This window comes from Dermacentor variabilis, chromosome 3 (assembly GCF_050947875.1).
Source record: "Dermacentor variabilis isolate Ectoservices chromosome 3, ASM5094787v1, whole genome shotgun sequence".
Taxonomy (NCBI): domain Eukaryota; kingdom Metazoa; phylum Arthropoda; class Arachnida; order Ixodida; family Ixodidae; genus Dermacentor; species Dermacentor variabilis.
The window spans coordinates 2,718,978-3,007,335 of NC_134570.1; the positions used below are offsets into that span (position 1 = coordinate 2,718,978).

General features: G+C 46.9%; 2 protein-coding genes, 2 long non-coding RNA genes and 1 other non-coding gene across 5 annotated transcripts; 3 read left to right on the forward strand and 2 right to left on the reverse strand.

Moving 5' to 3' along the window:
• Positions 1-1,056: 1,056 nt before the first annotated feature.
• On the forward strand, positions 1,057-6,641 carry LOC142573874 (uncharacterized). Its single transcript, XM_075683091.1, has 3 exons — positions 1,057-1,950; positions 2,851-3,047; positions 3,461-6,641. The coding sequence occupies exons 1-3, from the start codon at positions 1,057-1,059 to the stop codon at positions 6,639-6,641; spliced, it is 4,272 nt and encodes a 1,423-aa protein (XP_075539206.1).
• Positions 6,642-10,711: 4,070 nt separating this feature from the next.
• LOC142575084 (uncharacterized) lies at positions 10,712-38,474 on the reverse strand. Its single transcript, XR_012826556.1, has 3 exons — positions 38,403-38,474; positions 18,482-19,069; positions 10,712-11,517 (listed from the first exon to the last, which is right to left on the reverse strand). It is a non-coding gene; the product is annotated as an uncharacterized LOC142575084 (long non-coding RNA).
• A 685-nt stretch (positions 38,475-39,159) lies between these two features.
• LOC142575083 (monocarboxylate transporter 12-B-like) lies at positions 39,160-219,859 on the reverse strand. Its single transcript, XM_075684065.1, has 5 exons — positions 219,702-219,859; positions 142,110-142,326; positions 81,726-81,869; positions 57,916-58,770; positions 39,160-39,362 (listed from the first exon to the last, which is right to left on the reverse strand). The coding sequence occupies exons 2-5, from the start codon at positions 142,303-142,305 to the stop codon at positions 39,223-39,225; spliced, it is 1,335 nt and encodes a 444-aa protein (XP_075540180.1). The 5' UTR covers positions 142,306-142,326; positions 219,702-219,859; the 3' UTR covers positions 39,160-39,222.
• On the forward strand, positions 192,976-193,048 carry TRNAT-CGU (transfer RNA threonine (anticodon CGU)). Its single transcript has one exon. It is a non-coding gene; the product is annotated as a tRNA-Thr (tRNA).
• Positions 219,860-266,765: 46,906 nt separating the features above from the next.
• LOC142575085 (uncharacterized) lies at positions 266,766-272,938 on the forward strand. The gene is made up of 3 exons (XR_012826557.1): positions 266,766-267,234; positions 268,289-268,369; positions 270,783-272,938. It is a non-coding gene; the product is annotated as an uncharacterized LOC142575085 (long non-coding RNA).
• The last annotated feature ends 15,420 nt before the right edge of the window (positions 272,939-288,358 follow it).

Consider the following 288,358-nt stretch of genomic DNA (forward strand, 5'->3'; position numbering starts at 1 on the left):
TTGGAAAAGCGCGGGCCGGCCAGACTCGCCCCACCGGCCCTAGAGACCGGACCACTTTTTTACGGGGCTAAAACTGAACGTTTTGTGTATTTTTAACTTGCTTTTTTGACCTTCTCAGTGTAATTAAAGTTTGTTTTAAATGTTCAACTGCGTTCGACCCGTTATCTAGCTGGACAGCGGACGCTTTGATCCCGTCAAGTGCGATCCGCGAGGCCAGCACAGTAAAAAAGTGAAGTCGACTGCCATCGGCCGCCAACTCAACGTCCGCTGCAGTGGAATACGTCGCACGGCAAGACCTCCGGTTTGACCATGACATCCGCCTACTGCAAGGACACGGCATCGCCTACAAGTTGAGCAGCTGACGGCACACAGGGCAACGACAAGGTGGGCTCGTTTCAAATTTCATCGCGCAGCTTAGCAGGCTTCACCACATACGTCCGCTTTGAGTGAGATACGTCGTGAAGCACGCACGCCAAAATGAATCAGGACAAGCTGACGCCTGAAACGTCTCAAGTTATGACAGGAGAGCATGAAGTTTCACCGGCAAATATTCGACCACAAAGAGCAACTACGTTTTCCATGAAAGCTAAAGAAACGTATGAAACGAGCCGCGAAGAGCACTGCCGGAGAATAGACGCTGCCTGGAAGAACGTGGAGACAGCTATTTTCAAAGTGTCATGTCCGAAAGAGGAAGACGTTAACAGCGCCGCAACGCAGCTTCGCGCAAGCTATGAGCGCTACGAGCACGTCGCCGCCAGATACGCTACCTTCCTCGCCAAAACGAGCAGATCTGAAACCCAGCAGGAATTAGAACTTCAGAAAACAATCGACGCAGATCGTTACGTGACTGTGAGCGACAAATTACGTGATGCTACAGAACGAGAACGCGACCGCTTACAAGAGGTAATGTCGCAGCACTTTCTATCGGCCCACTCAAGCGTTTCTTCGAGGTCACGACGATCGGGCTCGTCAACAATCAGCCTAGCCGCTGTACAAGCATGCGCACAAGCTGAAGCCGTCCGGGCCAGAGCAGAGTTTGGTCGCAGAGAGGCCGCGATGCGTATTGAGAAGGCAAGGATAGAGGCTGAATTGGATATTTTGCAGCATGAAAAAGAAGCGGTAGCTGCAAACGCACAGGCGAATGCGCTCGAGGCAGCCGTAGAGCAGGATGGCGGGGAGCGCATGCGCACGCTCCCTCCTGTGGACCGAACGCTGCAGACTAGGAGTTACATCGATGAACAGCAAGCCCTACGCAACTCTACGCTTGTGTTAACTGAGGAGGCTGTCACCAACTCTAGCGGCAACGTAAACAATGCTCACACGGCGCCGGATTCCCACACAGCTGCGTATAATTCACTGTGTCTGCAAGCTGATGAACGGCCACCTGACTACCATGCTGCCCCTAACAACCCAAGTTATAAGCATGCTGGAGCTACGAGTCGTCCTATGGACTTACGAGTTGATCCGCAGCCGCTTGTGCACGCCCCGGCACACAACAGTTCAAGCTCAGAGCTAGCCGATGTCCTTAAATTCCTGTGCCGCAAAGACCTTGTTTCAAGCGGTCTTATCAAGTTTGATGATCGACCTGAGAACTTTCGCGCTTGGAAATCATCGTTCAAGGGCGTTGTCAGAGATCTAGGTCTTTCTGCCCAAGAAGAGCTAGACCTTCTCATCAAATGGCATGGTCCTGAATCGTCACGTCAGGCTCGGAGGTTGAAATCAGTGCATGTCGATGACTTTTCGACGGGCTTGAACGTTGTGTGGAAACGGCTCGACGACGTCTTCGGGCGCCCTGAGGCAATTGAGGATGCACTACTGAAGCGGCTGGAAGACTTCCCGAAGATATCTTACCGGGAAAATACCAGACTCCAGGAACTTGGCGACCTCCTGCTAGAACTCGAGGCTGCGAAAACTGACCCGTATCTTGCCGGTCTTGGCTATTTGGATACCGCAAGAGGGGTTAACAAAATTGTCTCGAAGTTGCCATCTGGACTTCAAGAAAATTGGATGTCGGCGGGGTCGAAATACAAGAAAGATCATGACACTGCATTTCCACCCTTTTCTTTCTTTAGCAAATTTGTTAGAGATCAGGCCAGCATGAGGAACGACCCGAGTTTCATCTTGAATCCACAAAATGCCTCGTCTGAATTCAATCAAAGGAAGGAAGACAATGCTACGAAGACCACGCGGCAAAGATCATCTGTGTCAGCGAGGAAAACAGAAGTGGATCCAGCTTCTGCCAAGATTAATCAAGATGCCACTGCTAACGAACAGCAACCGGAATCGAGGGACTTGAAAAGGTGGTGTCCATATCACAAGAAACCTCACCCTTTGGAAAGGTGTCGCGCCTTCCGTGAGAAAATCTTGGAAGAGCGGCAATCTTTCATAAAGAAGCAAGGGATCTGCCTACGATGCTGCTCATCCAAGAACCACATGCAGTGGCAATGTCAGGCAGTTGTGACATGCCTCATATGCGACAGCGCCGACCACACCACAGCGCTTCACCCAGCACCGCCAACCTCAGAGCCGTCAAGAGCTAGTGGGTCTGATGACAGTACGACAGATGACTCAGAAAGAAGAGTCACATCTAGGCGTACCGAAGTGGCAAACGCTGGCAACAGCACAAGGTCGTGTGCTCAAATCTGCCTCGTAGAGGTGACCCATGAGACTCAGCCTGAGAAGACAGTCAGAACGTACGCGATTCTTGACGACCAGAGTAATCGCTCGTTGGTTAGGCCAGAACTCCTCAACGATTTCGGAGTGAAGGGGACGCCTACGCAATAGACGCTCCGCACTTGCTCCGGCACCACTGAAGTGGTTGGAAGAGTCGCTCATGGCTTTTTCGTGCAGAGCATGTCAGGCGAAGTCAAGTTTCCTCTTCCGCCACTCCTCGAGTTCAAGGCAATTCCAGAAAACAGAGATGAAATTCCGACACCTGACGCTGCAAGGCACTATCCGCACTTGAAGTCTGTAGCAAATCACATTCCGCCTCTTGAGGAGGCTGGAATACTGCTCCTCCTTGGCGGGACATCCGAAGAGCTCACAAGGTTCGTCAGACAATCAACGGACCCCACGACGCGCCGTATGCTGAGAAGCTCGACCTCGGATGGGTCATTGTCGGCGACGTTTGCGTTGGTCGAACGCGGAAAACGGGCAGCGTCAACGCGTTCTAGACCCATGTGCTGGACAGTGGGCGACCATCTCTTTTTGAGCCGTGCCCAAGACATTTCTTTGTTAGGGAGGCGCCGATTCTCTACTCTGCGGATAAGGTCTCAAAAGATTTAGGATTGGCAGAAACATTGGATGACACCCTGGCCCCGAATCTTTTCGAGACAACAGAATTTGACAACCAGCGTGCTCACTCCATGGAAGACAAGACATTCCGCAGAATAATGAATAGTGAATTCACCCAAGACAAATTAAACAATTGGGTCGCCCCTCTCCCCTTTCGCACACCGAGGAGTCGGCTTCCGAACAACAGAGAACAAGCGCTGTCTCGTCTGCTCTCGCTACGGCGTACCCTGCGAAAAAATCCTGAAACAAGGGAACGTTTCGTGAACTTCATGAACAAGCTCTTCATCAAGGGTCATGCAGAGGAAGCTCCACCACTTCACGTGGACGAAGAATGTTGGTATCTGCCCATATTCGGCGTTCACCACCCCCAGAAGCCTGATCAAATCCGAGTCGTATTTGACTCCAGCGCTCAGTATGAAGGGGTATCTCTCAACAACGTTCTCCTGACCGGCCCTGACCTGACGAATAACCTTGTGGGGATTTTGATACGCTTCCGGCAAGAACCATTTGCGGTTACAGCAGACGTCCAGCAAATGTTCTACAGTTTCATGGTTCGCGAGGACCATCAGAACTACCTGAGGTTCCTCTGGTTTAAGGGCAACGATATCTCCAGAGAAATCGTAGAGTGCCGAATGAAGGTTCACGTTTTCGGCAACAGCCCATCGCCAGCTGTTGCAACGTATGGCCTTCGACGGACTGCCCAACAAGCTGCCCCACGATTTGGTGAAGATGCCAGGAAGTTCGTTGAAAGAGATTTCTACGTCGATGATGCGCTTAAGTCTCTTCCGAGCGAAGAAGATGCCATTAGTCTGCTGCAAAGAGCGCAGAAAATGCTTGCAACAGCTAACATAAGGCTTCACAAGATAGCTTTGAATAGGCAGAATGTGCTGAATGCATTTCCTCGAGAGGACCACGCCCGGGGACTGAAGAACCTCGACTTCGGCACAGACGCGTCGCTTACACAGAGAAGTCTCGGTCTACTGTGGGACATAGGCGACGACAGCTTCGTCTTCAGAGCTCCTCGTCAGGACAGGCCATATACGCGGCGTGGAGTGCTGTCGACCGTCAACAGCCTTTACGATCCACTAGGGTTTATGGCTCCAATAACGGTTCAAGGCAAGTACCTTCTCCGTGACCTCGTGACGAAGGGTTATAACTGGGACACACCGCTTTCGGACGAGAAAAAGCAGAGATGGGACGAGTGGGAGAACTCTCTCCAGGAACTACAGCACCTTCACGTGCAAAGAACGTATGCGCCAGTCTCGACGCTTGAAGCCGAAAGGAGGGACATTCATGTATTTTCAGACGCGTCCACAAGGGCCGTCGCAGCGGTGGCATACCTACGCGTGACTGACAAGCAAGGAAACAGACACGCCGGATTTGTCATGGGAAAGGCCAAGCTTGCTCCACAACCAGAACACACCATCCCAAGGCTTGAGTTGTGTGCAGCAGTGCTTGCTGTAGAGATGACCGATTCTATACTACGAGAATTGGACTTCCAGCCGAACTCGGTCACGTTCTACACGGATAGCAAAGTGGTCTTCGGTTACATATACAACGAAACAAGAAGGTTCTACGTGTATGTGGCCAACAGGGTGCAGCAGATACGTAGCAGCACGCAACCTGAACAATGGAAATACGTTCACACAGACGAAAATCCAGCAGACCACGCCACTAGAGCGATTCCAGCGGCACATCTTAAGAGCACGAACTGGTTGTCCGGACCTGATTTCCTCTCACGACGAGAAGAGGAAGCACGGTCGTCGAGCTTCATCCTCTTAAATCCTGACGAAGACAAAGAAATACGCTCTGAAGTCTGCACTCTGGCGACGGAGGTGAACAAACGACAGCGACTCGGAGCCGAAAGCTTTCATAGGTTCTCGAACTGGAAATCTCTCACTCGTGCTATAGCAAGTCTGATCCAGGTTGCCCATCGCGCAAAGAACGCATCACAAGGAAAGGTAGCTCCCGTTGAGGCGCTCTCCAAAGCCAGGCTCGTCATCATTCGCGCAGTGCAACAGGACGCATTTTATGAAGAGATATGCCGTATCCAGAGAGGAGAGCAGGTTCACAAGACAAGCTCGCTTCGAAGGCTTGACCCATCCTTAGACGCCAACGGCTTGTTCCGCGTCGGCAGCCGCTTGAACAGAAGCGACCTTCCAGACGATGAGAAACACCCTCTCTTATTGCCGGGTCGGCACCATGTGGCGACGCTTCTCGTGCGCCACCACCATGAATGCGTGCAACACCAGGGCCGACACTTCACAGAAGGAGCCGTACGAGCTGCTGGGTATTGGAACGTCGGAGGTAAAAGGTGCATCTCATCCGTGCTGCAAGCATGCATTTCATGCAAGAAGCTGCGAGGGCGCTTTCACGACCAGAAGATGGCTGACCTTCCGGCAGACCGAATCAGCACAGATCCTCCTTTCACGAATGTTGGAATCGATGTTTTCGGTCCCTGGATGATTGCCTCTCGCCGAACGAGAGGTGGTGTTGCAAACAGCAAGCGCTGGGCAGTCATGTTCACTTGCTTGAGCATTCGCGCAGTGCACATTGAGCTGATCGAATCAATGGATACGTCGAGTTTCATTAATGCCTTCCGAAGGTTCCTAGCAGTGCGAGGGCCCATCAAGCTAATACGCTCTGACTGGGGGACCAATTTTATCGGAGCTTGCAGAGAACTTGGAATCAGCGCAGAGGGCATTCATCGCTCACAAATAGGCAAGTTCTTCAGCGGAAACGGCTGCAAATGGATATTCAATCCACCGCACGCGTCCCATATGGGCGGTGCGTGGGAGCGGATGATCGGCATTGCACGCCGCATTCTTGACTCAATGCTCATGCAGTCACGTCATCAACGACTCACGCATGACATTCTTGCAACCTTTTTGGCAGAAGTTACGGCCATCATTAATGCCAGGCCCATAACTCCTACTTCGTCTGACCCCGAAGATCCCACAATCCTAACTCCGGCGACACTCTTAACCCAAAAACACGGAAGCGCATCTGTAACAATTGGGCAGTTAGATACAAGCAACCTCTACAAACGGCATTGGCGTCTCGTGCAAAACCTGGCTGACGAGTTCTGGAAGCTCTGGCGCTCAACGTATGTCACTACTTTGCAGCAACGCCGAAAATGGCAAGCAGCAAAACCCGACCTCAAAGAAGGCGACGTCGTTCTACTCAGAGATAAAGAAGCGACCCGCAACGACTGGCCCGTCGGAGTGATTACGCGAAGCCTGCCCAGCGCAGATGGAAGGGTGCACAAGGTCGAGCTGAAAACAGCCAAAAACGGGGTTGTGAAAACATTCTTCCGACCAACAAAAGAAGTTGTGCGCTTGCTGTGACCGTGATATAGTGGTGGCGTCTTAACAACGGAAGACACCAGCCGGGGAGTGAGTGGTCTGTGCGCATCGCGAATGCACGGCCAGACTTTTCTTTCAAGAGGGAAGCGAGCCTTCCCTACTTTTATTGCTTTCTCTTTCACTGGCCCCGCGGACTCCGAGCTGTGCGCGAGAGAAAGGACCCCGCTCCCTCCGTTCGGTTCCTGGAGGTGACCCAGTGACGACGCTTCGGGGTGTCGGGTGTTGTTTCCCGGGACTGGGGGCGGCGACGGGGATGGAAACCGCGGTTGGAAAAGCGCGGGCCGGCCAGACTCGCCCCACCGGCCCTAGAGACCGGACCACTTTTTTACGGGGCTAAAACTGAACGTTTTGGGTATTTTTAACTTGCTTTTTTGACCTTCTCAGTGTAATTAAAGTTTGTTTTAAATGTTCAACTGCGTTCGACCCGTTATCTAGCTGGACAGCGGACGCTTTGATCCCGTCAAGTGCGATCCGCGAGGCCAGCATAGTAACTGTTGTAGAAGTCATATATATCCAACGTCTGTGACATACTTGTTGCACCGCGGCAGGTATGGTATCATAACCGGATTCTTATTTTCTATATTTTTGCGGTTGTCGATTGAAAAAACCGCAATGGGCTGGTCTGCGCTCCTTCGGCTGGAACTGTAGCGTTGCCATCGAGAGCTGCATTGTCGTCTAAGAAATAAGCACTTTGAATAAATTTTCGCAAATGAAGACATTGTAAAAATATATTTGAGACAACCGCCATGAGTATACAAGCAGAGAGAACGAGGGCGAGGAAACGAAAACACCGCAGAAAGCGCCCGGACAACGCCCGAAGTGTAGCAGGCGACAGGCGCGAGTCCTTGCCCCTACGTCACGCGAGCGGCGCTCGCAGCGCCCCTGTAGTTCGTTCTCGGGGCTAATATGTAATCGTAAGAAAACGCGCGAAACGCCCCTGTGCGCCACAAATCATAAATCCCATTTCACTGACTGCAGGCGCAACGTTATCTACCGCTGAGCTGTGAGAAAATGTATAGAAGTCAAACGGGGGGAGGGGGGGGGGACAGTGTTTCAATGAAACAGCTCGTCAGCGCAACAATAACCTAAAGAATGGCTATGCGAGTCATTTAGCAGGACATTGTAACAAGCTACTGTCGCAACACTCCCATATTTGAAAAAACAAAATTCACAGTGAAAGGAAAAGGTAAGAGGGAAAGCGATAGAGGCTTACTACATTAGAAAATGAAGGGGATAAATGTGTAAGCGCTCGCTCTCCTGCCTTGTCGGGAAAAGAAATAACTTTTTTGAATGAAAGATTATGATGCTGCTGATTTGCAGATGTTTTTGCGACTGGTGTACTCATGCCGATGCTGAAAAACGTATAAAATGACTGGAGAATTTCAAAGAAACTTGCTGTTGGCAGTCGGCGCTTGTCTGTGGTATTTGTTTCCTCGTGTCCTTGTTTTATTAAAACTTCTTTCTGGGCGAGTTGGTGCATACTTGACATGAAAACTGTTTACAGCGCAAACACATGCAACCACAGCGCTTGTGTCCTGTCCCTTATACTTTGTGGTTGCATGTGTTTGCGCTGTAAACAGTTTTCATGTCCTTGTTTTATTCGCGCTGTTTAACCTCAGTTTAAAGTAACGAAGTAGAACGCGACGCGGAGGCCATGGTGTAGACACGGCCGCAAGCCATGCAGGAATGCAATGCCGCCAGAGGGGAATGGGCGAAGCATCATCACGACCGCAGTCCGCCCTGTCATGAGACGTTAATTTTAGGGATCGCCAGCCGTTTCAGGTGCGTATAAGAGCGGGCGTGAGAGAGAAAATCTGGGGGCTTTTGCTCGTTGAATATATGACTCTGCCCAGTGTGAGAGTTAGAGGACAATTCCACCGCTGGCAACCAGTTGTAAAGTTTAGACGTAGTTGAAGGGAGGGACTTCCCATCGCTGGCTACCAGTTGTACGGGTTGTAGTCGGCCATGAAGTATGTGGTAGCTGGCCCATGCCGTCGTCCAACTCACCCAAGCTTGGAACTTGGTTGTAGGGAAGAACTTGCTCTCATCCAGAACTAGGAGTACGGAATTTAGTTACAATATTTACATTACAACAGGAGATACATTTGAAGAGTCTAGCATGACTCCAAAATGGAGCACGGAAGACTTAGCACACTGCACACAGCACACGAGTACACCGTGAAACGGCTGCTTAAGAACCCTCTGTCCTCCCTAGATCCCTAGGCGACGGAGAACTGCTCTCCAACGTTCGTCCAATGGGAGCGTCCACAGTCGTTGGAGGCGTAGTCGACCCGCCTTTGAGGGGGAGGGCTCACACACTCCCATACGCACTTTGCATTCCCAGAACCCAACGAGTTGAGCGGGTCCTCGTAGACAGATTGTCACGCTGGACACCAGCAAACGCCTCTTGATTCCAGAGCTGACTTCTCAGGTAGCCGCAAGACTGTCAGCAGACTGTTATGAATTCTGGGGCCCATGAAAACGCACCGCGAAACTTTTCAGCAACTCTCTTGCTGCAAGTAGACCATGGAGGCGACAGCGAATCAAGTAGCAATACTTGGTCTGCCGAACGTGGCAGCCTTGCTGGCATCGCCGACTCCACGAAGGAGTCGTAGGGTTGATTAACTTGCTGTGGTCTCCATGGGTGCGATCTTGTACGCGTTCCAAAATAGAACGGAGGCGGTCCGTTCTGCACGTCACGAAATAGGCGGTCCGCAATGTTCGCGAGAATGAGCAGAAGCAAACAGCCAATGAGCGAAGTGGAAGCCTGCGTCACGTTTTTGACGTCTGCTTGGGGACCGTATAATATATTGAGAAGCGTTTCCAACATTTTGAGAAATATTTTACTATTATGACTGAGTAGCAAAATGTGTTGGTGTTGCTTTTCAAAGATTCAACTTGGAATGCGGAATGATTGAAACAAAATATTGCGGTTAATGTCTTCAAATGGCACTAGGTGGTGTCGCAGTTTTGCGAAACGTTTAGTGATGGCGCTAGCCACCACTCCGTTTCAAGCACACGGCGCGAATTTTGAAGCGGTTGGTTGAGTTGAGCACTTGCCTGCGGGAAGCCATGGCGCAAAACGTGGCAGCACCCGTGAAGGGACCGCGTGTGTCGGAGGGACAGAGGGAGATGGTGGTCGCCTTCATGGAGCAGCATCCCTAGCTGGCTTTAAGATCCAGCGAGCTGGGGCCGCGCTTCACTGTTGGCGACCGCCGACGGCTGTGGCAGCAGCTGGCCGACACGCTGAACAGGGAAGGCCCTGTCGTCAAAACCACAGAGCAGTGGCAGGAGTGGTGGAGCAAACAAGTTTATGAGTCCCGCCGCGACGCTGCCGCAATCGCCCAAGAGCAAAGGTGAGTGACCGTCGAATGGTCTGGGCGATTTGTCCTTCGACATTGGCGTGTATGTTCAGAAGCACAGGAGGGGGACGGCTACCCGGTTTCCGTGACCGAGTCCTCCAGCTGACCGGGATGGTCCGTCTCCACGGCGTCACCGACCTTCCCTACCAAGAAGTAAGCACACTGCCACCGTAATATCATGGGTTCCTGAACGGTGCCGGCTTAGAGTTTGCCATTATCTGTAAGTGGTACCTTTAGCGGAACGCGACACTGTTGGTTAACAGGAAAATAGCGTAGGAGAGAACGCAAAAGCAGGTAGGGTAATCAACTAGAATCTCAGTTTGCTGCGCTTTCGGGGAAAGGAGGATTAAGAGATCATCACAGAATTAAAATGCCTTCAGGGAAGTGCACGAAGATGGTAATACATGGGATCATTAAGCACTCAATAATTGCAGAATATTTCCGGAAATGTGTAGTACGAAAACTTGTAATATAGGCATTGTAACAAATAGTCACGTAGTGAAGGGATACGCTTATGACACTTTCCAGCAGGTTGACGTCCCCACTGCGGCGATGGAAAGGGTCATTGTGGAAGGAACAGACGAGGCTGCGGGCGTGCAGAGCACAGCGACACGTAAGCATCAGAGGAACGAGTGTTTTAATTATCGCCAAATGTGTGTGTAGTTCGTAAACATTTAATGTGTTTACTCTACAGCGGCAGAGGATCCACCGCGCGGTGCGTCACCTACAGAAATGGTGGCCGCTGCACCTGGTAAGTTATTGATCTTCAAGCTGTTAAAGAAAATGAGCTCTCCTATTTTATTGAACTAGCCCAATAAGCCATAATATAGCCATAGCCACTTTTATTCGTACTATAAGATCCACCCATAAGATACGGGTGGATACCTTAACAACGATGTCGTCGCAGGTGCGCCCGCAGCATGGAACAGGGCGACGAGATGCTGCAGGTTAGTAGGTCATTTGGTGTCATTTTACATGAAGGACATAAATATTCTTTATGCTCTGTTATCATAAGTAAATCATGAATCTGACAAACAAATCAGCAACAAGAAATATGCGTTGTATTGAGGGCTCGGTATCGTGTCTTGCCAACGATCAGGCGCCGGGCAAAAGGTTGGTTAGCCCTGGGGCTGTTTGGTGGTGAGAGATGCATTTGAGTAGATGACGGAAGAGTAGTTCCAGCAGGTCTTTGTCTGTCCAAATGAAGAGGGCATAGCTTGTACACGACGCTTGACACTGCCAAAGGATGCCATCCAGCTAGTGGCTCTTCAACAGAGAGGGAATCGTTGTGCACGTTGCAATTCTTGACAACAGCAGCTTCCAGCCGTGAGCTGGTCGCGAGTAATCAGCAACTCATGCGAACATGTTCATTCCAGGTGCTGCGGAGAATCGAAGCCTCCACCACCCGCCTCGCTGTCGCGGCAGAGCGGACGGCAGCAGCTCAGGAGGGGATCTCGGAGCAGGTGCGCGCTATAGCGCAAGACATCGCTGCGTACCTGCAACAAGACAGAAATTAATTTATCGTTTTTCAATATCATTTTATTCATTTGTGTTTCAGCAGTTCCGTTTGTTTTATTTATTTATTTGAGTTTTAGTGTTTAGGTTCCTTTATGAGTAATACAGGAGGACTTTTTTGGTTGAAAGGTGTAATGCGTGCACCCATTTTTGTTCTGTAGTATTTGCCTCTTTCTATTTATGCTTATCCAGCAGAAATGCCAGCGTGCTTTCTTTATTTACACATTTCGAAGGCGCCTAGTCATTCACACTGGAATCATTAGAAATAGTTATCGATTTCTGTGTATGGGTTTTGTACTGTAATATTTATATTGCTTCACTGTGTTGTAGCTTACTGCACTCATGAAGCGTTACCGCATAGTGTTTGCACTGTGATATTTTCATTTCGGCACAATGAGGCTAAGATGCAACAACTACAATGTGCTCTTTTTTCAGAGCACCAAACTAGTCATTCTTTAAGTTGCATAGTTTGCATAGTTGCATAGTTTAAGTTGCATAGTTGCACAAATGAAAATGACCATCATCATTGCACCACGCCAGTGATTGGTTTCCTCTAGTCTTCGTTCCAAGTGAGTCATTGCAAGAATAAGTTTCACGTGTGACACGTTCTGGGTGCTGTGAGATTGTAGAGCCAATTATTCATGTTTTACCTAACATGTTTCATCACAGCTGGCAAGTACACTCACCTTTTTACAATTATGATTCACCTGTTGTTTAGCATCGCACTACAATTGCTGTGGAGAAATAACTGCTTCTGGTCAGTGACTCATAACACTGACAAGGGGACGGACATACCTGTGAAAGTCATACTTTCTTGCAAGGTCACGTAAATGTAAGTGCAAGTTTTATGTGCCGTGGTGAAAACGAATTGTGTGATGCTGATGTTGCAATGTTGTCACATGCTTTGCTACCTGAAGCATGTTGTACAACAAGGTTTGTGAAGTACTTGTCATCATAGAGTGTGATAAAGTTGACCTATCTATTTTTTGCGCTTTTGCGTTAATTTACATCTACCCATTTTATTTATTTATTTATACTATCTGCCGGTGGACGGGCTATTACAGGAGTGGATGTAACATACATAAACAGAGAAGTGCATTAGTGCGATTGAATAATGCACTAAAAAGAAGAAAAAAGAAAATGAAGTAGCACTGCTGATATGAAACACATTAACAATATAATTACAGAGCACATTTTGACTTATTATATCACAATATTACTACAGAACATCAGGGTGCATCAGGGTACATAAGGCAGTGTATCGCTTCCAAAAATGCATTAACAGATTTTATTTGGACAATTCAGTCAGGCAAAGAGTTCCACTGCTGAATTGCCCTAGCAAAAAACTATACCTGAAGCAGTCATTGTGCACTGTGGAAGGAGGTATATACATACTGTGTCTGTGCCGTGATGTTTCCTGTGTCTTGATTTGGAAGTACTTGTCGTATCTTATTTTGACGTGGTTCTTAATTACTAAGAACATGAATTTAAGCCTTTCATACTCCGTACGTTTTTGCAGAGGTGGAAGCTTTACAAGTTTACATAATTCAGTCCGAGAGTGAAAACGGCGGTATTTATTAAATATAAACCTAGAAGTGAGCCGCTGCATCTTCTCTAGTTTTAGACAGCTACTGTGGGTGTAGGGATCCCTTACTATATTTGCGTACTGAATTATCGATCTTAGCAAGGTTTTGTAGGCTAAAATTTTAATTTCAGGGGAGTTACAGTGCAGGTTACGTCTCAGCCCCCACAATACTTTGTTAGCTTTTGCACAAAGTTCATTTAGATGAAGATTCCAACGCAAGTCGGGTGTAAATATAAGACCTCGGTATTTATGTTGTTTAACGCGAGCAAGCTCATGACCGTTGATACTGTATGAGAAATTTAAAACATTCTTTTTTCTAGAGATGGCCATAAAAATCGATTTAGTTGGGTTAAGCTGCATTTGGACACCGATCACACCATTTCTTAATTTTCTGTAAGTTAAGATGAAGGTCGGCCTGATCACCTGGTGACTCTATTCTCTTGTAGAATATGCACTCGTTGGGAAACATTCTAATTTGGGTAGTGATGTTATTCGGCAGATCATTTATAAAAAATAGGAATAAAAGGGGCCCAAGACGCTATCCTGGGGTACCCCAGATACCACGGGAGATAAACTAGATTCCTGATGTCCCAATTGAACATATATATTGTTCTCTATGGTCAAGGTAGGAAGTGAACCACCGCGGAAGGGAAGAATTTTCGAAAGTAACACTGACATTAAGTAAAAGCTTTTTGTGGGACACCTCCTCAAAGGCCTTTGCAAAGTCTAAGAATATTATATCAATTTGGCCGCGGGCATTAATTGTGCTAGAAAGGTCATGCACAAGTTCAATAAGCTGAGTGACGGTGGACATACCTTTGCGAACCTTTGCGAAAGCCACGTTGACCTGCAAAAATTAATTTATGTTCATCTAAATAGATGAGCAGCTGCTTTGACACAATGTGTTCTAGCATTTTAGAACATTCGCTCGTGAGCGATATCGGTCGGTAGTTGCTAATGGTACAGGTTGGGCCACCTTTATGTATGGGCACAATTTTTGAGCGCTTCCAGGCAGTGGGAAACGAGCCACTAGAAATGGATGATTGAAAAATTAGTGTTAAAAACTTGGATGTCCATTCGGCATATCTATAAAGGAATTCATTGGGGATTTTGTCAGGACCGGGACTTTTTTTTATGTTAACGTGAAGTAACAGATTGAAAACGCCCTCTTCTGTAATTTTGATATGCTGAATAGGAAGTCTGTCCGCATAATCATTGATGGTAAGCAAAATACCGTCATCGATGGTGAAAACTGAGGAAAAGAAGGATTTAAATGCCTCCGCTTGATCCTGCCTACTTTTGTCTGTGTGCATGCTACACGACTCAGCCGTTCGATTCAAGTACCTCCAAAACTTATCTGGGGCTTCTTTGAGAAATCGTTTCAGTGTTGAGTTATAAAAGTTATTTTTAGACGTCTTCAGGTTGTGCCGGAGCTTTTTACTTAAAAGATGAATGTCATGTTTCCGTTCGATACTAGGACGGAGGGTGCAAGCCTTTCGCATACGTTTAAGCTTTCTTTTAGTGTGTATTATTTGCAGAGTTGCCCAGGGGTTTCTTTTTCCTACACGTTTAGAACGCTCAGGAATGAAATGTTGTATGCAAAATGTTGTCATATCATGGAAAAATTTCCATAGTTGTTCAGTAGTACCAGATGATCTGCACAAGTCCAAAAAAGAATAATATGAATGCTCCAGATGTTGCAGTATTGCCAGGTCATTGGCGGCTTTAAAGTTTGGAATCAGATGTTTCTCGTTCTCGCGCATGATATTAACACACACATCTTGTGACATCATAACCATTTTATGATCAGAGAGACCTTCAACAATTGCACACATGTTAACAAATGGGAGCAACCAACCTGATAAGAATACTAAATCAAGGATTGAGGAAGTAGTTGGACCCACACGCGTACAAGCTGAGATGACCTGAGTCAATTCATAACAGAAAGCGATCTCAAGTAGTTGTGCACAATTAGGGACGCATTCCCTCTGCACAAAGTGCCGACCAATTAATTCCAGAAAGGTTGAAGCCACTTAATAAAATAATATTGTCTTCGTGCTTTAGGTGTGCGTCCATAAAGCTTCTCAGTTTAATAAGCACATTCACTGGAGAGTTCGGTGGTCTGTATATAGCACCAATGAATACTGTACGATTGTTAAGTTTGGTTTTAATCAAAGAGCTTCGACGTCAGTGGCATGCGGAAGAACACTGAACAATATACATTCTTTAATTAGCAAGGCAATTCCTCCTCCTCTCGTTCCGCGGTCTCTTCTCACGATTTTGTATCCTGGAGGCGTAACTTCGGCATCTAGTATGTCTTTTTTAAGCCATGTTTCGGTAAGTGCCAGAATGTCGGGTTCATGCTCCAGTACTAGAGCCTCAATGTCCGTTACCTTATTTAAAATGCTTCCTACATTTATGTTTATTATCTTGAACTGTTCAGAAGCACTCTGACGTCGTCAATCGTTGTTAGCGTGCTTGTCATCTCTTTTGGAAGGTGCCTTACATATGTACCTCAAATTGGTAGCCTCATTCCAACCATACACCACATCATTTATTTTCATCTTGTCAAACATTAGTTTCACCTTGATCCCCCTTTTCCTTTCCTCAGAACTAGAGTTCCATAGCCGTTTGCGGATCTCGACAATTCGTTTAGAAAAGTCTTCGTTAATGCTGATTTCCTTCCCCCGGAGCATAAAGCAGTTTCGCAGGATTTTGGTTTTATCTCGGAAATCTGAGAGTATCAATATGATTGTCCGATTGTTACTATCCTATCGCTTTCCTAAGGGATGAATCCGTTCGACTGAATCAATTTTTTGCTTTAAGACTGTATGAAAAACATCAACATTGACCTTCTTACGTAATGCCTTTTCAGTTTCATTCACATCTTCCTTTATCCCTCGGATAATGATATTATTTCGCCGAGAGTGATTTTCGAGGTCGTCAATTCGTTTAAGGAGAGCATTACCTTTGTAGCAATTTCTACGAACGGGTGGATGTCTGATTTTCCCTTTATTCATTACTTCTCTCCACCATGCGGGTTTCCGCAGAACTACTATGTCAAACTCTTGCCTTTGCTTCGTGTTGTCGACAAATTCGACTTCGCCCTGCCATCTGCTAGCCGCCTGGTTAGCTCACATGGTAGAGCGGCTGCCCCGGATAGGCGGTGGTCCCGGGTTCGAGTCCCGGACCAGGACGAAATTTTCTTCAACTTTGAGGCTTTTCATTCGGGGAACCCGTTTGGGTTTCCTTTGTAGCAATTGCTACGAAAGGGTGGATGTCTGATTTACTGTCAGGATTTGATTTACGGTTCAAGTGGTCAAACTTTTTACCAAGAGTTGTCATTGCAGCTTTAGTTTCATTGGCAAACTTCTCAAGGTTAGCAAGCCTAGTTGGGGCTTCGCCCAAGATCTCTAATCTTCCCTCTATTTTCGAAAGCCTGCCCTCTACTCGAGCCTCAAAAGATGCTTGGTTTTTTCAATATTAGTTACTTTTTCCAAGACCGCCCTCTGTGTCTTAATCATCTCGTTAAACATTTCTTCAGTAATAGGTCCGGGATTTTCTTCAACATCTCCCGAGCGGGCCATTAGCAAACGAGCAACGGCAAAACACTCAGATATACAACATAAGAGAGTATGTGGGCACGGCAACACGACTAAGCACAGAAAATAACTGCGAAAGCCATATTTTCGATCACCATCCTGCACAAGGAGCGGGAAAGTCGGTCACATTGCCACGGCAGTGTTGCCGTGTCCACTGGTGTTTGCTGAAACAGGCGTCCCTTTTAAAGCCAGAAAGGCGGCAGGTCCGAGATAGTCAGGTGACGTCACGGTCCGTGTTGATGATGCGCTGTAGCCATAGTCCACATTTGGACATGATGTGACGAGTGTAATGTCACTATACTCAGCGTTACATTTTGTTTGTGTTTGAATTCGCATTCATTACGCTTTACTTGCTTGCCTCGCCTGCGTATTCATGCTTTGCACGGAAGTTTTGATACACCTAGCACAAGAGATGGCTAGCAAGCATATTGCCTCGCTCCTACCAATGTACACTGAGCGTCCGAATGCACAGGATGCGGTGGTTGCGATCGTTCTGGTGTGTTTTATGAAAATTTTGCGCACCTTTTGCTGATAGTGACCATGAGCACAGAGTGCCTATCATATGTACTCCTTCCATCAAGTCTGTCATGACTATGATGGGTCAAGGGATGTTTCCAATTCACATTTCATGTGATATTTAAAGAAAAGGCTGCACTTTCACGTTGCTACCGTGTTTCATCTTGCACTAGGAAAGAAGTACTTTCTGCCAATTTTCCATTACTGTAACCACCAACTATGGCGAAACAAACACATGTTTTGACATGAGTAGAAAGTAACAGCTGCTTCATCTACAGAAAGTGGCATATCACAGGATGCACACAACACATACAAACTGTTGTAGCATCGTATTTCTAATGTTACGCGAGGAAGGAAGCATTTCGGGATGTGCATATTGCACAAAACAATGCTAGGTTGGGAGCAGCAGCAAATGCAGTTCTTCACAGATGAAGGGGCATGAAGGCTCACGACTGCTTCACGAGTACTACTGTTAATAAATGGCAGCCTTGGAGACTCTTGCATAGTGAAGAGGGTACAATTGTTTCTGAGTCCGCGGCTGTGGCATTCTATTAACGCGATAGCGTTAAGGAGCTCGTGTCGCAGAAAAGCCGGTGTCGTCGGCGTCGGTGTCGGTGTCGGCGTCGGCGTCCGCGGCGTTGGCCGTGAGCAATAAATCACGGCAGGCACTTCATGAATAAAAAACAACTTGCAAGATGGGCTGGGTGGGAATCGAACCAGGGTCTCCGGAATGTGAGACGGAGGCGTTACCACTGAGCCACGAGTTCCATGCTTCAAAGCGGTACAAAAGCGCCTCTAGTGAACGCGGTGTTGCCTTAGAAACTAGCTGTTTCCAAGGCTCAGGCGTGCGTCGCTTGCTCAGGCGCACATTTCGTTGTCGCGCCGAACGCTGCGTTGCTCGACGCTCACCGCGTCCGATGCGGGGCGCGTAGTTGCTGCGCCGTAGCCCATTGTCTTACACCCCTTGGCGGGTCGACGGGAACGCTGTCGCGTTCCACTCTTGAAGGCGAAGCTTAAGCGTCCTCCAATTTTTAAAGGATTCTTTGTATAAGTGCACTTCCTTTGTGTTTAAATTATGATAATCTGTCGGATGTGTGGATTCGGAACATTGACCATCTGTATGGAGGTGCACTTGATGTGTATACAATTTTTTAATGTATTTTTCACAGTACAAACACAGCCCTGTGAAAGCCTAAGGGCACTGCAATTTATATAAATAAATTATGTATTATGAAAACTCACCATTCCTGTGTCCTTCAGAAAAGGTAGACAATGGCGCTGCTGCCTTCCTCTGAGGAAGACGTCATGCGGTGCCAGCACCTGGATGTCTCCTGGCTCCTCAGCTGGTTGCACGTCCCCACCATAATCGTCCAATGTCCAGTCGCCCGCGTCCAAGGCAATGTTATAGAGAGCAACGCATGCATAAATGATTCGCTCTGCTCTATCGGGGCTGTATTGTCCGAAAGTGCTGCAAGCAGCGGAACTTGCTTTTCAACACCCCGATACATCTCTCCACAACATTGCGCATGGATGCCTGCTCCCGGTTGTAGTGGCCTTCAGAGGTGGTGCCAGCATGGCTGCCAGGTACTGGAACAAGCAGCCATGGCTCGAGGGAATATCCTGAGTCTCGTATTACAGAAAAATGACAGCTGAGCGCTCTGCCCTAGTTAGGTATACGAATTACGAATACTAACCAAGCAGATACTCGCCAGGCTGCAGTTGTGCGGCTAGGCGTGCACGCAGTGAGTTATGCTGCCACACCCAAGAGTCGTGGCACGAACCAGGGAACCGGGGGTCTACAACAAGAATGCGAAGTTCTGTGTTGCACACCTGCAATGGGGAGCAATACAAAATAGCGCTGCAGATATGCTCGAAATCCGTTTTGCCATTCATATGCAGAAAAGAATACATGTATGCTGGTACAAGTAGCAGACTGTTTCAGCCATAGGCGTCCACATGGTCTTGCAATTAGGGGGCTTTTTGCGCACGCCTATGGTTTGCATTAATTGATAGCTAAATGAAAACTTGAGGCCCGATATTGCGCAAGAACACCCATACAAGCCAAAGCCAGCCCATGCAATGGATGTAAGTACTTCCGTGTTCAAAATGCTTCCATCGTATCTTCCCTACAGTTTATCAATTTCTGCTACGACTGCTGCCCATTTTCCTTAATACCTCCAAGTTGCACAACTCGATCGCGTATGCACGCCATAACGAAAACACAATTTTGGAACGGCAGACGGATTATGCACACAAACACATGACACTCATCATTACTCCCGACATGCCAGGCTTCAACGAGCTCGTAAACAGTTTCCCGCATGTCCTCTTTTAATCATTACATTATTAGTTATGCTAGCTTGGGCATTAAACTGAACAATTGCTACTATGGGCGAGTAAAAATGGCGACCACAGTTTGAAGTAAAACATTCCAACGATACTTACGACCATGACGTTTAGGGCGTAATAATCATTTCTCGACATGAAGCTCGCCGTGTCGGCCGGGCTTAGTCCCTCTGGCTTTATAATGGCGATCAACGTGCCGTCGACGCACGCTAGCACGCCTGGAATGGCGCCGCGCCGCGCAAACGCCGTCTCTGCCTCATCCCTAGCAGACGGTGCGAATGGAAAGTCCACCAACTTTCTCCGGGCAGACACGGAAATTATGGCCTCCGTCACCTCGTGAATGGTGCTGCTCACGGCCGGCTGTGCTATGCCTATGTGCTCGTCGCGACCAACGCTCCTCTGGGAGCTTCCGGTGCCGAAGAATCGCAGTGCGCACAACACGTTCCTTTCTGTGGAAAGGCCACTGGCTCGCTGGCATCCAATGATAGGGTCAAGCTCGCCGCACAAGCTACGCGCTCTTCGTTTGGACAGACGGAAATACTGCCGGAACTCTTCTTCCGTCAAGTCTTCAAATGCATCATCTACCTTCATCATCATCTACAGCAGCCGCACAGGCGACACGAAAAGGCATGGCAGCGAAAACAAACGCGATGTTCTCCAACTGTTGGGAGTACGGAATCGGATTGAACCGGATACGAAAGATGCTAACTGTCCCAAGCGCTTATGTTCTCATCCAATCCAAGCCGTCTGGTAGCCGTTCTAATCTGTTCTATTGATTCGGATGAACTCTGCGCCCGTTCCGTGCGTTCGTCCGTTAGCAGACGACACGGAATGATTGACAGCAGCAAGGCGTCACGGCTCACGTGACAATTGACGTCATGGCATTCGTCGCGGTTCAAATTGACCAATCGGGTGCGGCTCGATGGAACGGACCGCCTCCGTTCTATTTTGGAACGCGTACAAGATCGCACCCCAGTTCTCCGAAGGAGTTGTATGGTCGGTTAACTTTGCTGCCGTCGCCAGCTCCCCGAAGATCGCCACCGCCGAAGGACGGTCGAAAACACTGCAGCGGTCCTGGAAAGGTTCGCAGGTCAGTAACCCTGCAGGCCGATCGTAACAACAGACACTACGGAGGAGATTTCTTAGCGCGTGTTGTATGCGTTTATCACCTAGACATGCCGGCATTGCGTGGTGCGGTCGAGTTTGATTACGCTGCCCAACTGGCTGCTCGCGTGGTGTGGCAGTAGGCACGGACGCCCCATTTGGTGATCACTGTGTCTGAAGGGGCAAAGTTCTGGCTGGTGTTGTATAAGTCGCGGGTCGCTTTTTTCGTCACAACGACAGATCGACAGCACTGCTCCAGGAGGGCACATGTAAGGGGCAAACGGAGGCCTTAGGAGAGCACTTGAGATTATAATAAAGCAGGCGGCGCAGGATCTCCAGGGCACCCAACGGGTAGCGGGGGGATCAAAGCTGGAAGCAGGGTGTCAGTGTCGCTAAGCGCAGGTGTGCTCCTCCTGATTGGCTCGCGTGCGTGACATCACTGTCGTCAAGTGCTGGTGTCAGGGTGGTTCGGCGCCCCGTGGGATGACTTATCACATCGGCACGCGTGGCGACCGTGTGTTCGACGGTGCGCCCTGCCGTCACTGTCGCGAGGCGCGCGTGGCGACCGTCTGCTTGGGTGGGGTGTGTCGGCGACGGTGGCGGCAGTTTAGTTTGCGGTATCGTGTGGGAAGGATGCCTCGTCTCGCCAAACCAGTGTCTCCGAACACGCGACGTGCGGCAGCCGCTGCACGCAAGCGGCGCTCAGGAGAGGCTGAGCGTATACGTCGCATGCATCAGGGCGGCGAGGCGCGTCCGACACCACGGAGTCCAGGGACGCGACAGGCCAACGCAAGAGAGGCAATGCGTTTGAAGCGACTCGCTGCATTTCCGGGTACCAAGGCAAATAAAGCTCGGAAGCGCCGTGACCGCCATCTTGCCGCGGCAAACCGAGCAAGTACAAGTCACTCGAGCAAAGCGGATGATGAGGATGGCCAACTACACCCCGACACCGCCATGGAAGACGCGTTTCCTCCTGATCCACAAACGGCGCTGCAACAGTTCGGCGCTTCACAGTAGTCATCCTGGATGTGGACCCACTAAAGCACAAGGAGTTTCCCCGGCCATGAGTTCCAAGCTGACATACCCCCAGATAACAGCTTTGAAATGATGGACTCAGAAGATATCGAAACGATAGACTAAGGCGTAAACGACGTTGCAGGCATTTAATAAACAAACTAACATTCGCATAATAGTGTACGAGATGTGTGCCATGGTGTTTCCGACGCAAGAAATCGCCATTGGGAATGGTGTCAGGCTTCCGCAGTTTCACATTTTAACGCGAAAGCGTTAAGGAGCTCGTGTCGCAGAAAAGCCGGTGTCGTCGGTGTCGGCGGCGTTGGCCGTGAGCGATAAATCCCCGGGTGGCCCTTCATGAATAAAAAACAACTTGCAAGATGGGCTGGGTGGGAATCGAACCAGGGTCTCGGGTGTGTGAAACGGAGACGCTACCACTCAGGCACGAGTTCGATGCTTCACAGCGGTACAAAAGCGCTTCTAGCGAATGCGGTGTTGCCTTAGAAACGAGCCGTAGAAAGTTATACTGCGGTGTATATTGGTAATTATGAACATATAACTTACAGAAGTCGCAGTTACACGAGTAGCGAAGTGCGTTTCCGCTACATTTCTTCTGCGCTTTCCGCACGCGCAGAGCCATCTTGTGGCAAACACAGAAGACTCCCTCCTCTCAATGTACGGCGCTGCCCCGACAGGTGGCGCGCCACGCGCGCATTGGGGCTGTGCGGGGACCGGTGCGACGTGCGTCGCGGCCCGGACTCCCTCTCCCCTGACGACGCTTCGCCGTGCTCCCTCACGGGTTGCGGAATCAAGCGTCCTTCCTTTCTTTAGATCACTATCTGTCTATCGCTCTGCCCGTGCCGATCACGACATTTGGCTGGCGTACATCGTTTCCCCTTCCGACACACAGAGTTCTTTGGTTCGTTCCGCTTGCTCAGGCGCACGTTTCGTTGCCGCGCCGAACGCTGCGCTGCTCGACGCTCACCGCCTGATTGGTGGGTGCAAAGTCCCATGCGGGGCGCCTCGTAAGTGATCGCTGTGCCGTAGCGCATTGTCTTACACCCTTGGTGGGTCGACGGGAACGCTTTTGCGTTCCACTCTTGAAGCCTCACGGGGTGAGCGTGAGGCTTCAAGAGTGGAACGAGTTCAAGAGTTCTGCTTTGTAATTGATGTTTCCGATTCAAGCAATAATTAAAAAGTTCACTAATTAAAAGTAATTAATTAGGCAATACTTCATGGTGAGAAAATACTGGCCGTAAGTACATACGACTACGGCTACTATGCAGTCGGTACAATTTCTCTAGAGCTCTCGGGTATTTTTAACATCTTGGTCCAAGTTAGGTGGGACACCCTGTACAGCGGACTTATATGTAAGAGGAAAATGATAAACTATTCCAAATGCATTGATTAAAAAGTGAAAACTCCCGACCGGAATAAGCGTGTTTCTTTTAAAAGGTGCACCAGACCTAGGTGAACCAACTGATTTTCCGAGAAAAGGAATCAACACAACTATAAGACGGTAATACGAACAACAGTGTTAGGGAAAAGGTATTGCTATGTACTCAAACCTAATCGGGGAGACCGGCAAGTCTTCACGAATGTAATCTCCGGTGGCTTCTATGGCGACCTCTTCCAACGTGCCAGCGGGCGAAATGAAGTAAAACATGTAGTCTAAGCGAATGATATTTGGTACTCAGATCGTGTTCGACTTCAGAATTCACTATTAAAAGTTATAGAATAGCCGTTTCCGTTTGAATGCAACGCGTAATAGCACTTTTGATGTTTATCGAGGGGTTGATGCAAGTGAGGACTCTTATTCCGAATGATTGTGCAGCTGGAGAATCGTGGCCGTTGTGCAGAGGCGCACCAGTTCCTGAGAGAACGCACGTGTGCTAATCGGTTCTGCTGAACAAGTTCCTGGCTGACATTCAATATAAAGGCCCCGTTTTGGGGCAGCCTGTAAATCTGCTAACTTAATTCAGGTAAGGAAAATCTTTTTGACAGTCTCACCATGTCTGCAACCCATTAAAACTGCTTCAGAAGAACTTCACTTTGGCCTAGTTGGTGTTTACAGCATATCGTATTGATCGCAGATAAAGACGGGGACCGCGGAAGAGAACAAAAAAAAAAAACGACACGGGTGGTATCTGTCAACTGGTTTATTCACGGAAAAAGGTTGAGGACGACTACTATAGCCGTAAGACCTGAAGTGGTACCGTATATTCACAGGGTCACTCACAACCTAAGGAAGGTGGCAAGCAGTTGTGGAGTCCCCCTTGTCTTTTCAGCCCCTTTTAAGCTGGCGCGGCTCTGCCCTCGCACCTCCTGTGATCCTAAAGTTAGGGAATGCTGCGGCAAGAACGATACCAAGCCGTATGCAAAATGCAATGTAGGAGTTGTGTACGAAATCTCCCTGGCGTGCGGCAAGTCCTACATAGGGCAGACAGGACGGTGCCTGAATGATCGAGCCAGGGAACATGAACAAAGGTTAACGAATGATGAATTGGAGCACTGGCCTGCACACTGTAATGCCTGCCCCTGTGCACGACTTTTTAAGGGGATAACGATTCTGGGGAGAAGCCAGGACCAGATTCGCACGCGAACTGATGGAGGCATATGACATAAAAAAAGGAAGGCCAGGACTGTGTTAGCGACACTTCCATTAGGTTGTTCCAATCGGAAATAGATTTTTTTGATAATTGGTTGTCCCGCTAGGCTGATGAGTGTTCTTGTTGCTGCGTTGTGCGGAAGTCCTATTTGTCTATATATTGCCGCGGTTGCCGTGAATAAACCAGTTGAAAGTTACCGTCGGTGTTGTTTTTGTGTTCTCTTCCGCTGTCTCCGTCTTTATTTGCGGTCAATATGATATCCATTAAAACTGGGAGCCCAATGTGGTACCACACCCATATTCTCGATGAACACAGAAGGGGCGCTATAACGTAAAACTTCTCCAAACTTTTCTGTTCCAATGCTGCAATCAGCCTTCCGCGATAGGTCAAAAACTTTTTTGAACCACCCCCAATCCACCTGTTTGTCACGCGACGTCACGAAAACCGCGCGAGCTAGATCCCCATTTCATATGACGTGTACACACTGATTATACATGGTTTCACCGAATAAAAGAAAAATAGTTATTTCTGATTCGACGCCTTTTCAGCGTTAGGCCTCGGCTATTTGTCAAAAGTTTTCGGGCGACACCCACTTCACCAGCCTGTCACGCGACGTCACAGAACCGCAAAAACTCAGGGGGGTCAAAATGACGTGTACGCGTTAAAGATGCATTAATATGCCGAACAAAACTTAAATTTCTTCTGAATAGCCGCAGGCTGCCCCGTTACGAAAGGAATAGAAGATAGCTGCCGCCGATCGCTCAGTCACTGGCTATTCGCACCTGCAGGTGAGCATTGGTTTATTTGCGTATAATAAAGCTTTTTGCATCGCAGTGTGACGTTTTCGAGCACTTTCGGCTCGTTTAGGACCTCGTTCTGCCAACTATTCTTCGTTGAGGATCCGTCTTAGCGTCATTCCTAAGCTTCCGTTGCATGCCGCCGTGATTTTCGACCAGCCACCGCAAGCTAAGGGCCCAAACATGGTCAATCCGCCCGTCCGTTCCGCCCTCGTCTACCCGCGTGCTGATGATGGCTCTACAGTGGAGAGGGACGAGCGGTCGCAACTTTCCCGTCCGCACGCTTGCTCGTCTTTGATTGGCTGGTCCGAGGCGGACGGTGTCGGGTGTCGTTACAGCAAACATGGTGTTTGCTCGAAGCGAAGCGGGGACGCCTGGCCTAAACTACAGCCGCGTCAGAAAAAGTCTATTGTTCTCCTGCTTATGATTTTTACTAGGTTATCTGGCCCCCACGGAGATAGTCACCGAAGGCAGCAAGCCGGTACACCCTTCGAGTCTTCGTCAGTGCGTGCGATCGCCAACAGAAACAGACGGAGCGCAGGAAGTGTATTGTGTTTACGAGAACGTCGGAAAAAATTTTTGAAGCCGCCGACTTCGTGGTTTTTTGTTCTATGCTTCGTGTGCGTGTCGCAAACGAGAAGTCCATCTCATACACGTGCATTCTGAGGAGGACACATGTTCAGTGCGTGGCGAAATATGTAGTGTCCGAATGGTGCACCCAGCGAACACGATTGGTATCTGTGGTGTTTGTGCGTGATCAAAAATAACGTACAGCGCGAAGAACAAGGACAGCGATAGACGACAGACATAGCGCTGTGTACGTCGTCTATCGCTGTCCTTGTTCTTCGCGCGGTACGTTATTTTTGATCATGAATTACCAACTAGCCCAAGCAACCGCCCTAGTGTGTGTGCGGTTCGTTGCCGCGAAATGGTGAACGCCAGCCCTTCCAAACTTTCTGAAGTAATGATACGATCAGTAGCGACAAGTTTTCGTTGCCTCGTTATCGCTGCCATTCAGCGTGTGAGCCGTTTTGCCGGCTGCGATGCGCTGTGATGGCTGCGACGTTCGAGCTGTGTTCTTGCTGTTATGAAGTGTGTTCTATTCTGCGCGTGAGCCGTTTTGCCGGCTGCGATGCGCCGAGGTGACCGCTAAGGTCGAGCTGTGTTTTTGCTGTTACGAAATGCGTTCGCAATCTACAGACCGCGATATTTATGTGTGCTTTGTCTCGGCGTTGTAGGTGTGGAAGTACTCGTTCTACGCGATGTGCGTGTGCTCAGAAGTGAACTATGCAGAAGTCTTGCCGATCGCGTTTTCATATTTAGTACCGTTGCAGATAAGCCCTATCACACTGGCCTTTTCGGCATGTATCGTTTGTTTCAAAAGTTGTTACTGCGCTTTTGAATGTGGTTCTATTGTGGGCGAGTTTAGGCGACATCATAATGGTTACATGCGTCGAAACGTACAGCCTTGTCCTGAAATGTGGACACGCCTGACAGTACTAATGTCATGAATGAAAATTTCGGGTAGCCTTGTTTTTTATCATGTGGACATCAGTGGGAATAGCAAGAATTTCTAGATTTCACGAAGTAAATTGCTTTATATCTTGTAATGCAAGTGGCTTACATCTACCGAAAAATCTTAACTGCTTGTTTTTGGCTGGTGTCTAAGCACAGAGTCTGTTTGGGATGACACCAGTGGCATGGTAGATGAATACGTTATAGGTTAGAATTGGGTACTTCCTTCCCATTAAGTACAAATTTTACATTTGCTGACAAGAAGCAATATCAATGTAAAAATGAACACGTAAGACAAGTACTAATAAGTAAGTAAGTGTCCCAGGTACGGTGATATATGATATTCAGCTAGCGGCCATCAGAAATGCGTGAATGAAATTGTGCCTAGAATTCTTCCTCACTGGCTAGCTATGGTCACGTTAATAATGCAGGCAGAGTTGGGTAAGCGAAAGTTTGCCGTCACTTTGTATATCTACCCTATTTTTCTGGTTCGTGTCACCTGTTTTTGCTTGAGCCTTCAGTTTAAAGCAAATAGCAGAAGTACAAGCATCATGTGCCTGATAAGTGCTTTACTTTCTATCCTCGTGTTAATTCTGCTAACAGTCATTAGCAAATGTGCATTAAACTGACTTGGGCCTGCAAAATATGTCCATTAAAAGTTTTTCCGGTGCACTTCATCAATCTTTAAGCTTACTACTACCTATCATTCGTGGGTGTAGGATGTTGGACGCTAGAAGTGGCTATCTCACTGATCTTTATTTTGCACAGGCCATGATTCCATTCATAAAATGAACCATATTCAACTGTGCTGCCAGACTGTGGAAAGAAGTGCCTCGTTTCTTGTCATTCTTTAGCGTGTTGATGGCCACAGTGCGTTGGCCCTGAGAAGTCAGCTGCTATCACAATGTAAAACGTGCCTATTGGCTACCATGAGTTTATCCTGTACACAAATTTTCACAATTATGTCAACATTAGTGATGTTCTCAAAGCTAGCCAATGAGGACGAACTGCTGGCAGAGTGTCTGCTCCCTATATTATGTTAGTCACAGTGTTTTGTGAGTGTGCTGCATTTATCTTTTTTGACACAAATTTACTACCGAGCCAGATAAGATATTGTCAAACCATCAATTTTAGGCCCACACACATGGTCACTTATTTTATCATATTCTGGAAATGACACTCACGTCTAGCTTAGATTAGCACCATCAGCTTAACTTATGCACAGAGTTGAGTTGCTCCATGTGAGAAAAAAAATCACTGCGTGACTAATAGAAATTATACTGGTACGAAATATTATTTGTCCTTATGTCATGTTGTATAAGTTGTGCTGTTCATTTGATGCACACAGTAACACGTAAACACAAATGTGTGTGTACCTTGCATTTACCTGCATGTGTGTGTGAATAAAACAGCCCAACTTCTAATATCAAGGCATGTTGCACCAACTATACCCCATCAAAGATGGTGTATGTGGTATTCAGCTCATCCTATTTAAATTTTATCACATGGTGCACTTACAACATTTCATGCCGGCATGTAAACCAATTGATTGACTGTATCCGCTGCATGTGAGAGTGCATATTTTAGACCAATGCAGTACCTGAGGCGGTAACTTTTTATTTACCTTTTGCTATCGCTTATTAAAGGGATCTTGTTTATGCCATCCAAACAACTCATACAGAGGTTTGTGTTTAGTATAGCAGCATTGAAATACTGAATGTAGCTGCACTTTGTATACTAGTGAGATGAATTCCACTGCTAATCGTTCTGCCACATGCTGTTCTTCAGTCATGCATGGTGACTGTATTCGGCGTCATGTGTTCTATGCCCAATTTCACTTGGGCTTTTCAATCAAGTGAAATCTGCCTCTTCAACGGTCACTTTAGTGGAAAGTCACCACTGAACCAATAGCTCAAAGACCAATTCCTGCATGCTTTTCGCAAGTCAGGTAGTGTGCGGAAACTATGTATGGTACATCGCTTCAGCTACACTAATAATCACACAGCTAAACCTACTACGTGTAGTTGAGTCATTGATATAGGCGGAGGAAGATGTTGCACGTATGCAACAGTTACTAATCCCTCGAAATCTGAATGACCCAAACCTTCGCGAGCATATCGGTCACAACCATCCGGCAGTACAAGTGGGAACATTTGTGCTACCGCAAGTGAAAACAACTAGAATAGTGCCACCTTCTCAGCTGGTTTGTCGTGATTACCTTGCCTGCAAGTTTCTTGTTTATATTAAATAGGCTTCCTACTTTATGAATTAAAAGCTTTCACAACCTTTACTGCTCTAATGAAGGCACAGCACAGATACCAGTAGTGAAGGAGGTATATACAAGTAGGGCAGAGAACTTATTGGTAAGTTCAAAAATATACAGGTAAACCTACGTCAAATGAACTATTTTCACATTAGAAGATGTACCACCGGTAATGAATGCACATTCAGAACATGCAATAAGTTATATAAATTATTTGCTTTCAAATAAATACTCCTCTTGGAAACATCTCATGAGTATATATCTGCATAAGGTCACTGCTATACATACATATTGCTTTTATGCCAGTCATAATGAATTGTACACGCACTGCTTCACCTTCAATTCCTTGCTGCATGAAGTTAACCACTTATGCAGAACCTTGTTGCACACAGTGAGAACTTCATTCATCGCTGAGCACATCATTTAAAATTATATTTTATTGGAAAAGTGTACAGGCAGCAAGCATTAAATTTCTAAACTGCATGTTTGATGCCTCATCTTTGGTGGCTTTATATATGTAAAAAAGGAAAAGGCATTTCGTGCACCCAAGCGCTTTAAACACTCTCTTAAAATTGGCAGAGCAAAGAAAAGAAAAGCTTGAACCAAGCAAACGCAAGCACATCAGCAAGCTGTACAAGAAGCCTTACGCGCGTGTCCAGTGGTAAAGTGTGTCTTGGCGACCTACACAGCTGTATTCCGCGACACATGTGCGTGTATTCCGTATTCTTGCAAGCTGTCACTAGCACTACAGATACCGCGCCACCGCGCCGAACACGGGGATTTCGGACGAATTGCTTCCGGCGACACTATCACTTTCGCGTGACGTAGAACGCGGCACGTTGGATAATTAGAGAGGTTTTGTTCAACCAGCCAAGGCAGCGCGCACTGAAATTAATCGTCCGAGAATACGTAGAATGCTGCGACGTGATGCGATTGCAATGCATTGTTGCGTACTCCAGGGTAGCGTACCGTATTGCTGCCGAGAAGTAGCGACGCCTGCCTATCGAAGCTCGACCGACGTTACTTATTGGGTAGCGTGGCGTTGTCGGCGGGCTGCAGGCATCCGGTAGATCATGGCGACCAAGCAGGGGCGAGACGATTTGCTAGTGCGAAACTTGCACTGTTTATTCAAAGGTAGTTGAAAGAAAATAAGAAAAGCATGAAGTATGAAGTCTCAAGTCTGAAGTCTTTCAAATGTACATTTGGGAGCCCCTCAAATAGGCTCTCTACAAGTGTGGGCGGGATCTTGCTTCCGACGATGACACGTGACAGGCACGGAGAGAGGGCCCCTCCTCCTGCCATACCGAGCACGGGCAGGAGAAGTCGATCCTCTTTTCGACGAATCCGAGGAGGTCGGGTGAATGACCTCTCCGGCGCCGTGGGGTCCGGCCAAGAGAAGGTGAAGGGGATGAGGTAAGCACACACGATGTCACGACCAAGAGAAGGTGAAGGGGATGAGGTAAGCACACACGATGCCACGACCATGAAAGGAGGGGAAGGGGATGAGGTCGCCCGTGGGCTCCGGCTCAGGGGGTAGGGTGAATGACCTCTCCGGCGCCGTGGGGTCCGGCCAAGAGAAGGTGAAGGGGATGAGGTCTCCCGTGGGCTCCGGCTCAGGGGGTAGGGTGAATGACCTGTCGCCACGTGGTGTCAGGCGCCAACCCTAACAACATTTGGAAAAGGTGGCGCAGATAAGACGACTGTGCAGTGTTTCGAAGAAGCATGGCGGTGCCAATGCAAAACATGCGACTCCAAAACAGAATGTGGCAGCCTAGAGTCGCATTTTCACCGGGATGCGGAAACTTTAAATCACATGTGCAAAATATGCCATTGTGGTCTGCTGCACCGCCTCCTCTACGTAAAGGAGACGATGTCTCCTCTGTCAAAGGTAGTTGTCAACCTTGAACACCTTTTCTCCGCCGAATGGTTGCCAGCTGTCAACCGGCCGGTTGCCCAATAGGAGTGCGCGTGCGATCCGCTTTTGCGGATTGAGAATGTATCGAATTTTGCGACACCATCCGCCTTTTGGGCGTCCGCACGCGAGCGGACGATGGCGGAACGTACGGGCGGATTGACCATGTTTGGGCCCTAAGCAAAAGAAAGCGGACCAATCGCAGACGCTGGCGCTACCCTCTTTATCCGGTTATCGATTTTCAGTGCAGTGGCTCGGCCCCATCGAATCGAATCTCTCTCCACTTGAGCGTGCTCCTTGCCTCTTGTCAGCCAATTAGACAAGACAACCAGCTCAGCGTACGCAATATTATTTGTTTTTAAGCAAACAAAAGTGACCTCCTATGAACGAGGAGATCGTTTGATTGGTCTTTTCAGACAACCCTTCTGGTGACCGCCCGAAGCTTGCGTCGGCGGTTACGCAAATTTGACGTCAGGAGCTTGAAATAAAAACATATTGGAATAGTTTTACGTTGTAGGGTCCAAGATCTACAAATATCTCTACGTGTATGTGAGACATGCCGTTCCTTTAATTGCTTCATTATTGTTCTTGTGATAGTCCACCGGATAACTAAAAGCAGTCGTTTATAATACAGAGGCTGCTTAGTTGAGCGGACGCACAGTTGGGAGCGGCATTAGATTCAGGTGTGAAATCTACGATAAGCGTAAGATGTTTTATTGCGATAGCAATGATATGGACACTCCAGGCACAGTTCTGCCGTCTCCGTCGGCGTCGCCGTGAGGTTCCGTATGAGTGAAAGTGTGGGAGGCTGAGCCGGCGAACGCGGCTCAATTTTGCGTGCGCGAGCAAGGAACGTGGCCCGGATACGTACCCTCTCCTGTGGCGCGGGAGAGACAAGCGGGGTCAGGCGGGCAGCAGAGGCGTTCTTCTCCGGCGGCTGCCCAGGGAGTCTGGATGTCCTCCTCGCCCGCCTTTCCGTAGAGAGTGGAAACATTGCGGCTTCTACTACGGCGTTGGCCACGCGAAACGCGGACGCCGTAGTCGTCGCCTTTGGCAGACGCAGTAGGGATGCGTTGCCGGCGATCGTTTCTCGAAAGCAATCTACGACGTGGCCTAAGTGCGCGCCCGCGCAGGACTCATCTTCACAGCGACCTGCGATGTTTGCAGAGTGCTCGCAGTGCCGGTAGCTTGGTATGCGCTGTGCTTTCGACGTTTCGTTCGCGTTGAAGCGACAGATGCACGGAGGTCAATTCGCTCGCGGCTGCTGCCGCTATTCCTAACTCCAGCGTTTTCACAGACAGTTTACGCTGTCATCGAGCGAGATGTGTTCATGGTCACCTGTGCACGAGTGACACCATGCTGGTTAATTTAGTTGAAACACGTTGACGGGCTAATTGGTTTGAATTCATCATCGTCATCTGCCTTTCTTGAAAACACCACGCCCGCTACTTTCCTGTCGGAAATGCAATGTCATGCTGATAACGCGCATGGCGTTCGTTACTGGAAAGTACCGGGCTCGCACCGTTAAAGAAAGGAAATGTGGACAAGACAGAAGACGTTCATTGTTGTGTGGCAAGATACAACCCAAAGGGCGTAATTTTGTTTCAGAGTGTACGATTCAAAGGGCGTAAATTTTCTTAGAGTGTATGCGCCAGCCGTAGGGCCTACGTGGTTCGGCATCATCTTTTTCACGCAGACAACGGCGCCGACGCCGGATTTTCGGTGACACGGGGCCTTTAACGCTTTCGCGTTAAAGTTGATCTCGCATGCAACGGAAAATGGCAGTAAAGCTTATCAAAGGGTTCTCGCTACAGGCTTAAAAAAATTCAAACTGATTTTTGACTAAGACATCTCGGACCCTGAAAGTTAAATGTCAATTGTAGGAGTATACTCAACAAGAACACTCAGTTGTAGGCTCCTCTGCTCTTGCGCAACCCACATATAGCGGTCTTGACTGAGACTTGGCTTAATGATATTGTGTTTGACAGTGTGTTCGTTCCCACTCGCTACAGTTCGTATCGAAAAGACGTGATGGTAGAGGTGGGGGTGTCAGCATACTTTTTAAATCATCCTTGCAATTTTTTTAATGCCTGAAATACCCAATGTAGAGTGTATTTTCTGTACAGCTTACTATGCAAATCTTAGATATGTTATTCCAGCAATATACCGACCCCCTAATTCTACCATTGCCACATTTGACGAGCTTCGGCAATTTCTGTATATGAATGTAAAATTCGATAGTCGCATTGTTTTATCAGGAGATTTTAATTTGCCTAATGTGGACTGGGCAACATTCTCACTTAGAAGCATGACCCTCTAGGGGAAGCTAGGCTGGACATTGCTTTCGCCTTTGACTTACTGCAAATTGTGGGACAAAGCACACGTATTCAAGCCAGTTCTCAGTCAATGCATGCTTGACCATTTTTTTTGTCAGCTGATGAATTAGTGCCAAAACTAATTGAGAGATAGTACCTGGCATATCGGGTCACGAGGCTGTACTACTCACCGTTACAGACACCGTGTTAGATAAGAAATCTGAATGTTCATGTTCGCCGCAGCAATAGCAAAGAAAACAGAAGCCAGAAGAAAAGAAAAAGTAGTTGTCATTGCATACTTCCATAAAATTTCACATCACCTAAAGAAGATAGAATTTCGCTCTGACGTCAAAGTCGTGTTCTCGGCTCCCCCAAAACTTGAGACTTTGCAGGAAAAGCTGCCCAATTAAGAATGACAAACCAAAATGCATGGTTAAGCATCAAAACAAGTTCGTTGCATGCAAAGAAGGTGTAGTATATCGGTTTCCCTTGTCGTGCGGCAAGTGTTATATCGGCCAAACCAGCCGATGCGTGAACGAGACGCTAGCAGAACATTGCCGCAAGGTAAAGAAAGGCATCGAAGACCGCATGGCAGAACACTGCAAGTCATGCAATGGTTGTTATCCTATCTTTAACAGACGCACGATATATTTTTCTCACATAAATCGGCTAACCAGGGAGATAGTTGAGGCCAGAGAAATTCTTCGCCATGATCAGACTTGTGTTAGTGCCCCGTGTGTAGCATTAAGCGTTACGGAAGTGAGGTTTCTGGATGGTGAAAAGGAATGACGGTGACAAGGGTTGATTTCACAGGCACAAGTGGCTATAAAGTTTTGCACGTGGTTTGTTTGTTTTCTTGTCATCCTGTTTTTTTTTCTGATCGTGGAAGCGTATATATATATATATATATATATATATATATATATATATATATATATATATATATATATATATATATATATATATGTCGCTGTCACAATAAAAGCCACTTGAAGTTTGCATATGTTGTGTGTCCCTTCTTGGTTCGACGTCCTGTCTTTGGGCGCGCAAAAATTTAATAAGAATGTTCATCTTAGCAAAACTTTGCTTGAGCCGATGATATATCAATTATTGATATGCTTTCGCTTAATTTTGACGACTTTTGAAATAGCACGGAAGACGTAGTGTCGCTGTGGTGCAGATTTAAAAAAATATAGTCAAAGAGTGCATTGATCGCTTTGTCCCGTTGCCATTAAAAAGAAAAATCGCAATAATCCCTGGATCTCCCACGAGAGATTGCAGCTCCAAAGGAAAATGAAACGTATTCAGAAAACATTTAAACTCGAAAACGTGCAGTCGGTAACACAAAAGATTGACGACATTTCCTCTCAGCTTAAAAGTCAAGTGCATGCCGATAAACAACGCTACTATCGTGAATCGCACCAAGTTTCATAACCACGGCTCCAGAGAAATTTTGGCGTTCTATTACTCCGAAATTCAAGGAATGTGTTACATTTCATGTTGATGGTAAGGAAGTTCACGAAAGCAAAGAAATAGCAAATGCGTTTAACAAACACTTCAAGTTCGTCTATACAAATGATAATGATTAATGCCACCTTTCGAAATGATTGTGCCGCCTATACCTTATGTTCAAATAAGCGAACCAGGTATACTAAACATGCTTTTACAACTGAACACTCAAAAATCTTCTGGCTCGGACAACATTCCAAACGGGAAGATATAAAATAGAATAAAGAGGTCGACTTGAGCTAGTGCGCTCTAGTCTGCTACTCTGCACATGAGAAGAGGGAAGGGGAGTGAAAGTACTGGGATGGATGATGATGATAAGATATGTGGCGAGTGCTGATGTACATGAGACAGTTGCCATGCTGGAGCCGCTCGTCGCGCTTAGCGTCCTGCATAAACTTTAACAGCACTTTAGTTGCACGCATTGAATTTGCAGTGTCATGCCATGGGCCAAGGATAGCTTCCTTCGACAGTGGTTGGCTGCCAAAGCTGGCTGGGAAGCTTTCTAACATCCTTCGCTCCAGCATGTATGCTGGGCAATCACACAGTATGTGTTCCAGTGTTCCATGCATCTGGCAGTGTTCACAATCAGGGCTGTTCTATTGGCCGATGAGGTGCGCGTAGCGACGCGTGAAAGCAGCGCCCAGCCGAATCCTGTGTAGTAATGACGTTTTGCTCCGAGTAAGCTTCGGGGGCAAACATAATCTACCGTCCGGGTCGATCATATGCAGGTGTCTGTGAATGTTGTCATCGTGGGCTCTGTATGCCTTTGGAAGGTCCTGCATGAGTGCTTTGATCATGGAGTTGGTGTCAGGTGGCGAGTAGGCAATCTGTTCTTCATCAGAGGAAGAGAAGGCCGATATTGCCTCACTGTCGGCGAATTCATTGCCAATCACACCACAGTGACTAGGCACCGACTGAAAAGTGATCACGTGGCCACTTAACTCGGCACTGTAAAGAAGTTCGGCGATTTTCAGCCTGAGCAGGTAGTATGGTCCTGTTCTTAAAAAGCATTTTAGTGCCTGTAGCGCTGATTTGGCATCGCAGAATACCGTCCATTCATGAGGTGGCTGCGTTCTCATAAAACAACATTCCAAACACATTTTAAAGAAGTATGCAGAATGGACGTCAAAGTATTTGCACGTTTTGTTCACATGGTCATTGTGCGAGGAACAAGTACCGAGTCACTTGAGCACAGCCAGAGTGAATCCACTACATAAAACAGAAAGAAAGCACTGCATTCAAAACTACCGTCCAATTTCTTTAACATCTACGGTATGTAAACTTTTGGAAAACATAATTTATAATCATATCTCAGAATTCTTAGAAAACAATAATGTACTAACAAAGCATCAACATGGATTCAGAAAAGGCTACTCTACAACTACCCTATTAGTTTTAACAGTGCATCACTTTTCGAAAGCAATTAACAATGACAAACAAATAGATGCTACTTTCATGGACTTTTCAAAGGGTTTCGACAGAGTCTCTCACAAGAAGCTGCTTTACAAACTGAGCAAGATACTGAAAAACTCCAGTCTAATTAATTGGCTCACAACATACCTTGATGGCAGAGAACAATTTGTTGATTTTAATAATCATTCTTCTCAACGACTTCCGGCAGACTCTTATGTTCTCCAGGGCTCGGTCCTTGGACCTCTCTTGTTCATTTTATTCATTAATGATATGCTGCATGGTATTCCAGTTATGGTTAAGCTTTATGCCGATGGCTGTGTATTATACTCAGAAATAGACAATATTATGCACCAGGAGTTGCTGAACGATGCTTTTCGACAAATCGTCGACTGGTGCGATGCCTGAAAAATGTCGATTACTTTCGAAAAAACTGTTTTTATGTCCACTTCACATAAGAAGTATAAACTAACGTTTCCGTACGGTCTTAATAACATAATTGCTTCCGAAGTAACACATTATAAGTATCTCGGACACTGGATCACAAATGGCTTCGCTTGGCCCAAGTACCTTGAATATGTAGTAGCTAATGCTAACCGCAAGCTCTTTTTTTAAGGAGGGCTTTGAAACTTTCTACTCCCACTGTACGCCTACTCGCATATAAACTGTAATTTTGCTGATGCTAGACTATGCATGTGTAATTTGGGACCCTTTTACTAAGACTGGCATTAACAAGATAGAAATGGTGCAAAGAAAAGCAACTCGTTTCATTTATAACAGCTTCTGACGCACTTCTGTGACAGACCTTTTAACAATAGCAAACCTCTCACCATTAATGGAAAGAAACCGTGCATCACGACTAAAATTCTTTTTTCAACTTATCAACTGTCATTATAAGACATATCTCATGGGAATAATTAATTTTCATCTCGTTGTGCTATTAGGCAACGTCATAGTCGAGCAATAACCCCATTTAGTGCTCGTAATAATTGTTTGAAGTATTCCTTCCTTCCACGAACAGTGGTTGAATGGAACCATCTAACGAAATACCAAGCTTTAAGATCATCACTTTCGGCGTTTGTTTCAAGTATTGAGTAAAAATTTGCTATCTCGCTGTGCCACTGCTATGTTCAAGCTCTGTTGACCTGATTTGTAGTGTTCGTTGCCTATGCTATAGGGTTCTTTACATATGTGTTGTTTCCAACCCTGCTAAAATCCCCAGTGGAGATTGCAGTATTGATAAATAAATAAATAAATAATTTGACTGTGACGCGTCACATGCATACTTTCATGGGACTCTATCTCCTCCTGCGGCCGAGAATATTTTGCTGCGGTGCCACCACGCCCTACGCCCCGCGAGTGACTTGTTCCGCCGTTGCAGCCCTTTATGAAGGCCGTACGCATAGCCCATAGGACCAAAAAGCTATGAAGGCACTTTTGTCTTTCTTGAGGGCGACAGGGTCATGTGAACGCCTGTGATTTGCTTAGGCCCTCCGCGTGCGTGGGCGAGGTCACCGCGTCCCTTCCCCCTCTCTCTCTATCTCATCTTTCTATCCCCTCTTTCCCGTCCCCCAGAGCAGGGTAGCCAACCAGGTGCGTTTATCGTTAACATGCCTGCCTTCTCTCTTTCTTTCCTCCTCCTCCTTTCTGAAACCTTTCCTTGGCCGGGAAGAATAAGCTTCCCGTCGGTGTGCAGTTATTAACCAAGCAAAACAAAACCGCATTCGTGATCTGGCATGTTCATGACTTCCTTGGTAGTTGGTATGTAGCTCCAGGCACACAAATCTCACTCACATGAACACCACAGGCATCTCATTCGGAGTGATAAGATTGACACGGTCATTATGTAACCTGTAGAGTAATATTTCTTTATAATATGTGTTTGTTGTAAAGTAGAGAAACAGGCATTATTCTTTCACAATATGAAATCATTTTCCCATCGTTTCTTTACAGGGAAGCTGTATATGACTAGGATCCCGGGATTCTTTCCCGCATTCGTTGACCGAAAACTGCAGCCATCAATGGCTCATACCCCCTTAGGCATTCATACCCCCTTAAGCAAGCAAAAAAAATGCAATGGCTCATATCTCCGTAAGGCAGAGGTTACAAGCACTCAGCAAAGTACAGCGAATAGTGCATACGTTCTTTGGAATCACGCACAGAATATTCACAACATCATTCGTTTCAATAAAGGAAAAGCTGAAAAAAAGGCATCCGAGCAACATAATTGATGATGAGGCGCTCGCGATAGCAATGTCAAGCACGTAGCGCTCCCCGCATGCGTTTCCCGGTAAATATTACTGTTGCGGAAGCAGCCGCGGCGACGGCAGATTGAGTGCAGCATAGAAAGCAAGAATTGCCGTACTTACACTTTCGTGTGTAAAAGAAGAACCTGCCTAGCAACTCGTTTGTGTTGTGACAGTGCAATGAGGAGGCCCCGTATACTGAGGACTCCTGGAGAGCAGCGTGCAACCGAGGCTCCACTCTGTGTATAGGTGTACGAAGTAGCGACGCAAGCCAAGTCGCAGGCCGTCGAAATGTCTGAGGCTAATATTTACGTAAGGTGCATGTGAATGTCACCTCGTGAATAAATTCAACTTAAGTCGTAATGGGTAATCGCTCTTGTCTTCGTTTACAGCTTCGCTGTCCACCAACCTTCACAGCCTGGGTGGGAGGCCTTATTTTTGTTATAATGATGCGAGTTCATGTTTTAACAGAAAAGCAAATGCTTGTTGCTATGCATTGGAAACAATAATAGATTTATGCGTAGGAGTTTCCCTTTGTAAGTTGCGCGTTGTTTCAAATTGCGTGATCTATCATTGAATACGTGCTTTCCTTCACTATTAGGCAAGGTTTTGTGCATGCTCATAATTACTCGCACTATCTTTCTACATTCTGTCAGACCTGTCGCAAAGAGCAGTGATCGGTCTTATATATTTGTTACTTGCCCACTAATGGTCACTTTATTTCCCACTTTTATGGAGACGATTGCATCCTCTATGGCACCGCACTTTATTAACCCTCTCGATGGCGTTATACTGCAAGGATACAAGCATCACATCTAGTTTTGCTGCGAGATGTGGTAATGCACTTTAAGTATGTAAATAAAAAAAATAATTAAACTGCTCACACCTAGAGCAACACTTCAAGGGGGCACTCAGTTTTCCCCGGAAGCGCACTTTATTGCATTCACAGTCTTACAGACAGCTGCTTTGATCCCAATCGCTTTTGGCAGAGTCGCGCCGTCCAAGCAAAGATGAAAAGAAAAGAGCAGGCTCCCACGACGTGGAGAACACCGTCATATGCGCCGTGCTTGTCTCTGAAGTAGCCTGAAGAAAGAAGCAACATTGGCGACATCAACAGGTGCAGCATGCACAATGCACAAATTCCCTTTCATTTATTAACCTGTACTGTCGTTCTGCCAGATCAACAGTTTATGATTTGAAGACACTTTTGGATGCGCTCAAGCAGAAGCTTCCATAAAAAGTCGCAGTCTCACCCGCAAGGCTATAATAAATCAGTGCACAGCTATACGAAGCAAGTATAGTAGCTTTATCGGCCGTATATATTTGGAAGCAGTCGCTTAGTAACTGAATTATTATGCATATGGTGTCAGCACACACTTGCAAACACAGGAGGAAAGTTGTCATTTTGCCGAGGTGGGGGATGGGGGGGACTAATGCCGACCAGCTTTCCGAATCACACACACACACACACACACACACACACACACACACACACACACACACACACACACACACACACACACACACACACACACACACACACACACACACACACACACACACACACACACACACACACACACACACACACACACACACACACACACACACACACACACACACACACACACACACACACACACACACACACACACACACACACACACACACACGCATGCACGCACACGCACACGCACACACACACCATCGCCCCATCTTTTCCGTGTGACATCGAAATTGTTCTGTGAAGTGACGGCCTGATATGAGAATTTAGTAGACCTCATAGTCGGAGACGGTTCAATTTCACAGCCTGAGTCCTCTCACACAACCAGAAATTTGGCGTCTCTCCGGGGTGTAAGCTTCCTTCGCGCAATTGTCGAACACTTCACAATCACAAATACCGCTTCGCCTTACCGGCGAAACTGCCACCGCTCTCTCTTGTTTCTTTCTCTGTGAGTCCGAGCATAAGCGCTACTGCACATGACTTCTGTTGATACTGATTTCGAGTCAATCCCCCATGGCCTCATTTCGGTTAATGAGTGAACTATACATGCTGCCCCAATTATCATGCACCAAGACTTAAAGAGCAGTTCCTTTACTCGAAGAAAACTTAGTGCACATGGTTTCCAGTCCAGTGGAGTAGCCACCAGTAATTCTTTCATTACTGAGATTTAATTCCGTAATTGCAATTAATTATCTAACTCTAGAACAACTGTCCTAAATATAAGAGTGTCAAAGGGGCATTTGTAGGCATCCGCAAATGACATCTAAGGGTGGTGTACAAACTGCGTACAATGTTTTCGGACTAGCTAGCCCACAAACTTCACGAAATATGAAAAATACCAAGTGACTGCGCTCCCACCCGCATCATAAAGCAGCGCCATTAAATAAGCTGATTGAAAGCAAGTGCACTGCCTGTCGCAAACCCGAAGAGACAGCGCATGACCTTGATAATGGTACGGCAGGAGCACCAACAGCAGGTTTCACACCTTCGCAGCTGTTACTTCCTCTCATTTCTGTGTCACACTTATTATCAGTCTCTCAAGGCCGACTGACCACAGTGATAACAAAAGCCACTTAATAACGCGGCTGACGCGCCTATATCACCATCTGTCAGGAGTGAGAAGCGCAAACGAAGAAGGAAGACGAGAAAGAGGGAGTGAAACGAGCGAGTGGAGAGGCCATCTGGGAGAAGGTGTGCGCGCAGAGAAGGACGCGGCGGCCGCAGCGCAGCGTTCCAGGAGAAGACGGCCGGAGATAGCCACTCTGGGTCCTGCCCCAGTACCTAGGCGATGCAGTGACGTCCCCGCCCGAGTATCAGGCTCGGCGAGCAGAGGACCGATGCCTCGGGAACTACCGCTGGCACGGACCTACCTGCCCGGACACGTCAGCGTTTATACCGCTGAACGTAGACGCGCGGAGGCTGGCTGCAGCCAGTCACCGTACCGTCTAGGGCATGAAACTGCGCCGGCGCGCACGAGGAGCGCCAGCCGGCACAAGTCCCGCTCTGCCGGAACGCAACAGCGCCTCAGCGACTGTGCCTTCGTCACGTCGACCGGGACATCGGTGACGCCGAACACCAGCGACGACTGAAGACGACCAGATTGTAACGACGGACCACAGACCGGAGGACGCTGATATCAGCCCCGAACAGAACCGGTACTGTAACCACTCCTACGATAGTGTAGAAACGATTGCCGCACAGACGTCGGTTAACGTGGTAGTGAGAGCGTTAAGCATAGCAAGGGAGGACGCAGTCCGTGTGCAATAAGTGGTGAACGTTACCGTGTGTTCCTGCTGTTAAAAGTCCATATCGAATGAATGCTGTGTGTGTTGCAACTTGCGTTCATGTGTTCATTCTGCCTGTTCAAGCAAGCGTACCAGGCGTTAACGTATGCGTGGCAATATTGGCGAGCCTGCCAGGATCACTTTAATTTTGTCACCTGGCTCGGTGTGTCTTGAGCAGCGGAATGGGCCTGTAACGTTTGGTGACTGCTGGGAGTGCCGCGGGCATGTCGGCCGAGGCCATAATAGCACTGTATCACGAGGAACAGAAGCGATTAAGAGAAGAACGCGCAGAGGCGCGAGAGGCTGTGAAGGAAACTGAGGAGAGAGCGAAAGCTGCGGTCGAGTGTGCGTATAGGAACTTGAATATAGAAAAAGAGCTTACGGAAAGAAATTGCCGCTGTGCCCGAGTAACAGTGGAGAAGAAGCAGGAAATAGGAGCTCAGATGTGGTACCTCAGAGGGTAGCGACAGTGTGTCCCCAGAAGCTAATCGCCCCATTTGACGAAAGGCGAGATGACCTAGATGCATGGATATAGCGTTTCGAGCGAATCGCAACTAGACAAGGCTGGCAGAAGAGTGACTGGGCGACTGGATTGGGTATGTGTCTTGTGGGGGAAGCGTTGGCCATGTACAGCCGGATGTCAGCGACTGACGCACTAGATTACGACAAGGTGAAGAAGGCTGTCCTACAACGCTTCAGACTAACGGCCGGAGGTTTCAGGGATAAATTCCGAAGCTCCAAGCCACACGAAAACGAGACGGCCCAGCATTTCACCGCTCGAATCTCCAAGTACTTTGATGGTTGGTTGGAGATGGCTAACATAAGGAAGACATTTGAAGACTTGAGGGACAACATGATTGCAGAACAGTTCATAGCATCATGTCATGAGTGTGTGGCAATATTCCTCAAAGAGCGCAACTTGAGGATGGTGGCGGTATCTGAACGCGCCGACCGCTCTTTAGAAGCCAAAGGCCGAACGAACTTGGGAAAGTAGAAGGAAGATAAGAAGATACCAGATGAGAGAGAACAGACCTAGAGCACAATGAAATATTTTATGTCTGACAGGATAGGGCATCGGGCTGTGAATTGTCCCTTGGGTCGCACTCGCAGTTCGAGGTTGAAGTGCGAGGGGTGCGGACGGCAGGGACATACAATACAGACCTGCCGAGCTAAGCCAGAAAATAAGGCGGCCTGTATTGTTGCGAGCGAAAGTCCCATTGAGGTTGCCAGGACGCAAGTGGAACAGAAGGAGTCCAGCGACAAGGCAAGCGCTGTCACGATGGCTCCGAGGTTGGAAGACGCGGAAACCTCGATGCCAGTAGTGGTGGGAATACTGCAGGGATGAAAAATGTCTGTGCTCAGAGACACTGGGTTCAACATTGTTCTGGTAAGGCAATCCATGGTGCCGGAAAGAGATGTCACCGCTACAGAAGCCCCAGTTCGATTGGCGGATGGTATGGTACGGCGAATGCCTGTGGCTCGGGTATTGCTTTTGACGCCTTATTACTGCGGTTGGATTGAAGCCCGGTGCGTCAAAGAACTGCTTTATGATGTCATTCTTCGGAATGTGCCAGGAGCCAGAAGAGGGGATGATCCAGATCCCATCTGGAGTTTTCCCAATACCAAAATTACAAGTAGGACGGAGCATGAATCCACCGATGCCGGGAGCCAGAAGAGGGGATGATCCAGATCCCCTCTGGAGTTTTCCCAATACCAAAATTACAAGTAGGACGGAGCTTGAATCCACCGAAGCCGCTGGCATAGACAACGAAAGAAGTTCGGATCCGTATAGAGGAGAAGCTACCATATTGTCAGTGGAGAAAAGCACAAGGAAGCAGGATAGGAAGGATGTTCATATAAACAATACTTCTGGCATCGCCATGGATATAAACGAGACCGAAATGAAAAACAGGCAAGAAGCGGACAGCACTATGCGATGTTATTTTGAAATTTTAGGGAAGTGGGTTCAGAGTAAGAAGAGCCGGGCCATACATAAGCTTGAGAAGGTTGAAGAATTACTCTACCGAATAGTCTGAACCCACGATGGAAGAGAAACACGACAGTTAGTAGTTCCATTGAGTTTACGGAGGGCAGTCCTCGATCTGGCGCACGACACTATTATGGCTGACCATCAATGAGTAGGGAAGACGACCAGCCGATTGTCAGAAGAATTCTGTTGGCAGTGCAGGCAAAGTGACACTAAACGGTTTGTGCGATCTTGAGACATATGTCTGAGAACCCCACCAAAGGGTTGATATCATAGGTACCTATAGGGACTATGCCTGTAATTGAGCAACCTTTCCAAATTGTCGCAGTGGACATCGTAGGCCATATTAACCCAGCATCGAATAAAGGAAACAGGTACACGCTCACGATGGCGGACGTTTCCACTAGATATTCAGACGCTGTCCCAATGAAAACGGCGGACGCAGTAGCAATCGCTGAGGCTTTGGTAGAAATGTTTATTAGGTATGGAGATGCGAGGGAGATACTGACGGATAGAGGAACCTGTTTTACGTCAGAATTGATGACGGAGATTTGCAGACTGTTGTCTCTGCAACACCTCGTCACGACACCATATTACTGTGTATTATTACATGTGTAATGGGCTGGTAGAAAAGTTAAACGGCATGCTTAAGAGCATGTTACGCAAAGTGTGCCAAGAGAATCCCAAGGAATGGGATCGCTAGCTACCTTCACTCTTGTTTGCATATAGAGAATTGCTGCAGGCTAGCACTGGATTTTCGCCATTCGAGCTAATCTACTGCAGAGCGTTGAGAGGACCATAATTGTTTTGCGGGAAATGTGGTCGAACACGGAATTGAAGAACAAAAGTGCTAGTATGTTTATCTATTGGAACTGAAAGATAAGCTAGAAGAAACCTGTCGCATCACCCGAGAAAGTCTCGCCGAAGCCCAGGCATCGTACAAGAAATATTATGATAAGAAAAGCCGGAAGCGAGTTCTTCAGGTTGGGGACATGGCACTGGTGCTACTTCCGAATGACACCAACAAGCTCACCATGAGTTGGAAAGGACCATTCAATGTGAGGAAGAGAGCCAGCGACGTAGACTACGAATTAGAAGTTGGGGAAAGAAGAAAAGTATTCCACGTCAACATGCTGATAAAATACGAGTTGAGACAAGAAAATGCAGAGGAAGTTGCAGGAATGGTCATCGCAGAATCGGACGCTCAAAGTCCATACGAAGCAGAAATACCAACGTACAGCAGCATGCAAACAATAGATATCAGCCAAAAGTTCGTTCTGCGAACAGATGCATCAGTAAGATGTGCAGGGGCTATGCTGTTGCAGGAAGCCGATGGAGTATTGCACCCTGTCTTTTATGCAAGGCGGAAGTTGAGTGACCTGGAAAGAAACTACGCTATAGTAGAAAAGGAATGTGATGCTTTATTGCGGGCTGCAAAACGATTTCATATTTATTTACATGGGACTCAGTTTGTCGTGCAAACTGATCATCAGCCACTAGAGTATCTAAACCGGGTAAAGCACACCAACGCCAAAGTCATGCGCTGGAGCCTAGTGTTACAAGAGTATAAATTCTCGGTGCAGTATATTAAAGGGCAAGACAACGTAGGTGCGGATTTTCTGAGTAGCGTGATGTTTTAGGAAGCCCAAAACGTGTCACTACCAAAGTATAATAGTGCTGTATGAATTGTGGCACCGTTGAGATTGACGTAGTGTTAAGACTCGGCGAAAACTTACGTGATGTGCGCGTGGGTGCGGTGAAGTGCAGCGTCCGTGTAAACCCAAGAGGCGGCGAACAGTGAGTGAAGTTCTCGTGGGGCGAAAACTCGGAAACTAGGGGGGGGGGGGGGGGGCATTGTCAGGATTGACAAGCGCAAAGAAAGAAAACAGACGAGGAAGAGGGAGTGAAGCGAGCGCGTGGAGCGGCCATCTTGGAGAAGGGGTGCGCGCAGAAAAGGACGTGGTGGCCGGGCGCAGCGTTCCAGGAGAAGACGGCCGGAGATCGCCACTCTGGTTCCTGCCCCAGTGCCTAGGCGATGCTGTGACGTCCCCGCCCGAGTACCAGGCTCGGCAAGCAGATGACCGCTGGCCCGGACCTACCTGCCAGGACACGTGAGCGTTTACGCCGCTGAACGTAGACGCGTGGAGGCTGGCTGCAGCTAGTCACCGTCCCGTCTAGGGAACTAAGCTGGGCCGGCGCGCACCAAGAGCGCCTGCCGGCACGAGTCCCACTCTGCCGGAGCGCGACAGCTCCTCAGCGACCGTGCCCTTGTCACGTGGGCCGGGGCATTGGTGACGCCGAACACCAGCGATGACTGAAGACGACCAGATGGCAAAGACGGACCACAGACCGGAGGACGTCGATGTCCGCCCCGAACAGAACCGGTAATGTAAGCGCCCCTACGATAGCGTAGAAACGCGGTAGTACGAGCGTAAAACATAGCAAGGGAGGACGCAGTCCGTGTGCAATAAGTGGTGAACGTTACCGTGTGTTCCTGCTGTTAAAAGTTCATATCGAATGAATGCTGTGTGTGTTGCGACTTGCGTTCATGTGTTCATTCTGCCTGTTCAAGCAAGCGTACCAGGCGTTAACGTATGCATGACACCATCGCATCGAAAGAGTGTGCGCACAGCTATATTTCGCGTCAGAAACTTGCTTCGGACTAAAGCTAAATTAAAGTGACGGTAATATTTTTCATAAAAGTGTACGCGCGTTGCAAAAACTGGTTCGTGGCAAACAATAAAAGAGAAATAAACAGACCGGGACGCGACCCACTTGCAGAAGAAAAGCAAAACCGACGTGTTCAAGAAAGCAAGTGTACCACTTCTAAATGAGCCGTATTAGAAATTGCGACGCCTGCACACACAGTAAAAAAAAGAAAAACATACACCAGACTTAAATGTGCCCATATTATCTATGATTTCGTTACCATCGTCAAATATCATCTGCTGCCTAAAGGATGTGTACGAACAGGTCTCCTTCTGCAGCTATGCAGTACCGAGTCCGCTTAATCACATCTTCAGGGGCTTTCATGATGATCGACGTTGGAATTCAAGGGCAAACATCCGTTATCGTTGTCTTGAGCAAATTTGACGTCGGTACCAATGATGCAAGCACGATCTTTCACATAGCCCCAAAGAAAAAAATTGAGCTTAGAGATGTCAGGAGACCTAGCCGGACAATTCACAGGCCCGTGCCTTCCAATCTGAATCTGAACCTGGCAACGTTTAACGCTAGAACGTTATCTAGTGAGACGAGTCTAGCAGTGCTATTGGAGGAATTAGCGGGCAGTAAATGGGATATAATAGTGCTCAGTGAGGTTACGAGGACAAAATAAGCATATAGAGTGCTAAAAAAGCTGACACGTCTAGTGCTACCGGGGCTTAGCGGAGAGACGAGAACTAGAAGTCGAATTCCTGATTAATAAGGATATACCTGGTAGCATACAGGCACTCTATAGCACTAACAAGATGGTGGCAGGTCTTGTTGTGAAACGTAATAAGAGCTACAAATTGAAGGTCGTACAGGCCTACGCCCCTACATCCAGTCATGATGACTTGGAAGTCGAAAGCTTCTATGAAGGCGTGGAACCGGCGATGGGCAAAGTCAAAACAAACTGCACTATAGTGATGGGCGACTTCAATGCCAGGGTAGGCAAGAAGCAGACTGGAGACAAGTCAGTGGGGGAATATGGCATAAACTCTAGGAATAGCAGGGGAGAGTTATTAGTAGAGTTTGCAGAACGGAATAATATGCGGATAATGAAAGCCATCTTCCGCAAGCGGGATAGCCGAAAGTGAGACGTGCAGCAACCCTAGTGGCGAGACTAGAAATGAAATAGACTTCATACTCTGCGCTAACCCTGGCATCATACAAGATGTGGACGTGCTAGGCAAGGTGCGCTGCAGTGACCATAGGATGGTAAGAACTTAAATTAGCCTAGACTTGAGGACGGAACGGAAGAAACTGGTACATAAGAAGCCGATGAATGAGTTAGCGGTAAGAGGGAAAGTAGAGGAATTCCGGATCAAGCTACAGAACATGTATTCGGTTTTAACTCAGGAAGAGGACCTTAGTTTTGAAGCAATGAACGACAATATTATTGGCATCAGTAAGAGGTGTGCGATAGAAGTCGGTGGTAACTTCGTTAGACAGGATGCCACTAAGCTATCGCAGGAGACGAAAGATCTCATTAAGAAGCGCTAATGTGTGAAAGCCCCTAACCCTACAGCAAGAGTATAACTGGCCGAACTTTCCAAGTTAATCAACAAGCGTCATACAGCTGACATAAGGGGGTATAATAAGGATAGAATTGAACATGCTCTCAGGAACGGAGGAAGTGTAACAGCAGTGAAGAAACTAGGTATAACCAAGAATCAGATGTGTGCGTTAAGAGACAAAGCCGGCAATATCGTTACTAATATGGATGAGATAGTTCAAGTGGCTAAGGAGTTCTATAGAGATTTATACAGTACCAGTGGCACCCACGACCATAATGGAAGAGAGAATAGTCTAGAGGAATTTGACATCCCAAAAGTAACGCCGGAAGAAGAAAAGGAAGCCTTGGGAGCTATGCAAAGGGAGAAAGCGGCTGGGGAGGATCAGGTAACAACAGATTTGTAGAAGGATGGTGGGCAGATTGTTCTAGAAAAACTGGCCATCCTGTATACGCAATACCTCATGACCGGAATGAGTGAATACCGTTCATGAATACCGGAATCTTGGAAGAACGGCAACATAATCCTAATCCATAAGAAAGGGGACGCCAAAGACTTGAAAAATTATAGACCGATCAGCTTACTGTCCGTTGCCTACAAACTATTTACTAAGGTAATCGCAAATAGAATCAGCAGCACCTTAGACTTCTGTCAACCAAAGGACCAGGCAGGATTTCGTAAAAACTTCAACAATAGACCATATTCACACTGTCAATCAGGTGATAGAGAAATGTTCGCAATATAACCAAAGCTTATATATAGGTTTCATTGATTACGAGAAAGCGTTTGATTCATTCGAAACATCAGCAGTCATGGAGGCATTACGGAATCAGGGTCTAGACGAGCCGTATGTAAAAATACTGAAAAATATATATAGCGGCTTGACAGCCACCGTAGTCCTGCACAAAGAAAGCAACAAAATCCCAATTATGAAGGGCGTCAGGCAGGGAGATACGATCTCTCGAATACTATTCACAGCGTGTTTACACGCGGTATTCAGAGAGCTGGATTGGGAAGAATTGGGGATAAGAGTTAATGGAGAATACCTAAGTAACTTGCAATTCGTTGATGATATTGTCTTGCTAGAGTAACTCTATTGAGTCTGTTGAGTAACTCAGGGGACCAATTGCAATGCATGCTCACTGACCTGGAGAGGCAAAGCAGAAGGGTGGGTCTAAAAATTAATCTGCAGAAAACTAAAGTAATGTTTAACAGTCTCCGATGAGTACAGCAGTTTGCGATAGATAGTGAGGCACTAGAAGTGGTACGGGAATACATCTACTTAGGGCAGGTAGAGACCGCGGATCCGGATCATGTGACTGAAATAATCAGAAGAGGAAGAATGACTGGGGTGCGTTTGGCAGGCATTTTTAGATCATGAACAGCAGGTAGCCATTATTCCTCAAGAGAAAAGAGTATAACAGCTGTGCCTTACCAGTACTCACGTACTGGGCACAAACCGGGAGGCTTACGAAAAGAGTTCTACTTATATTGAGGACGACGCAACGAGCTAGGGAAAGAAGAATGATGGGTGTAACGTTAAAGGATAAGAAAGAGCAAACTGGGTGAGGAAACAAACACGAGTTAATGACATCTTAGTTGAAATCAAGAAAGATATGGGCATGGGCGGGACATGTAATGAGGAGGCAAGATAACCGATGGTCATTAAGGGTTACGGACTGGATCCCAAGGGAAGGGAAGCGTAGCAGGGGGCGGCAGAAAGTTAGGTGGGCGGATGAGATTAAGAAGTTTGCAGGCATGGCATGGCGACAATTAGTACATGACCGGGGTTGTTGGAGAAGTATGGGGGAGGCCTTTGCCTTGCAGTGGGCGTAACCAGGCTGATGATGATGATGATGATGATGATGCAAGACGCCGCAGCTACGTCTCCTCCGTCAACTGCAACTCCTCCGCCTTTGTTTTCGGTGCGCGGCATGGCGTTCGTACCCCACATGCCGCCTTTCCAGGCGCTACCCGGCACTCCTGCGGTACCGTGGCTCACGTGGAAACGGTACTTTCGCACGTTTCTCGAGGCAACCGGAGGCGAGGCACTGCAATACGAGAGGAAGAAAGCCATTTTACTGAGCAACTAGGCTTCGAGGGGCAGCGTCTCTACTACGACCTCGCGTCGCAAACGGGCTAGACGGCTACTAGGTTCGAAGACGTTCTCCGCATCTTCGACCAGCATTACGAAGAAAGCACCAAACCCCTGGTGCACCGTATTATCTTCCGGGAAAGGAAGCAACTACCCGGAGAAACCTTCCAGGACTTCGTCACCGCGCTACAAAGGCTAGCGCCTGCTTGTGCGTTCGGCGCTTGGCACGACGAGTCCCTTTACGACCATATCCTCCAAGACGTCGCATCAACAAGAATAAGATAAAGGTTACTCTACGAAGGAGCGTCCCTCACGCTCAAGAAGGCCCAGGAAATCGGACGAGCCGTACAGCAAGTCCACAAGGACCTTCAAGCCTTTAACAGCTCGTCTGTTCAGCGCGTCTCGACGCAACGCCAAGATGGCGTCGACAGCCATCACCTTCCTCGCCCGGGCGCGCAAGATGGCGGTTCCCGCCACCCTTCTCCCTCGACCCGGCGGCTTCAAAATGGCGCTCGGCGGCATGGGGGAAAGTCGCGACCTGGGGAGGCCGGCCAACATGGCGCACGGCCCGAACTCCGCGAAGCCAGTCGACACATTGCAGGCCATTGCTACCGATGTGGTTCACCTCACCACATCGCATCTGATCCAGGCTGTCCAGCCAAGCACGTTTCCTGCCGTGCGTGCGGAAAAGTACGACATTTCGCTTCGGTTTGCCGTTTGAGGAACCGAAAGCATCGACAGTCCCCTGCTCGTACGCAGCTTGATTTCGCTACATGCCAACAGGTGTCAGGAGTTGCAGCTGACGCAAGCGTTCAGTTTCCGTCTCTCCCGCACAACGCTCCCTCGGAGTTCACCCAGCCGTACTCAGGACCATCGGGACTTGCAAATGACTTCATCCACGACGTTTATCTTCGAGCGTCAGTGCAACCAGTCTCCGCGAAACTGCGTCCTCAACCTCGGGTTCTCCGTGAGCAAGTCTGCACTGCGAACGGTATTTCGCCGCGTGAAAACAAAGTTCAGTCAGTTGTTAAGGCACCGCAACCAACTGACAAGAAGTCGCTGCATTCATTTCTCGGTGTCACGCGATACTACGCTAAACTGATCCCGCAGTACGATGAATTGGTAGAGCCGCTTAAGAAACTACTAAAGCAAGGACAGCCGTTTGTCTGGGATCAGGATACCGAGTATAGCTTCCAGACCGTTAAGGAGGTGATTGCATGCGAATTCGGCTCTTACGCCAAAAGTGTTCAGACGTACATGGACCGTCGTCGTGCCCCAAGATCTCCTCAATTTCGTCCAGGAGATCTTGTTCGAGTACGCAACTCGAGAAAGTCCGATCCTAAATACTCGGGTCCATTTAGGATTTGCCGTAGGGTAGGTCGTAACACTTTCACGCTTGAAAATGGCAAACGATGGAATGCATCCAAACTTGTGAAATGCCCTGCACTACAGGATTTTCTTGGAAAATTCACTGAAAAGAATCACTCCAGTGACTACCCTTCCCTTGATGATTGTCTCCGACCTTTTCTTCCAGTTACTACTAGTATAGGTGATACATTACGTTTCTTGTAGCGTAATCGTGCAGTACGCACATCATTACTACGGTGCTGACCGCCATACTAATTTGTCTTTCATGCCAAAAAAAGTTTTTAACATTAAAGGTCGTTACCATTCTTACGGGGGGACTAAGGAGTGTAAAGTGCTTTTACGCACAATGCCAAATCCACGACAGCCACAGACACTGTCTCGAGTCAGGCTCAGGGCGAATGAGCCACCCATCAGTGCTGTCCCAGGGGGCACGTAGATGTTTGTTACTGTCTACTTTTGTACTTCGTGAATTCTTTGTGTTATCGGTGTGTGCAAGGCTGCATCTCGTCGTCCGTCCAAGACGGGTACTGAAACTGCAGAACTGGAGTGCAAAAATTCATTCAGTTTTCATGTTGTGCGTTTTTTTAAAGGGGGAAGCCAAAGATATCATTTTCTATTGTGTAAAGATGACATCACTATCATGTATGTTACAGTGCTAACATGTGTTCTTTGACTCGTGACTTACTTTTGTTGCGAGGAGAGCGAGTAGAGCATTCTTCCTTTCAAGGGAGAGGTGATGTGGTATCCTGTGTTAACTTCTGGTTTCGGTTTTGGGTCTTTACATCAGGGCGCCACTCAGCGCCAAACGCTGTAAGTTGCCTTCTTGCTTCCCCTTGGTGAAATAAAAGAGTCATTCTTTGTCTGGTCCCCGACTGGAGCAGTCCGGCTCTTTTCTTGCGGCGCTGCGCGCCCCGGCCGTTTAGCACTCATGCCGTAAACCTTACGTCGGGCCGCCCCGTCGAAGCTACAACATATTGTCCTCGCCACTTGCAGTGCCTCGCTACCTATCGTAAACTTCCGTTCTCTTCCGAGACTGTTAAACATTAGTTTTCTGCAGACTAATTTTTAGACCCACCCTTCGGCTTTGCCTCTCCAGGTCAGTAAGCATGCATTGCAGTTGGTCCCCTGAGTTACTAAGCAAAGCAATATCATCAGCGAATCTCAAGTTACTAAGGTATTCTCCATTACCTCTTTTCCCTAATTCTTCCCAATCCAGGTCTCTGAATACCTCCTGTAAACACGCTGTGAATACCATTGGAGAGATCGTATCTCCCTGGCTGACGCCTTTTTTATTGGGATTTTGCTGCTTTCGTTATGGAGGACTACGGTCGCTGTGGAGCCGCTATAGATATCTTTCAGTATTTTTACATACGGCTCGTCTACACCCTGATTTCGCAATGCCTCCATGACTGCTGAGGCTTCGACTGAATCAAACGTTTTCTCCTAATCAATGAAAGCTATATATAAGGGTGGGTTATATTCCGCACATTTCTCTATCACCTGATTGACAGTGTGAATATGGTCTATTGTTGAAGCTTTTCCGAAATCCTGCCTGGTCCTTTGGTTGACAGAAGTCTAAGGTGTTCCTGATTCTATTTGCGATTACCTTAGTAAATACTTTGTAGGCAACGGACAGTAAGCTGATCGGTCTATCATTTTTCAAGTCTTTGGCGTCCCCTTTCTTATGGATTAGGCTTATGTTAGCGTTTGTCCAAGATTCCGGTACGCTCGAAGTCATGAGGCATTGCGTATACAGGGTGGCCAGTTTTTCTAGAACAATCCGCCCACCATCCTTCGACAAATCTGCTGTTACCTGATGCTCCCCAGCTGCCTTTCCCCTTTGCATAGCTCCCAAGGCTTTCTTTATTTCTTCCGGCGTTACTTGTGGGATTTCAAATTCCTCTGGGCTATTCTCTCTTCTATTATCGTCGTGGGTGCCACTGGCACTGTATATATCTCTATAGAACTCCTCAGCCGCTTGAACGATCGCATCTATATTAGTAATGATATTGCCGGCTTTGTCTCTTAACGCATACATCTGATTCTTGCCTATTCCTACTTTCTTCTTCACTGCTTTTAGGTTTCCTCCGTTCCTGAGAACATGTTCAATTCTATCCATATTATACTTCCTTATGTCCGCTGTCTTACGCTTGTTGATTAACTTCGAAAGTTCTGCCAGTTCTATTCTAGCTGTAGGGTTAGAGGCTTTCATACATTGGCGTTTCCTGATCAGACCTTTCGTCTCCTGCGATAGCTTACTGGTATCCTGTCTAATGGAGTTGCCACCGACTTCTATTGCAGACTCCTTAATGATGCCCATAAGATTGTCGTTCATTGCTTCAACACTAAGGTCCTCTTCCTGTCTTAAAGCCGAATACCTGTTCTGTAGCTTGATCCGGAATTCATCTATTTTCCCTCCTACCGGGGAAGTTGGAGAAGTATGGGAGAGGCCTTTGCCCTGCAGTGGGCGTAACCAGGCTGATGATGATGATGATGATGATGAAGAGCATGTGTACGTATACACCTATGGCATTGCATTTTGCCTGCATTGATTGATGTATACACACTGTAGTAAACTCTATAGTCCTATAATACTAGCGTTGAATAGTGGCTTGGTGACATTATCTGTCTTCGTATCAGAAAAAAAACGCCATCCTAGTTTTCCCTCAAAGCGTTCCCACGCGAATTTCGATATTCTTTTCGCAAGAGAGTATCCCACAAGTGAATTCGTAGCGGCGCGATTATCGCCTCTAAAGCCGGCGAAGAGCGCTCGAGTGCAGCTAGCGAGAAGACGCTCGGCGTGAGCGCCGTTGCTCCCGAGATCCCGCTGTTGCTGCTGCACTGTGGCTGGCCGGCCTAACTAAGCCGTGGCCACGGTGACTAGCTCTTCGCGCTGCCTCCCACAACATTAATATTTGGGTGCCCCAAAAAGTTTAATTGCGGTCCGCGAATATAGCCTTAACCTAACCTAACCCTTATAAAATGACTATTGAAACGTTGGCATATTGTTGATGAATTGACTCAATATCCTTTCAACAATACCTCAGCAATTTTCGAAAGCACAGGGCGATAATTCAACAATAAAGTTGTTGGGTAGTTGACAACAAAAAAGTCGTTGACTAAATTTTCTTGATATAGTGTTGAATAGTATTGAGTATTATTCAGGCATTGTTGAGTAGTTACCAACAGTAATGTCGCTGACTAAATTTTGTTGACATATTGTTGAATTAGATTGAGTATGATTGATCCACTGTTGAATGTTCACAACAATAAAGTCATTGACGAAATGCTGTTAACTTATTGTTGAATATTCAGTCTTATCGAAGAATATTGAGTTTCGTAGTATATGTGAAAAAACACGCCATGTGTATGTGTGCGTCTTTTGCACATATATTGTTTTGTTGATCACTTAATCACGATTACATATATACAGGGTGATGTTTCAAGTTACTTGAACCATAGACGTATCTACGAGTTGGAAGGGGGACAGTGCCACCTGCCCGCCATATAGATACGCCCATGGTTTAAATTACATGACTTGGCCCCTCCTTCATTTCAGAAAGTTGGGGAGGGGAGGTGCCCCCTTCACGTTTCTGGTTAGGCGCCCCCTTTTCGCCCAGTATATACGTCTGTGGTTCAAGTTACGGGAATGCCCCGCATATATATATATATATATATATATATGTATAGATATATATATATATATATGACTTCATGATAGCGGCATTTATGGATGCCGCGCGGTTTTATTTGAAAAGATGATGCGCTCGTTTAAAAGCTCTCTCTCTTATTCACCCACGTTTTCTTATGCCGGGTGTCCCAGCTAACTTAAGCCAGTTTAAAGATATGGGAATGCCACGTAGCTGGATAGAATCAATGTAATCTTGTTTGCCGTCACTTGATGATACTGTAAATATATATTTTTTTTTAAATTGCGGCTAATTGTATAATTAATCTTCATTAATTGTTCGACTTCTCAATTATTATAATTGGATGAAAAGTGTCAATGAGAAAATTCTTGAGTGACATGAAAAACTCCCGGTACAGCTTTCTGTTGTTCAATATAGGCTACATAACGGTGTTTTTCTGAGCGTGAAAGTAGACCGCAGATGCACGCGAAGTTGCCGCGCGACTGACCGCTCGATGCACTTCGCGTGTGTTCACGGGCTTCTTTCACGATCGGGAAAATACTTTTACGTGACACGTATTGAGCAACAGAAAGCTGGATCAGGAGTTTTTAACGTCGCTCTACAGTTTTCTCATTGACATGTTAAGTTACGTAAAACACCCTGCGCGCACGCACACACATACGCACATATGTATGTATATGACTTCAGGATAGAGACATGTATCGTTGCCGCCAAGTGTTATGTGAAAAGTTGATGCACTTCTTGGAAAACCGCTTTGTCTCTTTCATGCGCATTTTTTCTTTTAACTCTTTTTAATTCCTTCAGCTAAATTTATCAGAGTTTAAAAATATACCGATGCACTCTAAGGCAATGCGACAAAATGTATGTTGGTCTCTTTTATATGTACATTAAAGCTCACCCTCTCTCTCTCTCTCTCTTTTATATGTAGTCTGTCACGCTATTTTCGTATTCTTCCTAATTAAAAATTAGTCAGGATAACTTAACCAACTTCTGAAGCAATAAGGCAAAAAATTCCGATTAGAAAGTTGTAGAACACTTTGCAAAACGTCCGCTTAGGCAATTACTAACTTTTTATCTATTAAGTATTAGTGTTTTGCAGCTTACTGCGGATGCCCGCGAACAAAAAAATACCACATGAAATATCCGCTTGCGCGCCGTGATTGTAGCGTTTCCAAACTGTCAGCGTACAAACGAACATGGCACCTAGAAGGTCGTGCTGCAGCTTAAAAGGCAACAGGGCAGTGACGAAGGCGCGTTGGCTGTGCTATTTACGACAGCGATGTGCTTTCCTCGCGGCGGCCATGATAGCGATAAGCAGACGGCTTTTTTTGCAAAAGCTGAATGGATATGGAATAAGAGGTACGCCCCTTAATTTAATAAAAAGTTACCTGACTAAACAGTTTCAGTATACGGATATGCAGTACTCGAAGTCACAAATGGGCAAGTTAAATTACGGTGTCCCACAGGGTCTACACTTGGGCCAGTTCTATTCTTATTTTGTATAAGTGACATCGTAAACGTACCTCTAACACGGATATTATATTATATGCAGATGACACTAGCGTCTTTTTTTTCGGGTCAAGATGTGTTTAGCACAAGAAGCGAACTTTTGGCTTACCAAAATGTCGTCATGGCTGAGAACCAATAAGTTGGAATTAAACATTAAGAAAACAAAGTACATTATTTTTCAACCACGAAAACATTGTATTCTCCGCAATACGCAACTCACATTCCGAGGAGCTTTGATTGAGCACGTTCAGACTCAAAAGTTTCCAGGCGTTATCTCTCACGAAGTATGGATTTGTTCAGATCACATACATAATCTTCGCACCCACATATCGCTGTCCATTGGCATAATTGGTAAAATCAGGTGCCCACTGCCCCTTTGGGTGACAAAGTAACATTATTACACTTTATTTTACTCGTGCATAGTTTACTGCCTATTAATCTGGGGCGCAAGAACAAAAAGAAATACAGATAGTATACACAGGCTGCAAAAAACAATCTTGCGTATAATCATAATGTTCCGCGCCGAACTCCTTCTGCTCCACTTTTCCATGAGCACAGAATATTAAAATTCGAAAATATATTTTATAGAAAGCTAGCGACAGTCATCTACAATCAAATTAAATTGAACACAGATAAATTTAAGGATACTTACTCTCGGAAGACACGGGTATAGTCTTAGTAAAACCACCTATTACAGTGAAAGTATTCCGACCAACTATGTCAAGCAAAAACTAACACACATTATTCCTTGGTTTTTAAACTCTAACAGGATGGCCATGAGCACAGTGAATGAAAGCCAATGAGAAGCACATAAAAAGTTACATGCTTATCTACTCACGTTTCAAACTGGGGCATTTTTTTTCTCTCTTCCGTGTAAGAATTGCTTATCTTGTATACCTTTTTCGGAAATGTATGTGCCCTAAAATCGAGCTGTGAGAATTTATTTTCGATAAGGTCTTGATATCAAGTATCCTCTAGTTCAATGTAAGAACCACGGCTCAGTTTTTTTTTCACTGCACTTGCGTATTAGTGCACCAGGTTGAGTGCTCCGCAATATTTTGTTTTGTTTTTTTTTCGCTGCATTTACGTAATACATAGAGTGACACACTGAGTGCTGTGCAATATCGTTGTCTGGGCGGGTATTGGCGCATTGTCAGGCATTCAGCTGCCTTTTAACCACCCCTTCCCTCTGTACCACTGGATAAGATATGTATACTTGAATTGATGATGAAAAAAATCACTTCAAAGTCTTCCCCTTTGCCAAAGCCGACCACAGCACACTGTCCCGTCGCATTAACAGGCGTGCAGCGGTTATCGTCCGGACACAACATCTGTGACGATTTGTCTCAATCTGTCCGTGCTGCACACAATGCGCTCTGCGAGGCTTGGTTTAAAAGCAGCAGAATGTAGCACCCCGGCCGCTCAACCGGAAGACATACGTGCCTTTCCACCGAGCGACCGCCGCGCTTTATGTAACTCGTAATTGGTATCTCTCGGCAAAACTCAACAGGGAGGGCCTCACCGATGAGCGGCGCGCGGACCCACACGTTGAGACCGCAGACGAGTGCAAATCCGCCGAACACCAGCGGGAGTGGCTTGAGTCCGAAGTCGCCTATGAGAACCACGCCCGCCATCGGCATGCGCAGTCCGTTGCCGCTGCCCATGACGAGTGAGCCGACGATGAGCATCGGCAAGGTGGCCGTGGACGCCAGAATTTCAAGTCCAACCGTTTGCAGGACGAAGCCGAGCAGCATCACGCCGTCGGCGCTGAGAGCACCGGAGTCGAGCATTAAACCGGACACGCCGCGAAAAACGACGTCGCCGGCACTGAAAGCGTGCAGAAGGAACACAGCTCTGGTCGTCGCGACACCCTTGTCCTTCGCAAGGTCTACGGCTAGCGTCAAGTACAGTGACAGGGCCAAATACATGACGCAGAAGGACATCGAGTCAACCCAGAAACGAAGTGTGGCAAAGTTCTTAAGCGTGCCTTTGAAGACGCCTGAAGCCTTTGGCGTATTTTCTTCTGCACGACGAGTCGCGCTTTGCGGCTCTTCGCTGCGATCATGGAGAGCAACAAGTTCTTCAAGCCGAGGAGGCGTTGCGCCCGAAGCATTTTTTATATCCCACTTAGGCTCGACAGAATCCGGGCTGGCTATGGCGATGGCCGCCGGCAACGTGTTGAGGCAGATGGCGCCAAGCAGGAGAAACGTGCTGTACAGCCCGTACGTGGACAGGAGCAGCTCGACGAGGGGAGGGAACACAAACGTGTTGAATGCAGAAATGGTGAAGACAACGCTGTAGGCAGTGGCTCGTCGCTTCTCGAAGTGCTGCGCCAAGACAACCGTGAGCGCCGTCATTGTGCCCGAAATGCTGACACCTGGAAAAACGACCCAAGCTGGCACTACGTGAAAAACGAATTCTACACGTCAAGGATATAAGCGTAACAGAAGAATCGACACTTGGGCAAGCTGGCACTTTGGTTGAACACCTTGGAGGGGCTTTGCAAGAAAGGAGTGCTGCCTTTTGGTCGTCTTGCGCTGCCCCTTCACGATGTATAAGCGTAAAACATTTTTCGTCGAATGAAGAGCAGCAGACGAGTTAATTTCTTTTTAAGCCATCGCATGCGTGGTTTATCAGCTTGTTAGCAAACAAGTTGGCCCCGATTGCCACTGCAGTGACTTCAGCGTGTCAAATTATTTAGCTTCCGCTGTAACGCTCTGCCATTTCAATTCCTCCCGTCCATTTTCGTAGACCCTCGTGTGTTTCGATGTTCACCTTAAACAGCATTTGCTGGCACTGTTCTTGGACCATGTGCTGCACGCGGAATACAATGTCAGGACAGGCGTCCCGTACAGTGGCTAAAATTAGGAAAAGCCTCCCTCACAATAAAATTTTGTCACCTTTAAGGGTGTGAAAATTAGTTTCTTAGGCCAGAGCACTTATGGCGTTAATACAGGCGCCCTTACTCGAACACAATACGCTTGAGGAAGGGCGCTTTGCTCAACTCGGAGCCACATGAACAAAAAATGTCAGCCCGAGCTAGTCGTACTTTCAACATTCCACGAGTTGTTCATTCGAATTATCACATAAACAGACAAATTCATTCGTAAGTATCTTGTGCGAGAAATGCATGCAGGTGAATTCGAAACCAGGAATTCCACTTGGAAGCCGCACACTCTACCAACTGCGTCACACGGGAGCGACGTTGAAGCTCCTGAAATATTGGTGCCCATGCGTATAATTTCTCCAGAAACTCAAACTACTTCATTTCATCAAAAACCTTGTCTCAGGTCACATCTTGAATCACCGAAAATGCGTTCCTTGCGCTTGAAACCTAACATCCTTACAGCGGCGAGCACACTTTTCAAAGGTAGCGTAACGCGCTCGTGGTTCTTGAGAAACACCTTTCGTATACGCTGAGCACAACCACCTTGCGCAAGGCGCCTAAACGGTGCAACATCGAATATAGATTTTAGAAACCCATGTTCAATACCTCACGCATATAATTTCTGCTTTTCTTTCATAATGATCTCGCACAAACCCTTATTATGAGTGTTTTTACTAAAAGGAGTGCTGAAATGGTGTAATAATCGGTGCAAAGTAGATAAACGCCTTATCAGCATCCTTAAGGGCGTTCAATGCTTAGTTTGCATGGCAACAACACTTTCAGGACTACGGTGCCGCCTGCTGCCAGCGCCTGAATGTCGCGCGAAGTTGACGTGCTTGAACGTCTGCTTCAACACCGTCACAGACTTCGTTTTCTTTTTTCCCCATTTACTGCAGCGTAATTTCAGTTGGTTGCAGTAGTTTTACACAAGAGCACTTGTTCTTTTCTTTCCCTCTTGATTTTAAGGTTTTATACGCTCCATGAGAATATCCGGTGTTTCTCCTTGCTAGTTAGGGCCACATTTTGGTATACGCATATCGCTGAAATACAACGAAAGATAGCTTCTAATAAGCTCAGTCTTCGCTAAATCTCGGTGGAAAATTTTAAAGCATGCATATATATGCACCAAATAAGAATTGCGTTCGAAAGACTGAACAAGTCGAATTCGTGAAGCGAAGTGTGCGCGACTAATGCACAGCGACATACAGGGTTTTTTTTAGATGCACCAAATTTGTAAAGATTACAAGAAGATAAACCATGGTAACGTTATGTTTACGATTCGAGTGTGCAGACTGGCAGCTTCTAGACACAGAGCGATTTCCGCATTACGTGTGTAATTAATGAAGTTACGGTAATTAACTTTCTCATTATCAACAATAGGTGGCTGCAGCAAATAAGTACTTCGGGGTATTGGATCTTTCCATAGAATGCGGGAGTTGGCCGACGTTGAGGAGGATTTTGAGATGAAATTGAAGGTTTATTTACATTACATACAGTAATAACACGAAGTAATTAACAGTCATAAAGTCATTGATGGCCGGCAGCAAATCGGACGCTGCGGCCCGTGGCAACAAGCACGAAAGAAGTGAATGAGCGAATGCTTCTCTCTGCTCCCTGCCTCTTGCTTTTCACCCCTGTTACGTTTCGCCTCCGACGTGCGGTATAGCCGGCGTGGATGCAACGGATGCCGGGGCTTCGTTCACAGCGGCGGACATTTTGGCCAGTTCAGCGCTGTCCGAGCGCCTCCCGCTAAGCACGTCCAGGCATGTTTCAATGCCACGTGTCTTCGTGTGTGTGTGTGCATGTTGGTGCCCACGCTTGTTAAAGCGCGCAGCCGGGGAGAGAAGCTCCCCAACTGTGAAGCCAGGAGGTCTGACCGCCGCCGGCCCGGCGGAGACTTTTCGCGACGTGTTCCGTGCGCCGCCGTCACGTGCGCCTCTTCCGAGCCGTCCCTTCTTGCCCTCGACTCCGAGAGTATAAAAGCAGCTGCCCCCGTACGCCAGGAAGCTTCGATTTATTCAGTCGAGTAACGTGGTCTCCCGTTTCTCCACTTCGGTCGACCTGACTGGCCGCTCTTTTGCGATGCTAGAATAAACAAGTTGTTCTGTTAGCAGTCGACTCATCCTTTGCCAGGACCTTCGGATGCTTCCAGCAGTGCCCCAGGCCGCCAGGCCAATGCTACCCTTGGGGCTGGCGACCCATTTGCAACAACTGGTTGCCAGCGGTGAGATCGCGACAACGGAGGCCTGCAGCGAAGATACGCGGTCGACTGTATGCTGAGCAGCACAACGACCATCCGGGAGCAGTGCAACGAGCCCTGTGTGATGACTGGGTGCCTGCAGCGGAACGACTGCGCTGAATTCTTGGCTGCGAGGTTTGGTGAGTGCGGGACTTTCTTCTTCTGAGTTTTGCCAGGCTTTTGTTAGTGTCAGAAACAGAGCTGGTAATTGTGGTTGTCGTCGCTGCCGGGTTAGTTTGCGGCAAGACAATAGTAGGCAGTAGAGAAAGCAGCATTCAGAGCAGCCATGGATTGGAAGTCGTTGCGCAAACCGAAATTGCTGGAGCTTGCAAGAGAGTTGGGTCTGGATGTCTCAGACAAACCCAGAAAACCAGAACTGCTAAGGGCTATTCTTGAGTTAGAAGCTGAGGATGACGAACTGTCGGAATGCCTTGAGACCATTGAGGAGAGGGAGATGGCAAAAAGACAGGAACGCGAACGTAAAGAGCAAGAAGAGAAAGAGGAGCGTGAACGTAAAGAGCAAAAAGAGAAACAGGAGCGCGAACGAAAAGAACAGAAAGAGCAAGAGGAGCGCGAACGTAAAGAGCAAAAAGAGAAAGAGAAAGAGGAGCGCGACCGTCAACACGCTTTGGAAATGAAGCGTCTCGAGGTAGAGATGGAACGCCCTCGTAATTGAAGCCAGGCACACGGTGCAGGAAAACGAGTTTCGTTCAACATGACTGACCTAATGCGGCCGTTTAAGCTTGGAGATGACATTGGTTTGTTCCTGGTTAACTTTGAGCGAACATGCGAGAAGCAGGGGTTTTCTCGGGAAACGTGGCCACAGCGCTTGCTCACTTTGTTACCCGGCGAGGCGGCCGACGTAGTCGCTCGCTTGAAGAGAGAGGAGGCAGAGGATTTCGACCAAGTGAAATCGAGTCTGCTAAAAAAGTACAGGCTGTCAGCGGAGGCGTTCCGTCGGAAGTTTCGGGAAAATGAGAAAGGCAGAAGTGAGTCATATACAAAATTTGCCTACAGGCTTATGTCAAACATGCAGGAGTGGCTCAAAGAAGAGAAAGCGTTTGGTGACCACGAGAAAGTTCTGCAGTGTTTCGGGCTGGAACAGTTTTATAGTCGGTTACCTGAGAACGTGCGGTACTGGGTCTTGGATAGGCCAGACATTAGTACGGTGGCTGAAGCCGCCGAGCTAGCCGAGGAGTCTGTGACGCGTCGGGCTCGCGGAGCTAAGGACGGTCAAAAGGGTGAATTTGGCTCCAAGTTTGAGAGGCCGAAGTTCACGCCCATGAGAGCAAGGGGCGACACACGTAGTGCGGATGCGAGTGAAAGCAGTCCGACCGAACGTAAGGAGACGGCGGCAGCCGAAGCCGAACGCAGAAAGCGGTTCGAGACGAGCCAAGCGCGCGTGTGTTGTACGTGCCAGAAGCCGGGTCACTTTTCGGCACAGTGTCTAGAAACAAATACAAAAGTCGTGTTTTTGTCATTATGCAGCACTGACGAGAACATGAAGCTTCTCGAGCCTTACATGAGAGACATCCTCGTGAACAGGAAAGAGTGCCGAGTGCTTCGTGATTCCGCAGCTACAATGGATGTAGTTCACCCCTCTTACGTAGAACCCGATATGTTCACGGGCGAGTGCGCATGGATCAAGCAAGCCGTGGAAGCTCATAGCGTGTGTCTGCCCGTAGCAAAAGTGCTTATTGAAGGACCTTTCGGAGCACTTGAGACAGAGGCCGCAGTGTCATCTATGCTGCCCCCCCCCCCAGTACCGGTACCTATTTTCGAACAGGTCCGATCATCTCCTGCGTGAGAAGGGGCTTTTGTTTGGTGAGGCTAGCGTTCAGGCCTTAACCAGATCGAGAGTTCGGGAGCTCGCTGCAAAGGTGGTAGTTGCGGGGCCGACGTTGTCGAACAATGAGAAAGGGTCGGAGGCGCAGCAAGCTGATAATCAGAGCACGTCCGAACTGAATAAAATTGAGCCTGTAGCGTTGAAGGCACCAGATACTGGAGAGGAAATGCCCGACACGGGAAAGTTAGAGGAGCTATCTGCAGATTTGCTCATCGCGCCTACGTCAGATGGACTTAATAGGTTGCTAAAAGTCAGCCGGTCGGCTTTGATAGCCGAGCAAAAAAGGATGGCAGCCTAGAAAACATGCGCTGCAATGTCAAGGAAGGTATCGCCAAGAAAAATGCTCGTTTTGTGGAAAGAAGTGGGGTCCTGTACCGGAAGTATCTAGACCGCAGGGGAGTGGAGTTCGATTAGCTGCTCGTGCCTCAGTGCTACCGTCAGGATCTGTTGCGCTTGTTGCATGGGGGTTCGTGGTCCGGACACCTAGGAGTTAAGAAGACTAAGGACCGTCTCTTGCAAGAGTACTATTGGCCAGGATGTTTTCGTTACGTAGAACACTTTATGAGGACATGTGACACCTGTCAGCAGGTGGGCAAACCAGGCGACAAATCGAGGGTGCCGTTGAAGTTGGTACCTATCATTACGGAGCCTTTTAGACGGCTCGTTATTGATACAGTGCGACCTCTGCCGGTAACAACCACGGGATACAGACACATTTTGACTGTGATCTGCCCAGCGACAAAGTTCCCTGAAGCAGTGCCGCTTAAAGAACCCAGCTCTGTTGAAATAGTCAATGCACTACTGTCCATATTTGCGCGAGTTGGTTTTCCTGCGGAAATCTAGTCAGATCAGGGCACAGTGTTTACTAGCGCTTTGACGACAGCCTTTCTCGAAAGATGTGGGGTAAAGCTATTACACAGCTCAGTGTACCAGCCACAGTCGAATTCCGTTGAGAAGCACCACTCGGTCATGAAACGCGTGTTGAGAGCATTGTGTTTTGAACAACAAACTGACTGGGAGCTGTGTCTGACTGGGGTGATGTTTGCATTAAGGACCGCGCCGCATGCGGCTACGGGGTTTTAGACAGCTGAGCTGGTGTAAGGTCGGTCGCTGCGGTCTCCGCTTCGCATGCTTCGAGACTCGTGGGAAGGCAGGGGCGACGACCCAGTCGTGGTGGAGTACGTGCTTAGGCTCCTCGAACGCTTAAGAAGGGCACATGAGTTGTCAGGTGAAGCAATGGCAAAGGCCCAGCAGAGGGCCAATGTTTATTATGATCGGACAGCCAGGGCCCGTCGTTTTGAGGTGGGCGATGAGGTAATGATATTGCGCACATCGCTAAAAAACAAACTCGACGTGCAGTGGGAGGGCCCAGCACGGGTTGTTCAAAAACTGTCGGACGTTAACTACGTGGCGAGTCTGCCAGGAAAACGGAAACACAGCAAGTTTACCACTGTAATCTGCTCAAACCCTATAGACAACGGGAAGCAGTGGTGTGTATGATGGTAAACGTTCCCGAAGAGCTTCCGGTCGAGCTTCCGGGACTAGGCTCAGTGACGAACAGGGAAGACACCGATCAAGTCATTAGTGACTTAATAAGTAAAGCACCGCTGCCGCCTAAGCAGAAAACCGAACTACACCAGCTCTTACAAGAGTTTCAAGGTCAGTTCTCTGAGAGGCCTGGTAAGACTTCTGTCTTTACTCATGAAATAGAGCTTACCTCCCCAGAACCAGTACGATCTAAGGCGTACCGTGTGCCACCCCGCCAGTGCGATATTATGGAGGCTGAGGTAAAGAAAATGCTACAGCTCGGTGTTATTGAGGCGGGTGAGAGTGATTATATATCCCCTTGGATTTTAGTTGAGGTACCGGACAAGGAACCTCGTCCTTGCGTCGACTACCGCAGACTTAATTCCATCACTAAGGATCAAATTTATCCGATCCGTAACATCGAGCAGCGCCTTGAGAAATTTAGTAGCGCTCAGTTTATTTCCACCCTAGATCTTGTCAGGGGTTATTGGCAGGTTCCACTTACAGAAGAGGCTGGTAGGTATGCGGCGTTCATTTCACCAATGGGAACATTCCGTCCTAAAGTTTTGAGTTTTGGTTTGAAGAACGCGCCATACTGCTTTTCAAGCCTCATGGACAAAGTGTTGCGGGGACAGGAAGAATTCGCTTTACCGTATTTAGACGACGTAGCGATATTCTCCGCATCCTGGTCTGAGCATATGGCACACTTGCGGGCAGTGCTAACCCGCCTGCGCGAAGCGGGCTTGACAGTCAAGGCTCCCAAGTGCCAGTTAGCACAGGCCGAGGTTGTCTACCTCGGTCACGTGATTGGACGGGGTCGTCGCCGCCCCTCTGAAATAAAGGTGGCCGCTGTGCGAGACTTCCCGCAACCACGTACGAAGACCGATATTCGGTCGTTCTTAGGTGTCGCCGGCTACTATCAGAAATACATCCCCAGGTACTCTGATATCGCGGCTCCCCTGACGGATGCTCTAAGAAAAACAGAGCCCCAAACAGTCGTCCTGGACGAGACAAGGGAAAGAGCTTTTAGCGCCCTAAAGAGCGCCCTAACAAGCCAGCCTGTGCTACGATCGCCAGACTACACAAAAGGGTTCGTTGTTCAGTGCGATGCTAGTGAGCGAGGCATGGGCGTTGTACTGTGCCAACGGGAAAATGGAGAAGTGGAACACCCCGTCCTGTATGCTAGTCGTAAGCTGACCAGTCGTGAGCAGGCGTACAGCGCCACCGAGAAAGAGTGTGCGTGTCTCGTGTGGGCCGTTCAGAAATTGTCATGCTACCTAGCCGGCTCGAGGTTTATCATTGAGACGGATCGCTGCCCTCTCCTATGGCTGCAGACCATCTCTTCCGAAAATGGCCGCCTCCTGTGCTGGAGCCTCGCTTTGCCACAATATTCCTTTGAGGTGCGTTACAAAAAGGGGAGTCTCAACGGTAACGCCGATGGCTTAAGTCGAGGCCCCTAACGTGGGAATCAGCCTCAAAGTTGTTTGCTACTGATGTTTTTCTTCCTGAGGCAGGATTTTTAACATATTGCTTTTGTTTAGTGTTTCAAAGTCATGACGTGCTTTCTAGTGCAATTTTCCAATTTGTGGACGCGTTCTGAGTGCTGCTAGAGTACTGTAAGGAACTAGGCAGTAGTATAAAAGGGGAAAGAGCCTGGCATGGCTTAGTGAGGGTTGTGTCGTGCTTGCTGACTGAGCGGTTGAGTTTCGGCGTAGTTCTAACGCTTGCTGGGAACGAGAAAAAAAAGGCAACTCTCCCGAAGTCACCTTGCAGTGTCCTGTGTGAACCTGAACGTGAGAACGAGGCCTTCTCGGTGCGCTGCGCTCAAGAAATGCCGAGGGACGACCGACTTCGGTTATGAGCATCATCGAGCGACATCCCTCCGGACAGCGGATGCAGTCCACTGACCATCGGGATCTCCTTCTCCCGGCGGGGCGGTCTGTTACGTTTCGCCTCGGACGTGCGGTATAGCCGGTGCGGATGCAACGGACGCCGGGGCTTCGTTCACAGCGGCGAACATTTTGGCCAGTTCAGCGCTGTCCCAACGCCTCCCGCTAAGCACGTCCAGGCATGTTTCAATGCCACGTGTCTTCGTGTGTGTGTGTGCATGTTGGTGCCCACGCTTGTCAAAGCGCGCAGCCGGGGAGAGGAGCTCCCCAACTGTGAAGCGAGGAGGTCTGACCAGCGCCGGCCCGGCGGAGACTTGTCGCGACGTGTTCCGTGCGCCGCCGTCACGTGCGCCTCTTCCGAGCTGTTCCTTCTTGCCCTAGACTCCGAGAGTATAAAAGCAGCTGCCCCCGGACGCCAGAGAAGCTTCGATTTATTCAGTCGAGTAACGTCGTCTCCCGTTTCTCCACTTCGGTCGACCTACCGGCCGCTCTTTTGCGATGCTAGAATAAAGAAGTTGTTCTGTTACCAGTCGACTCATCCTTTGCCAGGACCTTCGGATGCTTCCAGCTTTGCCCCAGGCCGCCAGGCCAACGCTACCCTTGGGGCTTGCGACCCATTTGCAACACCCCTTCGGTGTGCCGGGGTCACGTCACTTTCGGCCAATCGTCGAGCCCACTCAGGTGTCATTTTCCTCAAACGGTAGGCGCCCGTGCAAGTGCCGTCACATTCGGCCAATGGGGACGCTCCAAGGTCTCCACTGTCGTACCGGTGACTTGTCACCAAGGCTGCCTCCTGGCCTGCAAGTGCCGTCACAATAGGCTCATGGGGGTTGCTCCAAGGGCTCCATTGTCCGAGGGGTGATTTGCCACGGCGTTGCCTCTTGATGTCGAAGCGCTCAGCGAGGGGGAGACAGGTTTTTTTTTTTCAGCGACCTTACAGAGCTGCAAAACAATTTCGCCCGGGACCCAGATTGTCTGGAACCGTGCTAGGCCCCCGTTGCACTTTCGGGAAGAGTCAAGCAGGGGGACAATACCTCAACGTGCGGTGCACGAGGTTGGGGGTCGCCAACTGGTCTGACAGGTCCGGGAATGTGTTAGACGCGCTTCTGCGCAGCTTAATTGGGTGCGACGGCGATGTGATGTGGTATGGTTAACTCGAGTGATGCCAGGAAAAGGGTCCGTATCTAACAGGGGCCCGTCCTCGACACTACCTATCCCAACGATTAAATTTTGAATAGCGGATTTCATGAGGGAGCTACGCATACAATTAGTTCCGCTTGGCAGGCTCCTTGAAACCGAAACTGGCTGGAAAAAGAGCGTCTGTGTCGTCGATGTCGCCGCCTGCCTTTCATGATGTCTCCGAGGTCACCGCCGGTCCTGCCCGCGAGCAGCTTGCGTTATCTCCTTGCTGTGTGCGGCGCTGGCCTGGCGCTTCAATGCCTGCCGCCCGCCAAATTTGCTTCGTCATTCCATTAGGCGCCACGTGTCCACTTCCACCGACGAAATGCCGTTTCAGCGGTCCAAGGGAATGACGAAGTAAATTTGGCGGCCCACCAGCATTGAAGCGCTAGGGCAACGCCGTACACAGCAAGGAGATAACGCAAGCTGCTTGCTGGTGGGGGTATCGGCGGGGACCTCGGAGACGTGACAAAAGGCGGGAGGGGGGGGCGACATCGACGACAAAGACGCTCGCTTTCCAGCCAGTTTCGATTTCAATAAGCCTGCCAAACGGAACTAATTGTTCGCGTAGCGCCTACATGAAAACCGCTATTTAAAATTTAATCGTTGGGATGGTAGTGTCGAGGACGGTCCCCAATGTACTCATTTCCTGTAGCCACTTATTGTTGATAATTAGAAAGTCAATTATCGTAACTTCGCTAATTACCCACGTAATACGGAAATTGCTCTGTGTGCAGAGGCTGCCAATCCGTACACTCGGATGGTAAGCATAACGTTACACTCTAAGAAGAAAAGGAGAAAATGGCGTATTGCGATTACTTCTTTAGGGGAGGAACTGATCTGCCATAACCATTCCTCCCATTCGGGGGTAAGTGCGACGGGATGAATTGTTACTCCCCATGCGGTTACTTCTTCGAGGGATGCTCTTCCAAGGAGTAACGGTCATTCTTGCCAATGTCCACAAAGGTGGAATTAATGAAATTAGGCATTTATAGCTTGATGAAAAAATTACTGAGCTAGTAAAGAAAAATGCCCAAGAGTAGGATTCGAACTCACGTCCTCTGGCTTACAAACCAGGTACTCTAACCACTTCACCAGTGCAGGTCCCTTTATTTTATTGCATGGAATTATGTGTCAAACCAATATTGTTACATTACATTTTAACATACATTAGAAACAAATTCACACACGGTACGCAGTCCAATGAAAGTTCAATATTCGGGCAAACAAACACAAGCGTCCAGACGCAATATCTATTGAGGTACGGGATCAAAGATAGCACCCACATTACGCACTTGCGCTGTCTCTTCTCGAAAGATAGACCTTGTCGAGCTACGTGGTTCAGCATGTCTGTCGATCATTCGGGTTCTCCATAATGAATGAATCCCTAAAAAGATAAACAAATCATATGGCGTATTATTGGCTGACGGCAGGTCGGTAGACAGCACAGGATATTGAGACATGGTTAGGCACCGCAACGCAGATGCGGCAATGTAAAAACGGCTCGGCTTTTCGTGTATGCTATGCGGGGAGAGTCTAACGTTGAGTGTACTTGCAACCATAAGCGACTGCGAAAAGAAACGAGCCCGAGCATTCTTAGGGTGATGAGGCACTACGCGATGTAGCGAGCTCAAGCAGGGCAACCAAGACGACGTAGAAGGCCACTGTCGCTTAGAGTGCCCCGCTTGAGCTACACATCGCTTCACTTAAGTTCGTAATCTCCTTGGAACGGAAGGAACTTAAGTACTATTGACCAAGAAAATCTAGCAGCCTATCAATGCTTAGCGCGTTTCATGTGTATCGCTCACTTGTGGTGCGCGCACTGAGGTCATGGCTCTTCACATTCCAGCTTTCAAATTTCATGAAAATTTTTCACGAAGAAGCAAAGTGTTGTTTTGCATGTAGTTCAATAGACATTGCAAGAACTTCCAACTATTCATGATTTACATACAATGCTGTCTTCGCCGCATCGCAGCACGACACGGACGAAAACAGCGGAGTGCACGGGGAGGAGCAACGGTCGTCGTTCGTCCTCCCGCTGCTCTCTTTCCGACCAGGGTCTAAACACTCCGAAATTTGCATACTGCACGCACATTCATGTGGTTAGCACTTTGAGGAACGAAAGCGCCCTGTTCAGGACTAACTGCCCAGTTACTCCCGTTTTCCCCGGGATTTTTCTTAGAGTGCACCGAGATTTATATTTTGCTAATTTGAAAAACTTGGTGCCGCTAAAAAAAGCACCCTGTATATCTTAAAGCTACGGCTTCTAGTTGGCTTGAGCAAGCGAAGGTATCTTCTCGCAGATGTTCGAAAAATAGCTATTGGTACGCGTTATTTATTTATTATTTTACCGTTTCGTTGACAACGTGCGCACATGACTGTATCGCACCGTTCTGCTAAGTCAGGTTGTTATCTTTGACCGCGTACGTATCACGAAATGCGGCTCCATTATCTGCATAACTTTATGCGGCAGGCATCATCCTCACTTACCATGCAGCGAAAATATTTTTCGCGGGGACAGGTCTTCTTAAAGTTTTACTGCCCCTCCCATGCAAGGCCTTCGGTAACAGCGCACGGCTGTACGAACCTGTGCAAGACGCCTATCGTGTGGCATATTCGTCTCTCGTTCGCATGAGCCACAGTGCATGATAATACGGATGAAGAAATTGCTGTTTTTTGTGTTCATTTGTTCTTTAGCGTAGCAGATCGACGCCCGAAGAGGAAAGAAATGTGAATCAGCGAAGTGAGATGGAAAGGAGTAATATTTTTTTTTTCGCGTTGTAAATTTGACGCAAGTTTATCTCATGTTTCGGATATGTAGAAATCAGGGTCGTTTTATTTGAGCTGTTAATGAATAAAAGAGTCTATTGGATAATTTTTTTCACTACAGCAAACGTTGACACAAACTCTAACCAGGCCACCTCATGAATGCTGACAGTCTTTTACAACGTGTTAACTTACTCACAAAAAAATTTCGAGTAGCGATCTTTAATCCATTCAGGTTATCGAAAACATTTCTCACCAGTTTACCTTTGCAATTATTTGGTCTCATCGCTGTGTTCTAAATGAACCATCCGATGAAAACCAGAACAAATCGTCGCTTTGGCTGGATATAATCAACGGGAAGCGTAATAAAGATATAAATGTCTCGGGCAAATATTTGGCGTTCAAGTACGGCAGTTAGTAGGAACAACATTTATGAAGAATCCAAATAATATCATCATCATAGTCATCATCAGCCTATCTGTATATACACTGCGTGGCCAATGCCTCTCCGAGCAATCTCCAATTTCGCTAGCTGATTTCAACTTGCACCTGCGAATTTCCTCATTTGATTACCTCACCTGATTTTCTGCCGTCCTCGACTGCGTTTCCGTTCCATTGCCACCGATTCTGCAACTCGAATGGTCCACTGGTTATCTGTCCTGCGCATTACATGGCCTGCCCAGCTCCACTTCTTTGTCTCTTATTCGAGACAAGGCATACCTCCTAAATCGCAGGATCAAATAACCGCGCGCACTCTCGCCCGAGAGGATTGCTGTCACGTAATTCTACTTCCGATGCAAGAACGATTGCAGCGCCTTCACTTCCAGTGGTGGCCCTAGCGCTGAATAGTCTTTTGATACTGCTTTACTGAGCACGAAAATACTCTGTCACGCAGAGCATCATTCGCGGCCAGCAGTGACTGGGCGGCGTCGCACCGTTTCTGCAGAGCATTGAGCGCGCACTCGGCTAACGGCGCTGCGTTGTTTTTCTAGCGGTTTCGCGCGCGTTCTTTCTGCCTTGAGCCCAGAAGCTAGGATGTCCCTCGTAAGCTTGACGAACAATGCCTAAGGCCTGTCGTGTGCAACAGAGGGGCGAAAGGCGCATGCGCACTAGTGGAAAAATGCGCGTGGCACGCCGGCGGCGGCAAAAGGCACCTGCGACAGAGATGTCACGCCAACTCGCGGAAATCACGTGACAGCATGAAAATCTCCCCTCCTCTCTTACTCTGTGCGTGATGTCGCGTGCTTTTTCCTGCGTCTGCTGCCAGATCTGCTCCTGTGTTTACGTTCTTCGTTCTTAACACGAGTTATATCTTATAAAGATGACGACGTCGTTGCCACTAATAATAATGATGTTGGTGTGCTCCCTTCTGTCTCCAAAAACCTTTTCATCAGGACGTCCCTATTTACTCATTATTGTGAAGAACGCTCGCAAGCCATGACAATCAAAACAGGCGCGGGCGAGACCAAACCAAGCAAGCCAAAACAAGCACGAGCGTCAGCTGACGTGAGCAAACGATAGTACGAAACGAACGCTCCGGCTGATACTACATACGAGTAAGAATCGAGCGCTCGGGCGGGTTCGCATGAAGCGCATGTAGCCAGGCTCCCCTGCGCATGTAGGCCACCTTCATAGATCTCCGGCGTGGAAAGCCGCGAGAAATCGTTCCACTGCCGATTCCTCTGGCGCGAGAAAGCTGAGGCAGCTTTCGCGGCGGGAAGTTTTTCCGCTAGTGCGCATGCGCCTGAGCGAAACGAGCCGCGAACCTCCGTGCAGTGACTCGCTGGTTGGCAACATCGCGCAGACAACGTGATTACCGCAGCACCTGTCCCAACTAAGGTCAGCCAAGCTGTTAAAAAAGAACAAAGGAAAGGCGCGAGATACAGTTATGAGGCCTGTCTTCAGACCGCGTTTTCTAGTTTCTTTCAGCTTGGGTCACGTTAGCTGGGACACCTTGCGTTTATTCTCTCTTAAAGCGGGCTGAAACGTACGCGCCTCCGACGTTGCAATGCACGATTGTAATTTTTTGCATGCCACTCAGATCGAGCGTCAAACAATGTTCAGCGAATGCTGAAGTGTTCGTGCACCCACTGCCTACTGATCCGAATTGCGAAATAAGAAATTAAGACGGAACTGCTTTTGTAGTTCAGTTCTGGCTATGGCCATTTGAAGAGTTGTACGGTGCGCGCACGTTGCAGAGCCAGCATCGGTGCGTCGCCATTGTCCGTTGAAGGTTTCCGGTGCTAGGTGCCTCGGCTTCCATAAACGAAATAGGGTTACGTATACTAGTACCTCTGTATCTATTCTTCACGGCCTATATAGGGGAGGCTGATATACTCTGATGCTGACAAGTCTGTTTGCCTTGCCTCCTATGTCGAGCGGTCAACAAATGACAGCCTCCACAATACGGCAACCCGCTTGGCTCAGTTATGCCAGTATGCTGCAGGCATCTACATTTTCAAAGAAAGCTATACGCGCTAACTGAACGCGCTTATACGCCCGTGCAGTTTCATTTACCAATATTTCATGGAGCTCACTGCATCCAGAATGAAGAATTCTCAATAAAATTAAATGATTAAGTAAGCCAACCATCACGCGAAGAGCTCACGTAAACCAGGAAAGCTAGCATGGCCGCAGACGGCCGATAGTTCGAGAAGGAGTCCGCTTTTAGCACACCTGGCCACCGGCGGCACAAATCTCACGGGCCATTCATTCGGAGAACGTGTGTAAGCTCACGAGGTGCGCATGTGCTAGTTACTACGACGACGATCACCCGGGAAACTATACAGAGCCGATCGGGGGTCGATGGATTCGGCTGCTTCTCGAGTGTGACTATAAATACTTATCAGGCTCGACGTCTCCATCACTTCTTTCGGGCCGACCCGTGATAGACGGTGGCCCAAACGTGATAAAGAAACGCTACACAAATTCTGAGAACTGTCTACTTATGAGTAAGCAGTATTCGACTCGGCTGCTGCTTGGCTTTTCCTTAGTTGTTTAGTTTGCTTACGCAGGTCTAGCCGTCGCTAGAGATCATCGATTATTACACTATTATAACTATTACATGTGTTAACTTGACCAGTTACATATGCATTTATTCGCAGATACATCATATCAACGGAGCCAAAACGTCGTCACAACCGGTATTTTGTTTTAGCGCGCAGCTCTTAGGCGCCCGTTCCTGCGGCGATCGTCAGCGTTGTCCCGCGGCGTAACCCAGCGAACGAGTGAAGGATGAAAGAGCGAACACGGGGCGCAGCGGGAGATGAAAGTCGCGAGCACAAAGGCGGAGAGGAGGGTGCAGCGGAACCATGAGGCGGGAAGCGGAGGACGGTATGGCGCTAGGGAGAGAAGAAATTATGCAGATGCCAAGCACTGTGGGAATGAATGTAAGCGAAGATTTCTGTGCTGCTCGCTTTGACTGACGATAATTAACAGTGATGTTGACGGCGAATGTTTCATTGCTTCCACGTTTTGCCAATACGAGAGTGGTGAGTTGATGTTTAACGTTACTTTGCGCGCACCACTGCTGCCTGTCGGCGTATAGTACACAAAACACGAGAGGTAATGACAATGGTCCACCATCTCGGAGGGTATGAAATATGGCGCACAACAACGCCTCAAGAAAACACCTCTCCCTGTGTGTTCCATGTACCACGCAGACAAACAGCAGTGGCGCATGCAAGGTAACATTTAACATCAACTCACCACTTTCGTGTTACACTAAACGTTAAAGAAATTAGGCTTTCTCCGTCAACGTCACCGTTAATTGTCGCCAGTCAAATAAACCAGCACAGAAAGCTTCGCTTACATCGATTCCCACAGCGCATGGGATCTGCATGATTCGCGCGGGCCGCTATCTTGAAAGCAACCTGCGATGGGGACAGTTAGCGCCGACTTATGATAGCAGCGCGCGCTGTGTTCTTTCCGCTTAGGTTGCATTGGAGAGAGGCGCGCGAGCTCCTATCTTGAAAGCGATCTGCGATGGGGACAGTTAGCGCCGACTTCTGATAGCAGCGCTAGCTGTGTTCACGCCGCTTAATTTGCCTTGGAAAGAGACACGTGGGCCGCTACCTTAAAAGCAACCTGCGATGGCGACAGCTGGCGCCGACTTCTGATAGCAGCGCGCGCTGTGTTCCTTCCGCTTAGGTTGCATTCGAGGGAGACGCGCGGGCTCCTGTCTTGAAAGCGCTCATCGATGGGGACAGTTAGCGCCGACTTCTGATATCAGCGCGCGCTGTGTTCTCGCCGCGTAGTTTGCATTGGAGAGAGACGCGCGGACTCCTTTCGAAAGCGATCTGCGATGGGGACAGTTAGCGCCAACTTGTATTACCAGAGCGCTCTGTGTTGTCGCCGCTTAGTTTGCATTGGAGAGAGACGCGCGCAATCCTATCTTGAAAGCGCTCTGCGATGGGGACAGTTAGCGCCGACTTCTATTACCAGCGCGCGCTGTGTTCTCGCCGCATTGTTTGCATTGGAAAGAGACGCGAGGGCTCATATCTTGAAAGCGAGCTGCGATAGGTACATTTAGCGCTGACTTCTGATAGCAGCGCGCGCTGTGTTCTCGCCGGTTAGGTTGCATTCGAGAGAGACGCGCGGGCTCCTGTCTTGAATGCCATCTGCGATGGGGACAGTTAGCGCCGACTTTTGATAGCAGCGCTCGCTTTGTTCACGGCGCCTAATTTGCATTGGAGGGAGACGCGGGGGCTCCTGTCTGGAAAGCGAACTGCGATGGCAACTGTCAGCGCTGACTTCTGATAGCAGCGCGAGCTGTGTTCTCGCCGCTTAGTTTGGATTGGAGAGAGACGCGCGGGCTCTATCTTGAAAGCGATCTGCGATGGGGACAGTTAGCGCCGACTTCTAATAGCACCGCGCGCTGTGTTCTCGCCTCTTAGTTTGCAGTGGAGAGAGACGCGGGGGCTGCTGTCTTGAAAGCGATCTGCGATGGGCACAGTTAGCGCTGACTTCTGATAGCAGCGCGCGCTGTGTTCTCGCCGCTTAGTTTGGATTGGAGAGAGACGCGCGGCGCTCCTATCTTGAAAGCGATCTGTGATGGAACCAGTTAGCGCCGACTTCTATTACCAGCGCGCAATGTGTTCTCGCCGCATAGTTTGCATTGGAGAAAGACGCGCGGGCTCCTATCTTGAAAACGATCTGCGATTCGGACAGTTAGCGCTGACTTCTGATGGCAGCGCGCGCTGTGTTCTCACCCCATACTTTACATTGGAGAGAAACGCGCGGGCTCGTATCTTGAAAGCGATCTGCGATGGGGACAGTTAGCGCCGACTTTTGATAGCAGTGCACGCTGTGTTCTTGCCGCTTAGTTTCCGTTGGAGAGAGACGCGCGGGCTCCTGTCCTGAAAGCGATCTGCAGTGGGGACAGTTAGCGCCGACTTCTAATAGCAGCGCGCGCTGTGTTCTCGCCGCTTAGGCTGCGTTAAAGAGAGACGCGCTAGCCCCTATCTTGAAAGCAATCTGCGATGGGGAGAGTTAGCGCCGACTTCTGATAGCAGCGCGCGCTGTGTTGTCGCCGCTTGGTTTGCATTGGAGAGAGACGCGCGGGCTCCTATCTTGAAAGCGATCTGCGATGGGGACAGTTGGCGCCGACTTCTGATAACAGCGCGCGCTGTGTTCTTTCCGCTTAAGTTGCATTGGAGAGAGACGCGCGGCCTCCTATAGAAAGCGATCTGCGATGGGCACAGTTAGCGCCGAGTTCTAATAGCAGCGCGCGCTTGTTTCACGCCGCTTAGGTTGCGTTCGAGAGAGACGCGCGGTCTCTTATCTTGAAAGCGATCTGCGACGGGGACAGTTAGCGCCGACTTTTGAATGCAGCGCGCGCTGTGTTCTTTCCGCTTAGGTTGCATTCGTGAGGGCCGCGCGGGCTCTTATCTTAAAGCCATCTGCGATGGGGACAGTTAGCGCCGACTTTTGATAGCAGCGCTCGCCGTGTTCACGCCGCTTAATTTGCTTTGGAAGGAGACGCGCGGGCCGCTATCTTGAAAGCAACCTGCGATGGCGACAGTTGGCGCCGACTTCTGATAGCAGCTTGCGCTGTGTTCCTTCCGCTTAGGTTGCATTCGCGGGAGACGCGCGGGCTCCTATCTTGAAAGCGCTAAGCGATGGGGACAGTTAGCGCCGACTTCTGATATCAGCGCGCGCTGTGTTCTTTCCGCTTAGGATGCATTGGAGAGAGGCGCGCGAGCTCCTATCTTGAAAGCGATCTGCGATGGGGACAGTTAGCGCCGACTTCTGATAGCAGCGCTAGCTGTGTTCACGCCGCTTAATTTGCATTGGAAAGAGATGCGTGGGCCGCTATCTTAAAAGCAATCTGCGATGGCGACAGTTGGCGCCGACTTCTGATAGCAGCTTGCGCTGTGTTCCTTCCGCTTAGGTTGCATTCGCGGGAGACGCGCGGGCTCCTATCTTGAAAGCGCTAAGCGATGGGGACAGTTAGCGCCGACTTCTGATATCAGCGCGCGCTGTGTTCTCGCCGCGTAGTTTGCATTGGAGAGAGACACGCGGACTCCTTTCGAAAGCGATCTGCGATGGGGACAGTTAGCGCCAACTTCTAGTTACCAGCGCGCCCTGTGTTCTCGCCGCTTAGTTTGCATTGGAGAGATACGCGCGCCATCCTATCTTAAAAGCGATCTGCGATGGGGACAGTTAGCGCCGACTTCTTTTACCAGTGCGCGCTGTGTTCTCGCCGCATTGTTTGCATTGGAGAGAGACGCGCGGGCTCCTATCTTGAAAGCGAGCTGCGATGGGGACAGTAAGCGCCGACTTTTGATAGCAGCGCTCGCTGTGTTCACGCCGTTTAATTTGCATTGGAAAGAGACGCGCGGGCCGCAATCTTGAAAGCGATCTGTGATGGGGACCGTTAGCGCCGACTTCTGATAGCAGCGCGCGCTGTGTTCTCGCCGGTTAGGTTGCATTCGAGAGAGACGCGCGGGCTCCTCTCTTGAAAGCCATCTGCGATGGGGACAGTTAGCGCCGACGTTTGATAGCAGCGCTCGCTTTGATCACGGCGCCTAATTTGCATTGAAGGGAGACGCGTGGGCTCCTGTCTGGAAAGCGATCTGCGATGGCGACAGTTGGCGGCGACTTCTATTTCCAGCGCGCGCTGTGTTCTCGCCGCTTAGTTTGTATTGGAGAGAGACGCGCGGGCTCCTATCTTGAAAGCGATGTGCGATGGGGGCCGTTAGCGCCGACTTCTGATAGCAGCGCGCGCTGTGTTCTTGCCGCTTAGGTTGCGTTAAAGAGAGACGCGCTAGCCCCTATCTTGAAAGCGATCTGCGATGGGGGACAGTTAGCGCCGACTTTTGATAGCAGCGCGCGCTGTGTTCACGCCGCTTACGTTGCATTCGAGAGAGACGCGCGGGCTCTTATCTAGAAAGCGATCTGCGATGGGGACAGTTAGCGCCGACTTTTGATAGCTGCACGCGCTGTCTTCCTTCCGCTTAGGTTGCATTCGAGAGAGACGCGCGGGCCCCTATCTTGAAAGCAATCTGCGATCGCGACAGTTGCCGCCGACTTCTAATAGCAGCGCGCGCTCTGTTCTCGCCGCTTAGTATGTATTGGAGAGAGACGCGCGGGCTCCTGTCTTGAAAGCGATCTTCATTACATTCAGGCACCAGTGATGTCGGCCTTGGTGCAGCTTTCGCGCAAGGATAGTCCGGCTTCCCTGAGTATGTTTTGGTCTATGTAAACCGCGCCCTTACCAAGGTGGAAGCGATCTACTCGGTGATCGTAAAAGAGTGCCTAGCAATTGTGTGGGCTTCAGGAAAATTTCGTCCCATTTCTACAGCAGACCTTTCGATGTTGCAACACACGATCACGCCCTGTGCGTGTGGGCTTCCCTAGCAGGTCCCTCTGGTCGCCTTGGTCGTTGGGTTCTTCGTATACAAGGATTCGACATTCGTGTCGTTTACGGATCTGGACACAGGCATTCAGGCTGGGATGAGATCTTTCGATCGCCCATGAAATCCGACGTATGGCCACCTATAGCGGTCGACATTTACTTGGATGCTCTCACCATTGAAGATATGCCTTCAGAACAGTACAAATACCCATGGATCGCATCCCTGTTAAAGTTCTCTGCACCTCTCCACTCGCTGGACAACCCCGTGCCCTTCGCCATCAAGTCATGCATTTCTGAATACGCAATGCACTTTTATACCACCGCAACTACCAGGAGGGCGGACGTAAATGGCTTCAGTCACACCCAAACTCTTACGATCCATTGTTTGTGCATACTTGCATGGTGACCCGCAACATCCTCAGGCTGGCGGGCTGGAAACGCATTAGCGGCTCCGCCTGCGCCACTACTGGCCTGGGATATAGACATTTGTCCGTAAATATATGCGGCCCTGTCTCGCATGCAAATAACTGAAGACGTTTCACTATACAACCGCTCAGCTGCAGCCATTATCCTGACCTGCCCGCCATTTTGAAGGCATTGCAATCGACCGTTATGGACCGCTTCCCTGCTCTCCTGCTGGCAGTGGCTGGATAATTGTCGCGGTAGACCATCCGACGCGTTACTACCTCCTCTCTCTCTCTCTCTCTCTCTAATCTGTGGGCTAATGTTTCCGCTGACAATAGTGCTCCCACTGTAGAGTGACAGGTTTTGTAGGTCTTGTCAGTTTTGCAACTACATCTTAGCCCAATGAACAAGTGGTGCTATTCTGTACAGTTTTAAGGTGCTGATCCTTGCAATGAATGCTAAACATTTCTGACTAGAAATTGCGCCACATTATAAGAGCTTTGAATGGTTTGTACATACGTTACTTAGGGTCTTAAATGACCTGACACTAAACGAATTTACAAATCTCGCTCAATGAATTGCGTTACTAAATTAAAGGGCTACGTTGCACATATATTGACTAGAAGGTATCGTACCTTGCTCTTCAGAGGTCTTTTAGGGAAAACATTTTTAAGACTTCTACAAATCGCCTCGCAATTTTTCTTACCCCCATTTTCAATATGGCTACGAAAGTTATCGCGAAACGTCTTATAGCTTTTAAAACGGCTACAAGATGTCTTGCAAGACGTTTTATGTAGTTTATTTGGTGGTGCATTCGATGGTCTTCGCGGCGGCTACAAGGCGTTTTAAGACATACGACAAAATTTTGGTAAGGCGCCGTCAAGACGCCGTCTTAGTGATCTTGCTAAGAGGTCTTGCAGATGGCTAATGAACCAATTTGAGCTCAGTGGGCCCTATGTTGCTGTACCCTTCCTCCTCAATGACCATTTCTGTCGACTTATCATAAATGCCTTATGTCATCAGACAGTAATCAATAGTCGATTTCCTATTTCTCACTTCCCACGTGATCTGGCTATCACACTTAGGCCCGGTATTCACTACAACAAGGTTATTTACTACAACAAGGCTATCACTTGCATAGGACAAACCAAAATTTATGCATTGAAAGATAAGCGGGGTAATGTTATCAGCAATCTTGAAGGTATAATAATAGCAGCGGAAGAACTCTGTACTGACCTGTACAGTACCAGAGGACTCAGGAGTACTCCATTCGGAACAATAATGAACAGTATACAGAAACTCCCCCTATAACTAGAGATGAGGTCAGGAGGGCCTCGCAAGGCATGAAAAGGGGAAAAGCGGCAGGAGAGGATGGAATAATAGTCGATTTAATCAAAGATCGAGGAGACATAATGCTAGGAAAACTGGCGGCTCTTTATACGAAGTGTCTATCGACTGCAAGGGTGCCAGAATACTGGAAGAATGCAAACCTTATACTAATACACAAAAACGGAGACGTTAAAGAACTGTAAACTGATAAGCCCATTAGCTTACTCCCAGTATTATAAAAATATTTATGAAAATAATCCCCAATAGAATAAGGGCAACACTGGACTTGAGTCGACCAAAGGAACGGGCTAGCTTCAGGAAGGGATACTCTACAATGAATGAGATCCATGTCATTAATCAGGTTACCGAGAAATCCGCAGAATACAATAAGCCTTTCTATATGGCTTCCATAGATTACGAAAAGGCATTTGATTCAGTAGAGATACCAGCAGTCATAGAGGCCTTACGTAATCAAGGAGTGCAGAATGCTTACATAAATACCTTGGCAAATATCTACAGAAATATCTACACCCCCCCCCCCCTACTGGCCCCATGCACCCGAGGCCCACGGCCACCCGGCACCCCCTGGATCGCATACGGCACACATCGTGTGCTCCTGAGCGCGAGCTTGCCGTTATCATTGAAAAGGAAAGTATGTAATCAGTGCATTTTACCGGTGCTGATATATGGGGCAAAGACTTGGAGACTGACAAAGAAGTTTTAGAACAAGTTGAAGACCGCGGAAAGGGCGATGGAGTGAAGATTGCTAAGCATAGCGTTAAGAGACAGAAAGAGAGCGGTTTGGATCAGAGAGCAAACGTGTATAGACAATATTCTAATGGACATTAAGAGAAAGAAATGGCACTGGTCAGGTCATGTAATATGCAGATTATATAACCGTTCGACCATTGGGGTGACAGAATGGGTGCCAAGAAAATGGAAGCGCAGTAGAGGACGGCAGAAGACTAGGTTGTGCGACGAAATAAGGAAATTTGCGGGTGCTAGTTGGAATCGGTTGGCACAGGATAGGGGTAATTGGAGATCGCCGGGAGAGGCCTTCGTCCATAATATATGATGATGATGATGACGACGACGACGACTTGCTGTTGAACTGACTCCACGCAATTACTTGTCTCTTCATTAAGCATTAAAATTACCTATTTCCTGTGCTAAAGTAAACGCCTAGATTACGCTGCGTTGCGACAGATATTCGCAACTGTCTGTAAATATTTTAAATTTTTCGCTAGGAGCACTATGTCGCCAGCATACGTTAGTCAGGGACCTTCTGTTGCACGTTTTGTCCATTACCCATGTAAGATAAATCAAACGCTACTTCACTGTTTTCCCGTCACCCTTCTATGCCCTTTCCTATTTTCCTATGCTTTCCTATTGTGTCCGTGTACGCACCATTAAGTGTTCCGTAGAAGACAGCTATGAAGGTGACATTGGGGGCGAAGTAGCAGAGGATGACTCCAATTGGGCCAATGAATCCGCAGCACAGCAGAACCACTCGACAGGAAAAGCGCGAACACAGGTAGCCGAAAACTGGGTCTGCATGAAAATGAGCAAGGCGACTTCAGTTCAGCAGAAGAAAAGACATTTGCGCAAGTTGACACTCGTACATCGCTGCACTGTATTTTTCCTTTCTTGTGTCTTCGTCGTTACCTCTGGCCATCAAGCTGTTTAGCAATTTGAGTTTGCAGGTTAATCACCGGTCATCGATACTTCAGAGCCGTTCATTAAGGTAGGACAAGCCATGAACCAAACTTTCTTTTTAATAAATAAAGAGGTGTACTATCGTCTATACCGTTTTTTTTAGAAAAGCCATAATGATGAATATTACGATGAAATATGTAAAGTTATTCTTCGGAAAAATCCTTCCTACAATCAGCCAGAGCTTGGGAAGAAAAAAAAACAGAAGAAATAGAAAGAACATTTGCGCGATCTCGCTAAAACTGCCCGATAGCCAGCGAAGCTGCCTGTCCTGGCAGTTCAGTGGATAACGTCAGTTGCCTGTAAATAAAAAAAAAAGATATCGGCTCGGCTGTACCAGGCATATTATCGCCTGTGGTGCACTTCAAAGTTCTGGCGGGTGCGGTGGACAGCTTATGGGCTCTAGGACACAGAAAGCACGTAACGAAACACACAGCATACATTCATTCACACCTTACAAGCTCAAAACCACGTGTAGTCCCGAACTTTGCGTCATGTGCTGAACGCTACTTGAGAACCTTGCGCTTAGCCGACATTTCATTGTTAACGAGGGACCCGTAGGGGTTCCAATACGTTATTTTTTTACCTTGGTCAGCGACTGTCTTCATTTTCTGCTTAACTTAAGTGACAGCTATAGGGGACCTTACGGTCGTAGTAGGTCCGCTCATTTTGCAGAGGGTGTTTGGGCACTAGGTATACAGAAACGACCCCTCTGTTGGTGGCATCCGGGACGGCCCTGCACCGCTAGAGCCTACCGCACGCGTAGATGATTGGGGTTCCTGTCCTGTGCCCGACTCATTCTCCAGCGCCTGCGCACTCTATGGAGACGGACATGTTTCGCCGTGGTCTAAGGGGCCGGATATGCCTGTCTTTCCTTCACATCATTTCTGGACCGTGCGTGTTGAAGGCAGGGGTTCCATTGTCCAGCAAGCGCGGAACTCAGAGCACTGTGTATGTGATGTTCCTCAATGACGCTCTTTGATACCAACTTGGGTCACTGAGTTCATGGCATTAGGTGTGCGCTGGTCTTTAATGAACGTCTTGGATGCCTACTGGGGTAACTAGGGAATTACCACAGGTAATGCACCACTCTACAATTACAAAATAAACTTCGGCGCAGTGTGTGCAGTGGAAAGAAGCGAGCAATATATAGCAGCAGTGCAGAGGGTGAAGATCCTGCCTGCACTGCAGGATCGCAACCAGCCATAGAGTTTCCTACAATAATTACTAGAGGCATGGAGGACGGAAAGCGTAGCAGAAGCCCCGACTAGCTCGGATCAGTTGAAGAGTATGTGGCGGAAGTCACGTGGTGTTTTTCACTGGATCTGGTGTGCGAAACATCAACGTTTTCGTAGCAACCACGCTCCTCAAGCTCTAGCTGCCTCTATCGACCTCTGAAAAGCGAGAAAAGATTTTTCGACCCATCTCTTTCTCGCTACGCATTCTGTTCGCGAAACAAGCTGACTTTGCAGCGTAGTGTGTACGTAAGCTGAAAAGTTGTGTTTAGGGTCTATGAGTGTGCCAGCCTGAAACATACACAGTCTAGTAATGGCGGCGCGACTCTTCGTTGTTTTCTTCAACGTGCTACGAAAAAACACAGGAGCGCGTCTGCTTCCCAAAAACTGACACAGAAGTTTCATAGGCTTTGTTCTGACGCGCGTTAGCAGGCTCGTAGCAATGCAACTTGAAAGCACGCGTCTATCTTGTCTTGTATCCTAAACAGTGGCGCATAACCACAAGGGGCGTTGGCCAAGAAGCAGGCGGTTTTCCGTATGCTTAGAAGTAAAGCAAAACTATAGTTGTATATTAGAGCGTGGGACGATAGAATCGTATTTTAGAAGTGTCATGAAAATATTGTTAAGAATTCGGGTGAAATAAGTTAACGTAAAGAAATGAAATAATAGGAAATATTGATAATTTTCGAAATTCATCAAGGTACCCTTTTTGTCTCTCTAATAAAATTGTAAACTGCAAGAATGCATCCCTGAGGCTTGATCCCAGTGAAGTCGCCCCAAAAGAAAGAATGGTTGGCGAGTTTAGCGATATCCCAAGTTTGATAAATGAGTATTCTAATAGTTTTCTTTGTCTTAGAAAGCGGCGGCAGGAGAGAAATAATGTTCGATAGTTTTAGGTGCACTACAAAAAGAACATAGAGGAGACATAGCGAGACCAGACCTCTGTAAGTAAAAAATTTAGAGGAGGTATAGGATATCTCAATTTTGTAAAAGAAACTTCCAATTGCCTTGAAGCACACCAATTATTATTCCATGGGGAGCCAATATGGTGGGATCCAGAAGACAGTGTTAGCAGGGATATTGCAGAGCTTTGCAATATAGTGAAATTTTGTACCTAGCCGCGTCGACATAAGCTGATGTCGGCAAAACATGTATGATAGGGCCGTTGAGGGATGCTCGTGCGAGTGAATCAGCCATTTCATTCACGTGCAACCCACGATGTTCCGGTACCCAGAGTAAACATACTCTCCGTAAGTACGGAGGTACCATCTAACGAAATGTTCAGTGAATTCTTGACTCTAAAGATGCAGTAAGTGCTGTACATACAGATAGCGAGTTGGTCAGAGTAACAGATAATGGGTCATTGTGGGGCAGTTCTCGTAATTCTATTATAATTGCTAATAATTCTGCTTGAAATATGGGTGTGAAAAGTTTGGTAGTCCAGCGGGGCCCTTAAACGGCGCTGACGGAAAGAAACGCTCTGTCTCTTTTTTAGGCAATACGTCGGCCCTGCATGGGAACGAGATGCGGCACGGCAAGGGGCAACAAAAGATGCAGTGATCATCGTGACCGGATGACGTCATTATCGGCAGCGAATGAGCAAGTGGCAACCGGGACCCTTCACGCTTTAAAAGAGAAGCGGATCATCGCATCATTGCAGTCCAGCGGGGCCCTTGAACGGCGCTGACGGAAAGAAACGCTCTGTTTCTTTTTTAGGTATGAACTCTGAATTTTTTTCTTCTTGCTTGTTTTAATCAAAGGGGCGTTGCTGGACTGCACTTCTGCTTTGTTTGTACTGTTGTTTCGCTCTTTGACTTTGCTTACACGAGTGAAATGGAAAACAACACTGATTGTGTTGCGTGCATGAAGGTTCTTTCATCCGATGGAATTTTATGTGGTCTGTGCCATAATAAGTACCATATAGGTAGATGCGCAGGAGTAACTAAAACTGCCTATAAAAGCATTAGCGACTCTGACATTGATTCTTTGACATGCCAGACTTGCAAAGCGGCCGACACTCGGGTTCGGAAGATAGCGCATGAACAGCATAAAAATGAGAATGAAAAGGCAGCGATGAAAGAGCCTTCACTGAACGATGTCATGGCTTCAATTGAGTCACTGTCGTCGAAGTTCAGCAATATGTTGGAACGCCTGGAAAAATTAGAAAAAATACTGCTGAAACACAAATGCTGAAAAATAATGATACACTGTGTAAGCTGGAGGAATAACATAAGCAAATTGTAGGAATGAAGGGTTCATTGGAACACAGTTCTTCGCAGTGCAACACGCTACTGAAGGCGATTCAAACACCAAAGGAATAGATTAAAAATCTGCAGACGACAACCGTGAACCTAGGTGCGAAATCAGACAGTCTGGCAGCTGAGGTCGCGCAGATGACACTAACGATTGAAAGTTTAGAAGAGTACTCTCGGAGAAGTATTATGGAAATTCACGGAATACCTCAGTCAAGCAATGAAAACCTGAGAGATATCTTGAACAATTGTGCTGCCAAATTGGGTCTGACTAAGCCAATGGATGGACAGCTAAAGGCAATTCACATAATTAGAGTTCGGACAGGGGAGACTCCGCCTATACTGGTTAGGTTCTCTAACAGTTCAATTAGAGATGCATGGATAGCCAAAAAAACTTCAGCTAAAGTCCGATAAAATCTTGATTAATGAAAACCTGACATCATATGCGAGGAAGTTGTTGTGGATGGTGAAGAATGCAGCTGAAAAAAAGTTGTACAAGTTCGCGTGGATGAAGAATGGTAAAGTATTCGCAAGAAAACAAGAAGGAGCCGGTGTTATCAGAATTGAAAATGAAGCGAGTTTATCCAAAGTGACGTAGACATGGAAGTAGAATCTAACTCAATTAAAGGCTGGGTAAATTACCGGCAGAGGTACACCTGCGAGGAAGGAAAATCTGCATGTCTTGATCTGATTCATATTAACATAAAAAAATACACAAAAATTGTGATCTATTAGAGCTTTATTTGGAGCCATATAAAGACTCCTTAGATGTCATTATCCTGACCGAAGTGAATGTAGACGAAACCAATGGTAAGTCATATCAAATAAAAGATTTTGAACAATTTTCAGTATGCCGTCACGAGAGAAGACGAGGAGGTGTTATAATATACGTTAGAAAGAATTGGCTATGCGAAAGACTGACCATAATTATCAAAGAAGCAGAGATGCTGCTGTTACCAGTCGAATGTGCACGTGCATCATTCATAATCTGCGCTATCTACAGGCCACCAGACAGAAATATAGTCATATTTTGGGGGGAATTGCAGCATCTCCTAATGACACTAGGGAAAAAAGATAACATAATTCTGATAGGTGATCTCAACATAGATACCTATTCTGCTACTAAAAATTATGTCAGTGACTATTTGACTATCATTTCAAGTTATGGCTTAGGAAATAATATCACAGGAATTACACGAGAAGAATTCTTAGGGAACAAACTTACGACGTCATGTATTGACCAGATACTAACGCGTGTTTCTAGTATGCAACCTGTAACAAGTAATGTAAAAGAAAAAGTTGCTGACCATTATTTCATTGCTCTCACAATACTTAGTGAAGACTTAACGAATTCACGTGCGGAAACTAAACAGGAATTTCACATCTTCGATAACCAGAAGATTGACAGATTAATTAAAGAATATCATTGGACACCTTATTAACACTAAATCATTTACAAGCATACCAGAAGCTAATTGGCCTATATAAATCAATTTATGATAAAAGCCGAAAGGTAATTACTATGAAAAAAAGGAAAATCGAGAAACCGTGGATTACCAAAGAAATTAAAGAGTTAAGTTACATCAAAGAAAAGCTGTGACGCCGAAATAGGGCTAATCAATCAGAGGTGCAGTTAAGAGAAGAATTTAGGTAAACAAGAAATAAGCTAACAGCTTCACTAAGGCTAGCAAGGAATAAGTACTATAGTAATAAGCTGAACGAGTGTAAATTTAATTTGAGAAAATCGTGGAACATAGCAAATTCCCTAACAGGCAGACAAACAAAACGCAACATAGACGAAACCATATGAAATAATTTCCCCAATCGACAAATGGATGAAATAGCCAACGGATTTAATAACTGCTTTGCTAATACGGTTCAGAAACTTAAGGAGAATTTCCATAGGGGTACAGGTGACATAACAATCATATCAAACGTCAACTGCATATTTGAGGGAGGTAACTGTTCTCGATGTTTGGGATGTAATAAGGTTATTTTCCATTACTAGAATGCCAGGATATGATGGGATAAGATTTCGTGAGATATTTTTCAACTTTGCATGTTTGAAGAGTGTGCTGCTATATATTTACTCTGAAGTTCTTAGGACGGGTCAGATTCCGAACGCAACGAAAATAGCTTTGATTAGGCCAATTTAGAAAAACGGCAAAAGGCAACAGTGCGAAAACTGCAGACCTATAGCAATCTTGCCGACATTGTCGTGTGTTCTAGGAAAGCTTATGCACAAGAACATGGTTTCCTTTTGCGAAAAGTTTCATCTGTTGTCTAATTCACAGTATGGGTTTCGTTGCAAGAAAAGCACAATCACACTACTAGAGGACTTTGCAGACGTAGTCAACAGTGAAATAGATAAAAATAAGATAGTAATTGGGCTTTCTTTAGATCTGAAGAAAGCTTTCGACACGTTAGACCACGAAATACTCCTTAAAAAATTAGCTCAAACAAGATTCCGCGGGCCTTTCATAGAGGTTTTTAAAGACTACTTCAAAAATCGTTATCAGGTCGTTCGAATTCAACATATAGACAGCGAGTTAATACACATAAAGCATGGAGTCCGACAAGGATCCGTACTAGGCCCACTACTTTTTAATTTGTATGTGAACGATTTAGCCTATCTAGCGCTAAACTCAAAGTTATACCAATTTGCGGATGATATTGCTTTAATATTACCCCATGAAAATGTTAATGAATGCGTTCCTTTGTTACAGGACGATTGTGATGACCCTAATATGGGGACAAAGGTTCGTGTACTCAAAAGGTTCTGATGGTTCTTTTAGGCGGAGCCTCCGAGAACCCAATTGAGGACAAAGCCGTTGGTTTCGAACACACACACAAACGTTTAATGGAACTAAAGAAGGCTAAAAAAATAAATAGAAGAAAATAGCAGACATAAAAGAAACCCTCAAATACACATCAAGACACACATTTGGGCTAGTATGGAGCAAAGTAGTGCGCGAGTCCGGGCTTGCCACGACGGCACGGATACATAAGTCTCGAAGCTGCGACGCTGCGACAAGCTGGTGAAAGGAGTGGCGCCGGTCTCACCAAAGGTCGTGGTCTAAGTTGGTTGACCGGGCGACCGGAGCTGGCCAGCTCTGTCTCGGAGAAGTAAACCAGGCGGCTTGGTGGCACGAGCAGACGGCGGCGGCGTTCTGGCCAGGCAGCTGGGTGTAGAGCTCGGGCCCGTAGCCCGACTGCTCTTGCCCTGCCCATGGGCACAGAAGCTCGAACGCCGGCCTCGAGCAGCAGACGGCACGACAGACGGGGCGGCGTTCTGGCCGGGCAGTTGGCATAGAACTCGGACCCGTAGCCCGACTGGTCTCGTCGTACCCACGAGCACAGAAGCTCACCGGCCTTGAGGAGCTGGCGGCACGCTCGGGTAGACGGGCGATGCACAGGAACTGGTTGGCAGGAGGCCCCGGTCGGGTGAAGTCCTGGTGGCTCGGGTCCGGAGCCCGACGGCCCGTCTTCAACGCCCGCTCCGGTTGACCTCCTCCTGCCGTTGCTTCCTGGAACTCTCCTGGCGTCTCCCCTGCGTCTCCTTGCGTGTCCTCCGGTTCTGCCAGCGCACCACGCTTTTTCTTCTGGTCTGGCCGATTTGGCATTCTCGGATTGGCTGCCTGACGCCCCGTGGTCTTTTCTAATTGGTCGCTTTTCTTCTTTTTGTTGTTTTTCATGCGCCGCACGTTCTCGTGCCGGACGCTCTTCGGCGTCGTTGTTTTGCTTCTTCCACCTCGGCGCGCGTGCACTCAGTGTCGTCTGCTCCTGACCGTCCCGATCACCGCACCATGTCGCGCACCACACATCACACAAGCCCCTTTTTAACGCGATAGCGTTAAGGAGCTCGTGTCGCAGAAAAGCCGGTGTCGTCGGCGTCGGTGTCGGCGTCCGCGGCGTTGGCCGTGGGCGATAAATCACGGCAGGCACTTTATAAATAAAAACCAACTTCCAAGATGGGCTGGGTGGGAATCGAACCAGGGTCTCCGGAGTGTGAGACGGAGACGTTACCACTGAGCCACGAGTTCGATGCTTGAAAGCGGTACAAAAGCGCCTCTAGTGAACGCAGTGTTGCCTTAGAAACGAGCCGTTTCTAAGGCTCAGGCGTGCGTCGCTTGCTCAGGCGCACATTTCGTTGTCGCGCCGAACGCTGCGTTGCTCGACGCTCACCGCGCCCGATGCGGGGCGCGTAGTTGCTGCGCCGTAGCCCATTGTCTTACACCCCTTGGCGGGTCGACGGGAACACTGTCGCGTTCCACTCTTGAAGGCGAAGCTTAAGCGTCCTCCAATTTTTTAACAAGTTTTTCTGAAGAAAAACTGCCGCTCAGTGCGCGACATAGTTCTCAACACTACAGTCATGGTCTGTCCACGAGATTGCGCACAACACTACAGTCATGATCTGTCCACGAGATCGCGCTGTATGGTTCCAACGCACAGTACACTGAGCACGCAGATGAAACCGTTAAAGGAAAACACTAATTCAAAGGAAGTACAAGTGAAAAAAATTGGTAGCGTCAAAGGCTATCATAACACTCTATTGAAGAAAAAATCAAGTTTAAGGTTACCAAGTCCGAGGTCAAAATCCGTAAAAAGCCATAAGCTAAGCATCTGCTCCTTTAGGTGACCCTTTCCCGTATCAACCTAACTAGACATTTATCTTCTCGGTCAGAGAACCCTGGCCAGTCCGCGTTAATACCGGTCCAGGCAATAACGTCTCTGCATGGTGTCGACCAAGTCACTGTCTGTGTTCTAAGGTAGTCAACGGAGTAATGAATGGTTGCAGCATCAGTGTCAATGGTCGAACCACACACGAGTGCATAAGAACACAAAGGGAGTTTTGACTCCTCAAAGCCATGTGTTGATTGGGTACCCAGGCCTGAGCCCTCCCAAGTGCACATAGTATCACAAATAGTTTTTGTCTGATTCGAGGGACGCAGTAAAGACCCCTCAATACTTTTTGTGGAAACCAAACACGGTTCCACAGCAGCCCTAATATTTTCAGGTTCATCTTGATCCTGGTGCGAACCCTCAGACGTGCTATCTTTAGCCTGTAGGAGGTGCTCGGTTCCAACTTTTTGAACCAGGCCCATGCACGGCACCTCTGAACCCTGCACGAACCAGTCATCGCCTGCGCTGGGCTCACGCGGCACTAGTTGAGGTATGGAAGCAGTATGCTCCTTGTCTTGTGACCATACCTCAGTATCTTTGCCTACAATGGCATCATTACAAGGTGTCTCTCCTTGAGACACTTTTTGGTCGCCAAGGCCTGACGACATGTCGGAGGGAACCCTCGGGTCGCCGCTGCACTGCTGTGCTGCATCCTCAACAATGGACCTCGTCCCTTCGGAGCGAGCATCCGCGAGTGCCTTGATGTGAACGCGCACCCTGCGAAGTTCTTCCTCCAGGCGTTCCCTCTCAGGTGCCTGTTCTGCCACTCGCCTGTCGTGCTCTTTCTGAACTTTTTCGCATATTATTACCCATCTGTCTTGAACCCACCTGTTCAAGTCTGCCCCATGCAAACTGTTGGAATCGCACCGCTGGCACGAGTTGTTGGAATCTCAGCGCTGACACCCGTTGTTGCACCTGGGTCGCAAGCCCCAAGGGTAGCGTTGGCCTGGCGGCCTGGGGCACAACTGGAAGCATCCGAAGGTCCCGGCAAAGCATGAGTCGACTGGTAACAGAACAACTTGTTTATTCTAGCATCGCAAAAGAGCGGCCGGTCAGGTCGACCGAAGTGGAGAGACGGGAGAGCACGTTACTCAACAGAAGAAATCGGAGCCCCCTCTCGGCGTCCGGGAGCAGCTGCTTTTATACTCTCGCAGTTGAGGGCAAGAAGGAACGCTTCGTCAGAGGCACACGTGATGCGCCGCTCGGGCACGTTGAGACGAGTAGGTGACGCATCCGCCGGGCCGGCGCCGGTCAGACCTCCTCGCTTCACAGTTGGGGGAGCTTCTCTCCCCGGCTGCCGCGCTTTGACAAGCGTGGGCACCAACATGCACACACACACACACGCGCACTTGAAGACACGTGGCATTGAAACATGCCTGGACGCGCTTGGCGGGGAGGCGTAGCGGCGGCGCCGAACGGGCCAAAATGTCCGCCGCTTTGAACGAAGCCCCGGCGTCCGTTGCATCCGCGCCGGCTATACCGCGCGTCGTAGGCGAAACGTAACAAAACCCAATCGCTGGGCGACGGTGGCTAAGTCAGACAAACTAATTCCTGGCTGTTTCTAGCCCAGATATGCGCCCTCAGCCTCTGCGACTTTAAGCCGCAATTGTAAATTTCTCTCCTCTAATACAAGCTCCTGCTTTTTAGCCTCGCGCTCCGCTGCCCGCTCTTCTCGCGTACGCGCTTCCTGTTCGTTCAACCATGCCCTCAACTCCGTACCTTCTAGGCCCATGCGTTCGGCTAGGGCTAACAGATCTCGTGTGCTAGCAGCCATAGTTCCTAGCCTTTAGGGGAAAAAATCCAAACGAACGGCTTTGTCCTGTCGCGGACGCCAATTTGTGATGACCCTCATATGGGACAAAGGTTCGTGCACTCAAAAGGTTATGACGGTTGTCTTAGGCGGAGCCTCCGAGAACCCAATTGAGGACAAAGCCGTTGGTTTGAACACACACACAAAGACTTTTATTCCAACTAAAAATAGGCATAAAGTAAATAGAAGGAAATAGAAAGCATGCCTAAAATGAACACTTAAGCAGACATTGCGGCAAGGAACACACATAGGGCTTGCATGCGGTTAACGAGTGCGTGAGTCCGGGCTTGCCACGACGGCAGGGATACATAACAGTCTCGAAGCTGCGACGCTGCGACAAGCTGGTGAAAGGAGTGGCGCCGGTCTCACCAAAGGTCGTGGTCTAAGTTGGTTGACCGGGCGACCGGAGCTGGCCAGCTCTTGTCTCGGAGAAGTAAACCAGGCGGCTTGGTGGCACGAGCAGACGGCGGCGGCGTTCTGGCCGGGCAGCTGGGTGTAGAGCTCGGGCCCGTAGCCCGACTGCTCTTGTCCTGCCCATGGGCACAGAAGCTCGAACGCCGGCCTCGAGCAGCAGACGGCACCACAGACGGGGCGGCGTTCTGGCCGGGCAGTTGGCATAGAACTCGGGCCCGTAGCCCGACTGTTCTCGTCGTACCCACGAGCACAGAAGCTCACCGGCCTTGAGGAGCTGGCGGCACGCTCGGGTAGGCGGGCGACGCACAGGAACAGGTTGGCAGGAGGCCCCGGTCGGGTGAAGCCCTGGTGGCTCGGGTCCGGAACCCGACGGCCCGTCTTCAACGCCCGCTCCGGTGGTTGACCTCCTCCTGCCGTTGCTTGCTGGAACTCTCCTGGCGTCTCCTCTTCGTCTCCTTGCGTGTCCTCCGGTTCTGCCAGCGCACCACGCTTTTTCTTCTGGTCTGGCCGATTTGGCATTCTCGGATTGGCTGCGTGACGCCCCGTGGTCGTTTCTAATTGGTTGCTTTTCTTCTTTTTGTTGTTTTTCATGCGCCGCGCGTTCTCGTGCCGGACGCTCTTCGGCGTCGTTGTTTTCCTTCTTCCACCTCGGCGCGCGTGCACTCAGTGTCATCTGCTCCTGACCGTCCCGATCACCGCACCATGTCGCGCACCACACATCACAACGATATATACAAAATAATGGCATGGTTTGAGAACTGCATATTTTTGAACAAAGCAAAAACACAGTTAATCTGCTTTCACAGCCCGCACAAAAAAAGTGCAGCTAACTGAGCATCTATACCTGCAAAGTGAATACTGCATTGGATGCTCTTGCCAAAGTATGCAGTATGCCGCAGAAATAAAGTACCTTGGTGTTATTTTCGATGAATATTTCTCATTTGTCCATCACATACAATATGTAGCTAAAAGACTCCGAGCAGTATGTGCAGTCATGTACAAAATCAGATCAGTATGTGACGTTCGGTTAAGAAAACTCGCATATAAAGCTCTAGGGGAAACTATATTACGATATGGCATTAGGATCTACGGACTTGCTTCGCCATATAGGCTAAACGTGTTAAATAGAATAATACAAAAAATAACGAATAATATAGCATACGGAACAAACAGCAACTCCATCGGCCACAGTGAGCTGATGGCAAAACATAGTATATTAGAAGTTAAACTACTTTTTTCTCTTCGTGATACTTACGAAGCATTATTTTGATAAATCCTTTAAAACAAAAAACGTCAACACCCGCGATCTGCGCAAGACTGAAACATTCGTTCGGGCTAAAGCATTCACGAACTACGGTAAAAAGCACGATTATATTATGTACCGTTCTAGTTCAATAAAATACAAGTTGCCAAAGTATCGTCATTCAGGAAAATAAAAGATTTTGTGCGTCACACGGTTCTGACAAGTGACTGGGTATAGCAGAAGCAAAACATGTGGCAGGAATTTTCTGATGAACTTTCGCTAGCAATTGTATAAAACAGACTAGAGTATTGTGTTATTTCTATGTGTATTTTGTTCTTTGTTTTTACTTTCCAATAGTGTTTGATGACTGCTACTTTTCCAACACATTGATAACTGTATATGATGAAATAGAGAGATGTGCTGTACATTTATTTTGCTGCTGTAACCCCGTAAGAATATGTCTTTGCCCTAACTATGGCTCGTGAGGGACAAATATAAGAAATTAGACGAACGATGGAAGAACAGGGTGAGGGCATGGAAGGGAGGAGGGTTCGAAAATGTGTCCTTGTGGTGTGCCTTGTTGAAGGCAAATACTGAGTGGTCCGCATAAAAGCATCGGTGTTTTCGCGGACTACAGGTTACTCTTTGTGGCGCATACAAGAAATTTAATTTTGCTATTGTACATTTTATGTTCCTCTCTTCCTATTGTTTCCTCTGTTCTTAGAGCACAAGACTGCGATTTGGGCCAGAGCACTGGCCAGTCCCGCTCAAAAGCTTTGGCGGGCTGAGAAAACATTTGACTGTATGTTTTATGTTCTAATAAAGAAAGAAAGAAAGAAGGAAAGAAAAAAACCAGGACAACGAAGCAGATATAAGCGGCTTCCTCACGCTAAAGAAAATCGGGAAGGCGAAGGGAGTAAGTCCATTGAAGAGATTCAGAAAAGATCTCCACTCAGTGGTTAGTGGTTAGTGGTCAGCGGTCAGTGGTTAGCTGCTGTAGGTGGCCGTGTAAGATATTAATTAAATCTCGCTTTGGTAACAATTTAGCATGATTTGCAAATATCTCCTCGACATCAATTTTGCAGTCTGTTAAGGCTTCATTTGAATGGCAAACTTGATGTATGGACACATCCAATTTTTGTAACTGTGCTTGCACAAATATCATCTGAGGACTGTGGAATCTCGACCACGATACTTGAAAAAACTCAGATAGTTCAGTGATAAAAGCACATTGCGTAAGTCTTTTTAAAAAGTCATGTTTTTAAAAATGTCTCAACCGTAAGCATGCGGAGTCTGCAATCTAGAGTTGGTAGATGAGCTTCCTGATGTAAAACAGCGTTGGCAACAAATCTAGGTAGCCCGAGGCATGATCATAGCGCTTCTCTTTCTAAAAATATGAGAGGTTGAATTTTGTACGCAGGGTCACCGGAAAATATTACGAAACCGAATTCTAATACGGGCCGAACATACATTTGATATACCATCAGTAAGGTATCCCTGCGTAGTCCAGAGCGACGGTTGCTGAGCCGGCGGAACATAGCTACGGCTCGCTCTGCCTTTGTTTTAATATGTTCAGTGACTGCGCCAGGGGAGCTTGCCATCGTATAGCTTGCCACCAAGGTACCTGACTTAGTCAATTTGAGGAATGATTTGCTTTCGGTATGGTAAAGATATGTGCACTTGCGCAGTTAATGGGAATACTAATACCGCACTTTTGCTAATATTTAACGGCATACATAACCCCTCTAGCCATGTATCCAGCATTCCTAAGTAATTCTGCAACGACTGTTGTGAATGTATCTTATTGGCGGATGTAAAAAATGCGATATCGTGCCCATAAACATAAACATCTACTTCCGGGGAATTGTGCTTAGAAAAATGTCAAATAATCTAAGGAAAAGAACGGAGCCCTGTGGTACACATCTTGTCTGTTTTTGTTTAGACGTCGAAACACCATGTTGGTAACAATAGAACTCTCTATCTCTTATAAATTCATAGATCCAAGCGGTTATATATTTCGGGAAATTCGTAGACTGAAGCTTACCGAATAAAATACAGTGTTCTACAGAGTCGTATGATTTGGATACATCAAGCGTCGCCAAAGCTGCGTATTCTCGTTTGTGGCGAGAAAGTTTAATGCAGCTCTCTAAATGTACATGGGGGCAGCATATGGAGTGGCCAGGACGAAATCCAATCTGCCAAGGACTGAGAAGGGTATCATCGAGCATAAAATTTGTTATGCGGCCATGAACAACCTTTTCTATTAATTTGACGACATTGTGTGTAAGAGAAATTGGTGTTATGTTGTCTACGTGAAGCCCCGCTAATTGTTTCTTCGGTAGTAGAATATTTTCGCTACGCTCCACTCTCTTGGAACCCATGAATATTTTAGAGATAAATTTATTATATTTAGGAGGTCCTGAGGCGCATAATCAAACAAAACTTTCAGCATTCCCGTTGTAATTCCATCTTGACCTGGGGCTGACGCCAGTAACGAACTAATAATGCCTTCAGCTCTGTCGCTATTACTGTTACAAAGTTGTCTCCCAAGGTAGATTTCCTCAGTCCTATCGGCAATTTATGCTTGAAACGTCGGGTAAGTGCTTGAGCAATTTTCTCAAGTTATTCTGATAATTATTTTGTTGATAGAACGACAGCGTCGACATTCACGGGCGCCGGTATAACTTCACGAGATCAAAGAAATTTAAACAGGGCTTTGTTTATTGCTGGACTTCGAAAGGTATGTGTAGTGCTTGGAATCATAATCATCCTTAGCTTTTAATACTGTTCGTTTAAAAGTAGCAGCTATATATATGTATAATCAGCCCAATTAAGAGGAGATTTGTTGTATACAAGTTTTTTTCAACGCATCTATTCTACGTTTAACATTTCGCTCACAATCAGAATTCCACCAGGGACAATATGATCCACCCTTGGTGGATTGCACAACAAATTGACCTTTTTTGATGATTGTTTTGGACTTTAACATTGGCTCATTTCTTTAATATCCCTGTACATGCCTTCCCGAGCGTGCAAAGCTCCTTTTAACGCATCTTTCAATTTTAAATTTAATTTTAATTCGCAGGCGCAAAGGAAGATGGTACCAACATTGCTGCACTTCTAGCTTCAAAAACGTGACGTCAAGGCCTCTTCTGTTTTGCTGCTTTCCTCCATGACGAGGGAACTTTGGCGCTGCGATCGTTCGCCATGGGAATGATGGGAAGTACATGGATTTGTTATATCTTTGTTCTTGTGGCTTCAAAAGTTATTGGGACTTCGTTTATTACACTGTACCTGCCTTGATTGCCATAAATTTCAGAACGATCAATACTTTTCTAAGTGTTTTTAAGAATACTCTGCGAAAACACAATAGTCTAACACCCCTGTTCAAAGTGATCAGTGTTGCACAATTTTTAATAACATCTTTGCTTCCTTTTTTCATGACACTGTACCTATGCTTTTGCCACCTCCAACGACAGTTTATGATACCCCAATGGATTCAATTCTTATAGACTGGATGGGCATTAGAAAACTAATCGGTAATTTGAAAATATCTTCGTCGGCGGGTTCAGATGAAATTGATTCAAAAATACTAAAGTGTACTGAACTGTATTCATCAATTGTTCTTTCTAGGATATTCCAACAATCATTACACTGCTCATCTCTACCAAGCGACTGGAAGGTGGGGAAGGTGGTTCCTGTTCACCAATCAGGTAACACACATTCTCCCGAAAACTACCGTCCCATATCACTAACCAGCATTCCCTGTAAGATTCTGGAGCACATAATATATTCCCACATAGTTGATTTTCTTGAGACGAACTCTTTTTTTTAACAACAGTCAGCATGGCTTTAGGAAATCCTTCTCCTGCGAAACGCAACTAGCTTGCTTTACTAACGACCTCTTTTCTAACACCGACTTAGGATTTGACACCGATTGCATCTTTATCGATTTTGCTAAAGCCTTCGATACCGTATCCGATAACCTACTAATCTATAAACTTAGTCTTCTTAACATTGACCCGCTAGTACTGGACTGGATTAAAAACTTTCTTGCTGATAGAACACAATACGTAATCGCTAACAATTCGTCGTCTGCGCCCCTCGCGGTAACGTCAGGCGTGCCGCAAGGGTCGGTTCTCGGTCCTCTACTTTTTCTAATCTATATTAATGATCTTGCTTCCTTTGTGAAATTTTCAACTATTAGACTTTTTGCTGATGACTGCGTTATATATCATAAAATTACTGACCTCAATGATTCTCGTAAACTCCAAGACGACATTAATAACGTTCTGTTATGGTGTAACAAGTGGTCTATGAAGCTTAACTTAAGCAAATGTAAATGCATGCGGGTATCACAGCGTACTAATACTACTAATCTCCATACATATTTCCTGAATAATAGCCCTCTCCCAGTTGTCTCGTCGTACAAATACCTTGCACTAAACATCACCAGCAACCTTTCCTGGCACATGCATGTCGACATTATATGTAGCAATGCCAATCGCATGTTGGGCTATTTGCGCCGAAACTTCTCATGAGCACCATCTTCACTGAAACTAATTCTCTACAAAACATTAGTTCGCTCCAAACTAGAATACGCATGCGCCATTTGGGACCCGGCTAACTATGCACTCATAAACAGCATAGAAGCCATTCAAAATCGTGCAGCGCGTTTCATCTTATCAAACTACTCCCGACATGCTAGCGTTACCTCAATGAAGACAACACTTAACTTGCCAGAACTTTCTTTCCGTCGTAGATGCTTCCGCCTTTCGCTATTTCATAAAATCTACCACCACAACCCTTTGTTGAAAGAACAGCTTATCACCCAACCGTCATACATATCATCTCGCTCTGACCATAGTTTCAAAGTTGGTGTGCCGTCTTCACGTACTAAACTTTGTAGTAATGCATTCATCCCTAGCACAAGCAAAGATTGGAACCACCTTCCCGCCACCGTTGCAGCCATCCTGGATACCGACACCTTCAAAACCAGCATTCATGAAACGCCACGTTGAATCTGTCTTTGTCTATTGCACAAATGTTTTGTTATGTTCACCCACTCCTTTCTGTAATGCCTTCGGGCCCTGAAAGTATCTTAAATAAATAAATAAAAAAATTGGAGGACGCTTAAGCTTCGCCTTCAAGAGTGGAACGCGACAGCGTTCCCGTCGACCCGCCAAGGGGTGTAAGACAATGGGCTACGGCGCAGCGACTACGCGCCCCGCAACGGACGCGGTGAGCGTCGAGCAACGCAGCGTTCGGCGCGACAACGAAATGTGCGCCTGAGCAAGCGACGCACGCCTGAGCCTTAGAAACAGCTCGTTTCTAAGGCAACACCGCGTTCACTAGAGGCGCTTTTGTACCGCTTTGAAGCATCGAACTCGTAGCCTTGTTGCCACGTCAGTAATAAAGAAAAAAAAACTCGTGGCTCAGTGGTAACGTCTCTGTCTCACACTCCGGAGACCCTGGTTCGATTCCCACCCAGCAACGTTGCTTTTTATTTATTAAGTGCCTGCCGTGATTTATCGCTCACGGCCAACGCCGTGGACGCCGACGCCGACACCGACGCCGACGACACCGGCTTTTCTAAATTACTAACTACAGCGACTCAGCCTGTCGAGGCGGCCAAATCAAAACGCGGCAAGCGTCTCAACGCGCTGATTTCCCCGGCAGGAATTCATAAGAGAATTTTATGCCGCTTGCCAGTGCATATGTTTGTGGTGCAATGGGAGAAAAACTAAGACGCTGTTCTTAACGGTCGTTTTTATTGCGATAGCAATTAAATGGACGCTCCAAGCGGATTTCTGCCGTTGTAACCGTCGCCGTCGCCATGATGTTCCGTATAAAGTCCAAGGGCAATGCCGTCGCAGTGCGCCCTACGCTGTAGGCGCGAGTGAAAACGTGCGAGGGCAGCCGGCGATCGTGGTTCACTCTAGCCCGGGAAAAAGGAACGAATGCGAAGAGGAAGCATGCCGTCTTCTTTCTCGCGCGCGAGTTGCTGGGGGGAGGGGGAGACGTTTCCACTCCCTGTAACTGCACATCTAGCGGCTACGCGCGGTCGCACGGCGCATCTTGAGAGCGATTTGCGTTGGGTGGCAGAGTCTAGACGTCGGCGCCTCGTAGCTTCGTGTGTGTTCTAGGTCCTTGGCGCATGCCTTGCGTTGAAGCGACAGACTACGCTCGCTGCTGCTGCCGCGTTTCCCCACGCCAGCGTTTTCGCAGCGAGTGTCCGCAGTCATCGAGTGTGACGTGTTCATGTTTATTGCACGCGCTGACACCATGCTTATTAATTCAGTTACCACGCGAATGTTCACAAGTTGATACGGCCAAAAAAATACTAACCTTACTTCGTATGGCTGTCGGCCAATTTGCTACCACAATTGATGCTTCGCCTTTCGGGCGAAACTGCGTCTTTTTGATGTTCTCCGCCACAGATGACCAATCGACTCTAAGCCGAGGTACTGCACAGGCCTCCACCAGCAGTTATGATCACCGTATCGTCCTGCCCGGTCTGCTCCCTTGTAAGCTCATCGCCGGCTACGTTTTACAGCGAAGCTGTATATATGGCTCAGATCCGGGATTTCGTGGCGTTTGCGAGCAGAAATTATCATCATCAGCGATGGCTCGAGCATCGTCGTCTTCTTTGTTGTTGGAACGCGCTCGTGCCACTGCTCATGCGTTCGTCGGCGTCTTCTTGCATACCTCGCTCCGTTGTGCGCAAACTATCATCATCACCAACCAGTGGCGTAGCCAGAAACTTTGTTCAGGGGGGGGGGGGCTCTTCTCACGTTGCAGCTTGGCCTCCTCCTTGAGAGGAAGCTTTAGCTCGGGCGCTCCTAACTAAATACAATGTAGAAGGTGAATTCGCTTTTCTCGGCAACCACTGCACCAAATTTGATGAGGTTTATCGAATTTAAAGGACAAATATGAATCCTACTGACTTCTGGTTTCGAATTTTTCATTTAGATTGTCCATTCTTTAATAAAATTGTCAAAAATCGCAAATTTCCAGAAAAAGAAACTATCGCGTTTAAAAGTCTAACTCAACAATGAAAAATAATATCACAATTTTGTGAATCGCATATAATAGTACATCTACAGCGGACAAAATTGATATGAATCTGCAAAAATTTTGTATTATGGAAATACGGCTTTTTGAGAACCCTTGTACACCACGTAACCAATTCACGTAAAATACAAATTGACATACCAAATGTGTCCGCTTCGGCTCTTATAATAGGTGCCGTTTACAGAACAGCGATATCTTTTCTTGATGCAGAGCCATTAGCTTGTAAATGTCGTGCTTGTATTTTTTTAGCACTTTCGAATTTTTCAATATATCTTAAGCAAAATTCAGGCACTAAATCGAAATTCCACTCCCAACACATACTAGAATTCAACTTTCGCTCTCAGATGCAACAAACTTCATTAAAAGCGATTCAGGGGTTATCTCACAACAGCGTTTCTGCGTTTTACATGTATTTGAATAGGTCGCATCGGAGTTGGGACCGAGCTAAAGCTTCCTCTTAAACAATTTGTCGAGGGATCAAATACATGAAGAATAACTGCATTGCCATTGCCAAAGATGCTGCAAACGAATTCTCGAACGCTACGCACTGTCAAAACAAGCAAAATATGTATCTTTTCCCCCAAAAATATACTCGTATGTGCCAAAATTGTGCCCAAAGTAACTGATATAAATACTTCCATGTTTTGATCATTTATTAAGTAAAGAAAACATCACACGAACTTTAGAACTATATCAGTTTGAAACCAGCGAAGCACTGTATTACACTGATATGAAAAATGTAAAGGCCATGAAATGAGCAAGTCGAGGATAAATATGTTAATGAAACTTTTTCAGTCAAGAACCTTGTTTACATTTTTGTACATATGCAATGACCAGTGAAAAATCTCAATGAAGCTCTCATTTCTTTCAATATGCTACGCAGGAGCAGCTTTCATCGGTCGTGTATCGTCAGTAATTGCGCCGAAATTATAGTCTCAAAGAGAGCACTTACAAAAAGCAGGAGTTCTGCAAAATATACGAGGGCCAGTCAAATGAAAGTGAGCCAATGTGAACACATGAAAAACGGGGTACTTTATATAAAGGTAGTCTCCATGAACAATTAGACATTTGTCCCATTGACCAACGTGTCGCGTGATTTCCATCTGATAAAACTCCTTGGGTTGCTGCTTCAAAACGTCTGCAACTGACTCTTTTAAGTCCTCGTCCGACACGAATCTGGTTCCCTTGAGCTATTTGTTCAGTTGCCCCAAAATGTAGAAGTGGCAAGGCGACAGGTCGGAGCTGTATGGCGCACGTTGCAGCGTTTCCTACTTTAACTTTGCCAGTTTTGTATTAACCACATCAGCGACGTGAAGACGGGCATTGTCGCGGAACAATTAAAATTAATTTATGGGGTTTTACGTCCCAAAACCACTTTCTGATTATGAAGCATGCCGTAGTGGAGGACTCCAGAAATTTCGACCACCTGGGGTTCTTTAACGTGCACCTAAATCTGAGCACACGGGTGTTCTCGCATTTCGCGCCCATCGAAAAGCGGCCGCCGTGGCCGGGATTCGATCCCTAGACCTCATGCACAGCAGCCCAACACCCCATCGAGGTTGTGGAACAAGATGACACCACTCATAAATTTTCCACGTCGTTTGTTCTTGATTGCGGCATGCAGTCGATCCGGCGTTTCACAATTTCGGAAACGATTGATATTCTCTCCGGGTTTAGCAAATTCTATCAGTAATGGCCCCTGACGACCGAAAAAGAAGTCAACAACACCTTTCCGCCGGAAATGACGGCCTTTGCATTTCTTTGTGGGTGGTAGTTTCGAATGTTTCCACTGTAAGCTTTGCCTTCGTGATTCAGGCTCGGAGTAGTGGCACCATGGTTTGTCCCTGATCACAATTTCAGACGAGAAGTCGTCACCCACATTGTGATACGGGATCAGATGAGTCAAGGCAGCGCAGAAGCGCTCCCGGTAATGGCGGTGGTTCAAATTCTTGGGCATCCATTGCGCGCACAAGAGCCGATAACCGAGATGTTCAAGAATTATGGCGTGATCCGAACCGTGACTGGTGGTCACACACACTGCCAGTTCATCGATGCTTATCCTCCATTCTTGTCTCATCAGCTCATCAACCTTTGCAGTATTGTTGGGGGTCGTTGCACGATGGCTTTGGCCCGGTCTTGGATAGTCATTGCAGCTTTCACGTCCTTCTTTCAACTGTTTACTCCAACGCTTCACAGTGGCCAATGAAATGCAATGTTCAACGTACACGGCAGCCATACGTTGACTAATTTCTTTTTGGGAAACACCTTCAGCTGCCAATCACTTCAGGACACCACGCTGCTCAACTTCTGAAGCGTCCATTACGTCACGCAACCTTGTTCAACCGAGTTTATGAGAACATTAAAGGGACACTAAAGGTTACGAGAAAGTCAAGTTAAATTTATAAATCAATGCTCTAGAACGTCTAAGGCGTCAATATAATCGCGAACAGAGCTTGAGTAACCGAGAAATCGAGGTAAATGCATGACACGATTTGTGACCCCCCAGCGACATTCCGGTACTAGCCCGATGACGAAAGCACTCCTCATCATAATTTATGTCACTATGCTCAACTACTCGTATTAAAAAAAGATCATCTCATTAGATTATAAGACGGAAGAAAATGCTACTTGTCTACTTCTATTCGATTCTAAGAAAAAATAACATTTTGACGTTACCCTTGAGTAGTATGGGTAATCGAAAGGTTTCGTTTTCGCTCGACTCGGCGCTCTCGATCTTGCGCCGCGCGCGCTTTGGAGTTTCAGTTGTTTCTTTTTCGCGTCGTGCTGCGGCTGTCCTGCTGGCTCGCGAAACTTGCATTTGGAACAAGCAACGAGAATGCCAGGTCCATGTGATGTCGTGGGATGCGCGAACGGTCCGCAGAACTTGGCCAAGGGCAGTTGCAGCGGCGAATCCAGCGTTACTTATCACTGTGTGCCAACGAGTGAACGTCTCCGTTCGAAGTGGTGAAGTGCCGTACCTCTGCCACAGCGCGCTGGCAAAGAGCCGAAAAGTCACGTAGTGTGCTCGCTGCACTTTCGTCCAGAGGATTACGAGTTCAACGCCGGCTTACTGAAGTCACGTGAAGTGCCTTTCAAAGCAGGCCGTCGTTGTAGTAGTACGCAACGTCGCCGGCAGCGCGAGCCCTCAACAGCAGGCCACGTTCATCACTGCTTAAATCGCTGAACTCGAGCCCAGCATCGCGAGCTAATGTGTCGTTGTCAGGGTCATCCATTGCAACGAGCGTCGAAGTTGGCGTCATGAAATAAAGAACGAGCTTATCGTCGTGCGCTTTCCCTTCCGCTAGCCACCATAGTTCCGCTTTCGCGCTGCTGTCGGCTCTGTCTTGTCTCTTTCCGGCTGCGCGTTTGCGTTTAGTGCAGAAAAGCCGAAGCGCCGTCTTCAGGAGCCGTTTTACTCACCGACGGCGCAACATCACTATGAGACCATAACGTCAATACTCCTCGATCGGAGGTCGGGTGATTTGATTTGCGCTAGAGGTACGCGGAAGCTTCAGAACGCAGTTTCTCTTAAAATAAGTCTCTTCCTCGCACGAAACAAGCGTTTCGAGGTTTCCGAGATGGTATTCCAACAGTCCACGTTGACCTAATATTAACCTTTAGTGTCCCTTTAAAGAACATTTACCCTCACACCTGCCTGCCACTTATGTAAATGAGAGATGCCTGTGTGCTACGCGCATGCCTCGCAGATAATGAACCCAACCATTGTTGCCTGGGATGGGTAGGCCCAATTTCCCTCGAGTCGCCCTCGTTCATCAGAAAGGCGAAGATACAATAGAATATACAAATGCTTGATAAAGAGTAAAAATTGTCACTGGAAACAAAGCTCACTGCACGATTACACAAAACCTCGCAACAAGATATTTAAATATACGTATAAGTCTCCAATAAATCTACGTATCTAAGAAAAAGTCACGGTGTATAATGGGTCAAAAAAGGCAAATAAACATGTCGGGCAATCGCAGATTCACAGAATTCTAGATCCCGCGCCATCCATTCCATCGACTCCCCCGATGTATCGCGCGCGACTGAAGGCGGCGCGCTTGCTCCCCGCTCTCCACCTTTGCGCAGACAATACTGAGCCACCATTGCCGGCTCACCCATTCCACCCCCCACCCCCCTGCGCTTTGACTCGCACATACAGCATGCGGCGCGTGGTGACGATGTTATCGCCCTTGGACTTCATGCGAATCATGAGAGCCACGGCGACAGCAGGCATTCGCCTGGAGTGTCCATATAATTGCTATCACAATAATACGATAAGAGTATCCGGCAAATGAAGCGTCCCGTGGCCGATTACTTTCCCCAAAACAAGAAGTAACAAAATCGAACTTTCACCATGCGACAAGTCGTTGCGCCGCAACAATGCTTTCTTCTTTTTCCTTTTGTGGGGCGGGGGCACCAAAATGAAAAAAAAAAAAACGCAGAGTACGTTGGTCACAATCCAAAGCCTACTTTGGGCACCTAATGTGGCTACTGAATGAATATCGAAGAAAACATGAGAAGCTTGGTCCACCTGGAGCCATACGCATACTGCTCGGTATTTTACACAGGCGAGACAAGACGTTCCATAGAGGTAGCGCTCAAGCGAACGCGCTGCAAATCCGTCGAGTCTTCACAGTGATGGCGGTCAGCGTCCATTGCTTCTTTTTCTTGTCTGCTAGCCAGAGGGCGTCCAAAACTCTGCCAGGCGAAAATCCCCTTGGCCAGAGAAAACCAAACGCGCAACGAAGTGCGCCGCGCGGTGGTCGGGGCAACACGAGAAAAACGCATTCGCTCTGGCTGGCTCTGGCAGCCCGCGGGTAGGGTAGCGAGAATTTAAAAAAAATGAAGCGGCTCAATGTGTCCTCGCGAATAAAAGTCAAAGTAGGAAAAAAAATAAGAACGTCATTATCCTGGCTGGCTTTAGTGTCTTGACACGGATGCTTTGGCGCAGGTGAAAAGATTGTTGATATTTTCTTTTCTGTGAAATGTTGGCACAAATGAACCACCACAAAGCTTCGTCTCATCAGACCACGATGCGTGCTTTGTCAACTTGTCTAATAGTGTGTTGATTTGGCTTGTCTCATTGTATGTTCCGATGTATGACTTTAGAAAAGTCAATGCACCTTTGGCGTCAAATGTTTATTAGAAGATTAAACCCACAAGCTTCCGCAATCGAATATCTAATTCCCAACTTTGGAAATGTTAATGCACGTTTCACATCAAAAGTTTATGAGAACTTTATACCCATAAAGTTTCGGAATTGACATCCATGAGCTCCGCAGATTCCGCAGCCTCCGCGCGATTCCGCGGCGAGCCCATTCGCCATTCAAATGCCCTTAAAGCTTTGTGCTCGGATGGGGCTGCTTGCGTTAATGACTCCCGGTGAATGGGCGTTGACGCAAAATCCAGCCCGAGTTAGCAATGTTCGCGGTGAGATGTGTTTATGAGCGTGAAAAAGACATTCTAGACAAAATCCAGAATGATTTCCACCGCTGGGGGTTGCTTTGGTCGACGGTGCATCGACAGCGCGAAAAAATTTCGGGGGGGGGGGCTGAAGCCCCATAAGCCCCCCCCCCTGGCTACGCCCCTGGCCTATACTTTTTTAGTTCTTTGACGTCGCCCTTTTTTGTGGATTAGTATATGTTTACATTCTCCCAGTTTTCTAGGACCCTTGTAGTCAATAGACACTTCGTATAGAGAGCCGCCAGTTTTTCCAGCCTGATGTCTCGATTAAATCAACTGTTATTCCATCCTCTCCTGCCGCGTTTCCCCGTTTCATGCCTTGCAAGGCCTTTCTGACCTCACCTCTTGTTATAGGAGGAGTTTCTGTATATTGTTCATTATTGTTTTGAATAGAGCGCTCCTGAGTCGTCTTGGTGCTGTAAAGGTCAGTATAGAATTATTCCGCTGCTTTTAATATATCTTCGAGATTTTTGATGATATTACCCTGCTTATCTTCTAGTGCATACACCTTGGGTTGTCCTATGCCAAGTTTCCTTCTCACTGATTTCAGGCTGCGGTAATTTTTTACGGCTTCTTCTGTCTTTCTCACGTTATACTTTCGAACATCACTTATTTTCGCCTTGTTGATCAGTTTTGACAGTTCCGCGAATTCTATCTTATCTCTTAAGTTGGACACTTTCATTCTTTGTCGTTTCTTCATTAGGTCCTTTGTTACTTGGGAGAGCTTGCGTACTGGTTGCTTTGGTGCCTTGCCTCCCACTTCAATTGCTGCCTCTGAAGCCAGCCTCGTTTCGGTTTCATTCATTACCTCTATGTCATAATCGTCATATCTTTGTTCGAAGGCTGCGTATTTGTTTGCAAGTACCAGCGTAAGTTTGTCTGCTTGTACCCTTACTGCCTCTAAGTTGACCTGTCCTTTCTTGACCGATTTTACTCTTTCTCTGTTTAAATTGAGGTGGATTCTGGCCCTGACTAACCTATGATTACTACATTTTACCCTAACTATTATTTGAACGTCCTGCACTATACTGGGATCGACAGAAAGTATGAAATCAATTGGCCCATTTTCTGTTGCTACGTTTCCTGAAAAAAAGTGTTCATTATTCTCAGCTCATTCCTTTCTGCAAATTCTACCAGCATCTCACCTCAAGCCTTTGTAGAATCGACACCGTAGCTGCCAATTGCCTGTTCACCCGCCTGCTTTTTTCCCACTTTTGCATTGAAGTCCCCCCCTACTAGTGTGCACCGCGTTTGCACTTTACTCATCGCTAATTCAACATCTTCCTAAAACTGATCTACGTCCTCATCGTCGTCACTGGACGTTGGAGCGTAGGTTTGTACAATCTTTGATCTATACCTTTTATTGAGTTGGATTACGACTACTGCTACCCTCTTGTTGATGCTGTAGAATTCGTCAATGTTGCCCGCTATGTCTTTATGGATTAGGAATCCTACCCCGTATTGCTTCTTATCCGGGAGACAACTATAGCAGAGGACATGGCCGTTATTCAGCAATGTGTAAGCCTCACCAGATTTTCTAATCTCACTAAGGCCGATAATATCCCAACCAATGTCTGATAGTTCTTCGAAAAATTTGGATCTAATGTAATGTAAGTGTCTGAACATCTGCTACCATATGGTTTCCATATACATCCATATACCATATACATCCAGACCACCATTCCGTTTGGGATGATAGGAACAAGAAATTTTAATGTGTAGGCTCCTTTGTATGGGACGAGCAGGGCATGTGTTGCTGCCTTACCTCGGATGGGGTTTCAGTTTTCATTTCTGCGCAGTCAATTATGAGTGTGCGCTGCGGCTAACTTACTTTAAAAGAAGATGGCTGGTACAACATGACGTCAGTTATAGGGGGCTTGCAAATCCAGTCCTTTGTTATTTCACTCAGTGTGTGCAGCACAGCGTAGAATGCATGGGACGCAGTTTTCTTATGCACTCCAAAAGAATAGCAACTGCAGAGAATGATATTCCCAGCTTCATTTTCATTAAAATCATGAGCAACGTATTTTGGACAATAACGTCACTACTCCGCTCCCTAACAGCTGGTAACAAACTGAGTAACAATGCAAACACATGGCTGTCAACACCACACAAACTTATTGCATCTGAGCTGCCAATGATGCTGTGGAAGCCACGAAAAAGCATGTTCTAGTGGGGAGGGCCAACTGCAACACTCCGTAAAATATGTTGCTGAGTGACAACAGTTACATTAGCACATTCTGCAGGAAAAACCCCAGGACTTTGAGGGGAAAGCCCAGGATCAGGAATACCTCCTTCAGTGACAGGGGGAACTTCTGTTTCGATGCGGTAAATCTGCAAGCAAGAAACCATAAAAAAGTATTGAAGACGTGCATTTGAGATCCCTAGACTTCATACAAAGCATAACTTAATTCTGGCAAACTTACATTTTGCATTTCTGCTTCAGCGTGTTCTTGGGCTGCACAAGAGCTTGGTACAGGGCTGCTTGCACACTCGGCAGAAGTTGAAAGATCTGTACTTTGCCCAGTTGTAGCTGCAGCATGTGCCTGGTGTCTTCTCTCCCATCTGCAAAGTACAATGATGAGGCATGTATGTGATGCATGTAGATAGTGAAAAAGGGACACCATGATTTTTCAAGTAGCATAACACTTAAACACATAATAGTTGAGCAAATTAGAAGACACCTGTCTTTTTTTTGTTTCTTCAACAGGTTTGTATATGTGTCTACCAGCATAAAAATCTAAGCATTTCAAATTGGTTTATATTGAAAATGTCCTGAACACAAGACTTAAGTATCTCCTATATTTTTATGCATTTTATCGTAATGTTTTTTTCTCGCCATTATTTACAGAGAGTAAATCCTTCCATAGCCTTTTTATGGGCAGCACACAGAAAATGTTTTCGGAGACAGCAAACAGCGTGCGAACATAACGAAAATAAGCTTCCCACAGTGCCTGCGCGCCTCATCTTTCTGTCACGCAGGAGCTACAGCATCGCTCAGAACCTTTGAAATTTTCGCAGACGCTTCAAGCAACACACGCGGCCAAATAAATGTAAATAGATGCGACATTTTCTTTTTTACACACGTGCGTTACTTCGCAATTACTCATGCAGTGCTCCTACAGAAACTTTACAGCTCACATTTGAAAAACGGTGTCGAGCAGGCACAGGACATTTCGAAACGTGCTTGTTGTGTCGGCGCAGTACATACCAAATACCGAAACTATAAATCAGCTCGCAATACTACGATGCTCTAGAACAGGATTTTGAGTTCATAAACGAACCAAAATGTTTGCATAAACTGACCTGCCAAATATCTTCTTTCCATTTGTTGGGTTAAGCGGAGGCGGACGCCTGTTAAGAGACGCAGATATCGATGGCACTGACGCGGGATGGTTCGCAACGTTGTTTTGTCTGTTGCCAACCAAGTGGCGGCTCCAGATTCTTGAATTTTCGGTCGTTTTCCACGGTCCTCCGTCAGGGCTACGCAACACAATTACAGGAACAACATTATCACACTTTCTCATGCGAGCTGCTGTGTTGTGGGGAATGCAAGTAATTCGAGTACCCAACACGTTGAACGGCCCGTATGCAGCGCTCTCGCCTTTCCCCTTCATACGATCGCGATGGAAATCGGTTAGACTGAACGTTGTTATTCAGTCCTTCATGTTCGTGGCAATTTACCCCACAACAGTAGCGTCGATTGCGGTGTTTCTTCGCAACGCGCGGAGCTTCCGTCGTTTCCACTATCAGTGTGACGAGTGAGCCAGCAAGCGCTTTATGGCAGCTCGGGGCCGCGTCCAACTAGAAGAGAAATTCATAGCTCTCTGTCTGGTTGTGAAGTGCGCAAAGCACTCGCAATATGGACCAAAATCTAAATAAATCGTTGTTTCGCACTCGCTAGCTGCATAGGCAACCTAGTAAAGGAGTAAAGGTGGCGCTACGCGTTTTGAAAGCTCCAAGTCTGACGTCTGCTGGCAGCTGCTGTCGGCTGCATAGCTTAGATACCGCGGCCGCCGCGGGGTGCCGCCACGCGACCACTGGCTAAGTTCACTGCGGTTTACTGAGGACAACCGCATTTAGGCTGTTTCACATGCTGCGACTAGGACGACGGCAATCGGTGCAGTCGCAGCCGACGCAGTGCGATTTTAGAGGGCCCATTTCACATGAGTGGGATTTCAACAATGCGACTGGTGCGAAGCCTAGGGTTGCTTACTGCCAGGATTCGTGGCACACGCCGCATAATTCTTTTATTGTAATAAATAAAACGTTTGTATTATAAAGTTATTGACCTTTCTTTATAAGGAGCAAATCATATCCGTGTTTTGCAATTTAAAAGCTTGTTCAAGTTAAGATTTGTTTTGAAGTGCGCAACGGCGGTTTCTGAAGTTCTATGCGATGAGACACGGCGCCCGTAAACAGCTGTTCGCAGCTGGTTCAGCGCTGTGTGTTGTCTCATTTGGCTTCTATGACCGTTTCGTTCTGCCTGCACTACAACAATATACAAGATGGCCTGTCAACAAGTTCATGTAGCTACCCTATATGCAGTATTTGGAATTTGGCTGTCACGAAGTCGTCGTGTCAGCGCAACAAGATCCTCGCGCTACCCGTGCTCGGCGTCAGCTCCTGGAGAAATGATGTGTGTGTATTGCTCGTGATTACACATATGCGATGCCTGCTACTAGCCATATTCACCACACGCAACAACAAACACCAGCCCGCGTCTGCCCCGGAACGAAGCCGCAAATAATGTGTGATTACTGAACGTGGAATGTAAATTGTGTTGTGAAACTCAACCTTAGCGCTAGCTAGCCTTGTTCGGCCATCTTGGTGCGTGTGCTGTGAATATATACATGGAAGTACTCTCTCTATATTTCTAAAGGCACAAAAGCCGACGCATCAATTTTTTTTGAGCAGTTACCGTCACTTCTGTAGAAACTTCTGCGTTGTACCATATCATTCTAAAAGATATGCTTCTCCCCTACTTCGTTGCCCTGTGTCTGGCGCTAGTAGTATAGCCTGAACTTTTAACAAGAGCATATCAATACGCGCTATCCATAATGCAGGATCGTAGGCCCCCGGCAGGCGCACTTGCCGTAGGGTTTCTCATCTTTCTGCTCAGCCTCGCACGCCGCTCACGGTTAGCCTGTTTTTTGGAAATAAATATTATTAATATAATATTAATGTTGTTAGATACTACAGTTTCTTCAGTGTAATATAAAGCAGTCATCTAGATTTGTTAAGCCAGTCATGCATTTATCCTATATTAGATCAACATTGTTACGACATGCTTATGGGAGCCATTTCTATCTAAATTGCGCAGCCAGTGAAAGTACAAATGAAAGCCTCAATGTTTATTCCTATCTGGTATTCCTAAACAGATTATATTTGCAGAATTTTATGTCCGCTTGGATTGCCTGTCATTCATTGCTCAAAGCTGGAAAAACCAATCCCTTTTCTTGCTGTCAAAAGGCTTGCTTCAATGTCGATAGCAAGCTATAATTATTCATTTCGAAAGCGTTAAGGAATGACTATATCTATAATGAATATCTATAATAATGGAATGAATATCTATAAGTTTATCAATGTGGTTTCGTTCCACGAACACAATTAGGCTTTCTTTTTCCTTCTCATTAACAGCCATGGAATGAAACTGTTAACATTCATAAGTATCAGGATGCAAACATTCTTGAGTTTGTCCTGAACATTTGTGCACATCCTATAATAATTGTGCGTGTTTGTATCAAATTCTGCTGTTGCGATCGCAGTGATGTACGCAGTATTTTAAATATGTTGCAGCAAACTAGTTTATGTAACTTTGTATTCAAGTCTACAGTATGTGGGCATGCAGTAACAACCACATTAATAAGCAAAAAAAAAAACTGCAGATTCAGTGCACTTGTTGGAATCTATGCGAAGTGAAGTTTTCGTGAAGTGGTCACTTAAATGCTGTAATAAACACAATTGGCCTTATCTTCAACAATCCAACATGTCACCTTTTCAAGGGTTGTTTATGCACCGCATAGGTCACAACCTTGAATTGAATTTTTATTCTCCTTGAACAAATACACAAGGAAGGAGTAGCCACAAAAAGCTAATGAGATTAGTAGCTTGACGAGGTGCCTGCCCCTTTGCAAAGCAGCAGCAGCAGGAGCAGTTTTGAAACAATTTTCACACAAATGACTGCTTTCGTACAGATGCACGGACAATGATTGCACAACGGAACATAAGCATTTTTTAAAATACAAAAGAAAGCGTCACATTAATGAGCAAAATATATGAAAATAGATAAATAAATGCATCATAGTTGGCATTGTTTTTTTTTGGACAACTGTGACACATCTACAGATTTGTTGGCAAGATTATTGAGCAGAGCTGGAAGAATAAAAGCGATTGATTGTTCCGCATAGTTGTTTTGAGGAGTAGGTATGTGCCAAATATTGTGGTGACGCGTAGTGTATACGGCAATATTTTCTCTTAATTCTGAAATCTCGCTGTAAAAAGAGTTGTTCTTTTTTGTGGCCGAGCAGTATGTCTGGAGTAAACAATAATTATAAAAATCATGGACATTTATAACTTTAAATTGTTTAAAGAGTTGCTGCGTGTGAAAATCATATGGGACGTTTGCAATTATTCTCCTAAACTTCTTTTGAACAAGGAACAGTCGGTTTAGATTCGTTTTGTTGTGCCCCATACTAGTTAGGCGTAGGATAACTAAGAAAGGGCTAACGAGTTATATAGTAGTAGTTTTATACGTTGAGGAATGATATGTCTACATTTGTTTAGCATACCCGCAGTTTTGCACAATTTTTTATGAGTTTCGCGGATATGGTCATCCCAAGTTAAAGTACCTGAAAAATATACGCCCAGCACTTTCATGCATTCTACTATTTCAATCACGTTGTGACCAAGTGTAATCAGCGGCAAGTTCACAACGTTATTTTTTGGTCTGAAGAGTATTGCTTTTGTTTTTGCGGTATTAATAAGTAAGGAATTGCACTTTGTCCATTCCAGTAACAGCGGCATTGTTTCATTAGATATCTTTTGTATATCGTCAGTTGTTTTACCGGTGATTAATAATGTAGTGTCATCAGCATAGCAAATTGATGTTACATGTGGATTTAAGGCAAAGGAATGTAGGTCGTTAACGTAAACACAAAATAAAAGCGGCCTCAATATGCTGCCTTGGAGTACTCCCATCATTATGCATTTAATATCTGAAGAAGATGTTCTTATTGATACGTACTGCTTACGATGCCTTAAGTAAGAAGCTAGGAGGTCATACGCAATGCCGTGTACACCGTATGACTGCAATTTATCAAGTAGTATTTCATGCTGTAATGAATCAAAGGCTTTCGGTAAATCTACGTATATTGCCAGTGTTAAATTACGGTCTGAAAAATCTTTTAAGATTATTTCATTTTGCTATAGCAGCGCGGTTTCCGTCGAACAATGCTGACGGAATCCATGCTGAAAATTGTGTAGTAATGATTGCTTAGAAAAATAGTTAGACAATCTTATATACAAGAGCAGTTCTATCGCTTTGGAAAAAACGGGTAAAATCGATATGAGTCTATAGTTGTTCAATACATTTCTGTCACCGCTCTTAAAAATTAGAGTTACTTTTGCAATCTGCATGTTTTTTGTAAATACACCAGTGGAGAGGATAAGATTAAAAATGTGTGTTAATGGACGCGCTATCTCATGCACTACATACTTTAGTGGTTCAATTGCAGGTTGTCTACGTCGCAAACGCTACTGTGTTTAAGGTTTATTATTGCGGAAGCTACCTCTTGAGCGTCTGTTGGGTAAAAAAATATGATGTTTGGGCTTGTGCAAGATCTGTGTATACTTTTGTTTTGTTGTACTGCATACTTCTGAATTGATTAATGAAAAAATTGAACAGATTGGCTAAAGCAGAACCAGAAACATAATCGTTACCGTAACACATTGAGTCAATTTCATTGGATTCTTGGTTACGCCCGAGCACAGTGTTCATATTTTTCCAGGTCATGTCGGTACGCTTAGTGTCATGTGAAAATAGATTAGAGTAATAGGCCGACCTCGCTTTCCGGAGCAACTTCACAACGTTGTTTCTAAGCCGCTTAAATTCAGCAAATACATTTAGGTCCTTGGTTTTAAGGAAGGTAGCGTAAAGTTGTTCTTTGGTATTAATTTTATCGTATATAACCTTGCTTACCGAAGGTTTTCTTATTTTGTGTGTCCGATTAGCAATTTTTGTGGGAAAACTTGCGTGATAAGCATTTTTCACTTAATTAAGAAATTCGTCGTAAGCCTTATCTGAATCGCTTATTCTATATATGCGCTCCCATGTATCATCCTGCAGGGATTCTTTAAATAGCGTCAAGTTAGCATCCAAAATATCTTGATAAACGCGTAGACTTTTTGCTTTTTTACGGCAAACTGTGTCTAAAAGTAGAAAATGGGTAAATGATCACTGATATCACAAGCTGTGGTGCCAGCGGTAGTTTTTTCAAGCATGGTTTTCCTTATGAATAAATCTAACAAAGTCTCTGATGTGTCTCTTATTCTCGTTGCGCTTGTCGGAACAATATCAAAGCCATACATACTAACAGTCGATAACAGTCATTTGCTTGGAATCACGTTGAAGTAAATTGATGTTAAAATCACCTCTGACAACAAGTTTGAGATTCTGCTCAGTTGAAAAACATGATAAGCGTTCAAAAAACTTTTGTTGAGCGTAGAAGTTCTCGGTTCTGTTTCGTTATATTTTCTAGGATTGAAGCGTGATTCCCGACGTCTCTTAGCCTCTTACGTTTAGCGTAGCATACTTTTCTCTCTCTTTGACGACTGACACGAGCAATTATACCGGGGGTTCTGTCTGGCCTTGCGGGAAGTCGGTGTATGGCAGTAATATCATTATCTTTCAGGCAAGGTACTTCAAGAACAGGTGCAAGTTCATTCACTTTACCGAGCAAATCTTCACCAGGTATCACAGGAATACCATGGAACTCTAAATTTAGGCGCCTTCTGCGCCATTCGAGTTCATTGATGGCCTGCTGTAACCGCATCTGTGTTTCGCTCGATCGCGCTTCGTCAATCTTGTCCACTCTTTTCTTGAGCGACTGTATATCCTTGTCCTGTTTATGTAGACGTTTCATGTTGTCAAACGTTTGTGAGATATAGTGAATCGATTCTTCTATTCCGAGAACAGATTTCCTTAGCGGTAATAGTTTCTCTAGCTTTTCTCCTATCATCGCTAGCTGTAAGGCAACATCGGTTGCTTCGTATGCTGAACTGGAACTTTTTGCCGATATGCTAGCGGATTTTGCTTCCGGAGAAGATTCGCAGTTCCATGTTTTCCGATAGGTATGACTTTTCGAGCGGAGTACCTTTTGTGTTACATCGCAACAGCTTCCAGCATGGAAAATGTTGTTGCACCAAATACAAGCAAGAGTCAATTCATCGCGTGTGGTAGGCTTTTCACAGACAGAGCACTCTGTACTAGACATAACCCCAAGCGTTCAATGGCAGCAGCGGCAGGCGAGACAGATTAAGGGCACCAATAGTACAAAGCTATGGTTAACTGACCTGCGTAAAGCAGCAAGCAGATTTACGATGCGCTCTGGTCACCGCCGCTGCTGCCAGTGGAAGGCCAGGCAGACATCGCTGGGTTTATATCGGGCCAAGCAGTGTCCAGATGTCGCTGCAGTGCCGTGACGTTGCGCCGAAGTACGATGCAGTGGTTCAGCTTGTAGATATGGTCCTCGTGGTCGGCGTTCCGTGGCGAGATAACAGCGACCTTTCTCATTTAATTTCATTTAATCTTTGTTTCTTTAATGTCATGTAGCCTTTATGTACTACACTGTTCAAAAACTATACCAAAATTCTAATGGCAGTTAATGTAGATGCACACTACGAGACATCAACACAGCGACGTTTGTCGAGGAGGACGGTGCGAGGTTTGTGCAGATGAATGAATGACATGTCCTTATGTACTTAATAATTTACATACTTCGCAGGATGCAAGGTTGGAGTAATAGGTGAGGGGGATAACAAAGTGCTTACAAAAGGAAGGGCACAACATTGAAAAAAACGCAACAAGTAAAGCAGCACGAATTCAATGTACCAACTAGCCCAACAACGTGTTTTTCTGGCACAACATTAAACAGCACTTTAAAAACAATAACAGAAAAAATTACCGCTCATGCACCCTGTACAAGATGGTACACCAGCGAAATATGCGTCCCCGGTGTTTCTCACACGGTAATTCCCACGGTTCAATAAGACATTTCTGAATTATTGGGTACGTCTGTGTTTCTTAATGAGGTTACGCACACGTTTGGTTTGGGTTTATCACATTGTTTATTTGAAGCGCCACATATCGCGCTTGGCACAATCACCATCATGAAGGGTGCAATGAGTAGTTCATTGTGTTAATCCAACGGGACCTTCAAATTTTTTCTGAATTACGTTACCAATTTGTGTTTCATAATGCATTAATAATTGTATTTATAACTTGGTTATGCGCTGTAGTTACCAAGTGACACACTGGGACTGCACATTACATTTAAGTAAACACAGGGACACATTTTTGAACCTATCGGAAGGTCGGAGAGAGACTGCTGCGCGCGCAAGACCTGCTGCGAGAGAGAAACGACCTCACTGTCGTCGTAGCCAATGGCCCACCACACCTTTGCTGTGAGATAATTTTGTCATCATGATCTTGTCTTAACCCCGTCCCCCTTTGTGTCTGTGATAATATGGTACTCGGAAGTAGGAAAAATAAACATATGAATGCAGGGCGCCGTGCGGTGACAAATACCCGTGAGTGAGGAGGAACGCTGCGAGCGCGGAGCGAGCGGACGCGCCTCACATCGGCTCCGGCAATTTTCCTTCGGTTTGCCGAAAATTCCAAGGGACCGCGTGAAATTTTGCTTCTACTTGACGGATAACATCACCCGGCGCCCGAAGATACCGCTCTGGAGCAGGCGGGCCATATTTTGGGGCCTTTTAGGCCCATTTTTGTCTCCGCCACTTCACCCAGCTGAGCCTAACGCCCCGGACTCGATCTCCATCGTTCTCCGCGCGGCCGCCATGGCGGCCTCTGCTTGGCGCGGGTACGATCCCGAGACCATGACATGGTCAGAAATCGTCGCAGAAGCCCCGTCTTCGCTTGAAACTTCCACTCCGATGGAGGAGATAGTGGATGAAGGCCTTTTCTCGTTGGTGGCACTTCGTAAACGCCAGCAACGCTCGAACACTTCGGCGGTCAACGGACGCTCCATGAGTTCCGGCGTTTCTGTACCTACGAATCCTGAAAAGTCCAACCCTCAGCTCTCGCAAGCAGCGCGATCGAAGAAATGGCGGCCCACCGCTATGACTCGACTCCGCAAAGAATATTTCACGATTGTCATCAAGCCCAGAGTGACGATCTCCCTGAAGACAGCCCTGCAGAACGGTGAGCTTGGTGCTATGCTCTCTGCCTATGTAAATCCATCTTCGGTGGACATTCTTAGTGTCTGGCCCATCTGGGACCAGGATATTATCATTGTCACCACCCAAGACGTCAATGTGGCGAACGCGCTCGCGCGTGAATTTACACTCAATTCTTCGAAAGGCCCCATCCCGGTGGTCGGACACGCCAAAGTCAGCGGTGAAGTCTGCAGGGGGATTATTATGGTCCATGAGCAGGAAACTTCTACCACCCTGAAATCTAAAGTCCAGGGGCGCGGAGGAGAGATAGCCTTCATCCGCAAGCTGGGGAAGTCGACGATTGCCCTGCTCACCATCGTGGGACACAGAGTACCGCGTGATGTGCAATATAACAGTGTGGTGACTGTGGTGCGCGAATATAAGCGGACTATTCCCGCGTGTTTCCGATGCGGCACCATCGGTCACCGTCCGGACTTATGCCCGAATCCTGAAGACAATCGCTGTGACCACTGCGGCAAAACGGTCGCAGTCCTCGAAGACGGCGACATGGCGCCCCACGAGTGCACTCCTTCCTGCATCGTGTGTGGTGGCGCTCGTCTTGCGGGCTCGCAAGACTGCAAAGCCAAATTTCGACGGCTGCAACAACCGGGCAAGCTGACCGGTCATCATCATCATCATAATCATCATCATCATCATCATCAGCCTGGTTATGCCCACTGCAGGGCAAAGGCCTCTCCCATACTTCTCCAACTACCCCGGTCATGTGCTAATTGTGGCCATGTTGTCCCTGCAAACTTCTTAATTTCATCCGCCCACCTAACTTTCTGCCGCCCTCTGCTACGCTTTCCTTCCCTTGGAATCCATTCCGTAACTCTTAATGACCATCGGTTATCTTCCCTCCTCATTACGTGTCCTGCCCATGTCCATTTCTTTTTCTTGATTTCAACTAAGATATCATTAACTCGCGTTTGTTCCCTCACCCAATCTGCTCTTTTCTTATCCCTTAACGTAACACCTATCATTCTTCTTTCCATAGCTCGTTGCGTCGTCCTCAATTTAAGTAGAACCCTTTTCGTAAGCCTCCAGGTTTCTGCCCCGTAGGTGAGTACTGGTAAGACACAGCTATCATACACTTTCTCTTGAGGGATAATGGCAACCTGCTGTTCATGATCTGAGAATGCCTGCCAAACACACCCCATCCCATTCTTATTTTTCTGATTATTTCAGTCTCATGATCCGGATCCGCAGTCACTACCTGTCCTAAGTAGATGTATTCCCTTACCACTTCCAATGCCTCACTACCTATTGAAAACTGCTGTTCCCTTCCGAGACTGTTAAACATTACTTTAGTTTTCTGCAGATTAATTTTTAGACCCACCCTTCGGCTTTGCCTCTCTAGGTCAGTGAGCATGCATTGCAGTTGGTCCCCTGAGTTACTGAGCAAGGCAATATCATCAGCGAATCGCAAGTTACTAAGGTATTCTCCATTAACTCTTATCCCCAATTCTTCCCAATCCAGGTCTCTGAATACCTCCTGTAAACACGCTGTGAATAGCATCGGAGATATCGTATCTCCCTGCCTGACGCCTTTCTTTATTGGGATTTTGTTGCTTTCTTTATGGAGGACTACGGTGGCTGTGGAGCTGCTATAGATGTCTTTCAGTATTTTTACATGTGGCTCGTCTACACCCTGATTCCGCAATGCCTCCATGACTGCTGAGGTTTCGACTGAATCAAACGCTTTCTCGTAATCAATGAAAGCTATATATAAAGGTTGGTTATATTCCGCACATTTTTCTATCACCTGATTGATAGTGTGATTATGGTCTATTGTTGAGTAGCCTTTACGGAATCCTGCCTGGTTCTTTGGTTGACGGAAGTCAAAGGTGTTCCTGATTCTATTTGCAATTACCTTAGTAAATACTTTGTAGGCAACGGACAGTAAACTGATCGGTCTATAATTTTTCAGGTCTTTGGCGTCCCCTTTCTTATGGATTAGGATTATGTTAGCGTTTTTCCAAGATTCCGGTACGTTCGAAGTCATGAAGCATTTCGTATACAGGGTGGCCAGTTTCTCTAGAACTATCTGCCCACCATCCTTCAACAAATCGCTGTTACCTGATCCTCCCCAGCTGCCTTCCCCCTTTGCATAGCTCCCAAGGCTTTCTTTACTTCTTCCGGTGTTACCTGTGGGATTTCAAATTCCTCTAGTCTATTCTCTCTTTCATTATCGTCGTGGGTGCCACTGGTACTGGATAAATCTCTTTAGAAGTCCTCAGCCACTTGAACTATCTCATCCATATTAGTAATGATATTGCCTGCTTTGTCGCTTAACGCATACATTTGATTCTTGCCAATTCCTAGTTTCTTCTTCACTCCTTTTAGGCTTCCTCCGTTCCTGAGAGCATGTTCAATTCTATCCATATTATACTTCCTTATGTCAGCTGTCTTACGCTTGTTGATTAACTTCGAAAGTTCTGTCAGTTCTATTCTAGCTGTAGGGTTAGAGGCTTTTATACACTGGCGTTTCTTGATCAGATCTTTCGCCTCCTGTGATAGCTTACTGGTATCCTGCCTAACGGAGTTACCACCGACTTCCATTGCACACTCCTTAATGATGCCCACAAGATTGTCGTTCATTGCTTCAACACTAAGGTCCTCTTCCGGAGTTAAAGCCGAATACCTGTTCTGTAGCTTGATCTGGAATTCCTCTATTTTCCCTCTTACCGTTAACTCATTGATCGGCTTCTTATGTACCAGTTTCTTCCGTTCCCTCCTCAGGTCTAGGCTAATTCGAGTTCTTACCATCCTATGGTCACTGCAGCGCACCTTGCTGAGCACGTCCACATCTTGTATGATGCCTGGGTTAGCGCAGAGTATGAAGTCTATTTCTAGTCTCGTCGTTCGGGCTCCTCCACGTCCACTTTCGGCTATCTCGCTTGCGGAAGAAGGTATTCATTATCCGCATATTATTCTGTTCCGCAAACTCTACTAATAACTCTCCCCTGCTATTCCTAGTGCCTATGCCATATTCCCCCACTGCCTTGTCTCCAGCCTGCTTCTTGCCTACCTTGGCATTGAAGTCGCCCATCAGTATACTGTATTTTGTTTTGACTTTACCCATCGCTGATTCCACGTCTTCATAGAAGCTTTCCACTTCCTGGTCATCATGACTGGATGTAGGGGCGTAGACCTGTACAACCTTCATTTTGTACCTCTTATTAAGTTTTACCACAAGACCTGCCACCCTCTCGTTAATGCTATAGAATTCCTGTATGTTACCAGCTATGTTGTTATTAATCAGGAATCCGACTCCTAGTTCTCGTCTCGCCGCTAAGCCCCGGTAGCACAGGACGTGCCCACTTGTTAGCACTGTATATGCTTCTTTTGGCCTCCTAACTTCACTGAGCCCTATTATATCCCATTTACTGCCCTCTAATTCCTCCAGTAGCACTGCTAGACTCGCCTCACTAGATAACGTTCTAGCGTTAAACGTTGCCAGGTTCATATTCCAATGGCGGCCTGTCCGGCGGCCGACCGGTCAATGAACCCAAACTCGGACTGCAGTGCCCTCGGGTTCTGACACCACTTCAAAAGCTCCCACGACTAGCAACAAGAGGACGAAAGGCACAACCGGACCAGCGCCACCGGCGGGCACCTTGCCTGGACGTGCCCCCAAGTCACCTCGGTCAACTAACCCGGAAGCGTCACGGGATACAGGCGCCCCTGCATTCCAAGACGGGGACTTTCCGGCTCTCAAAGGCTTTCCGTCTGGCACACCAAAGAATACGTCTCAGCCCAAGGTAGGCAGCCGAGACGGGCCTCCTCCGCGTCCCCGCACTCCCCTACCTTCTCCCCCACCAAAGTTTCCTCCTCATCCCCCCCTTAATTCTGACGTCGCGCACCTCCGCCGCGAGTCGAGCTCGAGACCCTCCGGGCACAAAATGCTCAACTTAACGCCAAAATTCGCGCGCTAGAAACGGCTCGGTCCTCCCCGCCCCCTGCCCATGTAGCTCCGGAACCGATGCAAGTGGTGCAGGCGGACCTGACACCCTCTAGCTCTGACGTGCGTTTCACCACCCTCGAAAACGCCCTTGCCGAATTAACGGCTCAGATATCAAATTTTGGCCAAATTCCAGACAGCCTTCTCAAGGCGGTCACAGCTAGGGTTACGGCCGCCGAGACGGCCAACATTAAGACGTGGCTAGTGTCAAACCCCCGGATTTTCCGCCGAACGGTACCCCTCAAAGACGCGAACCGCCCATCAAAATTCACCCGACCCATCGATCTAACCGAACTCTCGGAGGAGCCGGAATCGCTCCAGCTGCAGGTGACGGAACCTGGGCCGGCTCTCCAAGGCGATCTCCCTTCAAATCAACATGGCTGCGTCCCCTCCCAACCAACTCCCTAGAGGGCGGCGCCCCCCACAAAGACAGCAAGCTCTCTCTCTTGTACAGTGGAACTGTCGGGGTTTCAAAGACAGGACGAAACGCGCCCACTTAAGGGCGCACATTGAAAATCTCGAATACCCCACCGCAGTCCTTGCACTGCAAGAAACCGGGGCTGCGGTTAAGCTCTCGGGCTATAACGCTTTTCAGCGAGACCCGTCCACCTGTCTCCTAGTCAATAAAGGCTGTACAGCGCAGGAGGTTGATATCGACCTAAATCTGAAGTATTCGTACGTGATGGTTTCTGTCCTCCCCCTGCGGCGAACAGATAGCCCCGTACACATACTTAATATATACTGCCCCCCGAAACTAATTAAACGTTACTTTTTCTAACATCTTTAGCGCAGCGCTAAGGATCGCGGGTCGCGATCCCCTGATGATAGTGAGCGATTTTAATGCCCCCTGTCCTATGTGGGGCTATCACAAGGAAGAGCCGCGTGGTCGTAAGTTGGCGGGACTTATATCTACGCTGGGCATCACTCTTATAACCGACCCGGTCCACCCAACACGTGTAGGGAATTTTGTCACTCTGGACAACTGCCCCGATCTTACCCTCACGAAACACATCCGACATGCAGAATGGATCAACACCGAGGAGACCCTCGGTAGCGACCACTGCATACTGAACACTATCATTTACACTCAAACCTTACATCGCCCCCTTGCACAAGCCAAACTCCCCGACTGGAATGCTTTCCGCCAGGCCCTCCCAGTAACTTCTCTCTTGGAACAAGGCTACTCCACTTGGGCGCACGGACTCATGCAAACACTCCGTTCACACGAAAAGCAGATAGAGCTTACGGAACATGCACCGGACGTGGATAACCACCTGATGCACCTCTGGGAAGCTCGCCGCAGCTTAACCAAACGATGGCGGCGGCAGAAACACAATCGTAAACTCCGCGCTCGTATCTCTGAGCTTACTCAGCAAGCAGCCGAGTACGCTGCCCAGCTCGCCGACACTAACTGGGTAGATAGATGTAACAGCGCAGCAAAACAGATGTCGAGCCGCAACACTTGGCGGGTCTTCAGGAGTCTCACAGACCCTACACAAACACGATCGGAAACCAAGAAACACCTCACTCGCGCACTACACAACTTTCAAGGAAACACGGAGCAGCTAGCGAACGCTTCGCGCTCACAATACCTCAATCAGGATCGAGACCCGCGAAGGATGGATTATTCGTATGCAGGCTGCGATAATCAGCCTTTCCAGCTTCACGACCTTCGCGCGGCTCTTGCACAATTGCGCAGGGGGACGGCGCCCGGGAGGGATAAGGTAACAGTCAAATATTGGCAAACCTTCCAGATCGGGCGTACGAAACCCTACTAGAATACATCAACGCCATTTGGACGGGGGACACTTCGTTGCCAGCTGATTGGAAGACATCGTTGGTAACCTTTATCCCGAAGGCGGGGAAATCGGTAAACATAGACAACCTCCGGCCCATCTTCTCACTTCATGTGTAGGGAAACTCGTGGAAACGATGGTCCGTGACCGCATCTCGGAATATCTCGAGAGCAAGGACACCTTCGCCGATAGCATGTTTGGCTTCCGACCGCATAAGTCGGCACAACACATCCTTTTACAGCTTCATCACGAGATCTTCGAACCCACAGAACACTCACATAACGACAAGATAGTCCTGGCACTCGATCTCAAGGGTGCCTTTGATAATGTTAAGCACGCCGTCATACTAAAGCACCTTAGCGAGACCAACTGCGGCGCTCGTACATTCAACTATATCAAACATTTCTTAACGGACCGCTTGGCCTATATACGCCTACAAGAGACCGAGTACGGCCCATTTTTGATGGGAACACGGGGCACACCACAAGGCGCTGTGTTGTCCCCGCTTCTTTTTAACATTGCCATAGCACACCTCCCGGCAAAGCTGGCGGGTGTCGATGGTGTTCAGCATGCGCTGTACGCCGACGACATCACCATCTGGGCCACTACGGGAAACATAGGAGAGATGAAGGAATGTCTGCAAGCAGCGAAGAGCATAGTAGACCACTATGCCACGTACTGCGGCCTCCAATGCTCCCCGTCCAAGTCTCAATATGTGCATATTCGAACTTCCCCGAAATGCAAAATCTCAGTTCAGCTTTCTCTCGCCAGAGGCCCCATCCGAGAAGTGGAGGAGATTCGAATACTCGGTCTCTTCATTAATCAACACCGCAAGGCAGGCACAACTCTTGCCAAACTCCGCAAGGTCGGCGACCAGGTGGGCCGGATGGCTCGCCGCGTTTCCAACAAGCGAGGAGGGTTTCGAAGCAAGGATGCGGTGCGGCTGGCACATGCCTTCGTAACTAGTAGAGTACTGTACTCAACCCCATACCTACGCTTACGGAAACATGATGAAGATTGATTGGAGGTAGTACTCCGCAAAATGTTCAAGAGAGCCCTCGATCTCCCGATCTCCACTTCCAACGCGCTTCTTCTCGCGTTGGGGGTGGTAAACACCTATCGGGAACTTCGCGAGGCGCATCTCGTTAACCAATACACGCGTCTCGCCCAGACCGTGTCCGGTCGCCGCCGATTAGACCGGTTACATGTTAAAATTGACCACCATACGATGCAAAGGGTTCGAGTGCCCGAACTGTGTAGACGCGCCCTCTAAAGTTCGACCCCTTCCAACTATGATGAACAAGGAGGACCATAATGGCCGGCGCCAGGCGCGGGCGGATGCCCTGCACCGCCACAATGGCTCTAAGAAACACGTCTTCTACGTCGATATTGCAGGCCCCAACCACTCCAGGGGGGATGGTACACGGCTGCAATCATACACGAGGAACGACAAGTGGACGGCCTCTAGTTCAAAGCACCCAGCTCAACGCTGGCGGAGGAGGTGGCGATCTCCCTCGCAGCCTCCCATCCCGACTCTAAATTCATCCTCACAGATTCCCGTGGAGCCTGTCGTAACTTTCAATTGGGATGGATCACTCCCCTCGCTGACAAAATTCTTCGCCGCTGTATTCGCGACTACGATCCAACTCATCGCTCAATAATATGGGTCCCCGGCCACCAAGGCATGCCAGGTAATGAAGCCGCCCATGAGACAGCCCGCGCACTCACTTACGGGGCACCAGGCATCACTTGGGAGGACCTTGACCCAGATCACAGCCCTCTTCATTCTTTTAAAGACATCACTGAGCACTATCGTGCCGAACACCGCCGTTACCCGGTTCCTATGAAGGGACTGGGTAAAGCTGGCGAACGAATTCTCCTTAGGCACTTTACAAACACCCTGCTGTGCCAGGCGGTTCTCAAGCACTTTGATCCTTCTTTTGACGGCCGCTGCTCTTTCTGTGGGGAGGTGGCCGACACCTTCCACATGGTTTGGGCATGCAGGCAAAATCCTTCTCTCCCCCATCACCCCTTCCCCTTCCCGAGAGGACTGGGAGGCAGCCCTACTCGGCTGCCAGGAACTATCGGCCCAGCAAGCCCTAGTTCGGCGGACCTGCGTAGCGGTCAAGAGCAACGGGGTCGCGGAATGAGAGACTCCGCCCAGTATTGCAAGGGGCGCGATCAACTATAGGTCTCTCCCCGAGCACCTCTCTGTATATATAGCCCAATAAATGCTTTTCACCACCACCACCACCATGAGTGAGGGCCCTCATCATCATCATCGACACCGAATTCTGAGCGTCGACGGTGGCGCCTCGAAAAGCTCGGCTAAAGAGAGAGTGTGGCCCGTGGCGTGAGCAGTGCGCGAGGTTCGGCGTTCGAGGGAAAAGAGCTTCCTCGTTGGGCGTCCGGCACAAAGGAGGTATCGCCGCGCGCGTCACTACGACTCACCCAAATCAACGCTGCCACCCACTGAGAGGCTGCCTCGCCCAGTTCGTCTGTTCGGTAACTGGTCCAGGAGGGCTGGCGGTTCTGAACCTGGGTGAACGAGCGTTCGGTTGAGCGGCAATAGGGCTACCCCGCCAGCTGTGGACGTGACTCGATGACTGCTGCTGTGGGCTCCCGTGTGCAAACCCCGCCGGAGGGAAACTGGGCACGCCGAGGCTCCGGCATATCGACTGTGGTGCAGGGCCACCTGAGCTCCGCGAGGCAATCCGACCCTGCTGTCCGACCCTGCTGTCCGACCCGGCTGTCCGACCCGGCTGTCCGACACTGCTGGCCGACGCTGCTGGCCGACACTGCTGTCCGACCCTGCTGGCCAGCATCGTTTCCACGACGTCTCCGACACGTGCTTCTGCCTGAACTGTAGGCCGATAACATTTGACTGATACAGATATATAGCTACACGTCATCTAGAAGGTATTTTGGGAAAATGTTGCGTGTGTGTGCCGTTTTCTGTGTGTTATGTGTGTCAATACAAGTCTGATGTGTGTTTGTGCTTCTGCGTGCTGCTTCTGCCTCTTTCTGGAGTGATCCTGCACCCAATAACATCACAGTTCCCCTTCCCTACAATAATACGTAGATAAATGTATATGTTTTAAATGCATAAATATTTCTGTGCCTACCCAAAGAGAAATTTCAATCTGTCTGTCACGTAAGATGAATGCAATGGCTCATACCCCCCGAACAATGGCTCATGCCCTGCAGTGTGTTTCTGTGGTCGGACCACAAGTGTTTCGTCTAGGCATATAAAGCTTCACTTTAAAAAGAATGAACACCTTTATGCTAGAGACCAACGAATTCTCTGCGGAATTTGTTTTGATGACTGTGAAGGGAACGCCCAGCTCCTGTAAGATGTGCCTTCCAGTTTGTGTGGTAGATAGCCTGACGAACTGGACCCTCTCCTATGCTTCCGCTATTTCCTCTAGCGTTTATGCATACCAAGCTGAAGTAAGCGTTCCGTGTGAGTGTATATGGGGAGGCCGAGAGCTCTCTTGATTGCCTTCCTGATTAATGCGTTGAGTTTATCCCGCTCCGATCTTTGCCAGTTGTGCATGGCCGCGACGTAAGTGAAATGACACATTACGAAAGCATGTACCAATCTCACGAGGTTATCTTCTCCGAGGCCTTGCTGCCGGTTGGCCACTCTTCTGATTAGGCTGATGGCATTGTCCATCTTCTTAGTGAGTCGCAGCACTGTCTGGTTGTTTGAACCACTTTACTCTACCATCATGCCGAGAATCCGGATAGCATCCACCCCCGGAATATAGCTTCCGTCGTTTGTGCGCAGTTTCATGTCGCATTCGGCGAGTGGCTTCCATCCCTTTGGTTTCCGGCCTCTGCGCTTGGGTCGTTAAAATAGCAGTTCCCACTTGTGCGGTGAGCACCGAAGCCCCGTGGACTCTAGGTATCTCTCGGTAGCATCAATCGCCTCTTGTAGGGCCGTCTCTACCTGTCCGTCACTACCTCCCGTACACCAGATGGTAACATCGTCTGCGTATATGATATGACCAATACCGTCGATAGCAGAGAGTGTCCGGGTAGACCAATCATGACGAGGTTTAGAGGGTTGGGGTTATGACTGCCCCATGTGGCGTCCCCTTAGACCCCAGCTTGATCATGTCTGAAGTCAGGCCCCCATATTAAGGGTGGCTTCTCCGTCTGACAGGAAAGATCTCGTGTAGGAATGAAAGTGCTTCCCAGGTTAAGGCTCCACATTGTGTTTAAAACGAACGACTGAAAAATGTTATCAAAGGCCTTTTCCAGATCTAGACCTAGTATGGATCTCGCGTCCCGCGCATTACAGTCAACAATGTGATGCTTGATGAGCTTCATCGCGTCCTGCGTCGAGAGTCCGAACCTGAAGCCGATCTCCACAGAATACTAGCTTCTTCCTCTACAATGCACCCTCGACATCTGAACGTGCATCGTAGAGGAAGAAGCTAGCATACTGTGCAGATCAGCTGCCTAGAGAAATTGTGGAAGATGTAGATCTAGAAACGCTGGGAAAATCTTGTGAGCATGGCCTTCGTGAACTGGATGCATTTCCTGTCACGAAACACACATAAATTTTTGCTTCTTCTTTTGGTGTATGTTCGGTTTGTTGCCTGTCAACCAGCATTTACTCGGTGTGCACATTACACTTTCGGTCATCCCGGTTTGCTTGTTCATCCTATTTGTTCTGTGGTGCTGTTTGCAGCCAGGCTATTCTTTATTTTTTATACTGCAACACGTCACATTGATGGCCCTTATAATGCTTCTGTGTACCTTATATAATTTTTTATTTGGGCAAATGTTGCAAGAGCAAACAGTGTAAAGCAGTAAGAACAGGGCATGCTAACTTTTAAATAATAGGTTTATTGTGAGAATGCAGTGACTTATAAAGGTTACCAGAAAGTAGTACAGGAAGAAAGCCTGATAAAGACCAGTGCCTTATGAAACCATACAATCAAAAACGGGGAGAAGAGAGAAAACACAAATAAACATACAAATCCTGGGAAAGAAATCCTTGAGATCACCTACTGCTCAGTTGGTGATTCATGCACATGCGGCTATCTTTCAATAAACAAGTTTTTTTTTCTTTTTCAGTGGCATGGAACAGGAAGATTGCGTTTGCATAAGCAAGCTGTCAGTCTGTCTATTGGAAAAAGGACAGTGTTTCTTGAAAGGTGCTGGCATGCATAATTGACAATTGTAGTGATTTGCTTTCTGATACACTTGGAATGTTTATCTGGCTTTTCTTTTTGTAACACTTTTACCTATGTTTGGTTGCATCAAACACCCCTCCTTTTTGCCTTATCTTCAGGCTGTCTCTTTTTTCTGGTAAACTGTACACATTGCCTCATTTTTACAATAAATCTTAGTTGGAGTATAGCCCTCATCTCTTTCTAGTGTCATCCTGTTGATACTGCTTCATGTTATGCGCCCTTGCAACATTTACGTGTGTGTGGGTGTATGTGTGTGAGTGTTACAGATTTGGATGTGAAATGAGGACCTTGGGCAGGGGCGTTATTCTTCTGTGCAATCTCATGAATTCATTAATTACAGCACCACAGAAAGACAATAGACAAGAACGAAGTGAATGTACAGAGTGCTTTGATCTTGTAAATTGTCTATTTTTTTCGCTGTAGTTAATAATGAATCCATGCCAACTCATCCAGTTTTGATTTCTTATCTTGGGCTCATGAGCCCACTCGTGTCCTGGAATATCTGCATGGCTATGTATCGTCTAATTTAATTTCTTGGCCATGTGCTTGCAAGTCACATGTCAATCTCCCAATTTTCCTGACAACCTTGTGTGATGTGTAGGCCCCGACAGTTCCTGGTGAATGCATGCAGGCATGAGGATGTTGTAGTATGCAAATTTGCACAGCAGGTGCTGCTGTGATTGCTCTCAGTTCAGCTTTTCAGGTTGTGTGGTATTTATGTTATGTAGTATCGTACTACTGTTACACTGTTATTGCCACATCAGTCTACTGTATGTGCCTGATGTTTGTTTGTGTCATGACTAACAACCTCTTCTGTTTGTTTGGCAATTGCATATAGTCTCCTGGCCTAATTTAATTTTTTGCCCCCATATTGCACCATATGGGCCTATTATGTTTCAGGTTTAGGTGCTCCTGAGGTTGTGTTTTTGAAGGCAGTGGTAGTAATCTTTACATCTGACATGATAGCTGGCATAGTATCTTGCAAACAGGTTCTGAGGTTTTGAAGCGAAGAATTTGAGCCGCAGACTGCAATTCTACTCTGCCTAGGTGCTTGTTCGTTTGCTCTTTCTCGTAGAGGTCTTCCAGAAGGGTAAAGTTGGAAAGACTTGTCAGTACCCGACGCCTGTGTTCGATGAGTTGTCTTTTTTGTGCGCTGCTGATAGTTCATATCGTACTATGCCTTAGACACAAGTACAGCATCTGCGATTTTCCATAGTATCCGCTCGTCCACTCCCCATGATTTTGAGACTATTCTTTTCACTGGGTGTAGAATTTGTGTCCAGGAATGGCATTATTGTTTCGCCTACGTACTGGCTCTGCCATCTTCGTCTTACACTGGTCAAAGATTTGTGGCTTTTGACTTGTGGATATATTTGTCCAGCTATGTGGAGCACAATGTGCAATCTGGGGTACTTCTTGATTCTGGTCTTATTACTGATGTCGATGTAAACCAATTCATCATCATCATCAGCCTGGTTACGCCCACTGCAGGGCAAAGGCCTCTCCCATATTTCTCCAACAGCCCCGGTCATGTACTAATTGTGGCCATGCCGTCCCTGCAAACTTCTTAATCTCATCCGCCCATCTAACTTTCTGCCGCCCCCTGCTACGCTTCCCTTCCCTTGGAATCCAGTCCGTAACCCTTAATGACCAACGGTTATCTTCCCTCCTCATCACATGTCCTGCCCATGCCCATTTATTTTTCTTGATTTCAACTAAGATGTCATTAACTCGCGTTTGTTCCCTCACCCAATCTGCTCTTTTCTTATCCCTTAACGTTACACCTATCATTCTTCTTTCCATAGCTCGTTGCGTCGTCCTCAATTTGAGCAGAACCCTTTTCGTAAGCCTCCAGGTTTCTGCCCCGTAGGTGAGTACCGGTAAGATACAGCTGTTATATACTTTTCTCTTGAGGGATAATGGCAACCTGCTGTTCATGATCTGAGAATGCCTGCCAAACGCAGCCCAGCCCATTCCTATTCTTCTGATTATTTCCGTCTCATGATCCGGATCCGCAGTCACTACCTGCCCTAAGTAGATGTATTCCCTTACGACTTCCAGTGCCTCGCTGCCTATTGTAAATTGCTGCTCTCTTCCGAGACTGTTAAACATTACTTTAGTTTTCTGCAGATTAATTTTTAGGCCCACTCTTCTGCTTTGCCTCTCCAGGTCAGTGAGCATGCATTGCAGTTGGTCCCCTGAGTTACTAAGCAAGGCAATATCATCAGCGAATCGCAAGTTACTAAGGTATTCTCCATTAACTTTTATCCCCATTTCTTCCCAATCCAGGTCTCCGAATACCTCCTGTAAACACGCTGTGAATAGCATTGGAGAGATCGTATCTCCCTGCCTGACACCTTTCTTTATTGGGATTTTGTTGCTTTCTTTATGGAGGACTATGGTGGCTGTGGAGCCGCTATAGATATCTTTCAGTATTTTTACATAGGGCTCGTCTACACTCTGATTCCGTAATGCCTCCATGACTGCTGAGGTTTCGACAGAATCAAATGCTTTCTCGTAATCAATGAAAGCCATATACAAGGGTTGGTTATATTCCGCACATTTCTCTATCACCTGATTGATAGTGTGAATATGATCTATTGTTGAGTAGCCTTTACGGAATCCTGCCTGGTCCTTTGCTTGGCAGAAGTCTAAGGTGTTCCTGATTCTATTTGCGATTACCTTACTAAATAGTTTGTAGGCAACGGACAGTAAGCTTATCGGTCTATAATTTTTCAAGTCTTTGGCATCCCCTTTCTTATGGATCAGGATTATGTTAGCGTTTTTCCAAGATTCCGGTACGCTCGACGTCTTGAGGCATTGCGTATACAGGGTGGCCAGTTTCTCTAGAACAATCTGCCCACCATCCTTCAACAAATCTGCTGTTACCTGATCATCCCCAGCTGCCGTCCCCCTTTGCATATCTGCCAAGGCTTTCTTTACTTCTTCCGGCGTTACCTGTGGGATTTCGAATTCCTCTAGACTATTTTCTCTTCCATTATCGTCGTGGGTGCCACTGGTACTGTATAAATCTCTATAGAACTCCTCAGCCACTTGAACTATCTCATCCATATTAGTAATGATATTGCCAGCTTTGTCTCTTAACGCATACATCTGATTCTTGCCAATTCCTAGTTTCTTCTTCACTGTTTTTAGGCTTCCTCCGTTCCTGAGAGCATGTTCAATTCTACCCATATTATATTTCCTTATGTCTGCTGTCTTACGCTTGTTGATTTACTTCGAAAGTTCTGCCAGTTCTATTCCAGCTGTAGGGTTAGAGGCTTTCATACATTGGCGTTTCTTGATCAGATCTTTCGTCTGCTGCGATAGTTTACTGGTGTCCTGCCTAACGGAGTTACCACCGACTTCCATTGCACACTCCTTAATGATGCCCACAAGATTGTCATTCATTGCTTCAACACTAAGGTCCTCTTCCTGAGTTAAGGCCGAATACCTGTTCTGTAGCTTGATCTGGAATTCCTCTATTTTCCCTCTTACCGCTAACTAATTGATCGGCCTCTTATGTACCAGTTTCTTCCGTTCCCTTCTCAGGTCTAGGCTAATTCGAGTTCTTACCATCCTGTGGTCACTGCAGCGCACCTTGCCGAGCACGTTCACATCTTGTATGATGTCCACATCTTGTATGATGTAAACCGATTAATCAGCAAATAAGAGGCCAGACTGGCGAAGAAAGTCTGCCATGTTAAGAGCTTGTTGCATCATTCTTAATTTTTGTGTACCATAGCTTTCCCATAGACGGTAGTACTCGATAGACTGTTGTAATTGTTGTCGTGTGTCTGTGTTGTTGGTGTGGGTGGGCGAAATTTACCTCCGGCCTCACCTGAAATTTTCTGTCTTTCAAAAAGGAACTGTTTACCATACATGCTGTACCGCCAATTTTTTTGCTCAGCGTTCCTCCGATTAGAGCAGCATGAGGTACTGTATTAAAAGCCTCTTCACTCTCTTTATTCTTTCATAAATGGTATTACACAATGCCCTGTAATAAAGTTACTCCTGCTCATGGCTCACTCATATCTAGTATGAGCATTCATGTCTCTTGACATTTATACATCTGTAGAACCAGCTACCTGAGAGAGTGTTTACTATATTTGACCATGCTTAATTGTGCAGTGTTGTTGAACAATAGATATTGGTGCAATGAATCTTTACACCTTTGAAACATCAGAAAAGATGCTTGTTATACAATTGTGCCCTTTGCTTTCGATTGGCGTTAGTATTGCTTGTTAGATTTTACATATGCATGCCCCTTTGTGCAATAGTCTTGCAAAGTTTAAGGGTTCAATAAATAATGATGAACTAAAAGCACAAGAGCTTTATTTTTTTACTTATGACTCCCATAGAAATGCGACTGCCACGGCTGGGAATTGAACCCCTCATCTTGTGTTAGCAGCTGAATGCTATAGCCACAGTGGCAGGCGAATAAATTGAACAATTTCATTGTCTACAGGTGTTTCTTTTTTCTTGCCTGTATGTAGGTAAAACTTGCAATAAGAGCACCACTGCAAAACAAGAAATTGTTTGTGGTCCCTAATTAAATAAACTAGACACTGTGCATAGTTCAAGTGCAGAAATTTCTTTTAAAATCCAAGGATTAGATGTTCTTGCAAGTAGCATAGTGCTTTATTAGTTTGAAGGTAGTAATCACCGAAGATATCGTTATAAAAGTTTACACACTAATAAATGGGATCACAAACTTATTAGAAAGTGTTATTAGTAACATGTTAAGCATTGAAGTCTCTGCACACTTGATTAGCTGTGGACGTGCGAGAACCATTTATGCTTAAAATATTCACAGAAAGAGATGCAACTGGCTGACTTTACTGCACAGTTTTGATTTGTTATAACGTGTCGTCTTCTACCGTTTCGTCTACACAAGAACAGGCTGTTTGCCTGCTTTTCGCATTGTTGCACGAGTTTTACATGATTGTGCAGGAGGCTGCGTTGTCACTATGCCACTATAGCAAGCCAATAATTTACCAACTGTAGCGTTAACTATCGTTCAAAACAAATGTTAATACATGTGCAGTAAGGATACAAAGTCCGCAATATATTCAAGGTTTACTGGTTTCTGTGCAAGAAAAAGAAATCTCCAGTGAAGAGATGCAACTTAACGTGCATGAAATATTCGAAAACAAATTGACGAAGCTGTTTAATCAAGCCATGGAGCTAATGCTATCGCAGAAAATTGATTACGATAGCCTACACGTTTTCTATGTAAAATTTAATAAGTGAGGTAAGATAACCTTTCAAGATGCATCAGGAAAGTCACTCTTGGAAGCCGACAAGAAAAAGCAACTGAACAGTACCGTGTTCAGCACTACGTTGAAACTTCGGGTACTTTGCATCCTTGTTATTTGCCCTTGCTGAGGTTGAAATTATTTAAGGTGCTTCGTACGCGGCGATTTTTGTATGCCACTCAACAAAAGAAAATTGTAACTACCCCAAAAAGGCCATGTCGTCTCGTGGGGATTGAACACCCAACTCACAAAGGCGTACGAAGCAAACGTGAAAATGCACTTCATTTGCTGCGTAGCGTGTCAACGAACGCATAGAAATGGAAGAATGGAATCTGCGGTGCAGGTTTTGTTGTTGTCCCTTCGCGTACGTACCGGATTCGGCAACCCACGTCTCCACACATTGCACTTGTTGAGCGAGACGCCATTTTTCAAAACAAACCGGCGAAATAGCTCTCAGCGCGCAGCGACCGCTGCGATGGTATGACTGTGCGACCAACCGGTTGGTCACAGCCGAAAATCGGGGGGTGGGCACTGCGACTGCGATTTTCGTCGCAAACGACGGAAATCGCATTTCCTGTGCAGCGAAAATCGCATAATGTGAAACAGGCTTAACCGGTTGGTTGCAGCCACTGTGGTCGCAGCCGAAAATCGAGGCGTCGGCACTGCAACTGCGATTTTCGTCGCAAGCCGCGAAAATCGCACTTCCAATGCGACGAAAACGGGATCGTGTGAAACAGGCTTTTGGCTTATCTTTGGCGCGCCGAAGGCACCAAAATCGCAAGTCGTGGCGTCTACGTTAGAGTGTCGGTAGAGTGGGCCAAACGGCGCTCTCTCGCTGAGGCGCCGCGTGTGGAAAAATTTTGCGAGGGTGCTGTGCGCGAAATAGATTGGGGTGCAGACGCACTTCGCGGTAGATTCAACGTAATTTCGCTGCGGGCCCTGATACCGATTACGCGCGTACACTCTCATAATAGTGCTTTATTTCCACTGCAGATTTATATTAACACCTTTACGCTGCGTGTATATACTTCTGACATCTATTATAGAACACGACGTTTTCAATTTTGCTGTCGTTGTCAAGTGCGTCGTCTACTAGCGAGCGCGCGTTCGTTGCGCGTACGCTGGTAGATGCCCAGTTTTTCTTTGAAAAAATCTGTGCAGTAAAATTTTTTATGGTTTTACTTGCATTGGTGCGCCCGCGACTCTTGTCGGCCGGTACCAATTGTAGTTTTAGCCTGGTGAACTGCCGTTTTTAACATTGTTTTCTAAATCTAACACGTAATTTTTGCCATAGAGGCCGCCTATCTGCAACATGAAGCTACATGATAAAATATTATTGATGTCTTGTTATTTGACGCGCGGTTCCTCTTGGTGGAATATTGATCAAGGGCAATGGTCAATGAAAAAGAAATATAGTGAAATAAACCAGGTTCATTAGCTGCGTGGCGCGAATAGATGCAGATGACCACTGTACTTCTATGTAAATCTCAGGTTACATAGACATGGCATCTCCACGACATGTACACAAGAGAAAAATTATAAAATATTCTAAATGCACTGATTGAAAAAGTGAGAACTACCGTCTGGAATAAGCGTGTTTCTTTTAAAAGTTGCACGAGCCCCAGGTTAACCAATAGACTTTCGGAGAAAAGGAATCAAGGGAATTATTGAACGTTAATATGAACAACAATGTTAGAGACAATATATTGCCTGTGTACGCAGACTCAATCGGGGAGACCGAGAAGTCTTTGCCAAAGTAATCTCCATTGCTTGTCTGGCGATCTCCTCCAACGTGCCAGCAGGCGAAATGAAGTAGAAACATGTAGTCTAATCGAATGGTATTTGCTATTCAGGTCATATTCGACTTCAGAATTCACTATTAAATGTTATTGAATAGCCGTTTCCGTTCGAATGTAAGAAATAACAGCAATTTTAAAGCCTCGAAGGTGAGAAGCCGATGCAAGTGAGGACTCTTATTCCGAATGATCGTGTTGCTGGAGAGTCGTGGCTGTTCACCGAGGCGCACCAGTTCCTGAGAGAATTGACGCACGGGTGCTAATCGGTTCTGCTGAACAAGTTCTTGGCTATCATTCAATATAAACGCCCCGTTTTGGGACAGCCTGTAAAGCTGCAAACTTGATTCAGGCGAGGAAGACATTTTCTTTTGCAGCCTCACTATGTCTGCAAGATTGTAACCCATTCAAACTGGGTGCCCAATGTAGTACCACACTTGCCTTTTTCAACGAACAGAGCAGAACTACAAATATATGAGTGAGCATGGAAGTATCGGCCGCAGCATATACTCATTCATGCTTCCCTACGTTTTGCAGGTCGTCATCGAGTGCTTGAGTGCAGCCAGGGCCGGTACCTTGCTGCAGCTTAGCATGGACTGCTGCGACACCGTCCCTGCGACTGGGAACCGCATCTAGTTGGCTACCACCCAGCCACCGATGACCTGCAGTTCACGTCGTTATTCCTGGCTTATCGAACGAAACGGATGGGAACGCACCGCAGCGAAATCGGCATCGACCATGACAATAGCGGCACCAACGTGCCCAATAAAACCATGTTGCGCTCATGCAGCAGGCATGGAAGCATCGGCCGAAGGATGTACTTATTCATGCTCCCCTGCGTCTTGCAGGTAAGTTATTTCAAAAAACTACCCTTTGTGACCTTTCGGTCTGACGACCGCTGTATCGTGGTGCTTCCATGCCCAGAAGCCTTATTAGTGTCTTTGTGTGAATTACTGCTGTTAATATGCGGCGATGTCGAGCGCAATCCGGGTCCAATGAATGATAAACTTACGGAGATGTACAAATTAATGAAGGACATGCATGGACACTCAATTCGCATTGAAACCGCACAGATGACAATGTCAAGTGACATCCTAGAGCTTAACAGTCAGCCAATGCCGCCAATTTCTCCCCGCGGCAGCTTCGCTCTGGTCGCGCACTCGCTCCACCGGGACGCTGGGAGAGAGCCAGGGGTGGCGGCGCTTCCGCTAACAATAGCAGCCTCACTGTGCTCTCTACTAACGTTCACAGCCTTCTGTCGAAGAAAGATGCATTGATCAACGAATCTAAAGCTGATATTGTCGCGTTAACCGAAGCTTGGCTTTCTGATAAAATACCAAACGAAGAGCTGTTTTGCTGTGAAAGAAAATACAAAATATTTCGCTGTGATAGGCCCAATCGATGTGGCGGTGGCGTTCTTCTTGCTGTAAACGTGGAAGTTGAAAGCTGCGCTACTGCTATAAAGTCTAGTTTGGAGGCAACATGGTGTTGCCTCAACCTGGCTTTAAAAAAAAATGTCGCTGGTGTATGCTACCGCCCTCCTTCTGGGTAATCCAATTTCTGTGACGGCCTTCATGATTGCCTAAATAACGTAAACATTTTGTTTCCCGGAGCGACAGTCATTCGATTTGGTGATTTCAATTTTCTTAACATTATAAGGTCAAAGTCGCACTCATATCATCGCCTAATTCAGGTGAAACGGACCATATCCTTCACATCTGCTCTGATTTTGTTTTGACACAGCTGGTTCATTTTCCTACAAGCGTTAAAAATAATATATCTTCAATTCTTGACCTAGCTTTGAAATCATCGCCGGAAATTGTATCTTGTGTGTCTAATACGCCTGGTGTCAGTGATGATGTCATTATTCAAGCAAAGATTTCCCTGCCATTCTCAGGCGCGCGAAAGCATCTGAAAACAATACGCGACTATAAAAAAGCGGATTTCGACGCAATTAACAAGGAATTATGCTTTTTTTAGATGAGTTCTTGTCCGATTACCTTGAACGATCTGTGCAAAGCAACTGCGACTTATATGAAGCGAATATTATAGAACTAACCTTTAAATAAATTCCTATCAAGAAAGTTTTTTTCGAATACGAGCGCCCCGTGGTACAACAGATACATAAACCGTCTTTCTAAGCGTAAGAAAAGTCTTTATCACGCTGATATCAAATCTCGGTCGGATAAACGTCGGTCAGCCTATAAATCTGCCACCACAACTGACTTATCTGAAATGAAACGATCTAAATTTTTCTTTTTTAATCGCACCCTTCCAAATATGCTAAAAGATAACTCTAGACAATTTTGGAGTGGCAATGGAGCGCAGTGCAATAACTTTGATAACAACGGAAGGACATCCAGTGCCTGGCGTACATTGCGCGTCTGTCTTAAATGATACATTTGTGAGGGCTTTTTCTCGCCCAGTAGTTACCATTGCCTTGTTAACATACCTTGTCATGGACGTTGTAGTTCTGCGGAAACCCGCAAGGTGGAGAGAAGTAATTAATAAAGCGTAAATCAGACATAAACCCATTCGTAGCAACTGCTACAAAGGAAACCCATACGGGTTTCTCGAAAGGAAAGCCTCAGAGTTGAAGAAAAACGCTTCAACTCTGAAGCTTTGCTTTCGAGGAACCCGTATGGGTTTCCTTTGCAGCAATTGCTACGAACGGGCAGATGTCTGATTTTCCCTTTATTGATAGCTTGTCATTACGTTATTACTTGCCAATGGACGCCATATTTATTACTTCTTAGGGCATTCGTGCAGTCATTAAGAAACTGAAAACCTCATCATGTGGCGTTGACAGCATCAGTATGAAATTCTTAAAAAATACTATTGAATACTCTTCTATCATTCTGGCATGCATTTTTTCACAGTCCCTGCAGCTGTATAGCCTTCCGGAAGACTGGCTGATAGGTAAGGTCGTGCCAGTTCATAAGTTTGGGTTGACACGCAATCAAACAAATTTTCGTCCAATTTCACTCACATCTGTTCCATGTAAAGTTTTTGAACACTTTATTTTCACTCACCTTGTTACTTTTTTTGAGTCGTACCAGTTTTTTACACCCTGACAACATGGCTTCCGCAAGAATTTTTCTTGCAAAACACAGCTTCTGGTCTTTACTAACGACCTGCTTTTCTTACTTGATTCTGGATTTACAATAGAGTGTATTTTTTAGATTACTCTAAAGCACTTCACAAGGCTAGTCATCATTTACTACTTTTCAAGTTCGGCCAATTAAATCTAGATCCTAATGTTCTTAACTGGATTCTAGCTTTCCTTTTTAGCCGCACTCAGTTTGTTTCCGCAAATATTGTTGATTCCTCAGTCCAGCCAGCGCTACCAGGTGTTCTCCAGGTGTCTGTATTGGGACCCTTCTTTTTTAAATTTTCGTGAATGACCTACCCGATAACATTTCATAAAGGCTTTGCCTATTTGCGGATGGCTGTGTAATTTATCAGAAAATAACTAACCATGACGATGTTGCCTTGCTTCAGACCGACGTAAATACCATACATTCCTGGTGTCAAATGTGGAACATGTAATTGAACATTTCGAAATGCAAATAAATGCGCGTATCTCGCACCTTATTAGCATCACCACACTATCATCTTCATAATACGCCTCTTGTTTCATCTTACAAATGTCTCAGTGGTTATAATTGTAGTAACGTATCATGGAACCATCTTGTGAAGTACATCATCACCAAAGCTAACCGATCACTTCAATACTTTCGAAGAAACTTCTATTTCGCACCCCGATCACTTAAAAAAAGTTATACACGACTTACATTCGTCCGTCACTTGAATACGCATAAACTATCTGGGATCCCGGTAGTAATACACTGATAAACCATTTTGAAAGAGTGCAGTATCGTTCCGTTCGCTTCATTTGATCCAATTATGACCGCACAGCCAGTGTTACCGTGATGAAGTCACTACTTAACATTCTAGAACTTACGATTCGGCGTAAAATAGCACGGGTCGCTCCTTTTCGTAAAATTTACCATCACAACAATAATCTCCGAAATTAGTTCATTAAATCCCCTCCTTGCATTTCATCTAGAATAGACCACCTTTAAATAGTTGATGTTCCTCGTTGTAGAACTGTGACCTATTCACATGCATTTTTACCTAGAACCACCTCCGAATGGAATCAGCTGCCAGAAGCAGCTACAGCTGTCACGGATAAATCGCACTTTAAGGGTTTCTTGAATAACATATGCTTAACATTGCTTAACTATTTGTATTTAATTTGTTCTTCCGTTTATAGCTTGTTGTTATTTTAGTTTCAGATGTTCAAATTTCTCTGCTTTATCTTAGTTGCGGCTGTTTCATTTGATTTTTGTATTAATTTGGTGATTGTTTATGCTTCTTATTTATTGTATCAACTATTTTTCCAATCTTGGTCTGTAATATGCACCTCACCTCTGTTATGTGCAAACCCTTAGGGTAAAATAAACACATAAATAAATATATCTAGGTGTATGTGAGGTGTGCCGTTCCTTTGTTTCATTATTGTCGTTATGATAGCGCACAATAAGTGAAAGCAGCCGTTTATGATACAGTAGCTGGTTAGTCGAGCGAAGATACAGTTGGGAACATTACATTAGGCAATAAATGTAAGATACGCGTAACATGCGTTTCTCATAAATCAGACCCGAGAATAATTTCTTCCGTTTACACCCCTAGAAAAAAGCCGAAGAACGCTGCTACCTTCTTTTGTTTTTTATTAAACAAATTCTAGCGTAGGGGGGGGGGGGAGGGGTGATATGCTTATGAGGCACCCTGTTCAGTTCTCGCCACCTGAGGTTCTTTAACGTCCACCTAAACAGAATTACACGAGTTTTTTTTTTGCATTTCGTTGGCATCAAATTCCGCGACCTGGCTTGGATTCGTGAGCTCAAGTTTAGCAGCGCAACGCCACATCCACTTAAAAACGAACCTGTTAAGAGCTACTTTGCCCAGTATCGCGTCCGCGTGTGGAAAACATGCCGAAGATGGTACAATGCCGGTCCGACCCGCGGCGGAGGTGCAGTTCGCCATTAAGGGGCCCACACACACACAGCTTTGCCTGTCATCCTTCTTCACAGAGTGGAAGGGCACTGAGTTTTCTTGTTGTGGCTAAGCATGGACTGGACAAAAAATTTCACACGGCTTACGGGCGAAAAATTGTCATATATAATCGCTACCCAAAACTGTTTTCGGCACCCGAGTTCCCTCCGCAATAAAAAAAAAAAAAACCGTGCCACTTACCTCCGCGTTCTCTTACTCGAGGAAGACGGAAACATGAAGGGTATGTTGCACTGCAGGTTTTTTTTTCTTTTTCTATCACAGTACTTTCCGTAAATCTGAGTAAAGGGCACCAGATGGGGCCGATATGTTTTTTTTTTGTTTGAAGTGGCAAGCAAGACGTTTACTTATGTTTGTTCTGTCTGCGCTTCGCAAGACCTTCTGATGAAAAACTATATTCGCAAAAATACACATGAGGGATACATACTGCTTGAAGAACAAGAAAAATATTGGTTCTCTAAAGAGAACCGTACAATAACTTCGTAGAATGAAAGCCTACACTAAGGCCGCAATGCACGCGCATTGCGGCCTTATCTAATCGTAAAGAGCGTTCTAATCGTAAACAACAGCGTGCGAAGCACTACGAACGACCCCGCCTAGCAGAATGGCCAGCAGTTTGTAACGGCGCGATCTTGACGCGGCCCAACCCAGTTAGATCGCAGTGCCGCCATGGTATTTTTCGTCGTTGTGGCCAGCTGTGGCCAGTTCTACGTAGGGCAAACGGGACGGTGTATCAATCAGAGGCTAATGGAACATAAAAGGTCGTTAACCGGTGGATCGCCTTCTAATCTTTCGCTACATTGCCGAGATTGTAACTGGACGCCAGAGTTAGATGAATGCGCGATATTGTACAGGTATAGGAATGAAGATACGCGTATTATGGTAGAGGCATGGCATATCTATAATGGTGGAAGTGCGTGCGTGAGTCAGCCTTCGATTACTTTACATAAGGAAGAGATTAAGTGCCTTAACAGTTATCTCTCACGTAGACCGGCACGTGTACCCGACTGACACGTGGTGTTACCATTCCTGAGCATGCGCAGATGAGTTTTGTGTCTTTTTTCGCCTCAGTGCTCCCTTCAGTTGATAGTCGGCGATCGTGTTGTCCACTTCTATACTCTTGTGTCTTGTCTGCACGCCTCACTTCTTTCTTGCATAATATATTTATTGAAGCGTGTGCCACATCAGCCACACAGCAGGTATGAGTATATTTAACCACTCATTCGAGTGAATTCCAGGTGTTACTTAGCCAAGCACAAGAAATACGTAAATTGAGCATATAATACTTTGGCCAATAGTCATAGCATCTCTGTAACTCTTCAGTGGTTCAACAGCGTGGTTCAAACTCACTGGAGAGGCTAGTAAGCAGGTCTATGATGCTCATTGGCCAAGATGCTTCCTGTCTAGTGACCTGGAACGTCTCCAAGATGCCAACGTAGATGACACCGAAGACGCGCTGCGCTATGCACGCCATGAACAGAAACCAGCTGGAGAATGCCGCCACCAGCCAACTCTGGTGGGAGTCAACGCCATTTCTGGGCAGCATCACGACGACCCGGGAGCCGTCCTGCGAAAACGGAAGTCCACGATTAAAAAAAAGTATGCGGATCCTACGCACTGTGGGAATCGTCATAAGCGAAGCTTTCTGTGATATGTTTGGTTTGATGGACGAGAATCAGCAGTGATGCTGAGGGCCAATGTTTACTTTCTTCAACGTTCAGTGCAACTCGAGAGTGGTTAGTGGATGGTAAACGTTACGTTGAGTTCCCCACTGGCGTTCGCCTGCGTAGTAAATAGAACACACAGCGAGACGTGTTTGTTGGGCGCCATTGTTCATAAGCCCCTAAAAGGATAGCAATGTCATGTCATTGCCTCACATGACATCGCATCGTGGCGGACGTGTTAAACATTATCTGATTTATACTGCTGTACGTGCCGAAAAACTCAATCTAATTACGAGGAACGCCGTAGTGGCGGGCTCCAGGTGAATTTTGATCCCTTGGCCTGCATTCACGTGCACCTAAATCTAATGGCGTTTTTCACTGGTCGATTCGGAGCAGGACTTCTTGCTCTGTGGCAACTATTCCAAATTTCACTGGTCAATCTGGAGCAGGTTCGCACTTTCCGCTGGTCATTTCGGACCAACTCGCTCCGCGCCGGATCGCTCTCAGTTGCGCGCGGATTCGGGCGGAAATAGCTCGCGTGACTTCCGTCTTCGAGCGAAATCCGTCGGTACGCGCAACATTGTGTTGCGCTCAAAATGGCTGCTGCAGAGCTCGCGTTTAGCGATGAGAGCTCGGACGACAGCGAATACTAGGTGACGCAGGTGATGTACGAAGCCTTCTATGCACGTTGTCCATGCACAATCCTTGCGGGCGCGACATGGAAATGGAGGACTCTGCGACTGCCGCGGTCAAATTACGCACGGGAACCGGCGACTTTGGTTGCCGTAGAAACGTACAGAGCGGAGGTCGGGCATGGTTTCCGGAACCGATTTGTGTCACGTGTACGCAGACTTCCTGTCAGATCCCCCGCGGAGCGCTTTTGCGCTCCGCTGGCAGCCGATGCGGTTTTGTGAAACCCGAGCGCTCGCTCGAGGATTTCGGCGGCCGCTCCAGATCGACCAGTGAAAAACGCCATAACTACACGAGCGCTTATGTATTTCGGCCCCGTCGAAATGCGGTTGCTGCGGTCAGGATCGAACCTGCCTAGAGCAACACAAAAGACACAACGCTACCGCGCTGGGCACGGAAGTGTTGATTTGACGTACGGAGGCTTCCGTAGTGTTGCCTAGACGCTACGGTCCTTTAATGCGGCTTTGCGTTGGCACGCCCCGCGTCGGTTGACCGCTTGACAAAATTCCATGGTGTTTATTTTTCCGAAACATCAGAAACCTATAGTACCGTACTTTTATCCACTTTGTTCACAAGCACTACCTGTCTCATAGCGTCTCCTTGCCTTCTCCCTCTGCCGCCCTTTCCCCAAGTATGCGAGCGGCGCATTCGCTCGCTTCGTGACTGCGTCGGTTCTCCCCATTATCTTCCTCTTCTCACTACCCCTTCTCTATGTAATGAACGAGAAGAGAGAGAGAGAAAGCGAGGACAGGAAAGACAGGGAGGTCAACCAGAAGAGCATCCGGTTTGCTACCCTACGCCAGGGGTGGGGGAAAGGGGAATAAAAGAGGAAAAGAAAGGGGCTTAACCGAGGGACCAGGTTTTTATTAGTCATATCATAAGAAGCCGACAAACACTGACACCAAGGACAACATAAGGGAAATAATTACTTGTGCTTAATAAATGAAATAAAGAAACGACAAATTCTTGGAAATGAAAGTGGATGAAGAAACAACTCCCCGTAGGTGGGGACGATCCCACAACCTTCGCATTTCGCGTGTGATGCTCTACCAATTGAGCTACCGGGGCGACGTTTCCCATCCACTTTCTTGGGTACTTATGTTTCCTAGTAGAACCCTGGGAGTGTTAGCGAGCGCCACCACTCACAAACCTCGGTGGTGGATGTGGAACATCCTTTCTGCCGCAGGCATCATGAGAACGTGATTTTTTGAGGTGAAGGCAACCGGTCAATAAACCCACACATGCTATCTGAAGGGATCAATGTTGCCGGATTCGAGACCCTTGTTATGGAATGAACGAGAAGAAAGGGGGTTAACCAAGGGGCCCGATTTTTATTAGTCATATTAATGAAGCCAACAAACACTGACACCAAGGACAACTTAGGGGAAATTACTTGTGCGTAATAAATGAATTAAATAAAAGATAAATTAATGGAAACGAAAGTGGATGAAAGAACCACTCCCCGAAGGCGGGGACGATCCCACAGCCTTCGCACGCGAAGTGGATGAAAAAATAACTTGCCATGGGCGGGGAACGATCCCACAAACCATCGCACGCGAAATGCGAAGGTTGTGGGATCGTTCTCCACTTACGGCAAGTTGTTTTTTCCTCCACTTTCATTTCGATTAATATATAGCTTCTTTATTTCATTTATTAAGCACAAGTAATTTCCCCTATGTTGTCCTTGGTGTCAGTGTTTGTTGGCTTCTTATGATGCCCCTTCTCTACCATTCTAGCTACCTCCCCTCTGGACTGTTGGACGTTGGTATAAAGATAAGCGCTGTAGTTTCTGTAACGATTCTGCGGGAGGGTCACAGATAATTAAAGCCATCGGTAGCGTATTGGGGCGACGCCCAGGAAACTCCAGAGGTCATTATTGTGACGGCCGTCAATGGGAACGTGCAAACGAATTTCTCGTGTCGCGGCTTTCTCGCCGTTTCCCACCAATCGCCTTTTCTTCCCGGGACTTTGTTGCGCACCTCTACAGCTCTGAAGCAGTTCCAACGCGGCTGCCCCTGCCGGGGCCATAGCTGCCTTGGCGTGCTTTCTACACCATGAACCAAGAGCGCCAAGGGACCAGCTCTTCCGGGGCCCATGTTCTAAACGGGCGTGCAAAGGGCCTTCGACCAATTCACCGCTCTGTTTCGATGGAGCATTTATCTACCGCAACGTCATTTTCCAACGAGCAGAAAACGCAATCGGCGACGGAGAACGCCGCCACGCGTTCCTCAGCAACAACAACGACGCCCGAGGTGGATACCGTGGCAGTGGCCGCCGATTCCATCGTCGCCAATTTTCCCTCCCAACAGCGAGAGGTGGGCAGTCCGAACGGGGAAAGGATGGAGGAAGATGCTGCTCCGAACATTTACGACGACAAAACTGACGACGACACAGGTGGCTGTTGGAAGACAGTCATACATAAGCGACGCATCCGTCAAATGCGCGCTAAGACGCAACCCTCCGAGAACATCTTGGGCAATCCGGACGCCTCCCAGCCTACTGTACGCAAGCGCATTCGGAATCAGAACCTGCCTGAACTTCCTTTGCAGGATGAAAAGATTCTGCGGCCTCACGGAGGACTTTGTCTCGATAAGTGAACGTGCCCAGAACTCGCCAGTGCTCTATGGAGTGCAGCCGGCTTGACCACCGAGGATCGTCAGGACATCATATTCCGACTGCGACCTCAGTAGCACTTGGCAATCATCAGCACACCCTAGTCACACGTAGCCGACGCATTGTACAAGGTGAGGGAGCTGAACCTTGGTCAACGGGTCTATCCCATCACGACATATTTTGCGGAACCAGACAACTCATGCAAGGGAATTGTTCCTGGCCTTTTGCCCGGTACACCGTCTTCCAAGCTAGTGGATGAGTTTGTGCCTCCTGGAACTCAAATACTTCAAGCACGAATGATGGGTCAAACCAACGTTGCGTTGGTAAAATTTGAAGGATTTAACGTGCCTCTCTGCGTGCGTTTCAATGGTGCAGAACTCCGCTGCTACCCCCATCGACCCCGCGAACTGGTTTGCAAGATATGTCACAAGCTCGGCCATTGGGCTGATTACTGTCCTACGCCGCACGTGGTCAATTGCGCGACGTGCGGGACTGACAACCCCACCCCGTCACATCCGTGCACCACACACTGCCCGTGGCGTGCTAGGCAGACACTAAACAAAGCTTGGGTGCGGAAAGCTCTCGAGAAAGAGCAGCGTGAACTCCAACCCTCCAGCGACCCGACCACTACCACAGATACGGCGGAGACGCGAACGTCGCGCGCCCCAACGAAGGAGACCAGAAAAGTCCGGTCGGAGAGCCGTTCGAGATCCCGTCGCAAGTGCCGGACCCGCTCCAAGTCTCGGTCCCGATCCCGCGAGGCATCGGTGCGCCTCCCAGAGAAGCGCCCTCCTTCCCCATCTTCCCAACAACCCTACGAGAAGGCCCTGCAGACCAACGCCCCAGCCAAGGGGACCCTGGTCCCTTCAGGGGTGCAGTGGACCCCGGAGAAGAAAACGCCAATGGAGGCGCCTCGGCAGGTAGGTCGGGCGGAGGGTCCTCCACAGCTCGCTCCGCCGCGTAAATCTCTCCGTACCCCTTCCCCTATTACCAATTCGTTACCAAATCCCGATCCTCTAATAGAAATAGCCCGCCTACGTCGTGACATGGAGGCGCGCTGTGAGCGCCTGCAAAAACAAATGGACGCGCTAGTGGCAGACATGAGCACTAGTATGCAGGCGGCTCTGGCCAGGATAGAACGCCAAATGGAGGCCCTTCAAATAGGGATTACGGAGCAAGGGAAATCATGTATAGAGTGCACTTTCGCACGCATGCAAGTTCCTGAGCTTATCGGTGACAACGAAAGCGCGCTTTCCGACCAAGGCTCTCGGCCGCAACCTTCAAATGTGGGCACCCGGCGCCCGCATCCCTATGCACGACTGCCTGCTACCTCTCGCGATGATGATGGCGCCGCGTAACGCGGAGCAACTAGTGGTGTCGCAGTGGAATTGCAGGCGATTCCGCCGTAAACGAGGTTCCCTACAGCAGTATATTGCCACATCCACGAACCCTCCCGATGTCATCCTCTTACAGGAAGTCAATTGCACCCCTTCTTTATCCGGCTACAGCATGCTCTCGGGTGTCTCTCCTCTTGTGGGAGCCTTAGTTTCGAAACATGTTACATGTCGCATGCATACCACTAACACTGACATTCCTCACCAAATATTGGAAATAATTACGCAAGGTAAACGAGGCGCGAGTCTGTTTATACTCAATGCATACAGTTCCCCCCGTTCGCAAACGCACTGTTTTCAGCACCTACTAACAGAATTTGGTAGGTTTGGACGGGTTTGTGTGGTGGCCGGCGACTTTAACGCTCCGCATGCTGCATGGGGTTACGTTAAATCGCAGGCTAAAGGGACGCGCTTATGCAATGCCATTCCATTCCATTCTATTCCATTCCTTTATTATCTTCATTATCATTATTATCTTCCATTCCTTTATTTATCTGTAACATGAGATACATATTGCTTACCGACCCATAGCACCCCACTCGGATGGGCAACAGCGTACCTCGTGACACCTGCCCTGACCTTACCTTCGTGCGCTATACTGGCCCAGTCGTTGCGCACGGGCCTTTAGATGAGCACCTTGGTAGCGACCACTACATTGTGGCGACCACCTTGTCATTACGGGGTGTGCGCAGGCCCTAGCGAAATGTGCGTATAACGGATTGGGCGAAATTCAGGGAACGTCGCCAGGACGCGCCTGAGCGCCAAGGGTACGAACGCTGGCTTGACTCTCTCGCACAAGATCTAGAGGCCACCACGAGCACACTGCGCACCACAACCGAGACACCAGACATAGATCCGAATTTACTTCATCTTTGCAACGCCCGCAGAGGGTTGACACGACGATGGAAACGACAACGCCTCAACCGCAAACTGAGGAAACGTATAGATCAAATTACACGTGAATCCCAGGAGTATGCAGAGGTCCTTACGAGGAATAACTGGCGAGGATTTTGCGATCGCCTCTCAGGCACATTAAGCACAGCAAAAACGTGGTCGATTCTTCGCTCACTCACAGATCCCACCACAACAAAGGGGAAAACATTGCGACAGTTGCACATCCTAATGCACGAGTACAGGGGCGATGTCTCGACACTCCTCAGAGAGCTACAGGACCCACAGAACCCACAGGACCACCGCCGCAGTACCCTGACTATCCTTATGTAGGCGAGGCGAACGAATTGCTCGATGCAGACATCACATCTGACGAGGTGCGGGTAGTCCTACAAGACCTACGCCGCAACACGGCACCGGGAGCCTACCACATCCGGTTCGCCACTCTTCGTAACCTCAGTGACGCGGATATTAACCACCTCACCCATATCTTCAATGATTGCTGGCGCAAGGGCATGTTTCCCCAAGCATGGCGACACGCCGACATCACACTGATCCCCAAACCGGGCAAGCCTGTTAAGGTTGAAAACTTACGACCCATCTCCCTTACATCCTGCATTGGTAGGCTCATGGAGCATGTACTCTTGCGGCGTCTGCAGCCCTTCCTCGAAGAAAAATCATTCTTTTCTAACTCTCAATTCGGATATCGGGCTCGTCTGTTTGCCAAAGATGTGCCTTTACAATTGCGGGAGGAAGTCATAGGACCTCCGTCGTCCGCCTAAACGAGAGCACTCATCGCCTTAGATCTAAAAGGGGCATTCGATAATGTTGAACATGACCTCATCCTTCCCAATGTTGCGCATTCAGACTGTGGAATTCGTATGTACAACTATATCCGCACATTTCTTCGAGATCGCACAGCCACCGTAGGAATGGGACCGCATCGATCCGGTACGATTCGCCTTGTAGAACGTGGGACACCCCAGGGCTCAGTTCTTTCCCCTACTCTATTCAATATCGCGCTCGCAGGCTCCCCCGGCTACTCGACCAGATCCCTGATGTCGCCCACGCTATTTATGCGGACGACATTACTATCTGGTCGACACGGGGTTCCGGCGGAGCCATCCAGGACCGACTGCAGCAAGCAGTCGATGCAGTTTCCGAGTGCGCGAGAAAATGCGGCTTAAGATGTGCTCCGGAAAAGTCGGAGCTCATAATCATTCGCCCCCGAGCCGTTCCTCTACTCCCCCTATCACTGTGCGCGTGGATGGCACACCGATACCACAGGTTAATCGTGCTCGTATCCTCGGCCTACACGCCCAAGCGGATGGCAGGTCAAACTACACTGTTTCCCTTCTATCCAGACAGATTGAGCCAATTCTGGCCATGATCCGGAGGGTCTCCAACAGGCGCTCAGGCCTTCGAGAAGACGACCTGCTGCGCTTGGTGGAAGCATACGTGATCAGCCGCCTTACATACCATCTCCCATTTCAGCGGTTGACCCAAGCGCAACAACTTCGCATAGACGCAATGATTCGCAAAGCGACGAAGCTGGCCCATGACCTCCCGAACTATACTTCCACACACCGTCTCTTTAACTTAGGGACACGTAACACACTAGGCGAGCTGCTAGAGGCACATTTGGTCGTCCATCGCCAGCGCCTCCTACTCACTCCTACTGGCCGCCATCTTCTCACACGGCTAGGATACTCTGTCCCACCCCTTGAGCCTGAAACCCGTCCAACAATCTTGTCGTCAGCGATACGCCAAGCACTAAGTATTCATCCATTGCCACGTAATATGCGCCCCGAGCATGACAAAGGGCGACGCAAAGCCCGTGTACGATACATTGGCCGCATGCTTGCAAACATCCCGGAAACACATACTTTATACACGGACACATCACGCATTCAAGAGGGCTATACCTCGGTAGCTTTGGATGGCACCGAATTCCTGAGAGACTCTGCTGCAATGCGCGGAACAAATGCCGCTTACGGAGAAATTCTCGGTGTTGCTCTTGCAATTCGATACGCCATCCGTGTTCCTGAGGAAGAGTATATATTGACGGATTCGCAACAGGTATGCCGGGCGTTCCTATCAGGAAATGGCATCCCGAGAGCGGCGCACGAAATTCTCAAACAGATCCCGCAAAATACACCAACCCCACCTCGCCGCATCCACCTACTCTAGACCCCTGGTCATACCTCGCTGCCGGGTAACGAACGCGCACATGCGGTTGCCCGAGAAATTTCCCTCCGGGCGACTCGGCGTGGTGAGGCGACTAGTTCAGAGTGGAGAATCCCTTGCTCCGTTTCAAAGATATACTCCGTCATTATACACGCATTCGTTGCACCCACGCCGCACCACCGCCGTCCTTCTCGCGGGAGCAAGCAGTGGCATTTCGCCAGTTACAAACCGCAACTTTCCCTAATCTTGTCTCTCTCAATAAAGTTACCCACACTGTTATGCAGATCGTTGCCCTGACTGTGGCAGCTCGCCCACAATCTTCCACGTCGCGATTGAGTGCACTGCAAACCTCTTTCCTCCCTTGCCAACTCTCCTTTACCCCTTACGCAACAAAGAGCTGTGGGACGATGCCCTCCGCGACGGACCTCCCGAGGTCCTCCGAGCTGTGATACAACGGGCTCGAAACATCGCCAGAATCTTCTTAGGGACCCTGGACTGAGGGTTCCTCCCACACTGCTCTCACCATTCAAATATTATTAATAAAGATGTTTTACTCTCTCTCTCGTGTCGCCTTTCCTCTCTCTGCCGCACTCCTGCCAAGTATGCGCACGCTTTGAATCGCCTCCCTAGCAGCAGCAGTGGAAAAGTCGAAGGAAGAGGCAAAGAAAGTTTCTCGTTAGAAGGGTCGGCATATTCACTAATACTAGCATGTTACTTGTCACAAAAACTGACAAGTACTGTTTGAGTAAACAAGACAACAGGAGTCAGCCCTAGGAAAGTGGGGAGAAGAGGCAATCAAAAGTTTCGCTTAGAAGGCACAAACTGCAGGGGCGCTATAACGTAACTCTATTCCAAACAAAAGCATATATTCCAAACTCCGGACGTCGAAATTACGCGGCTGTTTACGCGTATGGGGGCAGGAACCTGCGACGTTTTTCAATCTGCCCAATCAGCAGCCTCCATCGTTGCCGGAAGCATGTTTTGCTTGTTTTTTACTTGCAAAAGGACCGTATAGCAACTAAAATTTATATACAAACGCCTAATAAAACAATTGTATGTCGCTGAGAGTAAAATTGTTTTATTATCTTTCGATGCAAAATAAGTTGAAGCGCGCTTGAAAGTAAGGAGAAATATTTTGATTTTTCGAGTCACAGCCACACATGCGCCAATTCTGCATCCAATTGATTTCGCTGCGCACACGTAAGATGGTAGCTACGTGAAAACAGCTGATCGGTTCTGTGGGCCGCACTTGGTGTATTTTTGCCCCTAACTCTGCCCGAATAAATGAGATCTCGGCATCCGACATGTGCTTTCGCCCGAGATGTGCTTTCGCCCGAGAATAATTTTGGAAGCTGTCAACATCATGGAGACTGTGAAATCCTAGTGCTCGGTGAGTAAACACACCATTCTTTCTTGTGCTTAATGACTAAGCAGTAGCATCTGAACATCTGCGGTGATCGTGTGGTGTTCACTTTTGCTTTTATTCACATAGGATACGGAAGAATCGATAAAGGTTGGAAGGCAGTACATCTCAACAGATAGCTGGTAGGTAAACGTTTTGTATCAACGATCGTAACTATCTCCGAATGTATGTCTTGATTTAAATTGAAGGTGGTCTGTAACAGAGGCTCATTTTTTTTTCTGCCACACGCTGCTGCGCAGTGATAGATTCCCCCTGCGGGCTGTACAGATACGTCTGCTATATAGAACTTGCACGAGAAAAGCTTTCTTCTTCACTAAATTGTGTTAAACTTAACTAACACGTATGTCGGGATGAAATAACAACACATTAAATAAATATAACCGTTATGTTTTAACGGCAGGGTTATATCTGAAACGGCACAATTTCCTGCAAATAGTTCGCTGCGGTCCGGCGAAAATTGTGAGCAAGAAAAAGAATGGCGGCTCTACCGAAAAGCCCGCAAGTTTCGACGGCACAGGCCACCATGCTTATCGAGTTTATTGAGCGGCACCCATACTTGGAGAGAGGCGCCACAAGGTTCTCGCCAAGTATTAGTGCCGCTCAGAAAAAAGCACTTTGGGAATAACTAGCTGCGGCGCTGAACGCGATGGGGCCAGCAGTCAAGGCAGCCCGGCGCTGGCGCCTGTATTGGGCGCTCAGTTATGACTGCCGGAAGATCGCGGCGCAGGTGGGCGCCGAGAAGAGGTGAGCCCGCGGCTAGCAACATCTTCGGAACGTATAAGCTCACGGTTTTCATGCGTTTGCAGAAAAACAGGAGGTGGGAAGGTGGGCGGGCTGGAGGGCCGGGTGCTTCAAGTCCTTGGAAGGACCGGCCCAGCAACCGCTCCAGTGGATTTTTTCTTCGACGACGCCGAATTGCGTTGTTTGTTGCTATGTGTACCGATTCGGGGCCGCTACAGCGTTGGGTGGTGGTAAATATTTTACCATTGTGTGCTTCTGTGTGTTTTCTTACAAGTCAGCACACATGCCAGCACGTGATACCGTACTTTGCAGAAATGTAAATGCTGCCCCACTGCTGTTAAAGCACTGCTGTTGAGAAACACCTTATGATGGATTGCATGGCTCGTTACTCCCTAAAGCATTAGTAACGAGAAGTCAAAGCTCTAAGTCACTAGTATGTCACATGCTCCCTTAAAAATTTCCTGTAGAAATTGAATAACTCTAAGTGAAATAGACATTGCAAACAGTTAATGGAATTTAATCGCATTATGTCTACGGTACTTTATTGTTCCAGCAGGACAGCTCCAGTGACTAGGAACGTCCTGCTGTTCCCGTGCCCCCTGCCCCACCAGCAGCCGCCCACGTGTCCATTGGCACCGAGCCGGGCACAAGTGGCGCTCAACGTAAGGCACTTTAGCAGTTATTGCAATACGAGCACATCCCTTAAAGCAACAGTGTCTGTTAACGCCTTTTAAACAGAAATTATCTATTTCTATTATTTAGCTGCAAAAAAAGTGCCTGCTTAAATGTCACTGCAAAATGGAACAATATTCTGTTCGACTAATAATTGCATTTGTAATGCAGCTTTTGTAGCGTACAAGCTGAAATTACTATCAGTGTGTCATTTTATAATGCTTTGGTGCCTTGTTGTTTATGCAAATTTAGTGTTCATTTTGTGAACGGTTTGTGGCTGGTATTACTTTTCTGGGTGTCCACCTCATAATGAAGCAGTAAAATCTCTACGCAGGACGGAGCAAAAATTTGTTTATCCTGTTTACTGATCTTATTTTTAAGGACCATCAACTCGGCAGCAGCTCCGAAGGCCATCTCGGTAACAGCCACTTGAAGATGCGGCCTGCAGGGCAGCTGACGAGTATGCACGGAAGGGGTAGCTGGGCGAGGCTGCTAACGCGGAGGCTGCCAGCTTCAACCAGCTGCTACTGCAGCAAAATAGGCAGGTACACACAACTTGACCAGGTCATTTTTAAGAGGGAACTAGTGCGCATGGTAATGTACGTTACAACCAGATAATATATGAGAGGCATCTGCAGTCGTTGGGCTCATTGGCTCATGCGTGTTTATGCATCTCCTTTGAGGTGTTCTTTAACACATAGCAACTTACAAAACATTTTCCATGGTTGTGTGTATCACCATAGCGTGATCATCTTTTGTATATCAATTCAACTAGTCACCAACACTGCCTTCTTACAGGCAGAGGCGACTTGGTAAGATTTGCTACTTTTAACGTGTTCTTAACATAACAGACCGTATCAGTCTGCACGGCCATTTCTCATGTCATATGTATATGATCTCACTGCCCTCAAGAGTAACCTTGCTGAAACTATAATGCTTGCAAACAGCGCGAAACAAACATTTACATTGCATAAGCTGTACCTGAAGTAAATGAATTTGTTTCGCAGCATCATCAGCAGCTGGTGGAAGAGCTGAGGGCGTCCCGCGTGGTACAGCAGCAGCTGGCAGCGGAGATGCGCGGCTTGAGGAAGCCACTGGCCTCATCACGACCACGCTGCGCCAGCTCCTGGCTGCCCTGGCGCATGGCCTCCGCAAGCCGCCTCAGCCATGAGGGACAGTTTTTTGTCCCCCCCCCCATCATCCTTTAGCGCTAACAGGTACAAGTGTTGCTTATCTTTCCGTTCAAATCACCGCTGCAGCATTTGGTGGTGGTGATGCCCACACGCCCTCACAAGCTGTTGTGACTAGTTGTAGCCAGCCTTTTTAAATGATGTGCATGTCATGCGTGACCATGGCAGCGAAAACTGATTGTGCTGTGATGTTGCTTGAAACATGAATGCACTTTTTTTTGTATGTAGTACTAAAGGATGATATGGGGGGGGACTGTTTTCCGTACACTTCAGTCCCTACGTCATATTTTTTTTCACAAGTTCATTTTTTTCATGTGTATTTTTACTTGCAGTGCAAGTTTGTCCAAGTGAGGCATTATAAATTATATGTCGAATTTTTTTCAATATTTTTGTTAGGTGTTGTTTACTTTTGTTTTGCAGTTTCTGATATGTTTCAATGTGCATTGTTTTTCCGAGGGAGATGTACACTACGCAGTCACTTTTGTGTCAACCTCAACATTGGCTCGCACAGATATAGGTGCACTTAACTAGAATGCTGCGACAACTGGAATTGAATTTTCGTGTGATATGTATGTCATGTTTGCAATGTCAAACTTTTCGTGCCTACGGAAGACAAAGTGGCCGAATTGGAATTTTTGTTAACACCAAGCGCCAGTTACTTGTGATAGTTATTGTGATATTTCAGGTGTCCTTACCTATGATAGCAATGCAACCTAGTCCTCATTGCAGTTGAGCACAGTTTGTGATATACGTAACGTAGTCATCGATGTGGCCACTATTTTGACATTCACTGCCAGGCTGCTCTTGCAGCCATTGATATATGAAAGACCATTGAAGTGCCAAGCATTTTATCACTTGTCGTTCTTTAAAAGCATGTGACTCCTGTTTTATATGGTGATCTTATTATGGCACTAGTCATTGAAAAGAAACTCTATTTCGTGCTACAAACATGTTGACTACATAATAGACAAGACACATTTTTCTAGCTATGAAGTTGCTGGATGAAGATAAATGGTTGTGCACGAGCTTAAAAGAAACAACATTGTGCTCGTGTCATATTTATGCGATTTAACATCTGCCAACGACCCAGTGTTAGTGTACTGAGTCCCATGTAGTGAATACCACACTGTTATTTTGTCGCCATGAAGTCATGCTCTGTGTACTAGTTTGTCAATTGCTTTGATGAAAGGTGGCATTGAAGATGGATCACAGTCTTTTATTTACACTGCAAATATAAATAAATGATTTTCAACAATGCAACTGGCACTTGAAATGAATATTTACAATTCGTGTTCCTTCAATTTCGCAACTATTTGCATATGTACACTCTCCCAAGGGGGAATAGTGCACTTGACATGCCAGGTGATCGTTTTCAGCAACACTTGGCCTTTTGTCAAGGAACTGTGCGGTGGCTGTGTGGCAAAACTGCGCAGGGCCTACGAGGTGCGGGAGAACAGTACACATGATGGAGCGAAAAGTGTTGTGCTTCGCTGCAACCCAAATAGGAAGCGAGCAGACGAAGACCGATATCCTCCCATGCACAGTGCAGATTGCGGTGACAGTGTCGGTAATGCCAGCAGCGAAATTGGTATCAAGATGACAGAAGCAACAGCAGCAGCAGCAAATCATTTGGCATACCCCAACTGCCGAGAGAAGCGGCTACAACATTCTGCTGATGACCTCAGTTTTGTATCCGCAGGTATTAAATGAAAGGCGCTCATGTAGTGTCACAGTGGAATGATGCAATCATCTCCGGTAGTGACAGCTCACTGGCACCGGATACATGAAAACGCTGGTTATGATTGAGCAGATTCGATAAAGAAATAGCACCTTATCCACTAATTACCGTCATTTCTTCACATTGGTTCCTGCTCTCTATTAGACGTGTAGACAGCAGTAATAAACACCTGCCTGCAGTGCCATGCACATGTTTATTGTTGCTGTCGGTGCTGCTGTTGACGCAGCCGCATTCCCACCCTTTGAAGGTAGTGCTGGTGCTGCGGCTGAGTTGTTCCAAATGATCTAATAGCATTGTCCCGGGCAGCACAGCGTTTCAGATACATTATGCGTGCTGCCCTCACTCGGGGAAATTTCTGTGGGGAGGGGTTGCCATTTTCATCGTCACTGCTTCTGTTGCTGCTGTCATCACTGACATCATCAGACACGTCACCTTCATCAAGACACAAGTTGTGCAACACTGCACATGCTGCAACGATGTTGGTAGCATGGTCTGGTTCGTAGTGGAGGGCGCGGTACCGCTGAAGGCAGCGGAAGCGGCTCTTCAGAAGCCCAATGCACAGCTCCGCTACGGATCGCATGGCAGCATGCGCAGTGCTGTACCTGCCTTCTGCAGTGTGCATGGGAGGGTGGCCTGGGACCGGAGTAAGGAGCCATGGTTCCAGGGGGTAGCCGCTGTCACCTGCATGGTCATAAAAAATGGCATGAAATCTTCTGCACAAAGTTGAATAAGCGAAGCATGGGTCATGTACCAAACACCTACTACAGAAAGGCTGCAATAAAGGAATATACAGGCTGAGCTCCTGACACAGCTGTGATCACAGATAACAATAGCTTGGACATATTAGTATGTCTCATTGCAACAAGACAGCTCTTTGTGCGAGCTGTATGGTCTTCATTCATAAATGACCATCAGTGTAATAAAGAATGTGACAACACTTGTTCAGTGTACACACGTAATAAAAATTAGTTTATAAAGTACAGCGCAGGTGTGTTGTCACTTTGTTTCGCGCAGATACCATTGAAAAATTTCTGCATCTCGCCTATACTTAATAACCTACTATAACATAAGTGGTTCGGGCTTCAATATTCTCTTACGGCGCGAGCACGCTTTACTGCATGCTGCCAGAATTGCAACTGTGTAAATTTTCCCGCTGCTCACCGAGGAGGTGCTCGCCGGCCTTGGCAATATATCCCTCCCGGAACTGATGGCGCAACCACGTAGTTCTCCAGACGTAGGCGTCGTGGTCTGACCCCGGTCGCAAAGCGTCGATGGCGAGGATCCGCATGCCTGCGTTGCTGATCTGACGAGAGCGTGCACAGCATAAGCCACGCGTTGCTATGACGGGCAAATTAGACAAAAATTAAGATACTTTCGAACATTGTGTTGAGGGCGTAATAGCCTTTGCGGCACATGAATGCCGCCTTCTACTCGCCCTTCGGTGCGATGATGGCAACCCACGCACCCGATAACGCCGAGAATGGCGCCACATCGAAGGAACCCTTCCTTCACGGCCGCCTTCTCCTCCGACGTCCTCGGGAAAAGAACCTACTTGTTGCAGGCTCCGGCGTGGACAATTGCCTCCGCCACGCGTCGCACACACTTGCTGACCGCAGGCTGGGTCACGCCGATCGTCTGCTCGCTCCCTACCGAAGCTTGAAAGCTGCCCGTTGCGAAAAATTCCAACGCGCACTTAAGTTCCTGCTCCACCAACAGCGCTGTTGTTCTCACGCCTCCGAGTTCCTCCTCCACTTCGTCGCACAGCCACCGCACAGTTTCTTTGTTCAGGCGAAAGTGCCGCCGAAACAGGTCGTCTCGCATGTCAAACGCATCCTCGGGCTTCCTTCTCCCGCGCCCGGACTGACGAGCCGCCGCCGCCGACGCAGTCACGAAGACAGCCATTTTCTATTCCAAACGGAACGGGGCAGTCGCCAATTATTCCCCGATTTTGCCGGGTTTGTGCGGCATAATTAAGCATAATGAGTGCGTAAACGTCAATTCGACGTGTCGGTTTTTGAGCATTCCTGAATACGCTTGACAGGCAGGCCAAATGGGCGCGACCTGAAAGTTTTGGGCCGATGAGCGAGGGGCCATGACGGATCTTGAATAAAAACAGAATTGAATAGTTCTACGTTATAGCGGCCCAGCAATAGCTAGTAAAGTGGTCGCTAGTAAGATTCACTAACTGCTGAAGCTAGTGAGTAGCACATTAGTAACCGTATGTATCGATATTACTAAACTTGCTATAGTAAAGTTACTAAGGCAAGTGAATTATAATTACCAGCAATACACTGGTGCCTATCTGGTTTATATAAGCGCCTTATGGATTGTCATATTAGGCCGACGCTACTGTAAATGAACAACAATGTAAACTAAATTAATATAAATAGGAGAACCGAATTATCGTCGTTGTATTTATTAAACGTTGGTACGGAAACATTGCTACGGAATGATTACCAGGGACATTAGCGCGCAATGACTTCGGGTGTCTATGTGCTTGAATCAATCAAAGAACAATAAATCGGAACACATATACAGAAAAACAACAAGGCTGCTACGTGACAATTAAGTACAACTGAGTCTACTGTTAAAGGGAACACGTGAACGCGGAGTTCGTGTAGCCTCATGTAGATTTACTGAGCAAAACGAGAACAAGGTAAAAGCGGAAGCTTTGTTCTCCTTTTGCTCATCGTCTTGAATTTCCATCTCTCACCTTCTCCGTGTTTTCTCATGTAGAGTTACTGTAAGACTCCCTTTAGAGAGCCAGAATTGCGCCACCCTTTTCCATGCGCCGCTCTAGCTCTAGCCTCATGTAGGGTGCCTCGATGTCAGCGCCGCCTCCCGTCGTTCAGGGCGATGACTAGAGACACTCTAGTGATGACGCCCTTTGATCAGGCCCGCGCCGCACCTTCGCCATAATGTATGGGAGCTGTTGTAGACGACACGTTCATTTGAGGGATCGCCAGCCGTTTGCGCTCAGGTGCGAGTAAGAGCGGGCGCGAGAGAGAAAATTTGGGGGCTTTTGCTCCTTGAATATATGACTGTGCCTAGGCACAACGGATGAAGTTTCTTGTGCGGGGCGGCCCGGTGTTTGTTATTTAAACAATGCTCTGCACGTGTTCACTAAGATGACTTTTCCTGCTCGCGACGTCATATGAAAGGTTCTTGACGATATTGTTACGTGTAGGAAAATAGGAAAATAGGAAATTAGGAAAATAGCGTGTGGGGGAAGTCCAGCGGCTGCGGCAGTGGCGAGCGACATGTCCAATGCGTCGGCAGTTAAAACAGATCGGCTTGTCGTCCACGGTTCGCCATTCTGAGGGGTTGCGCTGTCCATAAGAGTAAGAAGGGCGCGGTGGGGCCGTGCGTGGAGAGAGAGGTTCCGAGCATGCGGAACGAATGGAGTGCAGGCCGACGTTGGATAACTCTTGACGGACGATGGCCTGGATCAAGGAGATTGTCACCGGAGAATGATCAGGTGACGGAAAGGAAGGGGCCGCCGGTTGTGCCGCTTCGACCTCACGACGAATAATGCGGGTCAAGTTGTCACATCGCGACGGCTGGTGGAAGAGGTCGTCACAGGATGACGTAGCAGCTGTGTTGGGAAGTCGCGTGATGTGCTGGGATAACCGGCGGCTTTTAGCATGCTCAAGACGGCGGCACTCCTTGAGGATCGTATCGATGCTGGTGACGTTGGTAAACACCAGTAAATTGAAGGCGTCGTCAGCAATCCCTTTGAGGACGTGATTTACCTTATCGTCCTCAGACATGGTCGGGTCAGCCTTGGCACAAAGGGCCAAGACGTCGAGAATGTAGGACACGTAGGACTCGGTCGACGTCTGTACACGTGTGGCTAGGGCTTTCTTGGCAGTGACTTGACGACCGAAGGGATTGCCAAAAAGGTCGCGGAGCTTCTCTTTGAAGAGATCCCAGCTCGAGATCTCCTCTTCGTGAGTCTGGAACCATGCAAGTGGAGCTCCGTCGAGGTAGAAAACAACGTTCGCGAGCATAATAGTCGAATCCCACCTGTGACTGGTGCTGACACGTTCGTATAAGCGGAGCCAGTCGTCAACATCAGGACTGCCGACTCCGTTAAAAACACCAGGATCCCGAGGTGGGGAAATGGCGACGTAGGTCGGGGCTGCAGGCGGAGACGGTTGCGTAGAGGAAGTGCCGCCAGCAGGAGCCGAAGTTGCACTGTCGCCGTTGCGACCGCTGCGAAGCTCCATGACGGGTACGGGGAACGTCCACCTCCACCAAATTAATGTTACGTGTAGCTGACGTATGAGTCTACAATATATTTACACGCAGACAAGCGGTGGCAATGATGGCGACGCTATATCAAGCGGTGGCCACGTCGTCTTCCTTCTCCTCAGTGCAGCCACACTGTGGCGGCTGTTCCGTAGCAATATTATCGCTAAAAATACTCCGTCATGCCTGTTTGCTGCGCCCTTTTGTGCAACAGCTCAAACGAAAACGACACCCATTTCTTATATTTCACCGCGACCCATAATACGGAAAAAGTCGACAAGAGCCTTCCTCATCCACACCACCTTGTTTAATTTTGTGTCTACGTGTGAAGCGGTCTCGAGGAAATTTTCGAATGCCCTCAGTGTTTGCCGTCTAAATCATTTAATCGAGGGGATGAGACGCTTGCTCGAACTGAATGTGTCTTTTCCAAGAATCCCATGCACCGAGCAGCCAAATGTCAGGAAAATGTTCTTGGGGAGTTTGGTCTTGTTGTGGGGAAGCATTTATACTTGCACTGATTGTACCAGTCACATGTAACGAGGGGGATGGAATATGGAAGTAAAACCACCGCATGTGTAAGCTTGAACTGATCTGTTTTATGCCTTTAAAAGCTACAGAAATCGATAGAATTGTCTAATAATGCGTAAGCATTGTTTGGTTCTGCTGTGACTTCGTTTTTCGTTAGGTTTGCCAGCTGCCGCACCAGCACGTGAAGCGAGCGTGCATCACCGCCATGTAATGCCACCCTCGCTGTCGCCTTCGGAAGCCTGTGTTATGCGCGCGTTTTTCTCCACGCGAGCTCACGCCCGTGTTCTGAGTGCGCCTTGCTCAGGCCTATGAAAACGCGCCGAGCAACTCCATGCGCTTGTGTGCCCTCGAGGTGTTGCAAACTCGAAGGACGCTCAGCAGCGTTCAATTGGACATTGGCCCACACCCAAATTTCACTTCGCCCACCTCCAAATTTCCGTTGGTCCACCCCCAAATTTAAGTTGGCCTACACGTCGATCTAAACTTGGCCCATCCCCAAATTAAAGTTGGCCCACTCCCAAATATAATGCTGGCTGAACTCCAAATTTAAGCTGGCCCGCACCCAAATTTCTTGTTGGCTCACCTCCAAATCTCAGTTGGCCCACACCCAAATTTCAGTTGGACCACCCTCTAATTTCAGTCTGCCCTCCTCCAAATTTATTTTGACCCATGTCCAAATTTCAAGTTGACCCACACCCCAAGTATAAGTTGGCCCACCCCCAATGTATGTCGCCTACAAGTCACTCTCAGTCGCCTACAAATAGACCCCGCGTCACCACCGAGTGGGATTTGCAGCCCAGTGCTGGATGCTCACAAAACGTGTTGTACTTTGTAGGTGAGCGCTTAAGATCTAAGACTTGGTTTTCTGTTGATCCTGTCCATTGGCTGCAAATCCCAACTAGTGTTTTTATCCCAGTATGAGCATGTACTTGTGCACGTACCACGCCAGAATCTGTCGTTCTTTTTTGCATGGTAAACAAAATGGAAGTCACTTACTTCTTTGGTTGCAACCAAGTGCATTTACTGGATGCTGACGTCGGGCGGGGTGATTTCTTGTGGTCCTTCTCTGTGTTCCGCATCAACTTATTTGCGGTGGTGATGTCGAGACGAACCAGGCCCTGACAAGTCTGACCAAATTATTGCTCTCATTAAAGGACTGCCTCTCACGAATGAAAAATTTAAAGAAGAAACGGCTAGCAAACTGAAAGATATCCAGACGAACGTAACAGAGATGAAACGGAGGCTTTCCAAATTAGAAGATAGGCTCCAGGTCGTGGACAGCTTGCGCGAAGATGTCACCCATGTAAATGCTACACTTCAGGAATCGCACGAGCAGCTAAAGAGTACTGAAAAAAGAACAGGCCGAACATGTAAACAAAGTCGCTGACGACCCGAATAATCGAATTCGACGCAACAGCTTGATTTTTACGGGCAGTCCTGAACAAGAAGCAGAAAAATGGAAAGACTCGGAGAAGTTGGAAAGCGACTTTGTCGTAAAGAACCTTGGCGTTCAAACGGGTGAAATCGAACGTGCTCACCGAATAGGAAAAAGGAACAGACTATGACAGCCCTATTGTTGTAAAGTTTCTTAACTTTAAGAATAAGTGCAATGTTTTGAAGACTGCCTTTACATTAAAGGACATGGATTCGCCTCGTGTCTGGATCGAGGAAGACTTCTCACCTCGAATTCAGCTGATTAGGAAAAAACTCAGGAATTTTGCACGCGGCGAACGGCTGTCCGACGACGAAAAGTACACATTACTGTTCGATAAACTTATTTTCAATAAAAATATATGTGCGTCCTATCCGTCAAGTCAGGAAGTCGTCGTTCCTCTTCCTGGGCACGACGCTTCCCGAAGTTCGGAATGACGCAAGAAATATGTTACGCATGGAAATCTTTCCTTCATTGTGTCTAATTTTCGTAGTTTGCTTGGCAAGCAGGACTGCCTTAGCGCACGCATTGAATGTTGTGAGGCAGATGTCTTGGGAATCGAAACCTGGTTGCATCGTTATGTCGATGACAGCGAACTGCATTTGTTTCGCAATTTTTCTGTATTTAGGAAAGACAGGTGTACCTCACGTGGTAAAGGCATTTTAATTGCTGTAAAAAACCCTCCCAGTCAACCTGGTAGACAACCCCTCACGCATCGAAATCATGTGGCTTGCATTGGGACGGCCTGATTTTACTACTTGCGTCGTCGGCGTTTGTTACCGTCCGCCAGATTCGCCTGGTGAATTTATTGGAGATCTGAACGAATTCCTTCGCTTTATACACGATAAATATCCTAACTCAGTAACAATCCTTGCTGGTGACTTTAACTATCTAGGATTAAATTGGCGGGCGTGCGCAGCCGAAGACGGTGCAAGAAAAAACGAATGTAAAGAATTCCTCTGCTTGATTTCCCAGTTCGGTTTATCACCGATTGTTTCGGCTCCAACACGTGACAACTCGGTTCTAGACCTTACCTTGACAACACATCCTGAATAAATGGCAGTGCATATGTTGGAATCTATCAGTGATCACAATGCTCTTCATTGCGAATACTCGTTAGAAAGTAAGAAATCGGAAATTCCTATACACATGCAAATGTTGACGTATTGATTAGTGAATTGTCACCGTTCTGTGACCAGCTCATGGCATCGCTGCAAACCCGCAGTAGGAATGACAACTGGAATCTACTAAGTGCTAAACTGACCGAACTAAAGCAAAGACACATTCCAAAAATCACTATCACGACGTCATCAGAGAGCATGTGGTTCACTTCCAACGTTAAACGATGCATTGGCAAGAAGAAGCGTCTTTACACTTACGCAAAGCAATCGGCATCTGAAGGCGATTGGAATAACTACCGTGCGCCGTCAAAACTATGTGAAATAGAAATTGAGAGAGCGAAAGATAAATTATTTAATCATGATCTATCGACCTTGCTGAGAACGAGTACTCAAAAGTTTTGGTAAGTAATAAATCCTAAGCCCCCTTCATCTAGTCTCATAGCGACAGCAAAAGGTGGCGAATTTCTTCAGACATCTGACGTTGCCACCAAATTGAACTTATTTTTTAGCTCCGTGTTTACTAACGAAACACCGATTCCTCCAGGTGTCAACGCTGCTACTATTAACGTGGTCATGAATGACATTGTGATAACGCAGGAAGGAATTCTGGAAGCTATTGAACGTTTGCCAAATAATTCAGCCCCCCGACCTCACAACACATGCCCAAAACTACTGAAGCTAATTAAATCAGTGACAGCTCGTATCCTCACTGCAATTTTCCAGCAGCCTATTGATACAGGAAGAATGCCTGGCGCCTGGAGGATGGCTCGTGTTATACCAATATTTAAATCTGGAGATCCTTCTGCCCTATCAAATCATAAGCCTATCTCATTAACGCGCATACCCTGCAAAATGCTGGAACACATAATATCATCGGCAATAATGACGTACCTGGATAAGCACAACTTCTTTTTTCAAAACAAACACGGGTTCTTGCGTGGTCGTTCCTGCGAGTCACAATTGTTCGAAATCGTAGCCGACCTTCATGACATTGTTGATTACCTAACGAGAATTTCATCGACTTCGCGAAAGCGTTCGACAAGGTTGCTCACACTCCTCTTAAAATTAAACTTGCAAATCTTAATATTCTTTATTCTTTATTCAGACATATCCCCGCTTAGCCCGAATGCGTTACAGCAGGGGGGTTACAAGCATGAAAAGAATACATCTTGATTCTCACTGCACACCTGTTCACATGACAGTCTATTCCACTGAGCGATAGTTTTTACAAAAAAAGAGTTGGCATACAGGCCCGTCCTAGCCCGGTATTCTCTAATTTTGCACTGGTGGTTAATGCGTGCCGATATATAGTTTGGCGGTTTTAAGTACATTTCCCTATCAATTCCAGTTTTGTTATGATAGATTTCATACAGAAGCTTTAGCCGCAGCCTCTTTCGGCGAGACGACAGGGACTCCCAGTTGAGCTCTGTTTTCATTGCTGTGCAACTGTGCCTCCTCCCGTACCTACTCAAGACGAACCTGGCTGCTCTGTTTTGTATTTTTTCTAGTTTATTTATCAGACATATCTGTGACGGGTCCAATAAGGTACAAGCATATTCCAAAATAGGCCGTATACAAGTTAGGTACGCCGTGCTTCTAAGGTTGGAATTTGCGCATTTTAAATTTCTTTGAATGTAATTCAGAGGAACTGCCGCTTTGCCAACTACATAGTCCACGTGTGCCCGCCAAGAGCAGTCGCCCGACAGCATTATGCCCAAATATTTAGTCTTGAGATTAAGTACTTAATATATTATTCATTAGACTGTAGCTGGCATCGATTACTTTTTTCTTCTTAGTAAACCGCACATTGACGCACTTTCCGGTATTCAAATTCATTTTCCAGTTTGAGCACCATTCGCAAATACGATCTAGGTCGGCCTGCAGTTTGAGAACATCGTCTTCATTATCGATTTTTCTATACACAATACAGTCATCTGCGAAGAGCCGCATGTTAGAGTCAATACCTAAGTTAATATCATTAATATATATAAGAAAAAGAAGAGGCCCCAGAACTGATCCTTGCGGGACGCCTGATGTGACCTCAAGATAATCTGAAGTAGTACCATTTAGGACCACACGTTGACGGCGACTTGACAAATAGTTCTTTATCCAGCTAAAAACACTAGAATCTATACTTAGCATTCGAAGTTTATGAAGTAGTAAAGAATGGCAGACAGTATCAAATGCTTTGCGGAAGTCCAGAAATATGCAGTCTATTTGTCCACCCATATCAACCACCGACGCCAGGTCATCATAAAATTCAATCAGTTGTGTCGAACATGAAAACCCCTTGCGAAATCCGTGTTGTCTGTTCGTAAGCAATGTGTTGTCCGTTAGATGTTCCATGATAGCCTTATATATTATGTGTTCCATGATCTTGCACGAAATCGAGGTAAGTGAGATAGGCCTATAATTAGTAACTTCTTTGTTAGAGCCCGCTTTGTGAATAGGGACTACATTTGCAATTTTCCAGTCCTGTGGCATCTGACCAGCAGTTAATGACTTGTGAAATATTAAGTAAAAGTAAAGCGAGATGGCGTGAGAACACTGTTTTAAAATTCTCGGAGAGATACCGTCAGGGCCAATAGCCTTACTTTCATCAAGGTTTTTTAGCAGAGATTCAATGCCGCTAACGCTGAGTTCGATTGGTTTCATAAGAGGAACGTTGCTTTTGGATGATTTTGGGCTGCATGCAGATTGAGAAAGAAAGACTGACTGGAAATATCTGTTTAGGCATGTCGCTTTTTCTGCATCGTTAGTAAGAATGCGTTCATTGTAAATAATTTCATTTATTCCAACAGGATCAGACCCACATCCCTTCAAATGTTGCCAGAATGGTTTAGGATTTATTTTCATTTTGTCATTTAATCGTTTAAGATACTGTTCTTTTGCTTTTTTCGACAGGTCTTTGTATTCGCGTGTTAATTCTTGTAGCCTTTTAAAACACGCGTGTGTTTTTGTTCTTTTATATCTTTTAAACACATGCCTTCGTTTTTTAATTAACCTCAATACACGAAAGGTGATCCACGGTTTCTTACGCTTTTGGAGTCTAGCCGATTCAATACTTGGTACGAACTTCTCTGTAAGGTCAAACAGCTTTTCTTTAAATGTGCTCCATAAAAATTCTACTTCATGTTCCTCCGCAAAGCATTCAAAAACAGGAAGAAACTCAAGAAGTTTATCCGAAATTGATGAATAATCGCCCTTTTCAAAGAAGAAAATTTTTCTGCTGATGCACTTTTTTATGCGCTCTACTTTCGTTTTGATCTCTGCAACCACAACCCGATGATCACTGATACCTGGAATGACATCAACATTACCAACTAAATTTGGCGAATTACAAAGGAGAAGATCTAGGGTACTATTAATTCGTGTGGGTTCGAGGACATACTGAAAGAAGCCAAAGCTATCAACCAGGTTCCTCATTTCTAGATTAATACGGTTTGCACTCATTAACTCGCATGTACCGTTTTCCCACTTTAGGTCGGGTAAGTTGAAATCACCCGCAAGCAGTATTATTTGCCCAGATACCTCCGAAACGATATCGTACAGTAATTCTAAAACACTGAAATCCGTACTTGGTGATCGATAAAACGCTCCAGTGACAAAAGAAAGATTATTAGCCAGTGTAACTGTGCACCAAACCGACTCGACCGAGTCATGACCGATGTTGAACATCGAAGACGAAAGGGACGAATGAACTAATATAAAAACACCACCGCCATGACCCGGCCTGTCATTTCGATACGCAGTATAGTTGCAGGGGAAGACCTCGCTATCAGTAATGGATGGGTTTAGCCAGGATTCAGTACCAAACACTATATCTGCCTTTAATGACTCAACCAATCCGGCAAACTCATCTATCTTGTTGACTATGCTACGGCAATTTATCACCGCAATAACTAAATCACGATAAATAGGGCAAATATCATTTGTACGTCACCGTTTTGACAGGGCAATAACTTCTTCCTTCTCATCGTCCCATGTAAACGCTCTGCCATTTATGATCAGTTTATCGTCCTTCAACTTAACCTGGTTTTTCTTATCCGCCTTCTTTACTTTGCCGTATTCCCAAAGTTTCTTTCGCACTGCTCGAGTTTCAAATGAAAAGTCCTGTTCTACACTGTAAGAGGAGCCCTTGAACTTGCTTGCATTCTTCAGAACGGCCATTTTTTCTTTATCGGATGAAAAATTTACAATTATAGGTCTTTTCTTCCGTTCATAAAAACGACCAACCCGATGTGCCCTTTGAACCGACTGGAATGTCCTGAACATAACAGGAACATAACAGGAACATAAACAGGAATGCCCTGAACTGGATCATTAATTTGTTTTCTAACCGACACTAGTTCGTTTCTGCCAATGAATCTTGTTCTGCACTAATCCGTGTAAAGTTTGGTGTGCCGCAAAAGTATTCTCCATAAATATTTAATAAAGATAGTAGATACAAGGGTCTACTTATAGTTGTAAATAGTGGTGATACGTAATGAGCATTCTTATGATGGTGGAACTAAGGAGATAGAATTGTGTTAGACAGCGTGAGGACACGATGACACGCGTCGAAGAAATGACTGAGTCTCCCTCGAAGTCTCTGGCGTGGACGTCAACTGACTGCAAGTTGATGACGGCAAGGGTTATGTGCTTCTAAAAGTTGTGCTTGTCCACATGCTTCGTGATCTTGTGCATCCTGTGCTTTGCGAGTAAGTTTATTTAATTGATGAGGTGGTGGTTGGTGTACATTGTCTTTGTCCCTTATGTGTAGCTCATACAGCAGAGACGAATCTCGCATATTGCTTATGGAGCACAGCAAGCGAACCTGACGTGTAGTGGTAATCTTATTAACATCAACAGTCATGTTCCTTTTCGAGCTCCTATTGGTGCTTGTGAACACTAGTTGCAGCACTTGCCGAATATGGCCTGAAAGAGGTTCGTTGAAGCGTAGCGCATAGCCAGGACCACGTGCCCAGTGAGTGAGTGAATAAACTTTATTGTAGGTCCGGCGAGGACGCGAACTCGTCGCGCACCCGGCTAGTCCCACGTCGGGACCGGCAGGTCTAGCCCACCGGCCCGGTCGCGGGCACGCTGGACGGCCAGGATTTGCTTTTCTAGAGCGGGGCTACGCAAAAGCGAGTCCCACTCCTCCTTGATGAACTTGGGGTATGTCGACCCGCACTCCCAGAGCATGTGCGCTAGAGTGGAGGTCTGGCCGCAGGTGGGGCAGGCGTCGTCGCGATACACGTCCGGGTAAGCCTCGTGGAGAACGGACAGACACGGATACGTACTGGTCTGCAGAAGCCTAAGCGAAACGGCTTGCGCCCTATTCAACTTGGGGTGAGGGGGTGGAAAGACCTTTCTAGACATGTAGAAGAATTTAATAAGCTCGTTGTGAGTAGCGGGAGCGTCCCTGTGGCCGTAGGGAGGAGGGGAGTCGGTGCTTCTTGTAGAGGAAGCGCGGTCGGTGAGGTCACGCGCAGCCTCGTGAGCAGACTCATTGAGGTTCGGGGGAGCACCCTCGACCGACCCTACGTGAGCTGGAAACCAGTGGATTGAATGATGCGTGAGAGCATCTCGACGCGAGCTGCTAAGAAGACGAGCAGCTTGCTTAGTGACCCGAGTTAGTCGGACGGTTGATTATGAACCCGCTTCCCTCAACATGGCAGCCTGATTTCTATCCGTTAGACCAAGAACTACCCAGAGACACAAATGGGCGGGAAAATAGTAGAGACAGACATCCGAAAGCATAAGTACCCTGAGAATGCTAATTGCATCAAATAATACCATGTGTTTTGAATACCTTGGTTTACTTATTATTTTTTGTTTGTGCTGGATAAATCCTTGTTTTTCTGAAGCACGTGGTATCCAAACAGCATAAGGAGCTAGTAAGAAGTCAAGATTGGCATTCTAGATCTGCAACAGGCACTATTGTGATTTATTTGCAGTAGGGCTGCTGTGTGAATGTGCTTAACAGGCTTAAACGGCCTTGTTAACATTGACGTAAGCATGCAGGTTCAGATAGGTTGGAGGACTGTGTATTGAGGTTATGCTGACGCAGCTTACCATGGCCTGCCCTGATGAACCAGGAAAGTTTGCAAGGGCCTCGCTTCACCGTATGTTCACGAAAAAGGAGCTCGTGGACCATTTACTCTTTGGGAATAACACCAAGGTCCAAAAACAGGCTCTTGACCCCACCAGCGTCAACGGTGTTATAGGCAATACCGTACATACTTTCCCGTTGCATTTTGCATTAACATTTTGTATCTTAAATTAGCAACTTGCCATTAGCGTAACAAATGACTCTCAAGCAGCCTGTGTCTGCAGTTGTGTGTTGCAATAGCCTGCCATTTCGAATGACTGTTGATATGATTTTAAGTGCCTAATGCCTCCATGCTCAAATGCTTCTAAAATTTAAACGTTGCCTTCACTGCTAGAATATTTTGGCCGTTCCACCAGACAAAAAGGTGCATTTTCGCATTAGCAGTGCCGCTCGGGTATCAGTGAAATGAATAGTCTGTGAAGCACGCTCCAAATATAGTGGCAAGGAGGATATGTTTAAGTAACCTGAAAGTGTTATAATACTGGAATTGTGGACTAGCTATGCTCAAAAAGGGCGTAGCCAGTGGGTGGGAGGGGGCTTATGGGGCTTGAGCTCCCCTCCCCCCCCCTAAATTTTTCCTGCTGTCAAGCACCGCCGACCAAAACAACCCCGGCGCCGGAAATCATTCTGGATTTCTGGTAGTTGAGTATTTTCTTAGCAGATGCAGATTGCAAAAGTTATCGTGATACACAAAGGAGGTGATACCTCTGAATTCTTAAATTATAGGCCGATTTCTATTCTACCGGTAATTTCTAAAGGCATAGAGAAAATTATTCACACGAGAATAACTAATTTTTAGATAAGCATTCCGTTTTGTCGAATGATCAGTTCGGGTTCAGACCAAAAAGACCCGCTAAGTTGGCACTGCTCAAGCAAAAGGAAGTCATCATAATTGCATTTCAGGAGAAGCTCCTTGTCCTAGCAATTTATACTGACTTTTCCAAAGCCTTTGATTTAATCAATCATGAGTTGTTAGTAAATAAACTAAACCACTATGGTATAAGAGGGATTCCTAATTATTTGATACGGTCGTGCCTTCGACATCGTAAACAAATTGTAGCACACAATGATGCTCTGTCTGATGGCCAATACATAAAATAGGGCGTGCCGCAAGGCAGCATCTTAGGCCCTTTGTTGTTTTTGGTTTATTGAAATGATGTACTTCGCACTAAGCTACCGGTGAACCTTACTGCCTACGCTGATGACCTCATGACGGGTAGTAGAAAAAATGAATTATCCTCTACAGGTAATGAGTTTTTGCAATACATGTGTCAGTGGTCGCAGGAAAATTACCTAAAAGTGAACACAAGCAAAACTAAAGCCATGGTATTTCGAGCGAAAAACAAAGTTGTAAAATATATTATCCTGAGGTTTCGGGACAGCTATATTTAAATCGTGTGTAGTATCAGATGTCTGGCAGTAACCTTCTCGGAATCGCTTAATTGGAATGCCCAAATTAATAACATACGATCAAAAATGAAGAAAGTGAATGGGGTGCTATGTCGTCAACGGTATGTGCTATCAACAATAATTAAACTATTAATCTAAAACGCTTTCTTAGTTCCAATACTTAACTATTGCCACACTGTCTGGGGCACAACCCAGTCGTTGTGGTGTGACCCTCTCCTCTTGTCCTTTGTGTTTTTGACTGGTTTTTTCGTTCAAGTATGTACCAACTGGCCCAGATTTCAACCTTTCCACAAGTACGAAACATAATTTATCCAAGATTATTGTTATTCAGAAACGTGCGATAAGATTAGTTGCTAACATACCACGGTATGCCCCCACAGAAAATTATTATTCTGAGTTTAACATCATTCAAGTGCCTAATCTTTATGCCTTCAGAATAATTCTTATGTACAAGAATGCTATTAGAATAAACAACGCAGATATGTTGACACTTTTCAACCTTCAAAGCCATGTGCCCATCTACAATGTACGCCATTGCACCGCTTGGTTTACACCGTTTCTTCGGATTCTGTGCCGATTTCAATCAAACGCCTATAAAGTTCCCTATTACCTTAACACACTTGAACGGAATAACATCTCACTGGAAGAAATATCAAAAAATAAGTTAATTAGTGTTTTGACTCTCCTGCACTAATGATGTTTAATGGTGTATGGTGTTTCATTTCGTTTTTTGTATGTCGCGCTATTTTTTCTTACATCACACAATGTTAACAAATCCACTAAGGCTGTTCCCAATTTTGTACGTATATTTTCTTACTCATCCCTAATGTATTTTTGCCCTTGAACGTTCAGAAATTTCACAATGTATTCCAATGTTTCCAGTATTTCTCTGCGTTTGTCATGACTAAGCTGTTTCCTCGTCATACTGTCATGTGGGGCGTAATGGGGTTCAAGCCGCTGCATGCGGCTTTTACCCTTACGTCCGCTCTCATCCTCTATTCTGTGGAAAGAGAGAAATAAAAATTATATTATTATTATTATTATTATTTTGTCCAGAATGTATTTTTTATGCTCGAAAAGACATTTCGGCACGAACATTGCGAACTCGGGCTGGATTTTGCGGCAAATCCTATGCACCTGGAGTCACATAACGCAAGAAGTCCCATCCGAGTACAAATTTTCAAGGGCGTTTTGTTGGCGAGCGGGCTCGTCGCGGCATCCTACGGAGGCCCCGAAATCTACGGAGCGCATGGATTTCAATTGCGAAACTTTATGGGCATAAAATTCTTAGTAACATTTATACCAAAGGTGCATTGACTTTTATAAAGTCGTACATCCGACCATAGGAGACAAGGCAAATCGACACGTTATCATACAATTGGCCAAGGACACAGCGAGGTCCTATGAGACGAAGCGTTGTGGTGGTTCATTTGCGCCGTTATGTAGCAGAAAAGAATATCAACATTTTTTTCACCTTAGCCAAAGCATCGATGTCAAGACTGCAAAGCCAGCAAAGGTAGCTACTTTCTTATTTATTTTTTCTACTTTGGCCTTCATTCGCGAGGAGACATTCTACCTCTTCAATTGCCTCTCGTCTCTCGTGGGCTGCCAGAGCCAGCCAGAACGCATGCGTTTTTCTCGTGTTGCGCCGAACACCGCGCGGCGCACTTTGGTGCGCGTTAGTTTTTTTGGGGCCGAGTGGAATTTGGCCTGCCAGAGTTTTGGACACTTTCTGGCTGGCAGGCGAGAAAAAGAAACAATGGTCGCTCGCGCCATCACAGTGGGGACTCGTTGGATGGAAACGCCTCCGCTTGAGAGCATCACCTTTACTTTGATGTTATTGCAACCTGTCCGTAAAGTCTTTTGTCTCGTCATTGTAGGATACTGAGCATTATGCGCATGGCAGTGGCATAGCCAGAAATTTCGTTCGGGGGGGAGGGGGGGGGGGGCTCACGTTGCAGCTTGGCCTCCTCCTTAAGGCGAAGCTTTAGCTCGGTTGCTCGTACTCCGTAAATACATGTAGAAGGTGAATACCTTTTTCTCGGCAACCACTGCACCAAATTTGACGAGGTTTGTTGTCATTAAAAGAACAACTTAAGATCTACTTACTTCTAGTTTCGAATTTATCATTTAGTTGACAATTTTTCATAAGAATTGGCAGAAATCGCAAATTTCCGGAAAACGAAACTGTTATGTTCAAACCTCTGTAACTCAACAATGAAAAATAATATCACAATTCTGTGAATCGCATCTAATAGTACATCTACAGCGGACAAAATCGATATGTTACTAATGAATCTAAAAAAAGTTTAGTATTATCGCCATACGGCTTTTCCAGAAGCCTTGTACACCACGTAACCAATTCACGTGAGGTACAAATTGACATACCACATTTGGCCACTTCGATTTTTATAATAGATGCCGTTTGAAGAATCGCGATATCTCTTCTTGATGTAGAGCTATAAGTTTGGAAACGTCGTGCTTCTATTTTGTTTCGCACTTTCGAATTTTTCAAAAGCTTTAAAAAAATCAGGCCCTAAATCGAAAATACGTTTCCAACAGATACTAGTATTTAACTTTCTCTCTCAATTGCAACAAATTTCATTAAAAGCGATCCAGGGGTTATCTCACAAGAGCATTTCTACGTTTTACATGTATTTGAATAGGCCGCGTCGGAGTTGGGCCCGAGCTAAAGCTTCCTCTTAAATAATTTGTCGAGGCATCAAATATATTATTAACTGCATTGCCATTGAAAAAGATGCTACAAACGAATTCTTGAACGCTACGCACTGTCAAAATAAGTAATATATGCATTTTTTAAGAAAAACATATGCTCGTATGTGCCAAACATTGTGCTCGATATAGCTGATATCAATGCTTCCAGGTCTTTGTCTATTTAATAAGTAAAGAAAATATCACACGATCTTTATTTATTTATTTAATTATTTATTTATTTATTTACAAATACTGCTGTCTCAGTTTCTGAGACATAGCAGGAGTGAGTACAAGTAATAAAAAAATACGTTTACAAATACTTTCAACAAAATTCACCAGAATACAAGAAAACATTAACAGAATTCACAATTATGCAATTCATTTTCAAAATGCTCAGTACCGAGTCTGCGCAGAGACCCATCAAGCTTATTCCATAAATCCACCGTCCGCGGAAAGAAGGAAAACTTAAAGGAATCAAGATTCAACCTGAAGGGCACAATGTTCAGGGGATCAGATCGTCGAGTACAGTGTGCAGAAGCTGCAACAAAAGAAATCGGCGCCAGAACACTCAAGCCGGTGTGAACTATCTTATGAAGAAGGATAACGCGATCAGAAGTACGCCGATGTTCGAGAGATTGCAGCGTTAAAACGTGCGCACGCGAAGTAGGCGAGAATTGCCGGTCATAGCGACAAAAAATGAACCTGATTGCTTTTTTTTTTGGACAGATTCTAACATAGCTATGTCGTGCTTGAGGTGAGGTGACCAAACAACCGATGCATATTCTAGTATGGGCCTGACCAAAATTTTATATGCAGTCAATTTGCATTCTATTGTTGAGTTGCTTAACGTGCGTTGGAGATACCAAAGTTTTCGACGAGCCTTATTGCAGATTATTTCGACATGCTTGCGCCATTTTAAATTTGATGTAAGAGTTACACCGAGGTACTTAAACTCCGTAACATGTATTAGACTGACTCCGTCATTAGTATAAGTAAAAGAAAGGGGCTGTTTCTTGTTTGAAAAGGTCATAGCTACAGTCTTTTTTTAAGTTAATAGACATTTGCCAGGTTTCACTCCAGTTACAAAACAATGAAAAAACGTTATTTAGCGCAACCTGATCATGAGCATCAGAGATGGTATTGTAGATAACGCAGTCGTCTGCATACATTCTAAGTTTAACTTGAGTATCGCCAATGATTTCTGCTACGTCATTTGTGAAAATAAGGAACAAAAGCGGCCCCAGCACCGAGCCTTGCGGCACCCCAGATGTAATCTGTACCTCTGACGACTTCGCACGGTTAAACGTAACAAATTGAGAGCGCGACCGTAAGTAATCAGCTATCCAATCAACCAGCTTGCTGTCACCAAAAAAATGTACGAAGTTTAACTAAAAGCTTAGCATGGCAAACCAAATCGACGGCTTTAGAATAGTCAATAAATATGGCATCAAGCTGTCCTCGGCTGTTAAGGGAAGAAGCAATGTCGTGTGTAAATTCAAGCAACTGTGTAACAGTAGAATAGCCAGCACGAAAACCGTGCTGCGATCGGGAAAGAATATTGTTTGCATTTAGATATTCCATAATGTGCTTGTGAATAATGTGCTCCAAGAGTTTAGAGCTGGTGGAAAGTAAAGATATTGGCCTATAATTTGGTATTATTTGTTTGTCTCCGGACTTGAATACGGGCACGACGTTAGCCAATTTCCACAGCCGGGGAACTGTTGTAGAGCCTATTGATTTTTTAAATATTATAGTCAAATAGTTTGCGCACCATTCAGAGTACCTCTTTAGGAACATATTTGGAATGCTGTCTGGGCCTGGGATTTTCGTTACATCAAGTTTTAATATGAGGTTATGCACTCCGGAGGAGGTAACATCAAGATTTGGAAGAGAGGGCAGATTGCGGCACGCAGAAAATGGGGGATTGGTGCCATTATCGGTAGAAAAAACAGATTTGAAGAAGTTGTTGAAGGCATTGGCTATAGTTTCAAATTGGGAGCAGGATTGGTCATTAAGAATATAGGAAGAAGGTACAGAAGATGCAGGACTAATCGATCTCCAGAACCTAGATGGATTTTTTATCATAAATGTAGCCAATGTATTATTAAAGTAAAAGCTCTTAGCTTCTTGCATTTTCGCTCTTAATTTAGATTTCAACGTGTTGAATAAAGAAGTATTGTTCTTACACTCGGAATGGCTTTGCTTACGTAGCCGCTTAATGCGACGAGTGAGCTGAATTATTTCTCTATTATACCAAGGGTGTCTTTGGTTCCGTTTAATACATCTTTGGGGCACATACTTTGACAGGCATTCATGGACAATGTCACAAAATTTAAGGAGCAGCGTGTCTACATTGAAAAGTTCACTACAGCATTGAAAGTCATCAAAAGTTGAGCGTAAAGTGTCAAGTACGGAACTATGTCTATATATTTATATATATATATATATATATATATATATATATATATATATATATATATATATATATATATAACTATGTTGAACTATATCAGTTCGAAACCAGCAAAACAGTGCCTGCTACTGATATGAAAAATGTAAAGGCTATGAAATTAACAAGTTGAGGACAAATATGTTAATGAAACTATGTCATTCAACAACCTTGTTTACATTTTTGTACATATGCAACGGCCAGTGAAAAATCTCAGTGACGCTTCCATTTATTCCAGTGTATTATGCAGGAGCAGCTGTCACCGGTCGTGTATCGGGAGTAGTTGCACCGAAATTATTGTGCCAACAGAGAACACGTATATACAGCCGTTCTTCAATATATACCAGGGCGAGTCGAATGAAAGTGAGCCGATGCGAATACATGACAAACGGAGTACTTTATTTAACAGTAGTCCTATAAGCATTTCGACATTTGTCCCATTGACTAACGAGTCTGGTGATTCCCGTCCCATAAAACTGCTTGGATTGCTGCTTCAAAAAATCTGGAACTGACTCTTTCATGTCATTGTCCGACACGAATCTGTTTCCCTTGAGCTGTTTTTTTTTTCATTTGTCCCAAAATGTGGAAGTCGCAAAGCGACAGGTCTCAGCTGTATGGCGGATGTTGCAGAGCTTCCCACTTGAACTTTACCAGTTTTGTAATAACCACATGAGCCGCGTGGGGACGGTCATTGTCGTGGAATAATTAAAAATTAAATTATGGGGTTTTACGTGCCATAACCAGTTTCTGATTATGATGCATGCCGTAGTGGAGGAATCCGGAAATTTCGGCCACCTGGGGTTCTTTAACATGCACTTAAATCAAAGTACACGGGTGTTTTCGCATTTCGATCACATTGAAATGCGGCCGCCGTCGCCGGGATTTGATTCCGCGACCTCGTGCTCAGCAGCCCAACACCATAGTCAATTTTCTACGTCGTTTGTTCTTGATTGCAGCACGCAGCCGATCCGGCGTTTCACATTATCGGAAACGATTGATAGTCTCTGCGACTTATGCGAATTCCATCAGTAATGGCACCTGACGATCGAAAAATAAAGTCAACAACACCTTTCCGGCGGAAATGACGGCCTATGCTTTCTTTGGGGGTGGTGAATTCGAATGTTTCCATTGTAAGCTTTGCCATCGTGTTTCAGGCTCGTAGTAGTGTCACCATGGTTCATCCTCGATAACAATTGCAGACAAAAGGGCGTCAGCCTCATTGTGATACCAGATCAGATGAGTCAAGACAGCACAGAACCTTCTTCTGGCGCTGGTTCAAAATCTTGGGCATCCATTGCGCACACAAGAGCCGATAACCGAGATGTTCATGAACTATGGTGTGAACCGAACCGTGACTGATGTTCACACGCTCTGCCAGTTCATCTATTCTTATCCTCCGTTCTTGTCTCATCAGCTCATCAACCTTTGCAATTTTGTTGGGGGTGATTCCACGGTGGCTTTGGCCCGGTCTTGGATCGTCTTTGCAACTTTCACGTCCTTCTTTCAACCGTTTGCTGCAACGCTTCACAGTGGCCAATGAGATGCAATGTTCAACGTACACGGCAGCCATACGGCGACTTGACGTTGGTAAAAAGACGTTGGTAACTACAGGCCGATACCACTTACGTCTATCCCGTGTAAAATACTTGAACATATCTTATATAAACAAATACTAAATCATCTAAATAAGCATAAGGTACTAATTAACGAGCAGCATGGATTTCGTAGGGGACTATCTTGCTCAACACAACTAGTTGAGTTTTATCATGACATAATATCCAGCGCAGATGCAGGAGGACAGGTAGACGGTGTGTTCCTGGATTTTCGGAAAGCCTTCGACACGGTATCACATTCACTCTTATTGTTTAAGCTTAATACCCTACACATTGATGCAACTGTTTTTAAATGGATTGAATGTTACCTTTCCCAAAGAAGGCAATGTGTAATACAGAATGGAAAATGCTCCGAATATGCAAATGTTACGTCAGGAGTCCCACAGGGCTCCGTTCTGGGTCTGCTAGTATTTTTGGTGTACCTTAATGATATCTCTGCCGGAATTTCATCTTCTATACGGTTGTTGGCGGATGACTGTGTTGTGTACAAAAAAATTCCCATCACAATGATACAATTGAACTTCAGAACGACTTATCAATCATTCATGATTGGTGTACTAAATGGAAAATGACTTTGAACATAACAAAGTGTGTACAGCTCTCATTTACTAAAAAGAAGAAACCAATTCAGCCACGGTATCATCTGAACAACGTACTATTGAAGCAAGACAGTACGTATAAGTATTTAGGTGTGCTACTGTCGTCTGAATGTTCGTGGAAACCACAGGTAGACAGTATCATAGCCAAAGCTGGTAAAGCTTTGAATTTCATTCAGAGACACCTGCGATGTTCACATACGAATTTAAAACGTATGGCATATACAACTTGTGTTCGACCACTCTTAGAATATGGCTGTGTTGTGTGGGACCCCCACGAGGTAACCTTCATTGCCGCTCTAGAAAAAATACAAAACCGTGCTGCCAGGTTCGTCTTGGGGCGGTACGGAAGAAGGGAGAGCTGCACTGCAATGAAGGCTGAGCTAGGATGGGAATCACTTTCTGCCCGCCGCAATAAACTGAGATTAAAATTTCTATGTTCGATTTACTACAATAAAACAGGAATTAATAGGGAAATTTACCTACAGAAACCTCATTACATTTCAAAACGAACTGATCATAGTTGCAAAATCCTCGAGTACCCTGCCAAGACGAACATGTATGCCAGCTCATTTTTTGTTCGAACAATTAAACAGTGGAATAGGCTGACTGAAAAGCAAGTGCATTGTGTGAACGAAGATGTATTTTATTCCATGTTGTAACCCCCCTGCTGTAACGCCTTTGGGCGCTGCAGGGTAATTGATGAATAAAGAATAAAGAATAAAGACTAATTTCTTTTTTGGGAAACACCTTCAGCTGTCAAAAACCTCACGGCACTACGTTGCTCAACTTCTGAAGCGTCCATTACGTCACGCAACCATGTTCAACCCAGTGTATCAGAGCATTAAAGAATACTAACCCTCGCACTTGCGTGTTACTTTTGTAAATGCTAGGTGCGTGTGTGCTACGCACATGCCTCGCAGATAATGAACCGAACCGTTATTGCGCGATGTGGGTAGGCTCACTTTCATTTGACTCACCCTCGTTGATTAGCAATTCCAAGATACAATGAAATATAGAAATCCTTGATAAAAGGCCAAAAAAGTGTCACGGGAAAGAAAGTTCACTGCACGTATAAACAAAACCTTGCAGCAAGATACTTAAATATACGTATAAGTCTGCATTAAATTTACGTATCTAAGAAGAAGTAACTGTATATAATGCGTCAAACAAGGCAAATAAACATGTTGCCCAATCAGCTTCACAGAATCCTAGATCCCACCCCCATTCCATCCACTCCCCCCGATGTATCGCGCGCGAAGCAAGGCGGCGCGCTTGCTTCCGCTTTTCTCCTTTGAGACTGAGCCACCATCATGGGCTCGCCCATTCCACCCGCACCCCTATTCTTTCACTCGCACACACAGCATGCGGCGCGTGGTCCCGACGTTATCGCCCTTAGACTTCATACGAAGCATGAGGGCGACGACGACAGCAGGAATGCGCCTGGAGTGTTTATATAATTGCTATCGCAATAATATAATTATAGTGTGCGGCAACTGAAGCGTGCCGTGGCCGATTACTTTCCGCAAAAGAAGTAACAAACTGTCACCATGCGACAATTCGGTGCGCCGCAACAATGTATTTTTCTTTTTTCATTTGTGGGGCGAGGGCACCGAAATAAATGAAAAGAGAACGCAAAGGAGAATATGTTCACCGCAATCCAATGCCTACGTTGGACACCTAATGTGGCTACCGAATGAATATCCAACAAAACGTGAGACGCTTGGTCCACCGAGAACCAAACGCATAGTGCTCTGTATCCTACACCGGCGAGACAAAACTTTCCGGAGAGGTTGCGCTCAAGCGAACGTGGTGCAATCCGTCGAGTCTTCACAGTGATGGCGTTGAGCGACCAGTGTTTCTTTTTGTCGTCTGCTAGCCAGAAGGCCAGAGAAAACCAAACGCGCACCGAACTGCGCCGCGCGGTGGGCGGGGCAACACGAGAAAAACGCATGCGCTCTGGCTGGCCTAGGCAGCCTGCGGGTAGGGTAGCGAGTACAAAAAAAATTTAAGAGGCTCAATGTGTCCTCACGAATAAAAGTCAAAGTAGAAAAAATAAATAACGTAGTTACCCTGGCTGGCTTTAGTGTCTTTTGTTTTCGAAATGTCTTTTCGAGCGTGAAAAAAAAAACATTCAAGACAAAATCCAGAATTATTTCCGGCGCCGGGGGTTCTTTGGTCGACGCTGCATGGACAACATGAAAAAATTTTGGCTGGGGGGGCTGATGCCCCATGAGCCCCCCCCCTTCCCGCCCCTGGCGCATGGGTCTCTGTGGACCAAGCGTCTCGCATCTTCTTCAATATTGCTTCGGCAACCAGATTAGATGTCCAAAGTACGCATTCGATTGCAGCAAACATGATTTCCTTTGCTTTTTTTTTCACTTCGGTGCCCCTGCCCCACAAAAGGAAAAAAGACATTGTTGCGGCGCAGCAAATGGTTTCATGGTGAAAGTTCGATTTTGTTACTTCTTTTGCGGAAAGTGATGGGACACGGGACTCTGATACTCTTACTATATTAATTTACTTTCAATACTGCTGCTCTCAGCTGAGAGCGTAGCAGGAGGGCAATACAATATGCGAAACGTTTACAAAACAATCAAATATGTAAACAAATGTAGGAAATAAGAGGTTAGAGTAACGCATTACAACATATACTGGTTACATGAATACAGACAGTGAACATCACTCTAGTGTTTAACTATATTAATATTATAAACAATTAAAAAAATGGTTTTTGTTGCCTTCAATTTTATTAGCGAATTCTGAGAACGATTTAATGTTTGTGATAGATGGGTGAAGTTGGTTCTATTCCCTTATGGCAAGCGGAAAGAAAGAATGTTTAAATGGTTCATTACTGTAGAAACCCGCCGTGGTTGCTCAGTGGCTATGGTGTTGGGCTGCTGAGCACGAGGTCGCGGGATCGAATCCCGGCGACGGCGGCCGCATTTCGATGGGGGCGAAATGCGAAAACACCCGTGTGCTTAGATTTAGGTGCACGTTAGAGAACCCCAGGTGGTCAAAATTTCCGGAGACCTCCACTACGGCGTGCCTCATAATCAGAAAGTGGTTTTGGCACGTAAAACCCCAAATATTATTATTATTATTACTGTAGAAATATTCAATTAATTTGTTTGCAGGGCTGCTTTAACGTGTAGGTCTAGTGTCGGAAAACGAAGTGTATTTGGATGCGTCTATCTTGAGATTGTTGTGAAGTATCTGCAATAAAAATTTTAGGCGAGCTTCTTTTGCTCTATCTGGTAGCGTTTTTAGATTAGATGTGGTAAGAAGGTTAGAGGGTGAATCTGTGCGCCTGTACCTGTTGTGTACAAATCTTATGGCTTTTATTTGCACTGCTTCCAGTTTTCCTGAGTTAGTCATTGTATGCGGAAACCAAACCACGCTGGCATATTGTAAGATCGCCCTTATGAATGTCTTATAGGCGAGCTGATTAATTGGAGTAGGCGCTAATTTTAGGTACTTTTTAAGCAAAAATAACTTACGTAGAGCTGCTGCGGTAATGTTATCGATGTGCGGGGTCCACTTAAGGTCTGTGGTAAGTGTCACACCAAAATATGTACGTTTGTTAACCTTAGTTAGCACGGCGTCATTTACTGCGTAAGCGAAGTTAGACGGATCTTTTTTGTAGGGATGGTAATTACGGCGGATTTCTTTTTTACTTTAATTGTCATCTGCCACATTTCGCACCGCTCAGAGCACTCAGTTGAGGCATGCACTCAGGGCAAGGTGATCTGCATGACTATTGATTTCCCGGTAAACAACACAGTCATCGGCAAAAAGTTTAATATTGGAATCGATTCTTGTTGCGATATCATTAATGTAGATTAAGAATAACAATGGTCCAAGGGCTGATCCTTGTGGTACACCCGATGAAACAGAAATAGTTTGTGATGTAACGTGTTCAAAGAGTACAAATTCTTTACGATTAAGCAAAAAGTCCTTGATCCAATGGGTAATTGGGCTATTACCCAAAACGGCTTCTAGATTGATAATTATTTGTTATGGCTTACACTATCATAGGCTTTTGAGAAATCTAGTAGAACCATATCTGTTTGACTTCGGTTATTCAGGCTATAAGCAAGGTCATGTACAACTTGGATCAATTGTGTAGTAGTTTATAAATCATTTCGAAATCAATGCTGGTACGGAGAAAAAAAGTTTAGTTCAAGGAAAAGTGTGACGTGTTTAAAAATAATATGTTCAAAAGTTTTGCACGATGTACTTGTGAGAGATATAGGACTATACTTTGATACCATATCTCCGGTTTTATGTATCAGTATAATCTTAGCTAATTTCCACTCTGACGGTAACTTAGAGGATTGGAAAGATTTCCCGAAAATTTGGCCCAAATATTTGCTACTCCATTCCGTGTACCTCTTAAGAAAGTCATTTGGGACTCTATCGGGGCCACTAGATTTATTAGAATCTATTTCTAACAGAAGGTTCATGACACCGGCATCCGTAATGATTAGGTCATCGATGGTCGTGGTAAAGCATAAATTGACAGTGGGTACATTTTTATTTTCGACAGTGAATACTGACTCGAAAAAATCATTGAATGAATCAGCTTTTTCGTATTTTTCTTTTGAAGATAGTTGGGAAACTGCTGCGTTTCCACTGAAGTGCTTCCAGAACCTACGAAGATTGTTTGCAAGGAAGTTCGAAAGAGTTTCGTTAAAGTAATGATCCTTTGCCGGTTTAGCCTTGTTTCGGAGATCATCTCTAGCGTACTGCAGTTTCGAATTTATCGGCTGGCTTGGGTTGTTCTTTACGGTTTTACGAAGCCGATTCAGTCGGCGCTTTGACTGAATAGCCTCTCGCGTGATCCACGGGTTTGACCTCTGTTGTTTCTTTATTTTTTTCGGTATATACTTATCGACACAAAAAAAAAATACAATTCATTTGAACGTAAGCCACAGAGTATTTACGTCACAGGATGCCTCCGACGCGAGCTGTGAAAAGCTGTCAAACTCGTAATCTAAGTGCGTTAGTATACTGCTGTCATCCGCCTTGTTAAAGTCGGTTATCACAGAGATTTCGCCCTCATTGATGAGGGTGTTGCTAATTGGTAAGGTGCATATTGGTATTTGGTGGTCCGAGATGCCTTTGATAATTCTTGGTTTAATAGCACTTATCGGGAAGTGCTGGCTGCGAAGAATAAGAATTATTGCGATAGGAATTATATGGACACTTCAGGCGCATTCCTGCCGTCGTCGTCATGTTCCATGTAAACTCCAAGGGCTGAAATCGAAAGTTTGGCGGTAGCCCGTCTGGGCGGAAAACTACATGTTGAAAAAACGCGAGAAGACTGCGTGATTTCAAGGGCTGAACGACTACTACTGCAAGCAAGAATATCGCAGTGCAAGGCTAAGGTCCGTGTGCTGGAAAATGATACCTTTTATGCCCGTCGCTGACTAGAGTTCCTGTGCCCTGCCGAATTTGCTTCAATTCAGCTACACGCCAACTTTCAAGCCAGCGTGACAACACGAAATAACGACATCATACACCATACCAAGCTTGAAAGGCTGCGGCCATCCTGAAATGGTACATCCCGAAGTTTACCAAGACAGGCTCTACACAGTCTTTCTTCCTATAAGCATGAAAAAGCGGAACTCTGCCCTGAGCCTTGGTCCAAACTTTAGCACAGGGCCCACACGAGATACTAAGTACGTGATTTGTGCTCTTGAATGGGCTCTAAGCCAAGAGAAGCTTGATGTGGGCGAGTTGGTTTTGCATAGCTGATGAAAAGAGCGCTACGAAGACGCGGACTAAAAGATTGTTCAAAAAAACGTTTAGTTAGAAGTAGCGCCTTGTCCGTCGCACATATTGTTCTTTTAGTCCGCGTAATCGTAGCGCTCTTTTCATCAGCTCTAAGCCAAGTCGACGCCACTAGATGTGACGAAGCTCGCACGCGTGTTATTAACGTGCCTCTTGGGCTTCAAAACCCTTCTTCAACCTCCGCACTGCCGCTAGAGGAACATGACGCTATCGACTGTCTTCGACGCAATCCAGACAGCGTCATTCTTCCGGCTGACAAATCAAACGCAACTGTTTTACTTGATAGTGGTGACTACAACAAAAAGATGTTGGCACTGGTTAGTGACGCCAATACCTATAGACGCCTGACGTGTGATCCCACAGGAAAACTGTAAAGGGATTTCTAAAAACTTCCAGCTATTTGGTCCCGAGTCAGCATCAATAACTTTATTACCGACTACTTTCTCACAGGCGATAAGTTCCGGCACTTTATGGCCTACCAAAGATACACAAGCAAGGTGTTCTTATGCGGCCCATTGTCGACTACACTCGCTCACCTCCGTACAAGCTTTCCAGTTTCTTACACCGCATCATTTCGCCACTCGTTGGAAAAAGCGGCACTCAAGTACGTAATTCTGGCGACATTATTGAACAGATACGGCACGTTGTTCCTGCTCGTGATGGCGTCATGGCCTCATTTGATGTTAAGTCACCATTCGCAAGTGTTCCAGCAGAACTGGCTGTAAAGGGGTTAAATACGTTGTATCGGTTTCACTGTTAACGAGGCTCCTGTATGGGGAGCCGAAACGTCATTAAATTTTAGTTATCTTGCTCGGTGCATCTGTTCGCGCTTATCGATCAAACTTCAAGGGCGATAACGTCGTCACCGCGCGCCGCTAGCTGTACGTAGGAGTGAAAGCGTAGGGGGGAGGGGAGATACGTGAGTAGACGATGGTGGATCAGTCTTGTGTGCGCAAGGGAGAAAAGCGGGGAAGAAGTGCGCCGCCTTTCGTCGCGCGCGATACATCGGTGAGAATGGAGGAAGGGGAGGGGGGCGTTAAACTTCTGTGATCTGTGACTGCGCAACATGCTTATTTGGAATGTTTGATGCATGATATTGACACGTGTACTTGTTTGTATTTATCACGCGACACGTTTCACCGCCTAACAAATGTTATCGTACAGCGAGGACTCGTCTGCATGTATCCGAAGTTTCTGGAATCTTATCGATGCTTCCATCCGCTGTCTGTGACCAAGCCTTGTGTAATCTGATCCCATGTGTGCGCGACGCGAATAATGTAGAACTTTGTAGAAGGCACGCGGGTCCCAACGATTATTCTGGAACATTCTTCGACAGATGTATAAAAGCGGACGCGCTTGACCCGCTGATCAGATTTTCAACGATCGCCGACCGTGTTCGCCGCTATCGTTGTGCTATAAGTGTAGCCTGTTTTTGTGGGCACAGGTTAGCCCAGTAAAAGTTAGTTTTGTCTTTCGCAGTATTGCTACTGTGTTCTTAACGTCACCATCACGTGACAATATACAATGACTTTTGTTTAGATACATAGATTTATGGAACCTTATCATCATCATCATCATCATCATCATCAGCCTAGTTACGCCCACTGCAGGGCAAAGGCCTCTCCCATACTTCTCCAACTACCCCGGTCATGTACTAATTGTGGCCATGTTGTCCCTGCAAACGTCTTAATGTCATCCGCCCACCTAACTTTCTGCCGCCCCCTGCTACGCATCCCTTCCCTTGGAATCTAGTCCGTAACCCTTAGTGACCATCGGTTATCTTCCCTCCTCATTACATGTCCGGCCCATGCCCATTTCTTTTTCTTGATTTCAATTAAGATGTCGTTTACCCGCGTTTGTTGCCTCACCCAATCTGCTCTTTTCTTATCCCTTAACGTTACACCCATCATTCTTCTTTCCATAGCTCATTGCGTCGTCCTCAATTTCAGCAGAACCCTTTTCGTAAGCCTCCAGGTTTCTGCCCCATATGTGAGTACTGGTAACACACAGCTGTTATACACTTTCCTTTTGAGGGATAGTGGCAACCTGCTGTTCATGATTTAAGAATGCCTGCCAAACGCACCCCAGCCCATTCTTATTCTTCTGGTTATTTCATTCTCATGATCCGGATCCGTGGTCACTACCTGCCCTAAGTAGATGTATTCCCTTACCACTTCCAGTGCTTCGCTACCTATCGTAAACTGCTGTTCTCTTCCGAGACTGTTAAACAATACTTTAGTTTTCTGCAGATTGATTTTCAGACCCACCCTTCTGCTTTGCCTCTCCAGGTCAGTGAGCATGCATTGCAATTGGTCTCCTGAGTTACTAAGCAAGGCAATATCATCAGCGAATCGCAAGTTGCTAAGGTATTCTCCATCAACTTTTATCTCCAAATCTTCCCACTCCAGGCCTCTGAATACCTCCTGTAAACATGCTGTGAATAGCATTGGATATATCGTATCTCCCTGTCTGACGCCTTTCTTTATAGGGATTTTGTTGCTTTCTTTGTGGAGGACTACGGTGGCTGTGGAGCCGCTATAGATATCTTCCAGTATCTTTACATATGGCTCATCTACACCCTGATTCCGTAATGCCTCCATGACTGCTGAGGTTTCGACTGAACCAAATGCTTTCTCGTAATCAATGAAAGCTATATATAAGGGTTGGTTATATTCTGCACATTTCTCTATCACTTGATTGATAGTGTGAATATGGTCTATTGTTGAGTAGCCTTTACGGAATCCTGCCTGGTCCTTTGGTTGACAGAAGTGTAAGGTGTTCCTGATTCTATTTGCGATTACCTTAGTAAATTCTTTGTAGGCAACGGACAGTAAGCTGATCAGTCTATAATTTTTCAAGTCTTTGGCGTCCCCTTTCTTATGGATTAGGATTATGTTAGCGTTCTTCCAAGATTCCGGTACGCTCGAGGTTATGAGGCATTGCGTATACAGGGTGGCCAGTTTCTCTAGAGCAATCTGACCACCATCCTTCAACAAATCTGCTGTTACCTGATCCTCCCCAGCTGCCTTCCCCCTTTGCATAGCTCCTAAGGCTTCCTTTTCTTCTTCCGGCGTTACTTTTGGGATGTCAAATTCCTCTAGACTATTCTCTCTTCCATTATGGTCGTGGGTGCCACTGGTACTGTATAAATCTCTATAGAACTCCTTAGCCACTTGAACTATCTCATCCATATTAGTAACGATATTGCCGGCTTTGTCTCTTAACGCACACATCTGATTCTTGGTTATACCTAGTTTCTTCACTGCTGTTACACTTCCTCCGTTCCTGAGAGCATGTTCAATTCTATCCATATTATACCCCCTTATGTCAGCTGTATGACGCTTGTTGATTAACTTGGAAAGTTCGGCCAGTTATACTCTTGCTGTAGGGTTAGGGGCTTTCACACATTAGCGCTTCTTAATCAGATCTTTCGTCTCCTGCGATAGCTTAGTGGCATCCTGTCTAACGAAGTCACCACCGACTTCTATCGCACACCTCTTACTGATGCCAATAATATTGTCGTTCATTGCTTCAAAACTAAGGTCCTCTTCCTGAGTTAAAACCGAATACATGTTCTGTAGCTTGATCCGGAATTCCTCTACTTTCCCTCTTACCGCTAACTCATTCATCGGCTTCTTATGTACCAGTTTCTTCCTTTCCGTCCTCAAGTCTAGGCTAATTTAAGTTCTTACCATCCTATGGTCACTGCAGCGCACCTTGCCTAGCACGTCCACATCTTGTATGATGCCAGGGTTAGCGCAGAGTATGAAGTCTATTTCATTTCTAGTCTCGCCACTAGGGTTGCTGCACGTCCACTTTCGGCTATCCCGCTTGCGGAAGATGGCATTCATTATCCGCTTATTATTCCGTTCTGCAAACTCTACTAATAACTCTCCCCTGCTATTCCTAGAGTTTATGCCATATTCCCCCACTGACTTGTCTCCAGCCTGCTTCTTGCCTACCCTGGTATTGAAGTCGCCCATCAGTATAGTGTATTTTGTTTTGACTTTACCCATCGCCGATTCCACGTCTTCATAAAAGCTTTCGACTTCCTGGTCATCATGACTGCATGTAGGGGCATAGACTTGTACCACCTTCAATTTGTACCTCTTATTAAGTTTCACAACAAGACCTGCCACCCTCTCGTTAATGCTATAGAATTCCTGTATGTTACCAGCTATTTCCTTATTAATCAGGAATACGACTCCTAGTTCTCGTCTCTCCGCTAAGCCCCGGTAACACAGTACACGCCCGCTTTTTAGCACTGTATATGCTTCTTTTGTCCTCCTAACCTCACTGAGCCCTATTATATCCCATTTACTACCCTCTAATTCCTCCAATAACACTGCTAGACTCACCTCACTAGATAGCGTTCTAACGTTAAACGTTGCCAGGTTCAGATTCCAATGGCGGCCTGTCCGGAGCCAGGTATTCTTAGCACCCTCTGCATCGTCACAGATCTGACCGCCGCCGTGGTCAGTTGCTTCGCGGCTGCTGGGGACTGAGGGCCGGGGTTTGATTGTTGTATTCATATAGGAGGTTGTGGCCAAGTACTGCACCAGGGTGGCCAATCCTGCTCTGGTGAGAGAGTGCGTTACCGGTTCTGGTCACCGGGATCAGGCCGCCCTCCAGGCCTGTTTGTGCAATTTTCTCAACACACGGTTATTTTTGTATTTTCCGGTGGAGAATTGCACGGCACCGGGATTTGAATCACGGTCCTCTTGCACTGGAGACGGATACTCTACCGTCCCCGCAGGAGTTTAATTAAAAATCGAATTATGGGGTTTTGCGTGACAAAACCACTTTCTGATTATGCACGCGGTAGTGGAGGACTCCGAAAATTTCGACCACCTGGGGTTCTTTAACGTGCACCTAATTCTAAGTACACAGGTGTTTTCGCATTTCGCCCCCATCGAAATGCGGCGGCCGTGGCTGGGGTCTGATCCCGCGACCTCGTGCTCAGCAGTCTAACACCATAACCACTGAGCAACGACGGCGGGTCCCGCAGGAGTTGTACGCCTCATTTAACCTACAGTGGTGCCCTATTTGATCAGTCAAGGTGGACCAATCTGAGCTCGGTTATACCGCATGGATGGCACTCGTCTAGAGAACCTGGTATTTATGACCTGCACATGTGTGGCCACACATAATTGAGGATATATAATTTTTTAGGAGGGTTTCCGTACAGTGATAAAATGAAGGAAGAGACATTAAAAAGAAAGAAAAAAAGGGGGAAAAAAAGGAACACAACATGTGATTTGAACTCGTGATCCTTCAATGTTGCCCGGAAAGGTAGCTCAGTCGGTTGGTTCGTCGAGCCAACGGTTACTTTCAAGCGCCATAGGTCCTGCTCCGAGCCTCATACTTATGTGGAAAGGGACTGATGATGTCCGCGACAGTCGATTCTGAGTGGTTGGAAGGCATAATTTCTTGGAATAATGGCCGCCAGAGGAGCAGCGTGAACTCGAGCGGCTTTAGAGACTAGGAAAACTGCCTTAAAATATTTAGACTTGAGGGGAAGCTTCGTTAACAAACTATAACACGGCAATCAGCACTCGAATACGACGAGAGAAATTATTGAGACGTGGAAAATTCCCTTGAAATAAATCTGGTTTGCGAGACAAATGCTTGTAGGTATTGAAACTCTTAAAAGATGAGGGGGGAAATTGCGCTCATCGAGAGGGCATCGTCAGCACGAGACCACCACCAAGCACCTTACTGAGATGTGGAGAGCTTCGCGGCCGGAACGAAGCCTCCCCTCTCCGCCGGCCAAGAGTGGAAAACGCGCTTTCCGATCGCTCAAGGTTGCGCGAGCATAGTATAGCTCTAGCGTCTAGGAAAAAGCTTAAACAGGTGCGAGGGCGTCACGCATAGCGTGGGAAGCTAGCCGCCGGAATACCTATCTCAAGTACTGCTGCTGGCGAGGGCGAAATACCTTCGTGTAATTTTAATAACCCTAATAGGACTTCTTTCAAAGAAAAAAAAGAAAAAAAAGGAAACCGCTCCGAAGGCTATACTACGAGAGCTATGACTGATACTTTTCTATATATATGTATTCGTCTCATCTATGCGATCGCATGCGCGCGCTGTTGCTTTGTCTCTGCGTGTAGTAGTTAAGAGAGCCAGTTTCAGGGCGGAGAAGAAGGAAGGAGAGGAAAGCAATATTGCAGCGCCGCGGTTTTAAAGTGCAACCGTGGTAGGCAAACGGAAGGCGATATAAGCATGCGTGTCCATGATACGCACACGACAAACTGCCTTACAATATTTAGACCTGAGGGGAAGTTTCGTTAACAAACTATAACACGGCAATCAGCACTCGAATATAATTATAACCCTAATAATAATTGTAAATATTCATCTCATCTATAGGATCTAAAGTGCGCGCTGTTGCTTTGTCTCTGCGTGTAGTAGTTAAGAGAGCCAGTTTAAGGGCGGAGAAGAGGGAAGGAAAGTCTCTGAAGCAAACTTGCAGCGCCGTGGTTTTAAAGCGCAAACGTGGTAGAGAAACGGAAAGGCGATATAAGCATGCGTGGCCATGATACGCACACGACAAACTGCCTTACAATATTTAGACTTGATGGGAAGTTTCGTTAACAAACTATAACACGGCAATCAGCACTCGAATATAATTATAACCCTAATAATAATTGTAAATATTCATCTCATCTATAGGATCTAAAGTGCGCGCTGTTGCTTTGTCTCTGCGTGTAGTAGTTAAGAGAGCCAGTTTAAGGGCGGAGAAGAGGGAAGGAAAGGAAAGTCTCTGAAGCAAACTTGCAGCGCCGTAGTTTTAAAGCGCAACCGTGGTAGAGAAATGGAAGGCGATATTGGAACCTTATACGTATATATAAATATCTTGTTGCGAGCTTTTGTGCATACATGCAATGAATTCTGTTCCCAGTGACCCATTTTATGAAGCTGTATCTTCCCATTTTTATATTCCATTGTATCTTCACATTTCTAATGTATATTTTGCAGAACTCGTGCTTTGTATATGTGCTCTCCGTTGCAACTATAATATTGGTGCAATTACTCACAATACACGACCGGTGAGGGCTGCTCCTGCGCAATACATTGGAACGAAGGACAGCATCATTGAGACTTTTCCCTGGCCATCGCATATGTACAGAAATGTAAGGAAGGTTCTTGAACTACATATTTCATTAAGGTATTTGTCCTCAACTTGTTCATTTCATGGCCTTCACGTTTTTCATATGAGCGGCATGCACTCCTTAGCTGGTTTCGAACTAATGTAGTTCAAACTAATGTAGTTCAAAAGTTCGTGTAATATAATCTTTTAAATAGACATCAAAGGTGGATACAGTGATATCAGTGATTTCTGGCACAATTTTTGGGGGACATACGAATATATTCTTTTATGAAAAATACATATTTTACATGTCTTTACAGTGCGTAGCGCTCAAGACTTCGTTTGCAGCATCTTTGGCAATTAATGAAGTTATCATTAATGTATTTATCCCTCGACAAATTCTATAAGGAGCACGTTGAGTTGGAATGTGAGCCCCCCCCCCCTCCCCCGAACGAAATTTCTGGCTACGCCACTGATGCTCAAGTGCACTTACTGCTCAACTCGAGGAAAAGCACTTCCACAAAATTTCTGCCACGAAAACGGCTCTCTAGGTTCTGTAATGGCAAACAGTGGCAATTTTAACAGTCCACATTGAATCAAACTTGCTCCTGTCTTGAAGGAGGTCCAGGTCACGCCAGACAGCAGCCTTTCAGTAGAGGGAGCATGACTTGTGTGGCATTTTTCTTTGGTTGTTTCAGTGAAAGCGAAAATAGGGACAGAGTTGCCAGCATGACTGTGAACAATGCTTTGTATAGCTAACGCTTACTTATTCTAAGCTCTTTACCTATTTATTAACCTGCACTTTATCACATTGAACGAGAAGAAAAGGGATTAACTGATGGACGCTAATTTTATTAATCACATCATAAGAAGTTAACAAAGACACCAAGGACAACACAAGGGAAATTACTTGGACTTACTAATTGAAATAAAGAAATTATAAGTTAATGGGAATGAAAGTGGATGAAAAAACAGCTTGCCGCAGGTGGCGAGCGATTCCGCGTCTTCGCATTACGCGTGTGATGCTCTACCAAAGAGCTACCGTGGCGCCGTCTTCCCATCCACTTTCTGGGGTATTTATGTGCTACTACGATAACTAACACTGGGAGTGTTTCCCAGCACCATCACTCAGAAACCTTGGCGGCGGATGTGGAACACCTTTTTTGCCGCAGGCGTCACGACTACGTGATCTTTTTTTGGGTGAAGGCAACTGGTCAGTAAATCCACACGTGCTACCTGAAGGTATCAGTGTTGCGGATTGGAGAGCCTCGTTGTGTAATGAACGAGAAGAAAGGGCGTTGATCGAGGGACTCGGTTTTTATTAATCATGTCATAAGAAGCCAACAAACAAAGACACCAAGGACAACACAAGGGAAATTACTTGTACTTATTAGCTGATATTAAGAAATTATATATTAATGGGCCGGAGTAATGGACTAGTAACAGATAAATACTCCAGAAAGTGGAGGTTAACTGCTAGAGCATCGCACGCGTAATCCGAAGCCGTTGGATCGTTCCCTATCTGCGGCAAGTTGTTATTCATCCGCTTCATTGCCATTAATTTATAATTTTTTATTTCAATTAATGCAAACAAGAAATTTCCAATGTGTTGTCCTTGGTGTCTTTATTGGCTTCTTATGATATGATTATAAAAATTTGGCCCCTCGGTTAATCCCCTTTCTTCTCGTTCATTACATAACGAGGGTCCCGAATCCGGCAACATTGATGACTTGAGGTAGCACGTGTGGGTTTATTGACCACTTGCATTTGCCCAAAAAAGGTTCACGTCCTTGTGACGCCTACAGTAGAGAGAGTGTTCCGTATCCGCCGCCAATGTCTGCAAGTGGTGGCGCTGGCTAAAACTCCCAGGGTTCTACTAGGGAAACATAAATGCCCAAGAAAGTGGAAGGGGAACGGTGCCGCGGTAGCTCAATTGGTAGAGCATCGCACGCGTAATGCGAATGTTGTGGGATCGTTCCCCACCTGCGGCAAGTTGTTTCTTCATCCACTGACATTTCCAATAATTTATCGTTTCTTTATTGAGCGCAAGTAATTTCCTCTATGTGACTCTTGGTGTCGCTGTTTGCTGGCTTCTTATATGATTAATAAAAAAATCGCTCCCCTCGGCTAAACCTCCTTTCTTCTCATTCATTGAATAACGAGGGTCTCGAATCCGGCAACATTGATGGCTTCAGGTAGCACGTGTGGGTTTTTTGACCAGTTGCCTTCAGTGAAAAAAAGATCGCGTGGTCATGAGGCCTGCGGCAGAGAGGATGTTCCACATCCACCGCCAAGGTTTATAAGCGGTGGCGCTGGCTAACACTCTCAGTGTTGTTTCTAGTCGTAACCCATACATAACCAAGAAAGTGGATGGGAAGACGGCACCAGCGGTAGCTCAATTGGTAGAGCATATTCTTACGTGTAGAAATACACAGACGAAAGAGGCTATTTACAGGCCATTTACAATGGAACCAGACAGCCAGGCTGACCCTCGCTCGCGCTAAGAGCTGCGACCAACTTCATCTTCGTTCTCCTGGCGGGCCGTCTCTTGAGCATCGCTCGATGATATCTTAATACTGCCCCCCACCCCTCCCCCCGTTGGCAAAAGCGCCGTCACGGTGCTGTTAAATAACCAAGGCGCGTAGAGGGTAGGGCTTGAGTCGGGCTACGTGGACAATGTCACTGACTGTCACAGCGGAGGACGTAGTGGGCGTGGCTAGAACGATTTCATAGGTAACATCGGTCACTTGGTGGAGCACGCGATATGGGCCTGTATACCAGGAAAGCAGTTTCTTACAAAGGCCAACTTTACGCGATGGTGACCAAATCAACACGAGGGTTCCAGGCACAACATGGACGTCACGGTGACGGAGGTCGTATGGTTGCTTTTGTTTGTCTTGAGACACTTGTAGACGAGGGTGCGCAAGTTGCCGAGCATGGTCACCATGGGCGATTGCATCACGGGCATAATCGCTAGCTGAAGTGGCGGACGGAAGCACAGTGTCCAGTGGTAGCGTCGGTTCTCGACCGTACAAAAGTTAAAACGGGGAAAAGCCAGCCGTTTTGAGACGGGAAGAGTTGTACGCGAAGGTAATGTAAGGTAGAGCGAGGTCCCAGTCACGGTGGTCGTCTGAAACGTAGTTGGATAGCGTGTCTGTAAGGGTGTGGTTCAAACGCTCAGTGAGGCCGTTCGTTTGGGGGTGGTAGGAGGTGGTAAATGTACGCTGTATTAAGCAGGCACGCATTATGACGTCAACGACGTTGGCCAAAAACGTACGGTCACGGTCTGTTAACAATTCACGTGGAGCACCATGCACTGAAATTAAGTCATGTAGGAGGAACTCCACAACATCAGTTGCGCAACTGGTCGGAAGAGCACGGGTTACGGCGTAGCGGTCGCGTAGTCCGCCGCGACTGCAACCCACCTCTTTCCTGATGTAGATTCCGGAAATGCGCCGAGAAGGTCTAAGCCGACACGATGAAAGGGCTCAGCAGGGATGTCGAGCTGCTGCAGATAACGGGCGGGGAGCTGGGAAGGTTTCTTGCGTCGTTGGCAAAGTTCACAAGCTGCGACGTAACGTCGTACGGAACGGGCAAGGCCCGGCCAGAAAAACGGTGACGTACACGGTCATAGGTTCGAGGTATGCCGAGGTGTCCTGCCGTTGGTATCATGAAGCTCTTCTAGAACGGTGGAGCGGAGGTGTTTAGGTATTACAAGTAGGAACTCAGAGCCGTCCGGATGAAGGTTACGACGGTACAGGGTACCGTCGCGGAGGGCGAAGAGGCGTAGAGCAGCATCAACCGGACAGTGTTCAAAACGGTCTATGAGTGCTCTGATGTAGGCGTCACGACGATGCTCGTCGGCGAAATGAAGCAGCTGTGATGCAGAGAATACGCAAGAAGCACTGGAAATATTGGAGGAGTCAAAGTCGTCAACAGGGTAACGCGACAAGCAGTCAGCGTATTGGTGCAGGCGGCCAGACTTGTACGCCACGGAATATGAAAATTCTTGTAGCCTCAAAGCCCATCGAACAAGCCGGCCTGTAGGGTCTTTTAGTGATGAGAGCCAGCAGAGAGCATGATGGTCAGTGACTACAGAAAAAGGGCGAACCTGAAGGTAAGGACGGAACTTCGAAACCACCCAGACAACAGCAAGGTAATCTAGTTCCGTAATGGAATAGTTGCGCTCCGATGGTGCTAGGAGGTGGCTCGCATAAACAATAACGCGATCCTGGCCACGCTGACGCTGGGCTAAGACGGCACCCACACCATGACCGCTGGCATCTGTACGCAATTTAGTAGGCGCATCAGGGTCGAAGTGGGCGAGAATGGGTGGTGAGATTAGAAGAGTGACGAGACGAGAGAAGGCGGCGGCTTCTGAAGTATCCCACATGAATTGTACGCCTTTCTTCAAAGGATTAGTGAGGGGTCTAGCAATTGCCGCAAAATTTGGAACAAAACGACGAAAGTACGAACACAGACCTAAAAAAATTCGGACATCTGCGGCTGTCTTCGGAACCGGAAACTCTCGGACAGCGCGAGTTTTGTCGGGATCAGGCTGTACTCCCGAAGCGTCAGCGAGATGGCCCAGAAGAGTAATTTGGCGGTAGCCAAAACGACATTTGGACGAGCTAAGTTGCAGCTTCGCCTTTCGAAATACATCAAGTATAGTTGTTAGACGCTCAAGCTGAGTGTCGAAGGTTGGCGAGAAGACGACGACGTCGTCGAGGTAGCAGAGGCATGTGGACTATTTGAAACCTTGGAGCAAGGAGTCCATCATGCGCTCAAAGGTGGCAGGGGCGTGCATAATCCAAACGGCATTACTTTAATTTGGTTTAGGCCATCAGGTGTGATGAACGCGGTTTTTTCTCTGTGCATATCGTCAACAGCAATCTGCCAGTTTCCCGAACGAAGATCCAATAAAAGAGAAATAGCTCGAACCGTGCAGGCAGTCAAGGGCGTCGTCTATACGTGGGAGCGGGTAGACGTCCTTCTTAGTGATGTTCAGAAGACTGTAGTCTGCACAGAAGCGCCACGTGCCGTCCTTCTTCTTAACCAACAACACAGGTGAAGCCCAGCGACTCCAAGAAGGCTCAATGATGTTTTTATTTAGCATTTTGTTCGCTTCACTTTGAATTACTCGGCGTTCCGACGGAGAAACTCGATACGGTCGTCGGTGAATAGGCGCAGCAGCGCCAGTAAGAATCCGATGCTTGGCCGCGAGCGTCTGGCCTAAAGGGCGATCGTCGAAGTCGAAAAAATCTCGGTAGGACGATAATACTTGGCAAAGATCTTCAGCCTGCGCAGAGGACAGGTCCGTCGCAACCATTTTCTTTATGTTGGGATCGGCGCCCGAGGCTGGCGCGAGGGGCCAGCTAAGCTCGCGAGAACCATCGGTCGATAACGCTGCCACGTGATGGTCGCCGAGACAATCAGCGTTGGCCAGGCAAATACCTTGCGGTAGAATTTGCTTTGCCAATCCAAAGTTAAAGATAGGTATGCGAGTACGGTTCACAGTAATAGTAAGTATACTGTGAGGCACGGTAGCGTCATAATGTAGTGGAATGTCGGGCAGAGGAGTGACGAGGTACTCGCCATCAGGAACTGGTGGGGAAGACAAAAGTTCAATTTAGGCTATTGACTTTGGCTGCAGGCGAAGAAAGCCGGTGGGGCGTAAGCGGCATTGGGGTGCGTCAGAAGGTTTTGCGAGAATCAGCAATTCGAGGCGAAGGAAGAAGAAGAAGTAGAAGAAATGTAGAAGTACCTCACATGGAGCTCAGGCTTTTCCCCCTCACAGCGACCGTCAACCTATAGGTTTCCTGGAAGTAACCATTGCCACTACTGCGGGAAGTCATCCGGACCACGAAGAGATCGACATCTCGGCAAGTGCTTCCTTATCCATCCATAAACCGCCACATTTCGTGCCCGGTTCGCGGGCCGCCGCGTTAACCCTAACGCCGGTTCGGCAGCCTGGCATCTCTACCAACTCATCAGGCCGCCATGGAAATAGAAGTGGAGGGGACTGAAATCGCCCCAGAAGAACTAAACCAGGCAGGATGGCTCGCCGCCCATAAGAACCTACAGCGAAGCAAACCAAGCCTTAACGAATACAACGCCATACCGCGTACAAGAACTAATTCGGTAGCGCAGAGGCCGTCGTCCCGTCCGCGTCTGCAAGTACCGAAGCCCCCACCGCTGCCGGAAGACGACTTCAAAGTGGTTCTCCGACCCCGTGAGGGATTCAATAGAGCCAGCTGGAGCTCCGCGCTCATCACCGACAACATCATGAGAACGGCCGCTCTGGAAGCGGCGATGCAACTAGAAGACACGATACGAATCAACACCAGCCAAAATATCATTATTGTCAGCAAGCCAAGAGAAGAAAACGCCCTCAAGTACAGCCAAATCAAGGAGCTCAAATTACAAGAGAAAAGATTCAGCATGACTACCTACTTTACGGCGCCCGAAAACTCGGCTAAAGGAATCATCCATGGGATTCCGGACTACGACACACAAGAAGACATTATTAGAAGTTTGGCGCGTAATACCCCCCGGGTCCTGCACGCCAGGCGCATGGGCAAGACGTCCTCAGTTATCATCGTTTTTCAAGGTGAAGAAGTACCACACTACGTCAACTACCGAAATACTACGTACCGATGCCTTCTGTACAAGAAGAAGATCGAAGTGTGTGGAATGTGCCGAAAAGTCGGCCACCGGGACGATGTGTGCCCCACCCCGAACGAAAAATGTTGTATCCGGTGCGGCAAGCAAAACCCGCCAACGGACCATGACTGTGAACTAGTATGCGCTATCTGCAACGGCAACCATCTTTCCGGCTCAAAGCAATGCAAGAAGCGTTTCCAAATCCCCTACATCATCCGACAACGACAGTGGCAGAAACTCTCGGTGGAAGAACACAACCACCCCAACGAGGGCAGGCAAAGTAGATCGCGAGAACGCCGATCGACGCAGAACAGCCGAGAAACCATTGCAAGCTTTTTTCCCGGAGGATCGAGCAGTAGGAGCCGATCTCGCTCTTACCCGAGACTAAGCTCAACTCCGAGTGCCACCGACTCCGACGGGACGGCGCGGAACCGATAGAGTTCCGGGAAACGAACGACCGCGACTAACAGCGCTACACAGGTGAGCTGGGCTAACATGGTCTCTTCTCCCAATGCTCAGTATCCTAAGATGCAGGCTCTCGAGGCAGAACTCCAACTAATGAGGCAGTTAATAGAACAACAGAGAACTGAAATAACTAAGCAGCGTGCAGAAATCACCCGACTACAAAAAAGACAACAGGAGCGCAGTCAGACGCTGCGCCCAACCCCACCATCTAATCCCTCACACAACACCACAGCACCCCCACAGAAACGTAAGGCAGAAGATCATACAGACAACTCTTCAGACATATCCCCAAGATTCGAGAAACTAGAACATATGATTACTGAACTTGTCAACCAGATGCTTAAGCAACATCAGGAGAATGGTGCCGACTTGCAACAAATCAGCGCACGTCTAGAAGCTCTGGAAACCAGAACCACCAACCTAGAGTCTCGGGTAGCCGCGACCGAAGCCAAAGTACTTCGCTGGGAGTCGAGATTTACATACACGGCCTCTGGCTCCCTCAAGGGCGTGGCATCCAAACCCTATGACCATCCGCATCCCTATCCGAAATCTCCAAACCAATCACTGAACCCCCGCCACCTCAAAATGGCTCACACTCCTAACTACAAGATCTGGCAGTGGAACTGCCGTGGGTTTCGCCGCAAACGGGGAAACCTTCAGCAGTTCCTTGGGGGTAAGGCGGCCCCGGATATCATTGCCCTTCAGGAGACGGGAGGCCACGCAAAATTGGCAGGGTACAAATCCAATAATGCTTCTGCGACGGATTCCACCACCGCTATTTTAGTTCACAGAAATCTAACAGCCATTAAACATGATATTGAAGAAGTCGACATAGACCACGTCTTTATTGAACTCATCCCTAAACGTAAGGAGGATGAAAGAATATTCATTCTTAATGTCTATAGTAGCCCAAAGTGCCGACGTCACAAGTTCGGAACTCTATTCAGGAAGGCTCTCAGAATCTCCCAACGAAAGGCCATATTATTATTAGGTGACTTTAACGCTCCCCACACTGCATGGGGATACCGCACAGAGGTAGCCAAAGGTCGTAATCTTTGGCTAGAAGCCCAACAACAGGGACTGACTCTCATCACAGACCCCCAGACACCCACCCATACCGGGAATAGTGTCAGTGTTGACACCACTCCCGACCTAACTTTCATCGAAAATATAGGCAACTATGATTGGACTAATACCGGGGAAAGCCTCGGTATCGATCATTACATCATAGAAATCCACATTCAGGCGGGTCCACCCCGCAAGAAGGGCAAACAAGTTTCGCTCACGGAATGGGACCGCTTCCGCCAGATTCGGGAGAGAACCGCCACCGAGCATATAAACGAGGCCTGGATCGGGGATCTCAGAGATTGCGTGAAACGCGCCACGAAGGAAATCCCTCAAGACGATGGTCTGGTCGAGGTGGATAGCCGCCTCCTACACTTGTGGGAAGCCAAAAAGAGCATGCAAACCCGCTGGAAAAAAAGTAAACTAAACGGTACACTCCGCTGGCGCATCGCGCAAATCAACATAGAAATCGAGGAATACGCGAACCAATTAACCAAAAACCAATGGGAAAAGGTATGCAACAGCATGCAGGGACAACTCGGTCTAGCCAAAACGTGGAATCTCCTCCGATATCTTATGGACCCGGATAAGAGTAAATCCGAGCAGAGGAAATGCCTCAATAAGATCACTCACCAATACCAGGGCACGAACGACGAGCTTTTAACAGATCTCAAAACCCGGTACATGGGCACAAGTGCACAAATTCTCCAGAAGCCATACACTGGTCTGGAGAATCTTAACCTAGACGCATCCATCCTAGAGGCTGAAGTACGAGCCGTCTTGCTGAAACTCCGAACTAAATCTGTACCAGGCCCCGATGGCATAACAAATAAGACCCTCCGAAATCTAGACGACGTATCTATCACTGCCCTAACAGAGTACTTCAACCGCTGTTGGGAAACAGGTTCTATCCCCTCGCAATGGAAGCATGCACAAATAATATTCATACCTAAACATGGTAAGCGACTACAGCTCGAGAACTTACGCCCGATCTCTCTGACCTCATGCGTAGGAAAACTCATGGAGCACGTTATACTTAACCGCCTCCACAATTTTGCGGAGGACAACAACTTATTCCCGACCTCCATAATTGGCTTTCGTCCAAAACTTTCCACGCAAAACATCATGCTTCAGCTTAAACATCAACTGCTGGACCAAATACCGAAGAATGGTACCCGGGCTGTCCTGGGCCTTGATCTTATAAAGGCCTTTGACAACGTAGCACATCAGGCTATACTAGAGAATCTGCAGTACCTAGGTGTGGGCCAGAGGACCTACAACTACATCAAATATTTCCTCAACTGCCGCACAGCGGAACTAAGAATAGGAGAACTACAATCGGACAAGATCCCTCTTGGAAGTCGTGGTACACCACAGGGATCAGCCTTATCCCCCTTCCTCTTTAATTTAGCGATGATGCGTTTACCGGAACAACTTAATCAGATTCTAGATGTACACCACAGTCTGTATGCCGACGACATCCCCCTGTGGATGGTTAACGGTAGCGATGGAGATATCGAAACCACGCTGCAACAAGCTGTCGACACGGTTGAAAAGTACGTTAGCGACAAAGGCCTCGCCTGCTCCCCGCAAAATCAGAACTGTTCCTACTCAGAGCCCCTAGAAACCGCAAATCCGACACTGCGCCTCCCCCAGAAATCACTGTGCGAGCCGGAGGAGGCGCGATCCCGGTGGTGACCACCATCCGTGTACTAGGCCTCTTCATGCAAGCCCACGGGCGCAACGGCAACACAGTTCATAAACTCGAAGCATGCCTTCAGCATACGATGCGACTCATTTCAAGAATTGCCAACCGACACTCTGGCATGAAAGAAGCCAACCTCATAAGGTTGGTACAAGCCTTCATTCTCAGCCGCATCACCTTCATCACCCCGTACCTCTGCCTCAAAGCGGCTGAGAGAGAGAAAATAGAGGGAATTATTCGGAGGGCCTACAAACAGGCTCTTGGGCTACCTATAAGAACGGCCAACGTTAAACTGCTAGCCCTAGGTGTGCAAAACACCCTCGATGAACATGTAGCAGCGCACCTTATATCCCAATACGAAAGGCTAGCTCAGAGTGCCGCTGGGCGAAACATCCTCCAGAATCTCGGCATCAACTACGAGTCGATGCAAAGCTTTAAAGTAGACATTCCTCACGATCAGGGGCGCCATCTCAAAATTAATCCACTCCCTAAAAACATGCACCCTGAATTCCACAAGGAAAGGAGGGCCGAGCGGTCCAAAGCCCTACATCAGAAATTCCACGCCTTCAAAGACGTAGTCTTTGTCGACGCAGCAGAATACATAGAACGCAACTGTATGTCCCTTGCAGGGGTGGACTCTTCAGGTCAAATACCCGCTGGTCGTTCAATTCGCACCAGAAGCTCCGAAACAGCGGAAGAGGCGGCTATCGCTCTGGCGATAGCCTCCACACATTGTCATTACATTATTAGCGATTCCAGAGCAGCAGTACGCAATTTTGCGAAAGGTCGGGTCTCGGCTCCCGTAAAACACATAATAGACGCCAACCAACACCCACGACCAATCCATATCATTTGGGCACCAGCACACTCCTCCCTACCCGGCAACGATGCCGCCCACACCGCCGCTCGAGAACTCGCCAACCGAGCACCCGGACGGCTCACGCTAGGATTAGAGAGGAATCGCATGGTCAGGTACCAGGAAATAACTCAGCACTACAAGTTAGCCAGGACAGTGTACCCGCCAGCACACAAATCACTTAACAAGCGACAAGAAGTAGCTTGGAGGCGTCTTCAGACGAACACCTACCCCAACCCCTAGCCTATCACTACTACTACCCGGACCAATACCCTAATACATGTAAGCATTCTAAGCAAAAAGCGGATCTATTCCATATTATGTGGTCGTGTCCAGCTGAAAATCACACAAATCACGAAATAAGTAATACTGAGCAGTGAGAGGCCGTGTTGCTCAGCTCCGACCCTGACCTGCAGGCGAAGGTCATCGAGAGAGCTGAAGAAACCGCCCGGGCCCAGGGGCTCGTGGCTGCCTAACAACAAGGGCATCCGTCAATACCTTGTTTTTAAATAGTCTTTACTCACTCATTCATTCGAGGCGAAGGGTACTGGAAGAGCAGTCAATAACAGCAGAATGCGCGGAGAGAAAATCAAGGCCGAGAATGAGGTCGTGGGGTCAATGAGCAATTACAGTGCAGAGGACAGGAGTGTGGCGGCCGGCGATGCTGACAAGTGCCGTACAAATGCCGATGATAGGCACAGTACCGCCATCCGCAACGTGGGCGATGCGTGCCGACGCTGGAGTGAAGAGCTTGTTCAGTCGTTGTCGGAAGGCAGCACTCATTATAGGAAATTGTGCTCCTGTATCGATGAGTGCAGTGGCAGGGCAGCCGTCAACGTCAAGAAGGTTTTGGTTGGTAGGTAACGTGAGCAGAGGATTTGAGTTGAGGGCAGGGTCTACAACGCAGCTTCACCTCCAGAAGCTGCCATGCCTAGTTTTATGGCTGGATCCGGGAGGCGATAGGCGGCGAATGGAAGCCACGGGGTTTCGGTGAACGAGACTGATGGCGTCTAGGTGAGGGCGAGCGGCTGTAGCGAAGGTTCGGAGCTGGAGCATCAGCGGCAGTACGTTCATCGCGGGTGGTATAGGGAACAGAAGGTCCAAAGGTGCTGGAATAAGCGGCAGCATATATCCAAGTATGTGGTGGTCATCGGTTGCGGCAGTGACGAGTGACGTGGCCGATGCGACAGCAGTGGAAACAGATCGGTCTGTCATCAGGGGTACACCATTCGGATGAGTTGCGACGAGATGTGGCAGAAAAGGACTGTCGGAGACGAGGAGGGCTGCTAGAGAACTGGGAACGCTGGGTTGAGACGTGGAATACACGGAGTTGAGAGACCCATGTTCTGAAATTATTGTCTGACGAAGGCCTGAATCCTCAAAATGGGGGTTTCTGGCGGATCGGGAGGCGTCGCGGTGACAGCTGGCGGACAGGTGGTCTCTAGTTCGCGGCGAACAATAGGGTAGACGTCGTCACAGGTGGTGGTCTGACGAGGTCGACCCTCACATGTCGGTGTAGCTGCAGTGTTGCTTAGCTGCGTGATATGGATGAGATAGTTCAAGTGGCTGAGGATTTCTATAGAGATTTATACAGTATCAGTGGCACCCTCGACGATAATGGAAGAGAAATTAGTCCAGCGGAATTCGAAATCGCAAAGGTAACGCCGGAAGAAGTAAAGAAAGCCTTGGGAGATATGCAAAGGGGGAAGGCAGCTGGGGAGGATCAGGTAACAACAGATTTGTTGAAGGATGGTGGACAGATTGTTCTAGAGAAACTGGCCACCCTGTATACGCAATGCCTCATGACCTCGAGCGTACCGGAATCTTGGAAGAACGCTAACATAATCCTAATCCATAAGAAAGGGGATGCCAAAGACTTGAAAAATTATAGACCGATCAGCTTACTGTCCGTTGCCTACAAACTATTTACTAAGGTAATCGCAAATAGAATCAGGAACACCTTAGACTTCTGTCAAGCAAAGCACCAGGCAGGATTCCGTAAAGGCTACTCAACAATAGATCATATTCACACTATCAATCAGGTGATAGAGAAATGTGCGGAATATAACCAACCCTTATATATAGCTTTCATTGATTACGAGAAAGCGTTTGATTCTGTTGAAACCTCAGCAGTCATAGAGGCATTACGGAATCGGTGTAGATGAGCCGTATGTAAAAATACTGAAAGATATCTATAGCGGCTCCACAGCCACCGTAGTCCTCCATAAAGCAAGCAACAAAATCCCAATGAAGAAAGGCGTCAGGCAGGCAGATACGATATCTCCAATGCTATTCACAGCGTGTTTACAGGAGGTATTCAGAGACCCGGATTGGGAAGAATTGGGGATAAAAGTTAATGGAGAATACCTCAGTAACTTGCGATTCGCTGATGATATTGCCTTGCTTAGTAACTCAGGGGACCAATTGCAATGCATGCTCACTGACCTGGAGAGGCAAAACAGAAGAGTGGGTCTAAAAATTAATCTGCAGAAAACTAAAGTAATGCTTAACAGTCTCGGAAGAGAACAGCAATTTACAATAGGCAGCGAGGCACTGGAAGTCGTAAGGGAATACATCTACTTAGGGCAGGTAGTGACGGCGGATCCTGATCATGAGACGGAAATAATCAGAAGAATAAGAATGGACTGGGGTGCGTTTGGCAGGCATTCTCAGATCATGAACAGCAGGTTGCCATTATCCCTCAAGAGAAAAGTATATAATAGCTGTGTCTTACCAGTACTCACCTACGGGGCAGAAACCTGGAGGCTTACGAAAATGGTTCTCCTCAAATTGAGGACGACGCAACGAGCTATGAAAAGAAGAATGATAGGTGTAACGTTAAGGGATAAGAAAAGAGCAGATTGGGTGAGGGAACAAACGCGAGTTAATGACATCTTAGTTGAAATCAAGAAAAAGAAATGGGCATGGGCAGGACATGTAATGAGGAGGGAAGATAACCGATGGTCATTAAGGGTTACGGACTGGATCCCAAGGGAAGGGAAGCGTAGCAGGGGGCGGCAGAAAGTTAGGTGGGCGGATGAGATTAAGAAGTTTGCAGGCATGGCATGGCCACAATTAGTACATGACCGGGGTTGTTGGAGAAGTATGAGAGAGGCCTTTGCCCTGCAGTGGGCGTAACCAGGCTGATGATGATGATGATGATGTGTGATACGGTGACTCTTAGCTTGTTCAAGGCGACGGCATTCCTTTATGATGGCGTCGATAGTCGAGACGTTGCCGAAAATAAGCAAAATGAAAGCGTCATCGGCGATGCCTTTTAGCACATGTGCCACTTTATCTGCTTCGGACATATTATCGTTAGCTTTGCGGCATAGAGACAAGACGCCGAGGATGTATGAAACGTACGGCTTTGTAGATGACTGAACACGAGACGCAAGAGCCCTTCTCGCGCAACCTTGCGCACAAAGGGGTCGCCGAACCGTTCCCGTAGATTTTCTTCGAAACTGTCCCAACTGGGTTTGGTGCCATACACGTAGGGTGCCACCGAGATAAAAGATGACATTGGCGAGTATAATCGTTGGGTCCCACCTGTTATTAGCGTTATTAGCACTGGCGTGTTCATACATTTTGATCCATTCGTCAACGTCCTGTCCCTCCTGGTCAAGAACACATGAGCGTCGCGATGTGGGGCAACCGTGATCATTGGAGCAATCGGTCAAGCCGAAGCCGTTGCAGAGGCAGGCTCGTCACCGGGAGGCATGGTGACAAGCTCGATGTGTCGACCACTTCGCAGTTCCGTGGCAAGGACGGTATCGCTAACCTCCACCAGAATGTTACGTGTGAAAAGACACAGACGAAAGAGGTTATTTACAGGTCATTTACACTGGAGCCAGACAGCCAGGCCGACCCTCGCTCGCGCTAAGAGCTGCGACCAACTTCTATTCGTTCTCGCCGCGGCCCGTCTCTTGAACACTGCTCGATGATATAGTAATAACATGAACAAAATTTTCCAGCGTAGTAGAGATTTCTTCGCAAGTTGTCGAAGGGGCCAAGCACGACATGAAAAGCGAGTGCCTTCCCGGCACTGAAACCAGCGTGCTGGAAGTAGTTGCTCCCAGCGACTGCATCGTCTTCGTCTTAGGACGGAACTGAATAGGTTATAGGCCTAGCCGCACATTTCCTTCCCGCGATTACCCACCCACCGGACCGATTTGACGCTGGGCTGTTGTTCACGGACCGACGCGAAATCTGTGGATAGGACACGTAGACTTGTTATCAATGGTACGTCGATGAAGGCGCCGAAGGAGGGCACTCGTTTCCGTCACATTCCTGCTGCTGCGCACATTTGCGCAATAGCTCTGTGTTCCGGGCCAATTGCAAGCGAAGGCTGTAGTTGCCCTTTTTCAGTTCAAGAACCACACTTGTAAGTGACGAGATTTTGTCGCACAGGGCCTGTACAACGACACGAAGTTGGCCGCAGGTTCCATCACAGACGGTGACGTCTTGGTCCCGCGAGGCACTTGCAGGTGGCATTGTGAGCCCTATATTGTCGCACCCGTTGCGTCTAGTACATTTATTTATTTATTTATTTCACGTACTTTCAAGGCCCGGAGGCGTTACAGAAAGGAGTGGAGTCAAAACCAGAAGTAATGCAGTAAAAAATACAAACAAAAAAGTATTAACAAAAAATACTAACAAAAGGCATTCTGAACGGCGGTCTTGAAGTTAGTAGGGTCGGTGATGAGTGCGATTGAGGCGGGAAGGCGATTCCAGTCCGTGCTTGTACTGGGGATGAATGAGTCACTGTACCGGTTAGTACGGCACAATGGCACCTTGATTTTAAGGCTGTGGTCAGTGCGGGCAGAAATATAAGACGGAGGGGCAAGAAGGGTATCTTTTAAAAGGGGGTTCAAGTGAAAAACTTTGTGAAGAAGGGAGAGACGGGAAGATTTGCGGCGTGACGAAAGATCAGGTAAGTTAAGAGTTCGTTTCATTGAAGAAATACTTGCATAGCGAGAATAATTAGATAATAAAAAGCGTGCACTGCGGTTTTGAATACTTTCAAGAGTAGAAACTATTGAAGACTGAGTCGGATCCCAAATGGCTGAAGCATCCTCCAATTTGGAGCGAACTAAAGTTTTATAAAGAGCTAGCTTCAGGGAAGAAGGGGCAGAGCTAAAATTACGGCGTAAGTAACCAAGCATGCTATTAGCGTTTTTAGTAACATAGTCAATATGCGAGTGCCAAGAAAGGTTATTTGATATGTGAAGGCCGAGATACTTGTAAGAGCTAACTGACGTCACAGGTGCACCATTAATAAAGTAGGTGTGTGTGGTAGTGTTACGAGATATACGCATGGCCTTGCATTTATTTGAATTTAGTTGCATGCACCAATTAGAACACCACTCAATTACGCGGTTAAAGTCGTCCTGCAGCTCTTGGGAATCTGAAGGGTTAGTAATTTTACGGTAAAGAACACAGTCATCCGCGAAAAGCTTTATGGAAGAGGAAAGAACCCAGTTCGGAAGATCGTTAATATAGATTAGAAAGAGAAGTGGACCCAGGACTGACCCTTGAGGAACACCTGCTGGTACGTTAGAAAACCGAGAATTACAGTTAATAGTGTTTACAAACTGCGTTCTGTTAGAAAGAAAGTTTTTTATCCACTCGAGTACATTAGCGTCCAAGTTAGGTTGAGACAGCTTAAGCAGAAGTAAATCATGGGTCACAGAGTCAAAGGCTTTGGCAAAATCAAGAAATACGCAGTCAATGTCGGTACCTAGATCAGAAATTGCAAAGAGATCGTTAGTAAATGTTAAGAGCTGTGTTTCACAGGAAAAGAACTTACGGAAACCATGTTGACAGGGGTTGAAAAAGGAGTGTGATTGTAAAAACTCAGCCAAATGTGAATATATTATATTGTCGCGAAGACAATGTAACGCGGCCTTCTTTGCTGTCTTTCGGGGAATTTTGTGGGGTCCTTGACGCGGGGCAAACCTTTGTACACAAATGACCTCGACGGCGCCGCGGACAGTGCTGCCGCGCGGCCGCCGCCCCCGCCGCACCTGACGTCACACCTGCACATGTCGCGTCGTCTTCTCACGCTCGGCTGTCAAAGGCCAATTAGTTATGGTCAGAGTGCTTTTGTGTATGGAGTGTTGACGCGACCATTTCTTGACCCCTTGAACTCTGCCGCTTATTGGATGATGTCGGCTTGCCTGATTGGTCGGAGTAACGAAGTAGCCCATTGGTGGAGAAAAGTGTCTCTTGGATGCTGGGGAAACTTATTTAAGGAATAGTTTGGGGTAGTTTAGGGTGAGCAAGTAGACAGCAGCAGACGGCGCATCTTCACCAGGGGAGACCAGGCCGGTCAGGCAGGCCGACGACGACGGGTATGACATCGTTTTGCTTGTAGATATTTTGTACAGTTTAAACTTAAGGTAAATACCAGGAGAATAAATCTAGTTGTTCAAATGCTACTCTCGTCGTCGTACCTGCGGATTTGGACTTGCCCCTGCCAGAGCTCATCCCCATTCATCTTCCGTCTCCCTGGTGAGTTGATGCGTATGATATCTCACGGCTGCGTCACTTCGCTACAATATGCTCAAGAATTTTACATGAAATGCTTGTTAGTGAGATAGGCCTGTAATTGCTGGGTAAGTGTGTGTTACCTGATTTATGAACTGGAATCACCTTTCCCACGCACCAGTCGTGTGGAAGAACAGACTGCTGTAATGACTGAGTGAAAATGTGCGACAAAATAACAGCAGAAAATACATTAGTACACTTCAAAATTTTTGAGTTCAGGCAGTCTGGGCCGGCAGAGGAGGACGTTTTTTGATTGTTAATTAGGCAGCTAACACCAACCCAGTCAATAGAGATTGGATCCATGGGCGAAAAACCAGAATTGGATACAAGCGGTAATCCACGTGGCATTGTGGTAACATGTGAAGAGAACACATCATTAAATACATTACAGCATTCTTCAGGAGCAACAGGTTGATTATTTGGGTATGTTAATTGGATTATTTTGCTTGCAGTACCGTTAACTATGGTTCAGAATTTACGAGGATTAGTTTGCAAGATGGACGGAAGGGTAACAGAATAAAATGCTGTTTCGCACTAGCGGCGGCAGTGTTGTAGTCACTTTCAGTGAGGTAGTAAGCGGACCAAGCAACGTCACTGCATGAAGCTTTTGCGCGACGAAACAACCGCTTTTTTTTTTGTTACGTAGTCGCTTCAAAAAGGGGTTGAACCAAGGGGACCGTGGCTTGCAAGCGACTGTTCTTTGCGGTACGAAACGTTCAATTAATGACAACAATTTATTTTTGAAAATGCACCAGTTTTCTTCAACACAGCGCTGATCGCAATTAGCGATGTAAGAAGCTGCGAAATTTTCTATTTCAGCGGTAATGGAAGCCAAGTCGGCTTTGCTGTAATCGCGGATCACCTTAGTAGTTTTCTTAACAGGAGCCCGTGTGTTGATATGAAAAGTGAGTGCAAGGTGATCACTTAAACCTTTTATGCAAATAATTGGGGAAACTGTGTCAGGGTTCGTAGTGAGAGTCAGATCTAGTATGTTAGATGAAGAGGCAGACACGCGCGTTGGTTTCAGTACAAGCTGGGTAAAGTGGAAATCCAAACAAGTGTTTATAAACTGGGTACTCTGAGAAGACTGGGACGTTGCCGTGTCGTTACACCAAATGATATCGGGAAAGTTGAAGTCACCAAGAAGAAAAAGGGGAGCATTAGGGTATCTGACAACTAATTTGTTCAATGCGTCGTGAAGGTCATCGCAAAATGATGTCGAAGCAGTAGGAGGGGGATAGCATGTGCAAAATATAACATCTCTGTTGTCCAGTACAACGCGCACGCAAACAAGTTCAAGTGGTGTTTCTATGGAAACTGAGCTTGAAGTGAGCGTTTCAGTAACTGCAATCAAGACACCTCCACCTGATCGCACACCACGATCGCAGCGATAACATGAATACAGTTTTTCACAATCAAAAATTTCACTATTTTTTATCCGAGCAGAGAGCCATGTTTCAGTGAGACATACTATGTCAGCAGCGCATGAATCAATCAGTGAGGACACCGCAGCACGTTTATTTAGTAGACTTCGCACGTTAGTGAAAAAAACAGATATGGTGTTATTAGATTGCGCATGTGCTAGCTATGTCGAACCATTTCCTTCGATAGCTTGACGCGACCGAACAGAAGAGCGTGCTGCACGTGGCACGTTGACTTCGCATACATTGTCAGTGGTAGAACAGTAAACGTAGCACTTCTTGTTCAAAAATAACTTATTTAGCCGTATTGAGTATGTCTGTCCTGATGCCTTAGCAAAATCAAGCAGCTTTTTCCTAGACTGGCGCGTTGCTCGGCAGAAATCTTCGCCCACAGATACCCCGATGGATTTCGGATTAGATTTTAGTGCCAGAATTTTATCCTTTAGTTTTGAGCAAGAAAATTTCATTATAATCGGGCGAGTCTTATTAGCAGTATACGAGCCAAGTCGGTGGGCTCTACATACCATATTCTCGGGGACCTCAAACTTAAGATGATGAGATAAAAATTCACACACCAATTTTTCGGACTGCGCCCATGTTTCTGACGGAGTGTCAGAAATACCATAAAATATTAAGCTATCCCGGCGGGAGCGATCTTCTAGATCATCGAGACGTGTCAGGAGGGAGGCATTTTCAGTTTTAACGGCGTGAGCTACAATTGCAGGTATGTCAGCTGACGATGGGTTAAGCTCAAGTGATTCAACTGTCGTTAATCTAGTGGTTAAATCGGACACTTGATTAGTTAATTGAGCTTGCTTTTCCTTTAATTCGGAGAGACCACTCATTACCTCTTTGTGTCATGAATCTATTTTTGCTGAAAGGGCAGAAATGGCTGCAAGAAGTTCTCTGTACTGCGCGTCAGTTGCGGGTCCCGGATTAAGTTCAACGTCACCAGATAGGATGAGTAGCCTTGCAACAAACGCACATTCACACAGTGAGGCAAAAAATACACACTGGGAACGCTTGTACGTGCTTGATACCATGGACGTATATAGTTCGTACTCTTCGTGAACGATGTCCAAGCACTGGCAGTGGAAGCGGCGGCCAGAAGGCCCACAGCATCGGAGAAATCGTTGTCCTCCGAAGAACGCCTGGGAGCTGGAATCGAACTTGTCCTTTGAACCCGTCATGACATGTCAGCGCAAGAAGCGGCCGTACGTTGGCGGAATCGGGGAGCGCGGCAAGAACGTGTGCGTGCTCCTCCAGTGCGCAGCAATGAATTAGTGTTTGAATGAATGTGTTCTAAAGCTTCTAAGTCCCTCGATTACCTGCGTAGAAACTTGCGTAACACACCTTCTAATATACGGAAATTGGCATATTTAGCCTACGTTCGTCCGCAACTAGAATTTGCTTCGTCCACATGGTCACCATATCAGGAGTACCTTATCAGCATGGTGGAAGCTGTTCAGATTAGAGAAGCCAGATTCGTCTCGCGAAAGTGTGACTGTTTTTCCAGCATTACCTGAAATAAGAAAGAAATTTCACTTCAGTCATTAGAAACTAGCCGCGCGATAGCTCTCATTTGTCTATTTCACAGGTAAATTTATACCAATACATATCTCACGGCCTGCGAATTCATGCGCATTTGCGCACGTCATGGCGGCTTTACAACACGCTCAGTTTCCTGCGCATACATGGTAAAACGTAGGCATTTAATTCATCATCACTGCCACTCGTTATTGCACATTGGAAGTCTTCCGGGCCACATCGCATCTATGTCTATAACCCCGAAACTTTTCGTGATAACCTGAATGCGCTCTTTGGTAATACTGTATACCATGTTCCACTGTCCTATTTGTATAACCTTTGTTTTGTGAATATTTCGGTCTCTTTTCTATCATCTCTTTTCTCTTTTTTGTTTTTGATGCTGCATTTTTTCTTTTCTGTACAAACTGTAATCCCCCTGACTCAATGCCCTTCAGTAAGCCTGTAAGGTATTAGGAATAAATAAATAAACATGTAATTGAGTCTCAGGGTTGGCGCGTGCCCATGTTTTGTTCTATGCAACAAATGAAAAACTATTTCAATCGTCTATCGAACAATCAATTTTCTTAAATTGCCGATATTCCACAATCTTCGCCATGCCATGTAATGCAAGTCCATCGTCCTGGCCTGTCCAGTTACCTTAACCCACGTCTGCAAGTTTTCTTAACAGCATGAACAAAGGGACCATGCACCAAAATAGTTATTGCCGGACGACATAACAAATGTTTGAAATGTGAATAAAAATGTTTGTCAACATGTGAGTTATAATAAAAGGGCCCACTGTATTTTTCATGCAGAATATCTTATGTTGCAGGTCACCAGGCGGCCTGATTAAGGGAGGGTGAAAATTTCTGAGCAGTCAACACACACACATTTCATTGATGGGGAGTCCCATGCAGAGGAGAATTAGTTTGTGAAATATTTGGAAGGTGCATTGTATACGGCGCTCAACATGTATACATACTGAGGTAATTTCAGTCTCCTGTCCTCACAGTCAGTGAACTGCACCCGTGATAAAAATATTCAGTGTTTAGCTCAATATTTATTTATTTATTTATTTATTTATTTATTTATTTGTTTATTCAAATGCGTCCATATCGCCCTGGTGGCATTACAGTAGGGGGGACGAAGGAAAATAATGGAACACTTGACAGTGCCAAAGTAGTAAATTGAATAAATACAGGCATAAAATACAGCGTCCTGATGGGCACAGCAGAAAAGGTGTGGCAAGATAGAGAAACACTTCATTGTACCAAAGTAATAAGTAAACACAAGCAACATCAATGACTGGACACAAAAAAAGAACAAGCCACACGTACTGAGTAAGCATATCGGAAAACCTTGAACGATCAGCAGCAGTTTCAACAATGTCAGGACGCAGCCGGTTCCGCTCACTGATAGTGCGCGGAAAAAAAGGAGTTCTTATAAACAGCCGCGCGGGCAAAATTTTCTGTATTCTTTAAGGTGTGATTTCGTCGCTCAGACAGTAACTCGGTGCCTGTAAGTATCTACTGGTATTTCATTGCACACTACGTCCCACAAAAACACGAGGCGAAATCGTTCACGGTGCAAGGAAAGGTCCACCCAGTTGATTCGACGTTTAATATCTGAGATGCTGATGGGAAATTGGTTACAACTAGTTACAAAGCGAACGGCGCGGTTCTCGATAGTTTCTAAACTATCAATGAGATACTGCGAATGGCGGTCCCACACAACGCCTGCATATTCATGGATAGGCCGGACATTGGTTACACATAGTGTTTCGATAACGTTTTGTGGAGCATACTTGAAATTTCTTTTAATAAAGTTAAGAACGTGACCCACCTTCTCAGTTTTAAATTGAACGTGATGATTCCATGACAAATCTAAAGAAAAGGTAACTCCTAGGTAATTAGCTTCGTTAACTGTGGCGAGGGTATGACAATTAATGTGATAACTTGATTGCATGGCCTTACGCTTTCTGGTGAAACGGATATAGCACCACTTGGAATCATTTAGAGGCATAAGCTAGTTTTTACACCAACGGGATATACTATGGAGATCTGACTGTAAAGCTAATCGGTCTGAATCATTTTTAATTTCCCTGTATTGAACACAGACACCAGCGTACAGCCTGATTTTTTATGTTATTCAAGAACCAATATCATTATTATCAATTAAAAAAAATAGCAGGCCCTAAAACAGAGCCCTGTGGTACTCCGGATCACACAGGAGTGATAGTAGATTCAGCTCCATTTATGATTACTTTCTGTGAATGGTCAGTTAGATAATTTTGCAGCCTTAGAAGAATATTTTGAGGTAAATCGAAAGCGGACAGATTATAAACGAGAAGAGCGTGACAAACTTTGTCAAATGCCTTCTGAAAATCAAGATGAAAGTAGACAGTTTGAACAGCATTATCGAATGAGCTAAATATGTCTTCAGAAAATTCAATTAGCTGTGTAACACAAGGCCTCCCTGATCTAAGCCCATGATGATACTCGCCAAATTATTATTATCACGATGGGAACAAATAACAGCGTAAATTACGCGTTCAAGCGTCTTAAAAGGAACGCTAATTAAAGAAATTGGCCTGTAGTTCGAAACGCTGTCCTTCAATCCTCGCTTATGTATAGGCACTACATTTCCTATTTTCCATTCTTGGGGGAGTACCGAAGTGCCCAGAGATATTGTGAACAGTTCCGATAAATAATCAAATATGGTGCCTGAACAAGATTTAAGGACAAAGTTCGGTATTCTGTCAGGTTTAGCAGCAGATTTATGTTTTAGCTTCCGAAGAAGATTAAGAAGACCAGACCTATTGATTGTCCATGCCAGGCCTGACCTCAGAAATGGCACCCACGTTAACTGGGGTAAGCTTTGGTGCCGAGTTCGAAAAACAAACAGAGGCGAAATATTGGTTAAAGCAGGTTGCCTTGTCTTCATCACTGATGAGAATGCTACCTTCATCTGTTATCGGTGGGATACCGATCTCATCTGTATTATTTGCCTTTACTAAATTTCACAATTTTTTTTGATTATTTGCGATGCATGGTTCAAGTGAAAGAAAACTCTTTCTTTTGCTAATTTGATTTTAGAGTTTATTTCCCCACTCAACTGCTCAAGTCTCAAAAAAGCAGGCCAGTTAGTCTGGTCTATGTTAAACAATAATCTCATTCAGCATTTATTTGATTCCAAAGCCCTTGTTAGCCATGACAACGTATCCCTCGTCAACAGCAGGGTTCAAGAAACCTATTTGCTGAATACACTTATTTTAGAGTTGGAACCTGGTAAAAGATGAGACACAAAGGTGACTGAACCATGCGGTGAAATACCGATTAGTCCTTTAAATGTATATGCAGACTTGTATGATGAAAATGTTGCAGACTACAATGCCAGAGAGCTTGCTGTTTGGCCTTTGATTTCTGTTGCATCAATTATTACACATGTTGACGAGTAATTGCGGTGGGATGCAAATGGCGTTACCTCCTGCATCTCCTCCTTGGACATGCACAGTGGAATCTAGGTTATTTTAATGAAAGCAGAACTTATTCAAATAATGCGAATTGCTGATACAGTTGCAATTGATATGCAGAGCCCATTTGCGAGGTCTTCTTCAAGGAGACCTCAGCGCAAAGCTACGAGGAAAAAAACTCGTTCTTCACGGTAAGGCTCCTTGGCCTGCCTGCCCTGCTGGGGTTTTGTTCTTGCTGCTTTGTGCATGAGACCTTTATTTCTCCGTCTTGGCCAGAGTTCAGAAACTTCAGGACACTTTGAAACATCGCGTATTTTGGGAGGCCAGTGTAAAATAACATGTCGTCATTGCTGTGCTTGAAGCGATCAATTGAAAAATGCCTGCCAATTTTCTTCTCCAGTTTCTTTGCGTTTTATCTTAAGAGATCCGTATCCCGGCTAACATTTAGCATGGCAAAATGCAACTTGTCTGTTTTACCTTCAGCTAGCTGAAGCTCCATTTCAGTGCCTTGCAATTTCTATTTTGTTGCCTTTAGTTCTTGAGTTGTTTGTGGAAGTAGTTCCTGAAGGTTTTTGATTGCTTCTTCATGTGCCCTGGTTTCTCTCCACCCTGGAAAATGTAAGCCGCAAGAGCTTGGCTGCCAGTCTGAAGAAATGTCCATCTCAGCAGCACCACAAGTGTCTTTGGGTGCGACGTTGACACCTGCATCAGGTGTTATGCTCTGTTATGCTGTACCACGGGCGTGTTGACAGCTGTCTGTTTAGGCATGTCTGTATCCATATTTGGCTGTGGCGCAGAGATCTGAGCATGACGCGCCTTTGATGGCATTTTTCGTGGTCTCGGATGCGTCGATGGAGGAAAAGCAAATCTGTTTGGTGCAGCACTGTTTTTCAGGTGCTTCATACCACATGCATAGTTAGAAAACAATTCTTTATCGATGAAATGTCTAGAGCACACCTTCGCGTGGTTGCTTACAGAGAATAGATTTCCTCCATCTCTTTGTATGGCTACTAGCCATTTGCTCTTCAAATGAGGATCCCTTAGGCATAGGTAAAAAACAATCCGGCAAATATGAGTAGGTTACAGTGACAAATTCTGTAAAAAGTTCAAAAAATTCTCATTATTTCCAACTTCTGCAGTGCTACAAAAACTTATACTGACAAATCTGCGTAAAGTACAGATGGCTGTAAAAAAAAAAGCTGTCCTTACCGTTATTCTCTACTAATGTAGGAGCTTGAGCACTTAGGAAACGACTATTGTTAAGCGATTTCCGACAACAGAGCTCATATTTTCAATTTCGTTATGCTGTTGTAAATATGCAGTTACAAATACTTACTATACAGACGCAACATGCAAAACCTCTGTTTTATTTGAGATTTTAAGGAAGGTTTCGTGGTTATCACTGCATAGTTTTCATTCAAGCTTCACAGCATGGGCACATTTTCTAATGCGCATTGTTCAACAAGATACTTCTCAATTTGCTTCCCTGGTTTGTCCAGAAGAAAAAAGATCTATTGCTTCATGCGCACTTCGCCATCGCAGAAATGAGTTGCTGCAGAGACTTGATATGATCTGACCACTGTCGACAAGTTAAATATTATGCTGACTGTCAAATGTTGCTTTGTTTGTTGCAAAATGCGCGAAATCATTTACGAGGGAATAAAACGCAGGACGTTACGAGTAGCAGAATACCGCGCTTTACGGCCTGCAGCGTGTTACACGCAACTAATGCTCACTCACACACACACGGGGACGGCGACCAGTGTCGGTAAAACACCGATAATCAATATACACTAGCATGACACCATGCTTGAGTCACTGTTCACAACGCGCCCTGCCCGAAGCACCAGTGTTTCACTAATACAGCCTCTCTCGTCAGCCTCGTCAACAATACTTCACCGTGTCAAATAATAATGTCAGGCACGTCAGCCGCTTTGTGAACCCCACTTTGAACTCGTATACACACAGTGCCCAGGCTAGGCCAAACGCCGAAGTATCTAGTGTCGAAACGGTCAGCCTATTTAGGCAAAGGCGCCCCTCCTCAAAAAGAAAAAAAAAAGAAGGAGAGGCTCAAATCGCTGCAGAGATACTCCGACACAAAGCTGTGTGTGTGCGTGTCGCTACATGTATCTATTTCTCGTCTTTTTCCGCGCCTTCTACCTAAAATTAAAAATCAGCAGGGCCATATTTCTATCCTTGAGGTGAGCGCATGTCACGAGAGCTCGCTACAAATGCGCGAGGTGGGTCGTGCACCAAGCAGCCGGGACTGACCGCGGTAGTTGCATACACGCACACGTACTCACGTTGTTTCCGTCCTTTACGCCACGCTGAGAGCAGAAAGGCACGCAACCATACAATAGCATGACGGCAATTTTGTTCTAAAGTATGGTCGGCCGCGTTCTCGGCGCTGGCACCACAGCAAATCAACCTGGCACGCCGAAGCACTGTCCGACACGGAGAGGGCTTGGTTCGTGTGGACAGAGGTATGGGCTGATCAACCAATGGCGGACGACCGTAGTTCGCGCCTCCGACACTAAGAGCGCTGACTTTTCTAAGGGGTGGATTACTTTAAGTTCGCTCCCCAGTGAGCGTAAAACTAGCAAAGTGGTACCGGTCTAAAGTCACGCAACTGCTCTGATCGTTCCAACTATCGTCCCATCTTTAGAACATGCATCGCCTGTAAACCCCTAGAGCATATAATATATTCGCAAATAGAATCGCTTATTGATCAACCTTCCTTCTTTCACGATTACCATGGTTTGCGGCCTGCCCAGTCATGCGACACACAACTTTTGGAATTTATTACCGAACTTCGCCTGAACATGGAATCACCATTTCAAAGTGATGCCATCTATGTAGACTTTCCCCAGGCTTTGGGCGGTATTCTCCATCAGCGAATTTTGGATAAACTTTCCTGCCTTTGCCTGGACCCTCTCGCATTGTCATGGATGTGTTGTTTTCTTACGAATCAATCCCAGTACACCACTGTCGGAAATTGACGTTCAGCCACAACTAACCTGATCTCCGGAATAGTACAGGGGCCGGTCCTCGGTCTCTCTCTCTCTCTCTTATTTTCAAGGACGACATTTCGTACTTTATTGTAGCGTTACAGACAATACAGACCACGCAGTGCTTGGAAAAGTCCTATACATTTAATAAAACTTGGTGTTCCAACTTTTTAATGAAACTTAACATCTCCAGTCACAGATTTATGCAAATCTGCCGTAAGTACTCTTAACAATATTACCTGTACTCATTAAACTCGGTGACCATATCCACAATTCCATCAGATAGTATTTTCGGTATCATTACCAATACCAACTTGAACTGCCTAGACCAAGCCACAAAATTGGCGGCCGACTCTTCTACATCATTTTGTTACGTCAGGCGTACCCTCATCCTACGCCCTACAGCTGCACGAAAACTAGCCAGCGAAATTTACATGCGAAGTAAACTTGAATACGCCTCAGCTATCTGGAGCCTCCACAAGCTTGCTTAATTAACACTTTAGAATTATTACAAAATCCCACCACCTGATTCAGTTCTTCCTGTTGCAGCCATGGGGTAAATGTGAGTGCGAATAAATCATCCCTAAAACTCGTACCATCGGTGTTCCGCTGAGAAATTGCAAAGCTGTGCATTTTCCACTGCCCATGCTATAACTTCCCACAACTACATAGGAAGCTTATCCCACCAATCTGTACATGTCGACATACCTTTAACTATTGCAACATGCAGTGTTTGCCTAGCTTGAAATCTTCCTTTGATCGCTCTTGTTTTACCTAGTGCCTTCACTACGTGGAACAATTTACCAGAGAGAGTTATAACGAGCATAAGCTGATTACGGGTAAAACTGCGGCTTAAGGGCACCCTCAAACTCTAGCCTTATTTTATGACCTTACAGCGCATTTTGACAATGGACGATATTTATTTTCGGACTTCGTGCGCAGATACTATTTTGCGTTCTATTCAATGAGCCTCTTAGTTCTGTTTTCAAAGGAATCGACAGCCCGAGTTCTGTATGAAAGTTGTAACCATCTCTTTCTTCTCTTCGTTGCTTACTGGAAAACGACCCCCCCTCCCCTTTCACAACCCTTAAGGGAGATGACGTCACCCCTCTCATTCCGCGGCAATATTAAAAAAGAAACGCATCAAATTTTTCTAATGACGTTGGGCCAACTAACCATTCCTTCATGCGATGCCTTGGCATGAATGGCCTGGAAATCGGTTGGATGAATGAATGGCGGATTTGCGTTACTACCGGTGACTGATACGCCTAGAATGCGTATAATTCAGAGCATCTCGGTACGAATCTGAACGTGTATTGCAAACGACGCTTGTGCTGGATTGCTTATTTTATGACCCCTACCCTTAACACCTGCAATAATACTGGTCACGCTCATGCTGCAGTATACGCTCAAGAATGAAATAAAGACAAGTGGCAGTTAATTAAAGCATAGATTTATCATCTGTCGTGAAGTATGGAACTTGTTCTTTCTTTTTGTGCAAATGTGTAGGGGTTCACGCTACATCATAAAAGAAATAGCATAACTGGAGTGTAAGTGAAGAAATACCTACTGCGGAGCTCTTTGCGTGTAGATGATCTACTAGGCACACTTCCTGTTTAAAGTCTTCCAAGGGGCACAGAATAAATGCCCATGATAGAATTAACAGCAGCCCTGGCAGCTGGAAGCAGCAACGGCTCCGCACAAGTGATTGGCCCGGCTAGGGAAACTTCGAAACTAAATATTTTGGATTATTTGAGCCGGCAACAGCTCAAGAGAACTTGTGGACCTGATATTTGAGAGATTCTGTAGCATCGCATTTCTTTATTTTGTGGAACTTGAAGAAGCCTCCCATTTGACCTCCCCGGCTATTTTCCGAAAGGTGACACGTTTGCTTATATCGCAGTGGTACTTACGCTATTACGATGAAACCAGGTGTTAGACAGCGTCGATCCTCGTTCACTGCAGAAGGTGCCTTCGTTCCGCACGGAGAAAGTACTTCCAACGCAGCCTGGCTTGGAGCGACCGCCGTCTGGCACGTGTGAGCTGGCGACGCCTGTGCAAGTGTCCCTCCGTTTGCCGGCACGCCGCCGCTGCCGTACGCATCCTGGCGCACGTCCAACGGGAACGAGGCCAAAAGAGAGCTGCTTATCTAGCTTCGTTATCGCGCCGTCCGAAGGATAGATTGTTGGAGACATACATGTCACTTACGGTTCCGCGTTGCTAACGTGTTGGGTGCATAAATCTAGCAGGGCGTCCCGTTTTGTTTGTGCACGGAAATAATAAAGAATAGACCTGCTCCATGAAGTATTAGTTTTATAGTGAGATCACACGCATTTTGTTCCATTTGACACAGCAGCATATTCAGCCATGCTCAGTCGGGTCAGCGACCTAAGCCTAGGAGAAATGTTGTACAATTACATCCGAGATTTCCTAACGAATAGGAAGGCCACCTTCACAATGGAATTCAAGTCTGAGGTGAGGGACATGGGCAGCTCGAGTACGCCTCAGGGCTCCGTGATATCAGCCATGTTCTCTAACCTCATTATGATAGGATTGTTAGAAATGCTCAAGGACATCGAAGGAATCAATCACTCCATACACGCGGATGTTATTACGATGTGGATCTCGCACGGCAATGATGGAAATATTTAACAGAAATTACAGGAAGTCGCAGATAAAATGGAGGAGTACTTTACAGGCACGTGGCTTGCAAGCTCCTCAGAGAAATCCGAGTTTCTTCTTTACAGAGCCACCCTCAAGGGCAGGCCGCCCAAGGGACACATCAACGAGAGAGAATACGAGGAGATACCCATTCAAAGAATGGTGGCGCCATCCCCATCATTAAACAAATCAGGGTTCTGGGACTCGACGTTCAGTCGAAGGGAACTAACGGTGATTGCCAAGCTCATTACGAAGGTCACTAACGCCATTAGGCTGATCAGGAGAATCATGCACAACTATCAGTGAATTAAGGAGGCTACCATTGTTAGGCTCATTCACTCTTTTGCTATAAGCCACATCATTTACGTAGCTGCTTACCTTAATTGGTACAGGGCAGAAAAAGACAAAATCAATAAAATCACAAGGAAAGCTTTTCAGCAGGCCATAGGTTTGCCCGAAAGCACCAGTACTGAGGAATTAATGCAGCTGGCCAGGCATAACACGATAGAAGAGTTTATTTAAGCTCAGCAGATAGCTCAGTTCGAAGGACTAGCCGGCACCCGGACTGGCAGAAGTATAGTGGATAAATTATGAATAAATTACCATAACCAGCGATGACCCAAGGATGCGTTGGGCAGAGATATTGGGAGCGAAATTGAAATCCCAAGTTTGCCCAAAAATATGCACCCGGAATTAAGCCAGGGCAGAGCTAAAGCTCAACTCAAAAGTGTGGCAATGAAGGAACGCGCTGCTCGTGAACGCAGCGGATTGTTCGAATCACCAAGCGTTTACAGCAGTAGCAATTAATGCAAAGCAACAAAGCGTACACACCAAAGCAGGGTATCCAAGGCTGCGGAGGAGGTTGCCATCGCTCTGGCTATCGCTTCTCCGAAATAAAGATACGTTATTGGCGACTCTCTATCGGCTACACGAAATTACGCCAGAGGACGGATATCAGTGGTGGCTGCAAGAATTCCGAACAGTAAAGCAACCTCATATCATCTAACGAATTTGACGACAAAGAAATCACCTGGTTCCCAGCCCATACACAGTGCTGATCCACCGGGAGCCCCAACATTAACAAGTCTGACTATCGTGTTGCGTGAGGACTCATTAACCGCGCCCGATTAAGGGAGGGCGGAGGCTCTGACCGAGCGGGAGACGGAACCAAAGGATAGGTATAGGATAGGAATTGGCGCTTGTCCTTTGTCGTTCTCCCCACTTGTGATCGTCTTCGTTGCCGCTGTTCCTTCCTAATTCAAGATAGGTATAGACCCACCTCATTCAGTGACATTACTCAATTCCATAGAAAGTCGAGGTGCATATATCCACCTCCTAGCCCGAAATTGGACAGGTCTCGTGTGGTTGACTGGAGGCGCCTTCAAACCAGAACCAGGCCCCGCACACTCTCAAGTTAAACAAATGGCCACAGAGGGCGAAAAATGAATCGAGGCGCGTTTCAGCGTAAGCGCGCAAGTGGAGCTACTGTAATTTGGTCGAATACATTAATTTGTGCTTTCCCTGCTAGGGGCGCTAAACATGCTGAATTTTTTACTTTACACAAATCATTGACATAAACAATCGAGGTGTCTAAGGATGTTTTTTTACCTCAGGCAAATAGGCAGTTGATTTTTTTTAATTTGATTGTTGAAGCTGCTTTTTAGTCATAGCGTCAAGGTTTTTGTACTTGATTAACCACCGACAGCCGACAGCCTATTGGTATCGATGTGTTTCCTGGCCGTTGGCGTTCGAATACTACGGCGGTGTATGAGTGAGTGAAGAAACTTTGTTGTGAATGCCTGCAGAACGGTTAGCCTTATCCTGTTAGGGAGGCGTTACTGTGACGCGGCCATGACGTCTTCGCGGCGTGTGGCGCCTCTACTTCGGCAGCGGCCGCACTATTCCCTTTGGTCGACCGCGCCTGCCCCTCTTTTGAGGTGGCAGCCTCCCTCCAGTTTCGCTCGGTCGTTGCCTTTCGAGGGCCGCCGAGATCTGCTGGACGGCCTCGGCTTGGACATCTTGGTCATAGCACCTCGTTGCGGCCTCGAGCCGTTGCGGGATCCTTATTATCGTTGCAGCTTCGTGCGGATTCTTAGCACAGCCCCAAAGGATGTGAGCTGCGGTGGCTCTTTTCTTTCGGCACACACAACACAGATCACTTTCATAAACACTTGGGCACACGTGCCTCATCAGCACCGCGGTGAATAACGACCCCGTTTGAAGTTGTCGATATAAAACCGCCTCCTTACGGGTCAAGCCCGGATGAGGTGGCGGCATAGTCCTTCGCACTAGTCTGTACCATTTCACAATTTCGTTGTAGGAAGTCATTTTGTCCTTGCTTTCCCAACACCACGACGGGTCGACCGTAGTAGCAGCGGCACGGTTGGTTAGTCCTCGCGCCGCCGCGTTCGCCGTCTCGTTGTAGTTTGCCTTTTCGGCGATCCGACACATCACTGCGCATGTGGGCCGGAAACCACTTTATCACCACACACCGACTTTCACTCGCGAGACCGACCACACGCAACACACGCGCGGCTTCACCACACACCCTTGGCCACCTCCTCGGCTGGATGCGCCCCTCGAGTCGGCACACTCGCCGCTGTTCTCGTCGCACCGGCCGATGCCCCGACGACTGCAGCGGCGAATGCCTTTCTGTCATGCGGATGCTCTGCCGCGTCCACAAACACGGCACCCCTGTCTTTGGAATGGAGATCGATGAGCTCCGGTAAAACATTTTCGAAAAGCATGCCGGTTTCGTCTGCGAGTCATTACATAGACTTGCTATAAAGAGGTCTTGGCAAAAAGTAGTGCCTCATTTTGTTTAGGCGTTGATCATCATAATGAATGCCGCGGAGGTTGAGGGAGTACGCTTGAAGGTACGTTTTTATGCCGTTGATCTCCATAACGCCGTAAGTACGCAAATTGATGTCACAGAACACCCGATGCATCATTTTGTGTTCTCCTTCATCGCTTGTTTGCTGTACGCCTAATAATTCTTCATTTCTTCTTCAAGTGTTGTATCCTCCTTTTGTCCTTGTTCTCTTGTGCTTCACTTACAGTATGCCGTTCCGTCAGCTGTAATGCGCATTTGCAAAACCAATACATGTTTGATAAGACGCAGTGGTTATCATAATTTCACTACACATGTATTAGGCTGGCACATATGGTTCAGATACAGATACCTGTATGCGGACTTGCACGACGTTGATGCGGACATTAGGATAATTATGACACCCGTAAAGAAGAGGCAGCTGACGGCCCTAAGCTGTTGCGTTCTTTCCGCCAAACTACCCGGCCTGGTAGTGCTGTAAAGATGCTGTATAAAAGTGACACGCGGTGACAGGGAAATTATTATACTTAGCAGCCGACCGTACGTTTTGTAGCTTAGGTCTTCTTTCTTGTGCGTTTGTGCTACCCTTATTAATGAGCCATTTCTTGACTATGTTCTTGACTATGTAACCGTGTTTGTGTGGATGCGTAGACGTGTGCTTTTTGTTGTACATGTAAAATGCAAATAAAATATTTTCAGGCTTACTCAATCTTTGGTGTCGTGTGCGTTTATTCCTGTCGAGGCCATCGTGCCACCTGGAAACCGCATTCTGTCAGTAGCCCTACACGAAATGCAACAGCTGGAGCGCGACGGCACAACTCGGGGTAACGGCGGCGTAATAAACGAAAAACCGCTCGGGATGCCCTTAAAAGTCAGTTCAGAGTGTGCCTTAACTCCATAGGACTCAGCGCTACATATATTTATATATGTAGGCGCTACGTTTGCCACACAGCAACCAAACTGGTGGGAGCACGATCGAGGCGCAGCAGCCAGAAGCCCAGTAAAGCCACAGAACAACTGGTAAAGCGGCCATACTGTGCAAAACCCCGTTTCCGTTTCCTGTTGTACAGCGCCATCTGTGGTCGCATACTTTAGTTCACGACGCCACGGCTACGCTTATTTCCGTTGCACTGTGGGAGGTACACTTTCCCTTCTCTAAGTTTGTATAGGTGTTCTGTGCCAGAACCTACACGAGCCCACGCGGCACATATTAAGAGGAAGCTTTAAATCGGGCCCAACTCCGGCGCGGCCTATTCAAATACATGTAAAATGCAAAAACGCGTTTCTCAGATAACACCAGCACCGATTTTAATGAAATTTGTTGCATTTGAGAGAGAAAGTTAAGTTCGAGTGACTGGTCGACGCGGTAGTTCAATTTAGGGCGTGCATTTTATTGCAAGGATTCTCAAAATTTGAAAGTTCAAAAAATATGGACACACGAAGTTTATAAATTGATAGCTCTGCATTAAAAAAAAAACAGATATCTCGGCTCTGTAAACGGCATCCATTAGATCATTCAAAGCAAATAAATTTGGATGTGTCAATTTATGTTTGACGTACATTTGTTACGTCGTTTACAAGGGTTCTGCAAAAGCTGTATTTCCGTGTTACAAATTTTTCTAGATTCATGTGCAACATATAAATTTTATCCGCTTTAGATGTACTACCAGATACAATTCACAGAATTGAGATATCGTTTTTCATTGCTGAGTTACGGAGTTGTAAACTTGATGGTTTTGTTAACTGAAAATTTACGATTTTCGCCAACTTTTAGTAAACAATGGACACTCTAAATCGAAAACTGGAAACCAAGTCACTAGATTTTAGATTTTCCTTTTAAATGGAACAAACGTAGTGAAATTTGGTGCAGTGGTTGCCGAGAAAAACAAATTCTCCTTTTACCTGTATTTAGATAGGAGCACCTGACCTAAAGCTTTTTCTTAACCGCATGTTTGCGGAATTATACCCTGCTGCGAAATGTAAATTATCTGACGATAAATGAGCCATCCTAGATCATATACTCTGGGATTGCGAAATAGTTCAGAGGAGAATTGCAGTCCAGCCGGATGAACTAGAGGCGTGGTGGAGAGCTGCTCTGACTAGCTCAGATTTTCAAGACCAACTTTAGGCCATCTAGCAAGCCCGGAAAGCTACTGAGAGACTCTCGGCTGCACCCGGCGCAGCCTAGAGCCAGGCCATCAATTTGCAAAATATTTCATAAAGTTGTCACATGCATAAAAACACGATGGAAGCGCTCAGTGATGCACATTTTTTGGTTGACTGCTCCACCATTTGGAAGACTTGTCCACTTGAAGAGACGCTAACCTTCACTACAAGTAGGAATCACGTAAAGCAAAAAAATAAACGCGGAAATGCGTGTAGATCAGAGAGTGATGACGATGAAATAGACACACTGCATGTATTTGAGACGCCATTTCACAGTCAGTAAACAACCATATAACTTATTTTTCAGGACACTTGAAAGCTCGATAAATAAAATTTAACAAAAGTTATTGCTGAGCTAGTTGTTTCATGCCTTAAAAACAAAGTTTACGGTGCTAAGCAGACAAGGACGAAGTGAGACACAAACGGTATGTACGGGCGCCCGTTTATGTCGTTTGTGTCGCCCTTCATCCTCGTCAGCTTAGCGCCGTAACCTTTGTTGATAAATAACATTTCCAATCTGTGTAACTAAAATACAGAAAAAAGAAAAGCGTTGACAACACATCAGAGAACGCAATATAATAGCTAAGTGAACGGACGGAGAAATCCTAACTGGGTAATTGTAACCAAATAGATGTTTTCAATTTTATTTTATTCAACTTCAAAGATCATATTGCACTAGACACGCGGTTTAAGGCATTCCACAGATGCTGGTGATGATGCTGATGATGATGACGGTTTCTTGTGGCGCAAGAAAAAAAGCACCAGGTCAGTGTTTATTAGTTGGCAAAGGAGCAATGAATTACGAGAAGTAGAGGCGACGTGGCTGCAAAGCTAGTTGTCTATTTACACTTGAAGCTATCCTGTACTTCGTTGCCTACTTTCTTGGCATCTTATTTCCTTGTGTGTGCATATTATTCAAGTGCAGATATGGGTGTGCTTTAGCCGCTCGTTTATTTATTTCGTTCCACGTTCCTGAGTCTTTCTTCAAAAACTGATTTTGCTCTGCTCTTCTCTGGTTTAAAAGAGGCCGACACATGTCACGCTGCACTGCCTCATTTGTTGTTTTATCTTGGGGCTCCCAAAGCTAATTGGTCTAGCGATCTTTGGTGCGATTCCAACCACCAACGAGACATCATGTTTTAAGCAGAGAATTATATTTACGAACGTTATGGCATCATTACTCCTTTCCATATTCCACGCCCCACCCCATACTTATTGTGTCCCATCAGTGCTCTATATTTCAGCATTGCTGCATTCCTCTTTCCCGTTATTTTCAGTGTCAAGGAATCATTATTCCTAATCATTTGTTCACAGTTCTTTGTAATACTGGCCAGGTAGACATATTCTTTCTAGAGTTTGAAAAAGCCTTTGACTGCATGTCGCGTTCCCAAGTGGTATTAAATCTAAATCATCTCTATAGAAATGAGCGCAAGCTGCGGTGGCTAGACTCTCAACTAATCAGCGCCAACAGTTTCAATCCGTGACTCTAAATCATCAATGACTCCAGTCCTTTCAGGGATAGCGCCAGGGTCTGTCCTTGGACCTCAGCGTTTTTTTTCTGTACCTAAATTATCTATCGTTTCACACTCCTTTACAATGTCGATCTTTCGCGGATGACTGCGTTGTTTTAATGCCATTCAATCTCAAGATCACCAGTTACCCTTAAGCAATTCTCTAACGTCAATTCCGAAGTGGTGCCAGACCTGGAAGATGAGCCCATATATCCCTAAGTGCTCCCAAATGATTGTAACAACAACAACAACAACAACAACAAAAACAAAAAATCACGTGCCCGCGCGGCGCACGCATCACAGTCACTTCATGAGCTGTGGTAGCGGCTCCGCAGGAGCTCTATTTTCGGCAATACCCACTAGAGGGGAATCGCGTCCTTTTCACGAGGACGATCTGAACCATCCGCCCGGCGTCGACAGCGAGCAGCGGCTTGTGTTGCTCTCTGCAAAGTGGTCTGCTGAGCCCCACGTTGCCTGGTTGCAGCCGCACTTAGCGCGACGATTCACTTTAGAATTGCCGCTTCCATTTATAATAAAGATCCGGGGGTCACCGAACAGGTGGCTATTGCTCTAGCACTAATTGATTCAAGAAGAGTTTTGGCGTTTAGTGACTCGCGATCTGCGATTAAAGCCTTCTCGAGAGGACTTGTTGCGGAACCAGCTAACAGACTGCTGCAGGGTAGGGATATTAGGGCAGGGATATATAGGGATACCTTCGCATACAGTTACTTGGTTCCCGGCGCACATGGGGACAGAGGGGGGAGCCCCGCACAGGGAGGCACGAGTATTAGTGTGCCGTGTACTCCTTGAAAGGGCTGTACCTCCCGCTCCTGAGTACAGGGACCAACTGTTAACCTACCACGAAATCGCCAAGCCCTATTACTTAGGGCGCAGGGCATTCCCCCTGCCACATTCTAAATTAAATAGGCCACAGGCAGTTACATTAAGGCTTCTCCAGACACAAACGTAGCCTAACCCGCTCATCATGAATAAAATTAACCCGGACTGCGGGGTTTCAGTGTATTGTAGTAAGTGTGGGGGGTTGCTCGATTTAGAACACATGCTTTGGCGCTGCTTGGCGTTGGCCGGTGATGGTTCTCGAGGTGAACAGTGGTGGCAGCGAATGCTGCCACCACTGTTCACCTCGAGAACAACAAACGGCTCAGCCACGGGAAGTGCTGACAAATGCTTATTGAGGTAAGAAGATACCACTAATTGCCAAGTTCGGCGTTCAGAGACTATTGCTCGAAAAGGGACGCTGGGCTTATGTGTTTTTGCCGAGAAGAAAATTTCAAGCAAAGAGCGCTCTGCATCCTTAACTTCATTTGCCATTTTTACCGTTTGTTGTGCCTAACTCGGAGGCAGTTGTAAAGTTTCTCTTGAAGGAGAACCCGGCTTCGTGCTTTGGTTTTAGCATAGATGTGGTCGATTTATTCTATTCTCTTCCCCACAATCAACATCTGCGATGTGTTAAGAATTGCATCTCAGACCAAAACGATAAGTGCGCATTCCAAAATAATTGTGGCATTTCGAGTGGGTCTTTCATGGAACTTTTATCCTTTTATTTAGAGAATACCTATGTATTGTAGCAAGATAAAATTTTCAAGCAAAAGTCGGGGGTGTGTATTGGTGCCGAAATTGCCCCAATACTTAGCAACATTTTTCTAAGTTATGTTGACAGGAAAGTAGAGAAGGACTTAAATGGAAGGTATATTCGAATTGTTCGATACATAATGATTTCCTAATTTTAGTTAGGTCTAAGGGGGCTGAATGTGTGCCTGACTTATTCAATGTTTTTTCTAAGCATGGGTATGGACTGAGCTTCGCACATGAGATCCCACAGAGGAACGTCCTGCAGTTCTTAGATCTGAATTTGACCTTTTTGTCTAGCCATGCATGCTGGCGATACGCTCCAAGGAGTGAAAAACCTCTCGTAAACTACACGTCTTGTCACTCTAAGCTTGTTAAAATCGGAATTGTAACAGGATGTATTGGTATGGCTGTCAAAAAATCATGTACTCATCAAATGTCCAGTAGCCTGATGGTCCAAGCCCAGAGATGCAGAGAGGCCGGTTTTCCAGATTTTGTAATTGTGGCTGGTGCTAATAAGATTATAAAAGCACTGAAATGTTCGGAACAGCCCAAAGAAAATTTTTCGGGGAAGAAAGTTGTTGTCATGCCTTATGAGCACGCGTTGTCACATCGTTTTAAGAGGGTAGGGGCCAAGTATGGTGTGAGAGTCGTTTTTTCTCCTCCGATGAAGCTGGGTAAATTAGGGGCAGCAGTTCAGAGGTAGCAGGAAGGCTTTAAACGGAATGCTGCTTGCAAGGTAAATCATGTCAATAAGTGCATCAGTTGCAAGAAGTGCGCTGTCTACCAAATTCATTTATCTTGTGGTCAAGCTATAGTAGGTCAGTCAGGACGTTGCATCAATATTATTAGACTAATGGAGCCTGCCAATTCATTGGACAAAAAGGACACTAACCTGGCAAAGCATTGCAGTATTTGTAAATGCGTACCTTTCTTTGACGATGCAAAATTGTTATTTTTTTATAGTGACAAGACTACCAGAGAAGTCGCTGAAGCATTCCATATCATCAGAAAATATAATAGTTGCGCTAGCAAAACATCTTTAATCTTGACAGCGAAAGAAATGGCACTGCTGCATAAAGGGTAGATTGCAAGGCAGATACATCACGTGCGTATGTTGGCTGTCCGGAGTTCGTATCTGATCTTCGATGTATGACCGGGCGCATGCGTGCCCAGTTTTGTACGTATAAATATAGACTTCTTACTTCAAACAAATCAGTTGTAAGTTCCGCGCCGTGTTGTCTCCTCCTCTTTCTGGTCCTGTCGTCTAGCGCTGTTTGAATTCTATAGTATAGCCAGACACGCGCAACATTAATCGTCATTTTCAACGTGTGATGTGGATGAAGACGTCAAATATGATTTACTCGAAACCATCACGACTCTTAAGCTTCGTGAGTTCATCGCCCAAAAGGCTGGGAAGACTCTGCAGGAGATGAATGTTCAAGCATCAGTGTAGATAGGAATGAAGCACACCGAATGTCAGGAACACATCATGACGTCGCTGGTGCAGCTGACAGAACTGCACCGAAGAACTGCACCGAGCAAAACCGACTCTTCCGTAGACTCATGCCTGCTAGGAATGCTTCGCCTGCAGCAGCAATGCGCCCAGCGACAGCAGAAACTCTTGGAAAATCTTCTGTTATTCAAGCCCAAACGACAAAACAAGCAGATGGTAAAACCAGACTTCTTTGATGGAGAGAGCTAAAGCCCAGAGACTTGGATACAGTTCTACGAACAAGCGTGTGAAGAGAATGCCTGGGACGAACCCTGCTATCGCGTAAGGAATGTGCGTCAGTTTCTCAGCGGACTTGCCAAAAAGTGATATGACATCCATTACGCTGGACATATGACCGATACATGAAAGCAGTCGAGAACGAGATTTTTGGCAGCTTTTGAAAAAAACTCGGCTGAAAGGTCGGCCCGAGCTATATTTTATAACTATCGCTCAGGAAAACTTCTAGAATATTTTTACGTGAAAAGGCGGCTTCTTCACATGGCAAATGAAGAACTACCGGAGACCTCAGTAGTGCCACTGATTATTCATGGCTTAACCATGGAACTTCAGAGGCAGATGCAAGTAATGTCGCCTAAAACTATCGAAGAACTGTTGGGATGTTTCAGAAACATCTGCACCGATAACACCACAAAATATGCCTCGGACAGATCAAACCTTCGAAAGGGCTCCATTGAGGTCTCGCGAGCTCCAAAACCATCATGGCCGAAATCGAGTCCTTAACTTAATGTCTACTAACAGCAATGACGCAGAACCAGTAGCCTCTCATTCAGAGGAGACGCAAACAAAAAAAAACTAATAAAAGAGGCTCTCCAGTCCCTCCTGATGACAAAAATTTAGACTGTTTTTCTAACCGCCCACAGCCTTCTCTATATTAAACTCAATATCAATGGAGACGATGTTGATGCATTGGTTGATATTGGTACATCTGTATCCGTAACAAATGTGGCTCTTGTTAAAAGTGCCGAAATAGTAAGAGGAAGACCGGCGCAAGTACAAAGCTTTGATCGGACGAGGCAAATATATGATGAATGGGCGAAGGCAAACATCTCTCATGAAGGCTAATATCGAAGCCCTTGTCGTGAAGGGATGAGCCTATATATTCTTAATTTCGAGACCAGATATGAAGACACTGAAGTTAAACCTCTATTGCAATGATGACGTAACTGTGGCGCAAGAGACGTGCGCGCCGTTGAACGTCGCAGACTGCCTTGTTAACTGTTAAAAAGACGTTGGTGAAACGCTCCGTAAACTCATCTGTCTAGCCAACTATGCACCGGCTACTACAAAATTTACTGTTCCCTTTAAGCTGAGAGATGTTACGCCGGTGAGAAAAAAGCCTTACAATATGTCAAGCGACAAGAAACTTTGGTTGAAGAATGAGATCCAAAATATGTTGTATGCTGGAATAATACGGCGATCGGTAGCGACGTTCGCCTTGCCTATTATTCTTGCTCCGAAAGAAGACGGATCATTACGAGTCTGTACTGATTACCGGATCTTGAATAGCCAAACAGACATCCTTACTTTTCCAATGCCAAGGATTGACGAGCTCATTGAAGAAACCGGAGGCTGCAAAATATTTTCCCGTATCATCATCATCAGCAGCAGCAGCAGCAGCGTGCCAACGCCCACTGCAGGGCGAAGGCCTCTCCCATACTTCTCCAACTACCCCAGACACGTGCTGATTGTGGCCATGTTGTCCCTGCAAACTTTTTAACCTCATCCGCCCACCTAACTTTCTGCCGCCCCTGCTACTCTTCCCTTCTCTTGGAATCCAGTCCGTAACCTTAATTATCATCGATTATCTTCCCTCCTTATTAGGTGCCCTGCCTATACCCATTTCTTTTTCGGGATTTCAACTAAGATGTCAATACCTCGCGTTTGTTCCCTCACCTAATGTGCTCTTTTCTTATCCATTAACGTTACAGCCATCATTCTTCTTTCCATAGCTCATTGCATCGTCCTCAATTTAAGTAGAACCCTTTTCGTAAGCCTCCAGGTTTCTGCCACGTAAGTGAGTACTGGTAAGACGCAGCTGTTATACACTTTTCTTTTGAGGAATCCTTGCAACCTGCTATTCATGATCTGAGAATGCCTATCAAACGCACACGAGCCCATACTTATTCTTCTAAATATTTCAGTCTCATGATCCAGATCCGCCGTCACTACCTGCCCTAAGTAGATGTGTTCCTTTACGACTGCCAGTGCCTCGTTATCTATCGCAGACTGATGTTCTCTTCCAAGACTGTTAAACATGAGGTTTCTGCAGATTTATTTTAGACCCACCCTTCTGCTTTGCCTCTCCATCTCAGTGAGCGTGCATTGCTATTGGTCCCCTGAGTTACTAAGCCAGACAATATCATCAGCGAATCGCAAGTTACTAAGGTATACTCCATTAAAACTTATCCCCAATTCTTCCCAATCCAGGTCTCTGAATAGCTGCTGTAAACACGCTGTGAATAGCATTGGAGAGATCTTATCTCCTGTCTGAGGCCCTTTTTTATTGGGATTTTGTTGCTTCCTTTTTTATGGAGGAATACGGTGGCTGTGGAGCCTCTATAGATATCTTTTAGTATTTTTACATGCGGCTCGTCTACAGCCTGATTCCTTAATGCCTGCATAAATGCAGAGGTGTCGACTGAATGAAATACTTTCTCGTAATCAATGAAAGCTATATATTAGGGTTGCTTATATTCCGCACATTTTTCTATCACCTGATTAATGGTGCGAATATGGTCTATTGTTGAGTAGCTTTTACGAAATCCTGCCTGGTCCTTTGGTTGACAGAAGTCTAAGGTGTTCTTTATTCTATTTGCGATTCCCTTAGTAAATACTTTGTAGGCAACGGACAGTAAGGTGATCGGTCTATAATTTCTCAGGTCTTTGGCGTCCCCTTTCTTGTGGATAAAGATTAAGTTGGCGTTCTTCCAAGATTCCGGTATGCTCGAGATCATGAGGCATTCTGTATAAAGGGTGGCCAGTTTTTCTTGAACAATCTGCCCACCATCCTTCAACAAATCTGCTGTTACCTGACCCTCCCTAGCCACCTTCTCCCTTTGCATAGCTCCCAAGGCTTTCGTTACTTCTTCCGGCGTTACCTGTGCGATGTCAAATTCCTCTAGACTATCCTCCCTTCCTTTAGTTTCGTGGATGCCACTGGTACTCTATAAATCTCTGTAGAACTCCTCAACCATTTCAACTATCTCATCCATGTGAGTAATGATATTGCCGGCTTTGTCTCTTACCGCAGAAATCTGATTCTTGCCTATTCTTACTTTTTTCTTCACTGCTTTTAGGCTTCCTCCATTCCGGAGAGCATGTTTAATCCTGTTCATATTATACTTCCTTATGTCTGCTGTCTTACGCTTGTTGATTAACTTGCAAAATTCTCTCAGTTCTATTCTCGCTGTAGAGTTAGAGGCTTTCATACATTGGCGTTTCTTAATCAGATCTTTCGTCTCCTGCGATAGCTTACTGGTGTCCTGTCTGACAAAGTTACCACCGACTTCTATTGCACACTCCTTAATTATGCCCATAAGACTGTCGTTCGTTGCTTCAACATTAAGGTCCTCTTCCTGAGCTAAAGCCGAATACCTGTTCTGTAGGTTCATCCAGAATTCCTCTATTTTATATCTTACCGCTAACTCATTCATCGGCTTCTGATGCACCGTTTGTTCCGTTCCCTCCTCAAGTCTAGGCTAATTCGAGTTCTTACCATCCTATGGTCACTGCAGCGCACCTTGCCGAGCACGTGCACATGTTGTATGATGCCAAGGTTAGCGCAGAATATGAAGTCTATTTCATTTCTAGTCTCGCCATTCGGGCTCCTCCACGTCCACTTTCGGCTAGACCTTTGGCTAGACCGCTTCGGCTTGACCGTATAGACGTTTGCAAAGGATTTTGGCAGATTCCGCTAGAAGAAGAAGAAGAATGTAAAATGTATACAGCTTTTTACACTCCATTTGAATGTACGAATAAAATCGTTTGCTTTTGGGATGGAAAAACAGTGCAGCATTATTCCAAAAGATCATGAATAGTGTTCTCAAGGCATTCCTCGGATTCTTCTGTAATGTATGTAGACGACATCATTGTTTACTCCAAGGATGAAGCATCACACGCCGAATACTTGACATCTCCTTTGGTGGCTATTATTGACGCCAAAGTTAAAGTGAATTTCAAGAAACGTGATTTTTTTAAACAAAAAATTACATTTCTTGGTGGCATGTTGGACGGATTCAAAGAGAGCACAAAAGAGGAGACCGTGGAACGTGTACGACAAATGAAGAAGCCAGACAATGTACACGCAGTAAGAGTTTTTTTAGGCCTCCAGGACATTTGAGAAATTACATAAAGAAGTTTTCAGCACGACCTAAACTGTTGAAGAACCTACCGTAAAAACGCAGATTTCATTTGGACTGAAGAATGTCAGAAGGCGTACAGACATTTGGTATTAGCCATATCGCCAGATCACCTCACAATACCGGACTTCACTGTTCGATTTGAACTTACAACGGATGCATCGAACTACGGAGCAGGTGATGTAGTGTACCAACGAAGAAGCACAAGTGGCAGCGAAATAGGAAGACAGGTGGTTGGGTATTACTCTTATACTTTCACAAAATCGGAACAAAACTACAACACAAATTAACAGGAGGCGTTCGCTGTTGTGCTAGCGATTAGGTACTTTCGATCGTACCTAGAAGGCACGAAATCCAAGCTCTCAACTTACCACCAGGCGCTTACTGAATTGCTGAAAGATAAGCAACCGAAAGGGCGGATTGTTCGCTGGATCTGTGAAATTGAACGTACCTTTGTGCGAGCTGTTCCCTCGCCGCTGTGTTCGTTGGAGCGATGGAGATCACGAGGGTCACTTCGCTCGGTGCTGCTGCCGCGCTTGCTCGCGCCAGCGTTCGGACAGCGAGTGTCCGTGGTCTTCGATTTTCATGTCTTGATGTTGGAAAATGCGCGCTGGCTCGAGGCTTGTTAATTAAGTTAGTAAGCGAATGTTTCCAAGTTTACATGGCCGATAGAACTACTATCCTTACTTCGTACAGCTGTCTTCTAATTTTACCTTTCTAGTTTTACTTTTTTACTTATATGGATGTCATTATAGGAAGTCTAGCGACCTGGAAAATCTGGAAATGCTAAGAAAAATTCAGGGCACCTGAGACAGTCATGGTATTGCCAGGAAATTTTTCATTTTCGTGAATATAAAGTCAATGAGAATAACAGATTAAACTGGCCAGTTTCAAATTACTGTAACGTGTTTCACCGCGAAGTTAGTAGGCTGGTTGCAGCAATGCAAAACAGTTTTCCTAGACAATAATTTTGTTTCCTACCACCATAATGCAGGAATTAAGTAATAGATTATCTGAAGCACTGGCCTCTCGTTCAACGCAAGCGGACGCTAAGCCGTTGCATGCGCTTGCTCGGCAGCGCGACCGTCTAATGCAGTACCGTTGTTTATACGCAGGGCTTGCCGCACGGGAAGCATCTTGTACGTTAGTAGTTACAACGACTGAAGCTTTTACTGTAGTGCACACCGACGACTTTAATTTGCCGCGTAGCATTATTAATTGTTTATTTCGGAGGAGTTGATGCTGCATAGCGGCTTTCTTGTAGCCAATACAAACACGCGGTTATTGTAACGTCGCACCGGAGGTGCGTGGAAGTGGAAGAATAAGTGGCGCGACGTGTTGGTGATCGGCTGCTTCGAATCGTTTTACGTCTTGTCTACCGTTTTCACTCTAAATAAATTCATTCAAAATCCGTAACAACTGTGGTGGAGGTGCTGGGTAGTATTCCATAATATCACGACGGACTGGTGAGGACTGGCGGCGACTGAGATTCGTCGGGAGAGACCGAAAGCTCGTGTTGTTTAAGTCTGGCTCTTCAGATGGCGGTCGGCGCTCAGTGGCGGTGCTTAGGGAATGCACTCGTCAAACGCGCGCTCATAACCAGTGTGTACTCCCTAAAGTCGTCCTACCTCATATTAAACCACTCTACGCGCAATCGGGGTGATGTTATCGCAGGCAGCGACGTCCGTACTTGCAACTGTGGTGACGTTGTAACTTCGGTGAGATTATTAGGGCCTTCAGAGCTTCGAACGCGCTACATTAATGCCTGAATTCGGAAGGAATGTCAAGGGTTTCTTTCATTATGATAAAATTGTACACTTCTTCAGCAATGTTTCTTGACACATGCCCCATTTTGTCTTCGTCGGACATATTCGTGTTTAATGTTCCCCATAGCTTCAATATTTCTTCACTATACGTCGTGCGCGTTTTGCCAAGCAATTGAACTCTGCTCGAGAGCGCATTTACCGTTTTTAAATTCAAGTCCCGAAAGATGGCTTTCGATTCCTCGGAGAAAGTTTTCCAAGTGGTCAGCAGGCGTTCAAGCTGAGTCCAGCAGCTGGGTCGTCTTGGCCCCCGGCTGACTCGATCGACTCCCTCTTCAGCGGCGTTCGCCAATCGGCCTGCTTGGGCATCCGCCGTGCTTGTTGATTCTTTCGGTAGTCCGGCCAGAAGTCTGCTTCTTCGAAAATCTCCCAGCAGCGGGTTCTCCAGGGTGTGTAGTATCCAGCGCCTCCACCACTGAATCCAACAGGCTGGCCTCATTTTTGACTCTCAGAAGTGTCATTTCAGTGAGTGCCATATCTTGTGCTGGAATATCTCGTCGACAAGGACGGTACATGGCCCGACACTCAAACCCATTGGATCACCAACGTCCTAGAGATATCAACCAGATGTCCGAAACGGGACATTCGAACGTCCGGAGGACATATGTAAGAAGGCTGCGGATCTGCATGGGATCGCCCAGTGCACGCGAATTGACGTTCATAGAGACATGCCATGAACGTCACAATGGGATATTGGGATATCCAAGAGAACTTTAAATATGACTTATATCCGTCTCATTAACCTACAGGCGGAGACAAGTTATTGAACTTGATCCTGCATTACATATGGGCAATCAGAATCCTCTGTTGCTGATTCCTAAAGAAACGTTTATTTGCGAGGCCGTCGTTATACACATATAATCAGGAAAGAAAGAGCGATATAGGAACGCGCGTCATCTCTTTCATCTTATTGTAGTCGAGGCTTAGGTGAGTTAGGTGACTGAGTAGCCTTAACAATACACATAAAACTTGTTTTCGAGTCCGCCGGCAACTTCTTTCTTCCACAAAACTGAATTATCCTTTGGTAAATTGAAGTGAAAGTACAGAATTTATTGTATTAAACAGTTGCAAGCATGATAATTCACCCATATTTCGTACTTGTTGGTTCCAAAGGTTCTTGCTGTTCAGTTTGGTTTACCGTTGGGCATTAGTGAAGCGGTACGTCACGTTCGCGCAGAAAAATGAGGCATCAGCTCTAATAGCTTCATAAATTTCATGCATTTGCTTGTGGAACCAGCAGTCTGATCTCTTCTAGTGTATAAATGAGCGCGCAAATGTTCTCATTTGTGATCTTAATAATACTTAAGCTTTTGACATGCATTATAGTTAGGCAGACATCAATTTTATGAACCATAGCAATACTCATTTAACATGCTGCTTCAGCTCCCCCAGAATAGACAGTGTACATTTGCATGTGTTATGTACTTGCAAACCATTATAATATATATCTCACACCTTTTTGCATTTGATATTGCAAAATTGTGCTTTTTTCAATTTCCGATGCCGTCAAAATTTCTGTTTCAGACCTGCAGTAATGAGAATGGCGCCAGTATATAGCAACACACTCCTCGTACTAATCAGAAGCTGCTGCATGCTACAACAAGCCCATTGTGGGGACTGTGGCTGCTACCGCAAGGTAAACAACACACAAGGTGTCTATCATTGGAAATACCGGGAAAACCGAAAATTATCAGGGATTAGGAAGAGTCTGGAAATACTTAGGGAAAACTCAGAGAATTTGTGCTTCTAATGGTAAAATTAGCTGTAACTTTATGGAAAGCGAACGAAAGTGGCGGTAGTAACAGAGGTATCGTAACGAGTCGTATTCTCACGCCGTGTCGCCGGCTGGAGGAGTTTCCAGTGTGCAATCAACGACCGACTTTCCGGATGCCCGATAATTCGGACAGCTTCGCGGTGCCACCACGTACCTCATAGAGTCAATGCATAGGGCGTCTGTAATTTCGGATGCAAGAACGCTTCACTGTCCGGCTTTCCGGACTTATTCCCGTGACCGCAGGTCCCGAACGACATTAGTCAAAGCTACCATTGCCGCCGTTTTGATTACCCCGCCGCCTTGAACCGGCGCCTTCGCACGCAGATCCGCTGGCAGCCGAAGCCACTACCACGGCAAAGGCTAGGTCGGTGCTTCGACGTTCGCTGTTAAGCTTCTTCCTGTGCAGCCATGTTTTTCATTGAAAGAATTCGCCGAGCACGCCGCTATGCTATGCGTGCTCGCGATGGGCTTTAAACTCGGAAATTACGGCGCGTTGCAGAATGCCATGTCCCGAAAGTCAGCTTCGCCTCGATGCATCAATGTCACGCGCTGAAGCATACGCAAAAATATTGCAATGAAGCATAATAGGCGTGCGAAGGCGCAATTGTCACGGGACACAGTATGTATTCCTTAATTGTACACGCGTCTACCCGCCATCTCCTGTCACAGCACGAGCACCGATATGCCTAATTAGTGTATTGGCAGGCTTTTCGAATGTGCCTGTGGCGATTTGAGTCCTTAAGGGCAATAAAAGTCGCGTATTCATTTTCTCGGACTGTCTAATTTTTCGGACGTCTCTGCGGCCCCTAGGGAATCCGAAAAATCGGACTTTGACTGTAAAACTGACCAAGGGGATCCTTTAAATGGTCCGTCGGACGAACGTGCGGTGGAAGGAGGACGTGAACAGAAAGGACTTGTGCACTGAACAATGAACAGGAAAGGAAGCGTGCCGCCGCTTCTTTCAAGGAGCTCGAGTGTCGACTGACGCCGAGATGCAGGTGTTCCTCATCCGAAGAAAAATAAAGTCTTTAAAGGAGTGAGACGCAACACTGAGGGGTTGTGCGCGGGATGAGAATATGTCAGGACAGTTGAGGCTGACCCACCAGATGTTGAGAGAGAATCTCACTGGCGACAAAGTTCGGGCCTCATACCAATGAGCTTGCTATCAGTTAATAAAGATAGCTCACATCCCCTTAGGTTATGCTCTCCACATTTCTGGACGCGGCTTGCTTTTTCAATTTCTGTGCAGTGGTAGCAAGGAATAGAGTGCAAACATTAAGCTTATTGAACAATCTGATAACCTAAATTACTACCATTTTACTTCAAAACTATATGTATCATTACAGAGTACTGCCTTGGTTTAGGCACTACCGTGTTTGACGTAACGTTTGACGTGAAGCATGCCGGCAGCAACCTCAATATATATATATATATATATATATATATATATATATATATATATATATATATATATATATATATATATATATATATATTTCTTGACATGCTTGAAGCCAATGAATAACTTGTGCATGTAATTCGAGCAAGCGATTTAATCATTCATGAAGAAACGTAGCATCACTGACTTCAAATTATTCAAATACTTAGTTACTCTGTGATTACAATGACTGATAATAACACCCTATAAGAATCCCTTTGTTCCTTTCAGTGGAGTTTCAAACAACATCTCTGTTTAACGCAGGTATCGACAGTCATTCATAATTCGTGACTGAAGGAGATATCTGAAAATATTTATTTCCACATGAATTTCCTTTTTATTCGTATTTGATAATGTTCAATTTGATTAGCAGTGAGTCTTACTTTTTAAAGGTATTATTTTCTCTGCGCACTTTACTAACCCCTCCCTTCTAATTTCTTTCTGAATAAAATAAATGCTACTCCTTACTATTGAAAGTGGATTAGGTCGTTCTGTTTATCTTTTAGCATGATTACTAGAAAGTCACAGCGTCGGGCAACAAGGTGTCAGCCTGTCTAGACATAAAACAAGGTTGTGTGTCAGTCAGGGAATTTCGCAAAGCCGCTCAGGGAAAACCTGGAAAACTCAGGGAATTTGGAAATGTAAACTTGGTGACACCCTGATACACCTGGTTCAGCATTGATATATGCTGTATTGGCTTGCTAGTCTTGAGATACTTGTCATTTGTTTGCAGCAGATATGAATGTTCTCTTTCATATTTATTGTTCAGTATTCGAGCATAAAAGAAAACACTACATGAGTTTGGCTAATCTGTGCTGTATCTTTTATGGCACTGTTCTGACCCAACAGAGTATATGCCAAGCACATCTTGGTATTCACAGGAGCTCCCATCTACACCAACAGGAAGGGGATGGAGCCGAATTTGCAAGGCTTTTACACCACGAACAAAGAGCATGCATACGAATTTGGATGAAATATAAAGTCTGCAGAGGTCTCTGTCAAGACTTAAAAGAGCTTCAGCCATCATTCCACCAGCACGAACGAGTCATCCAGGTAATTCAAAAAGGACTTTCTAGAATTATTCGTGTTCAGATGCACCTGTAACTTCTGACAAAGCACGGACGACGCTGGCCAAAAGAGTTCTGTCAGTGTCCCTTAATCAGCTTCCTGGCCTTGTCAATTCCATTTCTGCCAAGTGTAATTTTTCTTCTATAAATGCAAGCTTTTTCATTGCCCATTCTCGTTAGAGATCATTCATCCTAATCAAAACATAAAGGTCAATCGATTCTTCGCTGATACTTAATACTAGTCACTGTCTAGTAGGTTGACATATCTGTAGCAGTATCTTCTAGTGTATGTTGTCATGCACAATTCCTCTCCTGAAATAGCTGATGCAGCATCGGCATGTTTCTTGCATGTGTCGTGCAAGGCTGTTCATCATATTTCATATGTTCACGTGGTAGTGACGGTGAAGAAAGCAGCAATACGGTGGAATACAAAACTAGCTTTTATTGGGCGAACCTGTGCCCACAAAAACAGGCTACACTTATAGCACAACGATAGCGGCGAACACGGTCGGCGATCGTCGGAAATCTGATCAGCGGGTCAAGCGCGTCGGCTTTTATAGAGCAGTCGTCGAATGTTCCAGACTAATCCTTCGGACCCGCGTGCCTTCCACAAAGTTCTACACCATTCGCGTCAGGTGATGAAATCAGATAACATAAGGTTCAGCGACAACAGACAGCGGATAGAAGCATCGATAACTTTCCAGAAACTTCGGATACATGGAGGCGCGTCCCACGCTGTGCGATTACATTTCTTAGGCTGCGATACCTGGTTGCCCGATAAAGATAAGTACACGTGTCAATACCCCCCTCTTGAATATTTGGGGTTTTACGTGCCAAAACCACTTTCTGATTACCCTCTTAAAAAACATCGTCCCGATGATACAAATATAAGAGAGCGAAACACAAAAGGACACTTATTAAACATAAGTAACAAAACAACGAAAAGGAACAAAGTCCAAAGGTCAGTTACGCGAAGCCCCAAAGTTCATTAACGCTGGTAGTACGGCTTGAGTCGCACAACGTGGACTATTTCAGGTCGTGAGCGGTGCCGCTGTGATAGCGAAATGCCGTCAGGCACGACCTCATAGGCTAGTGCGCCAATACGTCGGATGGTCTTGTACGATCCGAAACAGCGACGCAAACGCTTCTCGCTCAGTCCTCGTCGGCTTATAGGGGTCCAAACCCAAACACGGTCACCGGGCTGGTACTCGACGAAGCGTCGTCGGAGGTTGTAGTGTCGGCTGTCGGTCCTCTGCTAGTTCTTGATTCGCAGGCGGGCGAGCTGTCGGGCTTTTTCGGCGCGCTGGAGATAGGTATAGCGACGTCAAGATTTTCCTCGTCAGTGACGTGCGGCAGCATGACGTGGAGCGTCGTCGTCGGTTTCCTGCCGTAAACCAGCTTAAATGGCGTGATCTGTGTTTTTTCTTGCACCGCCGTGTTGTAAGAGAATGTTACGTACGGCAGGACCGCATCCCACGTCTTGAGCTCGATGTCGACGTACATTGCTAGCATGTCGGCGAAGGTCTTGTTCAGGCGCTCAGTGAGACCATTCGTCTGCGGATGGTAGGCAGTTGTCCTCCTGTGACTTGTCTGGCTGTATTGCAGAATGGCTTGCGTGAGCTCTGCTATAAAAGCCGTTCCTCTGTCGGTGATGAGGACTTCTGGAGCACCATGTCGCAGCAGGATGTTCTCGACGAAAAATTTAGCCACTTCGGCAGCGCTGCCTTTCGGTAGAGCTTTAGTTTCAGTGAAGCGGGTGAGATAGTCCGTGGCCACGACGATCCACTTATTTCCGGATGTTGATGTCGGAAACGGTCCTAACAAGTCCATCCCGATCTGCTGAAAAGGTCGGTAAGGAGGCTTGATCGGCTGTAGTAATCCCGCTGGCCTTGCCGGTGGCGTCTTGCGTCGCTGACAGTCTCGGCATGTCCTGACATAACAGGCGACATCGGCGGTTGCGTGCGTCCAGTAATACCTTTCTTGTGTCCTCGATAGCGCCCGGGAGAAACCGAGGTGCCCGGCGTCGGATCGTCATGTAGGGCGTGCAGTACTTCTGGACGCAGCGCCGACGGAACAACAAGAAGGTAGTTAACGCGGACTGGTGAGAAGTCTCCACGAGTAGGTTGTTTTGAAGCCTGAACGAAGATAATCCACGCTTAAATGCCCTAGGTACAACGTCGGTGTGCCCTTCCAAATATTCGACCAGGGCTTTTAGCTCCGGGCCCCGTCGTTGTTGTTCGGCGAAGTCTTCCGCGCTTATTATGCCAAGGAAGGCGTCGTCATCCTCGTCATCTTGCGGCGGCGGGTCAATGGGGGCGCGTGATAGGCAATCGGCATCTGAGTGTTTTCGTCCTGATTTGTATGTTACAGTGATGTCGTATTCTTGTAGTCTGAGGCTCCACCGTGCCAGCCGTCCTGAAGGGTCCTTTAAGTTAGCTAGCCAACACAACGCGTGACGGTCGCTGACCACTTTGAATGGCCTGCCATAGAGGTAAGGCCGAAATTTTGCTGTAGCCCAAACGATGGCGAGGCATTCCTTTTCGGTTGTAGAATAATTGCCTTCCGCTTTTGACAACGACCGGCTAGCGTAAGCTATCACGTGTTCATGTCCACCGTTTCGCTGGACTAGGACGGCACCGACGCCTAGACTATTGGCGTCAGTGTGTATTTCGGTATCGGCGTGCTCGTCGAAGGGCGCAAGTACGGGCGGTGACTGCATGCGTCGTTTGAGTTCTTGAAATGCATCCGCCTGCGGCGTTTCCCACTTGAACTCGACGTCACGTTTAGTTAGCTTTGTCAGCGGCTCAGCGATGCATGAAAAGTCCTTGACAAATCGCCTGTAGTAGGCACACATGCCAAGAAATCTACGCACTGCCTTCTTGTCGATGGGCTGCGGGAACGTTGCAATGGCAGCTGTCTTCTGCGTGTCGGGGCGGACTCCACACTTGCTGATGACGTGGCCTAGGAACAGAAGCTCATCGTAAGCGAAGCGGCACTTTTCTGTCTTCAGAGTAAGCCCTGATGACTTGATGGCCTCTAGTACTATTGCAAGCCGCCTAAGGTGATCGTCGAAATTTCCGGCGAAGACAACGACGTCATCCAAGTAAACGAGACAGGTCTGCCACTTCAATCTTGCTAAAACCGTGTCCATCACGCGTTGGAACGTTGCAAGCGCCGAGCACAGTCCAAATGGCATAACCTTGAACTCGTAGAGGCCGTCTGGGGTGATGAAGGCGGTCTTTTCGCGATCTCTTTCGTCGACTTCTATTTGCCAATAGCCAGACTTCAGGTCCATCGACGAGAAGTATTTAGCATTGCAGAGCCGATTGAATGCGTGGTCTATCCGTGGGAGGGGGTATACGTCCTTCTTCGTGATCTTGTTCAGACGACGATAATCGATGCAGAAACGTAGGGTTCCGTCCTTTTTCTTCACCAGAACAACAGGGGATGCCCACGGGCTTTTCGGCGGCTGGATGATGTCGTCGCGCAGCATGCCGTCGACTTGTTCTCTTATAGCTTCACGTTCTCGCGGCGAAACTCGATAAGGGCTCTGGCGGAGTGGTCGAGCGCACTCCTCGATGATTATGCGATCCTTGGCGACTGGCGTTTGTCGAGGCCTCGATGACGTCGAAAAGCAGCCTTTGTATCGTCGGAGCAGGCTTCTCAGATGCTGTTGCTTAATCACGGGGAGACTTGGATTAATGTCGTAGTCTGGTTCGGGAACCACGGTCGTCGGGGTAGATGCGGCGGAATCCGAGAGAACAAACGCGTTACTGGTTTCCAGAATTTCCTCGAAGTACGCGATCGTCGTGCCCTTATTGATGTGCTTGAACTCCACGCTGAAGTTTGTCAGCAACACTTCAGTTTTCCCTCCATGCAGTCGAGCGATCCCTCTTGCGACGCAAATTTCACGGTCTAGCAGTAGACGTTGGTCGCCTTCGATGACGCCTTTTACGTCAGCGGTTGTTTGGGTGCCGACCGAAATAACAATGATGGAGCGAGGCGGGATGCTCACTTGATCTTCGAGCACACTCAAGGCGTGGTGATTACGAGGGCTCTCCGGCGGCATCGCTTTATCTTCCGACAGCGTTATTGACTTCAATTTCAGGTCGATGATTGCGCCGTGTTGGTCCAGAAAGTCCATACCGAGAATGACGTCTTGTGAACACTGTTAGAGAATACCGAAGGTGGCAGGGTAAGTCCGGTCATGAATGGTTATTCTTGCTGTGCAGATTCCAGTCGGCGTGATGAGGTGTCCTCCAGCGGTCCGAATTTGAGGGCCTTCCCATGCAGTTTTAACTTTCGTCAACTGCGTGCCGATGGGTCCACTTATGACGGAGTAATCGGCTCCTGTGTCCACTAAAGCGGTGACTGCGTGGCCGTGGAGAAGCACGTCGAGGTCGGTGGTTCTTTGTCTGGCATTGCAATTAGGTCTTGGCGTCGGATCACTGCTGCGTCGTGTTGAACTGAAGCTGGAACGTCGCGTCGTCAAGTCGTCTTTCGTCGGTGTAGTCTTGGCTTCCTGACTTCGTCAGGACGGCGGCGTGTCGTTACTATGTCGTCGAGATGGTCTCTTCGTTGTCTTCGTCGGCAGCGGAGGATCTTGGTCAGTTCGACGAACAGCAACCACACCTCCACCGGTTCCTGCTTTTAGTTTTCCGGATATGGGCTCGCTGACCGGCCCCGAGCTGGGCCAGTGTATGGTCAGCGCTGCGGCGATAGGTAGCGGCCTGGTGACGGCGAACGGGATGGTCGTCGAGGGCTCCATTGAGTATCGGCGAGGTAGTCGGCGATGTCACGAGGGCGTTCACCTTCCCGAGGGCGCAGTGCATCGACGGCGAGCCCTCGCAATCCCAGGTCGCGGTATGGGCATCGGCGGTACACATGGCCGGCTTCGCCGCAGCGGTAGCAGAGCGGGCGGTGGTCGGGGGCTCGCCAAATGCCCGTCTTTCTCGCGTAGCTGCGCTGGGCGACGGGTGGGCGTGCTGGCGGCGGCGGCGGTGGACGACGGAATTGCGGCGTTACAGGGCCCTGGCGTTGTCGCGGAGGGGGGCCTTGACGGCGGGCGACGCGGCGTAGGTCATCGTTTCCGGCTGAGGTTGCGGTTATCGTGGTTTCACCTCAGGGACTCCAAGCGATCGCTGAACCTCTTCTTTGACGATTTCAGCGATTGGATCCACTTGGGACTGCGTCCTTGGGTGGAACTTCTGCAGCTCCTCCCGTACGACCGCTTTGATAGCCTCGCGTAGATCGTCGGTAGCCAGTGATTGAACCCCGGCGTAGTTTGTAGAATTCGTGCGGCGATCGAATTGCCGGTTTCGGATCTCGAGTGTCTTCTCAATGTTCGTCGCCTCACGAAGAAAGTCTTCGACGGTCTTCGGTGGGCTTCTTACCATTCCGGCGAAAAGTTCCTCCTTTACACCACGCATCAGTAGGCGGACTTTCTCGTCCTCGGACATATCCGGGTCGCCGTGGCGCAACAAACGGCTCATTTCTTCCGTAAAGATGGTAACGTTCTCGTTTTGTAGCTGCATTCGGGCGTCCAGCATAGCTGCGGCTCTTTCCTTGCGCGCGACGCTTGTAAAGGTGCGCAGGATGCCGCTACGGAACAGGTCCCACGTTGTCAATGTCGACTCCCTGTTCTCAAACCACATTCTGGCGGCGCCTTCTAAGGCCAAGTAGACATGCCGCAGCTTGACGGCGGAGTCCCAGTTGTTGAATGTCGCGATTCGTTCGTAGGTCTCCAGCCATGATTCCGGGTCTTCAGTCGCTGCTCCATGGAAGGTTGGTGGGTCTTCAGTCGCTGCTCCATGGAAAGTTGGTGGGTCCCGAGGTTGTTGTAGGATAACGGGGGACACTGAGGCAGCCATTGGGGTTGTCTTGACCACGATCTTCTTTGTCGTCTCAGGTAGAAGTCCGTGTTCTGGGGGCAGTCCTTGCAGTCTGCGGCTAGCACACTGGTCTTGGGCGATGTTGGTTCTGTCCTCGGGCTTCGGGCTTGGATCGCGGCTTTGCGGGGGCGTTCGGTACATGAACGCACAAGCACCTCCACCAGGTGTCACGTGGTAGTGACGGTGAAAAAGCAGCAATACGGTGGAATATAAAACTAGCTTTTATTGGGCGAACCTGTGCCCACAAAAAGCTAGTTTTGTATTGTCATGTGGCAGTGACGGTGAAGAAAGCAGCAATACGGTGGAATACAAAACTAGCTTTTTTTGGGCGAACCTGTGCCCACAAAAACAGGCTACACTTATAGCACAACGATAGCGGCGAACACGGTCGGCGATCGTCGGAAATCCGATCAGCGGGTCAAGCGCGTCGGCTTTTATAGAGCAGTCGTCGAATGTTCCAGAGTAATCGTTCGGACCCGCGTGCCTTCCACAAAGTTCCACACCATTCGAGTAAGGTGATGAAATCAGATAACATAAGGTTCGGCGACAACAGACAAGCATCGGATACAAGCATCGATAACTTTCCAGAAACTTCGGATACATGCAGGCGCGTCCCACGCTGTGCGATTACATTTGTTAGGCGGCGAAACGTGGTTGCCCGATAAAGATAAGTACACGTGTCAATATCGCAAACGCCTTATTCGACGCACATATATCTGAACTATTTTCGAAGTCTAATATCATTTGTCTAGCTAGCTTATATGACGTTAATCTTGCCCTAAAATACCAGAGGTACTTTAAGTATAACAGTGAGGCGTTCTTGGGGTTGTGCAACCTAACAGATCCAACAGATATATCCTATAACATTAGGGAAAGAAAGAAATGGCAGCTACCAACCTCCCGTACAAATGATGAATCAAATCGTTTATCCAATCGCGCCCCATCCTTATTAAATTAGCTTCATGAAAACGGTGTCGAGATAACTGACATTACTAGGGAAACAATACGTGACTTCCTAATTCAAACTGAGTAATTACTTTTAAACGTTTCTTTGGCTAGGGGAAGTAACTACTCACCTCCTTTAATTAAATGATTTTATGTTTTGATGACATTTTCGTATATAGGATGTAACCTGCAAGACATTTGTTCCCATCTTCATTTGCTATCTATGTTTCTGTATGTTAAGAGAAGGTTATACGATTAATTTTCCGCAATTGAAAATAATTATGTATCGCTGTTATGTACTGTATATTCTCATATGTCATTGGTACTGACTAACATACTGCTTTCTATCACTGACTATACATCTCGCCTTACACGTTTTCACTTATACATTTGTAGATTGCACACACTAAAGTGTACACACTTTATTTTATGTCCCCGTTGTCATGAATACGAGCAAAAACCTTTACAAGATGCAATAAAGCAGCTTTTAGTTCTTGTTCCAGCGTTCATCTTTTGCAAATAAATAAATGAATGAATGCAAAAATTGAGATTGATTGATTAACCTACACACCGTGTGCTATACACCGTTAAGCCTACAATGCTTGCAGAGCAGAGTGGCTGCTTTCTTGCATGCAAGCTTTTTCATTTTCCATTTTCCTAGTCTCGTTGATGATTGCTCTTCTTCCTCAATAGGAAGGGTCTTTGCGCAAGCTACACTTAAGTGATTGATTGCAGAACCTGCTTTTGCTGCCACACTTGGCTGTGGTTGCCGTGTTACGTTTGTCGGAAGTGGGGGCCTGATCAGTTGCGTTGGTGAGCAGTCTCTCGATGTAACCATTTGCTCCTGCAGTCCGCACAGCGACATAGGCTCCCAGTATACACGCACCGTAACTGGTGCTCCCCGTTCGTTCTTTCCTGTTGCAGCCATGGGCAAATTATGCTTGTCGCCTACCTCGGCCATGATTTGCTCTGAACGGAGACCACCATATGTGCCTACATGGTTCGAACTGTATCAAGTTAATAGCCACATGGGTGAAGAGGACCGCAAAAGTGGCTGCCGAAGGTGATGACCACAGAACCGATTTGTCCATATTGAGACAATGTGGGGCACCAAGTGCGAGCCACACACTGGTGGCCCCCGAAAGAAAACAATTTGCAGGTTGGAAAGGAGTTAAGGCTAAAATACCGGGTGTCCATGTCGCTGTGTTGGTTGCGGCAGCAGATGCCTGTGTCACCCGATTGATCAAGGCAAGTTGCTCATCTTTAACGGTGACTGTCGCTGCAAACAGGTGGGACACTCTGTCCAATCTGTTTCTGCTGCTGGTTGTCGCTCGTTATCAGACCGCCATGGGCGACGACGATCCTGAGCAGTCTACGAGCTCACGTCAATGATTCCAGCGTATCTCGACATGCAAATTTTATTTTTGCTATTGCACGAGAACCGTACACTGCTTGTCTTCTGCCAATAAAGTCGCATGTTCTGTTCACTCCCTTGTGGCTTGTTTGTATGGGCGTCAGTAGAGACTCTTTGGTCTTCTGGCAATTAGAACGCACCAGCTGCGCGGCAGTCAAGGCATTGAGGCATGCCGCATAGCCGGCAGGGCAAGCACGGCGCGTAAAAGCGCATGCTACCGGTTAAAAGCGGCCATATTGGATTTCGCTCTAAAAAAACGCACTTCACCTTCCTGGTTGAGCAGCGCCATCTACCGTCCTCCTAAGTAAGTTCCCATGCGCTGCCGCTGCTTATTTTTGTACCACTGTGGAAGGTGCAGTTTCCGTTCTTTAAAGTTGGTTCTTTATTCTATGACGAAACGGTCAAGCGGCTAGGCTCTGTTCTCTTGCGCTTGAGCTTACCGTAATACCGGACTCGCGAAACGCCATTGCGTTAGTGATCTTCAGGTGTAAAGTGACGGCCGCAAACGCGCAAATCCTGGCGCCGATCGGATAGCGGCAGTCCGATGCGCTGCAGCCAGTCCGCTCGTCTGCTGCCTTGCAGAGGGACACGATGCCACAGCTTGACGTATTACCAGTGGCTACGTTTGCAGTCCACAACGCAACAAAGTCGAATCATAGTGATCGCGAAAAGACTGGGACCGACTCTGACCGCGGAGCTCTCGTCTAAATGGAGAACGTTGTAACACAAGCAGACGACGCTTGCTGTGTGCCGGAAGTGCTTAAGTGTAGTGAGAAATTGTTCTTGTGCGTTCTGTTCCTGTTACATGCTTTTTATAGAAACAAATTAACTAACATTCCAACTATTAAGAACATAATTTTTTCACCATAAAGGTGGAAAAATTATCGATGACGCGCCTTGGGCAGCCAATAGCATAGGTCGCCCTACTGACGTCAATTGGGTGATTTACGTCACAAGGGTAAGGGCGGCTAAAAATTCTGCCGACCAGTGTGCTGCGATCGGCAGCGATGTACATTTTTAAAACCTTATAATAGATTACGCGCTTTACGCGGAGCGCTTAGATGCGTCAATTAATGATCAGAAGGACCTACTGTAATGACTCAATACGTTTGTACAAAACCGAATAAATCGTTTCGGGGTCCCATTAAAGGCCAAATGCAGCGAAATTTCTCTTGGGCTAAATTGACTATAAATGTCAAGCCTATGCTCTCAGAGTAGCCTTGGAAAAGCCGCAGGGCTCATAGTTGCCCAATTTTGTTATTAGCAGCTATTAAACAGCGCCTATGCAGACGACACGTGCACCTGGCGGCAGAGCGGTAGCGATGCGGGTGTGGCGCATATTGAAGAACCGTACACAACTCCTGATCTCTCAGTTGCGCCATGTTGCGTCTAGGCAGCCAAGCGCTTTGCTCGCTCGCCATTTGCGAGTTGACCGGCGCCTCTCTCGGTGTGCGTTCTCCCTAGTGCACTCGTGATTTGAGGTGTTGCAATAATGCCGATACGCTGCGTGGCCGTCGGGTGCTCGAATACGTCCTCGAGCACGAGCTATGGCTATGCAGCACACGATGCTGAGTAGAGAAAGGTCGAACACATCTTTCCTGTCCCAGCAGGGTGAAAGTGCGTTCGGTATGGAGACGTGCTTCACTGTGTGCATAGGCTCCTATTAATTCTGCTAGTAAATTGTGCGAAAGTGTTTTAGTGCTCAATTTCCGGAGACAAGTTCGCCCACAATAAACCAGTATGTTTAGTGCGCTTCATTGAAGAGGGCTACATTCCTGGTGGAGGTGCTGGCTATGACTGGAAGTCCCCAGTTCGTAAGAGAGCGGAGTTCTGACCCTCAGCGATTGGAACCCGGAGAACTGACTCCAGTACACCGGCGCACAAGCCGCCGCCTCTGAGAAGATCCGCCTGCGTTCGGACCACTTCGTTTTGTTACAGCAGCATAGGAAACAGCTACCAGCGACGGGGCAACCATGACCAGCCCGCTGGCATCGTCCCAGCTCATCCTGTACCATTTTACGCAAGCCCGAGTCCTTCCACGGCAATAGGTTCTAAGATGTGGAAGAGTGGTTAGACCACTTCTAGCAGTCGCAGATTTCAACGGCTGGGAAGAGGCACGGAAACTGCAAAGTGTACTTCAAGAGCCAGCGAGGACATGGTACGTGAACCAAGAAGCGGCGCTAACTGCATGGGAAGAGAGACAGAGAGAAAAGGATGCGTAGAAAGGCAGGGAGATTAACCAGAGGCAGTTCCTGTTGGCTACCCTGCACGGGGGGAAGGGTGAAGGGGAATAAAAAGAGAAAGAGAGCGGAAGGGGGAGGTAGGAAGAAATAGAGATGAGCACGACCAAACCGCGTACACTACAGAGCGGTAGGGGGCGGCCTTCTTACAGTCTATCGTGAAGCCCCGCAGACCGCAGGAACCTTAATAACGCGAGTAGGGCCTTTAGCGTGGATGTTCTGTGGGAGTACTGACCTAAAGCTTTCACTTTTGATAGTGGACGATTGTCCAAGAATTTGAGCGACAGTTGCTTGCCACGTACGCCAGCACGGATAGGCGATATAAGGCGGAGCACGCTCTACAAGCCAGAAATCAGCGCACTAACGAGAATATCGGTACGTATATCGAGGACATGTCCCGGTTCTTCAAGTGCGCTGATCCAAACATGACCTAAGAGAGCAAATTACGCCATCTGATGCATGGCGTTAAGCAGGAACTATTTGCAGGACTCATTCGCAACCCAACACACAGCGTTGCTGAGTTTTGAGCCGAAGCGGCGACCATAGAAAAGGCGCTGCAACAGCGTGACCATCGCTACAATCGTGATGTCATCAGCGCACCAGCCAACCTCCTGTCAGCAGGCCCAGGCAGTAACACCGAAGCGCTAAGAAAACAGGTGCGATCAATCGTAAAGCGGGAGCTTCGAAAGCTGCAGCTACCCCAATCTACGCCGACAATTTCAACGCTCGCCGCCGACATTCGGTATGAAGTTCGGCACGCCATTCTGCAGCCAGGACCTGAGGCATCTCCTGTGTGTCTTGAACAATCACCACCGATACGTCGCTGGCCGACGTACGCTGATGTGTTATGCCAACCGAGCGTGCCTGGTGTTCCATTCGCGACCCCCAGCAGCTGGCCGACTCCGCGCAGTGGACCCGCTGTAGCAGACCTGGGGCCTAACCATGATTTCTCTCGGGTGCTACCGTGTGCGCGTGCACGAGACACACACACTGTCTTGCCATGCGCGCGGCGTTGCATGCGCTCCTCTAATGGCGATGCGGCGAGGCGCTCGGAAGCGTATCTCGCGAGAGTGCTCGTGACTGGCGAGCGGAGAGCTCTCTCCGGCATTATTCTCAGAGCGCATTCATCGAAAGGGGTGCAAAACACGAGATTGCTAGCGAATGGGTATAGTTCCCGTGCTTGTTACGGTGCGGCATTGTTTGAGTCGGCGAAGCACAGATGAACGGGCGCCATAAGGTCGTGGGAGTAGGAATCGGCTAACAAAACGGGTACTACCGGCCACTGGGTCAATCGGCCGAAAATGTTGAAGGCACGTGTAGAGATTATTATTTATTTTTGTTGCTGGCGCGACCATGACGTCGCGACAGTCTTTTCTAGGAACTTCTGTGCATTCCCTGCACCACACTTGCATAGAGAAGGTTGCTAAGACGAGAGGGGTGGGGAATACCCCGAAATATACGGTGTCTCTGTGCCATCCCGTGTCCACGAATCGCTAACAATGAATGTTTGTCAGAGGATTTGGCGCCGTATGGTCGGCGGCCGTAGTGGCTTCTCCATTTGTCAACGGACAATAGAGGTCTGCCATGGACTCAAAGGTGTGCGTGTGTGTCCATGTGGTGCAATGCAAGAGTGCGACCTCAACCACACTCTAAAAACTAGGAAGGGTATCGCAGGAGTGAAGCTGCCGGTTCACTCTTCAAAGCGTCGTTTTACTCTCGCAAAATGTCGAGGAGAGTGAAATGCATTGTTCACTCTGTCAGCAAGGAGAGAGTGAAATGTGCTTTTCACTCTCCCCTTCAGAGAGAGAGAGTGAAAAGACTCTTGCGACAATAGAAAAGAGAGACTCTTGCGGCAATAGAAAACAAAACGTAGCGTAATCTTCTGCTTCAACTGTAGGTGGCTGGCCCCGAACATGGCAATGTATCATTCATGCACGCTGAGCAAAGAACACATCGTTTTGCTTCTAAGAGAACAGGCCGCCGCAGTTCAAAGGAACGCGTAGCGAGCGCTCTACTTTTTCACTCGGAGTGGCTCCACCGCGCGCGCGCGCGCTCAAGATGGCGGAACAACACAGCACCTGAGAAAGGTGAACCGTCCAGCGAGCAAAGGCCAGCCGAGGGAGATCGTGTTTCAGCCATCTCGCGTCGCCACGAAAACACGACAGTCGTTCGTCATGCCTTGGATATAACAACAAATCCTCCACGGTAAGTGAATTCTAACTTAGGTGCACATTCTCCGTATATGTCATGCTATCGCCAGGAAGTCGTCGCTGCGCTTAGCCGACGCGATTGACAAAGGACTAGGCGTACGCGCTGTCTCTCGATGTCAATCGAAAAAGCCAGTCGTCGCGATAACTGCATGTGATTTTATCACTTTGCCATTGTCCGTAAGAGCTTTAAAAAGTGCCTGCCGTGATTTATCACTCACGGCCAACGCCGCGGACGCCGACGCCGACACCGACACCGACGCCGACGACACCGGCTTTTCTGCGACACGAGCTCCTTAACGCTATCGCGTTAAAATCGCAAACGCTGCCAGAACTATGGTATGTTCAATAAGACGCCAGGCGAGAGGACGCTTAAAATGATTAGTTCACCAGCCCGTGATTCCGAGCCTATGCGGAGCGTGATTAGCGTGCGTTTTGTGTGTTTGAATTTATTCAGTTTGGCAGTCTACTGTGTACGGAACGCTGTTGAACTAAGGAATCACATAACAGAAGGCGTCATTTTGCTGGCAGCATGCTTTTTTTTTATAAATAAACCGCGCGCTTGACGGTGTCTCGCGCAGGGGGAATCTGCGACCACTGAAGTTACGTGCAGCACCAGTGCTAGTTAGAAACTTTGCCGCAGGCATTCAGCTGCATGCTGCAAGAGGTCAGTTGGGCGCGTTATCTTGAACTTACTGAAAACGCATGAGGAATCCATGTTTTATGCTGAAAAAAGTATAAACCCCATATAAGCGATCTTGCGCGCGGCAGCTACAAGCGACGCGACGGAGATGGCTGTCGCGTTCGCTCGTCGCCTACAAGTCGTACTCCGTGCGAGCGACGATTTTGAGCGACGCCTCCCCGGTGTTGCCGGCATGAGGGCTGCAGTCACGCTTGACGCGTGCTTTAGTAATTTACGTTGATGGATTTTACTATAAAAAGTAGCATAAAATATTTCCGGAGGTCTTGCAGTACGTACTTATCCTTGCACGTAAAAAAATTGAATCATTTGCTCGTTCCGCGCGACAATCGGTAGTATTTGAGCGATGTATGTACATACATCCAGTTCCGGCTTCGCGCTATTGGCTAGTCGCTCATAGCACTTCTGGGCGACGAGCGACGATTTTTAGATTTCCAGAACCGAGCCACCTGTTCAAGCGACGGCCCGTTTTGTCGCTCGAAGCCGTCGCTCGTCGCCGTCGCGCACTAAATCTCTCTCACTGTGTTTATCCCTAAGACTGAACTGTTTTTGCTCATGTTGAAATGGTGTGATTATAGGTCTGGTTTTGTCTCCTGTTGCGGTTTTCGTGCACATTGCGAAACTGAAAGGATGCTTATGTCTACGAACTCGGTGAATTGTCGAGCAGCTAGTTACGCATCGGCATCGAATATAACGGCTGCTGTGTGGAATTACAATTGCAGGGGCGCTTTGCATACGCTTATTGTTTTGGACATGCCTGTGCATTTGCTAATATGAGTTGGCGTGTCAGAGTTATGTCATATGAACAGCTAAATCAGCCTTCCTCTGGGGGTTACAAGCGTAATGTGTGCATTTTGCTATAGCATGGCTGATCAAGATGTGTTTATCGCTTGAATATTTTTAGTAGAGAAATAAAATATCAAAATAAAATGTTGCTTTAATTCCGTGTTACCAGTCTGTCGTACACAGAACAATAGGTTGGTGTAATAAACTAATAACTGCGGTTTAACTTGTGGTCTCCGCCTATATAGCGGTGCTCCGCCGGGAGTCACCTAGACCACCCTGCGGGTTCGAGGATCCGAGCCCCTCAGGGGGACGATCAGCTCAGCCGCGTGTGTAGCGTGTGCCCGAAGCAGACGCTCGTTCGGTCTCCTCTGGGAGCGAAACAGAGCGCCGCAAGGAGAAGGCCCAGAGTACAAGGAAGGCGTTTATTGTACGACCACCTTGGCGTTCAGGATATACCGTATACACCCGTTTCGGCGCGAGGCTCATGAGCCCAAGCTCCCGCAAGTCAAGGGGTGACACTCAGTATCTCAAAACGCGGTAGCACGCCGCTATACGGGAGGATGGCTCCCAACGACCGTGCTACCAGGGCAACGTTCTTTCAGCTCGGGGTAGCCTCCGAGGGCGACTCGGCGCAGTACGACCGCGCACGTCAAGTGAGCCGCGTCTCTTTGGCGTAGCCTTCAGAACAGGAGCAGCGAATAGGTACGCAACCGCCTCGGGTCGAGGACCTTCGGCGAGACCGGCCAACCAAAGGGATGACCGGGAGAATGGGAAGTCAGTACGCACCGTTTCGCTGTCCGAGAGCTTCTCCCCGCGTTGCCGCTCCTCGGTCGACTTGAGTCGCCAGGAGAGAGGGAACGCGGGTTCCCACCCAAACAGACCAATCGGGTGAGCCCCTGGACCGTTCGGGGGCGGACGGCAGCAAGTGTTTTACGGTCCCGCTGCCGTTCGGCGCCCTCGGAGGAATGAGAGAGAGGGAAAGCGGTGGACCGCGCGCGCGAAGTTCGAAAGCGACCTCGCCGCGCTCGGCTCCTATGCCCAAAACGTGCTGCGCTATGGCGCTGCAACGAAATGGGCTACGCAGTCCCCACACTCTCCCCTCCTAAATCGCCCTCCCACCGGCCTGACGTGGTCAGACTAGCGGGGCGCGCGCAAACCTCAGGTCAGCCCAAATTTCTACCATTGCTCGTAAATAGTGGCATGCATGTCTATGTTAAGATAACCATTAAAAAAATAACTACTGATGGATACAAAGAAAACACGAACGGAAACCATTTTATAATGTTACATCAGTATAATATTATTATAAGTCACGGCATATACCCAACGAAAAAAAACACACACACGCGCAAATAAACAAACAAAAACAGCAATACAGGAGCGGGGGGGGGGGGGAACGGTAATAGTTCCACCCCAACGAAGACTATTTACAATTACACACAGAAAACGCGTATAGTATAGTAGAGTTAAACGCAAAACACAAAATGATAACACAATAAAATAAAATGATAATAGTAAGGGTGGCCCGAACAAGGACAATGGCACTCACGGGAGTCCCATAGGGCGATGTCCGTGCCCACGCTCCCCTGCGCAACGCCCGGTCACGGCCACGAAAGCCCCCCCAGTTCGTGTATCAGTTCGTCAGTATGACGCGGGGGTGTGGGGGAAGCTCCGCAGCCCGTCACCTTGGTCTTGACGCCCGGTGCCGTATTCTCCTCGATAGCCGCCGTCGGTGTCGCCGCACCGACCATTGCCGCGAAGCCAGGGTTCTCTCGCAAGCGTTGCCGGCACAGGGCCGCCAAATCCGAGTCCGCAATCTTCGGGCCGCTTGGTGCTGGATTGCGGTCGCCAGCACCAGCCTCGAAAAGGGCCCTTTCCCGAGCCCGGTGCAGAGAACCTCGGAAATGGGTCTGTGAGTAGACCGGCGTGGCACATAGCCGGCAACAGCGGACGCCGTCCGGAAGAGGGAACTGTGCCGCCGCCGAGCCGCTCGTTTCAGCCACCGTGTGGCCGCGGAATGGATAGGGCGCCAGGCTCACCTCGCGATCTCGGCGAACCCAACTGGCGACCCTTGACCAGGCCCGGCGAGCCGCTGTAACCAGTGGGGCCCTGGAGGAGGGGCTCCACCCACTATAACCAAACAGTCTCTTTTAAAATAAACGTTTACTCTCTCTCTCTCTCTCCCGCCTCTGCGCCCTCCATGGGGCGCCGCTGCAGAAGGTCAGGGGTGGCGCCCCATCTTGCTGGCACGTCCACGTGGCCACACTCCGCGCAGCCCGGTCCTGGCGCCGAGCACTCGTCTGACCTGGCCGGCGGTTCCTCTTGGATGTCCGGCTCCGCCGAGGGGCCGGGCCGGCCTCAACCAGGTCCCGTTGCGAGCCAAGGGTTTCTTTTGCCCCGGGCCCTGGATGCCGCAGAGCGGAGTCGCCGCGACGGTCGCCGTTTGCGGAGAACTGCAGAGCCATCGATGGTACACCTTGCGCCTCGAAGTCGGGGAGACAAGTGCCCGCGCACAACGCGCAAGAGTTACGGAGGCGCCCGAAAAAAAACGCGGGAAGCCTCCCTATTCGCCCGTCCGTCTCGACCCCCACCGAGGCGGCCACCAGTGCACATACGGCAGTACACACACACGTAAACGGCGGTTCAAAGTTGCGCTCAGGGCATTGGGCCAGGACCGCCGGCGCAACTCTATCCCGTTACTGTGAGACAGGACCGATGCCGTAAAACATCCCCCCCCCCGCCAGCCGGGGGAAGCGAGGTGGGTCTCGCGTCGCGGGCCGCAGTGGGTTTCGCTCGCCTTCCCCCGGGGAGGTGCGAGTAGGGGCACAAGGTCGGGGATGCCACCGGCGATCTAGGGCGTCCAACGAAGCGCGCACGCACACTCGCCCCGGGCACGGGCGCACTCACACACGCACACACCACCCCCACGCAACACGTTCACAGGAATGCCGCCAGACGCGCGCACACAAAGCGGTTGCGGCCGCGTCGCAGAGCCCGACAAATAAACAACAAGCGTCTTGCGCGCCCTTTCGGCAGTCACTCCCGCTGCCTCCCTCAACTAGGAGCGCCAGCAGACCACAACCCCGCAACATCGTTACGACTGTCCTCCCGCATGCGCACATCCGGAAGCAACAGCCAGGCGACCGCAGCTTCCCCCTCGAGGGGAAGCTGTAGCCGACGTGCAAACTGGCCTCCCAAACAAAAGAAACACATACAAAACAAAAACCGCGACTCCCCGCCGCGTTCCCGCGACGGCCACAGCCCCGAATGGGCCAGCGAAGAAAACCCGCGACACAGCACTGGCGGCCAGTTCACTACACGGAAAACTGCGGTTCGTCGCTATTTACAGCAAAACAAAACAAGGACGCACACATGCTCATTGGAAAGTACGAGCACTTACATGCACAAAAAAATAAAAAGTATTTACGTAGGAGTAACACGCCATAGCATATACACAATGAAATGAAACATGCACTTAGAGCAAAAATTACTTAGCATGGGCTGCGGCAAGACCTCTTTTCGGGGAACGCCCGTCGAGAAGGAAGTTTGCCTACTGAGGCTGCGCGTTGCCTGAGGGCCTTCGGTGGCGGAGAGGGTCCGCCGTCCGGCGCGATATCACACAGGTGATCGCTTCCTCAGACTGTACCGTTTGTGGTTGGCCACTACGGTTGTGCCCTGTCGCTGGCGCCTTGTGCGAACGGGCTCGGGCGTGAAATCGCCAGCCCGAGCGACATAGGCTTTCAGGTCTGCGACATGGGCACGACTTAGTTTCCCCGAAGGGGGACCCTTCAACAAGTACACGAGCGGAGAGCAAACTCTCTGCACTCGGTACGGACCAAGCCACTTAGGTGCCAGCGAGGCTGAGAACCCCTTACTAGCATCGCTAAGCGCGTGGTTCCGCTTCAGGACCAGATCACCCACCTTAAATGAGAGGTGGCGGTGCTTGCGATCGTACTGAGCCTTTTGCTGGGCTCTGGCCTTCGTCAAGCTCTGCCTTGCTCTGCTGAGAGCCTGACAAAGACGGTCCCGAAGCTTCGATGCGTAAGCAGAGCGGTCTGCCTGCGCCTTCTCATCCTCGTGCTGGCGGCGAATTATCCTGGTCATAGGATTCGCCAGCTCCCTTCCAAAATTGAGGAAGGCAGGAGAGAAACCAGTTGAACGATTTTCAGAGGTTCGGATGGCGAACGCGAGCTCGTTCAAGTGGTCAGCCCAATCCTTCTGGCGCTCGGCAAAGGCACAGAGCATGGGTTTGAGCGTTCTGTTCATTCGCTCTGTCAGGTTGGACTGGGGATGGTAGGGCGAAGTAGTGCGGTGATCAATTCCAAAGGAACGGCACGTCGCACCAAACACCCGAGCGGTGAAATAGGACGCATTGTCCGTGATCAGCCTTTCCGGGTAGCCGAACCGATTGAACACTTCTAGGATCTTTCCTAGCACCGCCCGTGCTGTCACCTTCCGAAGAGGAACCAGTTCAACCCATTTCGAAAAATGATCAGCAACTACCAACAAGTAGCTATACCCCTGCTTACTCCTGGGGAAAGGCCCCATTAAATCGCAGGTGGCTATCTGCCACGGACGCACACTGTCAATTGGTTTCATCAGTCCAGGTGGCTTGCCTCCTCGTGATTTCACCATTTGACAGACATGGCAGGAGCGGCAATAGCGGAGTATATCCCGCCTCATGCCCGGCCAGGTCACAGTTTGGCTCAGTTTTGCAAAAACTTTGGAGCCACCCATATGACCGGCCAAGGGTTCGTCGTGAGAGAATCGCAACAGTGTGCCTCTCAGACTCTTGGGGATAACCACCTTAAAGGCGTCTACGGACTCATCATCGGTGGCTATGTACTTCAGCACGAGCCCATCATTATCCAGCAAATATGAATCCCCAGAGGCCACAGCGACACACGCTGGCTTCGCCTCCACCGCGCCCGCTGCAGTACAAGCAGCGTCTCGGCGCTCTGTCTCCCGGAGACCGTCGCTCAAAGCGCGACAAAACGGGTCATTTTGCTGGGCCGTCAGTAGCTCTTTCCGGCTGAATGCGATTCCAGTACCCACGCAGGCGGGCCTAGTCTCGTCCCCACTCAGGACTGCAGCCATCCCTACCGCCCGCGTTGGCGTCGTGGGTTCGCTTTCAAGAAGCTCCCCCTCTCGCCTGCTCTGCGGCACGCTGCTTGCCTGGATAGCGGCACGGGTTTGCCCGTTTGCGGGCTCTCCCTTCTCACCGCTCGGCGGCTCGGCCACCGTCTCGCCCCTGACACTTGCTGGCGCAAAGGCGCCGCCATCGACTGTCGCACCTAGAGGAAGGCTCCCGGTGGACAATGGAGCACGAGATAGCGCGTCAGCTACCACGTTGGTGCTCCCCTTTCGATATTGCACTGACAAGTCATAATGCTGTATCAGGAGGGCCCAGCGCGCGAGCCGGCCCGCAGGCTCGCGGAGCCGCATCAGCCAGCTTAGCGCACTGTGGTCTGTTCGCACGACAAATTTCGTCCCGTCAAGGTAGACATCGAACTTACGTAGTGCAAACACGATGGCGAGGCATTCCTTCTCGGTCACGGAATAATTCCTCTCCGAGGGTGTTAAGGAGCGGCTGGCAAAGGCCAGCGGTTGCAACACGCCATCAAATACCTGTAGGAGGACGGCTCCTAATCCCAAATCGCTCGCGTCAGTCTGGACAACGAACTCTCTGGTCAGGTCGGGGAGCCGGAGCTGCGCTGTCTCCGCAATGGCGCTAGACAGACGGCGAAACGCCTCTTGCTGCTCAGGTCCCCAATGCCACTCGACAGACTTTCCCAATAGCTTGGTCAAGGGTGCCTGCACTCGGGCACAGGACGGAATGAACGACCTGTAGTAGTTGGCCATTCCCAGAAAGCGGCGCAGGCCGCGTACGTCCTTTGGCACGGGAAAATCGAGTATGGCTCGAAGTTTCTCCCCGTCCGGCTCAATGGAGCCGCTGCCCAGCGTAAACCCGAGTAATTGAACTCGAGTTTGCGCGATTTGGGCTTTCGCCGGATTCAAAGTCATCCCGGCTGCCCACACCCTCTCGAGCACATCGGCAACATGGGTCAAGTGCTCTTCGAAGGTTCGTGAATAGATCACGATGTCGTCGAGGTAGCATAAGCAGTGTGACCACTTGGCTTCCCCGAGAACGCGGTCCATCAGCCTTTGAAAGGTCGCCGGACCATTACAGAGGCCAAAGGGCATACGAGTAAACTCGAACAACCCTCTGTGGCACGTGAACGCGGTCTTGCACCGGTCACGATCATCCATCCGGACCTGTAGGTAACCTTTGGAGGCATCTAGCGTAGTGAAGTACCTCGCACTGCCCAGGTTTCCTACAATGGAGCTAATCGTCGGGAGCGGGTAGGCATCCTTTCGAGTCACTACGTTCAGATGGCGGTAGTCTACGCAAAGGCGCTGACTGCCATCTTTCTTAGGCACCAACACAATTGGAGACGCCCAGGCACTGGAAGAGCGTCGGATAATGTCCGTCGCTAGCATCTCATCCAGCAAACCGTCAATCACCTGCCTCTTGGCCAGAATGACAGGCCTAGGGTTGCACTTCAGTGGAAGCGCATCACCGGTTTCGATCTTGTGGCTCACTAGATCGGTACAGCCAGGTAGATCGGTGAATAGCTCATCGTATTGGCGTAATAGTGACGACAACCGAGCCTTCTGTGCACCACCCAAGTGAACCGCACTGGCGGCCAACGGGTGCAGTGCCTTAACGTGCCGTGCCGCTTTATGCCAATGGGGGCTAGGAGCAGGCGAGCGCACAGCGCAGGGGCTTGCCCCCGAACTTTGCGCGCGGCACGGTCCAAACGCCTCTTCTGCACGGGCAAGAGTCGGCGCCGGCGGGCTGATGAACGGCTTAAGCGAGGAAAAAGGTCCGTCGCGATAGCCACCATTAGCAATGTCCACTACGATCCCGGTTTTCAGGAGAAAGTCCCGTCCGAGAATCACAGGAACACTGAGCCCTGGGAGGTGAATGAAACGCGTGCGTCTCAGTCGTTCCCCCCATCTGACGGTCAGCCTTGCGGCGCCTGCCGAATGAGCCACGCCTTTCGCAAGGTTGAAAGTCGTTCGGCTGTCTCTCAAGCGCACTGCGTGCTTGCTCAAATGGGAGAAAGCCTCATCGCCGAACAACGAGGCGCTAGCGCCCTTGTCCAGTAGCGCCGCAAATTCACGACCAGCAAGGGTGATCGGAATAAACGGCGCGTGCGCACCTGCATCACAGCTTGCCCGGTACGCACAGGGAGCTGACAAGGGTTCGGCCGATCGTGCGCTCACGAGCGACCGCGGTTTCCGTTTCCCTGCCTCGCCGGAGGCCTGTCAACGGTGCACTCCCTTGCCATGTGACCCCGCTGCGAACAGCGGAAACAGCGCATTCCAGCCCGATCTCGATCACGGGCTTGATCAGCTGCTCTCCTCCCGGGTTGGTTCGACGGAGTGCCGCGGGGCTCTCTGTTTTGAGGCTCCCCAACGCGATAAGACGGATGACGTCCCTTTACGCGCGTTTCGAGCGACGGCGTAGTCAAAGCCACGCGCCTCTCATAGGAGAACGGGTCCAGAGCTCGTTCGCTCAGCTCCCAGTTGTTCGTCCCGCTTGTTGCTGCACAGGCAGCCTCAGCGGGGCGCCGGGGGGGAAAGAGCATGGCTCCACCCCACGCACAGCGCGGCTCAAGGGCCTCGCTGACCGGCGGTGGCGGGCGGTACGCACGAGTGGAGAGAATGTCCCCCTGTATGCGCTTCGCCTCGGCGGCCAGTTCCTCTAAATCACGGAACCGACTGCCACGCAGGTAGGCCGAAAAAGTCGGATGTGCCTGCCGTATCACCCGGTCGACGCGTTCCTCGTTTGAGGCTTGGGGCTCAGCGATAGAGAACAACTCTTCCATCGCTCGCACATATTCCTGCAATGACTCATCCGGAGCCTGTGTGCGTCGCTCCAGCTCTCGCCGCATCCTACCATGGTAGTCTGCGGGTAGGAATTCGCGTAGGAAGGCCACGCGAAATTCCCCGAGGTTTGCTGCTCGGTGGCCGACAAGTCGATACCACCTGGCAGCCGCATCAGTCAGTGCTGCGGGAACGACGCGTCCCAGCACCTCGTGTTCATCCAATCCCAGGGCTCTTTGATAATGCGCCAGGTTTTCTATGAATTCTCGGGCACTCACCAGATCGCCGTATCCACGGTATATCGGAATGGCCAACTTTACCGCTGGGCGAGTGAGCCTCGGCGTAGCGACAAGGGCTTTCACCGCCTCAGAGAGGGTTTGGATCATGCCTGCAGCGTTGCGCAGCAACGTGTCTGCTCCAGCTTCGCAGGAAACTGTTGGAGCGTTGCAGGTGCACTCGAGCGAAGGAGCTATGGCTCCCAACTCGATAAGCGGCGCGGAATCCAAGGGGGTTCCGTCCGCGCCAGCCCCGGAACAAATGTGGTTCCTAGGGGGACCGTCCCGTTGTCTTCCGTCGCTACCGAGAGCGGCGGAGTCGCTTAAGCCACGTTCGGCCAGCGTTGACAAAATGGGTCGTTGCTCCGATGCTGCGCCACTGGGCGCTGCACCACGCACTCCAAAGGGAGCCTGAGAAGCAGAATTGTTTCTGGAACGGCTGGGTGCCCCACAGGGGGTCACAGCTGACCACGGTGCCTTCTCACTGCTCAACGTGTTCGCAGCCAACGGGCAGAACTCGGAAATGGCTGAGGCCACTGTACCGATCTGCCCACCGTGAGCTCCACAGGGAGCCGATGAGGGGCGAAGTGGCAACAGACTGCCGCTAGCTCCACTGGGAACAGCTGTAGGCAGCGGTGCCGACACGCACGGTTCGGGGAGCGCCAAGGCTCCGTTCGCGTACTGAGCTACGTCCACTCCAGTGGGAGCAGTATCATAGCGCCTCGCTGTCGTGTTCACCCCACTGGGGGCGGCAGTACGCGAGCGTGAGTTTATGCTCGGCTCGAGGGGGGACAAGGCCCCGGTCTCGCGCAAAGCAACGTCTGCTAACGTAATGAGGGGACAACGGCCGCTCTGGTTAGCAGACATGGTGCGGTCAGCCAGATCGCTCAGGCGTTAAGGCTTTCCAAATGAGTTGCCAGAAATGTGCAGGTACGCAAAATTCGTGAAGAGCAAGGCTCCGTTCACAAACGTGCTACGTCCGCTCCAGTGGGAGCGATAGCGTAGCACCACGCTTTCTTTTCAACCCCAATATGGGCTGCAGCGAGCGTGCGCGAGAATGATTCTGCCAGCAAACGAACTTATGCGCCACTTTGTGATCTCTCTCACGTGGTGTTCCTATGGGAACAACCTAGACCACCACGCATGCCGAGGATCCGAGCCCCAAAGGGACCGATACGCTCAGCCGCGTGTGTTGCAGGCGACACTTCGTGGTCTCTCTCACGTGGTGTTCCTTAAAGGTCCACCTATAGACCACCACGCGCGCCGAGGATCCGATCCCGCAGGAACGATACGCTCAGCTGCGTGTGTTTCGTGTGCCCGAAGTGGACGCTCGTTCGGTACTTTGCAGAGAGTCGTCCGATAGCGGAAAGCAGCAAAGGGGCCGCAGTGGCTAGCGAACTGACACGACAAGTCAAATCGCAAAGGCGACTAACTCAGCAATGTGCTGTAGCCAACGCTACAAGGTGGCGACGAACTGCTGTTAGCTCCGCAGGGAGCCGTTAGGGCAGTTGTGCCAACATGCACAATTTGGGGGAAGCAAGGCTCCGTTCCCAAACGTGCTACGTCCACTCCAGTGGGAGCGATAGCGTAGCACCACGCTGTGTTTTCAACCCCAATGTGGGCTGCAGCGAGCGTGCGCGAGAATGATTCTGCCAGCAAACGAACTTATGCGCCACTTTGTGATCTCTCTCACGTGGTGTTCCTATGGGAACAACCTAGACCACCACGCATGCCGAGGATCCGAGCCCAAAGGGACCGATACGCTCAGCCGCATGTGTTGCAGGCGACACTTCGTGGTCTCTCTCACGTGGTGTTCCTTAAAGGTCCACCTATAGACCACCACGCGCGCCGAGGATCCGATCCCGCAGGAACGATACGCTCAGCTGCGTGTGTTTCGTGTGCCCGGAGTGGACGCTCGTTCGGTACTTGGCAGAGAGTCGTCCGATAGCGAAAGGCGGCAAGGGGCCGCAATGGCTAGCGGAACTGACACTACGAGTCAAATCGCAAAGGCGACTAACTCAACAATGTGCTGTAGCCAACGCTACAAGGTGGGGACGAACTGCTGTTAGCTCCGCAGGGAGCCGTTACAGGCAGTTGTACCAACATGCACAATTTGGGGGAAGCAAGGCTCCGTTCCCAAACGCACTACGTCCGCTCCAGTGGGAGCGATAGCGTAGCACCACGCTGTGTTTTCAACCCCAATGTGGGCTGCAGCGAGCGTGCGCGAGAATGATTCTGCCAGCAAACGAACTTATGCGCCACTTTGTGATCTCTCTCACGTGGTGTTCCTATGGGAACAACCTAGACCACCACGCATGCCGAGGATCCGAGCCCAAAGGGACCGATACGCTCAGCCGCGTGTGTTGCAGGCGACACTTCGTGGTCTCTCTCACGTGGTTTTCCTTAAGGGTCCACCTATAGACTACCACGCGCGCCGAGGATCCGATCCCGCTAGAACGATACGCTCCGCTGCGTGTGTTTCGTGTGCCCGAAGTGGACGCTCGTTCGGTACTTGGCAGAGGGTCGTCCGAAAGCGGAGAGCAGCAAAGGGCCACTCTTGCTACCAGACCTGACGCGGCGAGCCTGATCGTTAAAGCGTTCTGGCTCGGCTATCAAGCGGCCAAAGGCTTAATGAGCCCTTGGCCCCACGTTGGGCGCCACTTTGTGGTCTCCGCCTATATAGCGGTGCTCCGCCGGGAGTCACCTAGACCACCCCGCGGGTTCGAGGATCCGAGCCCCTCAGGGGGACGATCAGCTCAGCCGCGTGTGTAGCGTGTGCCCGAAGCAGACGCTCGTTCGGTCTCCTCTGGGAGCGAAACAGAGCGCCGCAAGGAGAAGGCCCAGAGTACAAGGAAGGCGTTTATTGTACGACCACCTTGGCGTTCAGGATATACCGTATACACCCGTTTCGGCGCGAGGCTCATGAGCCCAAGCTCCCGCAAGTCAAGGGGTGACACTCAGTATCTCAAAACGCGGTAGCAGGCCGCTATACGGGAGGATGGCTCCCAACGACCGTGCTACCAGGGCAACGTTCTTTCAGCTCGGGGTAGCCTCCGAGGGCGACTCGGCGCAGTACGACCGCGCACGTCAAGTGAGCCGCGTCTCTTTGGCGTAGCCTTCAGAACAGGAGCAGCGAATAGGTACGCAACCGCCTCGGGTCGAGGACCTTCGGCGAGACCGGCCAACCAAAGGGATGACCGGGAGAATGGGAAGTCAGTACGCACCGTTTCGCTGTCCGAGAGCTTCTCCCCGCGTTGCCGCTCCTCGGTCGACTTGAGTCGCCAGGAGAGAGGGAACGCGGGTTCCCACCCAAACAGACCAATCGGGTGAGCCCCTGGACCGTTCGGGGGCGGACGGCAGCAAGTGTTTTACGGTCCCGCTGCCGTTCGGCGCCCTCGGAGGAATGAGAGAGAGGGAAAGCGGTGGACCGCGCGCGCGAAGTTCGAAAGCGACCTCGCCGCGCTCGGCTCCTATGCCCAAAACGTGCTGCGCTATGGCGCTGCAACGAAATGGGCTACGCAGTCCCCACAAACTGCAACTTTTACATGCCTACAAGAATCTAAAATGCTAGATTTCAAACTGCAGCAGTAGTCGGGTCTGTCAAAAATGAACTCCACTGCGCACCTCATGCATGAAAATAAGTTCATGCCTTTTAGTAAGCTTAGATGCAGGCCGCAGTGAACTTGTTAATATTGAAATGTGGGTAAGCTTGCCATAACAAGCCGTGTTGCCCTTTTTTATAGGCACATCCATATATCCATTGAGCTGAAGGACAATATTTTCATCCCTACTGAGCATCATGTTTGCAGCTATAATCCTGAAATTATGGCTTCAGCAGTGGGGGGGGGGCAGATATATGTAGCTCACTGTACACGACACAGGGCATAGGAAATCCGTGTTCAGCAACTATGTTAAATGCCATGTACGTAAATTTTACAACGCTACTCGTTCGAAGCGCGCACAGGTGCATATTGAAGAAAAGTTTCCAGGGTAGATAATTTAGTTCGTAATTTGCACTAATTTTGCTCTAACCACGAGACATAATAATTTGAATATACTGCACGGAAAAACCTAGAGCGAATTAAATTGTGTGTCAGCTTCGTGTGTATACATATAGTCTTTCCTATGCATTAGGTTTTTTGCGTAATGCATTAACAGTTGAGAGCCTATCTTATGATGTGTACTCTGTTTACATTACAGTTGTTTATTAGTTTACTCGTTTGTTTTGCGACTGATGAAATGCCGGCATATATATATTCTCAACATTTGACATAACCCTGTATGTTTTGCAGGGACAACCCAGGACGTGCATTTCTCAGCACCCAGTCAACTGCCAAAAGTGACTCAAACACAGGCCACCAGTAAGTGGACATCAGTTGCAATTTCACATTATGCAGTTGGCGGCTGCCTTGTACGGAGGCTTTTTTTTTTATGAGATGGTGATGTTGTTCTAATGTACATTTTGACCACAAAGGTGCGATCATGTCTCACAGAGGCATATATGGTTGCTATCCTCTGCGAGGGACGTGTTCTCGTGTTCGTGAAGCATTTGTGTTTGGCAGTATTGTCGCCCAATGAGTCGGATATAAACACTAACTCGCCACTGCCTGCAAGTAGTTGCGAGAAACGCATTATGACACTGTAAAGTTATTTCATTAATTCGAAGGAAAGTTTTGCAGCAGGAAAAAAGGTTGCTATTCCAGGTAAACATGTCTTTTTCTCACAAGTTATTTAGCCAAACTGTGGACGCATGAAATTCGTGACTTATGAATAAATTTTAATTTATTCTTTAGTAATGCTTCTAAAAGAGACTAGAAATAGCATGTGACTACCTCTGCAATCGGCAGACCATACATTTACAGTCATAAGTGGCAGTTCCATGCAGTCTCGCACTTTATATTACCTTTCCTTTCAGCAACATTGGAACTGGTGGCTGCGTTTTCAGAAGGAGAAGTGCACTTGACACTGTATATGTATGTGTGAATTCGGTTTTCTTTGTATGTGTCGGCTCACTGACAAACAGTGCAAAAATCTGTTGTACCATGAGCCTGACGACGCCTTCTGCTGCTAGAAATGCGGCACTTCGTATTTTATAGTACTGCATGACATTTAAATCAAAGCTACCACATAAAATGATCAAGAAAACTAACCGCTGTTATAGCTGTTTTCCTCAAAGAACGCTTGTCCTTTATGGGCTGTGTTAATCTGAGCTCTCCACCGATGTTTCCATAGTATTATCCCTTAGTGAGTGAGAGATTGGGGGCAATTAATCGTGTTAGTGTTTAAGCGGTGTCCTAATTATGTGCATTTGTTCCAACAAAGTTGTCTAGATTACTTTATTGTGTAGTGTAAAGCTTATGAAACCATCAGCAACTACTGAGTTGCTAACACGCATATGGATTTGTGACTATACAGGTGAAACTCGGCTGTGCCACTGCAGTGCTGCGGAAATTGCCTTCACCAGCGGCTTTGCAACAGCTGTTTCGCAGCATGTCGGTATGTGTTAATTTATAATTATGTTGGGATGGGCTAGTATTATGGACCACTGCTACTCTGTATTGTGACAGATCCATATGATAAGGGATGTAATGAGCACAGGGAAAACCTTTGAATTTTTTACTATGGTACATAAACAGGCTCTCCTTTTCGTCACTGGAGCAGGAGAGAAGGGCATGCAGGCACTCCTGAATGTACATATATTTCAAAACATGACACACACACGCACACACACACACACACACACACACACACACACACACACACACACACACACACACACACACACACACACACACACACACACACACACACACACACACACACACACACACACACACACACACACACACACACATACACACACACACACACACACAATTAAACTAAAGGCAGGGACGTTCCATCTTTCATCTTGAATTGAATTGCGCAGCGCAAAAATACAACACAGACCACAGAGAAGCACACATGTTAACAGGTTTGATACACACAATAGTTCAACAGATTTGATACTTCAAGTGTGCTATTTTACACAAGGGGGAAGGGAAAGGGGAGAAAATCTGAAAAAAAGTGGAGTGGAAAAAAAGGAATCGTGCCAAAAAGCATGAGAAGCATCGCGCAGCCAGGATCACCAGCAGGACAACCTTACATATAGTTTGTTTCAATCAACTCAGATCACATGCAGCCATTACTGCAATCAAGTTGTTTCCTTATGTCATATGAGGGAATGATGTGGGCCCAAAAAACTGTTTAGAGCTGAAGGATTATGTTCCATTCTAGCCTCATTGCCTGCTTTTTTATCACATTGTTATCAGCTGCTTATGTTAGGGACAAAAAGTAAGAGTACGAACTGTTTCCCGATTCGCCATTCCACACAACATGTCTTTGTGACTATATGTACATGCAGATGATCCATAGTTGAAAAATATTCAGTACAGTAGAATCTCATTACAAGATGCACTTGGTTGTAAGAGACATCTGAAAATGGTTTGGTTGGTTTTCCTATGTTTGCCACGTTAACAATACTGTATACAAGAGACACCTTTGTTACTAAGGATGACTTTTTAAGTATTCACTACTTCGAAGGCACACAACCCAGACACATTCACTTTACGCCCTTCGGAGCACACAAGGTGCACAAAGATCACGCAATCCTTACACAAGTCAATCGCGCATGTCTCTTTTAGCATGAACCAGAAAAGGAGGGCAACGAGGACAGTGCAGGGCAGAAAGTGTCGGCAGTTGAAGCTGACGAGCGTCTAAGAGCACCTCAAAGGTACTGCGAGCAACAAGGCTTGCAAAGTGAAGTGTTCAAATTCCAGAAGTTGGGAAGGAAGCTAACACAATCTACAGTCACTAAAAAGCTGTGAATGTCTTCTTTAAAGGGCCTCTAAACCACCGAGGTTGAAATTTAGTTGCGGTGTTGCAGTTCTACACAATAAGGCAATGAACAGGTAGCCACGAGAATTTTTCGAAACTGTGCAGTAATAGTGGAGCTACGTGTGTTTGATTATCGAAAAGTAGTCCCCACTCATTTTACTCTTTCATCTGGTACACGCCATATGGACAGTGTCGTCTTTTCCTTGCCTAGTACACCTCCAAATGTTACGGGACAGGCCAACACCAACGAGCTCTGTTGCTGCCGCGCTGGCCCGTCGTCCTGCGAGGAGTGGCGCTAATACAACGGAACTGTATGGTGACTCGTGTTGAAGAGCCTCATAGGGAGACCCTTCTGTTGGCGTTTCTGTTCTTTGCCCCCATTGGCTGCCCACAATGGCATCGCGCGCAACGCGACGAGGAAGAAGGAGTGTGTGTATTTGCTTGCAGGCCTTGCCGGCAGTCGTACACTTTCGTTCGACCAATCGACAGCACCGGAAACTGGTGACATCATCAGAGACAGCCTGGTGACGTCAGGACAAACTGGGGGGTGCAGGATAGGTCCAGAGAGGCGCACGGGGTCATTTTCTTCATATTGTGGTGCTCCGGCAGTGCTACGCACTCTGGCATTTGGCTTCGTCGATCGCGACGGCATTCTGATTTCGATACGCGTGTTTACTTGAAATGTTCAAAAAATATCGAGAAGTGGTTTAGGGGCCCTTTAAGCCACCCTGAGCATTTATTCCTTCAGATATATCAAAACATACTTTAGTGATGATGCATAATAAAGTGATCTAGTCTGGCTCCTCAGTGTCTTAAAATTTTTGGTTTCGAGAGACATGTTTCCCGTGCCTCTTGAATATCTTCTGATGAGGCTTTACTGTAATATACACAAACAATTGTGTAACTCCTCCTGCAAGTATTATTCATTAAGCCCGGTGACTTATGTGCAAAGCTTGTGGTTAAGTCTTGATGTCCGTACTTTTTAGAAATATGTTTATTAATTCATGCTGTTCTTATTGGTTCTTCGATGCAGGAGACAATGCCTATGAAATTATTGGCCCTGTTCATGAGAGCCCTCAAGGGGCAAACAACATTTCTGTTGCAGAAGTGAGCCCGATACCACTTGGAAGTTACCGTGACAGATGACACGGCAGCAATAGATACAGAGACTGCCATGTCTACTGCAGCTGCAACAGTGTAAGAGGCAAGCAGCAGCGCGTCAGCATCAGCTGCAGTGTCAGAAGGAACCACACCAGGCCTGGTAGAGCAACATGTGTGCTATCACTGACTTTTTTTGTAGTGGATACAACTCATTTGCTCAACATACAAAAGCTTTTCACCACGACTGTGAGCCAGTGTTATTGTGCAGCAAGTGCAAGACTACGTTAGGTGTTATAACACAGTACAAGCATCACTTTAATATATGCAAACACAAACATATTACAGTTGTGACCTCCCCAGCCAGCCCACATAGTGACAACAATGTGGAACACATGGTGGGACACACCTCTCTCCCATTACAAGATAGTAGAGACTGTCAGTGTTGTTGCTAGATTGACTGGTCTTTGTAGGCAACTAGAAGGACAACACAGGTGTCATAAGATTGTTGTTGATGTTGTTGTTGAAGAGGTAAAAAAGAAGTTTGATGCAGCTGAAGTGCCAACTGATATTGAGCAAATCAAAAGCAACCACCTGAGAAAGCAACACTATCGAAATTTGGGTACCTATGTGCCGCCAACTCTGGTAAGAATGGCATAGGACGGAAGTGTGATGAAAATCACACAGACACTGCTGTTGCATCACTGGCCACAGTGAGCAGCGACTTGTAGGGCAAGAGAGTCAACTGAAACTAACATTATGATATAGTGTCATGCGCCCATGTGACCACTTTTCAAGTTATTTTGCAAGATACAGCTCAACCTCCAGAAACGAGACTGCAACTTGTCTGTAAAAAAGCTTTCGCAAAAAATTATTCATAACACTATTAACATAGCAGTATCTTTTTTTTTTGTGTCGGTTCGAGGTTCCCGGCTGTCCATTAATGCAAAAATTGAGGAAAAAAAGAACATGTGTCGTACTTACACCTTTTTAACAAGTACGAGGGGGACAGAACTTTTCTAGTCATGCATCTTCATCATACTATCAAGTTTTTAAATGCCTTTTATAATTAGTATTACCAGTTATATCTGAGTGCATTGTATGCATGTAGCAGGTGTAAAATCAGGTCAGTTGGATCAGATGCCTTATCTGCAAGCGAGCCCTATATTCAAGAAATTTGAATTAAAATAGTTACGTTAGAGACGCAGTCTTTCAGCACTTTATTGCCTGTGGTTTAAGCATTGCTCAATACTTTTGTGGGTGGCAATTTCAACCGGCACAGCACTGCGCTTTGCCACAGTCACATTTGTCTTCAAAGCGGTGTTTACCATTTGTGTTGATCTGTTTGTGTATGCATAGAGCGAGTTCTTAATTTATATTTTTCTGCATTCTTGTGCTTGCACTAAGCTTGTATAAGGCAGTTACAAAATGTGCGTCACTATAACGAACTGTTCTGTTGAGCTTACACTTGCAAATAATCGTGTTCAGATGGCCGCACTTCTATGCGGGTGCACTGCTAGCTTTGTATATGTTCTCATGTTTGTATAAAGCTTATATAAGCTAGTTAGGAAATGTATGTCACTAAGCATTGTGATATTCTTTAAAGAACTGCTTGGTTGGTTTTACACTTGTGAATTAGTATTGAGGCGGTGGTATTCCCATGTATGCCCACTGCTAGCTTTCTGTGTCCTCACGTGTTTGTATTAAGTTTCTACAAGGGAGTTACAGCATGTACGTCACTAAGCGCTGTGATATTTTTTAAAGAACTGCTTTGTTGGTTTTACACCTGTGAGTAATAGTACTCGGGTGGCACTAGTCATGTGTAGGTACACAGGGACCATTTGTATACATTATGCTCATGTAAAGCAGTTACAAAGTGTATGTCACTAATTACTGTGATATTTGTTGAATTGCTGTGATGGTTTTACACGTGAATAATAGTGGTCAGGACACAGTACTTGCGGTGTATAGTTGAATTTATACACTGCCAGGACATGGGCTGTATACGTACCAAAAGAAATGTATGTCATTATATTGTTGTGATTATTACTGTTTGGATTTTATTAAACTGTAATAAAATTGTTTCTTGTATCTATTGAGGTATGGCAATTTGTCATGCAACCAAACTGAGGACCTGAACTTGTGCATACAAATAAACAGCTAATTTAAGAGTATACTGCTCATATTCTGCTAAACCAGTTTAACAAATCTTGTACTACAATGCTGGAAAAATGACAGAGCTGACTCGGATGTACAGAAAAAGTTCTGCACTGGCTGAAGGACTGCCCCACACTGGAGTTCGTAATGTTGCGTTTATTGGAGTAGAACAGAAAGTGCACCTCTATTAAAAATGTGACAGTCGGTGCAGAAACATAAGGCAGACGAGCGGATGTGGCACATTTTTTTCAGGGCCCTCCATGCCTACTACTGCATTTCTAGTCTTCCTGTGCTCTGCGTATAAGCCCCTGTTCAGCCAAGGTTTTTACTCCATGACAGTTGTTCTACTGGGTTCGTAGCAATATTGAAGAAAAAAATTCAATGGTTTTCAAGGACTTTCGAGGCCCCGACACATTAACTTCAAGGACCTCGTGCAATGTGTGTAGTAGTTTGGACAGGCAATAACTTGTTCAAGAACACCGTTAACTTTAATGCATACAAAAGAAAACAAAACAAATCGCATTTCAGTGATTTCAAACATTTGAAAGACTGCTAATTTGCCTTTCACCGCCCACCACTAAACACACACAAGGAAGCATTTCAAGAAAGCGCTCAAAGTTTTTCTGCAATAGCACAATTAACTACTTGGACCTGCAACATTTGCAGTTTTTGAATACTGTTTGGTTTGACAGTGTATGTGATGTCATCTGTTGCCTCAGCTTTTTTCACCATCAAATAAGCAATAGTCATTTCTAATTTCTTTTTATTGTGTCTGTCGCTCTCAATTTACTCTTCACGGCTTCTCTTTGAACGCCTCAACTGTTGAGCTTCCTGCTTCTGCTCCTCCAAGCACATTTGTCGCTGGTTCTATGTGCATAAAACTGGTATCTGCAGCTCCTTTGTAATTTCAACTTTAAGGATGTCGCTTTCCTTCTATTACCTCCAGAGACAATTTTCTGTGACATGCGAAAGAGTGTCACAGAAGGGAAGAATGCGCTTGGCAATGTCTGCTGAGTCTAGCCAAATGTACAAGTTTAAGGACTTTCCAGTACTTCTAAAAATTCAAGGGTTTTCAATGCCTTGAAAATGGCATTTTCGAAATAAAGGATTTTCAAGGCTCGCTACAAACCCTGGATTCTAGCACCTAAATAATTTTACAAGCTTATTTTGGCATGGAGTTAGGAAATTCATGCTTTCTAGCTAACGCTGCACTATCTCTGTACAGTGAAGCCACGAGAGCGCAACTATTTTGAAAGAAAATTACTGAAAGCTTTTAATACCACTCTTCTTTTTTTCTATGGAGCTTCGTATTGCCTAGTTAAGTTTACGAATGTGCCTGGTTTTGGCGGGCGTTTCTTCGACATTTTCTGGAAGAAGCAGATGTCTAGCCCCCGTATTCAGAAATGTATCTTAATACGAAGCTCATGCTTGACTTGATATAAACGACGCCTGGTGCGAACGTCCCCCAAGACGCTCACTGCCTTTCTTTTGGTGCGTTCACGACTTGCGTCGTTTAGATCAAGTCAAGCATGGGCTTCAAGTTATGATGCATTTCTGCATACGGGGGTAAGCGTGCACAATTCCGGGCAACGCACTGTGCCATTGACACTGAGAGAAAACGGGGAAAACAGAGTTAACCACTTATGCTCCTAAACTTTCGCGTACCTGTGGTGTGCGTGTATCGTGGAAGAAGAAACAGCGCAAACACAAGGACGAAAAAAAGCATCAACCACACCAGCGCTTCGTGGTGTGGCATGTTTTTGCGTCGTCCTTGTGTTGCGCTGGTTCTTCTAAGATGCTCAACCAACTAGCCGGCAAGTCCATCCTGTGCATATATAAATTGAACACACGCATGAGTGCAGATGGTCTTCGAAGCTTTTGGAACGAGCACTGCCACAGGATACGAGCAGTGCACGCGTAACAAGTGGACACAGTCATTTAAACATGCGTGCCAATGCATTTGACGCGGCTATCGGCATAAGCAGTCTCCAAATGCTGGAATGCATGCGCTTCAAAACGCTAACGATCCGCTGCTAATGCAGGACAACAGCTCACAGCGGACTGAACCAAACTCTAAACTAATGCACTTGAAAAGAAAGCCTACACGGCAGCGTGAGGCACGTCGAAATGCCTGGTACTGGCGTCGCAGTTGCTCACCAGTATACGCGCGAATTAAATTCACATACGTGGATGGTTGGCGCAATACTTTGTATCCGCGTATTTTGGAGAACATATAATGCATGGACTGGAAAAGCACTCGATCATGAGCTGAACGGCACATTTGTTATTTTCCTGCGGTGACGACACGCCGTGAATAGTTCTCACGTTGTCGTCTACGTTGTCTTCCTTCGTTAGTCGTAGCAAGGAATGGAAATGATGCAAACGCACAATAATTCCAGTACACAACAGCACAGCACACTGCAGAGAAACCCCACCCACCACAGCCGATTCATCAAATACGTTTGGTATATATATAGCCTCTAAAAGAATACGACTGCGCGTGGCGGCGCTGTGGTGTAATGGTTATGATGTGTGTTTTGAATTGTACAAATGCGAGTGTACGCGGGTTCGAATTCACATGATGTATAGAGCATTATGATTCTTGATAAGTATGTGATTCCCTTGACAATTGTATTCTAATTAGATTGTGTGACTCCTGATTGTGAAATTTGCGAAGATATTTGCAGATTAAGTGTTGATTCGCTTTTTTTTCTCCTCAGTGGCGTTCGTGACGCATACGCATAGGCCGCTTCAGAGCAGTCACGCCTCACGGTAGGCAGCAAATAGCCAGGAAAAAATGACTTTAAAATCCTGCATAACTTTGCTCACGCCTATTCTGAAGGCCGCTTGGAATCGGGCCAGTGTCTCTGAGGAGCCGCCTAGGGAACAGTATATCAGCGACCCTAATTTGATCTGATTTCCTGCCTGCATGCGTGACCAGGACTTGGCTAACAGGGTATTGGGAAGAGTACTAGCACTCTGTTCTGAAGGAGTACAAGCACTCTGTTTGGGGGAGTAGAAGTACTCGGTCTGGCGGGGTACTATTAACCCTGCGGGGAGAGTATTAGCACTCTGCGGAAGAGTACTAGCACTCCCTGTGGGAAGAGTATTATCACTCTGCGGAAGAGTACTAGCAATCCCTTGCGGTGGAGTAACAAAACTCTGTCAGGAGGAGTTGACCTACTCTTTCTCAAAGAGGGTCGATCTACTCTCGAAAAGAGAGTGAAATATGGGACAAGCAGCTACTCCCTCAAAGAGAGTGCCCGGCACTCCCTTAGTTTTTAGAGTGCAGCCGGGGGGTGGGATCACCCGTTCTCTGGGTTTCCTGTGTCCGCTGTACCGCTTGGCGTTGTACCAGACAGTCTAAAATGGAAAACCAACAAGCCCAAAGCGTCATCCTTCTACGTTCCCTCACCCCTAATTAAAAGGGCCGCGGCCAAGACCTTGGGAGGAGTCATGATATATTGGATGAACTTATTTGGACCGTCACCAATATCTGCGATTCTCCAACCTAGGGAACTAAGGAAAGGAGAAGTTATTTAAACGCAGGTTTTAGACCGAGCTGAGCTGTCTAGAAGCTGGACCTATACTCTCCTAAGTAGGAATCGAATGGCCAGTGCCGTCTAGTATCCTTCCGGGCCACCTAGCCGCGCCTGAACTCGGAGGGTCTAGTTGATGTATGAGAGGACAAACCAGCTTCTGCAACGAAGGTCGCGGTAGCTAAGCTCAAGTTAGCGCAACCTACTCGAGGGAAAACGTCATGTTTAAACTCCCGGGAACCGAGCACAGCAATCGCACCCACCGCAACGAGATGGGCTCGTCAGCGTTCTTCGGGTAAGCTCTGCCGTCGACTCTGCGCTTTAGGGACTTGCTACTGCTGCCGGCCGTGCGTATGTCATCATTTCTTTATTTTTGAACTCCGTTTATTGGATCACTGTTAAGTGTATTCTTGTGTAGTGTTAGTTTTTACATCCACTATTAATTGCTCATTATATTTCTTTTGTCGTCATCATTTATCTATATTAAAGGGTCCCTGAAACGGTTTGGACAAATTTTGTAGACGCGTAGGGTGCAGCTACAGTTAATCATTCGCACCACAATTTGTGTGAAGCATCTCCTATTAAAAGAGCTACGTACGATTACAAGTTGCCCTCCTCCATAGCCACGCATTTTCTCCTCAACTCGTTCGCCAAGTGATCAGGCTAAGCTCTGCCTTCACTGTCTCTGTGTCACGATGGCACGTCGTGTCTTCTACTTCCGGTTGACTAGGAGCGAACGAGCGAAGCCTCTCCAGCATGGAGGAGAGAAAAAAACTAGGCGGTAACTGGTGACAGGCGCGTGGTAGAAGCGAAATGCCATACTAAAACGCTGCTGCCACACACAGAAGTGACGTCACAATTGTGACCACGGGATTGTGACGTTATTTAAACAAGTATGGCGTGTTCCGGTTCATAGTACTGCGCGCGCTGCTGGAGCTGGTGCTACTTCAGCTTTTCAGCTTAGCCAAAATACAATTTTACGCTTTCTTACTGCATTGTGGGATAGAATGTTGTCCTAGTTAGTTGCGCTGGAAGAACCGGATGGTGCTCGAGCTTGCGATCACGAGTGACACTTTGGTGGAGCAGTGGATCAACTCATTTACTTATGCCTTGCAGCGCGTTTATGGTTGGTAGTGTGGTCTTGTGCAGCTCCTGTTACGTTTTCAGTTGAATTTGCTGTTGTGAATGGGGTACATGTGGGCTCTGAGCTTGGCAGCACTTTTTTCTCTCATGGCCAAAACGTTTAAATTCGTTCTAAACGCTTCTTGCTGCAGTTTCCGCTTAGTGTTGTGCATCGATCGCAAAAAAAAGAAATTTAATCCTTCGTCAGATTGTTGTTGTAGATAATGCCCGAGTAAGTGAGCTGTTGCAATTTTTTGTGGCACTCGATGTAGAATTTGCCTCTACAATTTCTTATCTGGCATGTTCATACTATTTCCCTGTTTATCTCGGATTTTGGCGGCTGGCGAATAGCGACTTGCTTGAGCACCTTCTCGTCACAATTGAAAAGACTCATATTGAGCAACCTGAATGTAAACTATGAAGACAAATATTGAAGAACGTGGCCCAGCCACTCATAGTTCTACTCAGGCTCAATTTATTGTAAAGCTTGACTGCCTTGAAGACCAAGAAAGTTTCTTGAACTTCTTCCAGCTAGTTTGCTAAGCTGCTATTTATTATTGCTTCTTTTGATGGGGCTATGCGATGTACCATGTTTGCGCAAATGTTTTTCGCAACTTGTTCGCGAACACGACATAGGTGCATTTCAAGAACCTGCATTAAGTTGTAGATGCAAGATGCACGCGAATACGATTGGTGTAGGTATGCAGGTCGACGCATGCCACTCTCAAGCAAATGACAAGTTTCCATTGTATGAACCATCCTTCACCTTGCTGCACTTCACAGGGCTTGTTTGGTTAATGCCTTGATCTGTACAATAGAATGCTGATAGGTCTTGAGCCTTACCCTGATCCTCTTTTCCAACAAAAAAAAAAACTTTTGAGGCATTGCATTAGGGAATACATCTGGGTGACAATGTGACAATTTTTGCCTCTATAGCCTTTCTCTTCTCCCATATTTATCAGTGAAGTTGTCAACCACTTGTGACTTTGTTCTAACAGAGTGCCGTGCAGTGACATAATTTCTCACCACAATAGGAAAATCTGTGAAGGAGATTTTTCAGACTCACCAGGACTTCCTCTTGGGCAAGTTGGTGAAGTCTGCTACACATTTTTTTTGTGCGCAAAAAGATATTTACAGAGGAAGGACAAATGAAAGTGCGAACTGCCAACTGATGTAATGATTCTAAGGATGGAACATAGGGTACAAATTATGCGCACTCGCAAGAGGCGAATGTTTTGACAGTGCTAGTTTGTCTAGCAATGCTACAAATTGGCTTTAAACAAGTGCACCCCTGGGGAATCAAGGTAATTGAAGTGGTACTAACATGTGCACGATCTTTCTGATAAAATATACCTTCGTGAGCTCATGTGCTCTTTTGTTGCTACTGCTGCCCAGGATCATAATGTGCGAAAGAGCGGCTCACATGAGCACGCCTTGCAATGTGCGTTTCACCATCCGGTTTATTTAAATTCTTTTAATGCCCCCCTCAAATAGTCATTTAGGCATTGGACCGCTTGGTCCACATAGAACTTGCCACGGCTGAGAGGTATCTCATATACCAATCCACAGCACAATGAACACAATGGTTGGCATGACTTTACATGCACCTTTGGTACGAAAACAGAATTAGGCTAATTGGGAGAACACAATTGGGCTTCAGCTTTCAGGGAATGGATTCGGCCATGACACGCATGACCTATAGGGTAAACCTGCTTTTAAAAGCCTGTCGATCTGATCTGTCTCATTTTGCCATCAGTGATAAATATTTCTCTGCTGTTACTGTAGCACCCAAGCACCCACTTATATATAGTCAAGGTGATCCGTCTTTGGTCCCAAAACATGGACACTGGCACCTTGCCTGCAGAAATTTGGATTTGAAATTCATTAGGTTGTGGGGAACAAATGTCTTCATTCTTCTTTGTTTTGACATTGTACGAAAATAACCGTGTGCCAATTCATTAAGAGTAACGTCAAAAAAAAACAAATGCCTTTATTCACAATAGCGTACAAGCTTCTGGCGCTGCCCAGACGGTGCATTGGAGCAAGCACTATCAGTGCTTCGCGCGGCAAGTTAAGTCAACACTGGCATGGTGGGACTGGTCTGCTATTGATGTGCTAATAGCGAAACTGCATGCACGCTCTTGCTTAGGGCAACAGAAATGGAGCGTATTTTGCTTTGTTACTTAAAGCCAATAGCAAAATTATTAGCTTTCACGTACGACAATTGTTGTACACCACTGCACACATTTACGGCGTGAAAGAACGGGTCTTTTTTGCTGGAGTGGCGACATTCATAGCAATGTAAACAGACAAAAATGGATTTTTTTTACTTTGCTAAACCGTATATTAATTTAGGCTTTGAGATAGCACTTCAATAGAGTGTGCGAGCAGGACTCGGCTCGGTATTCGAGTAGCTCGCTCTTTTGTGGCACTGCTTTGACGCTATGTGAGCCTTCAATTTTTGCTTACTTTAGCGTGTGAATGGTGTATTTGCATTTAATGTCTAAAGAAATCAAGGCTCTTTTCGAGGAACTGAAACATGAACTTCATGCAGAGTTTAAAGATTTTAGAGATACATTTGACAGACATTTTCAAAAGAAATGAGGGAGGTGAAGAACAGCCTGACGTTCACTAGTAAAGAGCATGATACAATGAAAGTTGAGATCAAAGAACTGAAAGAGGTGAACGTTCAACTTGAAAGTCGTTGCAGTGACCTTGCACAGCAGTTGAAGGCTCATGAAAGTCGTCTCCTCCATGCCGAACAATACTCTCGAAACACAAATGTTGAAATTAAAGGTGTTCCTTCCAACATGCCACAGAACCTAACCGAGATAATAGATAGAATTGCAGCAAAAATGAATGCCTCTATTTTGCCAACTGACATTGAAGTAGTTCACCGCGTCGCGACAGCAAACTCGGCAGTAAAAAATACTTGTGCAGTTCAATCGGATGCAGGTCCGTGACGCTTTTCTTCAGAAAACGCGCGCTGCAAAATTGGTATGCTCTGATACTGGTTTTGATTCTGACATGCGAATTTTTGTTAATGAGCACCTTTGCCCTGAACTCAAGCGCATTCTGGGCGAGGCAACTGCGCAGAAGTGCCAAGCCAAATGGAAGCATGTTTGGGTGCACAATGGTAAAATATTTGCTCGTCAAACCGACGATACGCTCACAATCAGAATTGCATGCAGAGGGGACATTGCGAGGCTCACTGCATCGTCAGATAGTGTCTAAAGCAAAAGGTGTCACTTGCTCAGAAATGGTAACGTTTGAAAACATGTCACATGTCTATGCTTCTGAAACCAAGCGCACTTGCAGTGCGACGTTTATTCTGTAGAAGTTTTGTCATACCCTCGTACCCTTTTGGGTATAATATCCACAAAGGATATTATACCCAAAACGAATTGCGTCATATTACGTTGTTCTGTTCTTGTGCTTAAGGTTGTGGCACTAAACAGTTTCAGTTGTGATGAAGCATCCAGTTCGATTGCTCAATTTTCTTTTCGTACTAATTGACAGCCCCACGTGGTTATTGTTACTGTACCAGAGATATCTGCATATGTCAGCAAGAACTCGGCCTTGCAGTTACACATGTTCCGCTTGCCAACCATGTTCCGTATGCTAACGTACTTTATTCTTATCATTTCTTGATGACAGTCAATCGGTATTTTGAACGTGTTTGCCCCTGTGAACTGGGATCCAGTATGAAAAAGAAAGGCTTGTTCTCAGAGTTGTATTTAAACATTCACTCAATGAGGCATAAACACGAGCAACTAGATCAGCTAATACATAATCTTACGGTATCTTTTGATTGTTTCATGTTTACTGAAACATGGTGCGCACAAGAAGATGATCTCATTTCGATGGAATCATTCTCGCGCTTTTTCTTGAAGAGAGGGACCCGCGGGGCTGGGTCCCTCTATTCGATCTTGTTAATGAATTTTCAGTTGTAACAACTGACTATGAAATTCTCACATTACGTCATTACCATCAAATCTTATCCGTAGTCTATGGCCCCCTAGCACGAACAGTGACCAGTTTCTAAATTATGCTAACAAATTTCTAGAATTGTGTTCTATAACCGTTATATTGTGGTCTTGAGTGGCGATTTCAATATAAATGCAGCTGAAGATAATTACACGCCACTTAGTCTTGCCAACATAATTGAATACAATGGTTTTACAAACGTAATAGTGTCTCCCACTAGAATTACTGCTTCCAGCCAGACAACTATAGGTTTATACGTCGTGAATGCAGACACTACTGTCGAATGTGCTGGTACATTGTCGTCCGGCCTTAGCGACCACTGTCCAATTTTTGTCGGTTGTACAAAATCTTTCAACTTTCACTAGAAAAGCCTTTACTACCTATCGGTCCATTAATGACAGAAGTCTTAATAAATTTAGAGAAATTATAAAGAGTACTGACTGGTCCGAAATTTATGAATGGTTTGAATGGTTTATTTCATCATCAGGTCGGCATACATATCCAGTGCTACAGCGGGAAGGGGTGACGAAAAGGCAACTGAATGCCTGACAATGCGCCAATCCCCGCTCAGGCCACGATATTGCACAACACTCAGCGTGTCACTCTCTAATATATCAATGTAGTAAAAAAGGAAAAAAAAAGAAAAGAACAACAAAATTATTGCAGTACACTCAGCCAGTAATACATAATAAATAAATATAATACTACATAACGACACATAATGTAACACTAATACATCATGTAATACATCAATGCCGAGGAGAAAAAAAAGAACTAAGCCGTGGTTTAATAAGTGAACTAGAACATAATTGATATCAACAGCTTATCGACAAGGAATTTTCATGACTGAATTTTGAGGCACAATACAGTTTTGGAAGAAAGTATACAATATAAGCAAGTCTTACACGGAAGAGAACGAGAAAGAAATGTCATGTTTGAAGCGCCACTAGATAAGCATGTATCTTTTTTTTTTAAATTGCTACTGATCAGCTTTCATTCACTATGCTCATGGCCGTCATGTTACAGTTTAAAAATGAAGGAATAAGGAGCGTTAGTATTTGTTTGTCGTAGTTGGTTCGAATGCTTTCACTGTAATAGGTGGTTTTCCTAAGATTATACGTGTGTGTTTTCCGGGAGTAGGAACCCTGAAATATATCTGCGTCTGATTTAATTTGATTGTAGATGACTGTCGCTAGTTTTTTATAAAATATATTTTCTAATTTTAGTATGCTGTGTTTGTGTAAAAGTGTAGCAGAAGGCGTTCGGCTTAGAACATTTTCGATTATACGCAAGATTCTTTTCTGGAGCCTGTGAATACTATCTTTATTTGTTTTTGTTGTAGTGCCACAGATTAATAGGCAGTAATGTATGCGCGAGTAAAATAAAGCGTAGTAAAGCTGCTTTGTCACCCAGAGGGGTAGTAAACATCTGATTTTGCCAATTATGCCAATGGATCGCGATATGGTGGGTGCGAAGATTATCTATGTGATTGGACCAACTCAACGTTTCGTGAAAGATAACGCCTAGAAATTTTTTAGTCTGGACGCGCTCAATCAAAGCTCCTTGGAATGTGAGCTGCGTATTGCGGAGAATAGAATGGTTTCGAGGTTTAAAAATGATGTACTTTGTTTTCTTAATGTTTAATTCCAGCTTATTTGTTCTCAGCCATAGCGACAAATTGCTAAGCCAAAGGTTCGCTTCTTGTACTAGAGTAGACATATATTGACTCGAAAAAAGGACGTTAGTGTCATCGGCGTATAATATAATATCTGGTGTCAGAGGGACGTTTACGATGTCAGTTATATAAAATAAGAATACAAGTGGCCCAAATATAGAACCCTGCGGGACGCCGTACTTGATCTTGCCCATTTGTGATTTCGAGTGCTGCATATCTGTATACTGATACCGATTAGTAAGGTAAATTCTTATTAAATGAAGGGTCGTACCTCTTATTCCATATTCATTCAGCTTTTGCAAAAGAATTTCATGCTTGATCGAGTCAAAAGCTTTCTTAAAGTCGAGAAATATTCCAATTGTGTTATGTTTTTGCTCAAAATGTTCAATAATTTGATGTTTAATAGATAATAAGGCCTTTTCGGTACACTTGTTCTTCTGAAATCCGTATTGATGTTCGGTTATAATTTTTTTAAGCTACAAAAGTTTGCAATTCGTACATATATGACACTTTCTATAATTTTTGAAAAAATGGGCCAAACAGAAATGGGCCTGTAGTTATTCATGTCATTTTCATTACCACCTTTGGAACAACGGATAATCTAGCAATTTTCCATTTCTCCAGGAACGTTCCAGTGCTCAAAATAAGGTTGCAAATATGTGCAAATGGTGCGCTAATGTGCTCTGAAACTGCTTTTAGAGGTTCTGCCTTAATTTTGTCAAAACCTACAGCACATTTGTTACTTAATTTCTGTATCAGCGAGGCTACTTCCGATTCATTCGTGGTTGTTAGGAAAATAGATTCCGAGACGTGTGTTTTAATATACGATTTGTAAGACTGGACAGCACCATTTCGAATATCAGAAGCTCCTGAACTCAAAAAATGCTCATTGAACATATCGGCAAGTAAAGTATCTGGGCCGGTATTTTGTAGCGATGCCTTTTCCGATTCTATGCTTTTTCAGGCTTTTCGTGCTTGGCCAGTGGTCAGAGCGACGGTCTGCCGACATTATCCACGGGATCAGGCGGCCGTGTGTGGTGGATGATAAGAATAGCATAGAATAAGGCATAAGGCATCGCTACAAAATAGCAGCCCTGAACAAGATCTGCCCTCTATTTGAAGCTGAGAGATAGCCTTCGTATTTTTCCTTTGCAAAAGATCGTTCACAGCGTTCCAAATGGCTTTCTGATCATTGAGTAAATTTGCAAACTCTTTTTCGTAGTAGCTAATCCGCGCCTTTTCAACATCAGATTCTATCCTATTTCTGACCTGCTTAAATTCAACCAAGTAGTCTAAGCGCTTTGTTTTTATGAATTCAGCGAACAGCTTATTTCGTGCTTTCATCCTTTTCATGAGTGAAGCGTCTATCCATGGTTTTCTTGCCCTTTTGTTTATCCTATGCACCAGAATCGGAAAAGCTAAATTATGAAGGTCTGTTAACTTTGTTATGAATATGTCGTAGGCATTCACAGGGTCAGTATTATTGAAAATACAGCTCCAATCAGTGTCAGCGACAACATTCTGATAATGGCTAATTGTTTCTTGGTTAATTTTTCTACGCTGCGTAGGATTTGCCGAATTTCGTTCTTTTACGCACCACGGCAAAAATGCAAAAATCGGCAGGTGATCGCTGACTCCAGGTGTTAGAACCCCTGTGCATATTTCATTTTTGTAGTTAGTGAAACATAACTCCAGGGCAGTTTCAGTCTACTGTGTTATCCTTGTAGGTACATGAATTTTGTTTTTATAGCCAAAAGAGAGCATTGTGTCATGAAAATTTTTTGTTGTTGCTTGGTGATAGCATATTTATGTTGAAATCTCCTGTAACAATTACGCGTGCGCCATTCTGTTCACAGTAGTTCAAGCATTTCATCCATGAAATTAAGGAAATCAGACACAGTTCCAGAAGGGTGCCTATATATAGTAACTACTAAAAGGCTTCGACATCTTGTCATGACAGATTCAAAGTGAAAAGATGTTACAGTATATTCTTTAAAAATATTGTATTTAACGCTGTCATGAACATAAATCGATACACCGCCACCCCTTTGGTTTTCCCTGTAGATTGATGCACAATTGTAGTTCGTAAATGGCACGGTATCAAGGTAGATCAGTAGACCACGCTTCATTGAAAGCTAAGAAATCAAACTGGTGATTTAGGTTGTTCAAAAAGAAGTCAACACATTCTTTTTTTTTGTTTTGAAGACTTTGCGCATTAAGGTGAATCAGTGATAACTGTTTTTTCTGGCGTGAAGCAATTTTCTGGAAGGCCTCAGGGTCATAGTAGTTGTTATGTTTGTGAAGAGAACGTGATCACTTCTTGCGATTTTTTTCTAGGTCATGCACTGTTGCAATTTTAATCACCCTATCACTCGAGCTGCGGCGCACGAAAAGTTTGCCATTCTTGCGCCATGCGAAATCGTACTTATTTTCAAGAGCCCTATCTTTCATTTCCCCGAAAAGCTTCTTGTTGCATGCCGTGAGGTTCTCACTGAAGAATATAGCTTTGTTTTCTTCAAATTCCCTTTCTTTGCAAAGATATTTTTCTTTAGTTTGACGAGATGAAAACCTCACCATCACAGTATTGGGCTTGTCTCCCTTCCTCTCGTTTCTGGAAGCTAGTCTGTGGGCGGCTTCAATGTCAGACTCGAAAAGCTGTGGACTCATTTTCGTGATAGGCCAAGCCATTCACCTCAAGATTTAGGCGCCTGCTGTACTGATCTAGCTCGTTCAACTCATGCTGAAGTTTTTCTACGTCTGTATCTTTAGCGTGGGCCTCAAACTTCACAGGCGGCTTTCTGAGGTCTGAGATGTCTGCGGACTGCCGTGTCATCTGAGTAAGAACTTTATCGTATTTACTGGACATAACTTTACAGATTCCTCAATGCTATCAACAGTTGCTTTAATTTGGGACAAAGCGTCAACCTTTGATGTCCAGCAGCTCAGTAAGCTTGCGATGAATTGCCGCAAGCTCTGAGGTGAACTTCCTTTCTAACGTCTCATTCTGCATTTCCGTGGAATTGGCGCCTCAAGTCGACGCTTTGCACGTCATTCATATCCAAGATTTTTTTGCAGCAACAGACTTCTTTTTGTAAGCATTGTCAGTTACCGCAGAGCATGAGCCGATATGGTAACTACACTTGCATTCTGAACACAGCAACCACGACTCCGATTCGTGAATCCTGCCGTCGCATGTTGTACATATGTCAGTCATAGCACCCAGAATATGCCAGCATATGTCAGCCATAGCACACATACACTAGTAAAGTTCGCTCACAGAGTGCACCCAGCAGCAGCAGGAAACGTAACAGAACAAAAGTGCCGTCGATAGGCTAAAAGAACAGACCAACTTGTAACGTAATGAAAAGCGTTTTTAGCCGCCGTACAACTGTCTGCTCTGCTGCTGCTGCTGAGTGCGTGTGCGATAGCCCAAGGGGGCGATGTCCTTTTGTAGGCAGCAGCGGTGGGTGTACCCCACGTGATGGTCCGCGTGGCCTCCGGTTGATCTAATCGATCCTGCTCGTCCACTCCAGCTTTCGTCGCCACAGGCACTGGTTTGAGTCCACAGTTCCAACCTGTAACGTTCGTCAAAAGCGTGTTTAGCCGCCGTACAACTGTCTGCTCCGCTGCTGCTGCTGAGTGCGTTTGCAATTATACTAATAGCAGTGCAGATGAAGCGTACAATATATTTATACATAGAGTTCGTGAAATATATGATGCATGTTGCCCGTGGTCCACAAACTGCCAATCTAAAAAATGAGAAAACCATGGATTACGCCGTCTCTTTATAAACAGATAAAAAATAAAGACAAGACGTTTCAAAAATGTTTATCCAGCCGCGATTTGGCCGACCTGACTGCCTTCAAACAGTTCAGAAATAAATTAAGCGGTGGCTTGCGTAAGCCACGTAAGGAATATTATACGAATATATTTGAGAAAGACGGCCGCTGTGATACAAAATTCGTTTGAGAAACAATAAACGCGGTCATTAACATGCCCAAGCCCTCCAATTCTATAGGAGGTCTTACAATAAACGGTGTAACCTTACTGGGTACTGAACAAGCGGATAGCATTAATAAGCACTTTATTTGTCTCCCTAAAACAGACCACAACAAAGATGCTACCTGCCTAATTTCTGTACTTTTTCTGTACCTGACTCCTTTTTTATCCACCCTACGCACCCAATCGAAGTTGTTGCTGCACTAATGACCTTGAAGAATAGCTCCAGCCCTGGCACAGAGGTTCTGTCAGTAAAACCAATTAAATTTGTAGCTGACCTTCTTGCACCTCACTTATCGTATATATTTGTCCTATCTATATCTTCCCCTGTGTTCCCAGGCAGACTAAAATTAGCGAAAGTGATTGTTATCCATAAATCTGGGACGACACAAGACATGGGCAGCTATCAACCAATATCGATTCTGCCAATTTTCTAAAAACCACGAGAAAAAATTTTGCTTAAGTGTCTCGAAATTTACTTTAATGATAATCGCCTTTTCACAAATTCTCAGTTTGGTTTTAGAGAAGGCTTATCTACGGAATCTGCGCTACTCAAACAAAAAGAACTAATTATGGAAGACATTGAAAATAAACTTCTAACAATGGGCATTTTTGTCGATTTCAGCAAAGCATTTGACTGTATTAATCATAACATTCTTTTAGATAAACTTTATGCATACGGTATAAGAGGCAATCCGCTTAAGCTGATAGGGTCATACCTTGAAAAGCGGCAGCAATCTGTATGTGTCAATGGTTGTAGCTCCACTTTTGAATATATAAGATGCGGAGTACCGCAGGGCAGTTCCTTAGGTCCGTTTTTTTTAGCGTATATACAAACGATCTCGTCCATATCTCCAAGAAAGCTAAATTAATAACACATGCCGACGACACTAGTTTATTTTTATCTGGAAACTCATCGAATGAACTCCTATTTGAAGCGAACGTCATATTAGAAAGCCTCCAAAACTGGTCGCATGTAAACAGCTTAAAGATTAAGTATAATAAAACAAAGACGGTTATTTTTCATTCGAT

Excerpts from the sequence above, each read along its gene's own strand:
- LOC142575083 (XM_075684065.1), bottom strand. The coding sequence starts at position 142,305 with ATGCTGCCCAGAAATGGCGTTGACTCCCACCAGAGTTGGCTGGTGGCG. Across the intron at positions 58,771-81,725 it reads CTTCTACGGAACACTTAATG|GTGTCAGCATTTCGGGCACA; the intron begins GTGCGTACACGG and ends TCGTTTTTCCAG. Across the intron at positions 39,363-57,915 it reads GGTCCGCGCGCCGCTCATCG|GCTACTTCAGAGACAAGCAC; the intron begins GTGAGGCCCTCC and ends TTCTTTCTTCAG.
- LOC142573874 (XM_075683091.1), top strand. The coding sequence starts at position 1,057 with ATGCGTATTGAGAAGGCAAGGATAGAGGCTGAATTGGATATTTTGCAG. Across the intron at positions 1,951-2,850 it reads GTCTTGGCTATTTGGATACC|AGCATGTCAGGCGAAGTCAA; the intron begins GCAAGAGGGGTT and ends TTTTTCGTGCAG. Across the intron at positions 3,048-3,460 it reads ACATCCGAAGAGCTCACAAG|GAGTCGGCTTCCGAACAACA; the intron begins GTTCGTCAGACA and ends TCGCACACCGAG.